The sequence below is a fragment of the Odocoileus virginianus genome, chromosome 30, assembly GCF_023699985.2.
Source record: "Odocoileus virginianus isolate 20LAN1187 ecotype Illinois chromosome 30, Ovbor_1.2, whole genome shotgun sequence".
In the NCBI taxonomy this organism is placed as follows: Eukaryota; Metazoa; Chordata; class Mammalia; order Artiodactyla; family Cervidae; genus Odocoileus; species Odocoileus virginianus.
The window spans coordinates 31,185,248-31,467,481 of record NC_069703.1 but is presented as its reverse complement, the minus strand read 5'-3'; the positions used below and the strand labels follow the sequence as shown (position 1 = coordinate 31,467,481).

Genomic DNA, 282,234 nt, shown 5'->3' with positions numbered 1-282,234 from the left:
TCCAAAGCCCATAAAGAACAATAAATAATTAAGTCGCTCAGTCGTGTCCGAGTCTGCGACTCCACGGACTGTAGTCTACCCGGCTCCTCCGTCCATGAGATTCTCCAGCCAAGAGTACTGGAGTGGGTTGCCATTCCCTTCTCCAGGGGGATCTTCCCAACCCAGGGAGGGAACCTGGGTCTCCCACATAGCAGGCAGATTCTTTGCTATCTTAAAGCTGAGCGCCGAAGAATTGATGCTTTTGAACTGTGGTGTTGGAGAAGACTCTTGAGAGTCCGTTGGACTGCAAGGAGATCCAACCAGTCCATCCTAAAGGAGATCAGTCCTGAGTGTTCATTGAAGGACTGATGCTGAAGCTGAAGCTCCAATACTTTGGCCACCTGATGGGAAGATCTGACTCACTGGAAAAGACCCTGATGCTGGGAAAGATCGAAGGCAGGAGCAGAAGGGGTGAGATGGTTGGATGGCATCACCAACTCAATGGACACGAGTTTGGGTAAACTCTGGGATTTGGTGACGGACAGGGAGGCCTGGCGTGCTGCAGTCCATGGGGTCCCAAAGAGTCAGACACGACTAAGCGACTGAACTCTTTACTATCTGAGCAACCAGGGAAGCCTGATGGCTCAGCCCACACCCTTGATTTAATCCGGCCCTTCTCTCCTTCTCTGCCTTCTCTCATAACTCAGAGAGAAGTAGCCCTTGTCCAGAACCAGTAGCTCCTCTAATAATCTGGATTCCATCCTAAGGCCACCACTCTAGGTTTGCCTGAACCAAGGGTTTTCACTGGACACAGGACTTTCGATTTTAAAACAGGGACAGTACCAGGCAAACCAAAGTAGCTGGGTAAGCCTAATCCACATCTGGCTCCCCTAAAAGCTAACTCCGTCAGTAATCGCCTCTCCCCTGCAGAATCCTTCTCCTACCTCATCCGGGCTCTCTTTCTTAACGCTGTCTCTTCCCACAGGTGTTGCCACAGTGTTGTCTACCTCTTGACCCTTCAAACAGCCTCTTTCACCATTTCTGGAAATGTTCCTAAAGTTTCTGCCCTTCATAATTTTATTTTCTCACTCTACCTACAAGTTCCCCTTTGGGAACAGCCTCTGTTTCCTCAGTTTCAACTAGCATATCTCGCTTCAGCTCTTGTGTTCTATGCAGGTGTAGCACTGACTCAAAGAGGCACGGCTGCTGTTTCCAAGGAGCCCGGACCCCAGTGAGAGGCAGAGGCAAGGATACAGCGGTCCCCACGCTCTGCGACCCTTGTTATCAAGAGTGCAACAAGTGGGGTGAGAAACGCAAAAAGGTTTCCCAGAGGAGCTGCGTTCTGGGCTGAAACTCACAGGATCAGTAAGACTTGGCCAGACGAAGACGGTTAAAAGAGAGGGGATCCTGTGTCCAACACCAGAGCTCTGTTTTGGGAACTGGAGGAAGTTTAATTTGACCAAGGAGCCCGGAGCTTGAGTTACGAGGTAGGAAGTGAAAGGATGGGTCAGTTCTGAGCCCCGCCTTGCAGGCTAGATGAAAGGGTTTGGCCCAAGTCCTTAGAGCCACGGGGAGCCACTGAGCATTCTCACCCAGCACTGGCGTGAGGAGGCGCACCTCTGAAATGCATCTCTGGCTTTAGTTAGGAGAATGGATTGAAGGTGGATGCCACGCAGGAAGATCCTGTGCCTATCCAAAGACAGATGATGGTGAGAAGATCCTGAGTATGAGATGGAAAGAAAGAGGAGTAGATTGGAAAGATGGATTCACGTGCTAGAAAAAGCTCATGAAACAGAATTGGACTGAACTGTTGTGGAATGTTTCCCATGCTTCTCTGAAGTTCCTGAAATTCCTCCTCTACAGATCCCCCTGTTATTCTCAGAAAGAACGTGAATTATGCCTGACCCTGTCTTTTCTTGCAATAGACATTCCAAGGCCTGCAGCAACCCCTCTGCTTATATTTAGTTAAGTTGGGAGGCAGTGCTAGGAGTGGGAAACCCCTGGACAGAATGGTAGAGACCCAGATTGTGGTCCAAGTCTACCACTAACTCACTCCATGATCGAAGGTGAGTTGCTTAACCTTTTCCTCACCTATGAAATGGAAGTAACAGTGAAGACCGCATACAATCATAATGATAGTAATGATAAACTTTTATAGTGTTTACCATGTACAAGGCACTGTTCTATTGCTTTACAAATACTACCTTCTTCAATCATTACAACAACCCACTGAAATTTGGGGGGGGGGGTTGAAACTGGACTTTCTTTTTTTTTTTGGAGTGATATCACACACTAGCAAACTAATGCTCAAATTTCTTCAAGCTAGGCTTCAACAGTCCATGAACCAAGAACTCCAGGTGTTCAAGCTGGATTTAGGAAAGGCAGAGGAACCAGAGATCAAATTGCCAACATCTGCTGAATCACACAAAAAGCAAGAGAATTCCAGAAAAACATCTACTTCTGCTTCATTGACTACACTAAAGTCTTTGACTGTGTGGATCACAACAAACTGTGGAAAATTCATCAAGAGATGGGAATACCAGACCACCTGACCTGCCTCCTGAGAAATCTGTATGCAGGTCAAGAAGCAACAGTTAGAACCGGACATGGAACAACAGACTGGTTCCAAATTGGGAAAGGAGTACATACACCAATATTCATTGGAAGAACTGATGCTGAAGCTGAAACTGCAATACTTTAGCCACCTGATGCAAAGAACTGACTCATTGGAAAAGACCCTGATGCTGGGCAAGACTGAGGCAGGAAGAGTGGGGAATGACAGAGGATGAGATGGTTGGATGGCATCGCCAACTTGATGGACATATGTTTGAGCAAGTTCCGAGAGTTGGTGATGGACAGGAAAGCCTGGTGTGCTGCAGTCCCTGAGATTGCAAAGAGTCAGACACGACTGAGCGACTGGACTGAACTGAGTATCCCTCCTCTGGAGGAGGACATGGCAACCCCCTCCAGTATTCTTGCCTGGAGAATCCCCAGGGACAGAGGCAGCCTGGTGGGCTACAGTCCATGGGGTTTCATAGAGTCAGAACAGGACCGAGCGACTGAACTGAACTGACAGCTGGTTGACAATGTTGTATTTGTTTCAGGTATACACCAAGGTAAATCTGTTTTCCACATACATATATTCACTCTTTTTCGGTTCTTGGCCCATATAGGCCGTTACAGAGTATGGAGTAAAGCTCCATGTGCTATGCAGTAGATCCTTATGTTATCTGTTTTATATTTACTAGTATGTATGTGTCAGCCCCAATCTTCCAACGTATCCCTCCCCTGCCTTACTACCTGATAACTATAAATTTGTTTCTACATCTGTAACTCTGCTTCTGTTTTGTAGGTAAATCCATTTGTACCCTTTTTTAGATTCCACATGTAAGTGATACATGATATTTATCTTTCTCTGTCTGACCTACCGAAATGTGTGTTAGTTTTAATCCCCACCTTGTAGGTGAGAAAACTGAGGCACAGAGAGGTTGAGTAACTTGCTCAAAGTCACACAGCCAGGAAGTGGCAGAGATAGGATTTGAAACTGGGCCACCTAGCTCCAGAGTATATGCTCTTAACCACTGTGTTATACCACACATATAACTTTTTCTTAAACTATGGAGAGCCCTCTACAAAACACCTGAATTTATTCCATTATTAACTCCCTTACACTGCCCATAATTATTGCTGATACAGGCTTTCTACCTTATCTGTTGTCAGATATCACTACTATCTGATTTTCTAGTTCACTTTCTCTGCGTTAAAGTGGATCATAAAGATTTGGAGTCTGGTGGGCCTGAGTTTCTATCGTGGTTTCATTTTAGATGAGTTCTTTAACTTCTGAACCTCAGCTTTCTATTCTGTAAAACGACTAAGATAACATTAGAATGGGAGGAAGCGTTGTAAAAATGACATTAAAATGTAAAGCCCCAGGTCAGCAGTAGGTACCAGCATAGTTAAGCGGTTTGAGTTGTCCCTCTGTTTGTGGAAAACTCCTGGGCTCAGGGCAAAGAGTAACATTGCAAACCTCAGAAACCAGGAAAGAAGAGTTTCCACAAAACACGGGGAAAGGTAGAACACATGGAAATATTGACAGAATTGCAAAGACTTGCCCATTGAGCACAGGTTCATGTGCCCAAGGCATAGTGAGGTCAAGCGAACCGAGATATCAGTGTTTGGAGCAGAGAAAGCTTTATTGCGGGGCCGTGCAAGGAGACGGGAGTGCGTGTGTGTGCATGCATGCACACTCAGCCACTCAGTCGTGTCCCACTCTTTACAACCCCACCAGGCTCGTCTGTCCCGGAATTGTCCAGGCAAGAATACTGGAGCAGTTTGCCATTTCCTATCCCAGGGGATCTTCCTAGGGATCAAACCAGTGTCTCTTGCATCTCCTGCTTTGGTACGCAGGTTCTTTGCCACTGATGCCACCTAGGAAGCCCCGAGGAGATGGGTGACTTGTGCCTCTAAAATTCCAAACTCCTAGAAGGGTCTCAGCAAGCCAGGTGAGAGAAGGTCTTAGTTGGTTTTTCCAGACTTCTTAGTGTAGGAATCCTTTGTTCTCGCAGCTATCCACATAGGTCAGGTCACAATATTCCTGAAACCATCAATATGACAAATCTTATTCTCTGTTCTGCAACTTTTTTTCTCTATCTGAGTAGAAAAATGTTATATCCTTAAAGGTCAAAGCCTTGAGAATGGGCTCTTGTGTATTTCAGGCTATAGTCAACTTTCTTAGCTGGAAGCAGAAGCAATAGAATCGAAGGTTAAAGTAAAAGAAGCAAGTCTAATATGGAGTCAGGTTTGTTCTTCCCTATTACAGCCCTTCTTGTAAAACCTTTTCTTGCATAAGTCCTTGACCTGTCAGGCCATGCCAAGAATTTTGAATGAGCTTGTCTTTCTTCTGTCATCACAGGCCTGTGTTTAACAATGTCTCCCTTTGAGTGAAAATCAATACTGCTTATAAATTATATCTAAAGGCCAAAGGAAGGGAGGACTAGTGAATTAAAATGAATGTTCTAATTCTAGCTTCACCAGAATTAATTAAAAGAATCATCGAACCTCATTGACTGGCATTTAGTCCAAATTAGTTCTTTTAAAAAAGTATGACTAGGGACTTCCCTGGTGGTCCAGTGGCTAAGCCTCCATGCTGTCAATGCATGGGGCCCAGGTTTGATCCCTGGTCAAGGAACTAGATCCCATATCCTGCAACTGAAAATATCCCTCATGCCACAAGGAAGATTGAAGAACCTACATGCTGCAACTAAGACCCAGCACAGCCAAATAAAATTAATTAAAAAAAATTTTTTTTAGTGTGACTAGTCAGTCCTAACGGAGATGGCAATGGCACCCCACTCCAGCACTCTTGACTGGAAAATCCCATGGATGAAGGAGCCTGGTAGGCTGCAGTCCATGGGTCGCTAAGAGTCAGACCCGACTGAGCAACTTCACTCTCACTTTTTACTTTCATGCATTGGAGAAGGAAATGGCACCCCACTCCAGTATTCTTGCCTGGAGAATCCCAGGGACAGAGGAGCCTGGTGGGCTGCCGTCTATGGGGTTACACAGAGTCGGACACGACTGAAGCGACTTAGCAGCAGCAGCAGTCAGTCCTGAAGGAAATCAACCCTGAATATTCATTGGAAGGACTGATGCTGAAGCTGAAGCTCCAATACTTTGGTCACCTGATGTGAAGAGTTGACTCATTGGAAAAGCCCCTGATGCTGGGAAAGATTGAGGGCAGGAGGAGAAGGGGACGACAGAGGATGAGATGGTTAGATGGCATCATTGACTCGATGGATATGAGTTTGAGCAAACTCCACGCGATGGTGAAGGACAGGGAAGCCTGGTGTGCTGCATCCATGGGGTCACAAAGAGTCAGATGTGACTTAACGACGTAACAACAGAAAAGTAGAGTATTAGTGAAGAAATGCAGGTTCAAGACTTGCAAGAATATACAGTGAGGGTGTGGGGAAATGAGGAATGTCAGACACTACTGTTGGGAGATAAACTAGTTTGGCCACTTGGAGGGCAGTTTGCAGTCTCTGATAACATTTAAATGCCTAGTGACTTAGGAATATCACATCTCATTAACTATTCTAAACCAACTCTTGCACACAAGCACTAGGAGGTGACAGTGGTGAGTAAAAGAAAATAATTAGAAATAGAGTAAAAATCCGTCAATAGGAAAAGAGCTTCTTCACCTATGAAGTAGTCACTTATGAAATACTGTGCAACCATTTAAAAGAATTGTGGAGGGAAAATGAGGTAGGTCTAGATGAGCTCACGTGGGTAGCTTTCCTGAATGTTGGTACAATGAAAAAGCATGTGGCAAAGCAATCCATTCCATGTAATCTTTGTATAAAACAACAAAACAGAAGAACGATATGTCTTCTATATACATGTATATGGTCACTCCTTGGTATATGTAGAAAACAGCTCCAGGACCCCGGCGGTACCAAACCCACGGGCGCTCACATCCATCATATAACACGGCTGTAACACAGGCCTTCCTGTGTAGCCGCGGTTTCCCTCCTCGCAGATTCAACCACCCTTGGATCCACCATTGGTTGAATCCATGGGTGGGAAGCTCCCAGATACAGAAGGCTGTTCTTTTTTGCCACTTTTGGCTCTGCTGGGTCTTTGCTGCTGGGCATGGGCCTTCTCTAGTTGCTTCTCATGGTCGTAGCTTCTCTTGATACAGAACACGGGCTCAGAGTAGTTACTCTGGAAGCCCGAACGCAGGCTTCGGCAGTTACTACACGCAGGCCCTAGGGCATGGGCAGGTGCCCCGTGGCGTATGTGGAATCTTAGTTTCTCCACCAGGGATTGAACCCGTGTCCCCTGCACTGGCAGGAGGATTCTTAACCACTGGACCACCGGGAAAGTCCATGCTGGCTATTCTTAAATATGTAAAAGAAAAAGGTCTGGAAAGATAAATACCAAATTGACAGGGTGAGGAGGGAGGAAAGAGTGATAGTGCACTTATTTTTTTAATGAGTGCAATATGGTTGTATATTATGTATATAACAAAATTAACAAAATTGTTTTTACTAGACTAATAAAATCTATTCTTTCCTTCACATTGAAGCTCAATAGAGTTTTGGGGGACCTGCTTTATCAGGTAAGATGAATTGGTGATAAGCATATTGCTTTTCCCTGTCTTTTAAGCATTCTTAGCATCTTGCTTTCTTGCCTTTCTCGTTGTACCACCCTCAGATCAATCTCATTGTGTTGCTAATTTGCTCTTCCTGTGAGGACCTGGCTTTTTTTTTTTTTTTTTTTTTTTTTGTCTCTCTACAGAAGAGAGACAGAATCTTAGAATCTGTGCAGAATCTCAGTTCCCAACCAGGGACAGAACCCATGCCCCCGTACGGGAAGGGCAGAGTCTTGACCACGGACCACCAGGGAAGTCCCAGGACATGGCTTTCTAAGCAAATCAAATGTCAACTCAGCCATGTCCAAACCATCACAGATTTTTTAGTACTAAATTTGAGTTAACGACACGTCATTCCGTTTGATGGGCATGCAGCACATATGTAGACCTCGAACGCCCCCTCGCCCCGCCCCACCCCGCAGAACCACTCTGCGTGTTCCCCTGGGCAAGGTGGGTGCTCTGTGCAGTTGATTGGTTAGCAGAGTCTCAGAGAAAGACGGGTTCCGGGAAGAGAGTTTCAAGGCAGCTCTTTCATTTCATCCTTTGCGCTTGCTGTTGTGACAATGCCACACAGTCTGATTGCCTTCTATTCCGTCTCTTAGCAGGCCACGGGGAAGAAGGTTATTCAGCACAAGTCTTGGAACGTCCCTGGTGGTCTTGTGGCTAAGACTCTGCGCTCCCAATGCAGCGGGCCTGGGTTTGATCTCTGGTCAAGGAAATAGATCCCACATGCCACAACCAAGAGCCGGCGTGACACAGTCAAATAAGCGTCTTAAGTCCGTTTTCCTCCGTCTCTCTCGGCGTCCTGCGTCTGGCGGCGGCGGCGGTGTGCGTGTGTGCACGCGCGCGGGCAGCCTGGCCACCCCTCTGCCTCTTTCCCGTCGTGGCCCCTGACCTCCGTGGTGGCTGGTCCCCCGGCTGCCTCCCGTCCTTCTCGCTCTCCCCTCTCGTCTTCCTCTGAATCTCCAGTCCTCCTCTGTCTCACTCCGTGGCACAGGGTAGACGAAAAGGAAAAGACTTTGGGAGTGGTCAGGCTGAATTAAGTCCAGATCCCATGTCTGCTGCCAGCCGCCTGTGTGACCAGCCCTGCTTTCCATCACCTTTGCAGGCTGCGGTCTCCTCATCCCAGAAATGAGGGCAGCGGTGGCTCCTTCTCCGAGTTTTTCTGAGATGTTAATATCACAACCCTAAGAAAGTACCCGATCCATTAAATATTAGTTTCCTGCCTCCTCTCTCCCTTCTCTTTTTTTTCCTACCTCACCACTGCTGACACTCTCCACTTTCCCTTAAATGGCTAGAAAACTGATATAAATATATAAATATGTATATAAATTATATATATATACTTAAAATATATTACATATACCAAATTACATTTATATGTAAAGTGAATAGTTTAATATCCTACATTGTTAATTTTTCTGGCAACTAAATAGAATATTTTACCTGGCTCTTGAGGGGATTAAAAGACACGTTTTTCAGACTGAACGGGAGGGGAATGGGGTGAGAATGGACTCATGTATATGTAAGACTGAGTCCTTTGCTGTCCATCTGAAACTATCACAACATTGTTAATCAGCCATGTCTATGTTAGTCGCTCAGTCATGTCCGACTCTTTGCGACCCCAAGGACTGTACCCCACCAGGCTCCTCTGTCCATGGAATTCTCCAGGCACAAATACTGGAGTGGGTTGCCATCCCCTTATCCAGGGGATGTTCCCAACCCGGGGATCGAACCTGGGTCTCCCTCACTGCAGGCGGATTCTTTACCATCTGGGTCACCGGGGAAGCCCGTTAATCAGCTATACTCTGATATAAAATTTAAAAAATTTAAAGGAAGTAATACTGACTCTTAAACAGTATTTCACTATTGTAATGTAGACCAAGTTCTCCCAATTTCTTTGAAAAAAACATTCACTTAATAATAAAGTGATATTCTAAAAATAAAAAGGTTTTAAAAGACAGAAGTTTTTATTTCCATGCCCCTCACTAGACTTATCCATTTTATCAGTGCCCCTGGAAGGTGATGAGAGGTGATGGGTGTGGGAATGGGAGCCCCCACTCCTGGAGGAGATGCTCATACTCACTCAAAATGACTTTGCCAGCCCTTGAGCTGCAGGACTTATCTGCATGGCTCCAGAACAATTTCTCTGTTTGGTGTCTCTGTGCCAACGATCCTACTCGCCCGCCGTGTCCGTGGTTATCATCAGACACCTGGGCAAACCACCTGAAGCCGCTTCATCGGCACATGTGCCAGGACCCCACCCTGCCGCGCGGATTAACTCACTGGCAGGCCCTGGGCAGAGGAGCCCTGTGCGGCAGGGCCCACAAGGGGGCAGCAGAGAGACAGCTTTCTCTCTCTTCCCAGACAATCTGCAGGGAAATTGTTCTGATAGGAAAAAAATAACCTGTTCATGGGAAAAAAAGTTAAACATTTTTTCTTTTTACTCATCCATAATCCTGCTCTCAGAGAGATAGAGACTGCTGCCATTTCAGTGGATCAGTTTGACTCATATGAGATTGCTGACAATGGACCTTTTCATAACCTACAAAAAAGTTTCATGTGGTTTAACCTAACATTTCCTCCTATCTTTTCTCTGTTATGAACATAAATGCATTTTTAAATACAAAATTGAAATGAGACACTATGTACATGTGTGTGCACTTTAAAAACCTGCCTTTTAAAATGAAATATTCAAGATTACAAACATGGATTAACAATAATGCAGTCTACACTAACATGCCTGACCCTCCTCTCTTAGGAAGTAAAATGTCACATACAACGGAAGCCCATATCCACTGCTCCCCCAAACCTGCTCCCTCCCCAGTTCCTTGGGGTAACCACACTCACAAATTTGTTGTTCATCATACACAGGTTTATATCACTATACAATATGCAGTGTGGTTTAGCATTTTTAACTTTACATAAATGATACCAAAGTGAGTGCATCGTTCTATGACTTGCTTGCTGAACATTATGCTTTCAATATATCGTTTTTATTGAACTAGTTGGTTTACAACATTGTGTTAGCTTCCAGTGTACAGCCAAGTGATTCAGTTATACATATATTTATTTTTTTCACATTCTTCTCTATTATTTATTACAGGATGCTGAATATAGTTTCCTGTGTTATACAGTAGGACCTTGTTTATATATAATAATTTATATAAAATTTTTATATATTTCATATAATGTTTATATATTTTATACATAATATTTAGTTTGTATCTGCTAATCCAAAACTCCCGATTTGTCCCTCCCCATCTCCTTTTCCTTTTGGTAACCATAAGCTTCTTTTCTATGTCTGTAAGTCTGTTTCCGTTTTGTAAATAAGTTCATTTGTGTCATATTTTAGATTCTGCATATAAGTGGTATCATATGGTATTTGTTTTTCTCTTACTGACTTACTTAACCTGGTGTGATAAACTCTAGGTTGATCCATGTTCTGCAGATAGCATTATTTCATTCTTTTTTTTGGCTGAGTAGTATTTCATTATATATACACACCACATCTTTATCCATTCATCTGTCAATGGACATTAGGCTGTTTCCATGTCTTTCCTATTGTAAATAGTGCTGCATTGAATATTGGGGTGCATTTTTTTTTCTAATTATAGTTCTCGCCATAGACATGCTCAGGAGTGGGTTTGGTGGCTCACACGGCAGCTCTCTTTTCAGTTTTTAAGGAACTCCCATACTGTTTTCTATATTGGCTACACCAATTTACATTCCCACCAACGGGGTAGGAGAGGTCCCTTCACTCCACACCCTCTCCGGTATGTGTTACTTGTAGACTTTTTTTTTTTTAATATATATTTATTTTATTTGGCTGCACTGCTTCTTAGTTATGGCATGTGGGATCTAGTTCCTTGACCAGGGATTGAACCCGGGCCCCCTGCATTGGGAGTGCAGATTCTTAGCCATTGGACCAACAAGGAAGTCCCACTTGTAGACTTTTTAATGATGGCCATTCTGACCAGTGTGAGGTGGTGCCTCATAATAGTTTTAATTTGCATTTCTCTAACAATCAGCAATATTGCGCATCTTTTCATGTGCCTGCTTGTCAGCTGTATGAACATTATATTTTATTAACTTTATCCATGTTGATACATGTCACTTTTGTTGAGTCATTCTCAAATTTTTGCTATTAAATATGCAGGGTTGCTATCTACCTCTCTCCACTAGACTGGGCTCTTCCATGCTGGAACTCTGTATTAATCACCAGTGGCCTCAGAGGCTCCACTGATGGGTGTTGAGTGGAACGGGCAGATGCAGGAAGTGAGTGAGTAAGGACCGCTGTGCTCGAAAATCGAGCCTGGGTCCCTCTGCTGGGTGCCCAAGGCAGAGCGCGCTGGCGGCCGGAAGGCTCTCGTGTCTGGGAGAGTGGACATCAGGACTGCGTGTGGCATGGTGATGTCACATCTCTAGTGCCGGACTTGGGGTGCTAGGACCCGCCATCCAGAAGCGAAGGGCGGAGCAGGAACATCGGGAAAAGCTCCCGGAGGATCCGAGGCCATTCCTGAAAGATGATGGATCCCTTTCACCATGGCGAGCAAAAGCCCACATTTTTAGATAAGGGCATTGAGAATATGTCAACCTGTCTCAGAATTCTCTGAGAATTTGTCTCCAGTTTTTTTGACAACTAAAATATATGATTGGTAGGAAATGGCATTGCTGGAACCTTAAAACACAGACAACAGCAACAATAACAAAAAGAAAAACTCAATTCCTTTAGTAGCTAAAATCTTCTTAACTCTGAGGAGTTTAAATTATCTGTAAAATGAACTGAAAAATACAAGGATGACAATAAACCAGAGTAGCAACGAGGCATAGCAACAAGAGTTTAGGGGCTCTGGAATCAGAGTAGAGTTAGAATCCTGAATCTTCTGCTTCTTGAACATGTGATGCTGCGTAAGTTAGCTAACCATTCAATTTCTGTCTCTTCATCTGCAAAATAAATACTGATGCCCACTTTGCAAGTTGATGGATGTGAACTGCCTGGTCTATACCGATTATCCTATAAAAGGAAGCAGCTTTTATTGGCAGGCTGGTTTGACAAGAAACTGTTTCTGACAATTGAAGCTGGGCCTGCTCATTGAGAGAGAAAGAAAACTCCTCACAGTTACAGAAACCCATAACCTCATGGTGCCAGCTGGTTCCAGCTGCTGCCAGCTGCTGCTCTTGGAAATGGCTGTCCTCAACCCTCTCCAAGAATATGTCTGTCCCTTGAGGAAGGTGCATCTCTGATATCCCAGTAAGCTACCTTTTGTTCTGTGTCCATTTCTCTTCTTAGAGAAGATGAAGGGGGGAAAGGGTGTGTATCAACAAATCTTAAAAAAAAAAAAATGTGCCCAAGATCACCTAAGAATCCTATGTGAAATCTCCAGGTGCAAAAGCCTCCTGAAAACAAGACATGTTGGGACCTTCGACCTTTTGCTACAGTCCTGCAATGCTTTGCACCTGGACAAACATCTCTGCCTGGAACTTGAAAGAGAAAGAAACTATAAGCGACTAAAAATAATTGGGTGTGTGCACAGATGGGGCAAATTTGGACAACAAGACACAAAGAGACCAAAAAGTCCAGCTGCCACTCCTGAAGATCTGGGAGCAAACTCAGGGTACTGAGCATACCCCCTGCACACACATCACCAAAGGGGTGGGCAAACCACCTAAGCTACCCCTCAGGCTCCACCCCTGGACACAGCGCTTATGAGGAACCAGCTTGCCCCTCCTTGGGGGCGGGCCAGCAAGGGGAACTGTTGTTTGTTCTCGTTCCACCCTGCTGCAGGAGGGGCCCCAGTAAAGCCTTGCCTGAATTTCTTGTCTGGCCTTTGATCAATTTCTCCTGATTAAGGAGGCCAAAAACCCTAGTCGGTAACAAAAAGAGGTAAAATCTGGTGGTTCCACCTACCTACTATTCCCCAGGCAAACATCTTTTTTCCAGTTAGATGAAAAAGGAATTGGGGTCAAAATGACCCCCGTGGAGTAGATCTATTTAAAGAAACGAGCATTTAATTTTTGTGTTTACAGTTATATACAGACACACACTTCATTTAAATTAGCCTTTATTTTAATTTGTTCAGCTACAGCCGCTAGGACTTCACTTTGCTGGTAAAGAACAAGTTATGCTTTTAAAATATGCACACCACTTGACTGGGTGCTGAGCTTTGAAAATAATCATTACAGCATTTGTTATCATGGGAAAAAATTATAAACAACCTAAATATCCACCAAGAGTAGATTTGTCAAGTGAACTATGATGTTGTCATACCATAGAGTATCTGTGGACATTCCAAACAGTCTCATCAAAGATGATCAATCAAATGAAATGGAATGGGATAATGTATATGTAGTGTGTTATTACATGAAAAAGGCAGTTTGCAAAGAGATAAAGCTCCCCTGGTAGCTCAGACAGTAAAGAATCTGCCTGCAGTGTGGGAGATCTGGGTTCAGTCCCTGGGTTGGGAAGATCCCCTGGAGGAGGGCATGGCAACCCACTCCAGTATTCTCCCCTGGAGAATCCCTTGGGCAGAAGAGCCTGGTGGGGCACAGTCCATGGGGTTGCAAAGAGTCGGACAGGACTGAGCGACTAAGCACACACAAAGATCCCGTTTCTGTTTATAAAAAAGACACACATATGCATGCGTAAAGACTGAAAGAGTAGACACCAAAATGCTAAGCAGATTGTCTCTGGTCTCTTGAAAATGGAGGTGATTTGTATTTTCCTTTTGTTTGCATTGTTGCATGTTTGTATTTTTCTGAATTTCAGACATTGAAGCTTTATTACAATGGTAATAAGAAAAACATTCCTGAAAACATGTCTTTGGGACAACGGGTTCTTTGCTCTTATCCTGTCCCTGAAGCTTCCCGCTAGCATCAGAACTCACAGTGGAGCAGCCTCTTACTGGGAAAGGTCAAATGCTTGGTTCTCCAGCAGCTGACCCTAACTTTGATTCCTGCAGGCGTGTCACTTGTGACATTATCTAAGCGTATTCATTGTATCAGAAAATGAGTAGCTGTCATATCCACTGCCTTAATTTACCCAAAAAGAAAATTGGAGAGGAGGCACTCGGATTTTTAAGAAAAGCTTTGAGTACCTCTCCTTGGGCTTTCCTGGTGGCTCAGGGTGAAGAATCAGCCTCCCAATGCAGGAGATGCAAGAGACACAGGTTTGATACCTGAACTAGAAAGATGCCCTGGAGAAGGAAATGGCAACCCACTCCAGTATTCGTCCCTGGGAAATCCTATGGACGGAGGAGCCTGGTGCACCATAACCCGTGGAATCGCAGAGTGACTGAAGTGACTAAACAACGCCTCTCCTTGGGGACACTTACGCTTACAGCCGTGACATTGGCATTGCTGTGACATCAGGGATTTGAGGTGGGCTGGCCATCATAAGGATGACTGGGTCATTTTTATTTATAAGCTGAAGAAAGCTACCAACCCTTTGCTGTAAACCTAGAACCTGCCCCTGTCCCCTCTAAGAGAGAAAGGACAAGCCCACCTTGTCCCATTGTGAGTCCATTTTCTACTCTTTATAATGTAGATAGGGTTCAGGAGTTTTGCCATCATAAAGTGGTAGCCAGGCTGGTCTCCGTGCTGAACGATGGTAGTTTACAAAGCCCAGGAGAGCAGTGTATTCGGTTATAGACCAAGTGAAGATGTAAAAGCATCAGGAGAAGTAATGTGACACCCCTTTCTCCGATTCACAATTAAATATTTCCTCCAGCTCTAACATCACCTCCTATAGGAAGCCTTCCAAGGTTTCACAAGTTGCCGGTAGCCAAGGACTATCATCTCTCTATCCTCAGACTGTTGCTGCTGTTCAGTAACTAAGTCGTGTCTGACTGTTTGTGACTCCGTGGACTGTAGCCTGCCGGGCTCCTCTTTCCTGCACTGTTTCCCAGAGTTTGTTCAAATTCATGTCAACTGAGTTGGTGATGGTATCTAACCATCTCATCCTCTCCTTCCTCCTTCTCCTTTTGCCTTCAGTCTTTCCCACCATCAGCTCTTTGCATCAGATCCTGATTCTCAGATAAGGCCCTGACATTTGAGAAAGAGTGAATGAATGAATGAATGACCAATACATGGTGAGAATGTGAGAATGGATAAATGAATGCACCTGTACTTTGCAGATATGCCTACCCATTTTACAAAAATCTATGGAGCATTTCCTGTGTGCCAGGCTCCGTGATGGGCACTGGGGTACAGAGTGAGCAAGAGAGACCAGCTCCCTGCTTACAGGAAGCTTCTATTCTAGTCAGGGACATAGTCCATCCACAAGAAACAAATATGTCCCTGATTTCAGATGAGAGTGCTATGGAGAAAATGCACAATTTTATAGGAGACAGAGTATCTGGGGGAGCAGGGTTGTTGGAGGGTAAGGGGAGCAGGGAAGGCCTCTTTGAGAAGGTGGCATTTGAGCTCTGAATGGCTGTGAGAGCACTTGTTCTCAAGTGCTTGTTTAGCTCATTTCAAGAGCTTTATTCTTTCTTTTCGGTAGTGCTGCAGGGCATGCGGGATCTTAGTTCCCCAATCATGGATCAAACCCTCATCCCCTGGTGTGGAAACACAGTCTTAACCACTGCATTTTCAGTGAGGTCCCAAAGGCTTTATTCTTGAAAATAAAATTTCAAGAGCATGTCTGATATTTTCACTTTTTTCACAGTGGAGACTGCATGCTATTTATCACTGTGAGGTGGCAGGATTCAATGGCAAGCATATGGGATTTGAAAATGGACCACCTGGGTCCAAATCCAGCCTCTCCCACTTATCAGCTATGGACCTTAGGTAAATTATTTAAGCACTGGAGCCTCTGTTTCCCCATCCAGAAATGGAGATGGTGATGGTGATGATGATATTTACAACACAGACAACTAAGTGTCCACCAAAACCCCATGCGTCCTCTTCCATAGTGTGACCTGCCCGACCATGGTCTCCATTTTCCAGCCCCGTTTGCATCCGGATGCAAAGACAAATTTTACCGCTGAGAAATGTGTCCCTTCCAGACCAGGGAAGTGGTCTGAGCCACCTCAAAGAGGAAAACCACGCAGTGAGCAGGAGCACCCACGGTGGACTGGTAAGGGAGGGGAATGACAAACTTTGTGTTAACCCTCGGAAATGTTAGCTTGTATTTGTTATATAGCCTCCAGCATCATAACACTAACTAATACAGCCTTAGAAGAGTCATGAACGTTGAATGAGGGTGTCATACAGAGCCTACTCAAAGTGCGTGCTGGATGGATGTAACTAAACACAGGGGTTTGCTGTGAAAAGGAACAAGTCGAGTCAATTTGTAGAAAAGTGAATGGATCTAGAGTCTGTCACACAGAGTGAAGTAAGTCAGAAAGAGAAAAGACCACTGTATATTAAGGCATATATGTGGAATCTAGAAAAATGGTACAGATGAACCTCTTTGCAGGACAAGGGTAGAGACAGAGACACAGAGAACCGACATGTGCACATGGGGCTGGGGGTGGGGGTGGGGTGAGTTGGGAGACTGGGATTGACATATATACACCGCCGTGTGTTAAACCTACCGTATGGCACAGGGCGCCCAGATCAGTGTTCCGTGATGGCCCAGAGGGGTGGGATAGTAGGGAGGGAGACTCAGTAGGGAGGAGATGTATGTATCCATATAGCTGACTCACTTTGTTGTAAAGCAGAAACTAATACAATATTATAAAGCTACTATACCCCCAATAAATAAAAAAAATATATATATAGGGCTTTGAATCCTCTGAAATCAGCCTCGTGAGATTTTTGACCCCCTACCCCCTTCACCTTTCCAGAAGGAAACAGTTTTTACTATAATAGATACTTATTTCTGAAAAGGTTAGTGACTATAGGGTGAGAAATATTGGGACTCTTTCTGACTTCTTGTCATTTTTTTTTAATTTCTTGGGATACAGGAGGAGAGAATCTTGCCCAACAAAGTGATCTCTTTCCTCCTGAGCCCAGACTTAGCAGTAGAACTTGAAGATCAAGAGCATCTCCCAAGATCTAAAACGTCTCTTCTCTCTTCCCCCTCCTCCTCCAGGACACTTCTGTGATGAGACCCCTGCAAGGCTTTTAGTTCTCAGACATCTAAGAGGGAAGAAGACAACCATATGTCTCATGTTTTCATCCACCTGGAAATGAGGTCATCAAAATCATGCTCCTAGGACAGCAAGTGGCGCGTGGTAGGAATTCAGCACTGATGTGTAGCTTGTCTCAGCCGATACTAAAAACACCTCTGCTGGAGCGATTTTCCTTACTGGACAAATGTGCGAGCAGAGGCTGGTACATGTTTATCTAGATGGTACATGTTTTATCTAAATTTAATTCTTACAGCCATATACAGAATGCATGATTTTGGTATCATTGCACACTTTTCCCATCAAAGCCTTGCCACATTCTGAATTAGAGCTTGCTTATTTCTATCTTACCCCATTTCCTAGGGTAGAGCCCTTTTGAGTCTCAGCTTAAAAGTGGGAATGGTTTACCAGGATCCTTACGCCTGATGGAATTCAAAATTCTACTTTAGTTCCACTAGCTCTGAGAGAGCTACCTATGGACATCAGCAAATGGGTGGAACAATACAAGTGACCCTGAGCGTAAGGCTCAACTCTTTTGGATCCTGTCTTTTCTCAGATCTCAACCAATACTGCTCACTATCTTGTTAGCTATTCGACACTTTTCGGATGTTTTTGTATTTTATACAACTCATCTAAGTATCTCTGTTACAGGGGAGAACTGACTCCACCTTGGATCTGTTTCTGTTACTTTAACCTTTGCTTCTCGTTGTCTTGTTTGCTGAAAGGACAGTGTTTATACATAATGGCCTGCCTTGGGGAACCATACTCCTCTGCCTGAATATTAAGGCTCCTTTGCTCAGGACCCTGTCCACCTGCGGATAGCTACAGGAAGGAAGAAATTAACACACACCCCTGGCAGAAGCTTGCCATTCTAGGATATATTTGCAAGATCAATGGCCTTTTTACTTGGCTTCCTCACCTCTCCCTCCTCACCCCTGTTCTATAAAAGAACCTGGCTTCCAGATCCAGACAAGACGGTTATTTTGAGACATTAGTTTGCCATCTTCTCGGGGCCAGCTTTCCAAATAAAGTTGTATTCCTTCCCTCAACATGTTGTCTCTCGGATTTATTGGCCTGTCCTGTGGTGAGAAGAGCAAGTGTGGACTCGGGTAACATCTCCAGCTTCCGGCTATTAATGGATACAAAAACTTAAGAACAGTTGTACTCAGAGATCACAAAACTTTTAAATAGTACAGGCAGGATTAGGGTAAGAGATATGTCTGTTTCAAACCCTAGATTCTTTCTTCTACATTGCACTGCTCAGTCTAGATAATGATATCTAATGACAGAAGATTGATATATAATAGATGGATAAAGATAGATTGATAGATCAATAGATGGATAGATGGATAGATACAGACAGATAGAAACTTAACATGTATCAAGCTCCCTGCTCTGTCAGGCACTCTGTTCTAAAAACTTTAGATTTTTTAACTCACTCAATTTTCACAACAATCCTGTAAGTTAGGGACTGACAGTATTCCTGTTTTACAGATGAAGAAATTCAGGCACAGAGATATTAGTAAATTAGCCCCAAGCCACACAAGCAGCAAGAGTTGAGCTGTGGGGATTCAGACCTGAGAGTCCAACTCCAGAGCCTGTGCTCCTAAACACAAAGTTCTAAACAGAACTTTCGTGCCGTCAAGGGTCCCAGAGTCACTTATCTTACCACAAAGATTCAGGCACAAATGTCAATCCAAGGACTCTTGGTTCTCCAAGATGGAGCTGCACACTATTTCCACCTATTCCCGCCCGAGTCTGTACAGAACAAAGTCTTCAGTTGCAGGTAACAGGAAGTGTTGCTCTGAAAACAAACCTTCAGTTCTTAAGCTGCAACCATCCTCATCGCTTCAGTTAGATGTTATTCTCCAAGGGAGACCGGGACAGTTTACAGGCTAATCAGTACTCTGCCAGCCTCATAAATTGGGAGACAGGGGTGGGGCAGTGAAGGGGAAAATGCTTTATTGTCCCCATTTTGCAAAGGCAGGTTTCAAGCCAAAACAGGTGAGTCATCCACAGAGATCAGAATCCAACGCCCGTTCCATTCTGCCCCCCTGAATTCCCTGAAGCAGTGGGGGACTTTACTCCAATGGAGAAAAAGCCACTTGTCTTCTAAGAAATATGCAGAGTAGACACTGGACTGCCAGGGAGAGGGTCATGGGAGGCAGATGCATGTCAGGCCCATGAGTCTCCCTAAGGATTGGGTGAGCCCACATCTTGAATTATCAGGACATTAATAACTCTCCACGTTACTATTAACTGAGCATTCCCCACTGTGTTAAAAACCTCTTCATGTATTATTTATTTAATTCTCACATAACCTTGTAATGAGGATTCTATCCTGACCCTCACTTTCAGATTGGAAAACTGAGGCCTGGGGAGGTTAAGGGCCTCGCCATAGCCATCTAGTTAAGAAGCAGCAGGACTTTGGTCCAACACTCTGAAGTCAGTGATGTTCCATCGCCTTTCCTTCCCCACCTACAGATGTGCTTCTAGATATTAAGAGACAGAGTGGGAACAGACGGCTTCCCTGGAGCCCAGGCTCACTCAGAGTCATCCGAGGAAGCTAAAACCCAGTGCAGACAGCACTGGGAAGGGGAGAGGGTGTCTCTGAAAATAGCAGGTGGGTGCGTGCTTGTCCACAGGGTGATCCGGACACGCCTGGAAACACCTGCTCCACCACCCAGATGGGGCCAATGCCCCTTGGGTCATGCTCTTTCAACTGTTACTGTGTTCTCATTTCTTCAGAGTTGTGCAAGGGTCACGTCCCATGAGGGGGGCTCCTGAGGACTCCTATTCCCACCTTGTCTGAGCAAGAAGCTTGGAGAGTGTTTAGCCACTGAGGCCCACGCACTAGAAAGGCTTCTCCAGGACAAGGTAAGTGCCACCTCAATTGCATGACTTTGGAAGGGTGTCTGTGCCTCCAGACAGACCTTCTATCTTGACATGTTACACTAGCTTAGTGTTTTTTAATTAATTAATTAAAATTTTTTTAAAAATTGGCTGCACTGGTTCTTCATTGTGGCACGCAGGCTTCTCTAGTTGAGGCGTGCGGGCTCTAGAGTGCATGGGCTCAGTGGTTTCCCCTCAGCATATTGGATCCTAGTTCCCTGACCAGGGATTGAACCCATGTCCCCTTCACTGGAAGGCAATTCTTAACCCCTGCGACCACCACAAGCTTAAATTCCACAATTAAAGCTGTCCTTTTTGGGTAAAAAAGAAGGGAAATGTCTTTCAAAATGTAAGCATTCCCAGGAGGGTTCTGAATTTTGCCAATTTTAATTTTTTTCTCACATAAAAATGTTTTTCCCTCCAAACTTTCACCTGCTGAGAATCTGACCCATAAAGACTCTCAATAAGTATAGTATTTGTTTACGATCCAATAAATGATCAAAAAATTAGGAATCAAATAAAGAAATTACAGTCTAAAGTTAGAGAGAAAACTCAAAGGAAGCCATGTTTCAACAATTCTCTTTCCTTTTTAATGAAGTGATCATATGGCGTAGTTGTATTGATTTGTTCTTTGAGGGAAGTATATAAAGATAGAGACAGAGATAGATAGAGATATAGAGATACAGACACAGCTATATACATTTTATAATGTTCCACAGAGGGCACAATGACTAAAGTGCATGCGTGTGCGTGCCAAGTCGCTCAGTCGTGTCCGACTCTGCGACCCCATGGACTGTAGCCTGCCAGGCTCCTCTGTCCATGGGATTCTCCAGGCAAGAATCCTGGAGTGGGTTGTCATGCCCTCCTCCAAGAGATCCTCCCCACCCAGGGACTGAACCCACATCTCTGCATCTCCTGCATTGACAGGCAGGTTCTTTGCCACTAGCGCCACCTGGGAAGCCCGCTGTAACTAAAGATGTTTCACCAACTGAACCATTTTTCTTTTTTTGGCTGCACCATGGGACGCTCCCCGAACAAGTGCTGTAGGCAAGCCACAGCAGCGAAAGCCCTGAATCCTAACTACTAGGTCATCAAGGGACTCTCAACACCGGAGAAATTTTTTAAACCACTGGATTCAGGTGGCTGGCCTTGCTAGCATTCATCCATTCTTTAGAATAAACTACCCTGTGAAGCTGTCTTTCATCAATCATCTTTCTGGGCATTTCAGCATCAGCAAGAAAACATATCGAAGGGGCTCAGTACAGAGCCTGGGATACAGTAAGCAGAGACTATGTTACAGCTGGCATCACTGGCATTTGGAGACTTGAACTTGGAGACTCTTAACATCCGGTCTAAAGTATTTCAACATTATCCAACTCTGTCTCTTAAAGATCAGGAACACTGATGGGGAGGTAGTAAACACCTCCGCTGATGGAGGGGTGTAAACGTTCCCTGCAGCCTGAGGACGAGGGCACATGGCAGGCCGGCAAGAGAAAAAGCATCAACCAGAAACTTCTCCCACCCCCACAGGTTCATCAGGATGGGAGACAGCTAGGAGAAAAGCAGCAGTGGGTGTCAGGGGGAGAAAAGGAAACAGAAGAGAACAAATAGAAAACATGGTGGGAGAAGAGAGACTGCAGGTGGAGCTCCATCTGTAAAGCCGATGGACGCTGTCGGTGATGGTTAATGTCCCTTTTTTCTTTATGATGGGAGAGTAAGGAAGAAAGGGTGAGGGAAGAAGAGAGAGGGTATACAGTGGTGAAGGATGATCCAAAAGCCTAAAAGAAAGTGCTGAGCCCGTGAGGGCTACGTTGCTCATCCCATTGTTCAGTCGCTAAGTCGTGTCCGACTCTTTGTGACCCCATGGACTGCAGCACGCCAGGCTCCCCTGTCCTCCACCATCTCCTGAGTTTGCTCAAATTCATATCCAATGAGTCAATGATGCTATCTAACCATCTCATCCTCTGATGCCCCCTTCTCTGTTTGCCTTCAACCTTTCCCAGCATCACGGTCTTTTCAGAGGAGTCAGCTCTTCACATCAGGAGGCCAAAGTGGCGGAGCTTCAGCATCAGTCCTTCCAATGAGTGTTCAGGGTTGATTTCCATTAGGATTGACTGGTTTGATCTCCCTGCTGTCCAAGGGACTCTCAAGATTCTTCTCCAGCACCACAGTTTGGAGGCATCAATTCTTCAGCGCTCGGCCTCCTTTATGGTCCAGCTCTCACATCCATACATGACTACTGCATATCCCATGCATGGTATCTAGTCTACAGCTAGTGCAACACAACAAAGCAGGAAAAATACCATCCTGTCGTCTCAGCCTGAATTTTCCACAAAGACCTCGTCTGTTCTGAGTTCATGCCAAGCAGCCGGTACAGTGCCCAGGATCTGGTGGGTGCCCCGGAAGTAATTGTTGTCTCGAGTATTATTATGCTTTCACTTCATAAAATATGGGGGGAAAGACCAAAGAGTACAAAGAAAAAAATGAGCACCATTCATGAGACCATCACCAATAAATATTAATAGGAAATGATACCTATATTTCTCTGAGTGACTATCATGTGATAAGCATCTTCCACGATCTTCCTCATTGAGTCATTTACTTAGCCACTGTGCATATGTCCAGTTTCCTTCCCTTTTTTTCTTTCTTACAATAGTTGATTTATTTGGCCGCCAGGTCTTCCTTGTGGAGTGCAGGACCTTCCGTTCTGCGCACAGTTTCCCTAGTTGTGGCACATGGGCTCAGTAGTTGCAATGTAGTGCTTAGTTGCTCCACGGTATATGGGACATTAGTTCCCCAACCGAGATCAAACCCATGTTTCCTGCTCTATTAGGCAGATTCTTGACAACTGGATCACCAGGGAAGTTCCTAAGCTTTTCTCTGTACATGATTACATAAGTATTTGCAACAGTTGTGCTAAGCCCTGTATATATGTTTTCTTATTATCATTCCTTCCACTATTATTTCAATTCTCACAGCAAACTTGTGAGATACCTGTTTTCTTCCTCCCATTTTACAGATGGAATCACTGAGGCTCAAGAAGTGAGTTACCCAAAATCACAGGGCTGATAAATGGCAGGCCTGGGATTTGAACCAAGTTGGGCTGGCAGTACTGCCTAGGATATCATCTATCATTTGTTTTCTCTCTTTCTGTCTGTTTCTCTCTTTCCTTACTATAAGATGTGACTGAGGAGTGGTGACCTGAATGTTCCCAGGGGGTCTTAAGACAGGCTATCAACACAGTATAATGGCTAAACATGTGTAAGCTGTGTTTATTTCTGTAAAAGGCTCAAGAGACCCTTGATCCATACCACCTTTCTGCCAAAGAGATAGCCTCGTGATATCCAATGATCTGACCAGAAAGGTATGGGTGGTGCCAGGGTCCTCCCAGGAGTTCCATTGTGGGAAGCAGAGACCAGGATGCCAAGAACATTAATCTCATCAACATACTTTTATGACTGACTAGACAGTTCAGCCAGGTAGAGGAGAGAACTTACTGATGTCCTGAACCTATAATTGACAGATGAAATTGAGGAATGTCCTGTTGAGCTCGAATTTAGCCATCTATTTAACCACTGTCAGCACTATAGACATATGCATATATTTAATTAAAGAGATATGCTAATGATAAAATATTTTCTATTCTTTATCCGAAATTTAATTTTAACTGGGCATATTTGGGACATACTTATGCTAAAAATTTTTATGTGTCTGAAATTCAAATTAAACTAGATGTTCTTTTTTTTAGTATTTATTTGTTTGGGTGCATCAGGTCTTAGTTGTGGCATGTGAGATCTTTCGCTGTGGTGCAGGTTTCTCTAGTTGCAGCGTCTTTCTAGTTGTGGCTTGGAGGCTTCAGAGCCCGGGGGCTCAGTAGTTGCCACACATGGGCTTAGTTGCCCTGGGACATAAGGGATCTTAGTTCCCTAATCAGGGATCAAACCCATGTCCCCTGCATTGAAAGGCAAATTCCCAGCCACTAGACCACCCAGGGAAGTCCTTAAACAGGATGCTCTGTATTTTTATTTGTGAAATATGGCAACACTAATGAAAGTTCTTCCTTTAAAATTTACTTTATTTTTTCTTTTCCCCTTCATCTTCTATTTCCTCTTCTAGTCTTCCTACTGTAAGCACCTGCATTGATTTTATTTAAGATAAGTCCATGTAATTTACCTTTCATTTGTTTTATTTTGATATATATGTAAATTTGAAGCTGTATCCTATTAATGTTTTAAATTCACACAAATGGAAATGTTTATAAATCTCGTTCTGTCCCTACTTGTTTCCTTAACACTTTCTTCTTGAGATCCACCCATGTTATCATATATACATCTGGATCATTAGTTCTGCATTTTATGTAGTATTTCATTGAATGCATAAGCCAGGTTTCACTTAACAGTCCCCCAATGGGGCCACCTGGGTAACCTCCACCTCCTGATTCACAAACATCTCTGGGTCACACTGTGTGCATGTTTATTTGGTGTCAAGTCAATCATGTAGTATTTATTTGCATTTCTCTAACATCTCTGGGTCACACTGTGTGCACACTTATTTGGTGTCAAGTCAGTCCTGTAGTATTTATTTGCATTTCTCTCGTTATCTTACAGACGTGCCTGAGAGAGTTTCTGAGGAGCGTTGTTAAGCGTGGGAAAGCTAGTTCATAGAGTATGTGTGTGCTCAGTCGCTAACTCGTGTCTGACTCTTTGCGACCCCATGGTCTGTAGCCCTCCAGGCTCCTCTGTCCATGGGATTCTCCAGGCAAGAATACTGGAGTGGGCTGCCATTTCCTTCTCTGGGGGTCGTACACATGTGTGATATTCAAAATATTTAACAATCACTGAAATGCAGACACTGGGAATTCCTTGGCAGTCAGTGGTTAGGACTTCACACCTTCAATGCTGAGTGCCTGGGTTCAACCCCTGGTCACTATGCACTTTAAAAATACTGCAGACACTGACCACCCAGAATGGACACTCTGCATGAGCCACACTGATGCTCCTGAACTCAATCTCTGCCGTGAATATCCGTTAACAGCTTCATCAGGCTACTGGCAGTGCTTGGTTGCTCAGTCACGTCCGACTCTTTGCGACCCCACGCACTGTAGCCCGCCAGCATCCTCTGTCCATGGGATTTCCCAGGCAAGAATACTGGAGTGGTTGCGATTCTCTCCTTCAGGGGATCCCAATCCAGGGATCGAACCTAGGTGTCCCAGATTACAGGCAGATTCTTTACCGTCTAAGCCACCAGGGAAGTCCAGGCAACTAGAGTTATTCAGAAACAGCTCTGCCAATCTCCACTTCCACCAACGATGCATGAAAATCCTTTTACACACGTCATCCACATTTAAAACTATCTAACTTTTGACTTTTGCTGATTTGGTAGATATCAAGTTCTCTCATGGCTATACTTGTATTTCTTCTGTTGTTAGTGAGGTTGAACATTTATTCACATACATTTTAGCCATAGTTTTCTTTTGTAAATTTCCTGTTCACACCTTGTACCCATTTTTCTCTTGGATTTCCACTCTTTTTTTCTCCAGCTTTTTTTTAAACTCCAGTATGTAGGAGTTTCTTATATACGCTAGAACACCTCTGTCCAATAGAAATATAGTGTGGTCCACATATGCGATTAAAATTTTTTCTAATAACCACATTTAAAAAATAAAAATAAGCAGATGAAATTAATTGGGGCAATATATTTATTATAGTATATATAAAATATGGTCTGTAGCCTGCCAGGCTCCTCTGTCCATGGAATTCTCCAAGCCAGAATACTGGAGTGGGTAGCCTTTCCCTTCTCCAGGGGATCTTCCCAACCGAGGGATTGAACCCAGGTGTCCCACATTGCAGGCAGATTCTTTACCATCTGAGTCACCATGGAAGCCCCATCTAAGATACTATCATTTCAACATATAATCAATATAAAGATGGTTGAGATACATTACATTCCTTTGTGGATGCTGAGTCTTTGAAATCTGGTATGTATTTTACAGTTATAGCACATCTTCATTCGTATGCAGTTCAGTTCAGTTGCTCAGTTGTGTCCGACTCTTTGTGACCCCATGAATCGCAGCATGCCAGGCCTCCCTGTCCATCACCAACCCCCAGAGTTTACTCAAACCCATGTCCATCGAGTCGGTGATGCCATCCAGCCATCTCATCTTCTTTCGTCCCCTTCTCCTCCCGCCGCCAGTCCCTCCCAGCATCAGGGTCTTTTCCAATAAGTCAACTCTTCACATGAAGTGGCCAAAGTATTAGAGTTTCAGCTTCAGCATCAGTCCTTCCAATGAACACCCAGGACTGATCTCCTACAGGATGGACTGGTTGGCTCTCCTTGTAGTCCAAGGGACTCTCAAGAGTCTTCTCCAACACCACAGTTCAAAAGCATCAATTCTTCAGTGCTCAGCTTTCTTCACAGTCCAACTCTCACATCCGTACATGACCACTGGAAAAACCATAGCCTTGAACAGACGGACCTTTGTTGGTAAAGTAATGTCTCTGCTTTTTAATATGCTATCCAGGTTGGTCATAACTTCCCTTCCAAGGAGATGGCTGCAGTCACCATCTGCAGCGGTTTGTATTAGTTACGTATAAAATACTTAACAGCTATATGTGACTAGTGGTGTATTGAACAGTGCAAATCTAGAACCTAGACTTCACGTAATAGTTCCTTGTTGGTTTAAGATTGAAAATACCTTTTTTCTGATTCATCTATCTGTTAACTTTGTTTATAGTATCTTCTGTTTAGAAAGCATGTTAATTTACACATGATGTTTAGTTGCTAAGTTGTGTCTGACTCTTTTAAAATCCCATGGACTGTAGCCCACCAGGCTCTTCTGTCCATGGGATTTCCCAGGCAAGAATACTGGAGTCAGTTGCCCTTTCCTTCTCCAGGGGATCTTCCTGACCCAGGGATCAAGCTCACGTCTCCTGCATTGGCATGTGGATTCTTTACCACTGACCCACAAGGAAGCCTAATTTATATGCAGCTAAGTCCATTTTTCCTCCTAAAATTTGTGCTTCAGTTTCTTGCTTTTGAAATCCCTACCTATGCCAATGTGTCCAAAAATAGACAATGGTGCTTTTCTTCTATTAGTTTTATAGTTTTTATCTTTCACTAATAGGTATTATGTTCACTGGAGGATTTTTTTTCATATTGCAAGAAATAGATATTCAACTTTTGTTTTTTAATAGAGTGAGCTGATTTCCCCAACACCATCTATAAAAATTCCTATGCAATAGTTATTCCATGGGACTCATTTTGGGACATAGATCTGCAAGAGCTAAACTTGCTATTATAACAATGTGTCTAAGATAAAAGTCAAAACCAAGTTTCTACTCCTGTGTGTGTTATTTACTCATTCCTGTCCAACTGTTATCGAACCCATGGACTGCAGCCTATCAGTCTCCTCCGTCCATGGGATTCTCCAGACAAGAATACTGGAGTGGGTAGCCATTCCCTTCTCCAGGGAATCTTCCCAACCCAGGGATTGAAGCCAGGTCTTCTGCATTACAGGCAGATTCTTTACTGCCTGAGCCTACTCTTGGGCGACTTTAAGTCAGAGCAGCTACTGACACTCGAGTTGGGATTCACAGGTATGCAACATAGATTTCCTTTTAACATTTATCTCATTTTCTCCTTAGAAATGGATGGAGACCCTGGGACCTGTGTAAGGCAACCAAGTAGGGTTAGGCAGAGAATAGAGACTCAGACCCGAAAAAGGAAGGCGTGAATCCCGTTCTATGACTTCTGTTGTGTGACCTTGGACACAGTTCTTGACCTCTCTGAATCTTAGATCCCGCCTCTGAAAGTCAGACACAGGTACACCTCCCAAATGAAGTGCCCCTGGGGAATGCCTGACACAGGGGAGGTACTCTTTATGCCTGTTAGATTGGAGCCAATTGTTGAGGCAAAAACAGAAGTGTCCCCGTGTTGAGAAGATTAGAACTGATGGGGCTAACAGCCAGGCAAGGAGTACTGAGAGAGGGCAGAAAAGAGCATGAGGTAACCCCGTGTGCATAGGGCAAAGCAGATCAGAGGAGTGAGAGCTAGAGAGGCAACGTGTTAGCGAATTTTAAGACCAGTAGGAGCTCCAAGGCCAGAAGTGCTGACTGCCAATCTCAAGGCTGAGCGGATCAGCGTGGGACCCACCCCAAGTCTCCCAGGGCATAGGAAAGAGCCACAAAAGACCCGTTTATGAATCAGCTTTCTTCCTAGGCTTCAGCAAATGAAACAATATTTCCCTTATTCACCATCAAAGTGTAATGTGAGGTAAAATGACGTTTTGTATGTGACAGGGCCTCACTGGAATCTCACAAAGTATTCATTCAAGAGGATACACCAAAATTTGAAAGTGAAAGAGATATAAAGATTGTGGTGTGGCTCAAAGTCAGTGTCTATATCGTGAGTGTGCAGTGAACTCCCTAACAACCCGTCATAAGAAGATGCTCATCCTCTAATGAGAAGAATGGGTCCCCCCGCCCACCTGCCTGACTATCAGGAAATTCCATCTTGATCCTGTTTTGACTCTTTTCTCCCCAGGTTTGTGCACATGTCCTTAGGAGCTTGTGCAACCTAGAACATCTGAAGAGAGACTGATTATCAGCTCACATCGCACTCTCCTCGGTCCACTGTCCCAGCCTCCCCTGAAGGGGACATGTACACTGCCTTGGAGCCAGGCTTGAACACCGAAGGTCATTGCTTAGGCAGACAGTCTCTATGTCTGGAGTTGGAATTCTCTCTTCTCAGTCCACCAGAAGTCCTGCCAGATCATTTCTCTGAAACCCATAAAATCCCTCTGTCCGGCCCTTCTTGTTCTCTGAGAAAGCTCTCCCAAATTCCTCCTCTCTCCCCTTCGTACTAAGGGCCACCTCTCCCAGCCCTTGGAGACCTACCCAGACAATCCCACGCCAGTCACCAGGGGACTCAAGCCCTCACTGGGGGGTTGTAGGGGTGGCTCTCGTTTCAGGGGGCCAGGGAACTTATGCTCTGGCTACCTTCTTGGGATGAAGGAGGGAAAATTCTCCATGGTGATGAGAACAAAAACACGAAATAGTATCTCAGTAAGTGATAAGCAGTACACAAGCGTTCTGTCCTTCACACTCTTTCAATAACGATTTAAGGTGAATTGTTTGGATTGAGTTTCACTTATTTTTAAGAGACTCATTTGTTTTGCAAATAAACCGTGCCACAGCAAGAAAACGTACACTGCTGACCACATGTTCCGACCTTGACCCCAACACCAAATGGACTAAGGTCTCCCTAGCTGCTGGCCTGGTTGTTTTAGGAATTGGATAACTTCCTTAAAGATGAATAGGTACCACTGATCCCATAGTGTGAAGGAAAATGCTCCAAAGCCCCCTCTTTGCCCCCTCACTCCTTTGCACGCGTTCTTACATTTGGAAAATATTCTCTCTCCCTCTTCCTCCTTTTGGTCTATTTCAGAGCACAGGGCCACTGCCAAGGGGCAGCTAAACAACCCTGATGATTTGTCCTGTGACGCGGGCACAGGACTGGGGCCAAGGCTACAAAGCAGGACTTTACTCTGAGATGGAAATAAATGTTCTTGGGGCCTCTGTACAGAGGAGGGTGGCTTGATTGCTGGGGAGAAGGTTTTATGCTTTTTTTTTTTTTTTTTTTTTATGAAAGAGACCAAGAAAATCAAGGTTAGTGGAGAAGACAGACAGGGGATGTGGGTGGAGCTCATTCTCGGGGAAAACACAAATGCTCCAGGATTGTCAAAGTTGGCCATGAACTTGAAAGTCAGTGTAGCTCAGAGGGAAACACAAATACATTGAAATAGGTCTGGAGGCTGCCCAGAAGCTAGCCCTGTAGAGGGGCTGGGGGCCATAGAGGAGGCTATAAAGGTGGTTGAGGAGAATTCAAGATTGCCCGTAGTACATTAAGATTTAGGGCTCAGATGGTAAAGAATCTGCCTGCAGTGCAGGAGGCCCAGGTTTGATCCCTGGGTTGGAAAGACCCCCTGGAGAAGGGAATGGAAACCCACTCCAGTATCCTTGCCTGGAGAATCCCACGGACAGAGAGGAGCCTGGCGGGCTGCAGTCCAGGGGGCCACAGAGGGCTGGACATGACTGGGCAACCAACACTGGAGTACGAGTGCATATTCACGTGGTACGGGTCTAATTAAAACTGCTTAAAAGTTTAATTTAGCAGGAAAAATACGTGAGATTTGGAGTTGTAAGTTTTGGGTTAGAGACCTGTCTTTTCTACTAAGAGATGTCCTTCCATCACTTTTTATGCTATTTTCATATGCCAAGGAATATGCCAGGCCCTGGGAGTACAAGGATGAGAAAGTCATCATCCTAAAGTCTGAGAACATGACTCGGTATGTGCGTGCGTGTGTGCGTGTGCGCGTGTGCGTGCGCGTGTGTGTGCGTTTGCATGTGTGCGTGTGTGTGTGCGTGCGTGTGTGCATGTGCATGTGCATGTGTGCGCGCGTGCGTGTGTACATGTGTGTACATGTGTGTGCGCGCGTGTGTGTACGTGTGTGTGCGTACACTTGCGCGCATGTGTGTGCGTATGCGTGCATTCGCGCGCGTGTAGTCGTGTCTGACTCTTTGCTACTCCATGGACTTTAGCCTGCCAGGCTCCTCTGTCCATGGGATTACCCTGCAAGAATACTGAAGTGGGTTGCCATTTCCTCCTCCGGGGCATCTTCCCGGCCCAGGGCGCCCCGCGGCTCCTGCATTGCAGCTGGGTTCTTTCTCCCTGAACCACCTGGGAGGCCCAGAACGTGACTTACTAGATCTCAACTGACTTGTCTCTATAGTTGGTGTGATCATTTCTACTTCACAGGGTTGTCAAGAGTATTCAGTTAAAGTATAAAAATATACTTCTGTTAACTCTAAAGCACTGTACAAATGCTCTTTATATATTTATTGCAAGTCTTATTCAAAGGAAGTTTTGCAAAAGTAACATTAAATCTTTGTTTAATAATTTTTTGAAATAATAAAAACTTTATTAAAGCAGTTTGAAAGATGCTACAAAGAATATCAACAATTGGCTCTCCAGGATTAAGGAAAAAACCCTGAGCTGTAGCATTTGCTAATTTCCATGGTGTAAATACTCCCACTACTGCCAATTGCAAGCTACCAACATGATGTTACCGAGGGCAGAGTAGGAAAGATATAAGCCTAATGGGCTCCAGCACAACTCTGAGAAAGAAATTTTTTACCTGAACCGTTTGAGAATAAACTGCTGACCTGATGCATCACCCCCAAATACTATAGCATGTGTTTCCCACAAACACAGACATTTCATCAAATTAAGCAACATTAAAACTATAAAAATCAGGAAATGAACACTAATCCAGAGACCCCATGCAAGTTTCACCAACTGTTCCAACAAGATCTTTATACCAAAAAGATCTAAGTGAGAATCACATGTTGCATTTAGATACCTAGTCTCTTTAGACTTCTGAAGTCAGGACTAGCTCCTCAAATTTTCCTTCACTTTAATGATTGACATTTTTATAGATTACAGGCCATGTATTTTATAGAATGTTCTTTGATACTCTATATCAAGGAATTGACTGATACTTCCTCGTGATTCTATCTTGGTTTTGCATCATTGGCAGGAATACTATCAAGGCAGTGCTGAGTTCTCATTGGATCCTATCAAGTGGCACATCATTTAGTTCTAGCCCTTTAATGATGATGTTCATTTTAATCTCTTGATTACAGTGGTACTGGCCAGGTAGATTAGATTAAGATTATTCTTAGATCATTAGATTAGATTATTCTTCACCCTTTTGCAGTCATTAAGTATTGTATGTAGAGGTCTTTTGCAGCTATGTCAATATCCTATTTCTCATGACATTTTCTTTGTTTTGTTTTGTTTTTAGTTTTATTTTATTTTCCATTTATTTTTATTAGTTGGAGGCTAATTACTTTACAATATTGTAGTGGTTTTTGTCATACATTGACATGAATCAACCATGGATTTACATGTATTCCGCATCCCAGTCCCCCCTCCCACCTCCCTCTCGATTCGATCCCTTTGGCTCTTCCCAGTGCACCAGGCCCGAGCACTTGTCTCATGCATCCAACCTGGGCTGGTGATCTGCTTCACTATAGATAATATACATGTTTCGATGCTGTTCTCTCAAAACATCCCACCCTCGCCTTCTCCCACAGAGTCCAAAAGTCTGTTCTGTACATCTGTGTCTCTTTTTCTGTTTTGCATATAGGGTTGTCATTACATCTTTCTAAATTCCATATATATGTGTTAGTATACTGTATTGGTCTTTATCTTTCTGGCTTACTCCACTCTGTATAATGGGCAGAGTGTATAAAAGTTATTTCTTTATTGATTAGATCTATATAGACTCATGGCTTCCTATTTTATTTCATGAACTTGAATCCATTGTTATCATTACTTATTTCTGTACCAAACTTTACCTGACTTGGACAATGGGACATTGTTCTTTGAAAACATCTTTACTTCCTGGAATCTGATATTCTTAGCTCACCTTGTACTGTCTCCATCCCAGCCGTGGATTCGGCCATTTCTCCAAGGTGTCCTGTTTCCTTGGACTCCCTGGTAAAGTCCTTAGTGGAGAATGGTATTTAGAAACCAAGATCTGAGTTAGCTAGTTGTACTCATTGCTATGAGGGTGACACTGCTCCCAGGCCCTCTCAGAAGAAAGAAAAGGAAAGCATACACACCTAAACCTAGATTTATTTCTGTATGTATATATATATAGCCATGGGTTCACAGTTCAGTTCAGTCACTCAGTCATGTCCGACTCTTTGCGACCTCATGAACCGCAGCATGCCAGGCCTCCCTGTCCATCACCAACTCCAAGAGCCCACCCAAACCAATGTCCATTGAGTCAGCGATGCCATCCAGCATCTCACATGTGACCTCCAATTCCAGTTCAAAACTTCAGAGTTTATTCTAATTTTCTCACTTCCCATACTTGTATCTTTCTCCTCCAACAGTGAGAAATTAGGTCTTATTTTTTGTTTTTGAGATATAACTCACATACTCTAAAATTCACCAGTCCAAAGTTTACAATCCACTGATATTCAGGATATTCACAAAGTTGCATAACCATCATTAGAATCTATATCTAGAGCTTTTTTATTACCCCAGAAGGAAACTACAAATCCATTAGCAGTCACTTCCCAAATCTCTCCTCTCTCTATCCTTTGTCAAACACTAATCTACAGTCTGACTCCACATATTTGCTTATTTGGAGTGTTATAAATGGAATCAAGCAATATGTGACCTTATCTGTCTGACTTCTTTAGTGTAGCATGGTGTTTTCATGGTTTACACATGCTGCAGCATGTGTCATTATTTCATCTATTGTTATGGCTGACTAACCTGCCATGTATGGGTATTTCATTTTTTGTTCATCTATTGCCCTATTCCCAGGTGGTGCTAGTGATAAAGAACCCGCCAACTAATGAAGGAGACATGAGAGATGCAAGTTCAATCCCTGGGTCAGGAAGATCCCCTGAAGGAGGGCATGGCAACCCACTCTAGTACTCTTGCCTAGAGAATCCCATGGACAGAGGATCCTCACAGGCTATAGTCCATTGGGTCGCAAAGAGCCAGACATGACAAGCAACTTAGCACAGCACACACACATTCATCAGATAATGGACAACTGGGTTATTTTTACTTTTTTGGCTGTTATGAATAAAATGCTACTATATCATTCATTTACAGGTATTTAGGTGAACATCAGTTCAGTTCAGTTTAATCGCTCAGTCGTGTCTGCCTTTTTGCGACCCCATGGACTGCTGCACGCCAGGCCTCCTTGTCCATCACCAACTCCCGGAGTTTACACAAACTCATGTCCATTGAGTTGATGATGCCATCCAACCATCTCATCCTCTGTTGTCCCCCTTCTCCTCCCGCCTTCAATCTTTCCCAACATCAGGGTTTTTTCAAATGAGTCATTTCTTTACATTAGGTGAACATATTTGTGTGCAATTGCTGAGTCATATGGTAGTTCTATGTTATATTTTTTAAAGAATTGTCAAAATGTTTTCCAAAGTGTCTGCATAATTTTGCTTTCTCACCAGCAATGTAGAAGTGTTCCAATTTCTCCACATCTTCCACAAACTGTTACTATGTGCTGTTTTTTTTTAACCATAGTCATTCTAGTGGACACTAAGTGATATCTCATTGTGTGTGTGGTCTGCCTTTTACTAATAACTAATGAATAAATTCACTGTCCCACGATCAGTTCTACCTGTTGCTTCTTGACCAGCATACAGGTTTCTCAGGAGGCAGGTAAGGTCGTCTGGTATTCCCATCTCTTAGTTCCATTACTTTGAATGAATATGTCGTCCCATTGCCCTCTGGCCTCCATGGTTTCTGGAGAGAAATCAGCTGTTAATCTTGTTGAGGATCACTCATATGTGAGAAGCATCTTCTTTCTTGCTGCTTTCAAGATATTCTCTTCGTCTTTGGCTTGTAGCAGTTTGATTATAATATGTACCAGTGTGAACCCTCTGAGTTTCTCCTTGGAGTTTCTTGGATGCATAAAATGTAGTTTTCATCAAATTTGAAAAAACTGCCAGCCATTGTTTCTTCTAATACTCTTTGCATTCTCTCCCCACGGTCCACCTGGGACTCCCAGGATTCATCCCTTGGTACATCTCATGGTGTTTCACAGCTCTCTGAGACTGTTTGTTTTCCATCTTTTTTTTTTCCTTTTTGTTCCTCCAGCTGACAATCCCAGTTGACCTATGGTCAGGTTTGCTGATTCTTTCTTCCGCTTGCTCAGATCGTCCAGTCAGCCCTTCCAATGAAGTTCTCATTTCAATTATTTTTGACTCCAGGAGTTCTATTTGGTTCTTTTTTAAAATTTTTCTATATTTTTATTAGCATACTATATTTGGTGACACATTGTTCTCATGCTTTTCTCTGTTTCTTTATTCATAGCTTCCTTTAGTTCTTTGAATATATTTAAATAGCAAATTCAAAGTCTAGTAACTCCAATATCTGGGGTTTCCTCAAGGAAGGATTCTATAATTGCTTTTTTTCTCTTGTGTATAGGCTATACTTTCTTGTTTCTTTGCATGGCTCTTAATTTTTGGTTGAAAACTGGATGTTACAAATAATATAACATGGCAATTCTAGATATCAAACTGCTCCTCTCTAAAGTTTACTGTTGATGTTTGTTATTGTTTTTGCTATTGCTATCTGTTTCATGACTTTTATTCACTAATTCTGAGAAATCTTTATTTGTTGCTGTGAGTGGCAACTGAAGTCCTTGCATAGTAACCTTAATGGTCAATTAATAATTAGAGAAGAGGTGGCAAGAATACATAGAACTGTACAAAAAAGTTCTTCATGACCCAGATGATCACCATGGTGTGATCACTCACCTAGAGCCAGACATCCTGGAATGTGGAGTCAAGTTGGCCTTAGGAGGCATCACTATGAACAAAGCTAGTGGAGGTGATGAAATTCCAGTTGAGCTATTTCAAATCCTAAAAGATGATGCTGTGGAAGTGCTGCACTCAATATGCCAGCAAATTTGGAAAAGTCAGTAGTGGCCACAGGACTGGAAAAGGTCAGTTTTTATTTTAATCCCAAAGAAAGGCAATGCCAAAGAATGCTCAAACTACTGCACAATTGCACTCATCTCACACGCTAGTAAAGTAATGCTCAAAATTTTCCAAGCCAGGCTTCAGCAATATGTGAACCGTAAACTTCCAGATGTTCAAACTGGTTTTAGAAAAGGCAGAGGAACCAGAGATCAAATTGCCAACATTTTCCAGATCATCGAAAAAGCAAGAGAGTTCCAGAAAACATCTACTGCTTTATTGACTATTCCAAAAGCCTTTGACTGTGTGGATCACAGTCAACTGTGGAAAATTCTGAAAGAGATGGGAATACCAGACCACCTGACCTGCCTCTTGAGAAACCTATATGCAGGTCAGGAAGCAACAGTTAGAACTGGACATGGAACAACGACTTGTTCCAAATAGGAAAAGGAGTACATCAAGGCTGTATATTGTCACCCTGCTTATTTAACTTATATGCAGAGTACATCATGAGAAATGCTGGACTGAATGAAGCACAAGCTGGAATCAAGATTGCCAGGAGAAATATCAATAACCTCAGATATGCAGATGACATCACCCTTATTGCAGAAAGTGAAGAAGAGGCTCTTAATGAAAGTGAAAGAAGAGAGTGAAAAAGTTGGCTTAAAGCTCAACATTCAGAAAACCAAGATCACGGCATCTGGTCCCATCACTTCATGGCAAATAGATGGGGAAAGAGTGGAAATAGTGACAGACTTCATTTTTTTCTGCTCTAAAATCACTGCAAATGGTGAGTCCAGTCATGAGATTATAAGACGCTTGCTCCTTGGAAGGAAAGTTATGACCAACCTAGAGAGTATATTAAAAAGCAGGGATATTACTTTGCCAACAAAGGTCTGTCTAGTCAAGGCTATGGTTTTCCCAGTATTCATGTATGGATGTGAGAGTTGGACCATAAAGAAAACTGAGTGCCAAAGAATTGATGCTTTTGAACTGTGGTGTTAGAGAAGACTCTTGAGAGTCCCTTGGACTGCAAGGAGATCCAACCAGTCCATCCTACAGGAGATCAGTCCTGGGTGTTCATTGGAAGGACTGACGTTGAAGCTGAAGTTCCAGTACTGTGGCCACCTGATGCGAGGAGCTGACTCATTTGAAAAGACCCTGATGCTGGGAAAGATTGAAGGCAGGAGGAGAAGGGGATGACAGAGGATGAGATGGCTGGATGGCATCATCGACTCGATGGGCATGAGTTTGAGTAAACTCAGGGAGTTGGTGTTGGACAGGGAGGCCTGGCGTGTTGCAGTCCATGGGGTCACAAAGAGTTGGGAACAACTGAGTTACTGAACTGAACTGAATAATTAGACATAGATTTCCTTAAACACTGCTGCTGCTGCTGCTGCTAAGTCACTTCAGTCGTGTCCGACTCTGTGCGACCCCATAGACGGCAGCCCACCAGGCTCCCCTATCCCTGGGATTCTCCAGGCAAGAACAGGACCAGGCTGCCATTTCCTTCTTCAATGCGTGAAAAGAAAAGTGAAAGTGAAGTCGCTCAGTCATGTCCAACTCTTAGTGACCCCATGGACTGCAGCCTACCAGGCTCCTCTGTCCATGGGATTTTCCAGGCAAGAGTATTGGAGTGGGTTGCCATTGCCTTCTCCTCCTTAAACACTAAGAACCTGTAAGTCTCCCAGTCTTTGCCAAGGAGCTTTGTGTATGTGCTGGGTCATATCTTCAAGATTTAGCCAGACAGCTGACAGCTTTGCCTTAGTCTTCACTTCCTTCTTGTGCAGATCCTCGAGGAAAGCATAAATAAGACCTTAAGATCTTTACAAGTTTTTCCTGAGCACATGAATAACCACAGACTCACAGCTCTCACATGCATGTAGTTTTATAGATTCCCAGGAAAATGCCAGAGCTACCCATAGCCCGTATAATTTTATCTCATTCCTTAAGTTTTCCTTTCAAGCTTTTTGTTTACCCTATTGTTTATCCCAACTGTTATTCACTGCCTCCGGTAGTCACAAGGTTCAACAAATCCCTCTAAGTATTTCTGGCAAATGCCTTTGGAAAAAAGAACTTTCAAACTGGGTGAAGGTCAAATAAAGACAGCCTTACAAGTGGGGTCTTCTGGTTAAGCACCATTCAAATCAAATAATGGCAATTATCTGAGAGCAATATTCTGAAGGCTCTCCAACCCTACTGTTCCCTCTCTATCACCTTCCTGGCTGCTGGTTTCTACTGAGATTGTGGGCCTGTAATTTTCACCACTACCACAGAGCTAGAGAGATTGAGGGCTAGCATACATTAAAACACCATAGAAAATTCCCAGGTGGTTCAGTGGTTAGGACATGGGCTTTCATTGCCATCGGCCCAGATTAAGTCCTTGGTTGGGGAAGTAAGATCCTACAAGCCATGCAATCAAAAAAATACCATAGAGCTTATTATTCTTACTAAGATTTAAACGTCTTTTTTGAATAAATATTCCCTGTACTGCTTCAAGCTTTTGGTTAATTTCTAGAGTTCTGAAAATAAGTTGAATGTGACCATTTTTGTCTATTTCCTTTTTGCTTTTATAAAGGCAAGAAATTTCAGATGTCTTTACTTTGACATTTTCACTGACATCACCTTGATTTCCTCATTTTTCATATATTTACATATTTGGGCAATCCTTATTTATTACAAATCCCCCAAGCATACCACCACCTCAACCCTGTGCAGATATCTCCTCATCCCACTAGGCTCTGAGATTCCATGCTAGAATACCCTACTCACTGTGTTTGGGCTCCCACCGCATGCAGAAAGTAAAACTGCAACCTCTGACTCCCTGGACCTGTGGGCAGTCACCCTCCACCTTACTCCAGGTCATCGCAGCTTCCCATCCCACCTCCTACCACTGCAGACACCTACTTTGCTCTGCCTCACATAATGCTCTTAGAACTAAATTGTTCAGGAATACAAGGTAAGAGGGAACCACTTTCTTTATAAGAAAAGAGAACAAGGAATCAGAGGAGCTGAGCGACTTGCGCAAAGACGTGAAACAATGAGGGCAGGGCGAGGAACAGACTTGGGCCAGCTGACTCCCGGTCATTCAGTTCCTTCTCCATTACAATCGCCGAAATCAATGGCTGTTATTTGCACGCTTTCAGATTATTCAGATTTCAGCATAATTGTCACTTCTTGACCACGCAATCTAAATAACCACCCAGTCACTTATGACCATGTCACCCTGTTTTAATTCTTATTTCCCTCACCACTGGCATTTTTCTTTATTTGCGTCTCCAAGAAAAAGGACTGTGTTTTTCTTGTTCACTACTATGTCCTTAATGCTTAGCCCGTTGACTGCTTCATAGTTGGTGCTTCACATGCACTTGCTGGACAAACGAATAAACTATGGCGTGGGGGCTTCCCTGGTGGTCCAGTGGCCACGACTCCACACTCCCAAGGCAGGGGCCTGGGTTCAACCCCTGGTCAGGGAACCAGACCCCACATGGCACAACTAAGGGTTCACAGGCCGTAACTAAGACCAGCGCAGCCAAACGAATAAATATGAAACAAAAAACAGTCTGGCACAGACTAGTTTCTTTTATAGTTGTCAGAAGAGAAGCTCAAAGAGGTTAAGTAATTTTCCTAAGGTTACGTGCAAGTAAAAGCCTCATTAATTAAATTAGGTTTATGTAAGTGTCAGTAATGGAACCAAAATTTTAAACAGGCTGATGGTGTCTTATATAAAGACACATTTTCAACCCCTTTTATAGCTGGGAGTGGCCATGTGATTAAACTCTGGCCAATAAGATGTAAGTAGGATTGGTCTGTGTAGCTTCTGGCAAGCGCCCTTAGTGGAAGGCAGTGTCTCTGCCTTCCCTTTCTCCTTCCTGCAGGCTGGAATGCAGACCTGAGCAGTCATCTTGGAGCATGGCTTGGGATGAGGGCCTCTAAAGGTAGAGAAAGAAGATAGACATCCTTGACTGGTGTGCAGTCCCACACCAGTCCCAGATCACCCAGCAAGACTTCAGAGGATAGAAAAATAAATTTCTATTATGGACTGAATTATGTCCCCCACTCCAACTGATATGTTGAAGCCCTAATCCCCATTGTGAATGTACTTGGACATAAGGCCTTTAAAGAGATAATAAGTTTAAATGAGGTCATAGGTCCCTAATCCAACATGGATTTGTGTCCTTATATGGAAAAGACACCAGAACCTCCCTCCTTGCATATGCACAGAGGAAAGGCCATATGAGGGAGGACACAGCAAGAAGACAGCCCTCTACCAGGCAGAAAGAGAGGCCTCACCAGAAACCACTTTTAATGACAACTTGATTTTAGCCTTTTCGCCTCCAGAATTCTGAGAAAATTAATTTCTTCTGTTTAAGCCGCTCAGTCAGTGGTATTCTATTATGGCAGTCCTAGCAGATTAATCCAGCTTCCATCTTGTTAACTCCTGATAAATTAACATTTTGCCAGCGAGTAAAAAGGACCGGGAGGATAATGGCTGTTCAATAGCCAAGAGAAACATAGTTTTCTTGGAGACACATAGACCTATAGCTACTTGTTCATCAACAAATATTTACTAAGTGCCTCCTATGGGCCCAACGCTGTTCTAAGCATGAGTGAATACATGACTGCATCAAAGAGGCAAAGATATCTGTCCTCTGGGAAGGCTGTTAGTTGATCAAGTTTTGTGGTTGTTGGAGTTGGGAAACAGGAGTTAAGTTGTGGACATGCTGAGTTTGAGATGTCCATCAGACATCTAAGCAGAATGAGAAACAGACGATCAATAATAAACACAATAAATAAATAAATTATACAGTATGTTAAAAAATGATAACTATGGGACTTCCCTAGTGGTCCAGTGGTTAAGACTCTGTGCTCCCAATGCAGGGGACCCAGGTGCAACCGCTAGTCGAGGAACTAGATCTTACATGACCCAACAAGGATCAAAGATCCCATGTGCTGCAGTAACGAAGACCCAGTGCAGTCAGATAAATAAATAAATTTTTTAAAAAATGATAAGTATGGAAGAAGGGTAACTAGAGCAGGCTAAATGGAATAAGGAGTCTGAGCTGGAAGAGAGAGTTTATTGTAATAAACAGGGTAGTTAAGGTAGACTTCAAGGAGCAGATGACATTTCAACAATGACTTGAAAGACAAGTCAATATCTAGGGGAAGAGAATTCTGGGCAGAGGGAACAGGAAGAGCAAAAGCCCTCAGTCTGAACTGGGAGTCCGTGTGCGAAGTGTGTTGGGAAGGACGTCGAGGAGATCAGAGGCAGCTCATAGAGAGCCTCAGAAGCCATTGTAAGGACTTTGCCTTTTATTTAGACTGAGCTGGGAGTCCCCGCGGGGTTTTGAACAGAGGAGGGACATGAGACGACAATCCTTTTTAAAAGGTAACTGTGGCTGGCGTGTTGAGAATGCACACAACATGAGTGGGGGCAGGAGGACCCGTCAGCAAGAACTGTTGCCAAGAATCCAGGTGAGAGAAGGTGGCGACTCAAGCAAGGTGGCTGCAGGGGCAATGGTGAGAGGTGGTTAGACTTACGACATAGTTTGAAGATGGAGTAAATCAGATTGCTGACCGATTGGCTGTAAGTGTGAAAGAAAGAGGAGCATCAAGGACAACTCCAAGGCTTTTTACCCGTGCATCTTGAATGATAAAGTTGCCGTCAACTGGGAAAAAAAAAGGGGGGAACGCTGCAGGGAGATCGGGTGTTTCGGAGGTAGAAGGTGAACAGAAGTTCAGTTTGGGAAATCAACCAGACATCCAAAGAGAGATGTAGCAATTGGATATGCAGTTTAGAGTTCAGGAGTTAACTTCAGGGCTGGATACATAAATTTGTGAGCTGTCTGCATCTAGGTGATACAAAACACATGAGATGAATGAGCCTCCCAAGGAAATGGGTACAGATGGGGAAGGGAAGAGAACCAAGTCCTCTCGATAAGGAAGGTCAGCAAAGAAGGCTGAGAAATGGCTGGTGCGAGGAGAGAAGAAAGTAGGCACTGAGAGTTAAGTAAAGAAAAGAGAGAATATCCACCAGGTCAAACTCTGCTTGTGTTAGGTTAGTAAATGAAGGACTAAGGATTGTCCGTTGGGTTTAGAAATATGGAGTTGTTGGTGGAGTGGTGGGCATGAAAGGCTGACTGAAGCAGGTTTGAAAGAGAAAAGAAAGGATTTCTCTGGGAGGGTCCAGTGGCGAAGACTCTGTGCTTCCAATGAAGGGGGTCCGAGTTCTATCCCTGATCAGGGAACTAGATCCTACCTGCCACAACTAAAGAATTCAGATGTCACAGCTAAGACTTGGCAAACCGCAGCTTCAAGATCCCACATGCCACAACGAAGACTGAAGATCCCGCAGGCCATAACTAAGACCCGGCTCAGCCAATTAAATGTTTGTAAATACATGAAATTATTTTTTAAAAAGAGAGTGCTGGTAGAATGCAGAAACCCCTTCAAAGTGAAGAGGTTTGAGGAGGAGGAGTGGAGGAAGAGGCTGTAAGCAACCATCAGGACCAGGAGCCCAGCTGCCCACCTCCACGCCCAGCAGCATAAGGGCAGCGGGAGGGGAAACAGCCACAGCTCCAGAGGGTCAGGGTCAGCAGTGTCCTGAGGAGGAGCCAAGGTCCTGTCCAAGAGAAGAAGTTAGGATACGGGGATTTTTGCTGATCACCAATTGTGAATTCCAGAGGGCACAGCAGGAGGTGAGGAGGGGCAGAGAAGGAAAGATAAGGGTGTGATAGAGCCCGCTGGAGGTTATTGAGCCCAAGATAAGGGGTGACCTAGGAGTCTGGAGTCCCAGGGATTGTTGACAAACACCAGGATAAAGGGCCTCACGCAGTGAGTCCTGGGGCTCAAGACAGATGGCCGAGGCCAGATGGAAATGGAGAGGGGGGACAAGGGGGTGTGTGGGGCTCCCTCTTTACATGAGAGGCCAGTGCTTCCTCTCACGCCCTGCTGCTGAAGGAGGAGTCTGACTCCGAGCGGGGTAGTCTGTGGAACCAGATTTCCTCATTTGCATCCTGGCTGCCCCTTCACCTCTCTGTGACCTAGTTTTCTCAACCCTAATGTAGAAATATTTATCTCTGGGTATATCGTGAGGAGTAAATGACTAATCTGTGCAAGCCTTCAGCAAATGGTAAACTCTCACAAGAGTGACACAGTCCAGCTCAACTTTAGCCAGACCTCCTTGGGATTTCTCAGTCATGTGAGCCGAGAAATGGCCTTTCTTTGTGGGCTATGCTAGCTTGAGTTGGGTTCTTTGATTCTTACGACCAAAAGATTTCTGGCACAGACCCTATTTTTCTAATAGGGAAGAACAAATCTGACTCCATAATGGATCTGTTTCTTTTACTTTACAAGTTCATCACTAAAGGGATGTTGCCTAAAAGCTTAAATTATACATCATGGCCCATCTTTGGGAACCCTGCCTCCTGTGTAATGAGTGTTAAGCTAAAATACATTTGTTCAGCTCACAGGAAACATCCTGACCAGGCCCACTTGTGAATGACTGCAGAAAGGAAGAATTGAACACACCCCCTCCAGAGTCAGACTTGAACCAGCAGATATTTGACTTACTCCCACACCCTTTTTTTTTTTCTTTGCTACAATGCTTAGCATGCAGGATTTTAGTTTCCCAACCAGGGATGAAACACATGCCCCCTACAGTGGAAGCTCAGAATACTAACCACTGGACCACCAGGGAACTTCCCCTGTCCCCTTTTAATATAAAAGAACCCTGAATTAGAATTCAGGGGAGATGGTTCTTTGGGACACTAGCCCACCATCTTCTCGGTCTGCTGGCTTTCTGAATAAAGTCTCTATTCCTTGTCCCTACAACTTGTCTCTCAACTTACTGGCCTGTCAGGCGGTGAGCAGTACAAGCTTGGACTCAGTAACATTTTGATCTCCATTATGCAGATGAGGAAACTAAGAATCAGAGAGGCTAAGTTGGCTGCTCGAAGACACACAAAGATTTGAACACAAGTCCATCTGACCTGCCAAGTCTGCTCAAAAACAGCCGAACTACCCCCAACTCAAAGCCCAAGTGCCCAGGATCTTTTGTTATTTCTAATCGAGTGTCTTCCTCCCAGGGGGACTCTGCAAAGGCCAAGATTGGACATTTTGAGAGTAAAGGGGGACCGGTTTGGCAACTTCCCCACCTTGAGTGGATCACCCCGGAGAGGAGTTTGGTGAGTCACAGGCCACGCTTGAGAGGATTAACTTTCACAAGGTTCAGTGGCCCAGACCCCAGGTCCACGCTTCCTGGAATGTGGTGAGCAGAGGACAAGTGGAGAGGTGTTCTGATGGGCACACGTCGTATCCAGGACAGTACAAGCTGAAAGAGGCAGGAGCCCAGGGCTTTAATCTCAAGAAAGGGATGCTAGGTTACCCTTTCCCCGCTACCCACGCCTCCTGCCCTATACAGGCAGACCTTATTTTACTGTACTTCACTTTATTGTGCTTCGATGATAATTTGCCCCTTAAAAACTGGAAGGTTCATGGCAACCCTCTATCAAGCAAATCTATGGGCACTATTTTTCCAAAAGTATTTTTTAATTTAGTTATGTTCATCTGTTTCTTTAGTCACGTACAGTTGTGAGAGCTGGACTGTAAAGAAGGCGCGGTGCTAAAGAATTGATGCCTTCCAACTGTGGTTCTGGAGAAGACTCCTGAGAGTCCCTTGGACAGCGAGATCAAACCAATCAATCTTAAGGAAAATCAACCCTGCATACTACTTGGAAGGACCAATGCTGAAGCTGAAACTGCAGTATTTTGGTCATCTGATGCGAACAGCTGACTCATTGGAAAAGTTCCTGATGCTGGGAAAGATTGAGGGCAGAAGGAGAAGAGGGTGTCAGAGGATCAGGTGGCTGGATGGCATCACTGACGCAATGGACATGAACTTGGGTAAACTCCAGGAGATGTTGAGGTACAGGGAGGCTGAGCATGCTGCAGTCTATGGGGTCACAAAGAGTCGGATACATTGGGTGACTGAACAACAACATTCATTACACGCTCAATGGTCTACAGTAAGGTATAAATGTAACTTTTATATCTGCACAGTGAAACAATAAAATTCTTATTGCCATATTTGTTTTATTGAAGTTGTCATTTTGGAAATGTTTTGGAAAATATTTTAGAATCATTTATAAGAAACGCATAGAAGTGAAATAAACATCAGACTTGAGGACTAGGGAAACCGTTAACTAGACTGCAGGACCACATGCCAAATGTTCTATTCCAGAGTTGCTGTGGTTGAACTGCCTGGTGGCCAAAGCAAAATGGGAAGCTATAGTTATGAAGCTCAGAATACTTGAGTCATGTGGACAGACACAGACTGGCTCAGAGGAAACAAAACTTTTCCCAGCACTTAGCTCAAAAAGGAAATTTTCACGCATGTGTACAAATGACCCTGAACGGCATCATACATAGTGTCCATGGCCACATCCTTGAATGTACAGGCTGTAATGGGTTCCCTAAGCCTGCTTCCTGGAGTATCTTTTGAAGACGACAACAAAACAGTTCCAAATACAATTCAATGAGAGCCTTTAGAAAGCAGAGTCAAGTACAACTTTCTAATGACTTTGCTTGATCCAATAGCATTTCCTAAACTGTGTTCCTCAGAACCCCAGAGTGGTACACAGTAATAAGTGTTCTATTAGAGCTCCACAGGAAATAAATTGGAGATAAAATCAGGATTAAACAAAATCAAGCATGTTTTTTGACTGCAGAATTTCTAGGAGTATTTAATACTCAAGTGTCCATGTGAATCTCCAATTTTAGGTGAAGGATGGATTATTTTCCATATTCATGGACCCCTCCTCTCCACTTATCCCCAGTTTTTTTCAGAAGTGCCTTTTAGACGCTCATAGAGGGACTTCCCTGGTGGTCAAGTGCTTAAGAATCCGCCTTCCAATAGAGAGGACACAGATTCGATCCCTAGTCAGGGAACTAAGATCCCACATGCCACAGAGCAACTAAGCCTGTGTATCACAACTAGAGAAGCCCACACACCGAAATGAAGACCCAGAGGGTGAGGGTGAGGACGTCTCACAACCTGTGAGACGCTTCGTCTTCACCAAGGGGGCCAGGTGTGCTCCCCCAGAGCCCGGGCCAGGGGCAAACGTGGGGTTCCCTGTGATTAGCTGCGTGGAGTTGAGGGAGCAGCTAAGGGAATACAGACTCAAAGACATACCATCTGTGTCCCAGGAGGCAGTCAGAAACAGGTCATGGGAGAATTCCAAATTGAAGGGTTCATCAGAGCTAGCCAGAGAGATGGGGGAGGGTGGGACAGGAAAGGAGGTCCAGAGGTGGCAGTGAGAAATGGGCCTAGACACTAGAGTCATTCCAAATTCTAAGAAAATGTGGTCTTAGGGGCTTGTTGTCTGATTTCCATAACACCAGGCATCAATGCATTGGGATAATTCTGAGTCAGACAGAAGTGGTCTCATCTATTGCTATGGTGGTTCCAAGCTTCAGGTCTTTAATCAGGTTCATAAAAAACTCGGCATAAATCCAAGTTTGGGACCTGAACCAGCAGATGATCCTCAGCCAAAATGGCAGATTGAGGAGATATCGTGCATATTTGAAAGGTTGAAAAGGACAGATATAAAAAGTGCATGTCCCAGAATGCACACACTCTGAAAGTCATAGGACTGTCAGTAACAGTGGGAAATGGAAACAACCTAAATAGTCCACTTGTGGGAATTGAACATTCTTAAAGTTTATTTTTTAATTAAATTTTTCTTTTTAACTTCACTTTGAAGGATGTGGAATCCTAGTTCCCTGATCAGGGACTGAACCATGGCCCTGCATTTGAAGCACAGAGTCTTAACCACTGGACAGCCAGGGAAGTCCCTAGAATATAATAATAAATACAAGATACCATACAACCTTCATGAGGATGTGATGGTGCTAATTAATCTGGGGAAAGATATATGTAAACTATTCATTAAAAATACAGATTACCAAAATATAATAGCAGAGTCCCATTTCATCCAGAAAAAAAATTTTTTTTTTTTTGTATAAGCGTGCACAGAAAGAAGGCTAAAGGAAGATATCCAGAATGAGAACTGGTTCTCTGCGGACTGAGAGGCCATGGCTTACTGATACCTTCTCCAATATATTCATCAGTAATTCCTCTTTTTCTTTTTACAGTAAGCATGGATCTGTCTTTACATAATTATTTTTCAAAAACAAGTGGGAAATTCTTTAAATCCATCAGTATTCCTTTAGGTTTGTTTTACAGTAGGAATGTTATTTTTTTTTTTAATGTTAACTATTTTTTAAAAGCAAGTGGGAAAGCACACCGTGTTTCCAGCATCCCGCAGTTGGTACCCGAAGCCCTCCCTGTCTCTCTTGCATGATCCCTTCCTCTCCACCCTTACCTTCATTATCCTGTTAGCGTCATTAGGATAGTTCCAAATCCTGTTCCTTTAGATCCCCGCCGACCCATTCACCCTCAGACACACAGACACTTTGAGAAGGACAGAGGCACATCCAGCCATGTTCCGAGGAGCACAGAGGCAGGAATTCTGGACTAAGAGGGTGAGTGAAGATAGCAGCCAGCCTGGGGTGAGGAGGGAAGTAGAAGTGACGAGGTGTTTACTGGAACACAGTTCTCTGGGGCCACCGGGGTGTGCCACGAGAGTGGCTTGTCCAAGATCAGAGGTCCGGCAAGGGTCAGGCCATTTGTCCCTGACATCAGTAACTCATGATGTCACTGCCCTCTCATGTCTTTGCCAGTGAATCTGATACAAGATCTAAAGCTCACATCAGAAATGTCTTTGTAGGGCACGGGTCTGTGGTTACCTGCCTGGTGGGATTTCCAAGATGGTCCGTCAAGAGACCTGGCTCTGGTTTCCCCACTCACAGCGGACTCTGAAACTGTAACCTCACTGAGGCTGTCCTGCTCAAACTCCTTACACCCCCAGGGCTGTGTGAAGCACAGGATGAAAGAAACTGCATTGCAAAAGGCGGAAAAAAAGTTTTACTGAGAATTAATGAGTTTACATTTGCACAGAAATTTAAAAAGTTATATTTTATTTGAAGATTTGGAAGGACTCAATTTTCTTTTTTAAAAATTTTTACTGGAGTACACTTACTTAACAATGCTGTGTTAGTTTCTGCTACAACAGTGAAGTGAATCAGCCATCATTCAGTGAATCAGCAATCATTCAGTCATGTCTGACTCTTTGGGACCCCATGGACTGCAGCATGCCAGGCCTCCCCTGTCCATCACCAACTCCCAGAGCTTGCCCAAACTCATGTCCATCGAGTTGGTAACGCCAGCCATCTCATCTTCTGTCATCCCCTTCTCCTTCTGCTTTCAATCTTTCCCAGCATCAGGGACTTTTCTAATGAGTCAGTTCTTCACATCAGGTGGCCAAAGTATTGGGGCTTCAGCTTCAGCATCAGTCCTTCCAGTGAATATCCAGGACTGATTTCCTTTAGGATGGACTGGTTTGATCTCTTTGCAGTCCAAAGGACTCTCAAGAGTCTTCTCCAACACCACAGTTCAAAAGCATCAATTCTTCAGCACTCAGCTTTCTTTATGGTCCAACTCTCACATCCATACATGACTACTAGAAAAACTATAGCCTTGACTAGATGGACCTTTGTCGGCAAAGTAGTCTCTGCTTTGTAATATACTGTCTAGGTTTGTCATAGGTTTTCATCCAAGAAGCAAGCATCTTTTAATTTCATGGCTGCAGTCACCATCTGCAGTGATTGTGGAGCCCTAGAAAATAGTCTGTCACTGTTTCGATTGTTTTCCCATCTATTTGCTGTGAAGTGATGGGACCAGATGCCATGATCCTAGTTTTTGAATGCTGAGTTTTAAGCCAGCTTTTTCAATCTCTTCTTTCACTTTCATCAAGAGGCTCTTTAGTTCCTCTTCTTTTTCTGCTATTATGGTGGTATCATCTGAAAATCTAAGGTTATTGATATTTCTCCTGGCAATCTTGATTCCAGCCTGTACTTCATCCAGCCCAGCATTTCGTATGATGTACTTTGCATATAAGTTAAATAAGCAGGGTGACAATATACAGCCTCAATGTACTCCTTTCCCCATTTGGAACCAGTCCATTGCTCCATGTCTGGTTCTAACTGTTGCTTCTTGACCAGCATACAGATTTCTCAGGAGGCTAAGGTGGTCTGGTATTACCACCTCTTAGAGAATTTTCCACAGTTTGTTGATATCCCCACAGTCAAAGGCTTTAGCATAGTCAGTGAAGCAAAAGTAAATGTTTTTCTGGAATTCTCTCGCTTTTCTGTGATCCAACAGATGTTCGCAATTTGATTTCTTGTTCCTTTGCTTTTTCTAAACTGAGCTTGAATATCTGGAAGTTCACGGTTCAGGTACTATTGAAGCCTGGCTTGGAGAACTTTGAGCATTAGTTTGCTAGCGTGTGAGATGAGTGCAATTGTGCAGTAGCTTGAGCATTCTTTGGGATTGCCTTTCTTAGGGATTGGAATGAAAACCGACATTTTCCAGTCCTGTGGCCACTGCTGAGTTTTCCAAATTTGCTGGCATCTTGAGTGCAGGACTTTCACAGCATCATCTTTCAGGATTTGAAATAGCTCAACTGGAATTCCATCACCTCCACTAGCTTTGTTTGTAATGATGCTTCCTAAGGCCCACTTGACTTTGCACTCCAGGATGTCTGGTTCTAGGTGAGTGATCACACCATCGTGGTTATCTGGGTCATGAAGATCTTTTTTGTACAGTTCTTCTGTGTATTCTTGCCACCTCTTCTTAATATCTTCTGCTTCTGTTAGGTCCATACCGTTTCTGCCCTTTATTGTGTCCATCTTTGCATGAAATGTTCCCTTGATGTCTCTAATTTCCTTGAAGAGATCTCTAGTCTTTCCATTCTATTGTTTTCCTCTATTTCTTTGCACTGATTACCTAGGAAGGCTTTCTTATCTCTCCTTGCTATTCTTTGGAACTCAGCATTCAGATGGATAGATCTTTCCTTTTCTCCTTGGCCTTTCGCTACTCTTTTTTCTCAACTATTTGTAAGGATTCCTCAGACAACCATTTTCCCTTTTTGCATTCCTTTCTCTTGGGGATGGAATCAGCCATATGTATATGTATATCCTCTTTTTTGGATTTCTTTCCCATTTAAGTCACCACAGAGCGCTGAGTGGAGCTCCTTGTGTATCCAGTATGGTCTCACCAGTTACCTGTGTCACATATTCTTGTTTAGCTGCTAAGCTGTGTCCTACTCTTTGCAACTCCATGGACTATATCCTGCCAGGCTCCTCTGTCCATGGGATTTCCCAGGCAAGAATACTGGAGTGAGTTGCCATTTCCTTCTCCAGAGGATCTTCCCAACCCAGGGATCAAACCCACGTCTCCTGCATTAACAGGAAGATTCCTTATTGCGGAGCCACCAGGGAACCCCATTTCGCACATGGTAGGGTATATATGTCAATCCCGATCTCCCACTTTGTATCCCCACTTGGTATCCCCTCTTCAGGCTATGCCTCTTTGTCACTTCTCTTTAAGAAACACTGGCTAAGCAGATCATCAGAATGTCTTATCTCTGTGTCCCCTTGTGAGATCAGTTACACTGAGGTCAGAGACATAGCGAGGTGTATAAATTACCCAGTCTGCCCTGAGCAGGGTTTGATGGAGGTGGGGCCTTAAGTAATCTCCCACGATTTCTTAGTGTTACTGTCTCCATTTTTTCGAAGTGAGAAACTGAGTGTCAGTGAAGTTGAGAAGACTTGTCAGAAGCCGTGCAGCTAGTAACGTGACAGGAGCTGGATGCCTAACTATAAAACCGGTGTAAGTGGTTAAGCCAAGGAACCTTCATGAACTTTCACTTTCTACTTTATATATTTCTATAATACTTGAGCTGTTAAACTCAATATATGTTTTCTTCACAGTAGCTGCCCAACAACATCAAACGTTATTCTTTAAACACTAATCCCAAATAACTTTCCTTGGTCTGACTTCAACTTCCCCTAGCTACCTTCCTGAATATTTGGCTTCCCAGTATTGTTGCTTGGAGAACTCCATGGACAGAGGAGCTTGGCAGGCTATAATCCATGGGCTCACAAACAGTCTGACATAAGTGGGCGACTATTACTACTCACTCAGAGCTGGCTAGGGGCTTCCCAGGTGGCGCTAGTGGTAAAGAATCTCTCTGCCTGCCAATGCAAGAGACGTAAGAGAAGCAGGTTCAATCCCAGGGTCAGGAAGATCTCCTGGAGGAGGGCATGGCAACCCACTCCAGTATTTTTGCCTGGAGAGCCCATGGACAGAGGAACCTGGTGGGCTACAGTCCACAGGGCCACACAGAGTTGGACATGCCTGAAGTGACTTAGCACATACACAGGGCTGGCTAGCAGAGAGCGGGGCGTCACCAGCCAAGCTGACTGAACTGTGTTATCCACATAATTTTCTATTTCTTGTTATAAATGAATGCAGCTCAACATATTTCTTTTTTCTCCTATCTCAACCCTCCCTAGGGTCTAGCAAACAGAAAGGAGATTTATATAATGCATGCCAAAGCAGAGAAGAGACACAAAGTCTTTTTTGGCACAATAACCCACAGGCCTTAGTTCTCTCTTGGCCGTGTATACTTTGATTGTCCATGTCAGATAGCAATTAAAGGCTTCTTTTCTTCATCTATTGCTATGTTACTCAAATGATTTTTCCCTTACAAGGGACAGAAAAATCCAACTCGAGCTGATTTAAGAATAAAAATCCAGGTGGATTTTATCAATTATTATAACTAAAAAATAAAATAAAATCTGAAGATTTCCGGCTTCAGGTATGGCTAGATCCAGGCATTCAATGCCATCAGACTTTTTTCTGATTCTTTTCTCATCTTTCTTTTGTGCCACAGTGTGGTCCCGGTAACTAAGGGTTCTATCCTCTAGTTTGGAAAGAGAAACTTGTCAGTCATTCCAACAGAAGTCCCAGAATTGAATCTCGTTGCTTTGGCTTAGCTCACATGCTGAAGTCTGAACCCCTTCTTTTAGCCAGTGGGGTGAATATGCTGATTGGCCTGCCCTGAATTACATCACCTCCCAGCTCCGGCAGAACTGCAAATCACACAGAATGAACATGGAGCGCAGCAGTTACCCAAAAGAAAGACAGGCCTCTGTAGAAGCAGAAATGGATGTTGGGCCTGGGGAGGAAACGTGCTAGATCTGAGCCACCCTTCAGCTTGATCTGGGGGAGAGCAGAGTAGAAAGAAATAACTGTCACATTGAAGGTGGAGGAGGGGAAATGTGATGACAGGGGGTACAGTGGAGAAGTGGATTTCAGAGACAGAGGGCCCGGGGGGCCTGAGGCAGGAGAGCAGAGCCTGCCCCTTGGAATAGGGACAGCACTGATTCAGAGGAGCTGGACCCTGTGGACCTCAGCAGGTGACAGGAGCAGCGAAGGAGGGCCAGGCTCATGCTTCTGGATTCAGCATGGCCTCGGAGAGAGTACTTTGAAGAAGTGGATTGTGTCACCCCACTCTCTGATATTCAGGGCGAGGCAACAGAATCACACTTTTTTTTTTCTTAGACTTTAACTTTTTTGTTATAGTTGGTTTACAATGTCTTGTTAGTTCCTGTTGTATAGCAAAGTGATACGGTTATACATATATATAAAGTTTGTGTTGTTTGCTTTTGAATTGTGGTGCTGGAGAAGACTTTTGAGAGTCCCTTGGACAACAAGGAGATCAAACTAGTCAATCCTAAAAGCCATCAACCCTGAATAGTCATTAGAAGGTCTGATGCTGAACCTGAAGCTCCAATACTTTGGCCACCTGATGCAAAGAGATGACTCACTGGAAAATACCCTGATGCTGGGAAAGGTTGAAGGCAAAAGGAGAAGAGGGAGGCAGAGAATGAGACGGTTAGATAGTATCACCAACTCAATGGACATGAGTTTGAGCAAACTCTGGGAGACAGTGCAGGACAAGCGAGCCTGGCGTGCTGCAGTCCACGGGGTCACAGAGCAGACACGACTTAGTGAATGAACAACGAAACAACTTGCTTGTTTTTACCGCACCAAGTGGCATGTGGGATCTTCATTCCGCAACCAGGGATCAAACCAGCGCCCCCTGCGTTGGGAGGATGGAATTTTAACCACTGGACCACCAGGGAAGTCCCGGGAATCACGATTTCTTAACCGCCACGCAGTGTGTCTGTCAGTCCCACATGAGTCCTGTTAACTGGAGTCAGCTGCCTAAAGGCCAGTTGCCGCCACACCAACAGACGAGACCGAGTTCCTGGACCCAAGAAGCTGGGACCCCGACCTTGGGCACTGGTAGATCCCCGGGGTCCTGGCCCCACGGAAGGCCCCTTGGCGAGCGGCCAGCAGGTCTGCCCTGACCACACCTCGCCTTTGCTTCCAGGCCTCAGCAGCGCCGTCCTTCCAGGGCCGTGCCAAGATGCAGGGCGATCAGAGGTGAGGACTCTGTCACGAGGCTCGGCTCCAAGGAGGCCCAAATAAACATCAGCTGTTCGTGTGACTCCTGGGCCTGCAGTGTGTCTGCACACAACAAACACACCTATTGTTCCATCCGTGACGTGCATGGCTCGGGAATCAGGAACAGTTAACACAACTACCGTGACTGTGAGGGAATGGATGGCCGTGACAGGTGGTAAACACCGCTGAGCTGTTGGGGTTTTACTGGGCTTGGCTGGGCTTTCTCCCCCTGACACTCAGAATCCTTTTCCCACCACTTCTCTCTTCTTCACAAGGCGGCCTGCTTGCAAATGGCCTCAAAGTGCAAACTTTTTCCCACTGATCCTGACATCCAAAACCTTTCATGGAGATCCACCCATGGCAGTGTTTCTCCAAGTGGGGTCCCCCCAATCCACCTGGGTTAGAATCATGATGACGTTTATAAATGGGGCAAATTCTGAGATTTCCATCCGGACCTTGCTGAATCTCAATCTCTGGGTCTGGGGACCTGGAAACTTGTATTTTGAAAGGTTCCTGGGAGGACCTCCCTCCCAGTGGCTAAGAATCTGCCTTCCACTGCAGCAGACTCAGGTTCAATACCCAGTTGGGGAACTAAGATCCTACATGTTGTGGGGCAACTAAACCCAAGCACTGCAACTGGAGAGAAAACCCACACACCACAACCGAGACCTGATGCTGTTCAGTCAAGAAGTTGTGTGTCTGCCTCTTTTGTGACCCCACGGACTGTGGCCCACCAGACTCCCGTCCATGGGATTTCCAGGCAAGAATACTGGAGTGGGTTGTCATTTCCTTCTCCAGGGGATCTTCCTGACCCAGGGATCAAACCCATGCGTCTCCTGCATGGCAGGGGGATTCTTTACTGCTGAACCACCATGCAAGTCCAAGACCTGACATAGCCCTAAATAAAAAAATTATTTTTTTAAAGAGATTCTGGGATGGGGTGGTGGTGATTCTAACATATCCTGAAGCTCACAAGTCGCAGTCCTGCGGGCACTCGTGACGCACCAGCCCCAACAGGAAAATCCTGATTCCCGCACTGGCTCTCCCTGCCCCGGTGGCCTTTCTATCAGGCAATTCAAAGTCTCCAGCCGGAGAGTTACTGATTAACCCTAGGTTTCAAGGAAAGAAATAATAATAACTGAAGGGACAATGTGAGCCAAGAAACAAGCTGAGCAGCCCTGGGAGAGTGGTGGCAGACAGCTGAAGACGAGAAGGAGGCGGAGGAGGCTCCAGCCACCCAGCCTGCGGCCAGACGGCCTTCGGGTCCTAGCAACACCCACTGATTTCTGCCTGTCGATGCCCAGGCCGTGAGCTGCCCCGTCCTGGGGGCTCCGGTGCCGAGAATGGCCTGCCCCGAGATACCGCAGCAGCCCCAGCCAGTCTGCCAAGAAGCCACCCCCTCCGACCCCGCGGGCCGCGCTGGAGGTCCTGGGGGCCCCACGGAGGGCGACCTGGAGTGCCTGGTGTGCCGGGAGCCCTACAGCAGTGCCCGGCCGCCCAAGCTGCTGGGCTGCCAGCACGCCTTCTGCGCCGTCTGCCTGAAGCTGCTGCTCTGCGTGCAGGACGACGCCTGGTCCGTCCCCTGCCCGCTGTGCCGCAAGGTCACGGCCGTCCCCGGGGGCCTCGTCTGCACCCTGCGCGACCAGGAGAGCGTGCTGGCGCGGCTGGCCCGGCCGGGCCTGGAGGTGCCGCTCCGTCCGCAGGGCCTGGCGAACCCTGCCGCCCTGACGGCAGGGCGGCCCAGCGCGGCCGCAGAGGAGGAGCAGGACGCGGTGAGCGCCAACCGCGCGGCGGCTCGGCGCCTGGCGGCGCACCTGCTCCTGCTGGTCCTGCTCATCGTCCTCATCCTGCCCTTCATCTACCCCGGCGTCATCCGGTGGGTGCTCAGCTTCCTCGTCACCCTGGCGCTGCTGCTGGCTCTGCTTTTCTGCTCCCACCCGGGCCACCGCGGCGGCCGCGGGCCGTCCCCCAGGACTCTCTTCTGCAGGGAGCAGAAACCCAGCGAGATCGCCTCCATCGCCTGAGCGAGCTCCGACCGGGTGGAGCCGGGGTCCCTTCTGCCTCTGCAGCTTACCATCATGGTGAACAGAGGAAGCGGTTTGCAGCCGACCTGCTCCCTTGGGAGAGTAAATGCCGGCTGGACTTGCCAGCCAACGCCAGAACGGCTGTCTTGGGTCAAGAACTGTGCTTTTGGACAATAGACTAACGCTTGCCACGGGTATAGCATAGCTATTAATAAACTCTTTGGGGATGGGGAAGAAACTACTTGACCGCAACAAAGGAAGGGGGTCTCCTGTTCCTTTTAGTCCAATGCCCCTGACTTTTCTTTCTATATCTGGATGAAAAGTATTGAAATATTAATGGTATTGTAGAACAAATAGAACTGGAACTCCTTTTTTTTTTCAATTTCTCCCCCCCCCTTCTTTCTTTTGGTTTGATTTTGTGTGTTTGGGTAGCTAGCATCTGTTTCTGGCTGTGACATATTTTCCCTCCTGGGAAGTCAGAGCCTACGGGAAGTCCTCCTGTGCTCTCGCTGATGCTGTCTGATGCCCATCTCGCCTCTCCGAAGGTCCTGGTGGCTCAGGTCTCCCACTGACCTGCTCCCAGGGACAGACAGGGAGAAATTGTGCACAGGAGTGGCTCTCCTGCTGCGGCAGGGGCATGCCCACATTTGGCTGGCAGAGTTGGGGGGGAGTGGAGAGGACCCCCCAGTGGATCTGGGAATTGCTCCCAGCAGCTCCACCAGGATTTCTCAGCTCCGTGTCATCAGGCCCTAACTTAACAGAGAATCTCAGGGTGACAAGGACCCCCCTCCAATGGTGGGTCCAGCTGCCCACCTGAGGCACACAACCCCACACTCTTCAACCAAATCTTTATGGTTGTTGTTTTCTTTCTTATTGCATCCCGATGCCCAGTTGGGATTTTGCCGTAAAGATAAGAGGCCCTATAAATGCAACGGTCCTCTCAAATAACCCCATCTTTCCCACCTCGCCTGGGGAGTCACAGTCATCTGAAAGACTCTCGCGTCTTCTCTTGACCATTTCTGCTCCATAAAAGAGAGGAGACTTCTGCTGGAGGGAATGACCTTCCACGGTTTCCGGAGTCAGGCACCAGCCAGGGGGTGCAGGGTGGTGAAAAATGGGAAATGTCACATGATATCCTTCCAAAGACCCCATAGTTGAGAGGCAGACTTGAAATCTCAGAGGGGCTCGTTGGGTCCAATCCATCATCCCTCCCAGGTCCCCTTTCCTGACAGTTATTGTGTGTGTGTTGTTGTTGAACTGGGCCTTCTGGTTCTCTGAGCTTCATTTCCCCCAAAATGAGCTAGTAGGACTGGATGATGCCTAAGTCTCCTAAAACCCAGAAACTGAGGGCACTGCTGGGCTCCCGAACAATGAACAAGGGTCATAGCCCCTATGGAGTCACATACAGAAAAGTCAGGGTATAAGTCTGTATGCAATTAGCTCTTTCAATCTGCAAACAAAATCTTCCTTTTTTCTTATAAGGTGCTTTCAGGGCAACTCTGTGACACCTACGCTATTGGCCTTGTGAACTCCAGGTACTGGGAAGGAGCATGAGTGACGGCGTGTGGGTGTCCCCATCCTTTTAAGCCAAGGCCAAGTGGGCCTGGAGAACACCTTGTCTCCCCAGGATGATAAATGAGAAGAATTGTTTGGCATTTCCAGAACTGGCCTGGGGCATGTGCAGTTTGGGAGGGTAGCCAGTAGGTTAGGGAAGGAACGTTCTTTCCTCATTCACCTCTACTCCCATTCCACCTTGTTCTTGGACCCTCCACCAAGGTTTCCATTGCTAATAACAGCACCATTTCTACCAAAGTAACGGTGGGCTCATGTTTACTGAGTGCTTACCATGTGCCAAACACTACATTAGCTGCTCTGTGTCCATTATCTAGTTGAATCTTCATAACAACTTTATGAAGAAGAGACCACCGCCCGAAGAGAAGCCTGAGGATCAGAGAGGTCAATTCATCTGCCTGAGGTTGCTCAGCCAGCCACCCCGCCGGAGCTCCCTAGGAGATTAACCCGCGTTCTTTCTGCTCCAGTATACTGCCTCCTTTGCCTGCGGTTCCAAAGCAACCAGGAAGCTGGTCACTGCTAGTGGGTTTGCGGGGCAGCATAGGAAACTAACCTCTGGAGTCTTCAAACTCCAGCAGTCAGGTCCTCAGAGAGGTCAGAGAACTCTAGCATCTATTGTCTATGCGCAAGAGAAAGAACAGAAAATGATAATCAGTGATGGCCTTCCTCACTCTTGCCGCCCGGTGCCAGCCTCCCCTGAGGGGAGCCGTGTTGGCATACAGCCCCCACCTCTGTCCTGACATTTCTGTCCCTTTGTCCTGAAGCCCACCTTGAGTACCTCTTGGCTCCTGGCAGTGTTGGGAGAGAGGGCACCAGAAGCTAATGTCAGCCCAGGCTACTTCGGAGAGAAACAGAGGAGACAGGCGGTGCTGCAAAAGGATGTGAGTGGAGGAAACCAGAGAGGCGGGCCAGGGCTCAAAGCCAGGCTCAGACCAGTGTGCGGCCAGCCAGACTCACAGAACTCTTCTGAGCCGTGCTTTGCTGTGAAGTAGGGCCGGGTGCCACCCACTGGCCAGGGGCTCCTGGGCATTCAGAGCGCTGCTGGAGGGACTTCCGTGGTGGCCCGGCGGTCTGCATTCCCAGTGCCAGGGGCCTGGGTTCGTTTCCTCGTCAGGGAGCTAATACCCACAATGCCTCAAATAAGAGTCCGCATGTCTCAACTAAGATCTGGTGCGGCCAAATAAATAAATAAACATTTTTTTTAAAAAAGACCCAAAAAACAAAATGCTTGTGATGGCCTGGATGGGAGGGGAGCTTGGGGGAGAATGGATACACACACATGTATGGCTGCATACCTTTGCTGTTCATCTGAAACTATCACAACATTGTAGTTTTGTTTTGTTTTTTTCTTAAGAGCTACTGAATGAGAATCCCATGTCCTAACAGGCTGGCTTTCTCATCACTCTAGTGGGGCCTGTTCAGTGTGTCAGAGGGCAGGGGCCCAGCCTTGGTAACGGGGTGGAGAAGCTCGTCCAGGGTAGGAGCACTGTACAGAACAGGCCAATCTGGTGGCCAGCTTTATGCTTAGGTCCTCAGGATGGACAGGAATTTCAGAGAGAGGACAAATTCCAACCCCTTCAGCCCTGTCTCCCTATTCTGTGGCCTTAAAGTCAGACATAACCTGGCTTGAATTGTAGCTTTCTCACTCAGAAGTCACCACATCTCGCTGCATCTCAGATTCCTAATCCATGAAACAGGTTTCATAGAGTTGTCTGGGAATTATTTAAAAAAAAAAAATCCAAGTTTGAGCATTTAGGATTATAAGGAAGTAAAGAAGAAAAAGAGAAGACAAGGAGAGATGGATTGAGTTCTAGAAAGCCCTAACAGAAATGATGAGTGCAGACTCTTTATTTTATTCAATCTTATTAATGAGGACATGGATTAAAACCTGGACACTAGAGACCTCCCTGGTGGTGCAGTGGCTGAGACTCCACATTCCCAGTGCAGGGAACCTGGGTTCAATCCCTGGTCAAGGAATTGGATCCCATGTGCTGCAACTGAGACCTGGCTGCTATACACAATAAATAAATATTTAAAAAAAAAAAAACCTGAACACTAGAATTTACCTCCTCCATTGACCAGCCTCAACATCAGCAATGTCTTCAGTAATATAAGAAAACAATCACCCCTAACATGGTCTGTATGCACTGAGTGAAGTGTATTACATATGATATCACATCTGCTATAAGATTCAGTTCCGTTCATTCACTCAGTCGTCTCCAGCTCTTTGCGACCCCATGGATTGCAACATGCCAGGCTTCCCTGTCCATCACCAACTCCCGGAGCTTACACAAACCCATGTCCATCAAGTCGGTGATGCCATCTAACCATCTTATCCTCTGTCATCCCCTTCTCCTCCTGCCCTTAATCTTTCCCAGCATCAGGGTCTCTTCCAATGAGTTGGCTCTTTGCATCAGTTGGCCAAAGTACTGAAGCTTCAGCTTCAGCATCAGTCCTTCCAATGAATATTCAGGACTAATTTCCTTTATGATTGACTGATTTGATCTCCTTGCAGTCCAAGGGGCTCTCAAGAGTCTTCTCCAGCACCACAATTCAAAAGCATCAATTCTTCAGCGCTCTGCTATAAGGTAGGTGCTAGTATTAATTAACTCCAAGTTACCAATGGGGTGCTGAGGCACAGAGAGGTTAAGTAACTTGCTCAAGATCACACAGTAATGTGGTGGTGGAGCCAAGAGCAGACAGCAGAAGTCCAATTCCAGAGTTTAGACTTTGAGTCACTGTACTGTATCAGATGAAGCACTCCTGGCACGTTGTAAGCACAACAAGGTATGTGAGCCCATGGCCTGAAGGGTGAAAATTAAGAGGCGGCATTCCCCCTTTGGCTGGGGGACACAGGGGATGCCAGGGGTAGAAGCTTGTGGAAGGTCACCTGTCCCATGACCTACAGCCGGGTTCTCATCTCAGCCTGCAGCACCTGCTCATCATTGGAAGCTCTTTCAAATGACTGGAGGGAGTGCTGCAGTCTTTGCTGGAACAATGAATTCTTTGCGGCAATGGAAAATATTTCCAGGAATGAAGGACCTTCCTGCAATCTCTCAGGCTACGGGAAGAGCACCGAGCACATTCAAAGAGTAATTAGAGCTGAGCTCCTGAATTTGCCTGGAGCTGTCCACACAAACTTTATATTCTTGCCTGAGAATCTTGAAGTCACTTTCTTAAAGGAGACTATTTCTTGAGTCAGTAGGGAACTCTGAGAATTCAGGACACCACGGAATCAAAGATCCGTCGGTGCATTTACGCAACAAATATTTATTGAAGGTCTGCTCTGTGCCAGGTACTGAACAAGATATTTAATCTTATTTGATAAGAAACTTTGATGAAAAAGGGAAACTAATGGGTACAAAGTTGAATTGTGTCTCCCTTCTCCCCCAAAATATGTGTTGAAACACTAATCTCCACTACTTATTTATTTTTTGCTTTTCTAATAAGGTAAGTTTTATTGGAGTATAGTTGCTTTACAATGCTGTGTTAGTTTCTACTACATAGGAAAACAAATCAGATATATATATATATCCCCCAAAGGAAAGTTACATGGCTCAAAATAGCCTGGAATTAAAACTCCCCTCCAGGTCCTCCCCACCATTCTAATGCAAAACAAAGAACTCCCTCACCAGAAAAAAAAAAAAACAATGGACATTAAGGTTGATTACGCCCAGCTCCCAGCCAGTCCAGCCTCTGGCTGATCTCCAGAATTCCTTGCCCCAGCCGTTTAGGAGGTAACTACTCCAAACAACCTTGGAGAACAGGCCCCCTTAAGACAGCAGCTTTCCACCTATATGCCTATGTATACTTACTCTTTTCTTGGGTTACTGCTGCTGCTGCTGCTGAGTCGCTTCAGTCGTGTCCGACTCTGTGTGACCCCATAGACGGCAGCCCACCAGGCTCCCCCGTCCCTGGGATTCTCCAGGCGAGAACACTCACTACCAACTGCTGCCCCTTCTCGCCTCATTAAAGGTGATCTGTTCCTGTAAAGTGCCGGTCTCGTTCTTTTTCTGAACCTCTCCTTCTCTAACTCCCTTACCCTACATCCCCTCTGTTTTGGACTTCCTTTCCATTCAGGAGAATGTGACCCTATTTGGAAATAGATTTTTACAGAAATAATCAAGTTAAAATGAGGTGGTCATCAGCATGGGTCCTAATCCAGTATGACTGGTGTCCTTATAAAAATGGGGAAATTGGTCATGGAGACGGAGGCACGTAGAAGAAAGACAACATGAAGACTCATAAGAAGATGAGCCATGTGAAGATGGAGACAGAAAAGGATCATGTTTCTACAAGCTGAGGAATGCCAAAGGACAGCCAGAAAGTGACAAGAAGCTCAGAGAGAGGCCTGGAATGGACTTTCTCTCAGAGCTCTCAGCGGGAGCCAGCCTTGCTGAGATCTTGATCTTGGACTTGTAGCCTCCAGAATGGTATGAGACAAGAAGTTTCTAGTACTGTAACAGGAAAGAACAAAATCTGATTCCATGTTGGATGTGTTTCTTTAACCTTTGCTTTCTACTGCTTCTGTCACTGCAATCACTACAAGCGTGCGGTCTCTAGCCATGATACATGGTAGCCTGCCTCCGGAACCCTGCCCCTCTGCCTGAACGTTCATGTGCCTTCGTTCAGCTCACAGGGAAACACCCTGCCCCTGCCCATCTGTGACTGGCTACAGGAAAGGAGAAATTAGTACATCCCCTTCCTGAGGCTGGCCAAACCAGGAGATATTTTGCAAGACTTATGGCCTTTTTGGACTTCCCTGGTGGTTCAGTTGGTCGAGAATCCAGCTGCAATGCAAGAAACTGCCTACCATGCAGGAGACCAGGGTTCGCTCTCTGGGCCAGGAAGACCCCCTGGAGGAGGAAATGGCAACCCACTCCAGTATCCTTGCCTGGAGAATCCCATGGACAGAGGAGCCTGGCGGGCTACAGTCCATGGTGCTGCAATGAGCCAGACATGACTTAGCAACTAAAACACCACCACTGCGGCCTTTTCACGCTACTTCCTCACTCCCTCTCCCTCTTGTTCTAGAAGAGAAACTACCATCCAAACCCCAATAAGAGGGTACCTTGAGACTCTAGTTTGCCATCTTCTTGGACACTGGCTTTCCAGATAAAGTTGCTACTCTTGCCTCAACACTTCGTCCGCTGATTTATTGGCCTGTCATGGAGGGAGCGGACCAGACTTGGACTGTGCGCTGTGCTGTGCTTGGTCGCTCAGTCGTGTCCAGCTCTTTGCAAACCCGTGGACTGTAGCCCACCAGGCTCCTCTGTCTATGGGGATTCTCCGGGAAAGAATACTTCAGCGGGTTGCCATGCCCTCCTCCAGGGGATCGTCCCAACCCAGGGATCAAACCCAGGTCTCACGCATTACAGGCAAATTCTTTACCGTCTGAGCCACCAGTTTTGTTTAAAGAACGAGAGGTGTGGCTCCTTGGTATGGCAGCCCTAGGAAGCGACACAGCATCCATCCTGTGCCTGGGCTGGCACCAGACCCCTTAGCTGGGCTGCTTCAAGTTCAGCAAAATAACTTGCTCAGAGTCTTGTAGCAACACACATAGAGTTTTCAGGCTCAAAATCAAGTCTGATTGATAACCAAAGATTAAGTTCTCACTCCCATTTTGTGCATGGCAAATTGAGGCTCAGAGAATCCCTGTGATCCCACCCCCCAAACAGAGCCCAATATGTCAGAGGTGAAGTTGTAATCAGAGCCCACGGTTGCTAAATTATCCTCAACCTTTGAAACAACCACATAGGAACTACAGAATAATTATCCCCATTTCACAGGTTAAAGAGTTAAAACCCAAGTCCTTAAGGCACTGACCAACTTAAGGTCACAAGTGAGTGAGTGAGGTGCCAGAATTTGAACCCACAGTTTGACTCTAAAGCTACACTTTTCCCTGCCTCACAACTGTTTCCGAGCAGCCTGTCTGCATGGACAAGCAGTGAAGCCCATCTTTCTAGATGCTTGAGGAACTCACCCTAGGAGCCTCTTTGCTCAAAGAGGACAGGACTAGTTGCCTTGTTCCCTCGACTTTGTTACATTCAAGGGCCCCTCCTGTGGCTCCCCCCATCTCTCTCGCTGCGGAAACTGCTCTGCGGTTAGCCTCGGCCAAGGAGAGTCCCACCAGCAACACTACACCAGCTGGGGAGCGTGGTCCTTCCTCTCCGGACCTCCCATTTCAGCTGAAGCAGTCACACGATACAGATCATGTGATCTTTTCTGGAACTGGAATCTGGAGCTAGTGCCGAAGGAGAGACGAGCGTTTAAATTGGCAGCGACAAAGCAGCTGGTCCCCAGAGCTCTGACCCCTGACCCCACTTGTTGCCTCAGCGAGCTCTCAGTTTCCTACCCCACAATTATTATTTCCTTTCTTTAGATAGCCAGAGTCAGTCTCTGTTGCTTGCAACCAAAATTCATGACCTAATACAGGAGCCATCCAGGCTCCTGGTTGCTGAAAAATGCCATCATGAACTTCAGCCCCTCCAAGACCTGGAAAATGAGGCAACGCCAAGGCCAAGGAGTGGGAGACCTCATGTACTCTTGAACAGCCTTCCTGAGAGCCAGCCTGACTTTGCGGTGAGGCTGCCCAGATGTCAGGACCAAGGAAATGGTGGCCGGGTCAGCTCTGCTCAAATGTGGGGTTAGACAGGAAAACGTGGAACTGGATCTCAGGCCAGCCACTGTCGGAGGAGACTGGTTTCCAGTTTCTTGGCTTCAGAATCCCCAGAAGAAACAAAGCCTCATTCTCACACACACACACACACACACACACACACACGTATGTATAATTTTTTTCTTTTGGCTACACTAGGTCGTCACTGATGCATGTGGATTTTCTCTAGTTGGAACAAGTAGGGACTACCTAGTTGTGGGGCGTGGGCATCTCGTTTCAGGGGCTTCTCTTGTTGCAAAGTGTGGGCTTTAGGCATGCAGACTCACTGGCACTGGCACACAACCTTAGTTGTTCCGCCACACGTGGGATCTTCCCAGACCGGTGATCAAACCCATGTCCCCTGCATTAGCAGGTGGATTATTAACCACTGGACTGCCAGGGAAGTCCACAAACTCTAGCTCTGTGTAGACTAGCCCAAGGTCCTTCACTGGAGTCAGGTTGCAAAAGAAAGTGGCCTGCAGAGGCACCGTGGGAGCAGCGGTTCCCAAGCCACAGCAGCCCTCATCTTGGCTAATGCTTAGCAAGTGCTTCCTACACGTGGACTACTGTCCTCAGAGCTTCCGTAGAGCTTGCTTTCTCAGAGCTGACTCTTTTGCTCTTCACAACAATCCTAGTATTCTTTCTGTTGGACATTTGACACAGTCATTTCAACGAATCAACACAGAGCCCTATTCAGGAAGGCAGCTGAGACATGGATAAGACAAGGAACTTGCCTGAGTGGCTGCACTGAGTTTGAAAGCAGGGGGTCTAACCCACTCTGGCCCCTCTCAGCCACTGCACTTAAAACCCCTTCCTACGTCCCCCTCTCTCCCTTCCTTCCGCATCTTCCCTGCCTCCATCAAAAGGAACCAGGAAAAAAAGGAAGGCCCTGGGTTCAAAACCAAGTCCTACTGTTTACCGTCTGTGTGACCTTGGGCATCACAGATGCCGTTCCTGAACCTTAGTTTCCTTGTTTGGAAATTCAGGAAAATCAAGCCTACCTGATATAGGTTTTGTGACAATTCAATGAGATAATGTGTAAAACACCTGGCACAGTGCCCAACACATATGCTCACCCATCCCAGGCAACTGTCAGCAAATACGGATAAGCACCTACTACTCACTTGGCAAGTAGGGGAGGCAAAGAAATACAGCAGAAGGGACAGTCTTTACCACCATCATGCCCGTCAGCCTCTCCCTAGCTAGGGAAATAGGATATGCACATATGTGCTCAAATCAGACCACAGGGTGAGGCTGTTGCCAGTGAATTTGAGGTCCTTGCCTCATCACAAAAGAATCTGGAGACGAAATGATAGGTAAGAACATTAATACTTAGAGAAATGCTCACTCCACAGATAGAGAATGGGCTATCTCAGAAAGCAAGAGAGAGAGCCTCAAAACAGTGTCATTAGTTTTTATGTGCTGGGTAATTTCATAGGCTAATGAGGCTCAAGGTCTACTGGAAGTTGAGTTTTCTGCCATTTTGGACCTAGCTGGTTCTAATCAGTTTTTGTCATATCCTATAGAAAGCAGAGACATCACTTTGCCGATAAAGGTCAGCATAGTCAATGCTATGGTTTTCCCAGTAGTCATGTGTGGGTGTGAGAGTTGGACCATAAAGAAGGCTGAACACTGAAGAATTGAAGCTTTCAAACTGTGGTGCTGGAGAAGACTTTTGAGAGTCCCTCGGACAGCAAGGAAATCAAACCAGTCAATCCTAAAGGAAATCAACCCTGAATATTCATTGGAAGGACTGATGCTGAAGGTGAAGCTCCAATACTTTGGCCACCTGATGCAAAGAGCTGACTCACTGGAAAAGACACTGATGCTGGAAGAGATTGAGGGCAGAAAGAGAAGGGGATGACAGAGGATGAGATGGTTGGATGGCATCATTGACTCAATGGACATGAGTTTGAGCAAACTCCAGGAGATAAGGAAGAACAGGGAAACCTGGTGTGCTGTGCAGTCCATGGGGTTGTAAAGAGTCAGACGTGACTGAGCAACTAAGCAACAACAATGGCCATGTCATTCTTTGAAAGGTTGTGCTCGTCCCTCTTCCCTTCTGTTTCAAGACTTGGACAGTCTAAGACGGGGGGTAACTCTAGAGGAGGAGGTTCTGACTGTGGAGAAGTACCCAGTGGGGCTTCTGGAATGCTGGCCATGTTCTTTTTCTTGACTTAGGTGATAGTTACATAGATGAGATTTATTTTCTAATTATTTATAAACAGGGTCTACCTCTTGCATGTGCTTTTCTGTATGTATTTCATAGTGGAAAAATAAGACACTAAGCCTAACAGAACAGTGCTATAGAGTCCAAGCAGCTTGAGAGCCAAGGCTGGGTGTGAGACTGGTAGCCAGTACTAATCCCACTCTGAAACGCCTGCCCCATCCACACCCAACTCACCCAGGGGTTTAGAGCTTTATGAGTTGCTCTGAAGACTGTCTGGTTTGAATCTTGACTCTGCTACTTGCTGCTACTTACTCTCAAACTCTCTAATCCTCATGTCAACATCTACAAAATGGGGAGATAATCATAGAGTTTTGAGCATCAAACGAGCTCACCTGTAGAGACCATTGAGCACCGTGCACTGCACACAGGATGCACCCAAGTTAGGCAGAAGGATGAATGGATTGGCTCCTTTAACCAAATGGTGGCAAAAGCAGGTTTCTGTTGGGTCTTGGCAATGATGAAACTAGTACATGGGGCTTCAGTAAGATTGCTTCTCTCCATTTCCATCTCCTTTTCTCTCTGCTCTTGAGTCTTGTTCTCGCCAACCAGTGTTTTCCGTGATGTTGGAAACTGGCCAGCCCCGACTCATGTCTTCCTAGCTTTATGTCCGGAAAGAAAGGAATAGACTTTCTTCCCTTGGTTAAATGATGAAAAATCCCAGGGAAGGGCTCTGATTGGTCATTTTGGGTCACATGCCCTCCTCTGTGACCAACAGGGCTGTGACTGACAGCCCCAACAGAATCGTGTGACTGGGGAGGAGAAGGACTTCAAACCAGAGGGGATGCTGTTTGCAGAACAAGCAGCCATTCAGTAGACAGAGCAGCAGGTGTGTGAGCCAATCTCCACCCACCAAAACTAATTAGAGGTAAACTCCAACCTGATGGGATCTTTCTTTGAGAGGCCTGCCTCCTCCCAACCCAATCTTAGCCCATGTGAGTTCTGATAGTAATATTACCATATTAATCTTTTGTGGGTAGAGCATGTTTCTCAAACCTGCCAATCAAAGCATCATGCTCCCTGGCCATAGGACCTGGTTCAGAGCTAAGCCAATGAGAGCTCTACCTAGGAATATTATTGGAGCTACATGGAGGAACTGTTTCTTCTGCCATAGTTGCTAGGTGGTTAGAATGTTTGTCTAGACTTTCCAGTGACCATCTTGCCCCACCAAGGGAAGGATTTTTCTATGAGTGAAGCCCTACCCAGAGCAAAGCTGAGCCTAGTGATAGAGAGGGGTTCCTAATCACATTATTTGAGTACCTAGACCTGGCCATGCCTGAAATGCAACTTTCCTCTGGACTTTTCAATAGTTAACTTGAGTCAACAAATCCCTTTTCTTCGCTTAAACCATTTTGACTGTGTTGCTTCATTTTCAGGCAAAGGAGCCCTGAATCCAGTCTCATCCTACTGGTTCATGAGGCCATCTGTCATATCCTTGAATCCTCAGCTACCCAGAGGATTCTGGTAACTCCTCCTTCCTTCCCCTAAGACCCGGTGTTCTGTGAGGCCTAGTTTATGGTGAACAGTGTTGGATTCATGATCTCCGAAGAAGAGAATTTAGCTCTGGGACCAGAGACGAGGCTTCAGGCATTCAGAACTTCGTGTGACAAAAGTTTTATTACAGTTTTAAAAGGAATAGAGAAAGCCTCTATGATGACATGGACATCAGAAGGGGGCAGAGAGTGCCCCACTCACTAGTCTGGGTGGGGCTTGATATAATTTTTCAGTTGGTTACTAACAATGGAAAGGTCATACCAGACCCACTCCCACAGTTCAGTTCAGTCGCTCAGTCATGTCCCACTCTTTGTGACCCCATGGACTGCAGCACGCCAGGCCTCCCTGTCCATCACCAACTCCTGGAGTTTACTCAAACGCATGGCCATTGAGTCGATGATGCCATCCGACCATCTCATCCTTCTCGTCCCCTTCTGCTCTTGCCTTCAATCTTTCCCAGCATCAGGGTCTTTTCCAATGAGTCAGCTCTTCACATCAGATAGTCAAAGTATTGGAGTTTCAGCTTCAGCATCAGTCCTTCCAATGAATATTCAGGACTGATTTCCTTTGGGATGGACTGATTGGATCTCCTTGCAGTCCAAGGGACTCTCAAGAGTCTTCTCCAACACCACAGTTCAAAAGCATCAATTCTTCTGTGCTCAGCCTTCTTTATAGTCCAATTCTCATATCCATACATGACCACTGGAAAAACCATAGCCTTGATGAGATGGACCTTTGTTGGCAAAGTAATGTCTCTGCTTTTTAATATGCTGTCTAGGTTTGTCATAGCTTTTCTTCCAAGGGGAAAATGTCTTTTAATTTCATGGCTGCAGTCACCATCTGCAGTGATTTTTTTGCAAAAAATAAAGTCTGTCACTGTTTCCATTATTTCCCCATCTATTTGTCATGAAGTGATGGGACCGGATGCCATGATCTTAGTTTTCTGAGTGTTGAGCTTTAAGCCAACTTTTTCACTCTTTTCTTTCACTTTCATCAAGAGGCTCTTTAGTTCTTCTTCACTTTCTGCCATAAGGGTGATGTCATCTGCATATCTGAGGTTATTGATATTTCTCCCAGCAATTTTGATTCCAGCTTGTGTTTCATACAGCCCAGCATTTCTCAGGATGTACACTGCATATCAGTTAAAGAAGCAGGGTGACAATATATAGCATCGACGTACTCCTTCCCTGATTTGGAACCAGTCTGTTGTTCCATATCCAGTTCTAACTGTTGCTTCCTGACCTGCATACAGATTTTTCAAGAGGTAGGTCAGGTGGTCTGGTATTCCCATCTCTTTAAGAATTTTCCATAGTTTGTTGTGATCCACACAGTCAAGGGCTTTGGCATAGTCAGTAAAACAGAAATAGATGTTTTTCTGGAACTCCTTTGCCTTTAGCTTCTCTCCTTTTCTCAGCTATTTGTAAGGTCTCCTCAGACAATCATTTTGCCTTTTTGCATTTCTTTTTCTTGGGGATGGTTTTGATCACTGCCTCCTGTACAATGTCACGAACCTCTGTCCTTCAGGCACTTTGTCTATCTATCAGATCTAATCCCTTGAATCTATTTGTCACTTCCACCGTATAATCGTAAGGGATTTGATTTAGGTCATACCTGAATGGTCTAGTTTTCCCTACTTTCTTCAATTTAAGTCTGAATTTGGCAATAAGGAGTTCATGATCTGAGTCATAGTCAACTCCTGGTCTTATTTTTGCTGACTATATAGAGCTTCTCCATCTTTGACTGCAAAGAATATAATCAATCTGTTTTGGTATCGACCATATGGTGATGTACGAGTGTAGAGTCTTCTCTTGTGTTGTTGGAAAAGGGTGTTTGCTATGACCAGTGTGTTCTCTTGTTAGCCTTTGACCTGCTTCATTTTGCGCTCCAAGGCCAAATTTGCCTGTTACTCCAGGTATCTCTTGACTTCCTACTTTTGCATTCCAGTCCCCTATAATGAAAAGGACAAAAAAAAAAAAAAAAAAAGGACATCATTTTTGGATATTAGTTCTAGAAGGTCTTGTAGGTTTTCATAGAACCATTCAACTTCAGCTTCTTCAGCCTTACTGGTCAGGGCATAGACTTGGATTACTGTGATACTGAATGGTTAGACTTGGAAATGAACACAACACCCCCACTCCCACAACGTACATTCTCTCCTACAATCTCTGTTGAACAGTAAATGGAAGAGTGCCCCAGGACAGGATGTGGCATATGTTAACTCTTAGGAGAGACATAAGGAAGGAGGTTTGGGTGGCCAGGGCAAGCCTCAGGAAGGATGTGGGAACTGGCTGGATCTTGAAGCAAAGGTTTGATTTGGATAGCCAGAAAGAGTGGGATGAAAGAGAGCAAGGAACAGCGTGGGAAAAGCATAGAAGCTGCAAAATGCACGCATATTCAGGGGCAGAGAGTGGACGTGCCTAGGTCAGGAATCAGCCAGGAACAGGGAAGAGGGCTGCGCCTAGTGGCGCAGGGTCCTGCATGCCAGGTTCTGGGGCCCACTAGTGCACATGAAAGTGCAGGCACAGAAGTGCTCAGAGTTACCCCCCGGCCCTGAAACTCTGAACTAGCAGCACAGACTCTTGTTGGCAGCCCATGACAGGGAAGCCTGTGCCTGTGTGCGTGAAACGAGGTGTCCATTGGAGGTGAGCGTGGTGGCGAGAGGGGTACGGAGGGATGGTGTCAAGAGTTCTGGGCTTTGCTCCACTCTACGGACCCTAAACAAACTTCCTTGGCCTTCAACAGCATCCAACCCTGTGTGAGGGGATGCGGGACAGCTTCAAGTGGTACTAACAGATATTCATTCATTCACTCACTCACTCATTCATTCAATAATACCATACACTAAGCATTACCAGGCTTCCCTGGTAGCACAGGTGGTAAAGAATCTGCCTGCAATGCAGGAGACCCAGGTTCGATCCCAGGGTCAGGAAGATCCCCTGGAGAAGAAAATGGTGACCCACTCCAGTGTCCTTGCCTGGGAAATCCCATGGATAAAGGAGCCTGGCGAGCTACAGTGCACAGGGTCACAATGAGTCGGACACAACTTAGTGATTAACACTCACACAAGCATTAGCTTAGGTCCTAGGGACACAAGAGTCAGTAAGGCATAAGACTCCTGGCCCCACTGAACTTACCCTGGGGCACTGAAGACCGCCTGCTCAACAGACATTCCACCTTTTGCCTTCAGAGAAACCTGATTTTGCCCACGCAGCAATGTGCTCAATCAATGCCGGCAAGAGGAGTCTCGGCTCGGGGCCCTATCCTTTACAGGGCCTCCGTCTGGCCTCTCCCAGCCAGAGGAGAGGAGACAGAGAGAGGAGTCTACAAGGCCAAGAGGATGCGCCCACCTAGCCCACACTGTGGGGACCTGGTACCTCAATATTCCCTGTCCAAACAGCCCCAAGCCCACCTCCAGCCTGCTGGAGTGAGTCTGTCCCCTGACCCACTCTCCTAAGAGTGCAGCCACTGCCCACATTCCTAGGCTTGAGGTGTGGCGAAAGGGCAGCTGTTTGCAGGAGGCAGACAGACAGGGCTTGGATGTGTGGGAGTCCTCGTGTGGGACGGGAAGGAACCAGGGCCGGATAGAGAAGGAAGAGGGGCAGTGAGCCAGGAGCCACATCCTGGCCTGAAACTCTGAGAAGCTGGAGGATTCTAAATTCCCACCTGACCTTCCATGTTGTTTGAAGGTGTCTGTTTGCAAGGTTAGGACATGCTTTTTTATCATTCTGTGTTCTTGCCCTGAGCTCCACAAATGTTGGGACTGGCCTATTTCTGGCTGCAGGGATCTGAGCCAGTCCCCTTTGCCAGATTCCTGGCTTTCCCAGACTCCCTTGCAGCCAAGAGTGATCATGTGATCCAGACATGTGATCCCAGCAAAGGGCTTCTGGAAAATCATATCTACCTTGATCATGGAAGAGAAACCTATGAGGAAAGGCTCATAAGGAGAGCTTCCTTTTCCTCTTTTCTGCTTTTGAACGTAACTGCTTAGGAACCATCTTTGGGGCCCAGGATGACACAGTGAAGGATAATAGCCAACATGCAAGGATGGTGAAAGATGTAAAGACCTTGGGTCTTGGCACGCATGCGAAGTTGCTTGTAGTGCATCTGACTCTATGCAACCCTATGGACTGTAGCCTGCCAGTCTCCTCTGCCCATGGGATTCTCTAGGCAAGAACACTGGAGCAGGTTGCCATGCCCTCCTCCAGGGGATCTTCCTGATGGAGCTCAAGTCTCTTATGTCCCCTGCATTGGCAGGTGATTTCTTCAGCACTAGCACCACCTAGGTCATGGAGCTTAGGGGCCAACTCTGGAACCACCTGCCTCTGGATTTTATGTTCCATAAATCATCAGTGTCATCATGGTTGTGGCCACACTCTGGGCAGTGTGATACAGCAGTGGCCAGCCATCCTAACAAAACCACATTGTGTTTTTTGATTTGTTTTTTGTATTTTTGGCCATGCTGCATAGCTTGCAGGATATTAGTTCCCTAAACAGAGATCAGACTCGGCCCCTGGCAGTGGAAGTGCAGAGTCCTAACCACTGGACCACCAGGGAATTCCCAGAAACATGCTTCCTAATGACTAGTGACAGAAATCAGTCTGGCTGGAAGATCATCAGTCTGGCTGGAAGATCATCAGTCTGGCCGGTGACCATCTTGCCAGTCTGTGGGGAGGATTCCCCATGGGTGAAGTCAAACCAGAGGAAACTGATAATTTTTTGCTATACCTGCATGCTACTTTTACTATTGTCTTTAAAAAATAATCTCATTTTGCCTAATGGCTTAAAAGGAACTGTGTCACTATTTAGGGCTTCCCTGGTGAGTCAGTGGTAAAGAATCCACCTGCCAAGGCAGGAGACCTGGGTTCGATCCCTGGGTCGGGAAGATCCCCTGGAGAAGGGAATGGCAGCCCACTCCGGTACTCTTGCCTGGAGAATTCCACGGACAGAGAAGCCTGGTGGGCTGCAGGCCAGGGGGTCGCAAGAGTCAGACAGGACCGAGCTACTGAATGACAACGTATCACTACAATAAATAAAAAGCCAAGATGTCTTGCTATTATAGAAAGCAACAAAAAGATTTTTTAAGTGAAATCCATGCTGAAAATAAAAAACTCTAAGTGCCTTGTGGCATCCCACATTGGATTCTGGGACTGTAAAAGGACATTAGTAGAATAACCAATGGGACTTCCCTGGTGGTCCAGTGGTTAAAAACCCGCCTTCCAATGCAGGGGACATGGATTCAATCCCTGGTCTGGGAAGATCCCACATGCTGGGGAGCAACTAAGCCCGTGCGCCCCAACTACTGAAGCCCAAGCGCCCTAGAGGCTGTGCGCCAGAACAAGAGAAGTCACCGCAGTCAGAAGCCCGAGCAATGGAACAAGGGAGCAGCCACCAGTCACCGCAACTGGAGAGAGCCCGTGCACAGCAACGAAGGCCCAGCACAACCAAAAACCATCCAGTGAGTAAATATTAAACAAGGTGAGAGTCGCTCAGTCGTGCCCGACTCTTTGCGACCCCATGGACTATGCAGTCCATGGGATTCTCCAGGCCAGAATGCTAGCCTTTCCCTTCTCTGGGGGGATCTTCCCAACCCCGGGATCGAACCCAGGTCTCCCACATTGCAGGCAGATTCTTTGCCAGCTGAGCCACCAGGGAAGCCCAGGAAAAAAAAAGAAAAACCAATAAAGTCTACACTTTAGTTAACGGTAATGTACCAATACTGTTATCAGTCCAAGCTCGTACTGCTCACCACACAACAGGCCAAAAGCCAAGAAACAAGCTGTTGGGGCAAGGAATAGTGACTTTATTCAGAAAGCCAGCAGATGAAGAGATGGTAGACTACTATCCCAAAGAACCATCCTCCCTGAGTTAGAATTCAGGCTTCTTTTACACTTATAGGGGAGAGGGCGTGGTCAGTTGACGCCAGCTTCTTGGTGTCAGAATCCTTCACTCTTACAGCTGTCCACGTAGGTCAGGTCAGGATGTTCCTGTAAACCTCCAGCAAGGCAAACGCTATTCTCTGCTCTGCAACTTTTTATCTCCATGTGAATGGAAAAGTGGTATATCTTTAAAGGTCAGAGCCTTGAGAATGGGCTAGCCTGTGCATTTCAGGCCATAGACAACGTTCTTAACTGGAAGCAAGAGCAAAACAATACAAAGGTTAAAGTAAAAGAAACAGATCCAATAGAGTCAGATTTGTTCTTCCCTATTACAATATTGGTTTCTCCATCTTAAAAATATGTACCATGGTTATATAAGATGTTAATACTGGGGAACCAAGGTGGAGGATTATATGGTTCTTAGGTAAGAATTCTGTACTGTCTTTGGAACATCTCTATCAATCTAAACTCCTTCCAAAATAAAAAGCTTATTAAATAAATACTACAGTGCTTAAATCCTAACTCAGTATTCTGGATAGCCAATGGCTCTGAGCTGAGACCTGTTCTCCCTTCATTAAACAAAGATTCGCAGATGTTATAGGAGTACAAAGATATACTATTCAGCCTTAAAAAAGAAGAAAATATTCCCACTTGTAACAACATGTATGAACCTGGAAGACACTGTGGTCAATGAAATAAGCCAGACACAGAGAGACAAGTATTGTATGATCTCACTTGGGTGTATAATCTAAAATAGTCAAATTCATAGAAGCAGACAGTTAGAATGGTAATTTCCAGGGGCTGGGGGGAAGGGGGAGGGAGATATGAGGACACGGTTGATCAAAGGGTACAAAGTCTCAATTATACAGGATGAATGACTGTAAGTTCTGAAGATCTAACACACAGCACAGTGACCACAGGCAACAATGTGAAAGCATCAGTTGCTCAGTCCTGTCTGATTCTCTGCAACCCCATGGACTGTAGCCCGCCAGGCTCCTCTGTCCCTGGAATTCTCCAGGCAAGAATACTAGAGTGGGCTGCCATTGCCGTCTCCAGGGGATCTTCCGACCCAGGGATTGAACCCGGGTCTCCCACATTGCAGACAGATTTTTTACCGGCTGAGCCCCCAGGGAAGCCCATACAGGCAACAATGTTGAATTGTACACTTAAAATTTGCTAAGAGGACAGATATTAAACCAGATCTTCTCAACACACACATAAATTATGTAGGCATGATGGATTAAATTATTTAGCTTGAATGGAGTGATCTTTTCACAAGGTATACATACATCAAAGCATCAAGTCGTATACCTTAAATATATATAATTTTATGTCAAAGATATCCAATAAAGTTATTTTTAAAAAAGAAATATACATAACTTTTGTTTGTGAACCTGTAAGTCACAAAGAAAAATGATTTAAATAATGGCCTTGATTATTAGCTTATGAGAAACAAATAAAAATTGTACCTCAACAACAACAAAAAGATTCAATAGTATCAAACTGTGTTCTTAGTAGGATAAGGATTGAAGGGAATAACTTTCTCATGCAGGACTCAAGGTGATTTAACACAAGTTCATGTACTGGCTGAAGATACCTCATGTACTACCAGTGATAAGAGTCTCATGCACTAGAAAATGTTAGATCAGGGGCAAGTGCAAACATTCTTAGATGAGAAGCAAGTGGGGGCCATGCCTCCGTGTAAAAGATAAAGCAGAGAACTACAAAAGCATTACCTAACACACAAGAACAGTGGGGGAAAATATTAACCCAAGTGACTTTGACCCTAGATGACTGCCATTCAGCTTAGCCAGTTCTAGTTGATGAGCCCATTAACAGGAAGATGTTTAGTTCTTTGGGTCAAAGACGCCTTAGAAACACAAACAGAGATTAGCCAGCAATGCAGCAATATCCATGGTAACCAGAAACCACCCACAGCACCCTCCACCCTGACTCTCCTCTGCAGGTGTGTTCAGTCCTTCCCCAAGGCACCCCTGTTTATTTCTGAGCGTCATTAGGAAAGAAGTGACCATAAACGATCTTCTGTCATTCAGTCTCAAGTTCAACACGACAGCATCATACGGATATTCTACAGGAAGGGATGTGGGGCTGCTTTCAGCGACATCACTCCCAAAATTCAGTGACACTGAATCCAACAGACACTCATGTCAGGCCAGCCCCCACCCACATCCTGGAAGGACAGACATCAGTGGAACATAGTGAAGGAGTCTCGTTCTACTGGGGAGCCATCCTTTAAAACTCATCTAAATATTTTTGAATCTGTATTGATGTTTGACCCTATGGGATGGCAGGATAGCAGAACCGATCAGATCTGGGATCAAATCCTGGCTCTGCGATCGTGTAGCTCGATGCCTCTGCCCAAGTTATTTAACACCCCCAAGCTTCAGTTCCTTCCTCTGTCAAGTAGGGCTAATAACAGTATAAACTGCATAGGATTAAATGATAGAAATTATACATGGGACATGAAGAGCTAGCCGCAAGGATAATGGTCTCTGAACAATATCCATGGCAATTTCTATAATTTCTGGGAGAATCAGATCCAATCATCTGGTTGCTCCAAACCTGACTGATCACCCAGGGAACTTTTTAAAACATAACTTCCAGGCTTCCACACACCTGAGAAATTCTAAATTGGGCCAGTGTGGGGCAGTACCCAGGAACCTGTGGCTCCAAGATATACGTTTACAGGGTTTTACAGCACCTAGTCTGTAGTAGTCACTCAATAAATACAGGCCTCATTCCTGGCCTGGACCATTGTGAGTCTCCTAGCCACTCACCTGTGTCCACTCTTATCCACGTGTCCACCTCCAGAAGCCAGCGGAATCCTTTGAAAACGTGAAATCATGTCACATCACTGACTCAAACCCTCTACAACTCCCCATTTCTCACCAAATAAAATTCATGAACGAGGCCGTACATCAGCAGCTCCTGGGCACACACTAGAAATACCTAGTGAGCTTGTGAACAATGCACAGGCCTGGCCCCAGACCAGCAGAATCAGAATCTCCAGGGGTGGGGTGCAAGTAGGGTCTTTACACAAAATAGAGGACACCCAGTCACAGTGGAATTTCAGATGCCCAATGAATAACTTCTAAGTATAAGTATGTCCTGGGGAATATGGGGACATATTTATACTTAAAAAGTATCTATTTCCTGTATATCTGAAATTCCAGTGTAACCGGGTATCCTGTATTTTCATTTGCTAAATCTGGCAACCCTAGGTCACACATTAGCCTTTCTAAAAAGCTCACAGTGGGGCTTCCCTGGTGGCTCAGTGGTAAAGAATTCGCCTGCCAGTGCAGGAGACACGGGTTCGATCCCCGATCAGGAGGATCCCACATGCTGCGGAATGGTGAGGCCCGTGAGCCACAACTATTGAGCCTGTGCTCTGGAGCCCAGGATCACAACCGCTGAGCCCAGATGCTGCAGCTACTGATGTCCAAGTGCCCTGGAGCCCGTGATCTGTGAGAGGTCACTGCAGCCAGAAGCCAGCCTACCGTGACTAGAGGGTGGCCCGCACTCACCAGAGAGGAGCACGTGCGGCAACGGAGACCCAGCACAGCCACGTCCATAAATTAAGTTATGTGTTAAAGAAAGCTCACAGTGAAACGGCCCCCATCGCCTCTCTAAGCTCATTTATTCCCTCTAATCCCTCCACTCCTTTTCCTTTGAAGAGTCAGCCGCCTTCCCCGTCTCCACAGCTTGCCCGCCTGGGATGCCCTGTCTGTGTCAGACACCAGCAAGCCTCCTGACCTCTGCAACCCTCTCCCAGGGTTCCTCAGCCCGCCTTACTCTGTCTTCGGAGCAACCACACGACATGATCTATTATTTGTTCGGTTGTCCATCTCCCTTTCCCCATGAACTAGACTGTCAGCTCCATGACTTGTTGGAGACACTTTGGTTCTCTCCTCGCTGTCTCTGCAATGCCTAGAACCCCGCCAGCTACTCAGTAAACTCGGGCGGAATTAGTTAACGGGGGATGAAAACACTCTTCCTTCCAGCACAACTCCCTAAACATTCCTTTGGGAGGAACTGATAGATATCTTGGCTGAACCGGGTCTCGCTTGTGGCATGTGGGATCTTCAGTTGCAGCATGGGAACTCTCAGTTGTGGCCACATGGGATCTAGTTCCCTGATCAGGGATCGAACCCAGGGTCCCCGTGCATTGGGAGTGTGGGGCTTGAGCCCCTGGAACACCAGGCACGTGCCAGCCCCTGTAGTGGTATCTTTACAGGGAACGCGAGCAGCCGATGTGTGCTGAGCGTGTCCTGTGTGCCAGGCGGCATTCAAAGCGCTCCACCTGCATAGCCTCGTTCCACGCTCGTGACAGCCCTTGTAGGAACCGTAATGATCCTCATTTTAAGAGGAGGAAAGTAAATTTTCAACAGCAAACCTCAAAAACCTCCAGGGCATACACCAGAGGGACAATGTGCTTTCTCTGCGCTTCCTTCCTGTCCTTCCTTCTGGGTTAGGTCCCATGTGCCGTTCACTGTTGGGGCGAGGAGGAAACTGGGGTCAGGAGTGGACACTGCGCAAAGCTGCAGCTGCTCCGACGTCTACAGTCAAGAGCATCTGACACAGGGTCTCTCTTGAACGACAGACAGGGCAAGGCTGTTGGGCAGAGTGGCGCCTGGAACCACAAAGCCGATCTGGTTAAAAAAGACATTGAGCCCCGGAGGGCTGGCTGGAGGGTTTCTGTCCATGTTCACGTCCATGTAGTTATTAATTCTGCAACTGGCAAGGCTCGAGTGCCCAGAGATATACCGCCTATGCACACCCACCTGACCTTCACAATGGCCTCATAGGAAGGGAGAGCTGCTATTCTTTGTCCTGAGTGGCCAGTGAGATGAGGAGACAGAAGCCTAGAACATTCCACAAGATGCATGAGTCACAGGCTTCTTGGAAGCTGGTCTCTGACCCTGATCAGTGCCTTTTCCGTTCACAGCACTGGGCTGTCTTCACCCGGAGTAACAGCAATAACCTTGTGGCCACAGTGATTCACTCCGGCTCATCACTAGTACTGCAGAGACAGGAGACAGACAGGCCCTAGGCTGAGCAGTTTCTCCCCTGTGGAAGAGCAGGATGATGGAGGAGGCCGGGCCCTGCCCAGATAGAGATAAAAGGCCGTTTACTCCTCATTCTCAGTCAAGGAGAACTCCCTGACCACACATGCACAGAAAGGCTCCCTGGAGGTCAAAAAGGGAGGGGGCATCACCTCATAGTGAGTGATGTCGAGTACCCATAAGCCTCTTCCCCAGAACCCACCTTGGCTAAGAGATGAGCACTGATACATGGGAGGGCCCTGAAAGTGACAGTGATACTTGCTCAGTCATGTCTGTCTGACCCCACGGACGGCAGCCTGCCAGGCTCCTCGGTCCATGGGGCTTCCCAGGCAAGAATTCTGGAAGTAGGTAGCCATTCCCTTCTCCAGGGGGTCTTCCCGCCCCAAGGATGGAACCCACATCTCTCACATTGCAGGCAGATTCTTTCCCATCTGAGCTACCAGGAAAGCCTCAGGGAGGATCCTGAAATACACCAAATACAGACTCAGAATCAGGCAAATCAAAATGATTGGCCAAAGAAAATCCAGAAGAAATGCCCCATAAAAGTAATTCAAACTACAGTAAGGGTGCAACTTAGCAACTCTTTCTGAATATTGTACTCTTTTTTTCCTCCTAATAAACACCTCACTTGTTTAACTACTTTCTATCTTTGTGGGAATTCTTTTCTGCACAGCCAAAGGGCCAGGGCCTTGTCACTGGCCACTGGCCGACCTAGTGGCTAGGATCTGGTGCTCTCATCGTGGGGACGTGACCTCAATCTCTGGTCTGGGAACCCAAGCCCTGCTTCAAGCCACTGCAGGCCGAGGCCAACCGAGATCACTGTGGCTTCTGCACAACCTTGACCTGAGCCTCAGTTTCCTTTCTTGTAGAATAGGTGTGATGAGAATTCACAGGATTGCTAGAGGAATAAGATCCACTCACGCTTTCATTATGTGATTCTGAACCAACTACTGGGTTCAGAATCATTCTCAGTCCCTGGGGCCGGGCACACAGCAGAGGACTGACTCTCTCGACTTCTAAATTCTAGTGGGGACGGCAGACAATAAACAGAAACGGGAAGACAAACCAAAACAGTTTCACAGAGTGAGAAGCACTACAATTGACATAAAACAGAACCGGAAGCCTGGAGTGGGATTCCCCAGGCACTTAAACAGTACCTGGCACACAGTAGGTGTTCAGAACTATTTGTTCTCTGACTGGACTTGCTGGGTGGACAGGAAGACTCACAGATGCCACCCTAAGGGGGGGGGGGGGGGGGCACCGGCATGGAGAGCCAGGGCGCAGCACCAGGCAGTTTAGTTCAGTTCAGTCACTCAGTCGTGTTCGACTCTTTGCGACCCCGGGGACTGCAGCACGCTAGGCCTCCCTGTCCATCACCAACTCCCAGAGTTTACTCAAACTCATGTCCGTCGAGTCGGTGATGCCATCCAACCATCTCTCATCCTCTGTCGTTCCCTTCTCCTCCCGCCTGCAATCTACAGTGCCAGGCAAGGGAACCTCAAAGGCAAAGAAACGGAAAGGAAACTAGACAGCGTGGATAGATCTCAACACTGTGAACTTCACAGGGCTGTCTAACCAGGCGGGAAGGCTGTGTCCGTGGCCGGCTCTTTGATTTCACATCATCTGCTTTTGACGACGGCCCCCCGCCCCCACCCCGGGTGGCCGCGCGGCTCTCCGCGTGGGGGTACCGAGAGTCCGGCAAGCAGTTTCCGCAGCGCCAAACCCGCGAGGGCGCCGCGCGGCGTCCCCGAGGGCGCACGGGCCCACGGAGTGAGTTTCGCGCGGGGCTGGTGAGCAGCACTGCCTGAGCCGGGTGCCCCAGGACTCGCGCCGGGGCCCGGAGCCCGGAAGCACCGGGAGCGCGCGGGGCGGGGCGCTGGGCGGCGGGACCCGCCGGACCCGCGCGCGGGGCGGGACCGGAGCAGCCCGGCCCCCTGGCCTTCGCCGCGCCGCCACCTCCAGGTAAGGGGCGCGCTCCCGCCCGCGGGAGCCCCCGCCCCGCGCCGCCCGGCCCGCGGGCCCGTTGCCCTCCTCCGCCCCCGACGCGGCCCCCGGTGCCAAGTGCGCGGCGGCGGCCCGGCGCCTACCGGCCCGGAGTCGAAGTCGCCGGGCGGCTTATTGCTTTCCTTCCGAGCCGGAAGTGAGCTTAGAGCCACAGGCCCTGGCCCCAGATGGGGAAACTGAGGCCGGGCCTCCCCTGGGAAATGAGGACTCTGGTCCGGGCCAGGGAGGGGGTGGGGCTTGCCCACCCCAAGGTCACCCGGGGTCGCCGGGCTTCCCCTTGGCTCACGGGGCCCCTCGGGCGCTCCTCACCGGCCCCTCTTCTTGTCCCTGCAGCCCTCTGAGCTCTCAGCAGACACTTAAACTGAGAATTACCGCCGGCGCGGGGAGGGAGGAGAAAGTGTTGAGAAGAAAAGGCCCCGGGGTCACAGGGAGCCCGGGGCGTCCTCCGGACCCCTGTTGTTAGAGGAAGGATGAACTTCTGCTACTGATTTGCTAACTTTGGGGGGGATTTTACACCTGGGTAAGCTGAGGCTCAGAGAGAGGAGGGAATTTCCCCAAGACCATGCGAAGGAGGTCAGGCTAAGAGCCTGGGTTATAAGAGCCTGCTACAGCGCCTGGCACAGAGGAGGGCTTCACACACGCGCACCCCTCCGCTCTCCTCTCCGCCCTGCTCACGGTGGCGCAGAAGGCAGGACCACGCCCGGCTAGGCTCCACTTGGTCTGGACACCGCTGCCTAACACGGCGTAGGGGTCAACAGTGAGTTCTCTGTTCACTAACTCGGCGTTCATTTGGGGGCAGAAACAGGAAGCCCTTTAAGCTTTGGGGGAGTCCACCAAATATATATGGAACCAAATATATATCCAAGGTTGACTGGGTACGGTTTAGGCGCTGAGAATACAGCAGTCAGAAAGACAAGAGCTGCCTTGGAGGATGTGGGGGAGCAGTGGGGGGGCAGAGTACAGGCCCAAGAGTGGAAAAAACCCTGCCCTTTAGTCTGAGCTGGAGGAGGGATGAGGAGGGAGCCCTGCAACCTCCCCCATGGGGAAGTCTGAGAAGAGGGCAGGAAGAGATGAAAGCTCACAGCTCCAAGTCCTCTGAGTCTCTGGCCCTGCCCGGCCTTGTTTGGGATGCTTTGCCAGCCTGAGCTCCCCCAGCCCAACCTCCAGGGATTTGGGGAGGAGGAGCTGGGTGGGCAGAGAGTGGGCCTGAACTGACCTCAGAGTCTGGAAACCTAGCTGTGTGATCTTGGGTGCGTCATTCTACCTCTCTTGGCCTGTTTGCTTGGCATAGGGCGGTAGTCACGATACTTCACGGTGTTGGTGGTGCTGTGCTTCGGAAGTCGTGAGCAGGGTGCAGGGTGTGGCTCACATCAGAGGCCTTGCTGAAGCAGGCGTGAGCCAGGGTGTAGTGCTTATTTATAGTGTTTATTTAGAGACTCTAGTGACCCTGTGGATAACCTGAGAGCTCTCCGTAAAGAATGTAAGAGGCAGAGGGAGGGTGGCCGAGGTGAAGGCTGGGAGCCTGAGCTTCCCTGCTCTGCCGTCTCAGGAAACAGAGCGCGTGTCACTGTCCTCATTTCAGCTTTCTGAACCCTTGCGGTCACATGTGCTGCATCACCCAGAGGTGGCTCAGGCCCCCAGTCTGCGGCTTCCGAGTCATCCCGAACAAGCTGAGTGACCTGTCTGTGCCTCGGTTGCCTCACCTGTGCCTCACCTGTGAAATACCTGTCCCCAGGGTTGTCATGGGGATGAAAGAGGCCAAAGCCACAAAGGGCCCTCTATAGAGCTGCCCCCATGGGAGCCTTGCCAAGGCCTCGGAGTGGTTGGATGGCACAGTTGGCTGCCTTGGTGGCCGTGGCCGAGCGTGTACCAAAATGGCACCGTTTAGACACTGAGGGGTACAGCGGTCAACAAGACGCATGCTGCCCTGGTTGGGGTGGCGGGGAGGGAGGTTCATCAAGGTCACAGCCTGGAGAGTTTCTCGTGAGCCTGAAATCGTCTTTCCCTACGCTGGTACCACGAGGCTACAAGTGGCTAGATCAGCCTCCGGGCCCACACGTGGGACCTGAGAAATGTCTTTAGGTGGTTTATCCTCATTCTGTCCTTTATGACCTGATGGTTTTGTGACCATTGCTGTACATTTTAAACTGTGGCAGCAGATGAAATGGGGGGTGGGGGCTTGCTGCCTTGAATATGTTACAGTGAGCAAAAGGGGGCTAGAAAGGGTATCCAACCCACTTCCCACTTTGCCACCCTCCTCTTGACAGCCAGACCCATCCGATGGTACCACCCTCTGCTCAAAACCGTTCTGTGGCTTCCTACTTTCTTAGGGTAAAGAACAGAAACCTCAGCATGGCCCATAAGGCCCTGCCGCCTGGGCCACACCTACACCTGGCCTCCTCCTCCAGCTGTGTCTCAGACCACTTTATCAGTAGCCCCCTGTGCTCAGGCACGCTGCTGCCTCCTGCCTCAGGGCCTTTGCACAGGCTCTTCTAGACTGCTTCATCTCTCCTTCATCTCTCTTTTTCCAGGTTAACACCTCATCCATCAGATCTGATCCCAACCTCGACTGGCATTCCAGGTTCCCCAGGCCACAAGACTTCCCCAGGTATGTGGGAGGTTTATGTTAAAGTGTAATTATACTTGTGTATAATTGTGTAAGATATCACTGGGATTAATCTCAGCTACCACCCGCTCACACTCCCTTACCTCCAACTGTAACCCTTGTGATTCCTGGGACTGCTCGGAGTTTGCTCTGAGATGCTCAGTAATGAAATCTCTTTAGGAGTAGCTCTTGAGTGCACATGTGGACTTGCTTTATCTAAAATTCTATTGTCCTTCATCAAAAAAGAAAAATTACGAAAGTCACTTCTTAGCTGTGAGGGTAGGTGTTCATTCATCCATTCTCTCACCTGCTCTGCCAGGCACTGTTCTAGGAGACGTCAGGGAACGTAACACACAAGCCCCCACCCTCACGGAGCCTTCTCTAGTGAGGGAGACAGACCACAAAGAAATAAACCTATCATCCACTGCCAAGCCATGGCAAATCAATTAAGGAAAGTCACACAGGGTCTGGTGGGAGGGGGCAGCGGGGGCACCTGATACCTTACACCTGCAGAAGGAGGAGCTCTGCTGAGGAGGTGGGAAAGCACAGGTGTCCTGGGCACCATCCACTCCCCCCCCGACCATCCTGTTGGGGAGACAGGCACGTCGGCAACCAGCCTTCATGCATGAGAGGAGGTGAGGCCCCCCAGGGAAAGCGTAAGGAGCGCTTCAGAGGTGGCAGGCTGGACAAACCCAAGAAGCCTCCTGGCAGCCCCTGAGACCCCTGAGTAAAATGGAGATGGATTTGGGTCTCAAGTCACATGCACCCGGGGAGGGTATATCCTGATCCTGCATTTGCCAGCTGTGTGGCCCTCCCCTCTATAAGCCTCAGTTTTCTCATCTGTAAGATGGGGACAGTGTTAGTCTCTTCCTCGTAAGGCAGTGGTGAGGCTGAAATGGGATCAGGAGAGTAAGTCTGCAGGAGATCTTCACTGATTTTTTTTTTTTTTTTTAATTTATGGTTGCATTGGGTCTTCGTCGCTGCCTGCGGGCTCTCTCTGGCTGCGGCGAGCAGGGGCTGCGCTCTGGCTGTGGTGCGTGGGCTTCTTGTTGCGGTGGCGTCTCTGGTTGTAGAGCACAGGCTCAGGGCGCATGGGCTTCAGTAGTTGTGTGCAGGCTCAGTGGTTTTGGCACACAGGCTTAGTTGCTCCTCAGCGTGTGGGATCTTCCTGGAGAAGGGATCAAGCCTGTGTCTCCTGCCTTGGCAGGTGGGACTCCCGGCCACTCGACCACCAGGGAAGTCCCTGATTTTATGTTTAAGCTGTGCTTCTGAGGAAGGGGTCTTCTTTGGTAGCTCAGATGATAAAGAATCTGCCCGCAGTGCTGGAGACCCGGGTTTGATCCCTGGATGGGGAATATTCCCTGGAGAAGGGTGTGGCAACCCACTCCTGTCTTCCTGCCTGAAGAATTCCGTGGACAGAGGAGCCTGGTAGGCTGCAGTCCATGGGGTCACAAAGAGTCGGACACAACTGAGCGACTAAGGCCTTCACTTTCACTTTGAAGAAGGGCATTATTTGGAGATGAGGATCCACACCAAGAAAAAAAACAGCTTGAGCTGCATCCCAAGGTGGGAAACCCAGCGTAGGCTGAAAGGAGCAGGTGGTTCGGCTTGGGAGAAAGCTGGCTAGAAGAAGGGAAGTGGAGGGAAATAAAGTTGAAAAGTGGGGTCATGACTGAACCAAACTTGGATCTGTTCACTCGCACAGACCAACCTGCTGTCAATCTACTGAGACCTGTTGTGGTAAAGGAAAAAGTGCAGCATTTATTGTACGGAGGCAGATCAGGAGTTCAGGGCAGCCGCTCTCAAAAAACCCAAATCCCCTGATGGGTTTCAGGCAGCGTTTTGTTTTTGTGTTGATGCATAGTCGATTTACAGTGTTGTTAGTTTCTGGTATAGAGTGCAGTGATTCAACTATACATACACACACATAATTCTTTTTCATATTCTTTTCCATTCTGGTTTGCTGCAGGATACTGAATATAGTTCTCTGTTTTATACAGTAGGACCTTGTTTATCTGTGTCTGTGAGTCTGTTTCTGTTTCATAGAGAAGTTCACTTGTGTCATATTTCAGATTCTACATACAAGTGATATCATGGAGTGTTTGTCTTTCTCTGACTGACTGACTTCACCTAGTATGATAGTCTCTAGGCCATCCATGTTGCTGTAAATGGCATTATTTCATTCTTTTTTATGGCTCAGTAGTATTCCATTGTGTGCATTTAATGCATCTTCTTTATCCAGTCATCTGTTGATGAGCATTTAGGTTGCTTCCTTGTCTAAGCTATTGTAGATAATGCTGCTATTACATTGGGATGCATGTATCTTCTTAAATCATAGCTTATTCTGGATATATACCTGTGAGTGAGATTGCTGGATCATATGGCAGCTCTGTTTTTGGTTTTAAGGAGCCTCCGTATGGTTTTCCATAGTGGCTGTGTCAATTTACAGGGAAGCATTTTCTTTTTCAGGGAAGCAGCTTTAAAGACCACCTGAAGGAGGGGAGTCAGAGGTGTGTGGTCAGCTTGTGCACAAGTCTCTGATAGGCTGATGGTGCGGTAACAGGGTGGTATCCCAGGGGTTAACATTAGCAGTCCTCAGGCTGCAGGAGGTCTGGGGGCTGTGTTCTCGTGGTCATCGAGTAATTAAATCTTTCCATATGATAAGGATTTTATCATCTGTAAAACAACTCAGGGAACGTGTATCAGATACTGTTACCTAAGGACTTCAGGGAAGAACTAAAGATTCTTTGACTGCCATGTGACTGATTCACTGTTTAAATTACCACTTCTCCTGGCCAAACTGCTACTTTGGTCATGACACAGTCCTTTCAATCATTAATTCTTGGCTCCGGGGAGGCCTGGGAAGCTATAGCTTTTCCATAAACAAGAGGCAGATAGAGGACATGAGGGAGAGGGTCTGTCACATAAAGGCCCCATAGGTCCTGCTCAGTTCAAGATGGAGCTAGTGAGATCCTAATTTGGCAGTTTTCAAATTGCATTTGAAATGTTTTGGGCCACCTCAGTGTATAAAGTAGACCAAAGAGGAGCAGGGTAGGCTGTCCTTGAGCCAAGACCCAGGTACACGTTTAAATCCCACATCACTTGTGTAGTGACCTTTCCGTTTATTTCTCAGGGCCTCTTTCTCCATCTGTAAAACAGAGATAACAGCATCTGCCTTATAGAATTACTGGGAGGAAGTGAGATGGAAAAGAGTGGTACATGGCTAACATTTACCAAGTACTAATAGTTATAATTTTTTAATTAAAAAAATTAATTGTGATGAAATACACAGAACATAAAATTCACCATCCTAACCATTTTTGCAGTTCAGTACCGTTAGGAATAATCATGTTCTTTTGCAATCAATCTCCAGACCATTTCAACTTGCTAACCTGAAACTCTGTACACTAAACAACAACTTCCCCTCTCCCTCCCCAGCCCCTGGCAACCCCTACTTTACATTCTATCTCTACGATGTTGGTTACGCTAAATAGCTCGTATACATGGAGCTATACAGTGTTTGTCTTTCTGGGACTGGCCGATTTCATTCAGCATAATGTCCTCAAGGGTTATCCATGTTGCAGCGTGTTAGAATTTCCTTCTTTCTTTTAAGGCTGACTAATGTTCCATTGCATGTATATAACGCGTTTTGTTTATCCTTTCATCCACCGATGACCACTTGGCTCGACTCCGCCTTTTTTTGTTGTTGTTCAGACACTGAGTCATGTCCAACTCCTTGAGACCCCATGGACTATATCATGCCAGGTATCTCTGTCCTTCAGTACCTCCAGGAGTTTGCTCAAATTCTTATCCATTGAGTCAGTGATGCCATCCAAGAATCTCATCCTCTGTTGCCCCCTTCTCCTCCTGCCTTTAATCATTCCCAGCAAAAGTGTCTTTTCCAGTGAGTTAGCTCTTTGCATCAGCTGGCCAAAGTATTGGAGCTTCACCTTCAGCATCAGTCCTTCCTATGAGTATTCAGGATTGATTTTTTTAGGATTGGCTGGTCTGATCTCCTTGCAGTCCAAGAGACTCTCAAGAGCCTTCTCCAGCACTACAGTTTGAAAGCAGCAATTCTTAGGTGCTCAGCCTTCTTTATGATCCAACTGTCACATCCATGAGTGGAAAAACCACAGCTCTGAGTATACTGATTTTTGTCAGCAAAGTGATGTCTCTGCTTTCTAATACACAGTCTAGGTTTGTTAGAGCTTTTTTTCCAAGGAACAAGAGTCTTTTAATATCATAGCTGCAGTCACCATCCATAGTGATTCTGGAGCCCAAGAAAATAAAATCTGTCACTGCTTCCACTTTTCCCCCTTCTATTTGCCATGAAATAATGGGACCAGATGCCATGATCTTAGTTTTTTTAATGTTGAGTTTCAAACCAGCTTTTTCACTCTCCTCTTTATTTCCTCTAAATTAAAGGCCCTTTAGTTCCTCTTTGCTTTCTGCCATTAGAGTGGTATCATCTGCATATCTGAGGTTGTTGATATTTCTCCTGGCGGTCTTGATTCCAGCTTGTGCTTTATCCAGCCAGGCATTTTGCCTGATGTACTCTGCTCTGCCTTTTAGCTGTTGTTAAAAATGCTGCTATGAATATGGGTGTACAAATACCTTTTTGAGACTATGCTTTCAATGCTTTTGGTATGTAACCAGAAGCAGCATTGTTGGGTCATTTACTGTTACAATTTGAAGGTGGGCATGGATGGCTGCCCCTGTGTCTTCTCTTGCCCCTCAGAGTGAGACAGGTCCCTGGGACCCTGTGGACCAGTTTGAAAACCAGCAAGTCAGATGAACCACTGCAGACATTGCCATTTCTCCCCCTGCCTTGCCAGGCAGATTTGCCTCTTAAATTATATTTTGGTTATCCCTAGTGGAAACACCCTTCATTCAGCAAATGTTTATCGGTTCCTACTATGTTCCGCGTGGGCAGAGGGAGATAGACAATAAGCAGTGAACATAAACGAGGAAGGGATAGGGTGTCAGATAGTGAGGCACGCTTTGGCCCAGGCAGAGGAGCCAGTTCACAGGGATTGGGGTGAGAGGGGGTGGCGTGGTTTCCCTGAGCTGTGAGACTTAAGCCAAGACCAGAAGGAGAGACGGGAGCTGACCGTGTGGTTATCTCAGGGAAGAGCATTTCCGGCAAAGGGAGCAGCCAGTGCAAAGGCCTTGAGGTGGGTGCATGCCTGGTGGGGTCCCCTGGCGGCCACGAGGACGGTGTGTCTGCAGCCAAATAAGAGGAGGAACTGGGAGGAGCCAGCCGGCTGCACATGGCCCGTGGCTCTGGGTGAGAAGGGAGTGCTGGGGGTTTGGAGCAGGGAAGGGACGTGATCTGACTCTCGTTTGAATGCAGCTTTCTAGATGCTGTGGGCTGGATAGCTAGGGGTAAGGGCAGAACGAGGTGGGAGAGGAGGCTCCTGCCAGAGAGATGGTGGCAGCTGGTACTCTGCTGGGAGTCAGGGAAGAAGGGGGCGATGATAAATGAGGACAAAATGTCCGACAGCCTGGGCGTCCGCCCTCGAGCACGCTGTCCCCCTGCCCGCCCTGCCCCAGCACCCCACCCCTCCTCCAGGCTCTCCCGAAGCCAGGGTGGGCTGGGAGCTTGCCCTCCATGCCAACGCCCTCTTCCTCCTTCCAGTCTGTGCTGGGATTGTCCAAAGCCCTGCGGGTTCTTCTGTGTTGAAACTGTTGCCTGGACATCTCCTGAGATGGTGCAGTTACCACCGACCTCCAGTTTAACTTCCCGATAGAGGTATAAAATGAAGGGGTTTGTCTCCTAAAATGCTGAGAGTGGGGAGTAAGCTGGGCCTGCCTAAGATCCCCACTTCTAGGACCATGTCAAGACTGTCTTGTTGTGTGTGTGTGTGTCTGTCTGTCTGTCTGTGTGTGTGTGTGTGTGCGTCTGTGTCTCTATGTGTGTCTCTGTGTGTGTCTGTGTGTGTGGGTGGGTGTGTCTGTGTGTGTGTGTGTCTATGTGTGTGTCTGTGTGTGTGTCTGTGTGTGTGTGTCTGTCTGTCTGTCTGTGTGTGTGTGTGTGTGTCTGTGTGTGTGTCTGTGTGTGTGTGTGTGTGTGTGTGTCTCTGTGTGTGTCTGTGTGTCTGTGTGTGTCTGTGTGTCTGCCTTGAACTACAGTCTCCAGAATTTATGGCTTAAGAACAGTGATGTAAGCTCCATTTGTTGCAAAGGATTTCTTTGGCCCAGTGCTTTTCCTTCTCCTTGGGTCCAAAATAATTAGTCCTCAGCCTTCTTCTGACACTGTATTTATTTCTCTAGTAATGGTTATTTTTAAAATAGGTGTATATATTATCCATTTATTTATTAATTTGGCTGCATGGGGTTTTAGTTGCGGCAGACAGGATCTTTCATTGCAGCATGCAAATTCTTAGTCATGGCACGGAAAGTTGGATCTTAGTTCCCCAACCCAGGATGGAACCCGGGCCCCCTGCATTGAGAGTATGGAGTTTCAGCCACTGGACCACCAGGGAAGCCCTACTGATGGTTATTTCACTGTAAAAATTCGCCTGTGGCCACTTAACTCAGAAAAAGAGGAAGAAAGAGAGAAAAAGAACATCACATCCCAGCTGCACCCGGCTCCCCTACCCCCAATCCCCCTGCCAACACACACACATCACAGTTTAAAAAAAAAAAAAAAGGCCACAGTTGGCTCGCGTTTAAGAAAAACAAAAGTTCATTCTTACATGGCATCTTCTAAAGACTAGATGATGCAGAACTTCCCAAACCATGGATTGAACTTGTGCCCCCAGCTGTGGAAGTGCAGTCTTAACCAGTGGCCCACCAGCGAAGTCCAAAGGCCTTGGAGTTTTAATGATGATTTAAAGGACTTTCAGGGCTTCAGTGCCAATGCCCAAGACTCAGGTTTGATCCCTGGGTCAGAAAGATCCCCGGCAGGAGGAAATGGCAACCCACTCCAGTATTCGTGCCTGGAGAATCCCATGGACAGAGGAGCCTGGTGGGCTATAGTCCATGGGGTCACAAAGAGTCGGACACGACTGAGCGACTAAACAGCAATTTCAAGGATGATATTGACCACATCTGATTTTTCTCCTAAGTGCTAACTTTGGGATTTTTGGCGCTACAAGAAGAACTCCCACGGCATCATTTATGGCGTCCATCAAGAAATGTGAGTCGAACACCTCCCGTTGGTGCCTATAGAACCCAGGGCAGATGCTTGGGAATGGCCATCTCCCCCTACTACCAACAAAAATAACCCAGCCTGTGTTTTCTTTGGTGACTGATAATATGACCTATAAGACAAAAGTCATGATCGTGGTGCATCAAAACGAGTTCCCGTTCCAGACTGGCCGCATCCATCCCACCCCTGGGCCACAAGTCCAGCCGTGGACCAGTGTCCTCCCTGGGCACCTTGCCATGGGCGTGTTGTTCCCCTGAGCGACGGGGCTCTCCTAGGGCAGAGGTGGACCTTTCTCAGGGTTCCTTGGGATCTTCATGTCACCTGGGCAGGGACAGGATCCCCAGGGAGTCGGGACTTACTCCCTGCATCAGCGATGTGCTGAGCCCAGGGTGCTGCTGGACGGGCCCTGGGCGCACTAGGTGGCCCTGGGCACAGAGGCACCTCCAGCCCTGACCGGTGGGGTCTGTTTCTCACCGCAGGAATCCCGCACCCTTTCGCCATCTCTCTCAGAATCGGTCCAGCTTCCCAGACGTACTTGAGACTCTCAGTTCAGCTTTGGACTGGACTGGATCCTGATCCCTAACCAGACCAAGGAGTGGAGGCCACTGAGGACCAGTATACACAATCCGGGTGGCACCTCCCGCCTCCAACCTCAGCAGCCACCATACTCCCTCGATTGAAAGGGTTTGGGGCCCATCCCATCCTACTGGCCAGTCTATGGCCTTGGAGCCCTGGGCTCCTCCATCCCACCATCACGGATGGCTGAGAGTTGTCCTTGTCCATCTTGTCGATTACAAGACCAAGACCTGCTGGTCAAAGGAATGGGACTTAATCGTGACCTCACCCCCGCTGGCTCAACTGGGCCACATGGAGCCAGGGCTTTGTGAGATAAAGCACTCCCCTTCTAGTGATCAAAAACACAACAATTTTTAATTAAAAAATTTTTTTTAATTATTAAAGCTCTAATAGAGACTTCCCTGATGGCCCAGTGGTAAAGAATCCACCTTGGAATGCAAAGGACTCGGGATCAATCCCCGGTTAGGACCCAACATCCCACAGGCCCCAGAGCGACTAAGCCCACTGCACATCCCATGTGCTCTGGAACCTCTGCCCCACAAATAGAGTCCACACGCCACAGTGGGAGACCCTCTGTGCCACGGCTAAGACCTGACTCAGCCAGATAAATGGGTAAATTTTTTTTTAAAAAAAAGCTCTAATAAGCTTGCAACAGAAAAATGTTAGAAATCCAGAAAAAAAGAATAAAAACCAATTACTTCTAGGCCCACAGCCCTGCCACCGAGAGAAAAGAATCATTAACACTTTTTTTTAAGTGGAGGATAATTGCTTTACGATTATGTTGGCTTCTGCCATACGACAACTCGAATCAACCGTAAGTGTGTGTGTATATATCCCCCTCCCTCTCAAGCCTCCCTCCCACCCCTCTAGGTCATCTGCGAGGGCCAGGCTGGGCTCCCTATGTTACATAGCAGCTTCCCATTAGCTTTCTGTTTTACATATGGCAGTGTGTATGTTGGTAAAGAATCTGCCTGCAATGCAGGAGACCCCGGTTCAATTCCTGGGTTGGGAAGGTCTGCTGGAGAAAGGACAGGCTACCCACTCCAGTATTCTTGGGCTTCCCTTGTGGCTCAGCTGGTAAAGAATCCGCCTGCAATGCGGGAGACCTGGGTTCACTCCCTGGGTTGGGAAGATCCCGTGGAGAAGGGAAAGGCTACCCACTCTAGTATTCTGGCCTGGAGAATTCCATGGACTGTTCAGAGCTGGACACCACTGAGTGACTTTCACTTACATATGGTAGTGTGTACATCAGGATCATTAACATTTTGGTGTATTGCCTTGTGATCTTTTTGCTCTGTGAAACATTTTTTAAAAACATAACTAGCATCATATTGTGTATCCCATGGTGTACTGTTAACCACCTCCCTGGAAATGGATTCCCTTCGTTTGTGGCACTTGCCAGGTTCTGTGATGCAAACAGCCCCTCTGTGGCCCGTTTCGGGCTCCCAGCATCACTGAACATAGAGCTGGGAGAGATGCCAGTCTGGGCTGACATCAGCACACCGCATCATGGTTTAGAATCATAACCCACTGGGGACTTCCCTGGCAGTCAGTGGTGAAGACCTCTCCTTCCAATGCACGGGGTGTGGCTTCAATCCTTGGCTGAGGAGCTAAGATTCCACATGCCTCCAGGCCAAAAAATCAAAACATAAAACAAAAGCAGTATGGTAACAAATTCATAGACTTTAAAATGGTCCCCATCAAAAAAAAAAAATTTTTTTAATCTGTTCGTTCTGATCTTATAATCAATACACAGTCATTATTGAAAATTCATAAAATTTAAACATATAAAGAAAAGATTAAAATCATACAGAATCTTCAGCCACCACCCCGACCCGCCCCACTCCACCCCAGTGTACAGACGGTCACTGTCAACCACCCTGATGTAAGTCCAACAGGTCCCCTCCATGCAGGTAGAGACATAAACAAAATAAGTGCCTTCAGAGTTCAAAAGCAATACATCTCTGTGACACTGGGGAAATCCAGAAAAGTCTCTGGTATGCAACCATCCAGAGATCCCTGTGATGACTGTTCTTCTAGACATTTTACTTGTCTATCTTTTTAACATGGTTGGACTTGTGGCTTGAATCTCCTGGTTCACAGTCATACTACATTCTTGTGCCTCGGAAGATAACATCCAGGGGAAGGGTGTTATCACTGTTAATTGATTTAAAACCCTTTGGACGGTTAAGAGTCTGCACTTCCACTGCAGGGGCCTTGGGTTCAATCCCTGGTCCGGGAACTAAGGTTCTGCATGCCACGCGGCATGGCCAAAATAATTTTTTTTTAAAAAAGAGAGAACTTACAGAAGCTTGAAGAGGCAGAAAATATTCTGGCTCCTTGAACATAGAAGATGGCCCATTAGGATGAAGCTCAGATTGTTTGAAGTTTGGGTTGCTGAGCATCTTTGGGCATCTTTGGGCTGAGCATTGTTTGGATCACTGAGCATCTTTTTGGTTCTTCAGAAACACCTTCTCTCCTCTCCGCTGAGCTTTGGGATGTCTCTGGGTAATTCCAGATGCTGGGCCCTTGGTCCATCTGCCTTCCTCATCTGATGCTCGAGGGGAGGGTAAGAAGGGGAGTGCCTTTCCAGAGAGAATAACCAGGAAAATCTAGCTTTTGCTTATGCCTAAAATACTAGTTCATTCATTTGTTCATGTCACATTCAATTTCTGAACACTTACTCTGGGGCACACAGACGGCCGGTTTCTGAACACTCACTCTGGGGCACACAGACGACCGGGTTCTGAACACTCACTCTGGGGCACACAGACGGCTGGGCTCTGAACACCCACTCTGGGCACACAGACGGCCGGGTTCTGAACACTCACTCTGGGCACACAGACGGCCGGGTTCTGAACACTCACTCTGGGCACACAGACGGCCGGGTTCTGAACACTCACTCTGGGCACACAGACGGCCGGGCTCTGAACACTCACTCTGGGCACACAGACGGCCGGGCTCTGAACACTCACTCTAGGCACACAGACGGTGGGCACCAGAATACTGATTCGGAAGAGACCCAGTGCCAGCTGTCTACCTCCAGGCCACCAGGCAGTGGGTGCAGCACCCGTGGCCCAGGGTGTGAAGACTTAGCACCGACAATTCATGCCAAGAGCCAGAGCTGCATTCGATGAACGATCGATGCCTGCAGACCTGGGCGGCAAAGGCCAGAAGTAGGGTCAGAGTTCCCCTGAGCCCCGGGGCTCACCTCCCTCTTTCCCACAGGCCTCCTCGGGGTCCCACACCCTATGGACCCACGGGCTGGTTTTTCTGGTTTGTTCCTCCAGGGCAACTTGCATATTTCTCCTAAGAACTTCGAAGAAGCTGGACAGCCTGTTTTCAGACTTAGAGAAAAGGGAAACCCAAGGTTGTTTCTTGAAATGTGGGTAAGTATTATATAAGGTTTCTTTCTTTTCACAACCCTCGTTGTTATTTAAAATGATCTTTCTTTTTCAGTGTTTTCTTTCCATTTTCGTTCAAACTCATTGTGTCAAATAGAATGATCTTAATTTAAATGTTTTGAGTTTACGTATTGTCTGACTCCCTGCTGCAGTGCATCTCCATGGTGGAAGGTGGTTGTCTGTGTGTCTTAGTCACTGCTGGGTCCCCAGCATGTAAGACAGCACCTGTACATATTTATTGTACTTATCTGGTACGTGTTTGGTAAATTAACTGATTGATTTGGAGTGGAGGTGAATATTTATTTTGGGTTTATTTGAACTTAGTTAGTTAAGTTGCTCAGTCAAGTCCGACTTTTGCAACCCCATGGACGGTACCTTACCAGGCTCCTCTGACCATGGGATTTTCCAAGTATGAGTACTGGAGTGGGTTGCCATCAAAGTTCTCAAATCCTATAGCAATGTCCCACTGCTTTTTTCTTTTTAATTGATTACAGACTCACAGGCAGTTGCAGAAATACCACTAAGAGCTCCAGTGCGCCCTCACTCAGCTCTGCACGTGGCCCTGGCCTTCACGGTTAGGTTGGACTCCTCAGCTAGGCGGACTTGGTCCGGCAGGGTGTAGCCCCTGGCAGCTTCCCTCCAACCTCATTTCTTCCCTCCCCCCTGCACACCCACCCATTGTCCAAGCCCTGCCTACACTGAGCATCCTTTTGGTTCCTCAAAAGCATCTTCTCTCTTCTCATTTTGGGACTGACTCGTCTCCTCTGCCGGGAACATTCTCTACCACTGACCCCACCCGTCCGAGGGCATCTTCTCCGGGAAGCCAGCTCTGGGCTCTCCTCTGTCTGTCTGTCTGTCTGTCTGTCTGTTTCCTCTGCCGCAGCATTTATCCCACTGGTTGGTCATCGCTTGTTTACCTGTCTGTCTCCACCAGTCTCCTGTTTCTCCTAGATTGCCTTCTCCCGTCCATCTTATCTCCTGCAGGCCTCGGCTGGGATGGTCCCTTTCGTCTGATACCATCGTCACCCCCTCCTTCCTCATCACTTCATACTCCCCTCACCCTGGTTGTTCTCCCCTGACAGTCACTGCCCAACTGAATATTTATCTATTTATTTACTCACTTACTTATTGGGCTTCCCTGGTAACTCAGATGGGAAAGAATCCACTTGTAATGCAGGAGACCTGGGTTCACCCCTCAGGTGGGGAAGATCCCCTGGAGAAGGCAAAGTCTACCCACTCCAGTATCCTTGCCTGGAGTATCCCATGGACAGAGGAGTCTGGCGGGCTACAGTTCATAGAGTTACTTTCACTTATTATTTATTACTTATTTAGTGGACTGTTAAGAGCATGGATCCTGCATTCAGTTCCTCTGAGTGGAAAAATCTCAGTTCCACCACTTAATAACTATGTGACCATGAGTAAGTTACTTAAATTATTATAATTATGCCATATCGGTATAGTATTGCCTGTCTCCCACCTGAATGTGAGCCCCTTGAGGGCAGGAAATTTGTCAGTTTTGTCCCATGATCTGCCCCAAGGCTGCCCAGAACAGGGCATGCTGCATCATATACTTCTTCATTCATCCAGCAAGTAGCGATTGAACACCTACCATATTCCATAGCTGGCTCAGAAAGCTCGGGGTACAGCAGTGAAAAAACAACCAGGGGCCTGCCTCAAGAAGTTTACATTCTACTTATGTACACAAGTCAACAAATAATCTAAAAATATATTACTTAAGATGGAAATAAGTATTATAGAAATAGAACAGGGGTGCTGGGTTAGAGACGCATAGCTTGGCGTGGGGGATCAGGGAAGGCTTCTCAGAGGAGGTGACATTTGGGCTGAAGCCAGAATGATGTGAAGGACAAATGTAAAGTGTCCCGGGCTGGGAGGACAGTAGGTGCAAAGGCCCAGGGGGGAGTATTCAAATACGCCCAGCTTGCGTATTTGAAGAGCAAAAAGCCAGCCAGTGTGGCTATAGTGCCATGAACAAGGTGGGCATGGGGTATACAAGCTGAGGTTTAGAGGCGGGCAGAGGCCAGTTCAGAACTGTGTAGACTTCCGTGAAAGGACTGGCCTTCATGCTGAGGCGATGGGAGGCCTCTGGAGGACTTTCAGCAGGTGAGTGGCATGACCGCTATGTATGACAAGGCCGCTCGGGCTGTTGTGCAGAGAATGGATTTATACGGACGTCATGAGTGTATTTTGTTGAACAAATGAATGAACGAATGGATAAATGGATGAATTTGGCCTGAGCTGAGTTCTTCGTGCACTCAGCACACACTCCTTCCCCCATGGTTAGAGGCCGGCCAGCTTAGGATTCTCTGATTAGAAGGCTGTTTCTTCTTGAGCTGAAAACTAACATGGGCTTTCCCAAATACAAGCCCAATAAAATGCCGTCTTGGGCTCCTCTGGGTACGAGCAGCAGTTACTGCAGTCTCCAAACGGCACTCGGTGGTGCTGACTAAAGGCAGTCGGAACTGCCAAGGCTGCTGACACCAAGGCCGGGCACTGCCTTGGCATGGTCTTAGTTCCTGGTTTGTTGCTGTCTCCTCTGTCCACTGCCATGGTCTGTGCTGATTATCTGGGCCAGAGAGTTCAGTCCAGTCGCTCCGTCGTGTCCGACTCTCTGTGACACCATGGACTGCAGCACGCCAGGCCTCCCTGTCCATCACCAACTCCCAGAGCTTGCCCAAACTCATGTCCATTGAGTCAGTGATGTCATCCAACCATTTTACCCTCTGTCGTCCCCTTCTTCTTCTGCCTTCAATCTTTCCCAGCATCAGGGTCTTTTTCAATGAGTCAGTTCTTCGCATTAGGTGGCCAAAGTATTGGAATTTCAGCTTCAGCATCAGTCCTTCCAGTGAATATTCAGGACTGGTTTGGCTGGTTTGCTCTCCTTGAAAAGCTGTGACCAACCTAGACCACATATTAAAAAGCAGAGACATTACTTTGCTGACAAAGATCTGTCTAGTCAAAACTAAGGTTTTTCCAGTAGTCATGTATGGATGTGAGACTTGGACCATAAAGAAGGCTGAGTGCTGAAGAACTGACGCTTTTGAACTCTGGTGTTGGAGAAGACTCTTGAGAGCCCCTAGGACTGCAAGGAGCCAGGGAAATCCACTTCAAACAGATCTCGAACTTGGGTTCCTGGAGCAACCACTGGAGGCCAGTCTTGCTGGGTGACATTGGACAAGGTCTTAACCTCTCTGGGCCTCAGTTTCTCCATCTGACATAAGGGGAGGAGAATCCCTGTGCCTGATGCAAAGGAGAGAACATGGGGTTTGGAGCCAAAGTCTGGCTTGATTTTCATCACATACTTATTGTGTGACCCTGGGGAAATCAGTTGACCGCTCTGAGCGTACAGTTACAGGAGAGAATCATAATGCCTCACATGCTACTTAACCTTCCATGGTAATTGTAAGAATTAAAGGGATTTAAAGTGTTTTGCAAACTATTACCTGCTGTCCAGATGTTGGTCTGTGGCTTTTAACTAGCTCAGAGTTATTTTGAAAAACAGATGCAATATTAGTTGCCTACCAACTTTTTAATAATCCCTCCATAGATGTAATATTTTGAGAACAAAAGATTTTATTGCTCAGCTAGATGAGAATGAATTAGTGGGCCAAACTCAGTGGTATATGGGTATTAGACTAGAAATCTCTGGGCAGTAAGACGAATGTTTAAAACAGAGATGGTGCAAAACAAAAAATAACAAGAGATGGTGGGTGATGTGCCTAGCTAAGATGTCTAGCTTTGGGTCCTTTTCTGCCTTTTTCTGGCATATGACCAGGTCCAGATCCTTCTCCTCTGAGCCTGTTCCCCCAGGAACAGGGAGAAACTGGACACTGTGTTAGTACCTGTCTTGTAGAGCCGGCTGAGACCGTGTGTGTTAAAACTGCAGTCCTGGGGCCTGGCATCCAGCAACAGCTCCATTTTGTTGCCTCTTCCTCTTATTTATGCACTTTTGCTGTGTGCCAGGCACTGTGCTGAGCATGTATTTATTGATTATTTTGTACATTTATTTCTTTAGCGTTTATGTAGTACGAGCCCAGTGCCAAGCTCTCTTTTCAGTGCCGTATAGATACTGACTTGCATGGCGGTGTTGTTGCTTGCACAGACCTTCCAGACACCTACTATTATAGTCCATTTGCAGGTGAAGGAATCTAAGTGCAGAAAGATTGAGTTTCCCAAAGTCCCACACCTATGAGAAGGAGCCCCTTGGGTTCACACCGTCTGTCTGGTCCTGAGCCTGCATTTGTATCCACAGTACCTGTGGTCACAGCTGGCCACCCTTCCTGGCACCCCCTCCCAGGGCCCTTGGAGGCCTGGCTTGGCTTGGTTTGTCCCCACCCCGCCTTCCCTCCATGCACTTCAGCCCCTGGAAGAGAAGAAGGGAGTAAACGAGGGGCAGAGGGAGGGCAGGGAGACCTTACTCCCTCCCCGCCCCTTTTTGTGGCTGCGCTGGGTTTTCGTGGCATGCAGCCTTCTCTCGTGTGCCACGTGGGCTCCCAAGAGCTCGGGCTCAGTAGTTGCGGAGTGTGGGCTTAGTTACCCTGCAAAATGTGGGGTCTTGGTTCCCCAGTCAGGGGTCGGACTCAAGTCTCCTGTGTTGGAAAGCGGGCTCTTAGCCACTGGACCACTAGAGAAGTGCCCCAAATACACACATAAGTGCACAGCTCAGCGGACTTTAAGATGCATTTATACCAGTGTAATCACCACCTGGGTCAAGATACAGAACATCGTTGTCACCTAGAAGCCTTTCTGTATCCCTTCTGAGCCAATGTTCCTCCCAGTGGCAGCCCCGCTTCTGACCCTTCTCACTAGATTGGTTTGACCTGTTCTTCCAGTTCATATAAACGTAATCCTACAGTACATACTCTAGTGAATGACTGTCTGCTTATCATTAAGATTCACACATGTTGAAGTCTGTGACTCAGACTTTGTTCTTCGCTGCTGTGTAGCGTTCCATGGTATGAATAGACATAGGCTGTCCATTCTATTGTGGGTGAGCATGTGGGTGGTTTCATTTAGGACTATGATGAGAGAAGTTTCTTTGAGCATTCATGTACATGTCTTTTGGGGGACATAAGCCCTCGTTTCTCAGGAGTGGAATTGCTGGGGTGTAGGGAAGACATTTGTTTAGCTTTAGTGGATAAAGTGAGACCGTTTTGCCCATGGTTGTAACAAGTTACATTTTCACCAGCTGTGTATGAAAGTTCTGTTTGCTCCTTATTCCCTAGTATTATAGGTCTGTTTCAGTTTTAACCATTCTGATAGGCGAATGGTAGTGTCTCATTAGACTTGGGCTTTTTTTCCTTTTAAAATTTGTTTGACTGGGTCAGGTGTTAGTTGCAGGATCTTTAGCTTCAGCATTCGAGCCCTTGGTTGCAGCATGTAGGATCTAGTTCCCCAACCAGGGATTGAACCCAGGCCCCCGGCCCTGGGGGAGTGGAGTCCAAGCCGCTGGACCACCAGGGACGTCCCTCACTGGAGTTTAATTTCCGTGTCCTCTGTGGCTTATTACGCTCCTGCCGGTACGTTTGCAAGTTCTGTCTGTCTTTTATCTTCAGCAACATTTGGTGTAGTCAGGTTTTTAAGTTTAGCCATTCTCATGGGTGAGTAGCCGTGTCTAACCAGGGTTTTTATTTCTGTTTCTCTGATCCATGATGATGTTGAACACCTCTGCGTGTGCTTATAGACCACTTTTGTGAAGATGCATGATATCTTTTGTGAAGTACCTATTCAGGTCTTTTGCTGATCTTAAATTTGCTTTGTTTCTTTTTCTTAGTGACTTGGAAGAGTTGTTATTATTCTGGGGATACTAAGCCTTTGTGATACACACATTTGAAAATATCTCCCGGAGACCTGAGCTAAGATGGCAGAGGAATAGGACGGGGAGACCACTTTCTCCCCTACAAATTCATCGGAAGAACATTTGAACGCTGAGCAAACTTCACAAAACAACTTCTGACCACTAGCAGAAGACATCAGGCGCCCAGAAAAGCAGCCCATCGTCTTCAAAAGGAGGTAGGACAAAATATAAGAGATAAAAAGAGAGACAAAAGAGCTAGGGACGGAGACCCGTCCCAGGAAGGGAGTTGTAATAGAGGAAGTTTCCAAACACCAGGAAACCCTCGCACTGGCAGGTCTGGGGGAGGTTTTCTAATCTCAGAGGGCAACCTAACTGGGAGGAAAAATAAATAAAACCCACAGATTACATGCCTAAAAGCAACTCCCAGCAGAAAAGTACCCCAGACGCCCGCATCTGCCACAAGCAAGTGGGGGCAGAAAGGAGAGGAGCGGGCGGCATTGCTTAGGGTGAGGACCGGGCCCGAATGTCCTGAGGGCAATCGGAGGGAGCTAACGTGAGATAGCAACTTAAACTGTGGGATGGCAAGAGAGAGAGAAAATTAACTGGCCCGAACACACTGCCGGCCGTTTGCAGAATAAAGGGACTGAGGATCCCAGAGAAGCTAGCCTGCGGCGGACCGGCCCATCCCCCGCCGGAGGCAGGAGGCAGGGGGGAGGGGAAAGGGGCAAACTCGGCCCCAAGGACCGCATCCCCTACCACCCTGCAAACAGGCCTCCAGTTTCTAATCAAAGACTTCCTGAGATTCTGGATGGTCGACATCCGCCGGGAGGGTCGCGGCTAAACACCGGGCGCACGCACCCGACGGCGCAAGCCGAAACTGAGGCTGGGGCCGCGGAAGGGAGAAGGCGCGCCGCACCCGGGGAGAGTGCGCCCATCAAGCTCCTGGCTGCCTGAGCTGCTCAGGCCGGGGAAGGCACAAAACGCAGGCGCAGTCGAGTCCGCGCTTTTGTGTAATACACGAAAACTGGAGCCACACGCAACGCAGGGCCCGCTCCATATAGAGCAGCCGGGAGCCTGAGCAGCGTAGACGGGGAGAGCACACACCCGTGAGCGGGGCAAACCCAGTGTGGCCGGAACACGGTGAGTGCTATCCACACGGAGCGGTATCTGTCTGCAGCGCCCCGCCCTCCCTGCAGCGTGACTGAACCAGCGAACCTGAACAAGAGACCACCTCCTCCCGCCTGGGTCAGGGCGGAAATTAGACGCTGAAGAGACCTGCAAACAGAAGCCAAATAAACAAAGGGAACTGCTTCAGAAGGGACCGGTGCAACAGATTAAAGTCCCTGTAGGTAACACCGACTACACTGGAAGGGGCCTATAGATATCGAGAAGTGTAAGCTAGAACAATGAGCTATCTGAAACTGAACCGAACCCACACTGACCGCAACAGCTCCAGAGAAATTCCTAGATATATTTTTACCTTTTTTTTTTTTAAATTAAAAATTTTTTTTTAATTTTTTCTCTTTTATTTTCTTTTAAAATTCCCTATTACTCCTCCATTACTCCTTAACTTTCATTTTCATATATTTTTACTATTTTTTAATTAGAAAAAAACTTTTTTTCTTTTTTCTTTTTTTCTCTTATTTTCTTTTAAAGTCCTCTATTAACTCCTCTATTACTCCTTAATTTTCATTTTCATTTCACTATAACCTTGCAAAAAAAAAAAAGAGGCCCTATTTTTAAACCGAACTTCATATATATTTCTAAACTTTTTTGTGTTTTTGTTTTTAATATTGTATTTTTAAGAATCTAACCTCTACTCTAGATTGTTAATCTTTGTTTCTCAGTATGTGATATAAATTTTGGGCATTTAAGAAGCCAATATTCAGTTCCCATTTTTACTCAGGAGTGTGGTGATTACTCTCCCACTTTTGACTGTCCATTTTCTACCTCAGAACACCTCTATTTCCTCCTTTCCCCTTCTCTTCCCAATCCAATTCTGTGAATCTTTGTGGGTGTCTGGGCTACGGAGAACACTTTGGGAACAGAGAACTGCGTAGATCTGTCTCTCTCCTCTTGAGTCCCCTTTTCTCCTCCTGCTCATCTCTATCTCCCTCCTCCCTCTCCTCTTCTTCATGTAACTCTGTGAACCTCTCTGGTTGTCCCTCACGGTGGAGAATCTTTTCACCATTAACCTAGAAGTTTTATTATCAGTGCTGTATAGTTGGAAGTCTTGAGACTACTAGAAGAATAAGACTGAAATCCAGAGGCCGGAGACTTAAGCCCAAAACCTGAGAACACCAGAAAACTCCTGACTACAGGGAACATTAAGTAATAAGAGACCATCCAAAAACCTCCATACCTACACCAAAACCAACCACCACCCAAGAGCCAACAAGAGCTCTTGTCCAGAGCAAGACATACCTCGCAAATTCTCCAGCAACGCAGGAACATAGCCCTGAGCGTCAACATACAGGCTGTCCAAAGTCACACCTAACACATAAACCCATCTCAAAACTCACTACTGGACACTCCATTGCACTCCAGAGAGAAGAAATCCAGTTCCACCCACCAGAACACCAACACAAGCTTCCCTAACCAGGAAACCTTGACAAGCCAATCATCCAACCCCACCCTCTGGGTGAAACCTCCACAATAAAAAGGAACCACAGACCACCAGAATACAGAAAGCCCACTCCAGACACAGCAATCTAAACAAGATGAAAAGGCAGAGAAATACCCAACAGGTAAAGGAACATGAAAAATGCCAACCAAGTCAAACAAAAGAGGAGGAGATAGGGAATCTACCTGAAAAGAATTTAGAATAATGATAATAAAAATGATCCAAAATCTTGAAAACAAAATGGAGTTACAGATAAATAGCCTGGAGATAAAGATTGAGAAGATGCAAGAAATGTTTAATAAGGACCTAGAAGAAATAAAAAAGAGTCAATTAAAAATGAATAATGCAATAAATGAGATCAAAAACACTCTGGAGGGAACCATGAGTAGAATAACAGAGACAGAAGACAGGATAAATGAGGTAGAAGATAAAATGGTGGAAATAAATGAAGCAGAGAGGAAAAAAGAAAAAAGAATCAAAAGAAATGAGGACAACCTCAGGGACCTCTGGGACAATGTGAAACACCCCAACATTTGAATCATAAGAGTCCCAGAAGAAGAAGACAAAAAGGAAGGCCATGAGAAGTTACTCGAGGAGATAATAGCTGAAAACTTCCCTAAAATGGGGAAGGAAATAGCCAACCAAGTCCAAGAAACCCAGAGAGTCCCAAACAGGACAAACCCAAGGCGAAACACCCCAAGACACATACTAATCAAATTAACAAAGATCAAACACAAAGAACAAATATTAAAAGCAGCAAGGGAGAAACAACAAATAACACACAAAGGGATTCCCATAAGGATAACAGCTGATCTATCAATAGAAACCCTTCAGACCAGAAGGGAATGGCAGGACATACTTAAAGTAATGAAAGAGAATAACCTACAACCCAGATTACTGTACCCAGCAAGGATATCATTCAGATATGAAGGAGAATTCAAAAGCTTTACAGACAAGCAAAAGCTGAGAGAATTCAGCACCACCAAACCAGCTCTTCAACAAGTACTAAAGGATCTTCTCTAGACAGGAAACACAGAAAGGTTGTATAAACGTGAACCCCAAACAACAAAGTAAGTGGCAATGGGACCATACCTATCAATAATTGCCTTAAATGTAAATGGGGTGAATGCCCCAATGAAAAGACAAAGACTGGCTGAATGGATACAAAAACAATACCCCTATATATGCTGTCTACAAGAGACCCACCTCAAAACAAGGGACACATACAGACTAAAAGTGAAGGGCTAGAAAAAAAATATTTCACGCAAATGGAGACCAAAAGAAACCAGGAGTTGCAATACTCATATCAGATAAAATAGACTTTGAAATAAAGGCTGTGAAAAGAGACAAAGAAGGACACTACATAATGATCAAAGGATCAATCCAAGAAGAAGATATAACAATTATAAATATATATGCACCCAGCATAGGAGCACCGCAATATGTAAGGCAAATGCTAACGAGTGTGAAAGAGGAAATTAATAGTAACACAATAATAGTGGGAGACTTTAATACCCCACTCACAACTATGGATAGATCAACTAAACAGAAAATGAACAAGGAAACACAGACTTTAAAGGACACAATGGACCAGCTAGACCTAATTGACATCTATAGGACGTTTCACCCCAAAACAATCAACTTCACCTTTTTCTCAAGTGCACATGGAACCTTTTCCAGAATAGATCACATCCTGGGCCATAAATCTAGCCTTGGGAAATTCAAAAAAATTGAAACCATTCCAGTCATCTTTTCTGACCACAGTGCAGTAAGATTAGATCTCAATTACAGGAAAAAAATTATTAAAAATTCAAACATATGGAGGCTAAACAACACGCTTCTGAATAACCAACAAATCATAGAAGAAATCAAAAAAGAAATCAAAATATGCATAGGAACAAATGAAAATGAAAACAACCCAAAACCCAGGGGACACTGTAAAAGCAGTGCTAAGGGGAAGGTTCATAGCATTACAGGCTTACCTCAAGAAACAAGAAAAAAGTCAAATAAATAACCTAACTCTACACCTAAAGCAACTAGAGAAGGAAGAAATGAAGAACCCCAGGGTTAGTAGAAGGAAAGAAATCTTAAAAATTAGGGCAAAAATAAATACAAAAGAAACTAAAGAGACTATAGCAAAAATCAACAAAGCTAAAAGCTGGTTCTTTGAAAAAATAAACAAAATTGACAAACCATTAGCAAGACTCATTAAGAAACAAAGGGAGAAGAACCAAATTAACAAAATTAGCAATGAAAATGGAGAGATCACAACAGACAACACTGAAATACAAAGGATCATAAGAGACTACTACCAGCAGCTCTATGCCAATAAAATGGACAACTTGGAAGAAATGGACAAATTCTTAGAAAAGTATAACTTTCCAAAACTGAACCAGAAAGAAATAGAAGATCTTAACAGACCCATCACAAGCAAGGAAATCTAAACTGTAATCAGAAACCTTCCAGCAAACAAAAGCCCAGGACCAGATGGCTTCACAGCTGAATTCTACCAAAAATTTAGAGAAGAGCTAGCACCTATCTTACTCAAACTCTTCCAGAAGATTGCAGAAGAAGGTAAACTTCCAAACTCATTCTATGAGGCCACCATCACCCTAATTCCAAAACCAGACAAAGATGCCACAAAAAAAGAAAAATACAGGCCAATATCATTGATGAACATAGATGCAAAAATCCTTAACAAAATTCTAGCAAACAGAATCCAACAACATATTAAAAAGATCATACATCATGACCAAGTGTGCTTTATCCCAGGAAAGCAAGGATTCTTTAATATCCGCAAATCAATCAATGTAATACACACATTAACAAATTCAAAGATAAAAACCATATGATTATCTCAATAGATGCAGAAAAAGCCTTTGACAAAATTCAACATCCATTTATGATTAAAACTGTCCAGCAAGCAGGAATAGAAGGAACATACCTCAACATAATAAAAGCTATATATGACAAACCCACAGCAAGCATTATCCTCAATGGTGAAAAGTTGAAAGCATTTCCCCTAAAATCAGGAACAAGACAAGGGTGCCCACTCTCACCACTACTATTCAACATAGTTTTGGAAGTGTTGGCCACAGCAGTCAGAGCAGAAAAATAAATAAAAGGAATCCAGATTGGAAAATAAGAAGTGAAACTCTCTGTTTGCAGATGACATGATCCTCTACATAGAAAACCCTGAAGACTCTACCAGAAAATTACTAGAGCTAATCAACGAATATAGTAAAGTTGCAGGATATAAAATTAACACACAGAAATCTCTTGCATTCCTATACACTAACAATGAGAAAACAGAGAAATTAAGGAAACAATACCATTCACCATTGCCACAAAAAGAATAAAATACTTAGGAGTATATCTACCTAAAGAAACAAAAGACCCATACATAGAAAACTATAAAACACTGATGAAAGAAATCAAAGAGGACACAAACAGATGGAGAAACATACCGTGTTCACGGATTGGAAGAATCAATATTGTCAAAATGGCTACACTACCGAAAGCAATCTATAGATTCAATGCAATCCCTATTAAGCTACCAACAATATTTTTCACAGAACTAGAACAAATAATTTCACAATTTGTATGGAAATACAAAAAACCTCGAATAGCTGAAGTAATCTTGAGAAAGAAGAATGGAACTGGAGGAATCAATCTGCCTGACTTCAGGCTCTACTACAAAGCCACAGTCATCAAGACAGTATGGTACTGGCACAAAGACAGAAATATAGATCAATGGAACAGAATAGAAAGCCCAGAGATAAATCCACGAACCTATGGACACCTTATCTTCGACAAAGGAGACAAGAATATACAATGGAAAAAAGAACCTCTTTAACAAGTGGTGCTGCGAAAACTGGTCAACCACTTGTAAAAAAATGAAAGTAGAACACTTTCTAACGCCATACACAAAAATAAACTCAAAATGGATTAAAAATCTAAATGTAAGACCAGAAACTATAAAACTCTTAGAGGAGAACATAGGCAAAACACTCGCTGACATAAATCACAGCAGGATCCTCTATGACCCACCTCCCAGAATATTGGAAATAAAGGCAAAAATAAACAAATGGGACCTAATGAAACTTAAAAGCTTTTGCACAACAAAGGAAGCTATAAGCAAGGTGAAAAGACAGCCCTCAGATTGGGAGAAAATAATAGCAAATGAAGCAACAAAGGATTAATCTCAAAAATATACAAGCAACTCCTCCAGCTCAATTCCAGAAAAATAAATGACCCAATCAAAAAATGGGCCAAAGAACTAAACAGACATTTCTCCAAGGAAGACATACAGATGGCTAAAAAACACATGAAAAGATGCTCAACATCACTCATTATCAGAGAAATGCAAATCAAAACCACAACGAGGTACCATTACATGCCAGTCAGGATGGCTGCTTGCTATCCAAAAGTCTACAAGCAATAAATGCTGGAGAGGGTGTGGAGAAAAGGGAACCCTCTTACACTGTTGGTGGGAATGCAAACTAGTACAGCCACTATGGAGAGCAGTGTGGAGATTACTTAAAAAACTGGAAATAGAACTGCCATATGACCCAGCAATCCCACTTCTGGGCATACACACCGAGGAAACCAGATCTGAAAGAGACACGTGCACCCCAATGTTCATCTCAGCACTGTTTATAATAGCCAGGACATGGAAGCAACCTAGATGCCCATCAGCAGACGAATGGATAAGGAAGCTGTGGTACATATACACCATGGAATATTACTCAGCCATTAAAAAGAATTCATTTGAATCAGTTCTAATGAGATGGATGAAACTGGAGCCCATTATACAGAGTGAAGTAAGCCAGAAAAATAAAGACCAATACAGTATACTAACGCATATATATATGGACTTTAGAAAGATGGTAACGATAACCCTATATGCAAAACAGAAAAAGAGACTCAGATGTATAGAACAGACTTGTGGACTCTGTGAGAGAAGGCAAGGGTGGGATGTTTCGAGAGAACAGCATCGAAACATGTATATTATCAAGAGTGAAACAGATCACCAGCCCAGGTTGGATGCATGAGACAAGTGATTGGGGCTGACCCAGAGGGATGGGATAGGGAGGGAGGCGGGAGGGGGGATCAGGATGGGGAACACATGTAAATCCATGGCTGATTCATGTCAATGTATGACAAAAATCACTACAATATTGTAAAGTAATTAGCCTCCAACTAATAAAAATAAATGGAAAAAATGTATTAAAAAAAAAGAAAGAAAATATCTCCCCCCTTCCCCCTCCCCCACAGCTACCTTCCAGTCTCTTAAAGATAACTAGAAGTTTATCATTTGAATGAGGGCTGATCTCATAATCAGAAATGCTACAGCCCAGGAAACAAAGGAAGTTCCAAGAAGAGGGCAAACCCAGAACCCAGAGGCGGGCTCGTGTTTCTGCCAGTTCTCAGCTGAGTGGTTAGGAATCAAGAGGGAGCTGTGTTGCCATCCCATCTCCCCCCTTCTCAACTGTCCAAGTTCAAGCACAAAGCCCTAAGGAACAAAGTAACAGTAACATGGCCAGGTCTGAAGATTATTTCCCCCAAGTTCAGAAGATTTTTTTTTTCCTACAACAGTACTGTTTAATGTGCCTTTTGGAACTTAGTATATTGTATTGCAATAATTTGTTTACAAGCTTACAGTTATCTCAAAAGTAGGGACCACAGTGTCTCCACATTTATAGTCTACGGGAATTTGAATAGAATGTGTATCCCACTGTTAACGTGAAAATTGTATAAATCTTAATTATGTTGAATTGGTTCATTACTTTTCAGGTCTACTATATCCTTCTACTTTTCTGTCTATTCATTCTATTAACTTTTGAGAGTTTGATACTGAAATTCCAACTAAAATATTTATCTACTTAAAAAAATTAATTGTAATATATAGTGGAACTATATGTAACTTTATTCTGTATTTTCCAAGTCTCCTATAAATGTGTCATCATACTTTCATAATTTAAAAAGTAAAAAAGAAAGGAAAAAAAAAGAGTAGGGACCATACCATCTTTGAATCTCTCAGTATCTAGCACAGAGCATATTAGATAACCTATAAATGATTAAATGAATGACTGCATGAATGAAAGAATACCAAATGGCATTGATGAATAATCAATTTCTTTTCCCAACATTAATTTATCAGCCCTGTGTAGTAAAATAAAGTTTTTTAAAAGTAAAAAAAAAAAAAAAATGAATGAGGGCTGATTTATCCATTTTTTCTTTTATGATGGGTAGTTTCTGTGTCCTGTTGAAGGAAGCTTTGCCAACCTGCTGAAAGCAGTTTCTCACTGGGGTTTTTCCCTGCAGGACTGGAAATGGCTACAAGAGACAGGTCAGGCCTGAGGCTGCCCCGGGCGGCTGAGCCAGGTGTGGAGGGGGAGCCATGTCCGCCCGCGGGCCGGGAGCTGACTGAGGCCAACCGCTTCACCTACGCTGCCCTCTGCGGCATCTCCTTGTCCGAGCTCTTTCCAGAGCCCGAGCAAAGGTGAGTGCTTCTGTCTCACAGAGGGATGGTCATGCTGTTTCAAGGAGAGGATTTCTGGCAGCCAGGCAGCCTTCCAGGTGCTACCAGACGGTACAAAGAGGAGAAAGCCGTTGTCCTCGCCTTTAAGGAACTCACAGCGTCGTAGGGGGACGGGCAGTCCCTCATTCGGTGCCCACTCGTTTATACCTTCACAAGGCATTTAAGGAGCACCTGTTTCACCAGGCATCGCTTGAAGCACATGGAAAGTGTACATGAATAAGATCAACAGGGCCTCCTCTGCCCCGCACTCAAGGAGGACACCCCCTGATAGCGGAACAAGATGTCTGTGCATTCAGTGAGCACCTACTGTGTACTGAGGATTGTGCAAGGCCCTTGGAGAAAGCAAAGGAAAGCAAGGCCTGGCTCCTGTTCTCCTGGTGCTGACAGTCAGGGGGCTAAAACCAGGTGCCTGGGTTTTCATGTTTTGTTTTCATTTTCGTTTATTTATTTATTTATTTATTTATTTATTTATGACTGTGCCCGGTCTTCGTTACTACGCCTGGGTTTCTCTAGTTGCAGGGAGCGGGGACTATTCCCTAACCGTGGTGTGCGTTGCCCAGGCTTCTCCTGGGCACAGGCTCTAGGGCGTGCCGTCTTCGGTGGTTGCAGTGCGGGCTTCATTCCCCAAAGTGAAAGGGAAAGTCACTCAGTCGTGTCCGACTCTTTGCGACCCCAGGGACTTTATAGACCATGGAATTCTCCAGGCCAGCATACTGGAGTGGGTAGCCTTTCCCTTCTCCAGGGGATCTCCCCGACCCAGGGGTCAAACCCAGGTCCCCTGCATTGCAGGCAGATTCTTTACCAGCTGAGCCACCGGGGAAGCCCTGGCATGTGGAATATTCCAGGACTAGGGATCCAACTGTGTCCCCTGCATTGGAAGGCAGATTCCTAACCACTGGAGGGAAGTCCCCAGATGACTAGTTTTAAGAGCAGACGGATGGGCTAAGTGCCACGATGGGGGACAGGTTCAGTGAGACTTGGTGTTCAGAGTCGGAATAGCAAAGTGGCTAAGAGTGTGGGCTTGGCCTTCACGGATTTGCAGGGGGGAGAGTTTGGAGGGCTGGTTGGAAAGCTGGTGAAGCTGTTTGGAGAAACCAGGACAGTGATCCGGAGGTGGAGGAACAAAGGTGAGGCGGCCTTTTCTGGGGTTGGGGGCAGCTCGGGTGCTGTGGAGGGGCAGACGGAGGCCCCAAACGGAGGGCCTCGGAGGTCGCAGATAGTGTTGCTGAAACAGGAAGTGGTGGGTTGTGGGGGACAGGAAATGGCAAGAAGTTTTCGCATCTGCATTTTTTCAAGAACCACGCCTCCTCAGTCCCAGCATGGATCCCTCTGAGTAAACTCCTCTGTGCCTTGAGTCTTAGCTGGGCTTTTTTTTTTTTTTTAAATCTTTGTCATTCTCACCGAACCAAACACTTGCGCGTATTCATCTCCATGGGAGTCACCTCCAGGAAGCCTTTCCAGACCCTCCCCACCTCCCGGATGGGATGCATCTCCGCCTATCTGTCCAGGGACCTGTCACTATGACTGCCGTCATGTTGCACTGTAGCTCTGCCCATCCTGGCAACCCCCCGCCTGTCCCTGGAGGGCAGAAACTGCCCTGTTCATCTCTGAGTTCCCAGTGCCTTGCACACAGCTTGGTGGAGCAAAGACAGTAAAGATTTGTGAAAGGAAGGAATGGAGAAATACAGACTCTGTTAGCACAGGAGACAAACCACGGGATTTGGACTTAGATCTGGGTTCAAATCCTACCCCTGCCACTTTCCGATGACATGTGACCCCTGGCAGGTTATTTAGCTTCCCTAAGCATCAGTCCGACAACATAAGAGAAGACTCTACACATGGACATCACCAGATGGGCAACACTAAAATCAAATTGATTATATTCTTTGCAACCAAAGATGGAAAAGCTCTATACAGTCAGCAGAAACAAGACTGGGAACGGACTGTGGCTCAGATCATGAACTCCTTATTGCCAAATTCTGACTTAAATTGAAGAAAGTGGGGAAAACCACTAGACCATTCAAGTATGACCTAAATCAAATCCCTTATGAATATACAGTGGAAGTGAGAAATAGATTTAAGGGACTCGGTCTGATAGACAGCCTGATGAGCTATGGACGGAGGTTCGTGACATTGTATAGGAGACAGCTATCAAGACCATCCCCATGGAAAAGAAATGCAAAAAGGCAAAATGGTTGTCTGAGGAGGCCTTACAAATAGCTGTGAGAAGAAGAGAAGCAAAAAGCAAAGGAGAAAAGGAAAGATACTCCCATCTGAATGCAGAGTTCCAAAGAATAGCCAGGAGAGATAAGAAAGCCTTCCTCAACGATCAGTGCAAAGAAATAGAGGAAAACAACAGAATGGGAAAGACTAGAGATCTCTTCAAGAAAATTAGAGATACCAAGGGAACATTTCATGCAAAAATGGGCTCAATAAAGGACAGAAATGGTATGGACCTAACAGAAGCAGAAGTTATTAAGAAGAGGTGGCAAGAATACCCAGAAGAACTGTACAAAAAAAGATCTTCATGACCCAGATAATCACGATGGTGTGATCACTCACCTAGAGCCAGACATCCTGGAATGTGAAGTCAAGTGGGCCCTAGAAAGCATCACTACGAACAAAGCCAGTGGATGTGATGGAATTCCAGCTGAGCTATTTCAAATCATGAAAGATGATGCTATGAAAGTGCTGCACCCAAGATGCCAGCAAATTTGGAAAACTTAGCAGTGGCCACAGGACTGGAAAAGGTCCGTTTTCATTCCAGTCCTAAGAAAGGCAATCCCAAAGAATGCTCAAACTACCGTACAATTGCAGTCATCTCACATACTAGTAAAGTAATGCTCAAAAATCTCCAAGCCAGGCTTCAGCAATACATGAACCGAGAACTTCCAGATGTCCAAGCTGGTTTTAGAAAAGGCAGAGGAACCAGAGATCAAATTGCCAATATCCGCTGGATCATCGAAAAAGCAAGAGAGTTCCAGAAAAACATCTATTTCTGCTTTATTGACTATGCCAAAGCCTTCGGCTGTGTGGGTCACAATAAACTGTGGAAAATTCTGAAAGACATGGGAATACCAGACCACCTGACCTGCCTCTTGAGAAACCTGTATGCAGATCAGGAAGCAACAGTTAGAACTGGACATGAAACAACAGACTGGTTCCAAATAAGAAAAGGAGTATGTCAAGGCTGTATATTGTCACCCTGCTTATTTAACTTATATGCAGAGTACATCATGAGAAATGCTGGGCTGGAAGAAGCACAAGCTGGAATCAGGATTGGTGGGAGAAATATCAATGACCTCAGATATGCAGATGACACCACCCTTATGGCAGAAAGTGAAGAGGAACTAAAAAGCCTCTTGATAAAAGTGAAAAATGAAAGTGAAAAAGTTGGCTTAAAGCTTAACATTCAGAAAACTAAGATCATGGCATCTGGTCCCATTACCTCATGGGAAATAGATGGAGAAACAGTGGAAACAGTGTCAGACTTTATTTTGGGGGGCTCCAAAATTACTGCAGATGGTGATTGCAGCCATGAAATTAAAAGACGCTTACTCCTTGGAAGGAAAGTTATGACCAACCTAGACAGCATATTAAAAAGCAAAGACATTACTTTGCCAACAAAGGTCCATCTGGTCAAGGCTGTTTTTCCAGTGGTCATGCATGGATGTGAGAGTTGGACTGTGAAGAAAGCTGAGTGCTGAAAGATTGATGCTTTTGAACTGTGGTGTTGGAGAAGACTCTTGAGGGTCCCTTGGACTGCAAGGAGATCCAACCAGTCCATCCTGAAGGAGATCAGTCCTGGGTGTTCATTGGAAGGACTGATGCTGAAGCTGAAACTTCACTATTTTGGCCACCTCATGCAAAGAGTTGACTCATTGGAAAAGACCCTGATGCTGGGAGGGATTGGGGGCAGGAGGAGAAGGGGATGACAGAGGATGAGATGGCTGGATGGCATCACCGACTCAATGGGCATGAGTTTGAGTAAACTCCGGGAGTTTGTGATGGACAGGGAGGCCTGGCATGCTGCGATTCATGGGGTCGCAAAGAGTCGGACACGACTGAGCGACTGAACTGAACTGAACTGAGGCATCAGTGTCTTCATCTGTAAAAGGAGGCTAATAGTGCCCACCCTGCAGGGTAGTTACCAGAATCAAATGAGATAATGTAGGTAAAGCATGTAGCACAGTGTTTGGCCCACAGTAGGCAATCAATAAATGTTAATGCTTACTAACTGCATGACTTACTTTATTTGGTCAGTTCCCTTATCTATAAAATGAACTGGAACTTACCCCTACCAGTCAGGGAGCTTTGGGCTGTAAGTAACAGGACACTGTACTGAAAGAGGTTTAAATAATCAGAGAGAACTCCCACTTGATAAGAAACCAGAAGGAAGAGAGTTGCAGGGTTGCCACAGCACCTCAGACAGCCTTTGGGCCGGCTTCTCTGCGGTTCTCCTGGCCTCCCTCTCCTGACCACAGAACGGCTGCTGCAGTGCTGTACGTCACACCCTCCAGAATAAGACTCAGGCAAGAAAGGGGAGGACAAAGATGCTCTGCAAGTCTCTCTCACGGGTGGAGCTCTTTCCCAGGATACCCTGCGAAGGCTTCCCCCTTTATGTCATTGGTTAGAGCCAGTCAGATACACTAGCCTTGCCTGCAAGGGAGGCACAGAAAAACTACTTGTCATTCTGTGTCTCCATCATGGGAGGGGGCTTCTGCCGGCCCAGAAGAAGGGACTGGGGAATCACTGCTGCTGAGAAGCAGCCGTCCATCAGAGAGGGTGGTCCTGGGGAAGGGATGTGTGGATGGCCCCTGCAGAGCCTAGCACAGAAAGTAAAGAAAGTGAAGTCGCTCGGTCGTGTCCAACTCTCTGCGACCCCATGGACTGTAGCCTGTGAGGTTCTTCCATCCATTTGATTTTCCAGGCCAGAGTACTGGAGTGGCTTGCCATTTCCTTCTTCAGCAGGTCTTCCCAACCCAGGGATTGAACCCAGGTCTCCGGCGTTGTAAGCAGACACTTCATGTCTGAGCCACCAGGGCAGTCCTGGTTTGTTTCTTTCTTTCCTTCTTTCTTTCTGGAGGTTAGAATGTATCTCGTTGCGTATTCTGTTCCCGAGCAAGCAAGGGTCCAACTCCTCCAAGGGTCCACCTCTCTTCCTGCTCCAGCCCATACCTGTGCCTGCTTAGGAAGCTCTTATCTTCCCAGAAGCTCCCCTGATCTGACAGATCCCTACCTGATGAGCCGGTAGACACTCCGGGGAAGAGCTTTACATACTTTGTTCACATAAAGAAATACTTACGAACCTGAACTGTGTGCCAGACCTGTGCTGGGCAACACCAGGGAGGACGCAGGGAGAAGGTATTGTTCTGTGTGCCCACCCCCCCCCCCCCAAATCTAAGTCTGGTCTTAAGCACACGTGTCTGTGGCTGAGCCGGAAGCATTTGCCTTGGGGGTGTTTCCTTCCTGAAAGTTGAGCGTGTGTGCGCGTTAAGTCGCTTCAGTCCTGTCCGACTCTGTGGTCCTGTGTGGCCCGCCAGGCTCCTCTGTCCGTGGGATTCTCCAGGCAAGGATACTGGGGTGGGTCGCTGTGCTACAGCATCTTTCCACACGGTTGATCTCGGTCGTCTTAAGGCCCAAAACGCGCTTGGGGAGGGGCGGTCTGTGCAGTGGCTCAGCATGGCCTCTGGAGTCCGAGACTTGGGGGCCTGAACCCTGGAGCTGTCACTTGACCTTTGTGGCTCTGAGTATCGTCCTTGTTTCTCGAATGGAGGTAAAAATAGTGCTTCCCGCCCTTGTGGGGCTGTATCCGGAAGTCAGCGAGCCCGTGTGTATGGAGCACCAGGCACAGGGGCTGGCGGATAGTTGCTCTGCGATCGCCATGAATTATATTATAGCCATTGATTGTTTTGTTATGTTCTGACTGGGGCTTCCCTGGTGGCTCAGATGGTGAAGACTCTGCCTGCAACGCAGGAGACCGAGTTCAATCCCTGGGTCGGAAAGATCGTCTGGAGAAGGGAATGACTGCCCACCCCAGTATTCGTCACCAGCCACGTGAGAGGCATTTACCGAGACCCTGCCACTCTACAGGGCTTGCCTGGTGGCTCAGCAGTGCTGTTTCCCTATTTAATAGATTGCTACACTGGCACTTTACATGTATTCTCATTCATTTGTTTATCCAAAGAAACACCTACATAGGGCTTTACGTGTGCCAGTTTTGTTCTAAGCGCATGACACCTATTAACTTAGCTAATCCTTTCAATAACCCTATGAAATAGGTTTCATCCTTCTTGCCAGTGTTTCCAAGGCACAGAGAGGCTAAGTAACTTGCCCAAGATCACACAGCTCATGGCAAAGCTGGATTTGAATCAGAGTTCATGCTCTTTACCCTTCCACTCTTGTGATGAGATGCTTCTCTACATCCCAGGCTTTCTCCATGGACATAGGGCCAGGCCACGCCACTGCCCTCAGCCCCAAACCCTTTCTGCATACATGTTGATGCATAAATAATACTTGATTCACTTAGTCATCCCTGCCCCCCCATTCACACCCACACATCACCCCAGGGTAATTCCAGTAATTCCAGCGGGGTAAATCATAATGATTGTAATAGCAGTAGCTGACATTTATTGAGGGTTATCATGTGCCAGGTGCTTTTATCTTGTGATTTGATCTTTCCGGCCAGTCTCTGAAGCAGCCCTGTCATCATCCTCACTTTACAACGAGGAAGACGAAGCTGGGAGGGGTGAAGGAGGCCGTGAAGCCGGTCGCCCAGGGAGCCGGGCTCTCCCCAGGGTCGGATTTCAGAGCCCAGCTCAGCCCTCTTCACTGCCTGCCTTGGTCACCTTGTAAATAAAATAGTGATGCTGGGACTTCCCTGGTGGTCCAGTGACTTAGACTCTGCGCTTCCAATGCAGGGGGATCAGGTTCAACCCCTGGTCAGGGAATCAGATCCCACACACTGCAACTAAGACCCAGTGCAGCCAAATGAATAAATACATTTTTTTCCTTTAATTTTAAATAAAATAGTGATGCTGACCAATGTTAATTATCTACTGCATGCCAGGCCTTGCTTGGGGTGCTTTATATGTAGCTTCTCATTTAATCCTCAAGCAGTTTTACGAAGTTGGTCTGTTACACCCCTTTGCAGATACGGAAACCGAGGCACAGAGAGGCCAAGTTACTTTCACAGCCTCTCTCAGCAGTGAGGGACGTTTCCCCGGCCGCTGCGGGGGCTGCCCGCGTGGCCTGGGCCTGCCTCAGCTGCAGAGAGCCACCCTGCCCAGGGTTCTGCCTGCTTCCTGGGGCAGCTGTTGTCCGATGACTGTCTGACGTGAGGGTGTGAAGGCCCAGCCCTCTCGCCCCACTGGGGGCAGCTCTCAAGGGTCACCCAATCTTCAGATCTCCCCACAGGGTCAGCTGAGACTTCTGTTGAGACTGGATCTCAGCTCCCTCCCGCCCTCCGAGTTCATCCTCCCTGCCCATCCACAGGTGTTGACCCCAGGGAATCCCCAGTAATCATTTCAGAGCTACTTCCTGGGGAGCTGCACCAAAACGGTGGTGTTCCCAGGATTTGCACCTGAGTCCCGCACCCACTCGCATGGCCCACCCTGCAGAGATCTCTCTGCTCGGGCTTCGGCAGCAGCGGCTCTGAGGAATGGGCTGGGTGTGCTGCCTGGGATCCATGGAGACCAGAGCCAAGCGGGGCCAGTGGGGAGCCTCCTCAGGTCACCCCCACGACCAGGGAACTCAGCTTGTTTCTGGGAAACCTTTTCTCGGAACTTCTCTAATCACCTCCTGTCTGATTCTCCTGCTCCACATCCCAGTGGTAGCTTGGAATCAAAGCCTGATGTGGGCTCTGCCAGGGTCCCCAAGATGCCACGAAAGTGAACAAGTGTTAGTCACTCAGTCCTGTCTGACACTTTGAGACTCATGGACTGTAGCCCACCAGGCTCCTGTGTCTGTGTAATTCTCCAAGCAGGAATACTGGAGTGGGTAGCCATTCCCTTCTCCAGGGGATCTTCCCTACCCGGGGATCAAACCTGGGTCTCCTGCATTGCAAGCAGATTCTTTACTGTCTGAACCACCAGGGAAGTCCCCCCAAGATGCCATGGGCTTCCTGCATCTCCTGGGGTCCCTTCTGCCCTGGAGTACCCCATCCATCCCCCACTCAGGGATCCCATGGGACTCAGCTGAAATACTCACTATGGACAGAGACCCCCACGGTGGTGGTGGGCACAGTGGGAGGACAGACTTACTCCGCACTTTGTCCACTTCTGTGGCAGCCGACCTGTTTCTAGAAAGCCTGTCCGTGGCTGTTTCCAACAGCAGGAGGTCTCCATCTGCAGGAAGCCTTTTCTGGTCGCTGCCCCTCACCTCCCAGGTGGATTCAGGGCCCCCTCTCTGGACTCATCAGGGCTGGATTCCTGCCTCTGTCCTAGCGTGTCCCACGGTGCTAGATCAGTTAGTTCCATCTGGGTCTCTACCCCTCTATGAGCTTCTCATCCAAGACCCGTCTTGCTCATTTTTGATTTCACAGCCCTCAGGACAGGCTGGGCTCAGGGTGTTTGGTCGGTAACTAACTGCTCATTGCCCTCATTCCTGTGGTTTATCAGCTCCTGTGGTCAAAGTGTTGGTGGAGTAAGCTCAGATCCACTCTCCTGAAATCAGGTTTGGCTCTCCCTATATTCCATGGGCCACAGTTGCCATGGTTTTTATAGATGCCAGTTCTTCACGTCCCTTCACGTGTCTCATCTTGTGAGTTGCATGGTCCAGGATCTCAGCTGGGTTTGTCTTTCAGGTCCTTCTGCACGGACTTTGTGGCTGGCCTGGTGAAGTGGCTGGACCTGTCTGAAGCCGTCTTGCCTACCATGACTGCTTTTGCCAGTGGTCTGGGGGGCGAAGGAGCAGACATGTTTGCTCAAGTGTTGTTGAAGGACCCCGTCTTGAAGGACGACCCCCTGGTGATCACTCAGGTATACCCACTGCCCAGGTAGCAGCTGCTGGGGAGAGTAGGCATCTTCCTCTCAGAGTCGGCCTGAGTATCACTTCTAGTTGTGTGTGGGGAGTTCAAAGATTAAATATTGCATCATAGTATCTGATGATATGATGATCATAGCTAGTGTTGAATTATCATTATTGAATATTTACTATTGCTTAAACAGTGCTTCTTATATGCTAGTACCTTTACTCATATGAACTCATTTAATTCTCAAAGCCATTTTATTAGGTAGGTAAAGTGATCATCCCTATTTTATAGAGGAGGAAATTGAGGCACAGAGAGGTTTAGTAACTTGTTCAAGGTCACACAGCTGATTTGAACCTTGGCCATCTGACTCCAAAGCCCCTGCTCCTGACCATTAAGCTTCGGTGCTTCTTTTCGGAAGCATCAGCTCTGCTGTGTGTCCTCAGGCATGTCACTCACCTGCTCTGTGTGCATTTGAAGCAGGCAGACGCTTGACCCAGGCTCTCAGTGCCAACAGAGCAGATTTAAAGCAGCCCTCCCCGCCCTCATCTGACTGCCTGAAATTCTTACACACGTATGTGGTTATGTGCTTGCTTGTTTGTCTGGCTTGCCACTCAAATGTGGGGCAAAGGTATTTTGTCTGCCTTGTTTTCCCACCGATTGTTAAGAGTCAGTAAATATATGTCCAATGAGCAGGCTGGTTACATGTCAACCTATTGCTAATTCCTGTTACTTTTCCCTCAGGACCTTCTGAGCTTCTCACTCAAGGATGGTGAGTTGGTAGTTTCTAAGTTCCGTCAATCGTGGGCACGTGTCTGCACCTCAGCCAGGGAAGCCAGGGCTGGGTGTTGCCCCCATGGCCCCATGCTGTGGCCTTTTCAGTGCACGAAAGGAGAAGGAAGCCAATAGCGCGGGGGGCTGGGGAGCTGTCCTTTCACGCCAAGCACGAGCGGCGTGATGCTTCTTGCGGTTTTACCGATTCCTCACCACACCCTCCGGTCTCACCTTCTCAGTAGCTCTGGAGCCTGGCTCTTGCCCTTCGATATCTATTCTGCTGACATCAGGGAGAAGGAACACAGAATTGAAAATGACATTCCAACAGCCTCCGCACCGTGTAATAAAGGGACGTTCCAGGGACTTTCCTGGTGGTCCAGCGGTTAAGAATTGGCCTTGTAATGGAGGGGACGTGTCTTCAATCCCTGGTCAGGGGACTAAGATCCCACATGCCATGGGGCAGCTAAGCCCACTCGCCATAACTAGAGAGCATGCACACCTCAACGGAAGTCCCCACGTGCCACAACTAAGACCAACTCAGCCAAATAAACACTTTTTAAAAATAGGAGAAGTTTCCCCGAGTCCCCACCGAAACTCTGGCTCGTGGGGGATTGCAGGGGTAAGAAGTGGAGGAAGGAGAACAGAATTTCACTAGTAGGTGTAGCTCACGCAGGAGTGTGGGCAGGAGAGAGCACTCAGAGGAGGGCCACGGGGCCTGGAGCCACGCAAGCTCTGCACGTCCACAGGGTCCTGGGCGGTTCCCGTGGCGTTTACAGTCTGAGAAGCGCAGCTCTAAAGCTCAAAGCCCAGCCATTTTCCAGCCACGCAGAAGTTTTAACTCCGTATCTCAGCGCTGAATGGGGATCACCCAAGGGTGATCTGGCCCAGCCCCTACTTTCAGTGGGGCACAGCCTGCAGTAACACGTTTTCTTGTAAAAAAAGATTATTTATTTATTTTGGCTGCACTGGGAGACCTGGGTTCAGTCCTTGGGTTGGGAAGATCCCCTCGAGGAGGGTAGGGCAACTCACCGCAGTATTCTTGCCTGGAGAACCCCCAGGAGCAGAGGCGCCTGGCGGTCGCAGAGTCAGACATGGCTGAGCGCAGCACAGCCTGGCACTGGGTCTCACCTGGGGCTCCCAGGATCTTCGCTGCACCGGGGCGTCTTCGCTGCAGCATGCAGGATCTGGTTCTGCAACCAGGGATAGAACGCAGGCCCCCTGCATTGGGAGCACAGGTTCTTACCCACTGGACCACCCGGGCAGTCCCTGAAGAAACGCTTCTGTTTAGCTGACGAGGCCTTGTGGCTGAGCTGTGGTCTGAGGACGTGGTGGAGTTGGTCTGAGAATCCTCAGCGGAATCCCTTTTATTTTTGCAAACTGCACTGAGGGAAGAGTAATAATATTCAATCGTCCTGGACGCCCTTGGCATGAGGGATGGTTTGCCCGGAGGTCTGGGGCACAGGTTTCTGGAGAGCAGGGTAGCCTGTCAGCACACACACACACACACACACACACACACACACGCTCACGTGGTCATCATGATAACGGCAGAGCGCCAGGTCTCGAGCCCTTGCTGTGAGCCCAGGTGGCTGCCGGGGGCCATGCAGACTTGGAGTCCTCCCTGCCCCCTGAGGGGTGCTGGGGGCCTTTGTTCCCATCTTGCGGGTCAGGGTCCTCTTGGATGAGACTCATATTTCCAGCAACTGAGCCCCCGAGAGAGGGAGGGACTTTCCCTGAAGCACACAGTGGCAACTGGCCTTCCAGCAGGAACCAGGTCTCCGGCCTCCCGGGCCAGCTCTCTGTCCCACAGCCTTATCACGGGGGGAAGCAGCTCCTATGTATGCCGGCTCTCCCTTCCGTCTCCCAGAGCCACGTGGATCCTAGCCCACCACCTGTCCACACCTGCCAATCACAGCCCTTCTGAGCGCCCGTGAGCACCCAGGACACCTTATCTCACCGCCCTTTGCTGTGGGTGACCTTGGCCAGGCTCTCACAGAATAGTTAGTATGGGTTTGAAGTGGCCTGTCTGTACTGTCGTCGTCTGGTACTTCATGCCCTCCCAGGGCGTTCTCGTAGGCAGCCTCTAAACTGGCATTCAGTTCAGTTCAGTTCAGTCACTCAGTTGTGTCCAACTCTCTGTGACCCCATCGACTGCAGCACACCAGGCCTCCCTGTCCATCACCAGCTCCCAGAGTTTACTCAGACTGATGTCCATCGAGTCGGTGATGTCATCCCACCATCTCATCCTCTGTCATCCCCTTCTCCTCCAGCCCTCAATCTTTCTCAGCATCAGGATCTTTTCAAATGAGTCAGTTCTTTGCATCAGGTGGCCAAAGTATTGGAGTTTCAGACTGGTATTGCCTTTTAAATTTCTCTTGAGAGGAACCACCACTTGCTAAGCACCTGTTCATGCTGGTGACTGTACCTGGCCCTTGTCAAACATTGTTTCACAACATCCACATCACCATCGTTTCATGTAGACATTCCCACTTCACGGATGAGCGAACTGAGGCTCAGAGAGGTAAAGTAACTGGCCTAAGCTGTTAAGTGGCAGAGCCGAGATTCTAAAATAAGTGCTGTTAACAAAAACCTTCTCAGATTTTACCCCTGGGAGTTGGAGGCATGCAGAGGCATCCCCACGGGAATATAATAATCCCTCATGTCTATGCCGGCTTCCCAGGTGGCGCAGCAGTAGAGAACCTGCTTGCCAAGACAGGAGACTCAGGAGATGCAGATTCAATCCCTGAGTCAGGAAGCTCCCCTGGGGGAGGAAATGGCAACCCACTCCAGTATTCTTGCCTGGAAAATTCCATGGACAGAGAGCTCCGTGGGGTCACAAAGAGTCAGAGAAGACTCAGCAACTGAGCAAGCACGTCTGAAGCATACCAGTCTCTGACAGCATCTGAGGGGTGCCTTTGGTTTGTCTCAAAGCCCCTCCAGAAGCTGGCATCTACAAATAGGAGCAGGGTCAGTGAGACACCAGGTCCCCCAGTGGGAGCAGGTGGAAGAGCTCAAAAGTTCCCCAGGAGGCAGAGGTAGGTAGCCCCTTAAACCATCCAGATGGCCCTCATCGGACACAGGTGGGCCCCGGAGAGATGGCAGGTTCAGCTCCAGCCCACCACAGTGAAGCAAGTCACATGACTACTTGTGGTTTCTTGGTGCATCTAAAAGTTATATTTACACTATACTGTAGCCTATTAAGTGTATAATAACACCATGTCTAAAATGGGGTCACAAAGAGTCGGACATGACTGAGTGACTGAACTGAACTGAAAAAATCCAATGGACAAACTTTAATTTTAAAATGCTGTTGGAAAAAAATGGCACTGATAGACGCTGGATGCAGGGTTGCCATAGACCTTCAATTTGTAAAAAACAAACAGAAAACCAACAAACAAAACGGCACATTGTCGGCAAAGTGCCGTCAGGGTAAAGCGGAAGCCTGTGGCTGAGAAAATGATGCCCAGGGTGGTAGTGGCTACTGTTGTCATGTCCAGCTCTGTCCTTATTAATGAAGAACCAAAGACCAAGACGACAGAGGATGAGGTGGCTGGATGGCATCACCGACTCCATGGACATCAGTTTGAGCAAGCTCCAGGAGTTGGTGATGGACAGGGAAGCATGGCGTGCTGCGGTCCATGGCGTTGCAAAGAGCCGGACACGACTGAGCAACTGAACTGAACTGAAGGACCAAGACCTGGGAGCGCTGGGGGGTCTGCCTGCCTGGTGTTAAAATTCATTGGCAAGTTGCTGAGCATCTCTGCCTCAGTTTCCTTGGGCATCGGATGGGAACCACAGTGCTCTTTCCCTCATGGGGCAGTGGTGAGGATTGAGTGAAATAACCCAGGTCAAGTGCTGAGAACAGGGGGGCACACAGGACGCAGGCCCTGAGTGCCGCAGGGCCGTGGTGGTCGCGGGGAAATGGGAAGCTCCTGGGAACCGGGAAACCCGGACTCTCATCCTGTCTCCAAGACTCTTGTGATGCCAAGTCACCTGACTTCTCTGAACCTCAATTGCAAATACAAAGAGGCGAGAGCTCAGTGCTACTTCAAAGCAAAATAAAACTGTCTGGTCCTAAGAACATAGTCAAGGATCTAATAAGGAGAAGGTCAGTGTCATAGTTGGGCCAGTTGTTTAAGGCCTTTCTCGTATGTTCCATGAGGGTAGAGCGGTTGTCTGGCTTCTTCACCATTGTTTCCCAGCGTCTGCAATGCTGATGGACAGATGGTGGGCATTTAGTGTTTGTTGGCTGGATAGAGGGCTAGTAGAATGGATGGATAGAAGAAAGAATGGGTGGTCTTTCCTTAGACCACAAGCTTAGACACTAGCAAGGTGGTTTGTCTGAACTGTAGGGTTAAGCCATCTTTTTCTGCAGAGACTGAGGGGGTAGGACAGATAGCACAGAAGAAAGCTGTCTGTCTGTGTGGCTGCGTTTCTCTCTGGGTGTGAGGCAGGGTGATTAGTCACGGAATCAGCCCAAGAAACCAACACGAAAAGCTGCACGTCTCAGAACTTCCTGGAAGGTTGACCTTTACTGACGATGTTGGGATCTTAGTCACGGAACGACGCCGTCTTGGCAGCAGTAGGGTGGAATTTCTTTGCACACTAACCATTTTCTTCTCCTCACCCAGTAACAACCCACGAAGACTCTGGCCCACCTAGCTGGAAGAATAAGCCTTTTATGTGTTGAAGGTTAATCTGAATCTGAGCTCACTAAGCCGGGTTTTCACAGCAGCGGCACTGCAGACATTGGGGACTGTATAATTCTTTGTTGTAGGGCCTTGATGTGTCTTGTGGGAGATTTAGCCACATCCCTGGCCTCTTCTCACAGGATGCCAATAGCAGTCCCTGACTTGGGACAACCAGAAATGTTTCCATACTTTACCAGATGCTCTTGGGGTGGGGGTAGGGTACACAGAATGGTCCCCAGTGGAGAACCATTGGTCCAGGACCCACAGTGTGGCCAGGTGGGGCTGGATTACTCGTAGGTCATGGTCTTTATAAGTGACCTAGGAACTTCCCTGGTGGTCCAGTGGTTAAGAACCCGCCCTCTGATGCAGGACTCGTGGGTTCAATCCCTAGTCTGGGAACTAAGATCCCACATGCTGCAGGGCAACTGAGCCCACACCCAGCAACTAGAGAGGCCACGTGATGCCTCAGAGACCCTGAATGCCACAACTAAGGTGCGATGCAGCCTACACAAATAAACAAACAGATAAAAGTTACCCGGTTGCTCTCATGGGTCATGCACACAGATGGTGAACGACTGCATTGTATAATATATAATCCTTAGATCAACTGCTAGAATAGATAACTGTTATCTCCACTGAGAGGAAATTAGGCTCAGGAGGTTAGGTAACCAGAGGTGAAATTTCAAAATAAGTTCCAAATTCCATTTAAGGCAGCGAGTCTCATGGTGAATTATGAGCTAGAGACATAGCTGAATCATGGTTCTCGCCCTCTGTACCCTGAATCTAAAGATAGCATTGGCTCCGGGCGCTGGGACCCAAGGAGGTGCCGGCGCGGGAGACAGAACCACCTTCACTGCAAACTCAGCTCCGCTTCCTGACCCGGTCTTTATGGCTGAATTGCAAAGCCGACCTCGCCGATGAATCAGAAAAGCCTGAGAGGTCGTCTTCAACCGTGTTGGAACGCACATATTGTCACCTGGTGGCCAGGGTCTCCGTCAGGATTCTCAAGATTCGACAAGCTTGTTACCAGTATTGAACTGATTCACCCGTTCAGCCACTAAGAACTGAGCCCCACTGTGTGTGCCAAGCCATCTGCTGGGCGCCGGGAGGAATTCTCCCCAGGGCCAATGCTCATGGGGTGCCTACTGTGTGCCAGCCCTGAGCAGAGCGCTTTATAATTTGTTTCAACCCCTCAACAACACTGGGAGGTAGATGCTGTGCCCCCTGCCCCCTCATTGTACTGACGAGGCCGCGGTGGCCCAGAAAGGGAAATCTGCTGCCTGAGGTCACACCGCTGGGGAGAAGGAGGGCAGGAGTTGAAGCCAGGCATTGTGGTTCCAGAGTCTACTCCTATCTTTGGCCATGCAGCATGCGGGATCTTAGTTCCCCTACCCGGGATCGAACCCATGCCCCCGGCAGTGGAAGCTTGGGGTCTTAACCACTGGACCTGCCAGGGAAGATCCCCAGCGTGCCCTCTTGACTGGTGTTCCCCTTCCCACGAGGAGATGAAGTGATGGAGCCCTCGTCCTTACAGCTGCCTCTAAGGGGATTTGATGAGGCCAGAATCACAAGCGAGCACCCCATGTGGCAGGGTCAGGAGGAGCGGCCAGACGGGCCGGCATCTAAGAAGGTGGAGCTGGAGGAAGGTCTCAGAAGAGCCCCCTCGGCTCCCAGGACCACTGGCCTTGAACTACGTTTGTTGCCACCCAAGCGTCCCTCATTGTCCCCCCAGAACGAGCCTCGAACAGGCAGGAGTCATACCCGGAACCATCTGAGGTCAAGTCCTGCCCTGAGTCAGGGAGCATCTTAGAAGCCCCACCCTCCAGCCACGCTCTCCCCACCAGTGTGAACACCCTGACTTGTAAGTCAGCCCAGCACCCCGTGTGGGGGCCCGGGGGGCATGGGACTGGAGGTAGGTGTGGTTTCTTTGTATGAAAAAATTTCACTGAGGGTGAAACTGGGTATTAATATTCCGAATGCTATGTAACATGTACAATTAGAAAAGATAGGGGGAGGCCTTCCGTGGTGGTCCAGTGGCTAGGAATCCACGCTCCCAATGTAGGGGGACTGGGTTTGATCCCTGATCAAGGAAACACGATCCTATATGCCGGATGCCACAGCTAAGACTCAGCCCAAGTAAATAAATAAATAGAAAATAAGAAGAGAAGAGTTGGGGGAATTCCCTGGCAGTTCAGTGGCTAGGACTCAGCGCTTTACACTGCTGGGACCCAGGTTCAATCCCTGGTTGGAGAACTAAGATCCCTCGAGCCACATGGCACAGCAAAAAGAAGAAGAAAAATTGGTCCATCGAGGGATGGCAGTGCGGTGGGCTGGGTAACTGGCTGTGTGAACGTGGCCTGAGAGTGACCTCGGACCCTAAGGGAGCGGTGAGACAGGTCCCCAGGCTGACTCAGCAGCTCACAGCCTCACCCCAGCAGTCCTTCTTCCTAGCATCCAAGGATCTAGGAAACACAACAATTTATCATGAAAAGGGTGCTGTCAGCCACCCTTTCTTGACCACAGTCCGTGGGTGGCAAAGAGTTGAACAAGATGAAATGACTAACACTTCCACTTTCCAGCCACCTTTATCTGAGGACTAATTTATAGAGCCACGTTGTGGCTCAGACGGTGAAGAATCCTCCTGCAGTTCAGGAGACCTCAGTTCAATCCCTGGGTCAGGAAGATCCCCTGGAGAAGGGAATGGCAACCCACTCCATTGTTCTTGCCTGGAAAATCCCACGGACAGAGGAGCCTGGTGGGTTACAATCTGTGGGGTCGCAGAGAGTCGGACATGACTGAGCGACTAACACTTTCACTTTCACACTTGACCACTTACTGCATCCTAGGTGCTGGCCAGGTTCATCACATATGTCTTCTCATTACATCTCAACAAAAGCCAGATTAAAAAGATAGTCTTGTCCCCATGGTACAGATGAGGAAACTGAGGCTCAGAGAGGTCAAGAAACTTGTCTGAAGCCGTTTAGCTCTAAAGGTAATCAGATGAACCTTCAAATGCCAGTCTGCATGGCAACTGCCTGAGTTTCTGCCTGGGTTCCTTCCCTTTGGTCTTGAGGGCAGCACCACCCCCCCTCCAAGGGAAAGGCTTGGCAGTGGTCTCTTCCCAAAGGTCTGGGATGCTGCTGCTCTCCCCGGGGAGGCATGGTCAACCCCAGGCTGGTCACCCCAGCTCCCGAACTCAGAGTCATGCTGGCAGCAGGGGCTGGTTCAGTGCCTGGCGGTGGGGGTTGTCCTGCTGAGGGTGTACCCCCGAGGAGGCGCCTGTGGCTATGCAGGGAAGGTGGGGCTTATCGTGCCTGGGGTGCACCTGGCATTGAGTGCCACGCTTCACGGGTGCTGTTCACCCTTAATGCACAGCACAGTGTTAGACGGTGAGGTTCAAAGTACAGTAGCTTCTCTGTTGAGATAAGGGCGAGAGAAGGAACCCAGGGGTGTGAGTTCTAACCCTGGGTCTGTCCAAACACTCTGGGTGACTTTGAACTTGTCCCTTGCTCCTCCTAGGCCAGAGGGACCAGCTGGACTCCAAGGGTGGAGACTGGGGTGGGCACTTGAGCTGCCCAGCGCTGAAGGCTGGTGTTACTCCGGCTCAGCTCAGGGCAGAGTTCGTGTCCCCCTCCAAGATTTTCCAGAGAATAGACTGCCTGGGTGCAGGGTCATTTGTATGTGTGCCTGTGGCCCATAGCCTCGGGCTCTGCCTAGGATGGTATTGTTCAATCGCTAAGTCACGTCTGATTCTGCAACCCCATGGACTGCAGCACGCCAGGCTTCCCTGTCCTTCAATATGTCCTGGAGTTTGCTCAGATTCATGTCCATTGAGTCGGTGATGCCATCCAACCATCTCTTCCTCTACCACCCGCTTCCCCTTTTGCCTTCAGACTTTTCCCAGCCTCAGGGTCTTTTCCAAGGAGTCAGTTCTTCACATCAGGTGGACAAAGTATTGGGGCTTCAGCTTCAGCCTCAGTCCTTCCAATGAATATTCAAGACTGATTTCCTTTAGGATGGACTGGTTTGATCTCCTTGCAGTCCAAGGGACTCTCAAGAGTCTTCTCCAACACCACAGTTCAAAAGCATCAATTCTTTGGTGCTCAGCTTTCTTTATGGTCCAACTCTCACATCCATACATGACCACTGGAAAAACCCTTGCTTTGTCTAGACAGACCTTTGTTGGCAAAGTAATGTCTCTACTTTTCAATATGCTGTCTTCGTTTGTCGTAGCTTTTCTTCCAAGGAGCAGGTGTCTCTTAATTTCACAATTGGGAGGATTAGCAGTCACGACTGCAAGCCTGTCGGGTGGCGCCCGGCATCTTTAGGAGCACCCTGGATGCTGGTTTCCTTCCCTGCAGAAGTCGCAGGAGAAGGAGTCTTCATCATACTGCTGCTTCTCGGCATGAGTGCCCCAGACCTTCTGAGATCAGGGGTTTGCTAGCTAGAACACGTGCAAGGGCCCTGGGGCAGGAATGAGCTTGTCTTCTTGGTGGGACAAACCCTGGTGTGTGAAATAGGGACCAGTAGAACGTGAGGTGGGAGACGGTGGTAGGAAGGGGTCAGATGGTGTACAGCCTTGCAGACCATGGGGGGAAATTGTGGATTTTATTCCAAGTGCATTGTGGAGTTTCAAGTCAGGAAAGAGAAACTCCCACATTTGTGACTTTTATCTTTCAAGCTCTATGTGGCAAGTGGAGTGTGGGGGCAAGGGTGAAAGTGAGGTGGCTGGTGAAGCGCTGCGGCTGTCCCAGTGGCCATGACAGCAGAGATGGGGCACTGCGCTCAGACTCGGGGTGCGTTTTGGGGGGGCAGCTGTCAGTATTACCTGGTATCCTGGGTGTCAGGGGAAGGGCGACAAGAAAAATCAAGAATGATGCCCAGGCTTTTGGCCTGAGCCCCAGGTTGGGCTGTTTATTGAGACAGGATGGATTGGCCCTTAAGGAGTCAGTCAGTTGCCTGGCAAGTTGTCCTGGGTAGCCCGGGATTCCTGCCACCGCCCCCCACCCCCCACTCACCACCTGCCTGAAGTAGAAACTCAGCTCCAAGTCCAGCAGTCTGGCTGTCAAGGTCCTTGATATGACCCGTCCACGAGGCTGACATTCCAGAGTCCCTTGCTCAAGAATACCTTGGAAGCTTTTAATCACCTGGCACCTGGCACTTTATATTCCAGAAACTGAATCACGGCAGCCTTGACCAGTGGAGTCTGAATTAATGGCTGATTATCATCACCAGCAATTAATCACCATGGCCAAGGCTTATTAATTTCCATAGCTTCATTATGACCTACGTTCAATGGTCTGTGATCCTAGGAGGGAGCAGGGAGCTCCCTTATTCTTGGAACATCAGCTGATCAGTAACCCCAAGACGTGACCTGCTGTTTCCCAGCATGCAGCCAGATCTGCCTCCAGGGAGGCAGCTGAGGGCAGTGGGACAAGCCCTGCCAGACTGCAGCTCGCTCTGAGGCTCCTTGTTCCGGGGAGGACTGCAGAAGTACCACGCAGCATTGCAGACGCCCAGCAGAGGAGGCTGGTTCTGCAGTATTCATAGAGGGCTCCTCGTGGGCCCGGAGTCCTCTGCTTGAAACTTTGTGAGATGACTGTCACAATTTCTACTTCTACCTGAGCGAAGGCGAATGACCCCTATCTGGGTCATTAACTGAACACTTATTCTTTATGTCGGGTGCTCTCCTAAGGACTAGAGAACACACAGGTTTATACATACAGGGTTTATGCTTCATGGGGAGAGACAAAACAAAAGTAAATGATGTCAGACTTGGGCAAGCTCTGTGTGGAATGATACACAAGGCAGAGGGGTGGAGTGATGTGTGTCGGGGTCAGGAAGGCCACTCTGGGACAGGGGGCGTTGGAACAGGGACTTGAAGGAGGAGAAGGAGACCCACAAGATCAGGGGAACAAGCCTCCCAAGTGGTGGAAACAGCCCAAGAGCAAAGGCCCTGTAGCAGGAACATTCTAGAAGGTGAGGTCATGGAGTGGGCCAGGGGCCTAGTAGTCAGTGTGGAGTGGGATTTGGTTTTAATCATGACATCACCTCCTTAAACAGCTTTGGGATGTGAACATTTGAAATTTGCTAATTTGGCCAGTGAAAAACGCCACCTTGCTTCTGATTCACGTTTGTAATAGTTACACACTGCTCTGCCCCAGAAGCTGTGCTCCTGTTAAATGGGCCGGCTGTCGGGGGCGCCCTGCGTCTGGGACGCGTCTCGGGTTTGGGTCTCATCCATCATACTGTGGTGAACATCTCTGTGCTTGGGAGCTGAACTGACCCCCTACTCTCTCTCTCTCTCTCTCGAGGACGCTACGATGCTCGGGCCCGCGTCCTCATCTGCCACATGGCCTCCCTCCTCCGAGCGCCCTTGGAGGAGCTGGACCTCCTGGAAGAGACCTTCCTCGAGAGCCTGAAGGAAACCAGAGAGGAGGACTCTGAGTAAGGAGCCTGGTGGCCCTGGCCCCGCCTGTCGGGAACAGAGGCCTTCCACTTCTCAGATAGCAGAGTCCAGTCTGCCCCTCCGCCCGCCTGTCTGGAATCTCGGATTTCCACTCCAGTGGACCTCCACCCATTGAGAGACCCTGAATGGAGAATCCCGGTGTAGCCCAGACTTGCTGGTGACCTTAGCACGTCACTTGCCCTCTCTGGCCTCCACCCTCATCTGTAGGAGAGGGGGATGGAGCGGATGATCACTCAGAGCCCTGAGTCTGTGCCTTTAACAGCCTGTGGCCCTGACAGCTCACCGCGCGTCAGCTCTTATGACACCCTGTCCATGGGTCAGAGTGGCCAGGCTTCTGACACCTGTTTATTTTTTGACCTTGGACAGGTGGCCCCCCTTTCTCTAAGCCGTAATATTCTTATCTGTAGAATAGGAATGAGAATAACACCCTCCTAGGGTCGTTCTGGAGAAAACACACAATTGTATTATCAAGTGCTTGGCCCAGTGCTGGCACGCGGCAAGGGTTCCAAACCCAGGAGTCCTTACCTTCCCCACACGCCCCCATGCCTGCCAAGGCTGATAGGCTTTGCTCTCTGTGTGGTCAGGTGTGTGTCGAGGGAAATTCTCCTGGCAAACTTGGCCAGACCTCAGCTCTTTGTCGAACACCCTACACAGGATCTGATCCCAGAGTAATAGATCAGTCCCAATCACAGCCTAACTGCATGCTCCTTGCAACCAGGCACATCTCCCAGCCTTGAGTTTTGTTCAGCCACGAAGGCTTTCTTTGAGCAGCCAGACTGTGCCAGTTCAACCCAGCTGAGAATTTAGCTTTGAAGCCAAGCTCAGAACTGGATCCGCCCTGCCCCCGCCCCGGGTTTGTAGGGCAAAGGGAGGGGGTTGTTTCCTTGAGAAAGAAGGAAAGTTAATCTGTCGAAATAACCCCAAAATAGCCTTGTTTTGACTCCCAGAACTATGTCAGTAAAGAAAGACCTGGACCCAGGCCAGTGACCATAGTCACAAGGGCTGCCCAGAACCTTTGGATATGTTGGACATTTGTACCATTTCAAGTATGTCTTGAAATGAAAGAAACTCTTGAGGATTGTTTGGAAATCTGTTGTCAGAAAAACCGTATTACCCAGAGGTTCTGTTCCGAGAATACCAGTCATGCCAGATCAGGAGCTGTGAAACAGTCCACCTCTGCCACTTAGCAGCCATGTGATCCTGAGCAAGTTAATTAATTTCTCTGAACCTCAGTTTCCTCACATGCAAATGGGGATAATAATAGCACCCTCTTCAAAGGGTTCATGTGGGGCTTAAGTGGAGTTTCCATATGTACAGTGCTTCGAGCAGGCCTTGCAGAATTGTGTGTGTGTGTGTGTTCAGTTGCCAAGTCGTGTCTGACTCTTTGTGACCCCATGGACTCTAGCCTGCCAGGCTCCTCTGTCCATAGGGATTCTCCTGGCAAGAATACTAGAGGGGGTTGCCACGCCCTCTTCCTCCAGGGGATCTTCATGACCCAGGGACTGAACCCATGTCTCCTACATCTCCTGCATTGGCCTGGGAAGCTCTGCACAAAGTTACTAGTTGATAAATAGCAATATCTGCTAACATACCAAAAGAATTGATGCTTTCAAATTGTGCTGAAGAAGACTCTTGAGAGTCCCCTGGGCAGCAAGGAGATCAAACCAGTCCATCCTTAAGGAAATCAACTCTGAATATTCATTGGAAGGACAGATGCTGAAGCTGAAGCTCCAATCCTCTGGCTACCTGATATGAAGAGCCAACTCACTGGAAAAGACCCTGATGCTGGAAACGATTGAGGGTGGGAGGAAAAGGGGACAACAGGGGATGAGATGGTTGGATGGCATCACCGACTCAATAGACATGAGTTTGAGCAAGCTCTGGGAGATGGTGAAGGACAGGGAGGCCTGGCGTGCTGCAGTCCATGGGGTTGCAAAGTCGGACACAACTTGGAGACTGAGCAACAGCATTGCTGTTATTTCAGTGTGGGGCCACCTTCTTGGGGAAATACTCCACAGGTGTCATTTTTGAAACTAAATTTTAGGGACTTCGGTGACCTCTAGTTTCCATCTGTGGTCTCTGAAAGAATCTGGGACCCAGGGAAAGCCCAGGGACTGGTCAGCCAAGCAGCCTGGTTCTCTGACTCTGCTGATGAGTCTTTGTGGCCCTGGGCCCATTGCTTTCCCTCTCTGGCATCAGCAACCATGTTTTCACCTGTCCAAGAAGAGGATCGAATTGCGTGTAGGTGTCTTTTACCCCTGAGGTTTTGTGTTTCTGCACGGTGAGCTTCTTGGCACCCAGGGGCGGTCCTTTGCAGCTGGGGTTCAGAGTGCGATGTCCCCGCCTCTCTGTCCTCGGGGCCTGTCTGAGCCCTGCGGCCATCCGAACCTCCCCTGCTGGTTGGGGGACTTCACTTCTCTGCCTGAGTGTCTTAGTCTCTAGCACAGGGATAGTGATCATATCTCCGTCATAGGGCTGTCCAGAGGGTTAAATTAATTCATTCTTATCAAAAGCTTGGAACAGTCCCTGGCACATAGTAAACAGTGACTGCCAGGCTGGAGGTTGATGCCGAGCCCATCACAATAATGTGGTCCACATCTAACCTTTACTGAGTGCTCTCTCGATGCCGGTACAAGATACCGGCTCGTTAGCATTTTGCTGCAGTCCCCTGAGGCTTTGGCAGAGGAAGGAACGCAAGGTCAGAGGGTGACGTCACTCGCCCAGGGTGCCCAGGTGATCGGAGACACTGTCCGATTCAGCTTCCTTATCCAGTCTGAACATCACTCACTGCATCCCCTCCAGGCGTGGCTGGGAACCCCGTTTCCTCCTTAGTTCTGAAGAAGCCAGCAAAGATCATTCTTCTATGGGCTTTCTGAGCTTTTACTCGGAATGTGTCTCTAGACTCCCCAGAGATAAGCACCCCCTCTCTGTTGACTGGAGAAAGTGATTAAAAAGAAAAAAAGAAAAGGGTGGACTTCCTGGTGGTATGGTGGATAAGAATCCACCTGCCAACATAGGAGTCACGGGCTGTGTCCTCGGTGTGGGAAGATCCCATGTGCTGCGGGGCAGCTAAGCCCGTGTGCCTCACTCAGCCCCCTCCAGGGCCCGAGAGCCACAAGTATGTGCAGCTACTGAAGCCAGTGCCCCTAGAACCTCGCACCTGGGGTCCGCAGCAAGGGAAGCCGCTGCAGTGAGAAGCTGCGCCCCACATCTGGAGAGTAGCCCCCCACTCTCCAAAACTAGAGAAAGCCCGCTCACAGCAATGAAGACCCAGTGCAGTCATAAAGAAATAATTCTGGAAAAAACAGGAAGGGTGACGATGAGGACAGAAAAGCGGGAGGAACCCCCTCTCACAGGAGATAAGGTGGCCATGAGGGAAATTTCTCTGTGGGGCCGTGAGATGAGCAGTGTGGTTGTCTGCTCCTCACAAGGTAGCTGTGACTTCAGCCTGGGATTTAGCCCTAATCTGCATTTTTGGCTTCAGCCTTTGACAGCTCAGTTGGTAAAGAATCCACCAGCAACGCAGGAGACCTGGGTTCGATCCCTGGGTTGGGAAGATCCCCTGGAGAAGGGAAAGGCAACCCACTCTAGTATTCTGGCCTGGAGAATTCCATGGACTGTATAGTCCATGGGGTTGCAAAGAGTTGGACACGACTGAGCGACTTTCGCTTCTGTCTTTGGGAGGCTGCCTGAACTCCAGCTCAAGGTCACTTCCGGCATCCCAGGTCGTGAGTGTGGCCAGTGGCTCTGTGATGGCACAGGCGGCCATGGCGCCTCACCAGCAGGCAAAGTCAGGAATAGGAACAAGGCTTCATTTGGATTTAATGTCGTGCTCTGAATTCTCACTTCCCAGTACGGGAGCATCAGAGATGTGACTCACAGCCAGTATCTCCTCTTGTTTAAATTCAGTCAGGCAGGGACCTCCCTGGGATTTGTTCTAATATCCCAGAAGTTTCATTCTTGATGGTGAGTGACCTGAACTCTGGCTAAATATTTTATTTAGCCAAAATGTATTTGCCCTCTGGCTGTCATAGACATGGACGATGAGCAGGGCAATAGATCACTGCAGTGAGATGTTCACCTCCAAATCTTTCTTTCCGAGGAGCATCTTCTGAGCCCCATCGGGTGCCAGTCCCAGGGCCAGCCACTGAGGGTGGAGTGCAGGAAAGGTTTGATCTGTGTCCTGAAGGTTCACCCCTGCGATTCTCAAACTTGAGATAACCAGAGAGCTTGTCGCAAGTAGTTTCCTCACCCAGGAAGTAGTGCTTTTAACAGCTCCCCACTGGGGATCCTGATGTGGTTGATCCAGAGCCTACCCTTTGAAAATCAATGGTTTAGAATTCCAGACTAATACAGTACAGAGGGTTAGGAAAGTTTGGAATAGGAGCAGTTAGGCAACCTTGAGGCTCAGGGCAGGCTTCCTGGAGGAGGCGACTTTGGGAAGGTGAGTAATGTGTTTATCCAGACAAAGAAAGGTGAGAAGGTCCTTGGCAGCCAAGGGGCAGCAGGAACGCAGGGCTGAGGCGTAGGAGCTGTGCCTGCAGGCAGTTTAGTGTTTCTGGAGGGTAAAGTGAATTGATGACCCATGAGGCTGTGAGGAAGGCAGGGGCAGGTCCCAGGGGGCCTGAGTGTCCCGCTGGAGAAGTGACCCCATCCTCAAGGCAGAGGAGGAGCTAGGAGGGAGGGAGAAACTGGGGCAGACAGTCACGGTTATATTATCCTCCTGCTGACGCTGGTCACCTTCTGGGGCTATCATCTTTTCCAGTCCCGAAGTGAGAAAACTGAAGCTCAGAAAAATCGGGTGAGCTGGTGAGCTCCTGGCAGAGCTGGGCTGAAACCTCTCTGCCCCCCGTTTGCAGAGTGTTTCCCAGGCAGCGACTGTTGGACCAGATACTGCTAGTGGATCTGCAGAGCCAGCTGCTCGTGGCCCCTGCGTGTTCCTCTTGTATGTTCTCCCGGCAGCTGGAATTCCTCCTCAGGCCTTGAACTCTGCTGAAAGCAACTCATTTCCAGCCTTCCCATTTGCCCCAGATGGTGCCAGCAGTTCAGGGCCAAAGTATATCTCCAGCCTGTGTTGAGCAAAGTATCGCAACCGTGGAAAGAACAATGAGAGCAATACACACACTGAATCACTACAGCTTGCCAGTCACCATGTGTGGACTCTCTCCTTTAGCCCCCCCAGTACCCCTGGGAATTCAGGACTATTATTAGCCCCTCTTCATGAATGAGGGAACTCAGACAGGATGAGTTATTTGTACCTAATCCTGAGATTAGTAAGTGGCTCTGTCCATCAGGATAGGCTAGGTTTTGCTGTGGTAACAGATGACCTCCATGTGTCAATGGCTTACAGCAAGAAAAAGGTGCATTTCTTTCAGGTCAGCTGTGGCTTTAGTCCACACTGTCCTGGTCCCAGGATGACAGAGTGATCTTGGTCAACAGTGTTGCTGGTCTCAGGGCAGAGCAGAAGGGGCCTTAGCAGGAAGTGGCACAGATCCCTTCCCCCTACTGGCCGAAGCGGGTCATGGGGCCACTCAGCTCAGCAGGGCAGAGAAGAATCATTTTTCCTTAGGGGGGACCAGCGCAGGGCATAACCGAACATCTGGAGAGCGGTGATGACCCACCACAGCAGAGGGAGGCTCCAACCTACTTTGCAGGGTTTGAAACCTGACTGCAGAACCCAGGCCCTTCATCACCATCGTGTGATGATCGATGCGTGTGGTTCAACCTCTTCCCGCACATCTGAGGGCATGCGATTCAGTCATGGAGAACTGGTTTCTGCTCAGTAGTGAAGCCACCGAGAAGAGCTGGGCTGTACCCCCAGGAGGAGCTTAGGGGACAATTGGTTGAGGTGAGCAGGCCGATAACCAAAATGCACAGCAGGTCTCTGAATGCCCATCTCAAATCCCACTTCTCCTCGCTAACTGGAGGATGAACTGTGTTGCTATTACACGTGGTTCAGGAGGCATGAGGTGGGAAGGAAACAGTTCTGATTGAGGACCGTGTGAGCCTGTTTGCTGACACACAAAAGTACCCACCCGCTGTCCACGCTCCGTAAAAGTCTGTCGATCAAAGGCATGAATTAAATTAAATGTAGTCCACACTGTCTTGGTTCTGGGTCCCAGGATGACAGAGTGATCTTGGTCAACAGTGTTGCTGGTCTCAGGACAGAGCAGGAGACTTAAATTCCTCAGTGAATTTATTTTTTTTTATTTTTTTTTTCCATTTATTTTTATTAGTTGGAGGCTAATTACTTTACAATATTGCAGTGGTTTTTGTCATACATTGAAATGAATTAGCCATGGATTTACATGTATTCTCCATCCCGGTCCCCCCTCCCACCTCCCTCTCCACCCGATCCCTCTGGGTCTTCCCAGTGCACCAGGCCCGAGCACTTGTCTCACGCATCCAACCTGGGCTGGTGATCTGTTTCACCCTAGATAATATACATGTTTCGATGCTGTTCTCTTGAAACATCCCACCCTCGCCTTCTCCCACAGAGTCCACAAGTCTGTTCTATACATCTGAGTCTCTTTTTCTGTTTTGCATATAGGGTTATCGTTACCATCTTTCTAAATTCCATATATATGTGTTAGTATACTGTAGTGGTCTTTATCTTTCTGGCTTACTTCACTCTGTATAATGGGCTCCAGTTTCATCCATCTCATTAGAACTGATTCAAATGAATTCTTTTTAATGGCTGAGTAATATTCCATGGTGTATATGTACCACAGCTTCCTCATCCATTCGTCTGCTGATGGGCATCTAGGTTGCTTCCATGTCCTGGCTATTATAAACAGTGCTGCGATGAACATTGGGGTGCACGTGTCTCTTTCAGATCTGGTTTCCTCAGTGTGTATGCCCAGAAGTGGGATTGCTGGGTCATATGGCAGTTCTAATTCCAGCTTTTTAAGAAATCTCCACACTGTTTTCCATAGTGGCTGTACTAATTTGCATTCCCACCAACAGTGTAAGAGGGTTCCCTTTTCTCCACACCCTCTCCAGCATTTATTGCTTGTAGACTTTTGGATAGCAGCCATCCTGACTGGCATGTAATGGTACCTCATTGTGGTTTTGATTTGCATTTCTCTGATAATGAGTGATGTTGAGCATCTTTTCATGTGTTTTTTTGCCATCTGTATGTCTTCCTTGGAGAAATGTCTGTTTAGTTCTTTGGCCCATTTTTTGATTGGGTCATTTATTTTTCTGGAGTTGAGCTGGAGGAGTTCCTTGTATATTTTTGAGATGAATCCTTTGTCTGTTGCTTCATTTGCTATTATTTTCTCCCAATCTGAGAGCTGTCTTTTCACCTTGCTTATAGTTTCCTTTGTTGTGCAAAAGCTTTTAAGTTTCATTAGGTCCCATTTGTTTATTTTTGCTTTTGTTTCTAAAATTCTGGGATGTGGGTCATAGAGGATCCTGCTGTGATTTATGTTGGAGAGTGTTTTGCCTATGTTCTCCTCTAGGAGTTTTATAGTTTCTGGTCTTACATTTAGATCTTTAATCCATGTTGAGTTTATTTTTGTGTATGGTGTTAGAAAGTGTTCTAGTTTCATTCTTTTACAGGTGGTTGACCAGTTTTCCCAGCACCACTTGTTAAAGAGGTGGTCTTTTTTCTATTGTATATCCTTGCCTCCTTTGTCGAAGATAAGGTGACCATAGGTTCGTGGATTTATCTCTGGGCTTTCTATTCTGTTCCATTGATCTATATTTCTGTCTTTGTGCCAGTACCATACTGTCTTGATGACTGTGGCTTTGTAGTAGAGTCTGAAGTCAGGCAGGTTGATTCCTCCAGTTCCATTCTTCTTTCTCAAGATTACTTCAGCTATTCGAGGTTTTTTGTATTTCCATACAAATTGTGAAATTATTTGTTCTAGTTCTGTGACAAATACCATTAGTAGTTTGATAGGGATTGCATTGAATCTATAGATTGCTTTGGGTAGTGTAGCCATTTTGACAATATTGATTCTTCCAATCCATGAACACGGTATATTTCTCCATCTGTTTGTGTCCTTTTTGATTTCTTTCATCAGTGTTTTATAGTTTTCTATGTATAAGTCTTTTGTTTCTTTAGGTAGATATACTCCTAAATATTTTATTCTTTTTGTTGCAATGGTGAATGGTAATGTTTCCTTAATTTCTCTGTTTGTTTTCTCATTGTTAGTGTATAGGAATGCAAGAGATTTCTGTGTGTTAATTTTATATCCTGCAACTTTACTGTATTCGTTGATTAGCTCTAGTAATTTTCTGGTAGAGTCTTTAGGGTTTTCTATGTAGAGGATCATGTCATCTGCAAACAGAGAGTTTCACTTCTTCTTTTCCTATCTGGATTCCTTTTACTTCTTTTTCTGCCCTGATTGCTGTGGCCAACACTTCCAAACTATGTTGAATAGTAGTGGTGAGAGTGGGCACCCTTGTCTTGTTCCTGATTTCAGGGGAAATACTTTCAATTTTTCACCATTGAGGGTGATGCTTGCTGTGGGTTTGTCATATATAGCTTTTATTATGTTGAGGTATGTTCCTTCTATTCCTGCTTGCTGGACAGTTTTAATCATAAATGGATGTTGAATTTTGTCAAAGGCTTTTTCTGCATCTATTGAGATAATCATATGGTTTTTATCTTTCAATTTGTTAATGTGTGTATTACATTGATTGATTTGTGGATATTAAAGAATCCTTGCATTCTTGGGATAAAGCCCACTTGGTCATGATGTATGATTTTTTTATTATGTTGTTGGATTCTGTTTGCTAGAATTTTGTTAAGGATTTTTGCATCTATGTTCATCAGTGATATTGGCCTGTAGTTTTCTTTTTTTGTGGCATGTTTGTCTGGTTTTGGAATTAGGGTGATGGTGGCCTCATAGAATGAGTTTGGAAGTTTACCTTCTTCTGCAATCTTCTGGAAGAGTTTGAGTAAGATAGGTGTTAGCTCTTCTCTAAATTTTTGGTAGAATTCAGCTGTGAAGCCATCTGGTCCTGGGCTTTTGTTTGCTGGAAGATTTCTGATTACAGTTTCGATTTCCTTGCTTGTGATGGGTTTGTTAAGATCTTCTATTTCTTCCTGGTTCGGTTTTGGAAAGTTATACTTCTCTAAGAACTTGTCCATTTCTTCTCAGTTGTCCATTTTATTGGCATAGAGCTGCTGGTAGTAGTCTCTTATGATCCTTTGTATTTCAGTGTTGTCTGTTGTGATCTCTCCTTTTTCGTTTCTAATTTTGTTAATTTGGTTCTTCTCCCTTTGTTTCTTAATGAGTCTTGCTAATGGTTTGTCAATTTTGTTTATTTTTTGAAAAAACTAGCTTTTAGCTTTGTTGATTTTTGCTATGGTCTCTTTAGTTTCTTTTGCATTTATTTCTGCCCTAATTTTTAAGATTTCTTTCCTTCTACTAACCCTGGGGTTCTTCATTTCTTCCTTCCCTAGTTGCTTTAGGTGTAGAGTTAGGTTATTTATTTGACTTTTTTCTTGTTTCTTGAGGTAGGCCTGTAATGCTATGAATCTTCCCCTTAGCACTGCTTTTACAGTGTCCCCTAGGTTTTGGGTTGTTGTGTTTTCATTTTCATTTGTTTCTATGCATATTTTGATTTCTTTTTTGATTTCTTCTATGATTTGTTCGTTATCCAGAAGGGTGTTGTTTAGCCTCCATATGTTTGAATTTTTAATAATTTTTTTCCTGTAATTGAGATCTAATCTTACTGCACTGTGGTCAGAAAAGATGACTGGAATGGTTTCAATTTTTTTGAATTTACCAAGACTAGATTTATGGCCCAGGATGTGATCTCTTCTGGAGAAGGTTCCGTGTGCACTTGAGAAAAAGGTGAAGTTGATTGTTTTGGAGTGAAACGTCCTATAGATGTCAATTAGGTCTAGCTGGTCCATTGTGTCCTTTAAAGTTTGTGTTTCCTTGTTCATTTTCTGTTTAGTTGATCTATCCATAGTTGTGAGTGGGGTATTAAAGTCTCCTACTATTATTGTGTTACTATTAATTTCCTCTTTCACACTCGTTAGCGTTTGCCTTACATCCTCAGTGAATTTAAAAATCTTTACAAACCAACAGCCTCAGGAGGGAGCGTTCTTATCCCTCTTTTTACAAAAGCGCGGACTGAATTTCGGGAGATGGAGCTTCGTGGGAGCAGCCTCCCTTTGGGTCCCCACGTGCAGGGCCAGCTGTCAGGCTGTTTGCCAGACATTCCCTGAGCTGATCCCCACTGCCGCTCAGAAGCCGGGGACGCTTATCCCCAAACTCGCCTGTGATACGCGGACAATAAAGAGGAAAACTGCTTCTGGGATAAGATAAGCCATTCGAAGTGCAAAGCACAGTGGCACTCATGTTAAAAGTCCTCAATAAATATTAACCCTTCTTTCATTATCACCATCATCTGCCATCGCTCCAGCACTGAGTTGTTGTCCAAACTCCAGGTTCAGTTCAGAGTTCACCCTGGTAATCTCTGCACGCCACCCCCTTGTCTCCCGTCCTGCTCCCTATTGCCCCAAAGCACCGTGGGCCCAACGTCAGACAGGAAAGTTGGCCTTAGAGATGGAAAGGATTCTCAGGAGTCACCTGACCCCAGTTTCCATCACTGCTTCCCTTTGGCTACTTTTTGTCACATTCAAATTTCAAGTCCAGATGGTTCTAGCTGTTGCCCCAAAGCCAAGGTCTTCAGCACAGACATTTCTCTAACCCATGTCTGAAAGGGTTGTTCTCAAGGGAAATTGCTTTCCAAACATCACAGAGGGAGATAGGTGCAGATGGCAGAGTGCAGGGTGGGGAAGGGAAGAGTGAGGTGATGGAGTCTGTAACTATCTGGTACTCGTCCCGAGTCCATCTGTGTAAAGATACCTTTGTGCTTCTTTTGCCGTCATTGTTATTACTTCTTTGTCTTTTCATTATTCAAATTGCAACCCTGTTAGGATGGATCGACTCGGTAAGTAACATATCCCACATACTGGGTTTTTAGAACCTTTTCAGCTTTTTAAGACCGTCGATGATGGATGGGCCTGGGGTAACCTTGGTACCTCGCTCTGCATGGTAGAGCCTGCAGCACGGATGTTAGTTTGGGGGGTTGGGGAGGAGGGGCGGCGTCAAGGTTGCCCAGGCATGATTGGCCCTAGAGAGCAACCTCTTCTCCCGCAGGACAGCCGAGGCATCCCGGAAGAAGAAGGAGAACAGGAGGAAGTGGAAGCGCTACCTGCTGATAGGCCTGGCGACCGTAGGAGGCGGGACGGTGATTGGTAAGATGGGCTGGTGACACGTGGCCGGGCCGGGCGAGGGTGGGAACGGGCTCAAGGGCGCACAGTCACGATGGACTGCTTGTTCACTTGCGTGTTAAAAGTCCTTTGTTCTCTCCCACTTGCTCTGGGGAGAAATTCAGATTGCTTGCTGCAGCTCACACACTCCTGTGTGGTCTGGGTCCCCCACACACCGCTGCCTCCCAGCTGCCTGCTCAAGCCACCCTGTGCTTCGGCGGCACTGCTAGGCCTTCCCCCGCATCCCTTCGCATGGTGTCTGCTGCAGGGGGATCAGCTGGGGGGGCTGCCTCCCCACCTCGTGCAGAGGCAGCGTGTTCACGTGTATGTCGGGAGGCTGTGCATTCACACCCCCACGTCCCCGGTACGGGCGGCTGTCCTTGCAGGCGTCACTGGGGGCCTGGCCGCTCCTCTCGTCGCAGCTGGGGCCGCCACCGTCATCGGCAGCGCCGGGGCCGCGGCTCTGGGCTCAGCAGCCGGCATCGCCATCATGACCTCTTTGTTCGGTGCAGCTGGAGCCGGCCTGACAGGTAAGGCTCCAGAGGAACGGCGGCTGTGAGGGGTCTGCGCCCCGGGTGGCCCAGCCCCGTAAGGGACACGCCCAGATTCTCACCAGGGGGACTCCCTGGGAGACGGAGGAGGAGGATGTGGCTTTCCTCTTCTCTGAGTTCCAGAACTTGCGTCAGGCTTCTGCACAGGTCAGGGGAAAGGCCGAGGTTGTGGAACTGCCCCCAGCATAGACTCTCTAGGGAGGGTCGTCCTGGATCTCTTGCTGCCATCCAGGAGGTTTCCAGGCAGGCTGCCTCAGAGATGCTGGAGCTTCCCCTGTGAGAGACACATGGCTACTTTTCATCCGCCAGCATCACCTGGGCGGGGGCAGGGAGGGCGTCTTTCCAAGTCCCGTGTGTCAGTAGGCCTCTCGTCACACAGTTTCCTGTTCCTCTCCCCAGGTGGCCTGTAGCTTCCCACATTAAGAATCTTGGTTATGGGAACTTCCCTGGTGGTCCAGTGGTTAAGAACTTTGCCTTCCAATGCAGGGGGTAAGGGTTTGATGCCTGGTCCAGGAGCAAAGATCCCATGTGCCTTGTGGCCAAAAACACCATAATAAAACAGAAGCAGTATAGTAACAAGTTCAATAAAGACTTTAAAGATGGTCCACATTTTAAAAAAACTTAAAAAAAAAATCTTGGTCAGCTCACACCACTATTACTAAGATGGGTGCACTCCACTCCTGAAGTCCATGGGCAGGAAAAGGATATAGTACCCACCAAATCAGGACAGAGCAGTTGTTTATAAACTTGGGCTCTGAGTTTCAACCTCAGCTCTGCCACTCGGGGGCTCACCAGCCTTTGGAAGCCTCTTACTCTCATCTGTAATGAGGGACAATCATGGCACCGTTAATGAGTTCAAAAGTGAGATGGTTGTTGAGCAGGGTGTGAGTGTGTGAGTACACGGAGCCACGCTGACCAGCATCCCCCAGGGTCCCCAGTCACCCCATCATTTTTGTACCTGGGTCTTTAGGATACAAGATGAAGAAGCGTGTTGGGGCCATTGAAGAGTTCGCGTTTCTGCCCCTGACGGAAGGCAGGCAGCTGCACATCACCATCGCCATCACGGGATGGCTGGCATCCGGAAAATACCGTGAGGACCGGGGGCAGAGAAGGATGCGGAGTGGGCGGTGTTGGCTGAACTGGGTCTGCTGCTGTGGGCCAGTGTGTGTCTCTAGGGGGTGGGTAGGAGAGCCCCATTTTTCAGAGGAGGAGACTGAGGCTCAGAGTGGTGAGATAACTTCATCCCATAGTCTTCCCATCCATCCATCATCTGTTTGTCTACCCACCCATCCACATCCATCTATCCATCCATCCATTTACCCATCCGTCATCCATCCATCCATTCGTCTATCTATCCATCCATCATCCATATATCCATCCATCCATCTATCTACCCACCCATCCACATCCATCATCCATCTCTCCATCCATCCATCAATCCATCTATCTCTCCATCCATCATCCATCCATCCATCCACACACACATCCACCCATCAGTCCGTCCTTTCAGCAGGCTTCACAGAGCACACTCTGCCAGACGCTGAGCCAGGCCCTAGGAGTTCAGTGGTGAGCAGCAGTCATGGCCTCTGCCCCATGGAACGTGTGGTCCGAGGCAGGAGACAGACGACTGAGCAGAGAATCATTGTGCATAAATGGCACAATAGGGGAGCACAGAGTGTTTCTAGGGAGTGAGGGAAGAGTCACTAGAGGTAACTTCTGAGGCTTGGGACTAGCTGGGCATTCGCCAGGTTAAGAAAGAAAGCAGTGAATACCAAGTGAAAGGGCAGCGTGTCGAAAGGCCTGGTGGTGTAAAAGAAGCACAGGATGGCTGGAGCAGGGGCTGGAAGACAGGAGTTTGGGTGGGGCCAAATCACGCAGGAGCCTGTGAGCTGTGGCCAGGAGTCTGGACTTCTCAGAACAAATGGAGGTTAGCAGAGGACTTTTAGCACGTAAGTGAGAAATCAGTATATCTTGGCTGTGTGACCTCAGGCCACTTACTTAACCTGTCTGTGCCTTGCCTGTTTCATTTGCGAGGCAAAGCAGATTATCCTTGCCTTTGAGGGTACTCACAAAGATCAAACAAGGTAACCTGTAGGAGGTTTTTGGTGGCATTCCACAGGCATTACTTAGTTCCCCTTGCTGCTGTAATTTGAACACGTGTGATCTGGGGGACTTCCAGCCAGGGTGGCCTGAGGAGTAAAGTCCACGGTCTGCTTCCTGCTGGCTCGCTGTTGCAGGCGCTCATGTGAGGCTCGACAAACAGGTCATCATCCAGGGAGTGAGCAGGGTGGGCCCGGGAGGTGGGAGCATCCCAACCAGATACACTCAGAGCCTGGTGGGTTCCCGGGGGGGAGCCACAGTTCTTCTGAATGACATAGCAGGAAGCAGGCGAGAAAATGCCCAGCCTCTGTTGAGAGGCTTTCCTGGGCCCCAGAGTCTTACTGGTGAGGCTGACCCCGGCCAGTCCTTGTACGGCAGTCTCTGGCATTGGCAGCACCTAGCGCCCTGAGTCGCATTTCACCCACACGCTAGGAGCCTGATGTACATTACCTTGCATGACCCTTGGAAGCAGAGCTTTTCCTTCCCTGATCTGGATGAAGAGGAAACCTAGAGGGGTCACATGGCAGGCAGGTGGCACCCAGGATTCCACCCGGGCCTCCCGACCCAGGGTTCGCGGGCTCCCCTTCATTTGTCTCATGGTCCTGTCTGTGCTACAGAAAGACCAAGATAGGAAGGAAGGAGAAAGAGTCTAAGGGAAGGAATCTGCAGCTCTCACCAGTATGGAAAGCAAATCTTTTACGGTTGTTTCACCCCCTGGCTGAGTTGGCTCCAGGTCAAAGTCAAGCTCGTCTGGGGCGGGTGGGGAGGAGGAGATTGTCTTCAGTGCTCTCCTGCAGCAGCCTTGTGCAGTATGCAACCCAGGCAGGGGGGCGGCTATAAGAAATGCAGCCGAACTAGACGAAGTTCTGGAGGGAAATATCACCCGCCTCCTTGACGCCAGGAAGGAAGTCTCATATCCTCACAGGCTTGCTTCTGCCTGTTATGGGAACAAACGGGGTTTCCTGGGTCTGCCCCTTTGTTAGACAGGATTGTGTGTAATCATGGTAATGGCCTAGTAGCTCACCGCTGAGCCAGGCTTTCTGCACACATTGGCTCACTTAAGCCTTCACATCGAGCCACAAAGATGGGCATCATTATTACCCCCATTTTACAGATGAGGAAACCGAGGCTGATAAGGGCTGCCCAGAGTTGCCTTGCTAGTCAGGGACTAAGGCATGGCTCACCCGCTTTCTGTCTGGCTCTGTGGCCCATGTTCTTGGCCATGGGGTGATAGAATTCAGGAGAGTGCTTTATGGTTTACATAATGCTTTCACACAGCCTATCATGTGATCCCCATGACCCCCGTTTGTCAGATGCCCGCTTTCCATTCTGACACCTGCAGAACCCGAGGCTCAGAAGGGCAGTGTGCCCTGCTGCGAGCCTTGGGACCAGCAAGCTGCCCAGCTGGGCCCAAAGCCAGGGCCAGCGTCACAGCCCACCACGCACACACATGCACACACACACATACACGTGCACATATTTACACACTTGTGCACATATGTGCATACACACACATGCTTACCCATGTGTGTACACACGTGAGTGCACAAATACATGCTGCATGTGTGTGCACACTTACACACCTACATGTACACACCATTATGTAATACATGTACACACGTGTGCATGCATACATGTATATACATGCGCAGACACATACATGCACACACATACACGTGCAGATGTTTGTGCACATGTACACATGTGTGCGTGCACACACATGTTTACACATGTGTGTGCGCACGTGTAAACGTGTGCACAAATACATGTCTGCACACATTTACACACCTACATGTGCACACCGTTATGTAATACATGTACACACATGCGTGCATGCATGCATGTATATACATGCTCAGAGACATACATGCACACATACATGTGCACATATTTATACACGTGTACACATGTGTGTGCACATGCATGTTTACACGTGTGCACACAAATGCGTGTCTGCACAGATGTACACACTTACATGCCTACATGTGCACATCGTTATGTAATACATATACACACATGCATACATGTATATACACGTGCAGACACATACATGAGCACACACACCATCTGCCCACGTCCTCTCCCAGGGCTGGCCTCCTTCTCCTCTGTAACTAGAGACAGTTAATCCCTGAGCTGCGGCAGAGCTCTGCCTGGGTCCCTGCAGAGAGGGGGAGCAGCCCCGCAGGGTCTTTGTCAGCAGAGACCCCCCAGGTAGGGACGAGGGCTTTGGGTCGGGCAGGTCGAGGCGCCTGGCTGAGCTGGAACCCGGAGGCAGTGGGAAGCTGCCTCCTCCCTTCCTTCATTCATCCTGCTTTCATGAAACTTTGCTAATTGAGCACTTGGCAGACGGGCTGCGGGAGAGACAGACACCAGATGAGGCAAAAATAAATGGATAATCGTAGGCCATGATGAGAACTCAAGGCAAGAAAGCACAGGGTATGTGAGACCCATCAGAGGGCCAGAGGGGATTCCCTGGAGATAAGGCAAGTGAGCTGGAAGCTCATAGAAAAATAAGGATGGAAGCTCACTTGGGCCACAGGCAGAGACACACAGGGCTCTTCCATGCTTCCACAGCCCACAAACCAGTGACTCCGTGAGGTTTGCACAGTCCTCTCCCTCCCTGGGCTAAGGGCTTATCTGGGTGGCTCAGTCTCCTGCGTTGTAAAATAACATAAAATTATCCCCTGTAGTTGTGGGGCTCCATTTCCCAAGCTACGTCGAGGATTAAATCAGAGTTCCATGAGAAAACCCTCAGTGCAGAGCTGCCCAGCACTTGGTACCTGCTCACTGCACGTTTCCTGCAGTGATCAGGGTCTGTATTCTCAGGGTCAGGCTCCAGGCCTGGCGTAGTCTAGGTCCCCGGTTAATGTCTGTGTAGGAATGAAAGAGTGAACAAAGGAATGGCATCAAAAGCATGTGTTTCCAAAGGGTAACATGACGAACAGTGAGGCTGTGAGGAAGGCAAGGGCCAGGTCACAGGGCGCCTGGGTGTCCTGCTGGAGGGGCTGCCACCCTCAAGGCTGAGGGAGGACCAGGAGGGAGTAGGCATGCCAGCGTGGTTATCTTCTCCTGCTTGGCGCTGGGCACGTGGTGCTCTCATCACCCTCCCGTTTCCAGTCTCTCGGTGAGAAAATTCAGGCTCAGAAAAGCCGGGGGAGCCAGGGAGCTCATGGCAGAGCTGGCCTCAAAGCCCTCTGCCCCCAGCTTGCAGACTCTTCCCCAGGTAGCGTGAACGCGATGCAGCTGGCTCAGGGAGCGTGCCCGTGTGGCCCGTGTGTTCCTCTTGTAGGCCCTCAGCCGCTTGATGCCAGAGTTACTGCAGAGAGCAAGGCAAGAGCCCCTTACATGCATCATCATTGGAATACTTAATTCTTACAGCTGCCCAGTGAAAGGAGATAAGTAGTGATCTCCCCACTGGACTGCTCCGCAGAGTGAGGCTCAGCCGGGGACGGGAGCCCCCGGTGCTCAAGGTCACCAACGACCTTGCGGAGGACCGCAGGAACTGGGTCTCACCCCAGCCCGCCCGCTCACAGGGCAGCCCCGTGCTCCATCCGGGAGCACGCCTGCTCTTCTGTCAGCTGCTGCCCCTGGGCAGGGGTGGTCCTCCTGTCTCCCCCACGAGGGTGGGTGGGCCTCCATCCCTGCCTGTCAGGGAAAGTGGGGGCCCCCTCCGGCCCAGACAGGAGAGACCCCACCTGCCCGCGCTCTCCCCAGGCACCTTCAGCGCCCCCTGGGCTGCCCTGGCCCGCAGCCGCGAGCAGTACTGCCTGGCCTGGGAGGCCAAGTACCTGATGGAGCTCGGCAACGCCCTGGAGACCATCCTCAGCGGCCTTGCCAACATGGTGGCCCAGGAGGCCCTGAAGTACACGGTGTTATCTGGTGAGCCTCCCCTCTCCCCCGCCAGCGGCATGCCCACCACTCCCAAAGCCACACTGGTCCTGTGCCTTTGCCTGCTTGAGGCCCCCAGGGAGTCAGGCACCGTGCCAGTCCCTCAGTGACCCTGTCTGTGACATGGTTATTATGGTCTTCATAGGGAGGAAATAGATAAACAGCCATTCACATTATCACCTAGTGTATCAGTCAGTAGCGGCTGTGTAACAAGCCACCCCATAACCCAGTGACCTAAAATAGCGGTCTTTTATCACAGCGGCGCAGGAGTGCTGCGGCTTCCTTTGGCTGATCTTTGCTGGGCCTGCTCACGCATCTGTGTGTCAGCTGGCCACCCACCGATGTGGCTTTGTCTGGGGCAACCAGGGTGACCGGGCTCTGCCCCATTCGTCTCTCCTCCCCTCCTGGGGTTGCAGGCTAGCCCACACCCCCAGGAGAAGTGCGCCAAAGGCACAAGTCCATTTCAGGCCTCTCGTCCAGCAGTGTCTCATTGGCCAAAGCAAGTCACGTGATGGAACCTGGTGTGGACCAGCAGGGGGCGGGGACGGGGCGGGGTTATGGGCAAAGGGGGAGGGATTCAGGGTGGCGTGACAGACTGGGGCCATCTCTGGAATCTCACCCGTGGCAAATGTTTGAACCTAAGAGATCTAGTCCGCGTGTCAGAAATGCGTGAGCTTCCGTTTTTTTCTGTGCTATTGAGCAGTTTGACAGCACTTGGCAAACTTACAGATCCCAAGTTAGAGACTGCAGGCATTCACTCGGGCATCCAGTAGCCAGCCAGTCACTTCCCTAGAAGGAGCCCCCATCCTCACCCCGACTGCCTTAATCACCAGTACCCCTGCTTCCCAGGCATCGTGGCTGCCCTGACCTGGCCCGCCTCACTCCTCAGTGTCGCCAACATCATTGACAACCCCTGGGGCGTGTGCCTCCATCGATCGGCGGAGGTCGGCAAGCACCTGGCCCACATTCTGCTCTCCCGGCAGCAGGTACCCGGGACTGGCTGGAGCGGGGGAGCTGACTGGTGGGCGGATGTCATCCCTAAGATGAGCCCACATGGGGATAGCTCGGTGACTTTAAAGGGTCTGCCCTGCTCCTCCAGCTCAAGTCACAAAAGTGTCCTAGGAGGACTTCCCTGGCTTAAGACTGTGCTTCCACTGCAGGGGGCCCAGGTTCCATCCCTGGTTGGGCAGCGAAGGTCCCGAATGGACCTGTATGGTGTGTCCGCCCCCTGCAAAAGTGTATCCTAGGATGGGCCAGTAAGAATTACAGACTGTGCCTCTCTAAAAAGTAATCAGGTGAGGACTGAGTGTCAGAGGCCTCGGCAGTTGAGGTCAGGGTCAGCTCTTCCTTCGCAGATGTCTACAGAGCTACTCCCTGAGCATGTCTCTAGTGGTCCAGAGACCATGTAAAACCATCAGGATTCCATCCACATTCCAGACAGTCAGAGGCAGGAAGGTACAAGTGAAAGGCCAGGAAGATCCCACGTGCCTCAGGGAAGCTAAGCCCGTCGCATCCCTTGGCCAGGACTCAGTCCTGAGGCCATCCCTGGCTACAGGGAAGTTGGAGAAATTTAGTTTTGGGCTGGGTAGCTATGGGGGGGAGGGGGCGAGAAAAACTCAGGAGTTTTGCTACCAAGGGTGAAGGGAGAGTGGCTCTTGGGCAGTGACTGGCAGCCTTGACCGCAGAGTTCCTGTGAAACTGGAATATGATTCAGTGGAGGGACTTCGGTGGAAGTAAATGGAGGTGGGGCAGCAAGGATTGGATGCACATATTTGCCCCTAAACAAGGGAAAGGCGTAGAGTGCTGAGGCCGGCTGGTCCAGTGAAACTCACCTTCTCCTGCTGTCTGCTTCCATGTATGTAGAACCTGTAGTCAGACCCCTCTCCTGACCTTCTTATCCAGGTCTCCCTTTCTACAAGTTCTTTAGTCAGAAAATTCCTCTGTGCATCTGACTTGGAGCCCCCTGTTTTCTTCTTTACGTGTTTTTTTGTTATTTGCTGCCTCGGGTCTTCATTGCATCCTGTGGGATCCTTCGTCGTAGCGCGCAGACTCTGGTTGTGGTGCGCAGGCTCAGCAGTTGCGTTGCACAGGCTTCGTTGCTCTGAGACCTGTGGGATCTTAGTTCTCCAACCAGGGATCAAAGCTATGCTCACTGCATTGGAAAGGATGCTTAACCACTGGACCCCCAGGGGACCCCATGGACTGTAACCCACCAGGCTCCTCTGTCCATGGAATTTCCCAGGCAAGAGAGTGGGTTGCCATTCCCTTCCTCCAGGGGATCTTCCCGACCCAGGGTTCAAACCCGGGTCTCCCGCACTGCAGGCAGATCTTTACCATCTGAGCCACCAGGGAAGCCTTACCAGGGGAATCCCTTTGTACGTTTTTTTATTATTATTATTATGGTAAAAGTCACATAATATGAAACATACCACTTTAACCACATGTAACTCTATAGTTCAGAGGCACTCAACACTTTCACGCTGTTGTGTAACTCTCACCATCATCCAGCTCCTGACTTTTTCACCTTCCTAGACTGAAACTCTGACCCCACGAAACACTAAGTCCCCGCCCCCCGCCCCGGCCCCTGGATCTCCCCGTGTCCCTTCTGACTCCATGAATCTGACTCTTCCAGGCACCTTGTATAAGCAGACTCAAACAGCACTTGTCTGCACCTACCATATGTTGGAATGCGTTGTTCAGTTCAGTTCAGTCGCTCAGTCATGTCCGACTCTTTTCGACCCCATGAACCACAGCACGCCAGGCCTCAGCTCTTTGCATCAGGTGGCCAAAGTATTGGAGTTCCAGCTTCAGCATCAGTCCTTCCAGTGAACACCCAGAACTGATCTCCTTTAGGATGGACTGGTTGGATCTCCTTGCAGTCCACGGGACTCTCAATGCATTGTTAAGGTTAACTTAATGTATGTCCTACAAACAGACGGTACTTTCCACGCCCCCCTCCCCAGCGCTATACGTAGGTTCTCATTAGCCTTCCATTCTATACACAGCAGTCTCCTGTCTCCTCTCCCAGTTTAAAGCCAACATTTCATACCCCGCTGTCCTATCCAGGAACAGAACAGTTTTCTCCCCCTGCCACGTCACCCTTTGCCGCCTTCTCCATCGCATCTGGGGGTACCTCCCGCCCCCTCCCAGCTCCAGAAGGGCCCCCGTTCACTGCGGTCATTTGCTGCACACAGGTAGATGGGGAAGGAGAGACTGGGTAATGGTTTGAGATAAAGGGGAATGAACCCAGTGAAACACTGCCTGTCAGCCTTGGAGGAAGCCAGTTCGCAAGCAGGTGCCCTCCTGCGTAAACGCCTCTCCTGGTGGACACATCCGAGGCCGGGGTCAGGAACGGCACAGCCACGATGCATGAAGTGCAAGGCAGCTGCTGACAAGTGTGCAAGGGCCGCCGTCGTCAGGGCTGCTTTTCTGGAACCACTGTGCACACCCGTGTCCCTTCTCCCCCAGGGCCGGCGGCCTGTCACCCTGATCGGCTTCAGCCTGGGAGCCAGAGTCATCTACTTCTGTCTGCAGGAGATGGCTCAGGAGAAAGGTAAGGCTGGCTTGTTACAGGTGAAAACCCTCCCTGAGTCCGTCCCCCAGGCTGGAGGTTCCACATCGGGGACCTGAAGTCTTGTGACTGTGTTCCCAGATCTTAGTTAAAAGCTTAAAATAGTCTGAAAAAGAAAACATGGTTACTTGGAAAATTGTTTATTTCTTCCATATGTAAACTAGAGTGGATGTGAGATAGTCCTACAGTACTGGCCTTAGTTTTCTGATGTGCGTTGTTGTTGTTTTTTGTTTTTTTACTTATTTATTGATTTTGGCCTTGCTGGGTCTTGGTTACTGCATGCAGGCTTTCTCTAGTTGCGGCTTCATTGAAGTGCATGGGCTTCTCACTGTGGCGGCTTCTCTTGTTGCAGAACACAGGCTCTAGAACAGGCTCAGTAGTTGTGGAGATGGGCTTAGTTGCCCTTGAGGCATGTGGGATCTTCCCAGAACAGGCATCAAACCTGTGTCCTCTGTGTTGACAGGCAGATCGTTAACCCCTGGACCGCCTGGGAAATCCTGATGTGGGTTCTACAGTGGGAGGAAGGGGGTGGGAGGACTCTGCAGTTGGGGTGTTGGCAGGACCGCGTTCCCTCCGAAGGCTCTGGGGGAACCTCACCTCTTCCAGTGCTGGCCGTACCCCCGGCTTGTAGATGTGACATTGCACCCAGGCCTCATGTTTGTCACCTTCTCCTTTTTGTCTTCTTTCCTCCCCGAAGGACAGTTTCGGTGACTTTAGGGCTACCCGCTCAAATCCAGGATGACCTCATCTCAGGTGCATGCACGTGCGTGCTCAGTCGTGCCTGACTCTTTGCGACCGCATGGACTGTAGCCCACCAGGCTCCTCTGTCCATGGAATTCTCCAGGCAAGGAGTGGGTTGCCATTTCCTCCTCCAAGGGGTGTTCTTGACCCAGGGATTGAACCCACATCTCCTGCATCTCCTGCACTGGCAGGCAGACTCTTTACCACTGAGCCACCTGGTCCCAATTACCTGTGTGTGACGCCATTACTTCTGCAAAGACACTTTGTCCAAGTCAGGTCCCACTCACAGGTTCTCAGCTCATAACTCGGTGGGGGAGGGGGCACCGTTCCGCCCACCACAGACACCTGTGGGAGCGTGGCATGCCGTTCAGTGATGTGCTTTCAACGTGCAGGCAGCGGAAAACTTGGATGCCCCTGCCCCAGCCTCGGGTGGGTGAGGCCTCTGGGACTGAATGCTGGTTTGAGACAGATCTGTCAGCCGGGGCTGCCCTGGGGACCCCTGGACTCTAGCCTGCCAGGCCCCTCTGTCCACGGGAGAATACTGAGTGGCCTGGGAATTCCCTTAGGGGCTTTTTCCTGGCCCGGGGATGGAGCTTGGGTCTCCCGCATTGCGGGCAGAGTCTTTACCCTTTCAGCCACCGGGAAGCTCAGATCAGCAGGGTGGAGCAGTGCGTTCTGTCCACAGTGGACACGGAGGGAAGCAAACATTTGCCAAAAGGTGACTTGGACTCTGACTCTGGGGTTAGGAGGGCGTGGGCTTTGCTGGCCTGAGACCTGGGTCCGGGTCCTGCCTCTGCCCAGCTGGGGAACCTGGGTTGGGTAACGATGCAGCCTCGCTAGTCCATCTCTCCATTTGTAACAGGAGGTTCATGTCACCTCTGGGCAGTGGCAAAGGGCGGAGAGCATGGCAGTCTGGCGGCCGGCCCAGTGCTGGCTCCGGATCCTGTCCTGGCCTTCAGGCTGAGATGTCTGCCAGTGCAGGGGGGCCGTGCACCCACCCCTGCTCTCTGCAGTTGCTGCCCGCCCCCCCGGGAGGTTGTCATCCTCTGTGCCGTCATCATCTTGCTCCTTTCCTGGTCATCCATCCCCCAACCCATGCAGCAGACCATCCACCAGGCTCCTCAGGACCTGGATGTACTCAGTACTCTTCCTCAGTACCGAGTACCTCAGTGCCTGAGTCGCTCAGTCGTGTCTGACTCTTTGCGCCCCCGTGGACTGCCGCACTCCAGGCTCCTCTGTGCTCTGCTGTTTCCTGGAGTTTGCTCAAATCCAAGTCCATTGAGCCTGTGATGCCATCCAACCATCTCATCCTCTGCCGCCCCCTTCTCCTCCTGCCCTCAATCTTTCCCAGCATCAGGGTCTTTTCCAGTGAGTCAACTCTTTGCATCAGGTGATCAAAGAACAAGGCCACCTGGATGACGTGTTCTTATTAACAGGATCTATTCTCAATTCAGAGGAGAAAGGCATACCTTTGGCTCCAGTGAGCATCAATACTTGTTAGCTTCAGAACATTAATACAAGTCAACTCTTCAATTCCCCTGCTGGACAAATTGGATTCATTTCCATTGACCATTTGCCCGAGGCCATTAGAAGCGAGATCGACCATCAGCTGCCTCTGGCAAGTGAGGCTGGAAACCGGGGGAAGGAAGATGTGCTGCCTCTCCACCTTTGCAGGGCTGGTTCCCAAAGCATCTTCCTTCCGGCCTGTTTCCTGGTCACTGCTTCCTCCCCTGTATCTTCACTGCCGACCAGTAAGAACTGGGGCTTTGGTATCAGGCAGACCTGGATCTGGGTCCCAGGTTTGTCACTGATGAGCTGTGGGACCTCGGGAAAATCACTTAAGCTCTCTGAGCCTCAGCTTCCTCATCTGATGTGGGGTTTGGTACACTCACCTTGGAGGCTCTCCGAGAGGTTAAAATGAGACCATGAATGAAAGTACCTTCTGCAGGTTCAGTTCAGTTCAGCTGCTCAGTCGCATCCGACTCTTTGCGACCCCGTGCATGGCCTGCAGCACGCCAGGCCTCCCTGTCCCTCACCAACTCCCGGAGTTCACTCAAACTCATGTGCATCAAGTAGGTGATGCCGTCAAGCCATCTCATCCTCTGTCGTCCCCTTCTCCTCCCACCTTCAGTCTGTCCCACCATCATGGTGTTCTCAAATGAGTCAGTTCTTCACATCACATGGCCAAAGTATTGGAGTTTCAGCTTCAGCATGAGTCCTTCCAATGAATATTCAGGACTGATTTCCTTTCGGACGGACTGGTTGGGTCTCCTTGCAGTCCGAGGGACTCTCAAAAATCTTCTCCAACACCACAGTTCAAAAGCATCAATTCTTCGGCACTCAGCTTTCTTTATAGTCCTATTCTCACATCCATACCTGACTACTGGAAAGACCATAGCTTTGACTAGATGGACCTTTGTTGTCCGCAGTTGAGGTTCCATTAGTAAACACCTGTTCCTCTAAACTTTAACAGGAGGGCCTACTACACATGGGGAACGATGGTGAGTGTTGAGTAGGTAGAAAGTGAAAGTGAAAGTCGCTTAGTCATGTCCGACTATTTGTGACCCCATGGACTATACAGTCCATGGAATTCTCCACGCCAGAATACTGGAGTGGGTAGCCTTTCCCTTCTCCAGGGGATCTTCCCGACCCAGGGATCCAACCCGGGTCTACTGCATTGCAGGTGGATTCTTTACCAGCTGAGCCACCAGGGAAGGCCACGGTGCTTGTCATTTTACATCTACTTTCTGGCACACACATTAGACCCCAAACTCCAGGTGGACAAGGTCTGCCTGTGCCCCACCATCTCCCTGGCACCCAGCATGCTCTGAGAGCTCAGGGAAGGTGGGACATCTTGGTGTTGGGCAAGGGAATCAAGCGTGGGCTGATGTACTCAAGAGCCGGGTGCAGACTCCCCGTGTGCTAGCCACAAAGGGTCTCAGTCTCCCAGCAGCCCCTGGGGGATGGTTATTCGCCTGCTCCAGGGATGAGAAAACGGAATGAGGAGCCACTCGGGTCCTGAGAGCTGGAGCCGGGGTCTGAGCCCAGGGTGGCGGGCTTCAGGGCCCTCAGTCCTGACACTGCTGTACTTTGCAGAGGAGAGTATGGGTGGGGGTCCTCCAGAGGCCCTGGGGGGAAGGGCGTTCCAGCGGGCCGGGAGGCAGGACAAAGGAAGGGCTCTCGGGGTGTCTGGAAATGTTGAGTCTGGTGTTCTTGCAGCCTGTGAGAGGGGGACTGAGCTGGAAGGCGGTCGTGGTTAGGACAGGAGCGGGGCACAGGCTGAGGCGCTGGAACTGACCGCTTAGACGCTCGGCCTGTGAATTGTGCTGCGAGTGAAGAGCTGAGCAGGTCCGGCAGAGGGAGGCACTGCAGTGGGTGTCAGCCCCGGACAGCCTGCGGTTCCCACCCACACACACCCACGCACACATTCCCGTGTACGCACACACGCTAACACACACAGAGCAGCGGCTCAGCCAGCCCCAGGGGCCTCTGCCACCCGCACTGTCCTCTGTGTCCAGGGCAGGTTTCAAATGTGGAAGGAGCTAGGATGGGAAACTTCCCAATAACAAGAAATTTGACCGAATCTGAATAGAAGCCCGGTGGTCAAAGGTGCAGCTGGCTTTGTCCCCACCCGATCCCCTCCTAAAGGAAAAACTTGAAGCCAGAAGTCTCTGAATGAGAAGCCTCTCCATCAGCCTGGTGGTTTTCCCTCCTTAGTAACATCCCATCCCACCGTGTCCGGACAGGAGGCGACAGAGCACCCCAGTCGCCCTTTGCCTCACCCTTAAGAACGGGCCTGCCCGTGGTGGCCGAGGCTGATTCCAGACGTGGGCGGCAGCTGCGCTCCGGTGGTGGGAGGTGGGACACGCTGGGTGGGGGAGGAGGCCATGCCCTTTGACCCCGTCTGCCCTGCCAGCCCCTCAGCGCCTCCAGGCAGACGGCGATCCCCTGACACCAGGCCTCAGAGTCCTGTGTGTCCCCAGTTTCTCTCTTCCTTTCCAGAGAGCAGGAGGGCACTCCTGATGGTCCATAGAGAAGGGAAGTAGGGAGCAGCACACGCCGCCTGCAGGGGGGACCCGAGGGGCCCGAACCCAGAGGGCTGGTTGCTGCCGCACAGCCTCCCTGGGGGCCTGGGCCCACGGCCAGCGGGGCCGTGAAGCGACGTGAATGAAGACGTGGCCGCACACTCACAAAAACAGGCTCCCGTGCCTGCATGTCGAGCGGGGCCCTCATCTTCCTCTTTCCCCTTTCCTCCCCACATTCTCTCTCCAGCCTTCCAGCGAGCCTCTGCTCTCCAGGGCTTTACCGCTTAGCACCCAGTCACGGGTTCGATCCGTGGGTTGGGAAGATCCCCTAGAGAAGGGAAAAGGCTGCCCACTCCAGCATTCTGGCCTGGAGAATTGCGTGGGCTATACAGTCCCTGGGGTCGCAGAGCGACTCTCACTTTCAGTTCCCCACCCGTCAAAGACGAGAGGCAGACAGCGCCGGAAGGAGCGCACAGGTGCAGGCCTCTGTGCTCAGTTCCCCACCAAGAGACCCAGCTCAGCTGCTGCAAGCATGCAGGCTCCGGAGTCTGGGCATCCCCTTGGAATCCTGCACCCACCACGAGGCAAGTCTCGCCTTTCTGAACTCCAGGGGACTCGGGCCACACCGTGAACGATAGTAGTATTGTCGTCAAGGCTGTAAGCGTTAAATGCAGTAGTGCGCACAAATGCTGGATATGAGAGCCTGCTGGTTCTTATTGAGCATTATGTTATGCTGAGGTCTGTCTTAAGCTTTATAAGAGGGAGCTGGCTTGAAATTCCCGTGGTTAGGACTATACGCTTTCACTGCTGAGGACTCAGGTTCGAGCCCCAGTCAGAAACTAAGAGCCCACAAGGTGCACAGTGAGGCCAAAAAAAGAAAAAAGGCGAGGGGGGGGCTGGCTCAGAGGATTAGAACACCACACACACGGGTGACCTTAACCGTGGCCCGAGTTGAGAAAAATCGGCCTCCCCTCAGAGCGGGGACCCCAGGTTCTGTTCCCTTCTGTTCCTGCAACCACCTTCCTTCCATTTCCTTGACACCGCCTCCCAAGTCCTGGCCTGTGTTACTGGTGGGCACCTTCAAGTCTGCAGCTGACTGTGGTTATGAATGAATTATTCACCCTTTGCCCGGAGCTGCTGTTTCACGTCTAATTCATTCCAGCTCGGCTGTCTGGTTTCAGGCAGCCCCACTCATTTAACACCCAATTAATCTTTACACAGAGAAGACCCTCTCCTAATTGCAGGAAAGCTGTCATTATCTGAGTTGGGGGAATGTAAAAAAGGAATTACTCTAATGCAATTGAATGTACTAATTGTTTTCCGGATTCCCTTGAGACCAAGTAATGAGCTGTAGCAATAAATCCAGAGTCACCCGGAGCACAGCGTCCTTCAGCCAGCCTCCCCCAGCCCTCTGCTCCCACCCAGCCACGGCCCATCCCTCTCCCCCCTCCCCCAAGAAAAGCTGCCTGTGGCATTAACCGTCTCTCAGCTTCCTTTCTGAGTGATGTTGCAAACCGCAGGGGGTTACTGCTTAGGGCATATGCAGCCATTCCCGAGGCACCCCTCACCTGGCCCTGCCCCTCCCTCAAGTTCAGTGTGGGCAGCTGCCTTTCAAATCGGTGTCTGGACCGCGAACCCCTTGAGGGCAGGGATTGTGTGTGAGCAGCCTCTGTGCCTCGTGTACCTGGGATGAAGCTCTGTAAGTGAAGCGTCTAACAGAACATTCACGTTTTATCAGTCAGGACAGGTGAGGTCACAACACCCCGCATCCTTAGAGGTGTCGCCCAGCAGAGGCTCTTTTCTCACTTGTGCGTCCGGTCCACTGTGGGTAGGCTGGGGCTCTGATCTTTATGGTCACACAGCCGTCCAGGCCACTGGAAGCTCCCTCAGTAGGAGGTCGAGAGTGCGGTGAATTACACACGAGCTCTTCAGTTTGACCTGGAACTAACACATGACTTTCACTCTTGTTTCGTCAGCTAGAGCAAGGCAAATGGACGTTTCTAACATCCAGGAAGGGCCAGTGAGTATTCCCACCATGGGCTCCAGCCGGGAAGACCTTACTTGGATTCTGGCCTCTAATTAACTCTCAGTTGAAACATTAGTTTCTGTATCTCCAAAACAGGGACTTGCCTCTCTTCCCCTACCCTGCCTCACAGCTTGCAGGATAGAAGAACCCCTTGCCGGGAAGGCAGGGTGTGGCAGGCCCTGAGGATGTTGGGGTGACAGCGCCAGTGATCGATGGTACCCAGGAGCTCAGCCACGGGACGGCCACACAGACAGACGCAGGGGAGACCCCCAGAAGGCTACCCACCAGAGGACCAGAGATGAGGCCAGTATAGAGCTGGGTCCGGGCAGGGAGCGGGCTCCAGGCAGACAGAACTCCGAGCTGTGGTGAGGGGGACTGGCTCCAGCCCAGGGCCCAGAGAGCCAGACCTGACCTGATGAAAACGCCTTGGAGACGCAGTGTGTGCTGTGTGCTCACTCGCTGAGTTGTGTCCACTTCCTTGCGACGCCATGGGCTGTAGCCCACCAGGCTCCTCTGTCCATGGGGCTTCCCGGACAGGAATACTAGAGTGGGTTGCCATTTCCTTCTCCAGGAGGTCTTCCTGATTCAGGGATTGAACCTGAGCCTCCTGCAACTCCTGCATTGGCAGGCAGGTTCTCTACCACTGGGCCACCTGGGAAGCCTTGACAACGTAGTGAGTGAGTGAGTGAAGGTCGCTCTGTCGTGTCCGACTCTTTGCAACCCCTGAACTGTGCAGTCCCTGGCATTCTCCAGGCCAGAACGCTGGAGTGGGTAGGCATTCCCTTCTCCAGGGGATCTTCCCAACCCAGGGATCGAACCCAGGTCTCCCTCATTGCAGGCGGGTTCTTTACTGTCTGTGCTACCAGGGAGGACGCAGGACTGCCCACAGATGGGAATGGCTGTCAGAGCAGTGACTGCCGCTCCTGAAGGCCCAGGTCTCTGCCTCATTCTTGCTCGGGGATTTATGTACATCCTCTTCAACCCTCACAGCAACCCCGAAAGATAAGCAATCCCGCTTCCACTTTTCAGGTGAGAACAGTGAGATTTAGACAAAGGTAGAGTGCTGTGGCCTGAAACTAAGATTTCAGTAACTTTCTGAAAAGCTCTGACTCCAGAGCTCCTACTGATATTATTTTGGGCCGCTTGCAGTTGGATTTTTTGCTTGTTTGTTTCCGCTGGTGGTTCTTGTTTTACGTTCACTTATTTGTTTGGGGCTGCACTGCGTCTTCGTTGCTGAGCGCGGGCTTCCTAGGTTGCAGTGAGCAGGGGCTGCTCTCCGTGGGGCTGTGCTGGCTTCTGGAGGAGCATGGACTCTAGGTAGGGCTCCGTGGTTGAGGCACACGGGCTTCGTTTCTCCATGGCCTATGGGGCCTTCCCGGACCAGGGATTGAACCTGTGTCCCCTCACTGGCAGGCAGATTCTTCGCCACTGAGCCCCCAGAGAAGTCCCTGCTCCGCTGTCCGTCCCCGCAGGTGGGACGGACGTCTGTGCCGATGCTTGATGTTGTCAGTTTTGTTAACTCGGATCCTTGCAACCTCCTCACGGGGCAGGCATCTGACTCACCATATTCTGTAGACAATGGACAAGGACTCCAAGACTCAGAGTTAGAGGGGTCTCCGGAGTCGGAGCTGGGAGGTGGCAGGGCTGAGGCTGACGCCCAGCGCCTGGCCCTGGCCCTCGGTCCGGGTCCCCCTCCTGCAGCCGCCTCCTGCCTCCTCCCTCCCCCTCACCCTGCACTCAGGGCTCTGGGTTAGGCCCTGTCTGTGTTGCTCACCTCCGTACCACCAGCTCCTGGCACAGGACTTGGCACACACGAGGCATCCGGCACCTGTCAGCGGTTGATTACCTGTCGGTTGATACGGGACGTGAAGCCCATGTTTCACGTTCTCCGTGACTGCCGCCTGCAGAGAACGGTGCCAAGGCCTTTGGGTGGTGAAAGGCTGGAGCTACATCAGCACGTGGACCCCACCGACGCCGAGACCTCAGCCAGTGGCTCACCCGAGGCTCCTAGTAACCCAGGCCACTCCACTCCTGGACCTCCCGGCAGGCGTGGTCAGCCAGCACGTGCTCGGCGTGTGCAGGATCCGCCCTCTCAGAAACAAGACAGAACATGCATCTGCCAAACTTCGGGCAGGAGAGGAACGTAGCCAGAATTCCCAGGTGAATGGTCCATCTGCCCGCCGACAGGAGGAATTTGCTTTGGAAGTGACTAATCCTCTGACCAAGGGTATTTCTGGCCCCAGCAGGTGGCCCGGGTGGGGGTGGAGTGTGGGGCCTGATGCCAAGAAGGGCCACCATCCAAACACGAGAGACCCTGGGCCCCAGATCCAGTGGACTGTTCCTATGCATTCACTTTCAAAGGCCTCAAAAAAGTGGAAAGAGAGCTCAATTCAGACTGACTCATGGAAGCGGAGCCAGGAAGTGGCCACGCAAATGGAGAAATCGTTCTGCTTCAGCTGTTTATGCACTGATGCTTCTCTTCATTCTCCAAAGATGTGAAGGGAATTCATTAGTGATCCTGCACATTGTCTCTGGCCGGTGGCCCTGTCCACACCGTTGGCAAGATGTCCTGGGATACGCTGGCTCACCCGTTTGTATTTTTACTCTGCCAATAAGAGCCCGCAGGGTCTGCCGCCCTCTGGACACCCGAGCCCATCCATGACGTCAGCCCTGGCTTCCCTTCCATCCTGCATCTGTAAGTTGGCTCCATCCAATTGCTTCTCCTTGAGACTTCAAGATACACGAGACCGAGACCTGAGTGCAAAGCCAGGCCCTGTGCATCACTGTCCAGGTGCCCTTAGGCGAAACCACTCTACCTCTAAGCTTCAGGCTGAGTTAAATGGGACTCGGAGGCCTCCTGGGCTTGCTCCGGGCTTAACCACAAGTGTTTAGTGAGCCTGCTCTGTACCTAAGGCTCCCCTGGTGGCTTAGACAGTTACGAATCCACCTGCAATGTAGAGACCCGGGTTCGATCCCTGGGTCAGGAAGATCCCCTGGAGAAGGGAAAGGCTACCCACTCCAGTATTCTGGCCTGGAGAATTCCATGGACAGAGGAGCCTGGCGGGCTGCAGTCCACTGGGTCACAGAGAGTCAGAAACGGCTGAGTGGCTTTCACACCCTCTGTACTGGGCACCCTGCTGAGTGCTTTGCATGTTTTCTGTCCTTTATTTATCTTTTTTTTAAGACTTTTTTTTTTTTAATGTGGACCATTTTTAAAGTCTTTCCTGAGTTTGTTACAATATCGCTTCTGTGTTACGTTTTGGATTTTTAGCCACAGGATTGTGGAATCTTAGCTCTCTAACCAGATAGCGAACCCATAGCCCCTACATTAGAAGGCAGAGTCTTAACCACTGGGCTGCCAGGGAAGTCCTGTGAATTCTGCCTTAATGTGCAAACAGACCTAAGATGCAGGTAGAGATCCTTCTCTTTTGCCAGTGAAGAAGCTGGGGGCAGGGACTGCATCCATTTCATTCTCCCGTGTGTCCCCAGCGCCTGGCAGGGGGCTTGGCACAGAGGAGAGAACGCTAACGTGCACATGGGGAGCCCGGGTCCCAGTCTGATGGCTCAGCTGCCTTTTAGGACAGTGCTTCTTGTTACTGTCCAGTCGCTCAGTCGTGTCCGACTCTTTACAACCCCATGGCCTGCAGCACCCAGGCCTCCCTGTCCCTCACCAACTCCGGAGCTTGCTCAAACTCATGTCCATTGTGCCAGTGTTGCCATCCAACCATCTCATCCTCTGTCGTCCCCTTCTCCTCCCGCCTTTAATCTTTCCCAGCATCAGGGTCTTTTCCAGTGAGTCAGTTCTTCGAATCAGGTGGCCAAAGTATTGAAGTTTCATCTTCAGCATCTGTCCTTCCAATGAATATTCAGGGTTGATTTCCTTGAGGATTGACTGGTTTGATCTCCTTATTGTCCAAGGGATTCTCAAGAGTCTTCTCCAACACCACAGTTCAAAAGCATCCGTTCTTCGGTGCTCATTTTATCCCACAAACATTGGAAATTAGGGACTCCTAGACTCAGGGTTCCAACAGACAATTTGGAATCATCTGATTCAGACCCCTACACATATAGGATCCCCTTGACATCATCCATCAGCAGTCTCTACTAGAATCTGCTTACTTGCTCCCAGTGGCAGGAAGCTTACTACTCTGCCCGGGTTGGTTAGGAACGCAGGAAGGAATCAGTTTAATCCGAGTGAGTGGTTTGTGGGCTGTGGAACAGTAGGCCCTGCTCAGAGAATCTGTCAGGGCTGCTTGTGTTCACGTATTTCCAGGGAGGCCACTGGCACCGCAATAGAGCCCCGAGGGCCTCAGTGCCGGGTGTCCAGCCTGGCCCCAGGCCTGCTCTCAGACTTTTCAGAAGCAAGATTTTACCCATTTTGAACCCAGAGCTGATCAGAGCCCCTATCAAGCACATTCACAAGAGACAGCGTTGGGAACTGACCGCTGATTCATTTCGGTCCACCAGTAATTGTCTGTTTCCTGCAAATGGAGCAGATGTCCATGCTGTCTGTCCAAGCTGGGAAGCAGATTATCTGCCAAAGCTTCGGTCTGCAGGCAGAGGGAGGGGCGGCCTCCAGGAACCATTTCCCCGGCCACGGTGAGCCCTGGTGCCCACCCCAGCCTCACGAACACTTCCCCACCCCGGGACCTCTCTCGGTTTCCCTCCTTCCTGAGCCTCCCCCTCACTGCGAATTTTGTATAAAGGAGTCCCTTGCATGAGTCTGGTTGATAATAACTGAAGAATCCAGGCCCTCTGCAGTGAAGGAAGGCCCTTCTTGGGGCTTGGGGATCCCAGCAGGGGAAGGAAGCACCTCTGTCTCCTCAATTTACATAGTAATGGGCTATCTCAGTTCACAGCGTTCTGTAATGGAAACCGTTAGGGTTTTTTTTTTCCCTTGAATCTAAGATGTCAGTGACTAGCAAGCCTGCTCAGCCAATATCCCCAGAATGGTTGGTTGTCTTTTAGAAAATCGCCAGGCCTGTTTTGTAGGAAGAAGGTTAGAACCTTCCTGCCTATGGGTGGTATATTCCCCACAGTTCAGATTTTAATGACAGAGGTTGAGTTTGGGGGTCCCCCCGTCCCTGCCACCCCAGCGTAAATGTCCCTGTGTGAACTCTGACTTTTCAGGTCTCTAGAATGTTCTTCTTTCTTCTTTTTTTTCTTCCATCTTTGGTTCACTGGTACTCAGACCTGCATTTATTTATTTATGCAAAACCCATCTCCTGGATCTGCAGGCCTTCTCAGGAAACATGGATAAATGTGAAAGATCAGGCCCAAAAGCAAAGCACAGATGTGAAGAGGAGACGCAAGCCTGCCGAGAAACTCAAATGCAGGAGAGTGGGCCCTGCAGGCAGGCCTAGACCAAACCCCAGCTCTGCTCCTGACAGCACACGTCCCTAGTCCCTGCCTCAGTCGCCTCGCCTGTGAAACGGGTCTAGTAGTACCTTCTTCAGCTCATGACTGAAAGAACTGAACAGGGTAATATATGTAAAGCACTTAGCAAAAATGGCTGGCCAGTCGCAGGCGCTCAGTAAGTGCTGTCTTTGTCCCCGTTACTGCTGTGGTTGCGCTTTCTCCTGTTATTATGCAGCTGCTATAACAGAGCTGTGGCTTCAGCTACTCACTTCCTAGCCATCAGAGCAAAAGCAGAAAGCGTTGATCCTATTTCTCACTTCCACAAGGGGACGTGGAGATACCAGCTCTGCTGGTGGTAAGACCTTCCTTTTCAACCTGCCTCACTCTGTCTGAGAGTTTCATGCTCTCCTTTGAGGAGCTAAGTGCTCAGGTTCAGGCTTAATTAGCCATCAGAGCCTCAAACAGCTCTGCCTTCTGCACGCTGGAAAGGTTTACAGACCCAGAACCATGAAGACCACACCGTGGCTGGGAATGACCTCTCCAGGGTGCTGCCTGATTGTCAGGAGGGCAGTAGCAGGAGTGTCTGCAGAAACTCAGACAGGGAGACAAGGATTTCTCCAGCTTTGAGCACCTGGGTACTTGAAAGAATGTTAATTAGGCGACAAGTCTTAAGTCAGACTCCCACTGGGGTAATTTTACATTTAGTAATTTAGCAGTTGCTTGGGATAGAGGCTTCAGGGTGCTGTTGTTGAACATGGCTCACAGCTTAGCAAGCAAGGGAGTCAGTTTATTTGCTCAGTTGTGTCCGACTCTTCGCAACCCCATGGACTGCAGCATGCCAGGCCTCCCAGTCCATCACCAGCTCCCGGAGTTTACCCAAACCCATGTCCATTGAGTCAGTGATGCCATCCAACCATCTCATCCTCTGTTGTCCCCTTCTTCTCCCACCTTGAATCTTTCCCAGCCTCAGGGTCTTTTCAAAAAAGTCAGCTCTTTGCATCAGGTGGCCAAAGTATTGGAGTTTCAGCTTCAGCATGAGTCCTTCCAGTGAATATTCAGGACTGATTTCCTTTAGGATGGCCTTGTTGGATCTCCCTGCAGTTCACGGGACTCTCAAGAGTCTTCTCCAACCTTGGCCCAGCCTTAGATGCCCCATAAGAGGGCTTGTGCGGCTTTTTGTTTGTTTTTTTAATATGTATTTATTTGGCTGCACTGGGTCTTAGTTGCAGCACATGAGATCTAGTTCCCTGACCAGGGATCGAACCTAAGCCCCCTGCATTGGGAGCTCAGAGTCTTAGCCACTGGACCACAAGGGAAGTCCTGTGAGGGCTTGTTGAACCACACTGAATGAAGCCAGCTGCCTGAGTCATCGTTCCTGCCAGGTCCTTCCCATGAAGTGTCTCTTTGATGGTCCCAGCCAACCTGGGTGGGCCCAGGCCCCGTGACCCATGGCACGGTCCTCTCCACTGCCCCAGAGGGACCTTGGACCTGTCTCTTTAATGGTGCAACTGAATATTCAGCCAGCTTGTGCAGGCTGCACAGCCAGTGAAAGGCAGGGTCAGGGCTGGAGCCGCCTTCTCGGGGCTCGTCTCGGGGACCCTGGGGCACGGCGGGTGCTCTGGGGTGTGGTCAGCCCCACTCGTGCAGGCGGCTTTCCAGGAAGGTCCTGGCAGAGTGTCCCGAGACACCTGGAGCGTCTGTGGTTGCCACAGCACCGCCTGGCGGTGACTTGTGGAGCACGCACCTCGCGAGCCCAGCACGGAGCAGGCTTCCAGCAGGCCTCCCTTGAGGGCTTGCGCGGAACTGAGTCCCTGCTGCCACTTTCTGAGAGGTTTCCGTGTCAGCCAGCCTCATCCTCTTGTATTAGACATCAGACATACAAAGGGGGGTAGGGGGTAGTTCCCAGTAGTTAGGACTCCACGCTTTCACTGCTGGAAGCCTGGGTTTGATCCTGGTCAAGGAACTAAGACCCACAAGCTGCAAGGTATGGCCAAAAGAAAAGGGGGGGGGGGATACAAAGAGGGGGAGGGTCTAGTGTTTACTGAGCACCTGCTGGGAAAGGGGTTTCCTAACATCATCTCTTAGAGTCTTCCCAACAGCCCTGCAGGTTAGCGATTCTCCAGCCCTTTCTAGATGAGGAGATGGACAGGCGTGGCCTGGCCCGGCTCCCGTGGCCCCGTCGGACCCCTGCTCATGTCATCAGAGCAGAAGGTCTGCCCTCCTAAGCATCACTGGGCTTTCCTGGCAGCAGCTACCCAATGTGTGCTGTCATTTCAGTGAACTTTTTCCCCTCCCCAGATGAAAATCAGGAGGAAATGTTCTGAAAAAGAACTTCTCTTAAGAAAAGAACAAAAAATCAAATCCCATTAGTCCATTAGTGATGTCCCCTTTGTCTTTAATGACCAAAGCCTATACAAGATCAGGTTCCTGTGGCACTTTCTTTAAAAGATGGAAGGGAACCCAGATGGGGTTGTTTTTGAGAATTCCACAGCATCACAGGCCCTGGGAGGCCCCTGCCCTGTACAGACCCGTGTGGAGAAAGTCATTGGCAGAGAAGAGGAAGCACAATGACCAAGTTTATGATATGCCTCCAGTTTCCCCACCGGAAACTTGAACTCAGGCCCATAGACACGCATGCATGCTCACAGGGTCATTGAAAGAGGCAGGCTGCTGCCAGAACTGGGCCCATTCTGGGATCTGAGGCTGTGCAGCTTGGCAGGGCTGTTCATGCAAGGATATGGCAGCGTTGGTCATAAAGACATTACTGCCAGCAGCTTTATCAGTGATCTCTGCCCTGACTGTTTCTGACCAGCAATCACTGTGCCATCTGCTTCAGAAATGGAATAAAGAGTTATAAAGCTTGGGAGTGGGTAAGAGGAAGCAGCCACAGGGAAATGTTATTTTGAACCCAGATCTAGGCACTTTAACTAAATTACCCAGTGGAAATATGACCACTGCTGTCAGAACGGGAACCTGACGTTGGAGTCCAGAGAACCTCAGCAGTTTAGTGGACTCAGGCTTGCTGAACTATAGACAATGCTGTGGACACCAGGTTGTAAGCACTAGCAGAATGGTAATAACCACTGTGGGTTTACAGCCAGGTTCCCCCAGCCACAGGCATTATCATACAGGTCTTCAATCCAAACTACACAGATTCCTGTAAAAGCAGCTTTAAAGATGAGGTCTTTTTCCATAAAATTTATAAAAACACATAAAAAAAATGAAAACACCATATGGAAAAAGTGCAAAAAAGCAAACATCAAGATGATATCCTTAATTTAATAGAATGACCTGAAGGAGTGCCCCCCTCAAAAAATAAACATGCTTACAATCATCAAAGACATAAGTTAAAACATTGAAGGATAAGTGGAAAGAGTAAGACGTTGGGGGAAAAAAAAAGTACAGGGAGATTTTAAAATGAAACCAATGGAACTTTAGAAATGAAAAAAAAAATAGTCATTGAAATTAAAACCTTGGTGGAAAAGTTAAACAGATTAGACAAAGCTAAAGAGAAATCTTTCCCAAAGGAAAGATCTTTGGGTCACGTGTTAGATATGTTAAGGTCAGAAGCACCATGGCTCTTGAATGGCTCACATTTCGACAATCTGGCAGTCAGAAGCACTTTACAGAGGAGAGGCTCGCTCTGATAATGAACATGCCCAGGGGCCTCCCTTGGACTTGAGACGTACCATTCTAATTTCCCTACAGGAGCCCAGGAGAAGGAAATGGCAACCCACTCCAGTGTTCTTGCCTAGAGAATTTCATGGACCTAGGAGCCAGGCGGGCTCCTCTGGGATTGCCAAAAGTCAGACACGACTGAGTGACCATCACTCACTTACACTTAAAGAGGGAAGTAATGAATTGGAAGATTGGTTTGAAGAAATTACTCACAATGCATTGTGGAGAGATAAAGAGATAGAGGATAGGAAAGAGAAGTTAATGTCAACAGTTGCCTAGTTCCAACTCCAAAAAGGAGAGAATAGGAAAGAGATATAATTTATTGACTGAGATTGACTGACAGACATGATTCCTAAGGTTCAGGGAACATGAGTCTTGAGCAGAATAAATATGTTACACTTAGACAGATCATAGTGAACTCCAGAGATAAAAAGGAATTATTTAATTACTTTTAAAATGAATTTTTTAAAATAATACTTACAAAGAAACCTCAACTAGACCGATGAGACTTCTCAAAACAATAGAAACCAGAAAAGGGAAAAAAAAATACTGTCAATCTAAAATTGTATATCCATCCAGCTAAACTATCATTTGAGATGGAAGCTGAAAGATATTTTCAAAGACTGAGCAAGTTTACCTCGAAGAGACCCTTGCTGCAGTAACTACTCAAGGAACTCTACTTCAAAAAACAGTGAATATTACTGTGATAATATAGACAGAACATCTAGCACGGTTCCCGGAATCCAAGACCATGCCTGTAACCTCCAGCTGCCTTTATCGTAATTAAATAAAAGCCTCCAGACCCCGCTCTGCAGCTCTGACCACTGGCCCTCTGGACCTGGTTACTTGATCAAATCAGTGCTTGAACACCCCACCTTGATCTTGCCTAAAGGATTCTGCCTTGGCCTATTTTCCAGATCTCTAGGTGGATCCTGCCTTCATTGAGGGTCCCAAAACCACATCCCTGAAAACAGGCACTTGCCGACACCCTGGCTGGGCCACTCCAGCACCGGGGCATCATCCCCACCCTGGGTTCCTCCCACCCCTCTTCTCACCAGGTGAGAATTCAAAGAAACACCCAGCTAGCACTGGTATCACCAGGGATTTTTAACCATTGCTTAGTGCACATGGGCTGTCAGCACTTTGCAGTGTTTCAGACTTATTGTGTATGTCTGCAGCAGACTGATTGCAAAAAAAAAAAAAAATGGCCCTACTTCTCCACCCCTCCCTGTTTTCACATCTTTTTCAATATGACCTTGAAGCTCTTCCCATCAAGAAGTGCAGTCAGTTTCTCCACCTTTTGAATCTGGGCTGGCCTTGTGAATTGCATTTGCTGAAAAAAAAGTAAGTAAAGAAAATGACATCATTTCAAACTTAAGCTTCAGAAGGCCTTGCACATGAGTTTCACCCTTGCCTTAAGAACAAGTCAAGGCTAGCCCATTGGAGGATGGAAGACACGTGAGGCAAAGCCACGGAATCTTAGCCAGCCCCCAGCCTACCCACCAGCTGGTCATAGACATGTAACTGAACCCAGTGGGATCGAGCATGCCAGGATAATCTCAGCAGAACTGCATAGCCCATTGGTAGGCTCATGAGACATAACAAATGGTTACTTCATGTCACTGAGTCTGGGGATTATATGTTACACAGCAGTAGCTAACCAATAGAATATATAAGACATTTTATTTATGTATATGCATATAGATAATGAAACTGCTGGTTTTATACTGGCTCACAGCCTGAAGCTGACCAGCAGCTGTATTTCTATGTCCTCTTTCTCAGTTTAACCTTTCTGATGGGGAATTGAGTGCACACGCCAGGGTGTGGACTGACAGCCAGAACTCCCCACCAAAAACTGCGCCATGTGTCATGCTTCATGCAGACCCCTCTTTCTTTGTGTGACCGTTCCACCCACTTGGTTTGGCAGGAGTTCCCAAGATTAGCGAAGCAAAGGCCATGTGCCTTCCAAAGGCAAGGTGCCCATGTCAGGGTATTAGTCTTCTAGCAAACTCCAGCCTGCTAGTGTGTGTCTTGAATCAACTGAATTGGAACTGTTTATCTTGGCAAGTTGTGTTGTTCTGTTTTTAATATTCAGTTTTAGAAGATGTCACAGTTATCCAAAGACACGTGTTTTGGTCCAGGGTGAGGGAAGTAGGGAAGGAGAGTAGAGTAGGAGAGAAAATGTGGGGATAACTGAATTCCACTCTGCTCCTTATTGTGTGACTTTGGGCAGATTACTTAGTGTCTCTGAGGCAAGTTTTCCCATCATAAAATGGGAGTAGTCCTGCTTACCTCCTAGGACTGTTATGAGAAGAAAATGAAACAATATAGGTATAAAGCATTTAGCCTAGGTAAGCTGTGACAATGATGATAAAGAAAAGAAGGGGGGGTTAAGAAACAATACCAGAACTTCGTTTAAAAAGAAAACAAAGGAAAAACCTTTGCAGCAAGATCTCTCTCCCCAGTTTCTCTCCCAGCTCCTATGAAGTTAGACCAACATTACTGCCTGTGATAGATGAAGGATAAAACCAAGGCAAAAGAGTTCCTTATTCAGCTCAGATACACTTAAACATCCTGACCCTTGAATTCCTAAACTCTCACTTAGCTGAAAACTGCGTCTGGGCTGTCACTAGATACCAGTTGAAATGCAAAGCAGTCAACTGGCTCTTTCATCTCCAGGATAGCGGACATCGCCTTTGATGTGATTTCTTTCCCTTCTATGGAATCGCATCTCCCAGTTGCTTTGTCTGCAGCCAGACCCCACTTTAGCCTCCCCTGGAGAGGCGGGTGGACAGCGACGAGAGGTCAGGCATGCAGATTAATTTTTCAGGCCCCCGGATGCTAGTAACAGCCTTACCACTTTGCCGAATGGAAGAGACGGGAATCAAAAGGGAGAGATGGAGGCTTACTCCTTCCGTAAAGAAATCATCCCAAATCCCTATAATCCATCCAAACAGGCTCCCTTAAACGATTCTTTCTAGTGTGAACCTCATTCCACTGAAGGGTTGGGAGGAGGGGGACAGTCAAAGCTTGCCTTCATCTCCCTTCCGTCCGGCTCCTGGTTACTCTCCCTCTCCCCTTGGCCACGTCTGTGGGTTTATCATGCGTGTACGTGTGTCTTTGGCATGGATTTCATTTGTGTTAGATGCGGTTCACAGCATTTTCTTCAAGGTCTGTTTTTGGACCCGCCATCAGGAGATAACTTGCTCCTTCATTTCCCACCTTATCGCTCCGTGCAGACACGACCCCCTGCCAGGAGGAAGCACATCCTTCTTTTTTGCTTCTCAAACTGTGGTCTCTGCAGCCCGGGAGGATCTCATTACTGAGAGTGTGACAGGCCTGTGGGAGCGTGTGATACGGCCTTTCCTGCCATGTGATGAGATTTCTGTGCAGCTCCTAGAGGAGGCTGGTTGGAGAGACCGCAGGCACCGCCAGGCCCTGCCTCACTTTCCGAAAGCACACGGCGTGGGAGGACGGAATGTCAGAGATGAAGCTGGGAGTGGCTATCCCCAGGGATGCAGGGTCCCTCCTCTGTACAAAAAGGATTCTCTGTGGGACTCTAGCCCTACTTGATACATTTTAAGAATGTTTAGTTCGACAGAAACTCGATTTATCAGCAGCCTCAGATATGCAGATGCTACCACTGTAATGGCAGAAAGTGAAGGGGAACTGAAGAGAGGCTTCATGAGGGCGAAAGAGGAGAGTGAAAAGACTGGCTTAAAATTCTACATTCAGAAAACTAAGATCGTGGCGTGTGGTCTCATCACTTCATAGCAAACAGAAGGGGAAAAAGTGGAAGCAATGACAGGTTTTATTTTCTTGGGCCTCAAAATCACTGCAGATGGTGACTGCAGTCATGAAATTGAAAGACGCTTGCTCCTTGGAAGAAAGGCTATGAGAAACCTAGACAGCATATTAAGAAGCAGAGATATCACTTTGCCAACAAAGGTCCATATAGTCAAAGCTATGGTTTTTCCATTAGCCATGTAGAGATGTGAGAGTTGGACCTTAAAGAAGGCTGAGTGCCAAAGAATTGATCTTTCAAATTGTGGTGCTGGAGAAGACTCGTGGGAGTCCCTTGGACAGCCAGGAGATCAAACCAGTCAATCCTAGAGGAAATCAACCCTGAATATTCATTGGAAGGACTGATGCTGATGCTAAATCTCCAATTCTTTGGCCACCTGATACAAAGAACTGACTCACTGGAAAAGACCCTGATGCTGGGAAAGATTGAAGGCAGGATGAGAAGCGGGTGACAGAGGATGAGACGGTTGGATGGCATCACCGACTTGATGGACCTGAGTTTGAGCAAACTCCGGGAGATAATGAAGGACAAGGAGGTCTGGCGTGCTGCAGTCCATGGGGTCGCAAAGGGTCAGACACAACTTGGTGACCAAACAACAACACAGAGGATTTTAAAGACTAAGGCTCTAGAGTAGAAGGATACTTGCTGTTGTGAGGAACTAGCCATTCTCTGCTCTTGGGGGGTTTTTTGTGGTATGTTTTGTTTTTGGTTTGTTTTTATTTTTGAAAAGCTAAGACAATCTCCAGACTGCCAGGAGCATCAGGTGGTAAAAGTGTCATATCAGGAATCTGGTATGATAAGAGCAGTTGACAAGACAGAAGCTGATTTATCTAAATCCTGAGTGATAAAAAGCAAGATAGTTGCACAACAGTGTGGCTCCTCTTAATGCTACTGAACTGTACTCTTAAAAATGGTTAAGGAACTCCCCTGGAGGACCAGTGCGTAAGACTTAGCCTTCCAGTGCAGGGGGTTAGGATCCCTGCTCGGAAAACTAAGATCCCACAAGCCTCACAGCTAAAAAAATAAAAATAAAAAAGCAGAAGCAATATTGTAACATTCAATAAAGACTTTTTTAAAAGATCTACATCAAAAAATTTTTTAAATGGTTAAGATGAAAACTCTTATGTTACGAGTATTTTACCATAATTTTTTTTTTTTAATTTTGGGACTTTCCTGGCAGTCTAGTGGTTAGGACTCTGTGCTTTCCCTGCCAGGGGTGCGTGTTCCATCCTCGGTTGGGTAACTGAGATCCCACAAGCTGAGTGGTAGGGCCAAAAAAAAAATGTTTTTAAGTAAATGAGGGAGTGTTTAACTGTAGTGTACAGCTGCTTCCTTCCAGAGGCTTCGTCCTCCAACCACATGCCCGGCATCACCACTCCCCACCACTGACTCCTCAAATGGTACCTGCAGTTAGCAGCTGGCTAGAAGCAGGCACTGTACTGTAATGACAAAGCCATCCCTGAAAACAGTGCCTCCTGCCCACCGTTTCTGCCTTGTTGCCAACTTGATTGTCTACATGGGGAAAACAGTGCGGGGCATGTGCCAGGCACCACCCAGCCCTGGGAAGTCAGTATTATTGTATTATCTCCATTTTACACAAGGAAGCTAAGGCTCCAAGTTACTAAATAACTGACTTCAATTCACGCAAAACCAGCGTTTGAAGATTTCTTTTGTGCTCAAGGTCAAGCAACTTCTCCCAGACTGGCAATTCCCAGCCTTCTGCGCCTCTGGGCCCTTTCTGCTGGCGAACGTTTCCCAGCCCTGCGTGGGGCACTTGTCACTCTTTGAGCGTCTCCTGGTGGAGAAAGTATGTAATGACAAAAAACTACCTGAATCCAGAAATTCTGTGAGTTGCAACAGCCATCTGATACAGTCTTCGAATCCTGACACCTGCCGTGTGAGACAGGCGGCGTTTAATCAGCCATCAGTGGTTTGCAGTTGTGCAGGCCCTCAAATTCGCTCCGGATCTTTGCCCCCAGAGATGGGGCCCCTTGAGCTACACCACGAAGCTCCTGAAGGGTCTGGAGATCCCGAGCCTCCCTATCATGTAGGTCAAGCCCAAGGGACTGTGGATATGGCTGAGGTCAGGTGCTTCTTGGGAGGGTCACCACGAGCCTCTGGCTCACACTGCCAGAAGCCGGGGAGGAGACTGAGGGAGGGTCTGCTCAGTAGGGCAGGGTCAGAAGGACTGTTCGTGTTCTTGCCCATTGCAGACCACAGCCAGTCACAGGATCAGCCGCTCCCCTGGAGCAGAGCCCTGGAAACCAGTGGTTAAAGGGCCGGGTGCATGCCTGGCTGCTCAGTCACTCAGTCGTGTCCGACTCTTTGCGACCCCAAGGACTGTAGCCCACCAGGCTTCCTTGTCCTTCACCATCTCCCAGAGTTTGCTCAAACTCATTTCCATTGAGTCAGTGATGCCATCCAACCGTCTCATCCTCTGTTGTCCCCTTCTCCTCCCACCTTCAGTCTTTCCCAGCCTCGGGATCTTTTCCAGTGAGTCAGCTCTTCATATCAGGTGGCCAAACTATTGGAATTTTAGCTTCAGCATCACTCCTTCCAATGAATATTCAGGACTGATTTCCTTTAGGATGGACTGGTTGGATCTCCTTGCAGTCCAAGGGACTCTCAAGAGTCTTCTCCAACACCACAGTTCAAAAGCATCAATTCTTCAGTCCAACTCTCACATCCATACATGACTACTAAAAAAACCATAGCCTTGACTATACGGACCTTTGTTGGCAAAGTAATGTTCTCTGCTTTTTAATATGCTGTCTACGTTGGTCATAACTTTTCTTCCAAGGAGTAAGCATCTTTTTATTTCATGGCTGCAGTCACCATCTGCAGTGATTTTGGAGCCTGAAAAAATAAAGTCTGACACTGTTTACACTGTTTCTCCATCTATTTGCCATGAAGTGATGGGACCGGATGCATGATTTTAGTTTTCCAAATGTTGAGTTTTAAGCCAACTTTTTCACTCTCCTCTTTCACTTTCATCAAGAGGCTCTTTAGTTCTTCTTCACTTTCTGCCATAAGGGTGGTGTCATCTGCATATCTGAGGTTATTGATATTTCTCCCGGCAATCTTGATTCCAGCTTGTGCTTCATCCAGCCCAGCATTTCTCATGATGTACTCTGCAGATAAGTTAAATAAGCAGGGTGACAATATACAGCCTTGACGTACTCCTTTTCCTATTTGGAACCAGTCTGTTGTTCCATGTCCAGTTCTAACTGTTGCTCCCTGACCTGCATACAGGTTTCTCAGGAGGCCCATCAAGTGGTCTGGTATTCCCATCTCTTACAGAATTTTCCACAGTTTATTGTGATCCACACAGTCAAAGGCGTTTGCATAGTCAATAAAGCAGAAATAGATGTTTTTCTGGAACTCTCTTGGTAAGAGAAACCCCAGTAAGACGGTAGGCACTGAGAGAGGGCACCAGAGGGCAGACAGACTGAAACCACAATCAGAGAAAACTAGCCAATCTGATCACAGGACCACAGCCTTGTCTTAACTCAATGAAACTAAGCCATGCCGTGTGGGGCCACCCAAGATGGCTGGGTCATGGTGGAGAGGTCTGACAGAATGTGATCCACTGGAGAAGGGAATGGCAAACCACTTCAGTATTCTTGCCTTGAGAACCCCATGAGCAGTATGAAAAGGCAAAATGATAGGACACTGAAAGAGGAACTCCCCACGTCAGTAGGTGCCCAGTATGCTACTGGAGATCAGTGGAGAAGTAACTCCAGAAAGAATGAAGGGATGGAGCCAAAGCAAAAACAACACCCAGTTGTGGATGTGACTGGTGATAGAAGCAAGGTCTGATGCTGTAAAGAGCAATATTGCATAGGAACCTGGAATGTTAGGTCCATGAATCAACACAAATTGGAAGTGATCAAATAGGAGATGGCAAGAGTAAACATCGACATTTTAGGAATCAGCAAACTAAGATGGACTGGAATGGGTGAATTTAACTCAGATGACCATTATCTCTACTACTGTGGGCAGGAATCCATTAGAAGAAATGGAGTAGCCATCATAGTCAACAAAAGAGTCTGAAATGCGGTACTTGGAGGCAATCTCAAAAACCACAGAATGATCTCTGTTCATTTCCAAGGCAAACCATTCAATATCATGGTAATCCAAGCCTATGCCCCAACCAGTAATGCTGAAGAAGCTGAAGTTGAACAGTTCTATGAAGACCTACAAGACCTTCTAGAACTAACACCCAAAAAAGATGGCCTTTTCACTATAGGGGACTGGAATGCAAAAGTAGGAAGTCAAGAAATACATTGAGTAACAGGCAAATTTGGCCTTGGAGTACAGAATGAAGCAGGGCAAAGACTAATAGAGTTTTGCCAAGAGAATGCACTGGTCATAGCAAACACCCTCTTCCACCAACACAAGAGAAGACTCTACACATGGACAACACCAAAATCGGACTGATTATATTCTTTGCAGCCAAAGATAGAGAAGCTCTTTAAAAGTCAGCGAAAACAAGACTGGAAGCTGACTTCAGAGATACATAAATATGTCTCCAGCTTGCTGCCCACCCTGGCTGGATTTGACTGTGTTCTGAACTGTTTTGTGAGTTTCAGCTGCTAGTCTCAGTTCAGCAAAAGGCAGCTACTACCTCTTTGCCGTCGTCACAGCTGTCAGATGGGAGTCTCGGCATCCTGGCGGTCGCCCTAGGCGACCTGATGGGGAATGCCGCAATCCTCCTGCTGGCCACAAGGGGTCCCAGCCCGTCAGGTGATGGTCCCCGGGGCAGCAGAGCTCCTGAGATGAAGATTCAGCAGGCAGGTGCCCTGAGCGGCGGGCGCCCGGAGAGCGCAGAGCTCCGCCGCTGGTCCTTGGCCCACAGCGGTTGGCACCGTGGGGGCGATGATAACCCCCCACGATCGCTGTGCTCTGGGTTGCTGCTGCTGGAGGGGTGCCCAGGGCCTGGCAGCTCCCCGCGCTGGGTTCTAGGCTCAGCTGTGTTCTCACTGCCTGTGTGACCTTCGGCACGCCCCGTCCCCTCTGAGACCCCGTGTTTCCTCATCAGCCAAGAGCAGGGTTCAGAATAAAATCTGCAGCCTCGCTGGAAACCCAAGCCCCTGAAATAGCCCTTACGTGGAAGAGTATCTGAGTCATCCTCACCGTTCAACCCAAACCGCCAGCTTCCTGAAGTTTCATCTTCCTGCCAGATTATCCTCTCCCTGGAAGCCAGGGAGTGACGTCAGGATTCTGTGCCGGGGAATCTTATCTGTCAGAGCCAGAGGAGCACAGGTGTTCTCAGACTCCCATTAGCCTGGAACCCGTTGCTCAAACTCTGACGCGCAGCTCAAATGGAAGACACGCGCTCTGTTAGAAACCAGCGCCCAAGAAGGGGAAGCACCTGCCCTGTGTCTCTCATAGGAGACGGGCGGGGCTGGCTGAGTTGTCCCTCTAGGGCCCACTCCCCAAGAATAACACGGAGCAGGTAACTCCCCAAGTGTAGGGGCGCTCAGGACTCTAAGAAGGAGCTACGTGCTGGGAGGTGGGGGCACAAGGCAGGCAGGGGGCCCACCAGCTTCTGCTGTGCATTCTCTGCCCCGGGTTTTTCCCACCATGACTTCATCCCCATAAAGACCCTCAGTTCAGTTCAGTCGCTCAGTCGTGTCTGACTCTTTGTGACCCCATGGCCTGCAGCATGCCAGTCCTCCCTGTCCATCACCAGCTCCCAGAGTTTACTCAAACTCATGTCCATTGAGTCAGTGATACCATCCAAATATCTCATCCTCTGTCGTCCCCTTCTCCTCCCGCCTTCAATCTTTCCCAGCATCGGAGTCTTTTCCAGTGAGTCAGTTCTTTGCATCAGGTGGCCAAAGTATTGGAGCTTCAGCTTCAGCATCAGTCCTTCCCGTGAATATTCAGGACTGATCTCCTTTAGGATGGGCTGTTCTGATCTCCTTGCAGTCCAGAGACCCTCAGGGCAGTACCATAGCCACTGCAGGCTCAGAGAAGCCACTAGTAGGCTTAGAGCCGCTAAGGCTTTTTAAGTGACCTAGCTCAGAAGTCACTAGCTGGGATTTGAACCCAGAGCTTCGCAGCTACAAAGTGCAGATACTGGCTGTCCCGGGGGCTGGCCGTGTGTTCACTCACTCTTTCATTCATACCCTCTGAACCCCAAGGATAGACCAGGCACTGTGCTGTGACCAAGGCAAGCCGGAGCCCCGCCCTCCCTGAACCCAGAGGTTAGAGGAGGAAGCATATGAACAAGTGAGATGAGGCCAGAAGAAACCTACAGCTGTCTCAGGGGGTGGAGAGTGGCGCTTCTCAAAGTGCGGTTCACACACCCCTATGTGAGCTGTGGGTTTCCAGTCTGCAGGGAGATCAGAGAGACACTGCTTCTCTGATCTATACTTAGAGGACGGACAGCCACGCGCCAGCCCTCATCCACGGGCTGCGCTGCGAGGAGCCCTTGCCTGAGATACCCTGGACCGCTAGGTCAGTGCCGATGCGTCCACTCCACGTCCCGGGACCCTTTGCCCCCTTCTCCTCTGCACTCCCACCTTACCCCCAGTCCGTACAGACCCCCAGGGACCTGTTGCAGAGGGAGACTGTGGTATCTCCTGCCTGGCACATGCAACGAGCCACGGACCACGAGTCCCTTCTAAAGGGAAACACTCCATCTGAGTCCACGGTCAGTCATGAGCTTCACGGATGGTGGAAATAGATGTGGGTCCCCACTTGGACTGTGCTACTCACTGGCTATGTGATGCTGAAAATGTCTTTGGTTTTCCTTAACTCTGAAACGGGGATGATGCATGCTTTATTATTCATTCATTACTTTTTGGCTGCGCTGGGTCCTGGTTGTGGCAGTCTTCCCTCGCTGTGGGGCACAGGCTCGGGAGTTTCGGTGTGTGGGCTTTGTAGGAATAGATCAGGCACCAGCGGGCTTGACCCAGGGCCTGAAACTCAGTGAACAGAAGCCGCAGTATGTGTGTGCGTTTGCATGTTTGTATGCATGAATGTGTTTGCGCCTGCAAGGACAGGGAAGCCTGGCATGCTGCAGCCCATGGGATCGCAAATTGTCGGACACAGCTGAACAGTAGTGAGTGCATATGTGCATGCATGTGGGTGTGATATCCATTTCTTCCACTGCTGTTGGACAGTCCCTCGCAGGACCCACTGTGGCCAGGGGCGCTGACGACCTTTTCTGGGGTCTCTCTCCAGATTGCCAAGGGATCGTTGAGGACGTCGTCCTGCTGGGTGCACCTGTGGATGGAGAAGCCAAGCAGTGGGAGCCTTTCCGGAAGGTGGTTTCTGGAAGGATCGTCAACGGCTACTGCAGGTCTGTCCAGACCTCGTGCTCCCGGGGAGGTGACAAGCCTTACTGAGCACCTAGTGTCCCCAGGTGTCTGGGGGCAGTTTATAGGATGACTCGGGAGGCCAGGCTGGTCACTGTGATCTGGGGCAAGAGGGACGTGGGTGAGTGGGCTGAGGCTGAGAAGCACAGAGTGAGGCCCAAGCGGGAGGTCTTTAATGCTGGCTGAGGAGCCATTGTGGGCTCTATTTGTTATTTTTTGGCGGCGCTGGGTCTTTGTTGCGGCATGCAGTCTTCTCTTGTCATGGTACACGAGCTCAGTAGTTGCAGAACGCAGGCTTAGTTGCCCCGTGGCATGTGGGATCTTCGCTCTGACCAGGGATCAAACCCATGACCCCTGCATCAAAAAGCGGATTCTTAACCCACTAGACCACCAGGGAAGTCCCTTGTGTACATTATTTGGTAGGAAGGGAGTGGGGATTGTCCAGGCTTTCAGAGCAATGTCTCGGGGCGGGGATGGCAGCCTTGGGGGACCCAGCACCCACAGCATACGGCAGATCCTTCCGCAAGAGCTGAGGGCTACAAAGGCTGATGGCTGTGGGGCTGAAAAGGAGGCATCCTGGCCGGGGATTTGAGAAGGACTTGAGGGGCTTCAGCCAAGGTGGTGCCCTAGACACTGGGGAGGAAGGGAAGATCCTACCCCAAAAACCTAAGGGATTCGTATTATCGGTTCCATTTTACAAGTGAGAAAACTGAGGCTCAGAGAAGTTAAGTCACAAGGCCAGTTAACTTTAGTTTTGATCTAAGCCCAACCGTCCCAAGTGGAACCTGCAACTGAATAGAATAGATTTGGAAACTCTTTATCAGTTTGATAACTTAGCCCATGTCCACAGCTAAAGATAAAGATGATCTTTAGCCATGGATAGAGGGCATTAATCAGGACCCCAGAGTTCAACCAATTAGTATGGCTTTATCGTTCATATTCTTTCTTCTTTTCAAACTTTAAACTTTTTATTTTGTATTGGGGTATAGCCGACAAACAGTGTTTTAGTAGTTTCAGGTAAATGACAAAGGGACTCAGCCATACATACACATGTATCCATTCTCCCCCACGCCCTGTCACTCCTATTCTAAGCTGAGTTCTTAGGATCAGAATATGGTAGAAAGAACAAAGAAACAAAGATAAAGGGCCATAATATATAAAGAGCTCAATCAAATCAATAAAAAAAAAAACTAATAAGAAAATGGCCAGAGACGTCTCTGGCCATCCAGCGGTAAGACTCCACACTCCCAGTGCAGGGGGCATGGATTCAGTCCCTGACTGGGATACTTAAGATCCCACATGCCACATGGTGTGGCCAAAAAAGAAAAAAGAGAAAATGGCTAAAAGATATCTACACATAAACATGGAATAAATGCAGTCAATAAACTTTTGAAAAGATATCCAACCTCATTATTAATGAAATAGATGCAAACTAAAGTAAGTAAAGTACTATTTATCATCTATCACATCATCAAACATCTGAAACATGAATAACAATCAGTGTCGGTGAAGATGTGGTGAAATGGGCACTGTTATATGCTGTTGGTGGTAGCTGAATTTAGCAAATCCTTTTTAGGGGTAATTGGCAATATCTATCCAAATTTTTAATATGCCAGTCTTCTGATCCCAGAGATTCTGGCTTCTGTGATCCTGCATAAATAGATACTCACATGCACAGAAGTGGATGCACAAAGGGGATCCTTGCAGCTTCATTTATAATTAAAAATTGAAAGCGACCCAGTGACCTAAATGACCACAAAGAGGGGAATAATTTTTTTTTTAAAAAGCGAGTGCAACAATACATTCTATTGACCCACTTTCAAAAGAAGAAGTTTCTGTGTGTGCATATGTGTATCTGTATGTCTAGAAATGAACAGGGCGGTCCTGAGGGACCAAGAGACGCGAGTGACAGTGGCTTCCCCTGAAGAATGCACAGGGATTGGAAGGAGGGCTCGAAAAAGAGGTTTGCTTCCCTTGACACGTAGTTGACTTGCAGTCTTGCATTAGTTTCGGGTATATAGCAAAGTGATTTAGTTCCATATGTGTATATATGTATATCTTTCTTAACAAAAGAGGCTTGTACATATATTTATAAGAGAGGCTTTTCAGTAAGGACAGTTTAAGAAATAAGAAAAGAAAAAGAAAGGACACAATATTGACGTCAGACAGTCCCTGGTTAAAATCTTGGCTCCGTCCTTCACCTCTCAGATGGCTCTGGACAAACAAGCCTGAAGCTCAGTATTCCTACCTGTACAATGGGAATAAGAGGCCGTCCTGCACAGGAGTTCTGGGAAGATTAAATGAGATTATATAGGATGAGGACTGGCAGTTTGTAGGTGCCCAGTAAGCAACATGGGCATATTCACAGCACATGATTTTTTTTTTTTTTTGGTGTGTTTCATAACCAGCAAAGGGAAAGAATTAAAGTTGCATGTGTGCAATATGAAAGCAGCAAAATCTTATTAAACCCATCTGTTCTATTGAGAACCTGAGGCTAATAAGCTTGGGTTTCCATTATTTTGTGAGATCCTGAGCCATCTCTCCAGAGAGAAAAAAGGAGGAGGAAGAGGAAGAAGGAGAGAAGAGGGGAGGAATGTCCAGACCAAAACAATAACTGTAGTGTCTTGATTAAATTTAGCTCCAGCCAGGCATTCACATTCTTGGCCCCCAAGGACTCTCTAGTTGTGGTGAACTTAATTAAGATGGAGAGTGAGTGAGGGGGTGAGGGGAGCTTCAGGCCAAAGCTCCCAAACTGTATACATTTATAAATTTATAATGTACATTAATGAAACTTGGTAGTTCTTCGCCTGCTTTCACACACTCCCTGGAAGCCAGCTGGGCTGAGTGGTGCTGCTCCCTGTTACACTGCAAGGAACCTGAAGCTCAGGGAGGGTCAAATGCCAAGGCCACACAGCAGAGCCAGGATGTGAACTCAGGTGAACCTGTCTTCCTGACCCCCGGGGCATCTGCAGTGAGAGGGTTTCATTCTGAGCTCCAGGGGGCTCCCCGCGTGGTCTCTGCTCCAGCGCCGTGTGGGGAGGGGCTGATGTTAGGAGGAGCAGGTGGCGGGAGGGGGCACCCCTGCCCACGGGTGCCTCCAGGCCTGTGAGGACCCAGGGCACGGCCTTCCGCAGGTCCCGGGGTGCCAGTCAGGGACCAGCTGTGTGATCTGTGCGTCTGCCTGGCCTGGAGCCCTGAGGCCACTAAGGCCTGGCTTGCTGGGCTCCCCACCCACCAGGGAGTTCACGACTCCACTCGGGAGGCAGGGTGCAGGTCCAGGTCCTGGTCCCGCCCTCAACGAGCTCTCTGCCCAGGAAAGGAGAAGGCCGAAGGACGGGCCCACAGAGCATGTGACAAACACCGCGAGGGGACCGCATGGCAGGCCCAGAGGGACGGCGGCCATTGATGTCTGGTGGTGGGGCTCGGGGAGGGGGCGCGTGCAGGCTCGGTGGTGAAGGGGTGGATAGGAGCCGGTCAGAGCCGGAAGGAGTAGGCCCAGCAAGAGAGGCCAGGGTGCCCGCAAGGGCCCAGAGCGAGGGGTGTCATCGCACCCATCGTGTGTGAGTGCTGGGCGCACAGTGCGTGCTTTCTGGGCGCACTCCTGCCCTCCCCGCGAGGTAACTCACAGTGACGAGACGAGGCTCAGAGGGGTCAAGCAGCTTGCCCGAGGTCACACAGCCGGTGGCTGAGAGGGAAGGACTAGCTCTGTGCAGTCCCAGGCGGAGGCTGGTGGCCCACCCCCCACGAGAGAGGCAGACACCGAGTGCAGAAGGTCTGGCAGGCCTCTGCAAACACCGCAGAAGAAAAACAAAAGTGCTGGGTTCATTCAGCACAGTTTCGAGGCTGTGGAACCTTCTAACACCTGACCTCGCCCTGTCTGTCGTCGTTGTTTCGTCGCTAAGTCACGTCCAACTCTTGCAACCCCGTGGACTGTAGCCCGCCAGGCTCCTCTGTCCTTGGAAGTTCATCCGTACATGTGTATAAACAAGCGCAATTACCATCGTTAAGTCGAGCGTGTCCATATTTAAGAGGGACCATGGGCCGGAGCAATGCTGACCTTGCCCTTTATGACCTTCCTTCTGTTTTATCTCTTTGGTTGCCCTGGGTCTCTGTTGCCAGGTGCAGGCTTTCTCCAGTTGGGGTGAGTGGGGACCACCCTCTAGTTGCAAGGCACAGGCTTCTCATTGCGGTGGCCTCTCTTGTCGGGGAGCACGGGCTCCAGGCGCCCGGACTCAGTGCTGTGGTGCTCGGGGTCAGTACTGTGGTGCTCAGGCTCAGTACTGTGGTGCTCGGGCTCAGTACTGTGGTGCTAGGGCTCAGTACTGTGGTGCTTGGGCTCAGTACTGTGGTGCTTGGGCTCAGTACTGTGGTGCTCAGGCTCAGTACTATGGTGCTTGGGCTCAGTACTGTGGTGCTCAGGCTCAGTACTATGGTGCTCGGGCTCAGTACTGTGGTGCTAGGGCTCAGTACTGTGGTGCTTGGGCTCAGTTGCTCCACAGCATGTGGGGTCTCCCCGGACCAGGGGTCTAACCCGTGTCCCCTGCACTGGCAGGTGGTTCTCACCCACTGTTCCCCAGACAAATCTCTCATTTATGAGTTTCCACATCAGAACCATTTCAGGGACCTCCCCACACCCTGTGTTTGATGCACATGTCTCATGGTTAGTTGATAGAACAACTAGGATCAGTCTCCCTCCTCCCCTTAGCCATCATTCTGAGGGACACTCTCTTGGGCCTTCAGTATGAGGCTAACCATTGGGATGTGCAAGCATTGCTCTCTGGGGGGAGTTAAGGAGCTTTCTAGAAAAGAAAGCTGGTGGGCAGTGGGAGTCAAGGTCAGCTTCTGAGAGGACAGGGCCATGGTCAGGTGAGAGTTTAAGGGTGGGGAGGGGCTGCCTGATTTCAGAGCTGGAGCAGAAGGTCCTGGGGCAGCAGACGGGGGGATTCAGTGATGGGTGGCCATGGCGGGGAAGGGGCACCTGGGACCTGGGACCTGCTGTCTTCTGCTTGAGGAACCTGGCAGGTGATTCAGACGATGGAGTTGCGGGGTGGCGGGGACACAGCAGGAGGGTCTGTTGCCTGCATGCGAGTGTGCTAAGTTGCTCAGTCGTGTCCAACTCTTTGTGACCCCATGGACTGTAGCCGACCAGGCCCCTCTGTCCTTGGGATTCTCCAGGCACTAATACTGGAGTGGGTGGCCATGCCTTCCTCCAGGGGATCTTCCTGACCCGGGGATCGATCCCACGTCTCTTTATGTCTCCTGCGTTGGGATGTGGGTTCTTTACTACTCGCACCACCTAGGAAGCCCAAGGGTCTGTTGAGAGCCCCTCAACTCTGGACCCAGTCCTTCCAGGGGTGTCCAGGGTGGTAACCACACAGGCACCCATGTGGTCAGAGACCCCGAAGGGTCAAAACTACCAAGGAGCCTAGAGAGCCTGCCACACTGTGGGTCCCGACAGCTCTGGGGCCTCTCCTGTGGTCAGACAGGCAGGGCAGGGAGCCCTGACTCTCAGCTGACTCCCCCCCCCAACAAGGCAGGGAGGGAGAGCCCTGCTTTCAAACAAGCGCACAAAAATAATGGACTCGGGGAACCCTGCAAACCAGGGTCAGACTCGGTCTGAACAAAAGACAGCCTGATGTGCTAAGTAGAGTTCCAGTCCTGGAGGCCAAGGGTGAACAGAAGTGTCCACGCGCACGGACCTGCTGGGGGACAGGGCCCAGCTTCACCCTGGACAGGGCGCAGGGGCTCGAGGGGGAATGCTGACCCATGGACCCTGTAGACCAGGCCTCTGTGGGTGCATGTGTCTCATGTACCTGAAGAATCGGGCTGCAGGGGCTCCGGGGTCATCCTCTCTCCGGAGTGTAGGGCGGATGACTGGCTAGGAGTGATGGGGTACAGAGCGCGGGGTTCACAGCACCCCGAGAGCGGGGGAGGAGTGTTGCAGGGCTGTGACCCACCTGGGGGTCACCCTGGCCTCCTAGTGGCTGAGGGCGAGAGGCTGCAGGCCGGGCCTGTCTCAGTCCCTCCCGTTCACAGACAGGTGGAGGGGGGCCCCCACACCCAGAGTCGCAGCCTGCAGAGCATGTGTCCTAGACTCCCGTGGTCCTCTCCCCGAGACAGATGTCCTGCTGCCTCTCTTTGATCTCCCCGGGAGCCCCGGCTCAGCCACCCCGGGGAACTGGAAGCCCACAGCCAGCCGAGAGCGTCCCTCCCAGCCTCATGCCGATTTCTGGAGATCGGCATGCAGTTCCCGCGTTCATCCACTCAGCAGATACCGTCTGTTGCTCGTCAGCGCTGTTCTCTGCCCCGGGGGAGCGGGCAGGGAACCAAGCGGCTTCCCCGGAGCTGCCAGGCCCGGCGCTGCTCCCAGACATCGGTGCCTGCAGCTGCCCCCGCCATCCCTGGGCGCAGGGAGCCCCAGTTTCCCGCGGAAGCACGCATCTCGCCGGGGCCCGGCCGGGCCCTCCTGAGGCTGCCGTCCGCCCCTTCTCACCGCGTCCTCTCCCCCGCAGGGCGGACTGGCTGCTGAGCTTCGTCTATCGCACGTCCTCCGTGCGGCTCCGTGTGGCCGGCCTGCAGCCTGTGCTACTGCAGGACAGGAGAGTGGAGAATGTGGACCTGTCCTCGGTGGTGAGTACCCCCTGCCCCCTGGGGCCGGCTTTGGGGGGTGTGGAGGGTGCACATCTTACTCCAGCCCAGCGACCCACGTCCCAGGGATACTGGCCCCGGCGGTCCACCCCAGACGAGAGAGATTGTCAGAACTCACTTGGGCAGAGGTAACTCCTATTCACAGGCACCATCCCTGTGCCAGGGCAATGCCCCCCGGCCCTTGGCACACATCCTCTCTAACCTGCACATGGTCTCAGGGCTAGGCATCATTATCCCCATTTCACAGATTAGGAAACTGAGGCTTAGGAAAGTTCCCATCATACAACGCACAACTGATAACCTGGATTTGAACCTGCCAAGCCCATGTTCTTGCCCCTACATCACTGCCCTCTTTCCACTCCTCCCCCAACTCCTCCTCCCACGGCCCTCACTCACTCCCCGAGCCCAGATTACTAGTCAGGACAGTCTGTTTCTCCGGAAAGTAACCGGGACAAGCAGAGGGCACAGGCGGAAGCATTCAGGCTGGACCAGAAGAGAAGCGCCTGACTGCCAGGCTGTGAAACCGTGGAGTGGGCTTTCCAGGTGCCACTAGTGGTAAAGAACCCGACTGCCCGTGCAAGAGAAGTAAGAGATGTGGGTTGGATCCCCGGGTCGGGACCCTCTGGAGGAGGGAGTGGCAAACGCCTCTAGTGTTCTTGTCTGGAGAATCCCATGGACAGAGGAGCCTGGCAGGCTGCAGTCTGTAGCATTGCACAGAGTCAGACACGACTGAAGTGACTTAGCATGCATGCACAAAACCTTGGCATAGGGAGCAAGGAAGGTGTTTAATTTGTGACAGTATTGCTTCTGTTTGATGTTTTTGGATTTTTGGCTGCAAGGGATGTGGGATCTTGGCTCTCCCACCAGATACTGAGCCCACACCCCCTGCATTGGAAGGCAAAGTGTGTCCCAAGGCCCCTGACCTCAGACTCATCTGGAGAGTTTACTTAAAATGCGGACCCAGAGCCCCGCGGCCCAGACCTCCTCCATCAATCTCTAGGCGTGGAGCCTGCACGTCTGCATATTAAACATACTCCCCAAGGATTTTTCCACATCTCAGACTAAGCAGGGCAGACGGCCCAAAGCATTCTTGCTGGGAAATGTTGGGGGGGGACCCACCCCAGCAGCCACACAAACCTAATTTGGGTTTCTAGATCCATTTTTCAGGCTTGAAGGAACCTCGTCCCCCCACTACCTAGAGTTAATAGTAGCTTCATGTACCAATGCGATGCCCAGCTCTGCCCTGAGCCTTTTGCGGCGTCCATACGCCCACTGGACAGATGGGCTCACTGAGGCTTTGAGAGGCTGAGGCTGTGCCCGGGGTCACACGCAGGAGCACGGCGGAGCAGGACTCGAGCCCAGTCTGAAGCCAGTGGGCATCGCCCTGGTTGGGTAGATGTGGGAGCCAGTGGGAGAGGCGCCGGCTCCCAGGAAGGGGAGGGTCGTGGGCTGCAGTTACATCCTTGAGCAAACTCCGCCAGGGGAAGTCCCGCGAGAACAGGAGCTTCAGTTTCCAGTTACTGCACTGCCGGCTGCCATTTATCAACTGCCAAGCATTTCCCAAGCATAAACCAGTTGCCCCAGGTACCGCATACGCATGGTTTGAGCCAGCCACATCACCCTGTCTGAAAGCAGGCAGACCAGGCCCCTCCGTGGGCATCTGAAAACTCCCCTGGGGAGGGGTACCCTGGACGACCTTGGTTCCTCCCTCCAGCTTCAACAGCAGCCTGGCCCAACAGCCCCCAACACACACACACACACACACACACAACCTCGTGGTGGGGGAAGCCAGCACCCTGACCCCCACCAGCACAGCTCACGCCAGGTTGCATGAGGTTTGGGGCTTTTTTTAATTTGCTTTTTCAAGATTTTTTTTAATGTGGACAATTTTTAAAGTCTTTGTTAAATCTGTTACAGTGTTACTTCTGTCTTATGCTTTTGGTTTTTTGGCTGCAAGGCATGTGGGATCTTGGCTCCCCGACCAGGGGTCGAACCCACAGCCACTGCACTGGAAGGCGACATCTTAACCACTGGACACACCAGGGAAGTCCCTGGTTGCATGTTTGTTAAAGCGGAACTGAGGACTGAAGGGGGGTTCTGGCACAAAAACAAAACTAGAACGTTATCAGGCACTACCAGCCCCGAAGCTCACGGGCCATGACCTTGCCCTGAGGACCCCTGGGTCTCTCACCCAGCCTGCCACCATCTCGCAGGGGCCAACTTGGCCTGGCTCATATCTTCACTCCCCCAGACTCCCAGGGCCCTGGCTCACAAGTGCTGACCCCCCAGAGGAAGGCAAGTGAATCAGCCCCATGTCTTCCTAACTGGCAGCTTTGGACGCGGATGTCGATCCCAGAATAAGAAGAGTTTTTAGACTCATCCACCCATGACACTGATCATTCCTAGTTCAGGAGGCAGTCGTCCCAGGGCAGACAGGAGCGTCAACCCCTAGAGTCGTCTCTTTAGATCATCTTTCCCCCTGAGAGACTTGCTTCATGCGATATCAACCTCACAGCAGCCCCACTGAGTAGGATGTGGGCATCCCCAAGTCACAGACCGGAAAACTGAGGCTTGAGACAGTGGGTTTCCTGGTGGCTCAGACCGTAAAGAATCTGCCAGCAATGCAGGAGACCCAGGTTCGATCCCTGGGATGGAAGTATTCCCTGCAGTCAGGAATGACAACTCACTCCAGTATTCTTGCCTGGAGAATTCCATGGACACAGGAGCCTGGCAGGCTATGCTGAGTCAGACGTGACTGAGCGAGGCTTGAGATGAGAGACTCACAGAACCGGAGAGTCGTAGATCCGGTCTCTGAAACCGGGTCTGGAGTCTGTGCAGTCTGCCTTCCTGGGGGAGTGAGGAGAGCTTGGCCAACCAGACCAGCAGACCGCCAGACTCTGATACCCCCTGGCCCGCGTCCAGTGGTCTCTGTCCTGTTTGACGGGATGCCCCACCACACCAGGGGTCTCCCTCTGCCAGAGGAACCAAATGTGAAAAAGCATGGCTGAAATTTCCTTTTCAATGAAAATTTCCTTGAAATGCTACAGAGCATTGAAAGAATGCTTGAAAGAGGCCAATTCTGCCGTGGGAAGCACCCGAATGGGGTTTAGTGGGAAGAGCACCGCCGTTGATGCCAGAGAGGCCTGCCTGGCTCTGAATTCGGCCTCTGCTGCTGCTGTGCTGGCTGTGTGACCTTAGGCCAGTGGCTTAACCTCTCTGTGCCTCAGGTACCACATCCTGGAGACAAGGGCTACCCCCTGCCTTCCAGGGCGCGTGCGTGATGCTTGGTGAGCAGGAGGCCCAGGTTTAACGCTAGTTCTTGCCTCCCCTGCCCCCGTCTCCACCTTCACTTCTGCCCCCGAGACCAGCAGCTGCAGAGATTCCTCGCCAGGCTCAGATGCCTTCGTGGCAGCCTCCCAGCTCCTGCCTAATAATAGCTCTTTATCGCATTAGGACGCATCACAGAAAGCAGTGCTTTCCTCCTCTGGGTAATTAGAGGTAATTAGCTTGCCTTGGTGCCGCCCTCCTATTTTCCTTGAAGATTCTTCCTGGAGGAGAGGTTGCTGGCAGCAGAGTCCTCATGGCTGACGTTGGCAAGCAGTGCCGGCCCCGTGCTCAGGGCTGAGACCTAAGGGCCCGCCTTCTCCCGGCCGGGCCCACGTGGGCACAGCCCTCTGCGTTAGCCCAGAGGCAGTCACGTGACACAGACCTGGTCTGCAGAGGCTCCTGACCTCAGGACAAGCCTGAGCAGAGGTGAGCCGGAGTCTGGCTCTGTCAGAGACAGAGGGCATCTCTAGGGAATGAAGCAGGCAGAGGCCAGGCCGCCTGATGCTCCTGCAGCCTCTCCTGTGTGGGGACTGCTTTGCAGCAAGTGGGGGGGGGGTTCTGCCTCCCCAGGGACCACCTCATGAGGCTTCTTAGGGGGCAGAGACCCAGTCAAGGGTTTCTGGAATCTTGGTGTCCCAGAAGAAATGCCAGCTGACTTCTAGGACTTAGCACAGGGCTTCGCACAAAATGGTGGTGGTTTAGTCGCTCAGTCGTATCCAAATATCCAACTCTTTGTGACCCCTGGACTGTAGCCCGCCAGGCTCTTGTGTCCGTGGGATTGCCCAGGCAAGAATACTGGAGTGGGTTGCCATTTCCTTCTCCAGCAGATCTTCCCAACCCAGGGATCGAAGCCGGGTCTCCTGCTTTGCAGGCACATTCTTTACCAACCAAGCCACCAGGGCCCGAGATAGACGCTCGGCAATAGTGACAGCGGCCCACCTGCCAGACGCTGCTCTGCCTGGGTTGCAGACCGTGTGTCACTGATCCCCGTAGCTGTCCAGTGAAGTAGGACTGATAACCGCATTTTTCAGGTATCAGTGCAAAGAAGTAAAGGAAAAAAACACAATGAGAAAGACTAGAGATCTCTTCAAAAAAGTAAGAGATACCAAGGGAACATTTCATGCAAAGATGAGCTCAATAAAGGACAGAAATGGTACGGACCTAACAAGCAAAGATATTAAGAAGAGGTGGCAAGAATACACAGAAGGACTGTACAAAAAAGATCTTCCTGACCCAGATAACCACGATGGTATGATCATTCACCTAGAGCCAGATATCCTGGAATGCGAAGTCAACTGGGCCTTAGGAAGCATCACTATGAACAAAGCTAGTGGAGGTGATGAAATTCCAGTTGAGCTATTTCAAATCCTAAAAGATAATGCTGTGAAAGTGCTGCCCTCAATATACTAGCAAATTTGGAAAATGCAGCAGTGGCCACAAGATTGGAAAAGGTCAATTTTCATTACAGTCCCAAAGAAGGGCAATGCCAAAAAATGCTCAAACTGCCACACAATTGCACTCATCTCACACGCTAGCAGAGCAGTGCTCAAAATTCTCCAAGCCAGGCTTCAACAGTATGTGAACCATGAAATTCCAGTTGTTCAAGCTGGGTTTAGAAAAGCCAGAAGAACCAGAGATCAAATTGCCAACATCTGTTGGATCATAGAAAAAGCAAGAGAGTTCCAGAAAAACATCTACTTCTGTTTATTGATTATGCCAAAGCCTTTGACTGTGTAGATCACAGCAAACTGTGGAAAACTCTTCAAGAGATGGGAATACCAGACCACCTTACCTGTCTCCTGAGAAATCTGTATGCAGGTCAAGAAGCAACAGTTAGAACCAGACATGGAACAACAGACTGGTTCCAAATTGGAAAAGGAGTACATCAAGGCTGTATATTGTCACCCTGCTTATTTAACTTATATGCAGAGTACATCATGTGACATGCTGGGCTGGAAGAAGCACAAGCTGGAATCAAGATTGCCAGGAGAAATATCAATAACCTCAGATATGCAGATGATACCACACTTATGGCAGAAAGTAAAAAGGAGCTAAAGAGCCTCTTGATGAAAGTGAAAGGGAGAGTGAAAAAGTTGGCTTAAAACTCAACATTCAGAAAACAAAGATCATGGCATCCGGTCCCATCAGTTCATGGCAAATAGATGGGGAAACAATGGAAACAATGAGAGACTTTATGTTCTTGGGCTCTAAAATCACTGCAGATGGTGACTGCAGCCATGAAATTAAAAGACACTTGCTCCTTGGAAGAAAAGCTATGACCAACCTAGACAGTATATTAAAAAGCAGAGACATTACTTTGCCAGCAAAGGTCCGCCTAGTCAAAGCTATGGTTTTTCCAGTAGTCACATATGGATGTGAGAGTTGGACCATAAAGAAAGCTGAGTGCTGAAGAATTGATGCTTCTGAACTGTGGTGCTAAAGAAGACTCTTGAGAGTCCCTTGGACTGCAAGGAGATCCAACCAGTCCATCCTAAAGGAAGTCAGTCCTGAATATTCATTGGAAGGACTGATGCTGAAGCTGAAAATCCAATACTTTGGCCACCTGATGCGAAGAACTGACTCATTGGAAAAGACCCTGATGCTGGGAAAGATTGAGGGCAGGAGGAGAAGGGGACAACAGAGAATGAGGTGGTTGATGGCATCACTGACTCAATGGAGTTGAGTTTTGAGTAAACTCCAGGAGTTGGTGATGGACAGGGAGGCCTGGCGTGCTGCAGTCCATGGGGTCGCAAAGAGTCAGACACAACTGAGCCACTGAACTGAACTGTACAGGTATAGAAACTGAGGCTGCAGGAGGGCATGCTGCGTGTGAGTAGCAGAGCCAGATGAACCCAGAACCTACCTCGAGCTGGGACTCTTAACCACTGCGTTCATGCTGCCTGTGTTCACACATTTCTGTGGCTTCTTGTCAGTGCCCTCCAGCCCTCAGCCAACGAGCCTGTGATGTGGATTATCTCATTGCATCCTCACAACCAGCCCACATGATGTATGTATCTTTATCAGCCCCATTTTACAGAAGAGGAAACTGAGGCCTGAGAGGGAAAGGCGCTGCCAAGGGGTCTGATAGTCTTGGAAATGATTGGGCAGATGGCAGTAGCTTTGGTTTGGGAAGTCGAGGTGTCTCACAAGGCAGGAAGCAGGAAGCCCTGAGGCCCCCTCACCCCACGTGGATAAGCCTGAGCATCTACAAGGTTCAGGGCTGGATGTGGGGCGTCGGGTCCTGCCCTCCCCCGCACAGTCTATCAGAACACGGACCGAAGCTGGCAGATGAGAATGATGGCATGTTGTGAGTGTTGTCACAGGGGAGCCCCCGAGAGGGTCCCTAACCAACTTGGGAAAGCGCCCTGGCCTCGCGACCCCAGGCACATTCAGCGTGTCTCCAGGCAGGAGGAACACCTCAGTCAAGGTGGCCAGGGAGGCAGTCTTGGACTGCACCCTTATCTTTTTGCTGCTCCGGGTCTTAGTTACAGCACCTGGGGTCTTCTATCTTGGCTGTGGCATGCCGGATTTTTTATTTGTGGCATGTGGGATCCATTTCTCTGAGCAGGGTTTGAACCCGGGACCCCTGCATTGGGAGTGTGGCGTCTCAGCCACTGGGCCACCAGGGAAGTCCTGAAAACTTTACCCAGTGTCAGCCACAGCAGAATATTCTGCTGCTCAGAAAAAAGTCTTTTCCCACCCGCCTCACTCCTGCTCTCCTGTGCCCCCGGCTCTCTGGAAGATTGGAACTTAGCCAGTTCTTTCTCCCTCCCTGTCTTTGCAGAATAGCAGCGCAAGGGCCAGGGTTGGCTGAGGCCTGGACCAACCTGTGGCCAAGAAAGGCCAGAACTGTGCATTCTGGGGCAGTTGCACAGTGGAATTCCCATCTGGCGTTGGCTGTGGCCACAAATAGCCTCCCTTCCTTCCTGTCCTGCCTGCCTCCACCCAGCCCTGGTACCAGCCCTTTGCCAACATTGAACGGGTATAAGGAGGCCATCCTTGTTTATCCCTCTGGGTCTACGTTTCTGCTGGCTGGAATTCAGATGTGATGGCTTGAGCTTCAGCAGCCATTTTGGGTTCCCAAATGGATCAGCCTGGCTAGCTCCCTACCTGTCTCTCCTTCCGAGAAAACTAAAGGAACTAGTGTTTATGACGTACCTACTGTGTACCAGGAGCTGTGCCTTGTGGTTTGCATTGTTTCTTCCCACCACTCCCATGAGATGGGTTTCACTAACTCTAACTGGGTAATGTCCCTTTTTTAAAAGTGTTTTGGGTCATATACGGAGCAGAATAGTTCCTTCAAAGTCTCAGGCTCTTAAACTCTTTGAGCAGATATTCAAGGTGTGAGGTATCATGGACCCTCCTCCATGACCCGATCGAGGAGCTGGTGTTCAGGACGTTGTACAGACTCACCTCGTTACTAGTAGGAGACAGAGCCAAGTCTAGAACCCCGATTCTCTGACTCCAAACTTAGGTGCTTCCTAGCACCACGCAGCCACTAATGTCCACCCTCTAGGAAAGGATGCCTCCCTACCTCGACTTCCACCCTGAACCCAGGGGTCTGAGAAGCCTCTTCTGTGTGTATGCATGTGTGTGTTTTCACTGAACGGTCTTCAAAAGCAGTTGTACAGAAAAGAGCAAGTAGGCAGGTTCTGGTTATTATGAGAAAATAACAAAACTGTTCAGGGAATTGTCTTTTGTGTTCTTGAAAAGTCATTGGAATAACCCAGTGTGATTTGTGATTTGAATGGAAACGCTGATGCTACCAGCCGAGCCTTTGTGTCATTTCTTCAGATTTTCCCAGTAAGCCTCCCCTTCTGTTTTCCTGTCTTCTTCTTAAACCAAAACCTTCCTCTTCAGTCTTGAGGGACTGTTCAGTCTTGTGCTTGCCTTTGGCACTAAAGCAGGCCCCCCAGGCTGGCTGGGGAGGGCGTGAGGCTCCGTTTCAGGGAGAAGATTTGAGCGAAGCAGCTTCCACATTCAGCTTCTCAGACACCGCACACATCTGCGCTTATCACATGCTGCATGTCTTTAAGCAAACCACCGCCCCTCTCTGGGCTTCTCTTCTCTCATCTGTAAAACGAGAATGATTTTTAAGGTCTTCCTCACCACACACTTGATTTTCCGTGAAGAGAGAATGGATTCAGAGCCCAGCTCTGACATCTGTGTGACCCTGGGTGGGTCCCTTTATCTCTCTGCCTCAATTACTTCATCTGCAGTTAGCAGCCAATACCCGTCAAAGGAGCATAGCCAATAAATGTATTTCCTCCAATGTATTAAGGACCCACTGTGTATCAGGCGTTGTCCATCATCACAGTTAGGCATCGGCACTCCAGTTACACCCCTGTTTTTCACTGACAATATCCCAATACAAAAACAGAGAAGTCTCTTCTCTCAGGAAGGGAGCAGCTACTTCTTGACCCTTGTGTAAGATTCTGTCCGTAACAGAGGCCCAGATGAAACACACAAGAGGTGATGCTGTCACATAGGAAAAGGCCAGAAGAGGCATTTCAGGGCTGGTGTAGAGGCGCCACAGCCTTCAGGGGCCACAGTTCTCTGTCTTGCTACTCTGCCATCCTTACATGGCTCATGGTGGCTGCTGGAGCCCTGGCCATCCCATCCGCATTCCAGCCAGCAGGAAAGAAGAAATAGGGAGACAGCAGAACCACTCCCCCTTTTAAAGAGGCTTCCAAGCAGCACTGAGTAACACTGTGCTTCATCTCATAGGCCAGAGCGCATCACCATAGTACACTCACCCGCCAGGGAGGCTGGAGAATATGCCCAGCTGTCACTTTTTCTTATGACTAAGCGGAAGGAGGAGAGTGAATTGTGGAAAGCACCTTGCAGTCTTTCCAGGCGTAGCTCTGTTTTTGATTTCAGAACTGTTCCTGGGGGAGCCTTCAGAGCAGCCCTCTGGTCACTGTCCCCACTTTACAGCTGAGGCAAGTGGAGGTCAGAGGGATACAGGGCTTGGCCATGATCCCTCAGCTGGTGAGCCCTCCCACTGTAACCAAAGCTGCCGGCAGAGAACGGGGACTTCCGTCTTTCCTGCCCCCACAGGACCCAGACTCTGTAGAGAAGCTTCCTTTTGTTGTTCAGTCACCTAGTCGTGTCTATTTGTGGACCGTGGCACGCCAGGCTTCCCTGTCCATCACCAACTCGTGGAACTTGCTCAAACTCATGTCCATTGAGTCAGTGATGCCATCCAACCGTCTCATCCTCTGCCACCCCGATCTTCTCCTGCCTTCGATCTTTCCCAGCATCAGAGTCTTCTCCAATGAGTTGGCTCTTCACATCAGGTGGCCAAAGTATTGGAGCTTCAGCATCAGTCCTTCCAATGAATATTCAGGGTTGGTTTTCTTTAGGATGGACTGGTTTGATCTCCCTGCTGTCCAAGGGACTCTCTAGAGTCTTCTCAAGCTTCACTTATCTTTGTGTAATAAATTCTAGAGCAGCCTTGAACCCAGAGGCTCCCCACTCACTCTGGATTGGAGAATCACTGGGGCTTGGAGTTGGGGTGTTGGCGGTGGGTTGGAGAATCACTGGGGCTTGGAGTTGGGGTGGTGGCGGTGGGCTGGCTGGCGGCGCAGGGAGAGGCCCGGGGGTCCCAGGGGTCCTGGCTCCGCGGCACTCACTTCCTGCCGTCCTGCAGGTCAGTGGCCACTTGGACTACGCCAGGCAGATGGACGCCATCCTGCAGGCTGTGGGCATCCGCACCAAGCCCAGCTGGGACGAGAAGGGGCTCTTGCTGGCCCCAGGCAGCCTGCCCCCAGAGGAATCCCGCCAGGCGGCAGCCACCTCTTCATCAGATCAGACCACCAATCAGGATGGGCAAACCCAGGGTCCCACGTCCAGAGACACCCCCAAAGCAGCCACACCCCCAGACCTCAGCCGAGCCGAAGTGCCAGCAGGACTGGACCGGTCTGAAGGGGCCTCCCTTCCTGCTGCTACCAGCCCTGCTGAGAGCCCCCCTCTCTGCGGCCACGGCCTGGGCGCCAACCCACTGGGCTGCCCTGACTGTGCCAGCGAGACCCAGGGGCCCTGCCCAGGGCTGGTCTGACCCCAGGAGAGTCGCCTTCCCAGACCCCTACATGGAGCACTCTCTTACCCCGCTCCACCAGCTGCCCCGCCACGAGCTCTGGAGATGGACAATCTCCGCCACTGCCTTTGCTAAATTGAGGACGTTCGTACCGGAAGGAGAGGGGCTTGTAAGGAGACACTGTCCCCTCCCCGAGGAATGGAGGCCAGAGCTCCACAGAGTCAAGCCAGCACAGTACGGAGCCCTGGGGCTGAACCGGCCAGGTGCCTCCTGTGCTTCGGGTCAGCGCTGGCGGTCTGATTGCCCGTCCGGAGCTCTCTGGAGCACCCTGCCATGCTCTCCAGCCTCAAGAGCCTGGTGTCCGCCCGCCCCTCCAGCCACTGTCCAGGGCTGAGCTGCAGCCCACAGGCACCACGGAAGCAGCTGCCGAGCAGGTCCGGGGGGGAGCAGACAGCTCACCCTCTCTGCCCCGGGGAGATCCGATGAGATGTGCCGCATGCAGCTATCCAGGCTGAGCCCTGCTCGGCCACGGGAGCGGCCATCAGAAACATGTGACATGAAGGCCCGCCCCCCTGGAGTTATGCCACGTGGGGGCCTGAATATAATGGTTCCAGAGCAGGGCGAACAAACGCTGGATCGGCAGGCGGTGTGGACACAGACTGGGCCTGGGACCCGAAGGAAGTATTTGGGGGCAGAATTTCCTATGGGAACAGAGGTGTGATGATCGTAATAATAGATAATAATACTCACTACCATTTATTAAGTGTTTACCGTGTGCAGAGTGCTTTACGTGGATTGTCTCAGTTGACCCTTGTAACAACCCAGTGAGGTAGGTACTAGTATTGTCTTCATTTTCACTGTCAGGCCCAGAGCGTTTAGGGAAGCTGCCGGGATCACACAGGTGATCAGTCTCAAAAGCCAGCCAGTTAACCTCCAGAGCCCGAGCTCTTAGTCACAGTTAGCGCATCCCTGCAACCTTCCTCGGGCCTCCCACTGGCCCTGAGTGGCCGAGCCAGAGACGCTCCCCCTCCCGCACTGTGCATTCGGGGAACCCGAAGCCCAGCAGAGAAGACTGACAAACCCGGGGGAGGCAGCTGGGACTGGAGAGAAGCGGGGAGTGCCGGAGCAGAACTGGTCCTCAGGGGGATGTGTATTCGTTCCTACAGCAAATATTCACAGAACCCCTGCTGCTGTTGGTCCAAACCGCTCAGGTCTCCCGTGGAAGACCGATGCCCCGCGAGAGGAAAGGACGTTGCTGAGGCCCCAGAGCAAGCTCGGGCAGAACACAGGGCGCCCGCACCCGGAGTCTCCTCCCACCTCACCAGCGGCTTCTCCAGCCCGAGTGGCCCTTCAAGCAGGTTCCGTCCACCCCGCAGTCACTGGCTCAGCTCGGGCTTACTGAGCGCCCACCGGGGCAGGCCTGGGGGTAGAGAGGGAGCCCCGACAAGCACCGTGGCCCCTCTGCAGTCAGTGGCCTGGCCAGAACGGAGTCTGCTCAGCACCACGGAGGGCGCCAGGCCGCCCGTGGAGGCCCCTGGGGTTGGGGTGGATAGAACTGGTGGGGGGATGGGAGGGAGGCAGGCGATGAGGAAGAAAAACCTCAGCGTGGAAAGGAACCTAAAGCGGTGAACTCTGGGAACCAAGAGCTCCCCGTCAGAAAAAAGAAAAAAAGTCCTGTGCCAGAGTCTAGCTGCCTCCCCCAGGGCCCCCCCGAACCAGGGGGGGCTGCTGACCCAGCGCCCACGCCCGCTTCCCTCACTGACCCCAGGGCAGGCCAGAAGGCAGCGGGAGAGGGACTGGTTCTGTCCTCATCATCAGATGGTTCCCTTCTAGGCCCAAGGGAGCCCACGGTAGGAAACACCCATCCTTGATCTTGAGCAAGAACCCAGCAGCTACCCATGTGCCCCCAGGAGGGGCAGGGCAGCAGTCTAGGGAGGAGTTGGGGAGACAGTCAGATCGTGGGCTGTGGGCCGGGGCTGAAGAGGAGGAGGACGGTGGGGGTAAGAAAGTGGGAACAAGTGGCCCTTGCTGGCCCTCTGCCAGGCCAGGGGGGTGGATAACAACAGCAGGGACCACCCATTGACCACCTGCCGAGTGCTGGGCATTCTGTGCCCGGAATGCCCGAGGAGGCAGGCATCATTTCCCCATTTGCATGTGGAATGCCAGGCTCAGAGCAGTTAAGTAACTTGTACACGGGCTGGAAAGCGGTGAAGCGGAGGTTCAGACTTTGCCTGCCTGACTCCGAGGCTCAGATGTTTGCTATGCAGCGCGTGAATCCTGAGAGCAGCTGGTCTGAAAACTGTCTAGCCAGCCATCGTCAGGGTTAAAGATCCCCTGAGCCAGCTCATCTCAAACCATAATGTGCACACGATTCACCTGGCAACCAGCAGGTCTGGGGTAGGGCAGGGACATGCACTTCTAACAGACTCCCGGGACCTGATGCTGATGGTCATGGCCCGCAGAGCAAGGGATCTGGCCCAGCGCTGAGACACCTCTGCAGACAGAGGCATGGCTCCCACGCAGTCTGATAGGATGTGCAAGGGAGATGATTAACTGCATCCTAAGCTGGACCAAGAGGGCCTTACCCCACTCCCAGGAGTCCTCCAACCTTGCTCTCCACACACCCACCAGTTACACTCAGCAGTGACACCTCCTGGAGAAAACTGTCCTGAAGCCAGCGACTAGGCCTCCAGGTTGGAGACCCACAGTGGGCAGTGGGGTGCTGACTCAGTGCAACCCACTGGAGCTCAGAAGGCTCCCCAGAAGACCTGGAGCCTCCTGGTTTTAGCCAAGAGCTGGTCCAAGGCCTTGGGGGTCCTGGTCCCATCCAGTCCAGCTCTCCAAGCCTGCATCAATTCGTGGGGGTCCCAGGTGGACACGGCCGCAGCTCGGGCTCCGTGCGATCGATGCTGAAGAAGTTGACTGCCGTAGTGGCCCTGGCAGGCGGGGGGGCATCCCGGGTGGCCTCGCCAGGTGGCAGCAGCTGGGCCGTGAGCCGCGGGCCAGAGAGGCCCCCAGAGCCCGGGTCCGAGCCCGGGTCCGAGTCTGGCGGCCGGGGAAGGGGCAGCGTGTGCTGCAGGCTCAGGCCAGGCCGCGGGCCGCTGTGAGAGGTCCGCACGGAGGGCGAGGCGAGGCCTGGCTGGTGCTCCCGGGGGCCGCGCGGACACGGCAGGAGCCGGCCCAGGGCCCGCTTGAAGTCCCGCATGAAGAGCGGGTAGATGATGGGGTTCATGGTGCTGTTGCAGTAGCCCAGCCACGTGAGGACGTCAAAGAGCCCGGGGGAGATGCAGTCGCACACGGCCTGGAGGAGTGGGGGGGGGACATTCTGGAGCCGGGACGCAGAGCACCCCTCCCTCCCTCCCCCCCATCTCTGGGGGATTCGGGGGCTCCCCAGCAAGGCGGGGACTCACCCACCCCCAGCAGTGGCATTACCTGGACTATGTTGGCCACAAAGAAAGGCAGCCAGGTCACAAAGAACATGCCCAGCAGGATGCCCAGGGTCAGGCTGGCCTTCAAGGCCTTCCTGCTATGCTTGGCGGCCAGACGCCTGCTGTCAGCTGACTCCACCCCTGGGCGTGGGGTCCTGGGCACCTGCAGAGAGGAAGGCCAGGTCTGAGCCTACTCCTGGCCCCAGACTGAGCCTTAATCCTAACCCTAGACTGAGCCCTTAATACACTGACTTGACCCTTGAATGGGCTCCAGTTGTAGTCCCAGGCTGAGCTCTGACCCCGACTCCAGGCTGCACCTTGACCTTGCCTTCAGATTGAGCTCTTCAGCAATAAACTAAGCTCTGCTCATGGCCCTGACCCCTGATGCCTACCGTAGACTGAGCCCTACATACCCGTAGTCCGAAACTGACCCTCCGCCCTGGGCCAGACTGAGCCCAACTTTAGACCCAGACTGAGCCTTGATCCCAGAAATAGACTGAGCCTTTGTCCTGGCCCTGCACCAAGCCCTGAGCCTGGCTTGGCGTGCACAAAGGGCTCTAGGAAGTGCGGTGAGGTTTCCTAGGGGCCTATGATCAGGGGTGTTGGCGGTGTCATGTGTTGTCCTTTGCAGGGAGGGGGGGTCTTCTGACCTGCTGGGTTTGTGTCTGGGCACAGTGTTGTCCTGCAGTGCACTTGGGCACCTCAAGAATTAGCTGCAATCGAACAGTACTAGACGAACGAGGACAGCTGCTGTCCAAGGCTTGACAATCTCTTTGCCTATGAATTGATTCTCTTCATATTTTGCAGTGACAGTTTTGCGCCACTGTTTTCATGATCCACAAAATAAAGTTTATTTTGAAACATGTGCCCCAAACAAATGTGTGCAATTAAGTATCTTATAAATCACTAGGGTTGGGAGTGACCTTGGTATTTTAAACTTGGATTTCATTGTGGACTTAACAGATATCTTTTATTCCCACACATGGACTTCATGAGCAGGAGCTTGGAGAAGAGGAAAAAGGAGAGGCTCCATGGGGGAAAAGGCATGAGGGGCCCAAATGTGACTTTTATAAACTGGAGACCAGGAGTCCCAAAACATTAAAGGGCCCTCTGTACCGGATGACCCACTAGCCCAGTGGTTCTCTTAACTTTTTCAACTTTGTGAGCCCACTGAAATTCGAATGAAATCTACACAACTCACTCTCCAGAAAACAAACAAACACACAACACACACACTTACATACACACACAGAAGAAAAAATTTGCCACGTAGCCAGAGAATTCAGAGACCACTGTGAAGTCCAACCCTGAAACCTCCAGGAATCCACAGAAGCTGCAATGTGAAGCCCTCCTCTAAACCATGCGTTGTAATCAACTTGGATTTTCATATATCCGCTTTACACAAAGTGAAACCCACCTTTGCTGACAGCTGATGTAAACACTGGGGTGAGCATAATTCACTGGACTGTGAAAGGATATGTGTGCTGCCTGGGAATACACCTGGGCTTTAAAGGCCAGAGACTCCCCCCAACACTTCCTAAACTGTGTGAGAGCCCCGCTTAGCTCTTGAGGCAACCAGAGACAGGTTGGGTGCGGGAGGATGAAAGTCAGGAGGAGGCAGGAAGAAAGGAGCCAGGTTCCCAGGCAACCTTCGCAGACGGAAAGGGGGCGGAGGCGGCAAAGCCAAGATGCGTGAGCGCGGGGTGCATCACAGCCACCCCCACCCCGCACCCCATGCGGGAGCTCCCCCTCCCAGCCTTGTTCTCGCTCCCTCTCCTGAGGCCACCCAGGCCTGGTTCCTGTCTCTGGTGCTGAAACCCCAGCTGCCCCCTGTCCTATGGGCTCTGCAGTGGGGGTGGGCAGGAGAGGGGAGACGGGTACCCTCTGCCTCCCGCTTTTCCATGTATTTGTCCAGGTGAAGCCCGGTTAGGCAAATACAAGGCTCACACAGGGGAGCCTAAAAGAGCCCCTTGATTCCTCCCGCGTTCTTGGGGCACAGAGGCGAGAGCTGGGCTTTTAAAACAAGTGATCTGGCTTCAAATCGTGCCTCTATCACTCACTCAGTGATCTTGAGAGAGTCAGTTTCCACATTTGTCCAATGGGAGAAAACGCTCAGCTTACAGAGTTGCCATGAGGCTGTGGATAATACACATATGCCCTGTGCTGGACACAGAGTTAATGCAAGCACACAGCAGCCCTGATGTTGTTCAGCGATGAGTGGATGAGGCTGGGGAAGTTTGTAGCACCCTCGGGAGCCTTGTCCTTCCGCCAAGAGCTCAGGCTTTCCAAAGCAGTGCGGATCTCAGGACAAACGCTCTGACTCACTGCGTGGCGGCCGGGGAGAAGAGAGGGTCTGCTCTTCTCGCCCCTTCTCATCTTCTCTTCTCCAGCGTGGACCCTCTGTGGCTTCTGTAGCCCCACCTGGTCAGCCTAGAGGGAGAGACACTTGCTTCCCCAAAAGAATCTCCTAAGAGCTGTTCTGACTTTAAATTGCTGCCGTCAATGGGGACAGACACAAGGGGAGGAGGGAGACACCATCTCCCGCGGGCCCCAGCCACACAGGTAGCCCCTCACCCCTGGGAGCCTGGTGTGGGGGCGAGAGACAGCCATGGTCTTGCCAGGGCCCTCGAGCACTGGGGAACCAAGGCATTCTGGAAGATAAGACAGGGGCCGTCATCAGAGGAGGGCGACCCAGAGGGGTCAACCATGATCTGAGAGTCCCTCTCCAGTCTTCCTGGGAAGAAACCTGCATTTTCCTGCCTCTTCTTCTCCCCCAAAGAATTAACTCAAGAAAACAGGCAAGAGGGAAGAAATTGAGGCTCAGAGAGAGTAGGGGACCTTCCCAAGGTCACACTGTGCTCAAACCAAAGCACCACAGACCCGTACATTGTTACCCTCACTTACTGAGTGCTTACAATGCATCTGCACCTGATACACATTCTGTCATTCGGTCTTTCTGGGAGGAAGGTAAACCTCCATCTTGCAAATGAGGCGCAGAGAGACAAAATAACTAGCCAGGAGTCACACAGCAGACGAGAGTTGAGTCAGGGAACTCTCTAACAAGAGAAAGTCACCTCCGGCTCCAGACGCTGAGCCCCCTCCACTTTACCATGCTGCTTCCATTGTGGGGGATGACAGCCCCAGGCGAAACCCCGCCACTCCCACCAGAGAGGCCCTCGTGGAACACAAGCCAAGGGCCGCCTCCAGCCCACACGCTGGGGTCTGGGTGATGCCACCCTTCCCACTTCTCTCCGCCCTAAAGCCACCCCATGATCGCTCGTGGCAGGTTCCGTCGTCTGCAGGCCCCTTGTATCAGAACACATCTGTGGCATTTGCCACCGTCAGAGGGCAGCCATCGGCGGACAATTTGGCAGCGCCCTTCCAGGAGGGAAGTCTGCTTGCGGGTTCCGATGTCACAAGTGCATCAGAGGAGAGGAGTTAAATAAACCCTGGCTTAGAATACTATAGTGAGAGTTGCTCAGTCGTCTCTGACTCTGCGACCCCCTGGACTGTACACAGTCCATGGAATTCTCCAGGCCAGAACACTGGAGGGGGTAGCCCTTCCCTTCTCCAGGGGATCTTCCCAACCCAGGGATGGAACCCAGGTCTCCCACATCGCAGGCGGATTCTTTACCAGCTGAGCCACCAGGGAAGCCCCAGAATATTATACAGATGTTTAAAAGGATAAATACATTCCCACTGTAAAATACTATACGGATGCTTAAAAGGATAAACACATTCCCACTGTAAAATAACTATACGGATGCTTAAAGGGATAAATACATTCCCACTGTAAAATACTATACGGATGTTTAAAAGGATAAATACATTCCCACTGTAAAACTATACGGATGTTTAAAAGGATAAATACATTCCCACTGTAAAATACTATACAGATGTTTAAAAGGATAAATACATTCCCACTCTAAAATACTATACAGATGTTTAAAAGGATAAATACATTCCCACTCTAAAATACTATACAGATGCTTAAAAGAATGAATCAGTCACACACAGAAAGATCTCCACGACACATGAGCAAGTGCTAACAACAAGTTGCAAAACAAGAGAGACAGCATGAAGGAAAAAGAGAGAGAGAGAGAGAGAGCATGATCACTTCTGCTTAAAAAAGACACAAAGCGACGCACCAAGTTTCTTTAGGCAAAAAAATCCACAAACATAAACAAACACACAACATAAACACACAAACATAAACAAATACAGAACATAAACACACAAACATAAATACACAACATAAATACACAAACATACAACATAAACACACAAATATAAACAAATACGCAACATAAATACACAACATAAACAAATACACAAACACACAAACATAAGCAAATATACAAACATAAACAAATACACAACATAAACACACAAACATAAACAAATACACAACATAAATACACAAACATAAACATACAAACATAAATTCACAACATAAACAAATCCACAACATAAACACACAAACATAAACAAATACAGGACATAAACACACAAACAAATACACAACATAAACACACAAACATAAACAAACACACAACATAAACACACAGACATAAACAAATATACAACATAAATACACAACATAAACAAATACACAAACACACAAACATAAACAAACACACAAACATAAACACATACACAACATAAACACACAAACATAAACACATCCACAAACATAAACACATCCACAAACAAACATATCCACAAACATAAACACACAAATATAAACACACCCACAAACATAAACACATACACAACATAAACACACAAACATAAACAAATACACAACATAAACAAACACACAAACATAAACACATACACAACATAAACACACAAACATAAACACATCCACAAACATAAACACATCCACAAACATAAACACATCCACAAACATAAACACACAAACATAAACACATCCACAAGCACAGAGAAAGAACTGGAGCGACGTGGAGGGGCAGGACTGGGAGGTGGCTGGATGAGGCCAGTGGGGTCTTTTACTTGACCGCTACTGATGAGTTTTCATTTTGAGGTGTACCGACAGATCCTCTCGTGTAATCTCCAATTCGTATGACTATCTAACCACGCGTGTGCTCAGTCACCCTGTTTGTGTCCAGCTCTTTGAGACCCCACGGAGTGTAGCCCACCAGGCTCCTCTGTCAATGGGATTTTCCAGGCAAGAATACTGGAGCAGATTGCCATTTCCTACTCCAGGGGATCTTCCTGACCCAGAGTTCCAACCCACATCTCTTGCACTTCCTGCATCGGCAAGCGGAATCTTTATCACTGCGCCCCTGGGAAGCCCAGCCATCTAATCATAGTGTGAGGGTGATAAGACAGACCTTGGGGCCAGACTGCCCGGTTCAAACCATGACTGTTACTAAATGAGCAGCCCTGAGCAGGGTACTTCACCTCTCCAGGCCTCAGCTTTCTCATCTGTAAAATGGTCATTCTCATAACAGCCACCTTGCAGGATTGTAGTAAGGATTAGAAAAGATAATAGAAAGTTACTTGAACAGTGCCTGGTACATAGTAAGTACTGTGTGAGTTAGTTACTAAGTTAGTGATCATGGTCGGTGTTTATTGTTATTTGTATTCACCTCAGCTCCTTGATAAGAGTGATGAGGCTGCTGATGGCAGCCATGGTTATTTTTCCCCCTAGGAAGACTCAAAGTGGTGAACTTCCCAGCACCATGCATTTTACCATCAAGAGGAAAGGACAGAGTTAATATTTGTCAAACAACAAGCAACTACTATGCACCAGGTATATATATATCATCTCACTGATGCTTCAAACAGCCTCAGATGATAAACAGCATTACTTCTGGGATAGAGGGAGATGAGCAACTCACCCAGAGTCATCCAGCTGAAGTGAGAAAGAGGCAGGATTTGAACCTGGGCCCAGACAGATGGACAAGCCCCCCGCCCCGTCCCGGCTGCAGCAGGCTGCCTCGTTCTGAGCGGCGGCCCAGCCTGTCATGCTCAGCTCTGCTCCTGCTCACCCCCTCCTCCCCCTCTGAGATATTTCTGGGATCACAGCCTCCTCTCAGGAGGAGGAGGCAGAGATGGAAGGGAAGACGGATCGCTGGGACAGAATGATGCATAGCTGGGTGATGGAGGGTGAAGAAAGCTGGGGGAGGAGGACTAGGAGGAGAAACGGGGGGAGGGAAGGAAGAGGAAGATACGGGGTGCAGAGGAGGTGGGGAGACTGAGCCGAGGAGGAGAGGGAAGGGGGACGGTGGGGCGGAGAGGAAGGTGGTGGGGAGAGCGTGTGACGCAGAGACACAGGAGTCCTGGCAGAGAGAAAGGGTGCAGGACGCAGGGATGCCCAGCCGGGCCTCCTGCTGCCCCCCAGGAGGCTGAGCACCCACGGCGGCCCCTCTGGAACCCCCTGAGGCTGAGCACCATCACCGCAGGGACGCCCACCTTTCACACACGCGCGCGCGCACATACTTACCCAGGCTGCATCTCACGGGCACCATCGCCACCTCTCACGCCCCGCTCTGCACCCCCAGCCCACAGCCCCTGCCTGATCTCTAAGCAGGACTCCTCTCTCACAGCGCCTGGGGCTGGGAGGACCTGACTGAAACTGCTGAGCCAACCAGTGGCTTTCTAAAAGCTCATTCGCATCAACAGGCAGATAGAGGCAGAGAAAGGCTCCAGCCAGCTCAGCAACCACGTCTGAAACTCCGGAAGAGCCAGGACTTCAGGGACTGGGAGCCAGCCCCCCCCACCCCCTGCAGGGAAGCAAGAGACTGGATCAAGGAAGCAGCCAAGGGTTCAGTGGGGCTGGGAAGGGGAGGAAGGGGGCCTAACAGCCGCAGCCCCCCCCCCAAGTTCTGTTCCTTCTCATCAGTTCCGCTGGGTCCAATGAAAACACCTCCACCCCAGACCGGATGCGTCACCTCAGGTGACAAAAGACGGTCACAACCCAGGAGGCCAGAGTAAGGTGGCCTCCCAGAAGCCAAGTCCCCAAACACGGGCAGTTCTCCAGGCAGTATGGAAACTAGCCAGCAGAAAGCTTGCTTAGCATCTGGTTGGTTTGGGAAGCAAGCTGAGCGACTTTAAGCTAGGTACTTGCTGAATGGTAGAGTCTGACACTTACTTATTCAAACCAAGAGAAGAGGCATTCCAGAAAGCGGGAGATATTCACACAAACATATTTCAGGCTTGAGAGGCCGAGAGTCATTCTGCCTCAGAGGCAGCGCATGTGTGTGCTAAGTCGCTCGGTCGTGTCAGACTCTCTGTGACCCTATGCACTGTAGCCCGCCAGACTCCTCTGTCCATGGGATTCTCCAGGCAAGAATTCTGGAGGGGGTTGCCATGCCCTCCTCCAGGGAATCTTCCCAACCCAGGGATCTTATGTCTCCTGCAATGGCAAGCAAATTCTTTACCCCCAGCGCCGGCTGGGAAACCCAGAGGCTAAAGGACCTGTGAAGATGCCTCTCAGCCTTTGGTTTTGTGACTTCCTTGATTTTGCAAACATACCCACAGGGAGTGATAGATTTTTTACGTTTACTAGAAGAGACACCCTTCTTATAAGCTCCAGAACCCTCATCATGATAGGGTGTCGTGACTACCATCTCTCTTTCCAACTAGAACATAGATTCCAAGAGGGCAGGACCTTCTCAGACCCACTCACGCCTGCACTCGCAGCCTAAGACAGCTCCTGCACAAGAGAGGTCCTCAGCGGAGCTCCCTGGCGGTCCTGTGGCTAAGACCCTGTGATCACAATGTAGGGGGCCCAGGTTCCATCCCTGGCTGGGGAATTCTACCCTACATGCCGCAATGAAGACTGAAGATCCCACATGCTGCAACCAAGGCCCAGGGCTGCCCTGGTGGCTCAGCTAGTGAAGAATCCGCCTGCAATGTGGGAGACCTGGGTTCGACCCCTGGGTTGGGAAGATCCCCTGGAGAAGGGACAGGCTACCCACTCCAGTATTCTGGCCTGGAGAATTCCACGGACAGTCCATGGGGTTGCAAAGAGTCAGACACGACCAAGCGACTTTCACTTTAAATAAATAAAAAGAAAAGTACTCAGCACAGCACTGAGGAAGTGAACGAATGAATGGATTAAAAAGTGCAGGGTCCATCAGTGAGGAGAGCTGCTTCTAAAAGGGGAAGAGAAGGGAGAAACATGAGCTGGGGTTAAATCCTGGGCTCTGTGAAGCGCTGTGTCCATTTAGTTCCTTTCATCACTGAGCAATGAACACTCACGACCCTCCTTTAGATGCTGAGAACACAGCAGTCAAGACAGGTCCTCACCCTCACAGAACTTATCGTCTAGTGGGAGGAAGCAAACACGCCAACAATAAATGGAAAGTGTGCAGTGTGTCAGGTGGTGCTATTTTCTGCTGAGAACAACTTGGGAAATGAGGGCTGGAGGGGATCTGTGCAAGTGTCATCTTGTTACTAATCAAGCAGTTAGTAAGACAGCCAAGCAGAGGCCAGAGGAAAAGGACGGAAGTTAGGGGGAGATCTGTGTGGTGACGTGAGGTTCTCCAGGCAGAGGCAACAGCAGGTGCAAAGGTCCTGAGGCAGGAGTGTCCTTGGTGCTCAAGGAACAAGAAGGAGCCCAGTGCGCTGAAACAGAGAGAGTGAGGGGATGGTGGAGGAAAGGAGACCAGACGAGAGGCAAGGACTCCCACGACAGGGCCTGCACCTTTCTCTTTTTGGCTACACCTCCCGGCTTGTGGGACCTTAATTCCCTGACCAGGGATCGAACTCGGGCTCACAGCAGGCAAAGTGCTGCGTCCTAGCCACTGGCCGCCAGGGAACTCCCAGGGATCGCCGTGGCTGCAGTGTAAGATCGAAAGGAAGCAAGAATGGGCTCAGGAAGCCAGAGGAGGATCAGTGCCATAGCCTGGGCATCAGATGAAGGGCTCAGCCATTGGGGGAGGGGGCGGGGGCAGCCACTGACACAGGAGAAGCGGTCAGGCCCTACGTGTGTTTTGAACACAGAAAGCACACAGCGTGTGCAGCGAGAGGGAAAGAGAGGCGTCCAGGCTGCCGCCAAGGTTCCTGGCCTGAGCAATGCACATCAAGTAGTCGATATAAGGAAGTCAAGTTAAGGACCACGTCTGGAGCCTGGAAAAAAAATCCCCAATTCTGCTGGGGGTGAAGTAAGTGAGTGGTCCAGGCTGGGAGTCATCAGCGTGTATGTGGTACTTCCGGGCACGGGATGGGACGAGCTCACTAAGGAAGTGAACGTGGGAAAAAGCAAGGAGGTCCGAGGACTGAGGCCAGGGAGTGCCTCAGATGGCGGCACAGCAGGAGGACCCAGCAGAGGAGACCGAGGGGGAGAGCCAGTGGCGCAGAGCACCCAGGGCGGTGGCCGGGCAGCCGGGTTTTAAGGGCACGTCACCGCCGGCTCGGCAGCGCAAGGCTCAGACCCGGGCTCTGCGCTCGAACCTCCCAGACCAGACGTGCAACCGTGGGCAAGTGGCCTCCCCTCATCGACCCCCAGCCCTCCAGCTGCAAACAGCGACGGGGGTTACTGGCCCCTTCGGGCATCCGGGGATTCACTTAGCTCACTGCCCGGCACATCGTGGGTGCTCAAAGGCTGGACAGCTGCCCAGGTGCTAAGGCCACAGCCTCGGGCTCCGTCCTGGTGCCAGGGGACTGCCCCAGTAGCTCAGGGGTAAAGTCTGCCGACGCAGGAGACACGGGTTCCATCCCTGACCCGGGAAGATCCCGCATGCCATGGGGCAACGAACCCCGTGAGCCGCAAGGAGAGAAAAGCTCACGCAGCAACGAAGGCCCAGCACAGCCAAAAACAAATCAATAAAATTATTATATTTTAAATTCAAGTGCCAGCTGGCTAGCTTCACAGAAAGAAAATCTGTTTCACAGGCACTGCTGTAACCAAGAATCTAGACCTCTCCACTCCAGCCCCACCAAGACCAGCCAGCTCCACCTCCTTAGTCATTAGGGCAGAGTGGGACGGGCAGATGACCTTGGATGGTGAATGAACACCCGACAAAATGACCGACTCACAGAGTGAGAACAGGGGCCTTTAGAGCACCCTCCCAGCTCCTCTGGTTATGTCCAGAGAAAGGCTCATGCCGATGCTGCTGTATCTTTAACATCCCTCCAGCATCTAACGAAGAGAAAGCAGGCCTTGGGCTCAGCGTCGCCAGCCATCCAAGCTGGACTTCAGCGACACCGCTGGGGCTGCTGCAGCCTCACTGAAGTTGCGGTTCTGATCCCCTTCTATTTCTGGCAAGGATACTGATGTTTCCGTTAGTGAAAGAGATAAGAAGTTTTCTTTCTAAATAAATTCATGGAAGTAAGAAGATGAGATGACTCCAAGAAAATGCTAAGTACATATGGCTGCAGACTCGCAGGCTGCGTGAGGCTGGGCAGCAGGATAGCAAGGCAGATGCCCGAGGCAGTTCCCAAAAGCCTGAAGTCTGGGAAACGCTCCTTTACAAGAACCCAGGGAGAGGGCGTGGACAGCCCATGGAAGCCATCCTGAAGCTTGAGAACCAAGTCAGGGTCACAACCACCTGCAGAGACTGGAGAAGGTTCTCCAGTGAGTATAGATCAGCAGAGAGAGCGGGCTGCAGCCAAGGTCTCCTGTCCACCCAGGACGCCATCATCCCAGCTGATGGGCCTCACTGCAGGGGAGACACGGATGAGCCACTTGGGGGCTGCCAGCCAGGATGGCAGCCTCTCAGCCCCGTCTACCCAGTAAGCGCCACCCCAGGGACCTCCCACCCTGAGACACCTCCCACACCTGAGGCCACACCTAGAGGACACTAGAGAGCCCCGCTGGGACCTTCTTGGGACCTGTGGTCTAATTCTCTGGGGCTCAGGCCTGGGCAATCTGAATGCCCATCCCTGGGCAGCAGGGTGCCAGGACTCAGGTGCTGTGGAACCCGCTCCACTCTAGATGCTGCAGGGCCTGCAGCTAAGAGCACCCACCCCATTCACAAGGACGCCTACTAGGTGCAGTGGAGATGGAAACCCACCCAGATAAGCCCAGCCCCTGTGGGAGCTTACACGCCGGCGAGGGAGCAGACAATGAACAAACCAGGAAATTAACTGGGGGTCAAGATGGAGGTAGCAGACGGCGGGGAGGTCTGCAGACAGGTGGTCAGGGTGGGCCTCTGGGAAGGAGTAACCTGTGAACTAGAGTCAGGCAAGGACAGCCCCAGGGGAAGAACATTCCAGAGGGCACAGCCAGTGCAAAGACCTGGGCACACAGCCTGGCGCCTTCTAGCAGCGTCAGAAGGACACAGGGCTGGTGCAGAGAAGCAGGGAGCGGGTAGGGGAGGAGGTGCAGCTGGAGAGGCTGGCAGGCCCGGGCCCCAGGCCAGAACCTGGCCCGGGTCTCCTCTCCATCCTTAGAGCCATGGGAGCCGCTGAAGGGTCTGAGCAAAGGGGTGAGGGGATCGCCCTTTCGTTTCTCTTTGTGCAGAAAATGGACAGGAGTGGGTCTGGGGTGGAGGCAGTGGGAGGCAGCAGGAGACGATCAAAGGCTCCCAGGTAAGGGACTTCCCTGGTGGGCTGGTGGTTGAGAATCCCTCTTCCAATGCAGAGGACACAGGTTCAGTCCCTGGTTGGGGAAAGAAGAGCTCATGTGCTGTGGGGCAGCTTCCTGGACACCTCACTGAAGACCCAGCACAGGAAGAAAAGAAAAAGGCTCCAAAGTAAGAAGCAATAGTGGCTTGGATCAGGAGATCAGAAAGGTGTCCTTGGAGATGACCCAGGTATAGAGGGGCTTGTGAATGAATCCCCTGAGCATGAGAGAGAAATTATTCCTGAGTTTCTGGGCCACGATGCCATGACGGTGCCATCAGCCGTGATGGGAAGATGGGTGAGGAGCAAGTGGAGAGAGTTGGGACCCCCTGAACACCCTGCTGCACGTTACCCTTGGGAAAACTGCCCACATCCTGGCGGGTCCTGTGGACGGTTGGGCATTGAGTCTGGACTTCAGAAGGAAGATGGGCGCTGGGAACGACCACTTGGAAGTGCCAGCAATTGTATACTGAGCCGTGGATGCCCAGTGGGCGCCCAATGATGCTCATTCCTCTCCGTCCCCCACGCCCGGGTCTCCCTGCGAGCCCCCGCCTCCATACCTGCAGCGTCTCCAAGGCCTGGCCGGCAGTGCCAGTGGTGAGGGAGGCCACCTGGACGGCCTGCTTGCGGGCGGCCAGCAAGATCCTGCTGTAGGTGAAGCAGATGGCGCCGGAGGGCAGGAAGAAGGTGAGGCCCGACGCCACGAGGACGAAGGGCAGGCTGGCCAGCAAGCGGCACTGATCCGTCGCGGGCGCCCGCGCGCGGCCCGGCTCATGCCAGCCCAGCAGCAGGGGCAGGAAGGAGGCGAGCGCGGCCAGGCTCCAGGCACCGAGGACCAGCGCCAGGGCGCGCGCGGGCGTCATGCGCAGCTTGTAGCGCAGCGGCGAGAGGATGAGCAGGTAGCGGTCCAGGCTGATCAGGCAGAGGTTGAGGATGGAGGCGCTGCAGCACATCACGTCGAAGGCGGCCCAGAGCAGGCAGAGGCGCCGCGCCAGCACCCAGCGGCCGTACAGCACGTTCAGCATGGCCGGCGGCATCACCACCAGCCCCACCATCAGGTCCGACGTGAAGAGCGACACCAGGAAGAAGTTGGAGGTGTTGCGCAGCGCGGGCTGCGCGCAGATGACCGCGATGAGCAGCGAGTTGGCCGCCGCCGTCAGCGCGATGACCGCACACAGCGCGGCGGCCACCCAGCCGCTGCCCCCGGGCTCCCGCGGCGGCCCCGACCCCCAGTCCGGGGTGCTGTGGTTGGCGGGGACCTGCTCTGGGACCATGGGGGCGGAGGGCGAGGACGTGAGGCCCCAGAGGGATCGGGAGGGCGTTGAGGCTGGCTGGTGGGAAGGCGGGGAAGGCGGGGATGCGGGTGGCGGGGCTCTGGGTCAGGGTCAGCACCCCGAGGGGGATGGAGAGGGGGTCCGGGGGCGTCCTCGGGTGTGATGTAGAAACACCTGGAGCGAACACCTAGGTAGGAAGTTTGGGAGGGGCACCTGAGGAGCAGAGACCTCCAGCAGGACCCAGAGGCAAGTCAGGAGGACGGGGCCGGGGACTCGGGGCCTTTGGCTGGGTGGGCGCAGAGCTCCTGGAAGGGGCGGGCGGTGAGATGGGTCGAGGGCAGGGCCCCGAGGAGGTGAGAGCCCAGGGCCACTGGGCGCTCCCCAGGCCGGGGCAAGCCTCTCTCGGCGAGTGGACACAGAGGCGCCAAGGAGCACCCAGGGTGCTGGGGGTCGCAGGCTGGGGGCCCCACGGGCCAGAGCCAAGCCCCTGGAGGGGAGGACAGGTCTCGGACCCAGCGCAGAGGCACCCCGGGCTCTGGCGGACGCGGTCCCCGCGGCGAGCTGGAGGATGCCGGCTGGGAGAGAAGGACCCCCTCCCCACCCGGCCGCGGGTCTCTGGTCCCGCTCCCTCCCGGGCTCGGTACCTGGAGCGCTGCTCCGCCGCCGGCGACTGCGGCAGGAGCCGAGGGCCCGGGAGAGGCAGCGGCGGCCGCGGGCCGGGCCGGCGCCCAGGGACCCGGGAGACACCGCGAGGGCCCGGCGCGCGGAGGCGCGGTGTCTGCTTCCAGGAGCGCGCGGTCCCCGCGCTGCGGAGCCTGCGTCCCGCCCCGCGGTGGGCGGGCAGAGCCGAGCCCTGGCCCCGCAGGCGGGCGGGGTCCCCAGCACCCCGGGGCCTGCGGAGGGATGATCTGAGAGCCCGGCCGTGCCAGGTGGCCTCCCAGCTCTAGCGGCCTCTACCCCCACGCCTGCCCCGCCCCACTCACACTTGGCGCAGGAGGAACTCGGAGAAGGGGGCAGTGGGCCACCTTCATCCAGGACTGCTTCCAATAGGGGGCTGCCCACCCGCTACCAGGGCGAGCCGGTTGGGAGATAGTGGGTAGATCGCTTGACATGTATGTTCATATATGTTACACATATGTTGCTGTTGTTTAGTCGCTAAGTCCTGTCCTGACTCTTGCAACCGCATGGACTCTATCCTACGATTTCCTAGGCAAGAATACTGGAGTGGGAGTGGGTTGTCATTTCCTTCTCCAAGGGGTTTTCCCCACCCAGGAGTGGAAGCTGCATCTCAATCTGCATTGATAGGCATATTCGTTACCGCTGAGCCACCTGGGGAGCCCTATATAATATATAATTTGTTGCGCTTCCTGCAAACCTTTAAATAGATGGCAACCTCCTCCTGGAAGTCCTTCCCAGCAGAAACCATCCTGTCCCCTGACAGCGCCGGGCATACTAAGGATGAAGGATCAAGCTGTGGGCACTCTCACCCTACCAAGGAGTGGGAGCCAGGGACCCCCAGGCCCGGCGGGGTGGAGTCCCTGCAGGTAGACAGGCCTGGCACACCTTGTCTAAGGCTGCTGTGTGTATCCTTGCCTCCTCCTCTGCCCCTCGCAACTGGAACTACAAGTCTCTACTGGACATGTTACAGGTTAATATCATGGAATCAACAAACATTTATAGCGAGCACCTACTAGGTGTCAGACACTCTTCTGTCCAATTAGGACACTACAGAAACCAAAGCAAAGATCCAACTTCATAGAGTTTACTAAGCAAAAAAAAAACATTTAAGGTGGTCATAGGGTGATAATGAGGGTGATAATTGTGTGAGTGGTCAGTCGTGTCCGACTCTTTGTGACCCTAGGGACTGTAGCCCGCTAGGCTCCTCTGTCCATGGGATTCTCCAGGGAAGAATATTGCACTGGGTTGCCATTTCCTCCTCCAGGGGATCTTCTGAACGCAGACTGAACCCACGTCTCCTGCATCTCCCACATTATAAGCTGGATTCTTTACCACTGAGCCACCTGGGAAACCCAGAATGATCATTGCTATAGAAAAAAAGGAAATGGGGAAGAATGTAAAGAAAATCTCAGGTGGCTGGGGTCTTTTTCCTTCCACAGAAACAGGAATATAAGGCCTCCTGCTATGTTCCAGGGGCTTTATTTTATTATTCCAACCCACACAACAATGCTAAGAGGTAACTGTTAAACTGGGCTAGAAGAGGCCAAAGGCCTCTCTCAAGGTCACCAGCCGCAAGAGATCAAGTAGAACTGAAACTCAGGTCTGCCCAACACCCAGAGAAATTTCAAGACCCTGCATACCCTGTCCTGGGTTGCTGTGGGGCACCCAGAGTCCCATCCCTGCCCACAGCCGGGTCTATGGAGCGAGGAAAGGCTTTGGCCTCCCCTCCCAACACCACCTGCACCATCATGACACTTTCTGTCCTGCCTCAGGGAACAGGATACCAAGCTCTGGGCAGAGAGCCAGAAAGAGCAGACTTGGAATCCCAGCTCCGCTGCTAGCCAGCTGTGTGGACTTAGGACCAGCGACGCCATCTCCTCGGGCCACCGTTTGCTCCTCGGTAGTAACTAGCAGAACAAAACAGCACCCACCTCTCGGGGTTGCTGGCACCATCAGCAAGCCTATGGTGCTGTGTCAGTGTTCGCTGCTAGCCTCCGTGTTCCCATCTCTAAAATGGGAATGCATTCAGCTCTGCAGTAACTTCTTCAGCCCAGGGATTTTTTAAAAATTTTTATTTTATATTGGAATATAGCCAGTTGACAATGTTGTGATAGTTTCAGGTGGACAGCAAAGGGACTCGGGCATGCACACACATGTATCCATTCTCCCCCTAACTCCCATTCAGGCTGCTACATAACACTGAGTGGAGCTCCCCAGCCCAGGGACTTCCGATTGAGCAACAGCGAAGCTGAGAGGCGCTGTGTGGGACACACTTCGGGGCCCAGTGTTGCTGGCATCCTTCAGTCATTCAGTCGTGTCTGACTCTGTGGCCCAAAGGGCTGCATCACGGCAGGCTCCTCCGTCCTCCACTGTCTCCAAGAGTTTGTCTGTGATGCTTCCTGGGTTCATAATCCCGATTCTGTTACTTGCTCTGTGACCTTGGCCAAGCTTTTTCATGTCTCTGCAGCTAGGAAACTGGGGTAGTGGACATACACCTGGGTTGAGCCTTGAAACCATTGGTATGGAGAATGTGCTTGGTCCATTTTAGCTTTGTGAAAATTAAAAGTATATAGTGAAGACTTCCCTGGTGGTCCGGTGGTTAAGAATCTGCCTGCCAGTGTAGGGGACACGGGGTCCATCCCTGGTCCAGGAGGGTTCCACATGGGGGGCAACTAAGCCCGTCTCCACAACTACTGAGCCAGTGATAACTGAGCCCACATGCCAACTGCTGAAGCCCACGGACTCTAAAAGCCGTGCTCCGCGGCAAGAGAGGCCACCGCAGTGAGCAGCCCGTTCTCTGCAACAAAGAGGAGCCCCAGGCTGCCACAAAGAGAGAAAGGCCACGGGCAGCAGGGAAGACCCAGTGCCGCCAAAACTAAGTCAAGTAAATACTTTTTAAGATGCTTAAGTATTTAGTGACATTGAATATTATTCCCTATGCTTTGGCCTTCCCGGGTGACGCCAGTGGTAAAGACCCTGCCTGCCAGCGTAGGAGACAGAAGAGCCTCCAGTTCGATCCCTGGGTGGGGAAGACCCCCTCTGGAGGAGGAAATGGCAGCCCACTCCGGTACTCTTGCCTGGAGAATCCCATGGACAGAGGAGCCTGGCAGGCTACAGTCCATGGGGTTTTGCAGAGTCAGACACGACTGTAGCAACTTAGCACGCAGGCGCCCTCTGCTTTGCCTCTTTCAGTTTGATTCCTTTATGCAAAAAAAAGTATCTAGGGGAGAAAGAGAGGGATGAACTGGAAGTTTCGGTTTGGTAGATGCAAACTATGACATTTAGGATGGATAAGCAACCAGGTCCTAATGTATAGCACAGGGAACTATCTTCAATATTCTGTAATGCCATAAAGGAAAATATTTTTTAAAAAACAATGTGTACGTGTATAAACTGAGTCACTTTGCTGTACTGAAGAGATTGGCACAACATTGTAAATCAACCATACTTCCTTTAAAAAAATAAAATATTTTTTAAATCTAGGGAATTCCCTGGAGGTCCAGTGTTTAGACCTTGAGATTTCACTTCTGGGGCTGAGTTCCATCCTGGTTGAGTTGCAAAATTCCAGCAAGTCTCACGGTGTGGCTGGAAGAAAAAATACTACGAAAACGTGACCAAAAATGTTAGCATTTGTTCGTTCTGGGTGATAGGATCACAGATGCTTGTTCCGTTATAAACGGTACTTTGCTGTAATTTAAAAAAAAAAAAAAAAATTCTTCAAGACTGGGCCTGGGTACTGGCGCCACCTTGTGGCCACAGTTATTATCTAGAATTTAGGACATTTACAAAGTTTGTGCACCTAAATCTGTCATTTCGGTCATGGAATAATACAGTCTTAGACGTCCTTTGGAGCTTCCCTGGTGGCTCAGAGGTTAAAGCATTTGCTTGCAATGCAGGAGACCTGGGTTCGATCCCTAGGTGGGGAAGATCCCCTGGAGAAGGAAATGGCAACCCACTCCAGTATCCTTGCCTGGAGAATCCCATGGACAGAGGAGCCTGGTGGGCTACAGACCACGGGGTTGCAAAGAGTCGGACACGACTAAACAACTTCACTTTCAGATGCCCTTAACATTTGAGGGTAGAGAGGGACCTTTAAGGACGCTCAGTTTTTTCTTGATTACTTCTAGCCATGGGGTGCTCCCTCCCTCCCTCGAGAGAGAAAGCTTGTGCCATAATGGGACAGCTGAGTCTTAGGAAGTCTTCTATCCCAAGCCTCCATGCCTGTCAGCACACAGGGGACCACGAAGAACATTTCAGGACAGAGGTGGGGAACCCAGGGTCCAGGGGGGCTGGGAGGCCTGCTCAGAGCTGCTCTCACAGGAGCCATTAACCATCGGGTTAGCTGAGGGTGGGGCGTTTTCTCTTTCATTCACTGTTGTGTCCTCAGCATAGCTTACTGCTGCTGTTGAATCGCTAAGTCGTGTCCGACTTTTTGTGACCCCATGGACTGCAGCCCACCAGGCTCCTCTGTCCATGGGATTTCCCAGGCAAGAATACTGGAGTGGGTTGCCATTTCATCCTCCAGGGGATCTTCCCAACCCAGGATCAAACCCGCGTCTCCTGCACTGGCAGGCAGATTCTTTACCAGGAGCCACCTTTTGTTCACCGCTGTGTCCTCAGCATGCATTACATTGCCATAAATGAATGAATGAACAAAACAGCCCAACCATCAGCAGTTGCGGGCCAATCACTTATTCTCAATAATAATTTTTTTTAAAGATTTTTGATGTGGACCCTTTTTAAAGTCTTCATTGAATTTATGACAATACTGCTTCTGTTTTAGGTTTTGGTTTTTTGGCCGTGAGGCAGGCGGGGTGCTGTCTCCCTGATCAGGGATCAAGCCTGCACCCTGTGAAGTGGAAGGCGAAGTCTTAACCACTGCATCACCGGGGAAGCCCCATGGGGAATAAGTATTAAAATGACCGACATTCGCTGAGGTCCCACTGTTCGCCAGGCACTGCTCCAAGCTCTGCAGGTTCACTGATTCACACAAAACTCACCATGACCCTGGGAGTGAAGTGAGTGTGATCAATACTCCCCAACTTGCTAACGGGAAAACTCAGATCTTCAGGGACTGGCTCGAGAAACAGCCCCACCAGGATTTGCCTCCGGGAAGACTGGATTTTCCCAGAGGCTCAGAGCTGGGGAGGAAACTAGATGGGAGTCACCGGCTCTTTACAGGTAACGAGGCAGGGAGCCGGTGCTAATCACACGCCCACCTGGAGAAAGACCAGCATGGACAGTGGCGCGTTAGGGTTTATCCCTTGTCAAGATTTTCAATTCCTCCACCTTTGCGGGGTTTGGGGGTGAACGGTGGCTGGGGACCTGCAACTTTTCTTCTGGGTCCTCTTGGTGGTTCAGTTTGAGGCTGGCCAAGGGAAAAATCAGCGGGCAGCAGTTCGCATCTCACTCCCATCGGCGAACGGACACAACCAGTGCCGCGTCTCTGTCCTCTAAGTCTGGCTCCCTGGCTGGCTGCTCGCATGTCCGATCAGCAGCGCGTCTCCCGTGCGGCCCCGCTTCCCTAGCCCTCCGCCACCCCCCCACCCCCAGTTCTGGCCTCCATCACCTCCCGCTTGGACTCCTGCAGCTCCCAGCTGGTCACCAGCTCCAGCCACCGCCCCGGCCAAACCTCATCCTCCCACGAGCCTGTTTTCCATCTCGCTGAAACCCAGTTCTGTGCAGACACCTCCACGGCTCTTACTGCAAAGAGCGTGAAGTCTGAACTCCCGCTGCTGCTCCAGGCCTGCCACTTGCAGGCCACCTCCTTGGCATCACAGCCCAGCTTCCTGCTGGCTCTCCAAGCAGCCTCTTACTAATTTATGTGGAAGTGAAAGTGAAGTCGCTCAGTCATGTCTGACTTTGCAACCCCATGGACTATAGCCCACCACGTTCCTCCGTCCATGGAATTTTCCAGGCAAGAGTACTGGAGTGGGTTGCCATTTCCTTCTCCAGGAGATCTTCCCCACCCAGGGATTGAACCTGGGTCTCCTGCATTGTAGGCAGATGCTTTACCGTCTGAGCCCCCAGGGAAGCCTTTATTTCTTTAGGTATCTATCCATTTATGCCCCACCTGTTTCATACACAGGATGAATGAAGGCAGCTGCTAATCAAGACTCATTCTGCCAAGAGGATGCTCGGGTCTCAGAGGCTTAGTACCAAGGACACCACCCCTGGAAGTCCTCCATTTGAACTTGGTCCCTGAGCACTTTCTCTGTGCCCTCCAGTCAGCCCCCGCCTCCAGTTGTGTGGAAGGACCCGAGTTTGTCCCTGCCTGACGGGCAGGTCCCTGAGGGCTGCGTGCAGGGGACACACACTTTTCTCCGACCCAATTCCACAACAGGGGACAAAGGACCACCCAGGATCTTTGTGTCCTGAACAACTGCAAGCAGCGCCATTCTGCACTTGGGACGTCCACAACCTACACAACAGCGAAGAGCAGCCGGGCAGGGGAAGCGTGGTGCCCGGGAGAAACCAGGTGTGTTCACACCACTGTCAGCACCAGAGGGCGCGAGGTTGGAATCCGGGCACCACTCTCTGCCAGCAGGCGCAAAGCACTCCCAGAGCAAAAAGGCACTCTCTTCACATTTGCAAAAGGAAGATCCTCCATGGATGAGAAATGATACAGCTTCCCGGGTGGCGCTAGTGGTAAAGAACCTGCCTGCCAATGCAGGAGACGTAAGAACCACAGATTCGATCCCTGCGTTGGGAAGATCCCCTGGAGAAGGAAATGGCAAGCCACTCCAGTGTTCTTGCCTAGAGAATCCCAGGGATGGAGGAGTCTGGTGGGCTACAGTCCCTAGGGCCGCAGAGAGTCGGCCATGACTGAAGCAACTTGGCAGGCATCTACAAACTGCCTGGTGCGCTGGTTACAGCAACGCGTGTGAGGAAGAAAGGGGCAGAGAGTTCTCCCGCCACCTGCCTGGCCTCAGTGGAGAGTCTGGGAGCCCCAACTTCCATAGCTGGGGAAGCCACATGCAGGTAATGATACCAAATCCACAGGGTCATTTTGAGGGGAAAAGGACCCCAAGCATTGTCAAGCACCCAGTCCGGCACATAGTAGGTGATCAACAAAAGGAAAGATTGAAGGTGGGAGGAGAGGGGGACAACAGAGGATGAGATGGCTGGATGGCATCACAGATTCGATGGACATGAGTTTGAGCAGGCTCCGGGAGTTGGTGATGGACAGCGAGGCCTGGCGTGCTGCAGTCCACGGGGTCGCAAAGAGTCGGACACAACTGAGTGACTGAACTGAACTGAACCAACGGCAGTTCCTAAGATTATACTGAGAAGAGTGATTCAGCCAGACTGCCTGGGTTCAAGTCCTGTTGGAGACTTTTCTCAGTCCCTAGGCAAGTTACTTCATTCCTCTGTACTTCTGATGCCTCTTCTATAAAATGAGGGCAGTAACTGCAACGCAAGCGAGTGGTGAGGGTGAAGTGAGTCAATTTACAAAAAGTACTTAGCAAAGCATCCCACTTTGCATATCAGTCTGTAACCACTGCTTCTGTCTGTTTCCCCTTCTCCTGAGGCCAAGCCAGGCTGGGGCGACGGGAAGGGCTTTGGCCGGCTCACTCTGAGGGTAGGAGATGTCACAGGCCCAGGGGGTCAAAGGTCATAGTCAGAAGACGGGTTCTCGAGGCCCACCCAAGGTACATGTGAGGCCAGAAACAGCCTCCGCAGGAAGGAGGTGAGGAACCAGGAGCCGGGAGGGGCTGCAGGGAAGCAGGGACCCCTAGGATGTGGGGGGGCTGCAGACCAAGCTCTGCCTTGGGGGTTCTCCCAGGGCTCGATGCGCAGCCCTCCCCTTGGGACGCCCTGGGTCAGCAGAGAACACGGGCGTTGAAGGAATTTATTCACGAGAAAACTCAGGGTCCCTCGGGGAGACAGTCTACTGGTTACAAGCTCCAGAAGCTCTTGTCGGGTCCTGGCAGGGGGCTGGGGGGCCGGCAGGGGCCCTGGGGCAGAAGAGCGGATGCAGGCAGCTGTGGGTGCTGAGGGGGGTTCCTCCCTTCCCGCCTGCCAGCCCCCACCCCGGGACCCCCGCCCCCTCTGGGGCTAAAGTGCAGCTGGGAGGCGGGGGCGGGGCCGGCCGCTGGAGCACCTCGGGGGCCACGGGCGCCCCACCAGCCCTCGCGCCTCCTCTCCTTCCTTTCTTGAGGCTCACCCCGAGTCCACACCCCACCACGTCTGTCCTGGGAACCCTCTGGGTAAGGGAGACCCCTGCCCACCATCAGATGTGCAGAGAGAGTTCCCCAAGAGGGGGAGACTGGCTCCATCAACTCCGAGGGGCCTGGAACAGGGAGTAGGGCACTGAGATCTGGGGGGGAGGGGGGGAGGGGTGCTGTCTGACGGACGGAGTCATCCCCTCCCCCCAGCCCAGAAGGCCCCTCCACCCCTGCCTCCCGCCACCCCCAGGGAAGCCGAGGAAGCCAGCGAGCCTGGCTCCCCGCCCCAGGGCCAGGAGTCAGCGGGGGCCTGCCCAGGCCTGACTCCCAAGGACAGGAGGGCCACCTCAGTGCCACCAGGAGATGCTGCTCTGGGGGCCGGGGGTGGGGGGTGGGCCTTGGCACAGTTTGGATGGCTTCGCCAACTCAGCAGCCTAGCCCACGACCCCTCTCCCCACCAACCAAGGGCATATATCTCAGAGGCGGTCAGGAAAAGAGCTCCCCCGCCCCGCCCCGAAAAAGAGCCCTGAAGATCTCCACCCCTGCCCCCCACTCTGCAATATATTAAATTGTGCAGCTTGGCCCCAGCCCCACCCCCTTCAGATCTCCATGGCAACCGGGAAGCGTTCCAAGTCCAAGTCTGAATCCAAGTCCGACCAGTGCCAAAGGTGGGGCTTCAGCCTCTCCCCCCAGCTCTTCCCCGGGAGGGCGAGACCCCCACATTCCACAGGGAGCGGGAGGGGAGGAAGACTCGGGGGGCCTCAGTCCTCAGCCCCCTCTTCCTCGGCGTGGGGGGCCCCGGGGGGGTCCTCGGGCTCGGGGGCCTGCCCGCCGGGATGGGGGTGGGCGTGGGCGCCAGGCTGGGCGCCCTGCGTGTCCTCCGCCTGCACGTAGACGCTCAGCCCCTCGTGGCTGGGCTCCTTGCCGCACGCCTGGCAGCTGCAATGCAGGATCTTCTCCACCAGCTTGTCCACCCGGGGCACCTCCTCGTGGCCGGGGCACTCCAAGGTCACCTGGGCAGGGCGGATGGAAGAGGAGCGGCGTTTCCAAGGGCTTGGGCAGGCAGGGAGGCCCCAGGGGCAACCCGCATCAGGGGACCAAGAATCACCCCAGAGGCCCCGGAAGCCTGAGCAGCCCCCCCAGGGCACTTGGGCACAGTCGGGGTGGGGGGGGTGGAGACGAGGGTGTGAGTCCCTGCAGGAGCCGCCTGGCCTGTCTCCCCATGACCTGCCACCTTCCTCCCTAGCCCCAGGCAGCCAGAAGGCCTCTCCAGGGGACCCGAATGGCCCGCCCCTGCCTGAAACCGGCCCCCAGGGCTCCCACTGCCTGACTCCTCACAGGCCTCCTGCCATAGACTACGCCCCCAGCCTCGACCTTGCCCCTCTCCCACCAGCTCCCTGCTGCCTCATCTGCCCAACATTTTGCACGTGCCGTTCCCTCTGCCTGGAAGGGCCTGGCCCACCCACCCCGCTCCCCGCTGCCCCAGACTCTGCCCACTTAACTTCCCCTGAACCTCTGGGTCTAAGCCCAGACACTGCTTCTTGGATACGCCCCTTCAGCCCCCCACCCCACCCTCACCGGCCCTCCATGCGCGCGCTCGCGCACACACATACACACACACACAGCCCGAGGCTCGCCCCAGATGAGCCCACTTAAGCGTTCATTAGCCACCATTCCTTTTTCCTTTCCTCGTCTCTCCCTCCTTCCTCCAAACACCTTCTCCATGCCAGCTCTGCAGACGTGCCAGCTCTGAAGGCCAGGCCTGGTCCTTTAAGGAACTCAGAGTCTAGCAGAGGACGCAGACTTGAGAAGTGAAACTGTGCGTGTGAAAGATGCTCAAAACAGGGGAACACAGTGCTTGGGGGATCCGGAACGGGGCTGAGAAAAGGCTCCCGGGCCAAGAACAGAGGAACGCCTGGAAGTTAACCAGGTGGGGAGGGGGAGAAAGGGATGCTGAACAGGGCAAAGGGCAGGCGCAAAGGCCCTGCGGTGATCGCCAGCCAAGTAGGTATGGGAGCCTGAGAGGAGGCGGGTTGGCGTCAGGGCTCAAGCCGGTGGGAGAGGCAGGATGACGCTGAGAAGCCTGGTGAGCCAGAGCACAGCTTGTGGCTGGGCTTTAAGGGGCACGGCGGAGGTCTGGGTCTCACTCTCTAACAGCGGGACGCCCCCGAGAGGATTTCGACAAGTGACTGATGTCAGAACCACGCTTCCGAAAGAGCTCCTATCCTGCACGTGCGCTGTCAGACGCGTGTACCCCAGCGCCAGCCCCGAACCCTGCCCCCCGCGGGGCCCAGGCTCGGGGGAGGCCAGGCGCGGCGGGCTGTACTCACAATCTCCCACATGGACTGGGCTGGCATGCAGGAGTCGCAGTGCACCAGGGACTCCGTCGACTGCGGGAAGGTGTTGGGGACGCTGTAGCTGAAGCACTGTCCCAGGCAGGCCCTGCGAGAGGAGAGACTGCTGTCCGTGTCGCTGCGGGCAGCCCGTCACCTTCCTCCCCTCTGGGCCCCTGTGTGGACCCCGCCCAGCTGCCGCCTCCTGGGGTCCCACCTGTTCTGGATGGACTTTGCTTCACAGCCGCTGTGGCCCACAATCTGGGTGATGTTCTTCGCCTCACACCAGGCGCTCTTATCCGGGAACAGGGCCAGCTTGTTGATGGGCGGAGGCGCAGCCAGCACCATGACGGGCAGGACAGCCCCCACCAGGACCCGCAGCATCGTGCCCGCAGCCTCTGGAGCCCTAGGACTGAGCACAGACCGCAGGTGAGGCCGGCAGGGCCCCGGGGGCTGGGCAGAGGGCGGGCGCAGTGGCGCCACAGGTGTGCCCGCCGACCCCGGACTCCCTGGGTTCAAGCCCTATCTCTACCACTTCCCAGCCAAGCACAAACTTGGACAAGTTATTTCTCCTGTAGGAACCTCAGACCTGGGGCTGCTAGTACTAGGAGCACCAGATGGGTATCATGGAGATTAAATAAGGTATTTCATGAAAAGCTCTGAGCAAAGAGACTAGCAGCTAATACACACTCCATATGTGTTAGCTGTCTTTCTAACTTACTTTGTAGCTTTGAAGTAAGTTACTTTTCAGTCATTTCAGTTCAGTCCTGTCTCTGCAACCCCATAGACTGCAGCACATCAGACCTCATCCTATGTTGTGCCCTTCTCCTCCTGCCCTCAATCTTTCCCAGCATCAGCGTCTTTTCCAATGAGTCAAATTTTCACATCAGGTGGCCAAAGTATTAGAGTTTCAGCTTCAGCATTAGTCCTTCCAATGAACACCCAGGACTGATCTCCTTTAGGATGGACTGGCTGGATCTCCTTGCAGTCCAAGGGACTCTCAGGAGTTACTTTTAACACTCATGTATTTATCTGGCTGCACCAGGTCTGAGTGGTGGCATGAAGGATCTTCGATCATTGCAGCGGCACGTGGGATCTAGTTCCTGACCGGGGACCAAACCCCGCCCACCGCATTAGGAGTGCAGAGGCCCAGCCACTGGGCCATCAGGGAAGTCCCGAGCAGATTACTGTTTATCTCTGGACCTCACTTTCTTCACCTAAAAAGGGGGGCGCTGTAAAAGGGGCGGGGTGATGCCCTGTGACAATGGACTGCGGCAGGTACTAAAGCCGTTTGCAAGCACCCCGTTGAGTACTGAGCAGCCACTAGCCCCCTCCTCACTGCTCTGCTGGGGGTCCTCCAGGGCCACGTCTCCCGTCCCCGTGGCTGTCGGCACTCCGGCATCAGGAAAGCTAACCATCTCTGTGCCACTGTGAAATCTCGTGCCACTTCGGCCGGCTGAACGTCGGGTGGAAAAAAAAAATCCAACCCCGAACTAGACTGTATTTCTCTTCTGGATGCTTCAAGTCCAGAGTCAACACACATATCACTGTCTCCAGCTCCAATCTACCCCAAGTCAAATAAGAGACAATCCACGCCAGGGGCCTGACCCTCCGAGTTGCCTGGAGCGAGGCATGGAGGCGATACTAGGATCTGTCAGCAGAGGGCGCTGCAGGGCAGCGTGTGTGTCCGAAGGGCGGGCTCAGAGAGGATTTTCCCAGCGTCCCCCTGCTTCATCCTCTGGAGGTTTCACCGAGGACCCCACTGCAAAAACCGTAGAGGAGGGAAGTTTCAGAGAGGTTCGGAAATGAGGGCAATGCTTACAAGGCGCTCCTCTGGGGGCAGGACACTGGGGAAAGGCACTGGGCTGGGGATCAGGCATCCACATGGGCCAGGAGACCCTGGACACTCCAGCCTCACCTATAAAATGAGTGAGGTGCCCTGGACTGCTGATTTTCAAACCTGGCAGAGCATCAGAATTCCCTGGGGACTCGTGGAGTGGAAGCTCTAGGGTGGGGTGCCTTTTTTTTTTACAAGCTTCCATGGTGGTTCTGATATGCAGGGCGGGCTTAAGAAGTGGTCTGGCTCAGTCCAACTGGGGTTCTGTGCCTCGAGGCAGTCCCCAGAGCGGCCTGGGTGGGGCCACTAGGAGCATAGGCCAAGTACGGTGCCAGCGGCCCCACGGATGCCCGGTACTAGTCAGGCTAGCCAAGGCCTGGACACCTCCTTCAGAACCACCCTGACCCTTGGCCCACTTTCTGCTGAAAGGGGCAGGTACTTGGTGAAAAGCTGGAAAGTGAGAAGTGCTCGGGGATCTTGCTGGCTCCTGCAGGCTGACCCGATGGGCGGGCTCCGTGGGGCTTCCAGGGCGGACCCGGGGGCTGGCCTGCAGGGCTGCAACCACCTCCACAGGGCTCCGCTCCTCCATCCAAAAGGTTCAGCTCAGATTCTGCCCCCACTCCCTGCACGCGGTCCCCGGAAGCAGAGACAAGTGCCATCTCGCTGGATCCCAGAGCCTGGGGGATCCCTGCTCCCAGCCCAGCGGGGAGGGGTGCAGCGGGCAGAGTGGTGGGAGGCGAGTCCAGACCGTCTGCCCCATCCCAGGGCAGTCTGCGCCTGACCCAGGCCCTCGCCCACACATTTCCGGTCTCACTCCCAAGACCAACAGCTAAGCCCGTGTTTTCAGGACAGCCACAACCTAAGAAAAGAGAACGGACGTGTTCCTAACTGGCGACCTAATTTTCCAACACCCTTGGCACCCAGGAGGCTCCATCACCCCACTAACTCCCTTCCCATCCCCAGGCACTCAGGCGCTGAGTCAGGGTCCGAGCCCAGCGCCGGCGGAGGCCCACCTAAGGGGTTCCCTGGGGCGCCCCGGCGAGACCTCGGAGAGTCCAGGGGCTTTTGTGCGATGCCTGACCCCTGCAGGGCGCCTCACAAGGCCAGGTCAGGCGGGCAGGGAATGACGGTAGGCTCCCTTAGGACGGGAGTGAAGCCTGGGAGCAGAAGCCGGGCAGAGGTGAGCGCGGGGCTGGCTTGGGGCTGGGATGGGGAGATGCTGGAACTGGGGCTGGGGGCCGGGACCCCACTAAGGGACTGAGATGGGCATGAGGTTCACAACAAGGCTCAGCGGAGGTGGGATGACGATGCTTCAGGAGACCTGCCACCCTGGAGGGTGAGGACTGGTCCCACGCGTCAGGTTGTAGCAGACGCCGAGGAAGAACAAGAGACGCCGAGGAAGAAACCGCCTCTCTCAGCTCTGCATCCCCTCTCCCAGTCTCGGGCACAGCTAAGGGCCAGCTGGGCCCACAGTGGGGCGCTCCAACCCACTCCGCCAGGCCCGGCCTCTCCCCACGCCCCGGCCCGGCCACGCTCAGCCTCCCCAAGCCAGCAGCCCTGAGCTCCAACAGAAGCTCGGCCCAGGAGCCTCCTAAGTTCCGGCCCCAGGCCCCCCACCTAGGAGCCGCACGGGTCCAGTGGTACAGTTCGCCTCTCTGTGCCCAGCGACCTCAGCCCCACGACAGGAGCGGAGCCCCGTTCTTGAAAACCACGGCCAGGATGCGATGGGAGCAGCCCGCAGGCACCCCACTCAGGACGGTGCCCTTCCCCCGGGGCGTGAAGAGGAGGCTGGGCTGGCATCAGAGCCAAAGCCAGGAGCTGGGCCAGGAGACAGGGAGCCCACCCTCCCACCCAGCCCCCAAGAACCCCTGCTGCCCCCCACACTGGGGCCAGCTCTTCGCTAGCAGGTTTTATGTTTGGTTGGCTTGTATTTTGTTTTTCTAAGCAGCAGCTCAGTTGTTTGGCTGTGGGTTTTTTTGATACAACAGTCGGACCTTCCTTCCTGAGACTTGAGAACCTCCCCCGGCTCTCACACAAGTCATGGGTCGCCCAGAATGCCAGAGGGGGAAGGGGGTCCCCCCAGGCTGACCCCCGTGTTTTGCAGAGGGGTGGTCCCAGGGCCCCCAGCGGTCAGGCCGAGCAGTGTCCTTCCTCTAGACCATGCGGTTCCCTGCAGTGGGACGCTGGTCTCCCAAGCACCCTCTGGGGGGCAGAGAGCGGGCTGAGGTTGGGGGCCCCCAGGGGTTCAGAGCCTGGAAGGGGAGGTTGAGGGAGGCGGGTAATGAGCAAGCAGCTGTTCCGAGCAGCAGTAGGACAGCTGGAGTCGGGGGGGCAGGCGGAGAGTCTCAATTCTGGACTGAACTCAGGAGTATAGTTAGTTACTAGCACAGTAAGACCAGGGGGCGTTGTGGGTGTTAGCCCAGCACACCCCCTCTTTGCTTCCCCGCAGTTAGAGCTGCTCCTGACTGTGGGCCAGGCGCTGTTCTAAGGCTTACAGTGAGTGAAGTCGCTCAGTCGTGTCCGACTCTTTGTGACCCCACAGACTGTAGCCTACCAGGCTCCACCATCCATGGAATTTTCCAGACAAGAGTACTGGAGTGGGTTACCATTTCCTTCTCCAGGGGATCTTCCCGACCCAGAGATTTAACCCAGGTCTCCCGCATTGCAGACAGACACTGCGCCACCAGGGAAGCCCTGTAAGGCTTATATATACATATGTATATATATATATATATATATTCATTTATTCAGTTCTAGGAAACAGATACTGTATTTTCCCCATTTCACAGATAAAGAAACGGAGGCACCGGGAGGTTAAGAGATTTGCTCAAGCTGACTGACACAACTAGTGTTGACTAAAGCCAAGGTCTGACACAGACAGCAGCAGGATAACCTCGGAGAGGCTCACAGAAGCGGAAGCCAAGGAACGATCCGGAACACGCAAGAGGCCAGGGCTCCCCACCCCGGCCCAGCAGCGGAGGCTGTGTCTCTTAGGCCGAGCAGCTCTCTGGAGTTTAGCCACAGCCAGGGCTGGAAGCTTGGGCGCCCCACAAGGCAGAGGTCAAATCCCACTCCGGACCCCCTGCAGACGGGTGTGTGGCCATGGTAGACCCCTGCTCCCTGGAGCTTCCAGCCTTCCTCAGAGCTGTGAGGGGGCCACAGTGAGGGCATCCCCAGCCCAGCATGGGAACCTTCTTACCACCCCAGGAGGCTGCCAGCACCACAGGGAGATGTTCCCTGGCGGCGGGCAGGGCGGGGGGACACAGGCCAACCCAGCAGCAGGGAGACTGAGGCACGGAGCAAGAAGTGGCAGCCTGTGTCTCCCACTCGGGGACGAGGGCAGGGAAAAGACACAGACCACCTGCCCTGGAAGCTTCCTGGGCAGAGACGGGGTTGGGGCAGCAAGGACGCCGGCTTCCGAGTCAGGCCTGCTGGTCCTCACACCCTGCAGAACCCGGCATCTTCCCCGAGATGCTTACCAACAACTCAGGCACCCGGCCCAGCCCTAGATAAGCCGACCTCACAGTCCAGACCCAGGCGCATGAGCCCAGTCCCATGTGGAGCTGAGGCCCGGTCAGATCAGGAGCCCCCCAGCTCCCCAGGGAAGGGTCCCCAGAACAGCACGGCTGACAGCAGCCACCCCCCACGCCCGCCCGGGCCTAGAGCCTGCCATCAAACCTTACATTCACCAGAGGGACTTGGGTTTCAGGAAGACCCCGGGCCCGCCCCTTCCCGCTGCAGCGGGCCCAGCGCAGAGCGGGGTCAGCGCCACCAAACACGGGAACCACCACCCTCTCCGCTTCCTCTCCTGGATAAATCTGAGTGTTCAGGGTCCTTAAGGCCAGGTAATCCAGCACCGTCTTGGTACGATGGTCCACTCACCCCCAGACGCACACACAGGGGCAGCACAGGCTTCCTTAGCAGAAGGCAAGCCTGTCCCCAGCTTCCACGGCTGCCTTCCCGAACCTCCTCTGCAAACCTCTCCACTCAAGGCTGGCGGGTCCTCCCTCTGGGCGCAGGTGACACCTGGATTCGCACAGAAGGCAGCGGGGTTTCTGGGGACTTGTTTCCCAAATGGATCAAACTGGATGCCCCAGTCTCTAGCCCTCCCCATTTTCCTCCTCCCCCCACCCCCCCAACACACACAAAGCAAGGTGTCTGGGTCTCCTCCATTCACAGCTGAGGCTGTGACAGACCCTAGTTCAAACCCTAGCTCACCCACTTGAACCTTTTTATTTTTTTTCCATTGGCCACTGTGCAGCTTGCGGGACCTCGGTTCCCTGAACTGGGACAGAACCCAGGCCCCTGGCCATCAAAGCACCAAGCCCTAACCACTGGGCCGCCAGGGGATTCCCTCACCTGGGCCTTTCTGTGTCTCAGTTTCCTGTCTGCAGGATGGGGGCACCTCTCAGGGCAGCTGTGAGAGTTAAACTGCAGAGTGCGCAGAAATTTCAGGAGAGGGCGCCCGGCACAGGCGGTGCTCAGCAAACGTCCCGGGAGCACCGGCCTGGAGTCACTCTGGGCTACTCACCCTCTCTGAACCCTGCCCACGCCCTTCTGCCTCCACGCCCCCCTCCCCCGCTGCCTCCCTCCCACCAGATCCCCAGCGGGCCCCAGAATATCTAAACCCAGGGCTGCGTCTGCCTTGAAGGAACTGAATTTAGGGGAAGAAACTCAGGCAGAGGAAACGACGGCTGGGTGAGGGTTTTCTGCTTGCCAGGGTGGGTGCAGAGGGGAAGACCCCACTCAGATGCTAATCCTTGGGCCCCTGGCTGAAGGGCCAGGGTCCCTGAGAGACCAGCAACTTTGTGAAAACAGGCGGGCCCAGCGGCCAGGCCGCACGCTGCCGGTGCGGAGGGCGTGGCGTTCCCGGCCGCGGCCCTGGGCTGGGTGACCAGCAAGGGCGAGGCAACCACCGCAGGTCCTGGAAGGAGTGTCTGCCGGGACTTCCTCGAATGGGGCCACTGAGGGCGGGTGGCGGCAGGCTCAGACCCCTGGCCCCGATCTGCTCCGCAGGCCCTCTCTGGGGTCCGGGGACAGATTCGGGCCCAAGCTCATCCTCTGCCTCGCTGTGTGTGCCTGCGAGCAGGACAGGACCACAGTTAGGGGCCAGGCCACTGACCACTGGTTTCACCTGCCCCAGCCTCCCATTTGGTCCCGTGAAATGGGAAGCAGGGCCTGGCAAAGTCTATCTTAGCAGATGGTCTCAAGAGAAGTCCAGCTCCAGCATGCTGCTTAGAGCCACTGTGACTCCATGACCCCCGGCAGTGCAGCGTGGCTTCCTTCCTACCGTCAGCGCTGGCAGAGCACATCTGAACCCCCCGGAGGTGGGGGGGAACACACGAAGGGCCAGGCCCAGGCCCAGAAGGCCTGCCTGCCTCGCTGGGCAGCTCCACCTCCCTGGCTTCGCCCCCGCCCCAACTCAGACCACGGCCCTCCTGCCCGCAGACCCTCCTGGCCACAAACTGTCTCCAAAACAAATCGATGCTAATGACCGGCTGCAGGGCCCGCCTAGACAGACATCTGCTCGGCAGAAGTCCCACTGCTGCGGGTACCCGCGTCCCCGCCCGCCCCGCCGCCTGCGACCCCAGGGGCTGGGGGTGGGGAGAAAGCGCTAACTCACTTGGAAATTTCACTTTAAAGGATGAAGATAGCTCCGCGGACAAACGCACATCTTCCCGGGCCCACCCTCCAGCATACAGGCCCAGGAGAAGGAGGTCCAGTTTAGGGGATGCGGGGGGTCGAGGGGGGGTCACCGATGCTCTAGCCTGGCCTTTTCTTTGGCCCCAACTAGGGGCAAACCACACCCAAGCAGCAGCCCCAGCATCTGGAGGAGTTTCAGGAGGCCCGTGGTTGCCACAGTAACAAAGGGTGAGGGGCTCCTTGTTGACAAATTGCTTCCCCACCCCCAACCCCACTCCCCCGGCCAGCAGCCCAGCCTTTGGCCTCCAGCCCTGACCTCTGTTTTCCTGGGGTTCCCGGAGTTACAGGCTGCTGTCGTCCAGCTGGGTGAGGACCTCGGAAACGCTGAAAATGTGCCCTTGTCCCCGGGTGCCGGCCCCCTCCCCGCGCCCCGCGCCCCCGGCCACTCCGAGGCAGCCAGCTGCCCCCTCTGCTGCGTCTTGTAAAAGATCCGAACCGCCCCGCCCAGGCAGCGGGGCGGGCAGGTGGCCGGCAGCACGGCCCAGTTGTCCAGGCCGCCTCGCGGGGGTGGAACTCAAGGAAGCTGAGCCCCCGGAAAGGCCGACTCCCCTGCCCCTGACTAAGTTCCAGGGAGACGACCCCCACCCCCGGCCCGGCCCCGGGGGGCAGGCGGAAGGCAGGGGGAGGCTTTCGCTCCTTTCCCCGGGTCTAGGGAACTGTTCCCGGACTCCGCTGGGGGGCCCCGGGCCTCCGATCCGGTGGGGGGTGGGATGTCTGAATTCGAGGGTGGGGGGCACCAGGGAGACGCACAGACACCCGGAGACAGAGAGAGCGAGCAAGAGGCTCCCACCGCGGGGCGGGCGGAGGGCGGAGGGCAAACAGAAAGGCAGGCACCAGCCCAGGGAAACGGGAAACGGGCAGGAGGGAGAAACAGAAAGAAAGCGGCAGACCCAGAGGACTAGGGGAACGGAAATCGAGAGACGGAGACAGCCAGATGGGAAGACAGACGCCTGGAGACAGAAAGGAGGCAGCAACGTCCCGGAGAGAAGAGGCTCGCGGCGCGGCGAGGCCCCCGGGGCAGAGCCGGGGAAGACGCGCGGGCCCCGGCGGCCGAGCTCCGGGCGCTGCCCCGGCGCCCGCGCGGCCCGACCCGGCCCTCCACCCGCCGCCCGGCTTCCTCTCGGCCGCGCACCCCCTTGCTCGGCCGCGGATCTCCGACCGAGCGATGGAAAACCCCGGTGAGGCGGGGTACCGGCTCGGGGCGGCCGGGGCGCTCCATGGCCACCCCGCGCCGTGCCCGCGTTCCCCCCGGCCCCGGCGTCTCAGAGCCTCGCGGGGGTCCCAGGGCTCGGCAGCGGCGCCTCCGCACGGTGCCCGGGGGCGCGCGACGCTGCGCCCGCGGCCGAAGCCTCTGGAAGCCGGGCGCCCGCGCGCCGGCCCGGGAGGGACTTACCGCGCGCGGCGGAGGGGAGCGCGGCGCGCCCTCCGATTCCTGCGGGGCTGTCTGCGGGCCGCGGCGGGTGGGCGCGGCGCCCCCGGGAGGCTCGGGGAGGCTGCCGGCAGGGCTGGCGGCGGCCCCGCGAGGCTCGGCTGGGCTGCGCTAGCGCCGTCTGCGGCCCCGGGCGGGCGCGCGGTGCGGGGGAGCGGCGAGCAGAGCGGCTCCGACGTCAGGGGTGTCTCCGCTCCAAATAGGGAGCGAGGGCGGGCGCCGCGGAGGGAGGGACGCGAGAAAGAAAGAGCGGGCGGGCGCCGGGGCCGCGCCCCTCCCGGCGCGCAGGAGGGGGCGCTTCGGCCGCCTGGCCCCGGCCCCCTCTCCCCCCCTCCGCCCTCGAGCCCCGGGCCGGGGTCGGACGCGGTCCGACGGCGCAAAGGAGCTACCGGGGGGTGCCCCAGAGGCGGGGCCGAGAACCCGGCGCCCCCCGATCGTTCCTTTAAAGCACCCTCCGCCGGATTTCTCAGCGCTCGGACTGCTCTCCGCCTCCCGTTCCCCGAGCCCGGGGCTACCGGGCCGCGCCGGGCCGCCGGGTGACAAAGATGGAGGGGCGCTCCTTTTTCTGGGAACTGGGCGCTGCTGCCTTGCTCCGAGGGCGTGGCGCCCCAGCCCCGCGAGCCGCGCGCCAAACCCGACCCGTTCCCGGCTCACGACCGAGGCCGGTCTGAGCTCTTTAGATTCCGGTGGCACCCGACCTCCGCCGGGCCTCGCCTCCGCTCTGGACACTTGGTTTACGCGTGCAGAGAAGGGTCTGAGAGTCCCAAGGAGGATCATTCCGAGTGCCAGAAACTGGACTCGCTTCTCCGGCTCCGGGGATGAGCACAGCGCCCAGCGCAGGCGGCCGGCCTCAGCTCCTGGGGGAGGAGGGGTACCGGATGAATCAGGCTGCGCTTGGGCACTCAGGCGCGTTTCGGTCGTGCCCTCTGTTAGGTTCGCCAATGAAGTGAAAAAAAGATCTTTGTTGCTGAAAAGTGGTAGCTCAGGACACGGACCCAGCTGCAGAACTTTGCGTCCTTTTGCAGTGGTTGTGTTCGTGCGTTTCACCCTACCCCGGCTGGAAGCTCCCAGATGGAAGCTGCCCAGCTCACTCGATGTCACTGGTTGCTCAGCATTCTGGTGGTTTCTAGCGGGCTGCTGCTAACTCCATGGTGTAGGCTGGCCTGTCCGCCTCTCCAAACCCGGCACTGTCTCTCCATGCCTCCAAGCTCTTGCTTATGCTGTTCCCCCTGCCTGGGCTGTTCCCCTCCTTTCATCTCCTAGTAAAGACACTCTTCCAGCCCCAGATTGGAAAGCCTTCCCAAGACTCAAGGAGCACAAACCCCTCACTCCTCTGGTGTGATCCCGGAAGCAGTGGGTTCACACCTCTGTTCCTGGTAATTTCCCTCTAGACCAGCTGAGTCGATCTTTTTCCTCTACTTGACCATGGGCTCCTTGAAGGATCACCTGCGTTAGCGCACTTCCCCAGGGCTTGGCAAACAGGGGTACAATATATTTTGCTGAGTTAAGGAACTGTTATCCCCCATAAGTGTTCCCACGAGGATCACTGTAATAGACTCACAACAGCTCAGGCATATTGATCACCTTCCTATACTAAGTGCCTGGTCCCATTCTAAGCACTTTCCACCCGCACAATAAATCTATGAAATAAACAGTATTGTTGTCCCCACGTCATCAGTGAAAGAACCAAAACCAAGAGAGCGGCTGAGTCACTGGCTTACAGTCACTGGGTAGCGGGAAGGCCAGTGACCATCTGTTGGAGGGACACGTCTCACGGGTTCTCGCTGACTTCCTGGTACACAGCAGGCACTCAGGAAACGCTGACCTTTGTGCTCAACACTGCCACTCTCAATGTGGACCCCTGGTGGGGCAGGGGCTGGACGTCTACACTTCGTAAGTGAAAGTGTTAGTCGCTCAGTCATGTCTGACTCTGTGACCCCATGGACTGTAGCCCGCCAGGCTCCCCTGTCCATGGGATTCTCCAGGCAAGAAAACTGAAGTGGGTTGCCATTCCCTTCTCCAGGGGATCTTCCCGACCCAAGGATCGAACCTGGGTCTCCTGCATTGCAGGCAGATTCTTTACCGTCTGAGCCAGCAGGAAGGCACACTTTGTGAGAACCCACTGCAGGAAGCAAACTGGGAAGCCCCATGAGTTTGTCAAATCATACAGCGAGCCCTTGACAGTTCAGCCACCCAACCATCGAGTCAAGGACATGGGGTTTGGGATTAGGTCACATCTGTCTGGTGAAGACTGGTAATCACAAGAAGGCTACCATGTGAACACAGAGTCTAGAAGGTGACTTGCTAATATTGTCAACAGCTATCACTATGTGCCAGGCATTATGCTAAGCACCATGCTTGCTTTACTGTATGGAGTCCTGACCACAATCCTACCATTATTCCCATTTTACAGATGAGAAAAAATAAGGCATCAAAAGCTTAGTTACAAAAAAGAAAGAAAGAAAGCCTAGTTACCCTCCCAAAATCACACCACTAGTGATGGACAAAGTCCAAACTTGAACCCAGACCCATCAAGACCCCAAAGCCCATGCTCCTCTGTCCACCGCCCCCTCCTGACTGCCTCGGGCACTGCTAGGACCCAGGGTGGTGGGCCCCAGTGGGAAAGGCAGAACCTGTCACGTCAGAATCTCCAAGCGCGCAGAGATGCACCTGGTTGGCAGGCGCGCGCCAGTTGCCCCAACAGGCCTGGCTGGCACCGGGCACAGGCCTGCAGCCAGAGCCTGCTGGCCCCGGGCCAGCCTCTTGGGGCCGAGGCAATGCGGGGCCCAGCTCTGGGGTAGAGGGCTGAAAGCCTCTCTCCCCAGCTCATTAGCAGACATCTGGGCTCAGGAAAATGACCGACCTGGAATGTGACTGGGCTACGGGGAGCTGCTCCCCTCCCGGAGTCCCGGGAATGTGAGCTCCTTCCCGCAGGGCACAGGCTTGGGCCAGCTGTTTCCTCTAATCCCGTCAGCCTGGCCTCGACAGGGGTCCAAAGCTCTGCGCTCTCCCGGAGAGAAAGGGAGAGCGAGCCAGGGCCCTCCTTGCCAGGCTGGTCCGCTGACTCAGAAGGTGGGTACCGGGGCCCAGGAGAGCCATAGTCCCTCCGTCTCCTGCAAGATAAAGACCAAGGGTGTCTGCGTGTCCAAGTGTGTGGGTGGGAGAGGCTGTGGAGGAATCATCACGGAAGGTTCTGGAGGCTTCCTGCTTGGGTTTGCATCCTTGCTCCATCACCCAGCGACTCTGCAAGTTGTTTCCTGTCTGGGCCTCGATTTCCTTCCCTGCAACATGCAGCTGGCAACGGCGTGTCCTCGAGTCGTTGGGACTCACTGATTTATTAGCAAATACTTATGGTGCCGACTGTGTGCCAAACAGGCACAGAGGTGTCAGGGCCACAACAAAGCGGGCCCGACCAACAAGGTCCCAGGCCTCAGGAGGCTTCAGTTCTGCCACAGGGAGCCAGAGCAGGGACGCATACGCGGAAGAATGGGTTTCTCATCATCCGAGTGTTACAGAGGAGCTGAGCGAGCCGGGGCGAGGGCTGAGCCTCAGAACACACGGCAGAGAGGCGACGTTTGAGGTAGATTATGATGAGAAGGAGCCGGGACTCAAGGAGATAAATGCATGCAAAGTACTCGGCACGGTTCCTGGAAAATAGCACACGCCCCAGAAAATGAAAGCTATTTTAGGGAGGTTTGTGCAGGGAGTCAGAGTCCCTGGATCAAATCCAGGCTGCAGCGCCAAGCGTTCTCTCACCTCACCCACGGAATGTGTGCCCCGAGCCTCAGTTTCCTCATCTGCGAAACAGGAGTTTTAATAGTGCCCAGGCGCACGCTGACGGGGAGAGTTCGCTGAGGGATGTACGTGGAGCCCGGAACCTGGCCCCAGCTGGCCCAGAGGAAGGGAAGGCTGCTAGAGTCCCATTATCCCTTCCCACAGATGCAGAGGATGTGCCGAGTTTCCCTGGGCGAGTCGGCAAGCAGATCCGAGAGCAGAATCAGGTCGCCTGACTCTGGGCTCACTCCGGAGGCTGGCTCTGGCCTGCTCCTCCTCATCCCTGGGGGTACGGGAGGACTCTGGGCCCCACCGTGGGCTCACAAAAAGCGGAAGGAGGTGATGATGTGACACCCTCTGGGGTCTGCCCCGGGGAAGGCTGTTGTGGGTGGTGTGGACACGGCCCCGGATGACGCAGAAATGAGGGGAGCTGGGCGCCGTGGGAGGATGTCAGACGCCCTTTGTAGGTAAGGTGGGAAACTGAAACTCAATGAGAGGGACCGAGGGCTAAGAAGGGGGAGATGAGAAAAGAGGAGGGTCAGAGAGGAGACCTCAGTTCTGGGAATTTCAAAGCAGACATGTGAACGCACGTCGGTCTGACTCCAGGGAAGCTCCCGTCTCCGCTGCGGTGGTGGTTACGGCTGTTTGCACGTCTCGAGTAATGAGGACACCAGTGCCTCCAGGAGCATGGCCTACATGCCAGCGCCAGGCGACGGGAGCGACCCCCCACCTCTCACTTTGCCCCTTGTTTGCTTCCTCCCCCATCAGACCCCCAGGTTCCCTCAGCTGGGGTTCCCGGACTCCCGGGGAACACCCCCCACCTCCACCTGCCAGCCCCAGAGCTGGGCTCTCCAGAAAGGGCCTCGGGCCTGGGATCCTCCGCCCTGCCGCTGTGGTCAGTGTGGAGAACCGGGCTGGGCTGCTGGGCAGTGTTAGGCAAGTCCCTTCTTTTATTAAGTTCCTTCTCCATTCTTCCATTTCTCAGCTCCCAGCTGCCCACACATATCCACAGAGAGGAGAAGAAATTTTCTCTCTCCTCAAGAGTTGGTCCTTCTGTGAGTATTTAACATTCCACAGAACAGTTGTTTGGTTTCTTTTTTTCCCTCAAGGTTTTTGTGCTCCAGATAAATTCATTGAAGAATCCTCCTGCTCAGGAACATGGATATTGGAGAAAAAGAAGGCACAGAAGAACATCACGTGGGTATCTGTGCGGCCCCTCTGCCAGGGACCCGGCTTCCGAGCACACCCTCCGACCAGCACAAGGCGGTCAACAGCCAGGAGTGTCCCCACGAGCCTGCCCTCCTGGCCAGAGCGTGCCCTAGAGAGACAGCCGACCCAGGCCGGGCCAGTCAAGTCCTGCCTCTCAAGAGTCTGGGCTGAGAGGCCGGGGACTGGGCTGGTGAGCTCAATCGCATTAGGGCCAGGATTCTAGAGAACGCTGGCTGCTGAAGGAGCTGACGAGGCTTTGGTTCTCATCCACCCCTCAATATTCACCTTTCCTTGGACTCTCTGAACTTCTCCAGTGTCTTACAATCTTAAGCTGATCTGAAGGAGTTTGTTATTTACTTCCCTAAAAGTCTTGATTAAAACAATATATAAAAGGCGCTTGCTCTTTGGAAGAAAAACTATGACCAACCTAAACAGCATATTAAGAAGCAGACAGTATTTTTGCCAACAAGGGTCCGTTTTCTCAAAGCTATGGTTTTTCCAGTAGTCACTTATGGATGTGAGAGTTGAACCATAAAGAAAGCTGAACGTCGAAGAATTGATGCTTTTGAATTGTGGTGTTGGAGAAGACTCTTGAGAGTCCCTTGGACTGCAAGGAGATCCAACCAGTCCATCCTAAAGGAAATCCAAGTCCTGAATATTCACTGGAAGGGCTGACGCTGAAGCTGAAACCCCAATACTTTGGCCACCTGATGCGAAGAGCTGACTCACTGGAAAAGACCCTGATGCTGGGAAAGATTGAGGGCAGGAGGAGAAGGGCACAACAGAGGATGAGATGGTTGGATGGCATCACTGAGTCGATGGACATGAGTTTGAGCCAGCTCTGGGAGTTGGTGATGGACAGGGAGGCCTGGCGTGCTGCAGTCTGTGGGGTCGCAGAGAGTGGGACACGACTGAGAGACTGAATTGACACGTGTTATTATGCATATATATATATTTGACCGCGTACTGAGTGTCTAGCATAGCACCAGGACCTGGAGACAGAGGAAAGCATAAGGCCTGCCCTGGAAGGAAGAAGCCTCGAGGCATGGGCAGGACTTAGGCCGGTTGGGAAAGCAGTCCACACTCAGAAAGGAAGCACCTGGAAAAACAGGTTTGCTCTGGACAAGCACGCGACCCTGAAACCTCAGAGCACCGCAGCAGAGACCACTAACATACACCTTCTGGACTGGCCCAGAAACGGCCTCAGGGTGCTTTTTCTTTTCTTTAAATATTTGTGTATTTGGCCATGTCAGGCCTTAGCTGCAGCACCCGGGATCTTCAGCTGTGGCATGTGGGATCCCGATCCCTGACTGGGGATTGAACCTGGGCCCCCTGCGTGGAAAGTGCGGAGTCTCAGCCGCTGGACCACCAGGGAAGTCCCAGCCTCAGAATCCTTCTTAACATAGCTCTAGGAAACCACCAAAAGGGATACTGATGGCTTGTGAAACAAATGTAGTTTGTTTGAATGCATTTGTCACTCCTAGGAAAAATGTGTTTCAGAAATAGCTCGACCGAAATAGAGGTAAGAGACTAACATTCAGTTTTTCAATGAATATTGGTTGAGTGCCTACTATGCACCAGGCTCTATTCAGGTCCTAAGGATGTGGCAGTTAGAAAAAAAGAAAAAAAAAAAACCCCTCCAAGCAAACAAACAAAACAAAATCTCTCCAAAATGGTAAAGATACCTGCCCTCAGAGAGCTTGCATTTTAGCGGGAGGAGACAGATCACCAACAAAATACGTAGGTCAAGATACAAACTGTGGGGTTGTGATAAAGACCAAAGAGGAAACGCAGAGACGTGGGGGGGGGGGGGTCACAAAGCCAGAGCAGTCTCGGGGGACCCCCCTGAGAAGGACCCGCTGAATAAAGCCGGGAAGGAGACGCGGGGCGAGTTGTGGGGACCCCGGGGGAAGCGGGAACAACCAGTGTGCTCAGACACAGCGGGGACAGGAAGGCTGCACGGAAAAACAGGGAGCTGGTGGACTGGCAGGTGGAGGGCGGCGTCAGGAAGGTGCCAGAGTCCGTTTTGCTGACTTTGGCTTTTTCTCCCAGTGGGATGAAAAGGCGCCGGAAGGCTGAGTGGAGGGCTGACCTAGCCCAGTTTAACACTCACTGACTGCCAGGTGGAGAACAGATTCAAAGGGGGCAACAATAACAATACAGTCTCGACTGAATACCAAGCACTGTGCAAAAGGAGTTTTGTATGTTCCCATGATAAATTTTTTTTTTCCATGATAACTTTTGAGATGGGCATCATTGCTCCCATTTACAGATGAGGAGACTGAGGCATGTGCATGCTAAGTCGCTGCAGCTGTGTCTGACTCTGTGCGACCCCATGGACTGTAGCCCGCCAGGCTCCTCTGTCCACGGGATTCTCCAGGCAAGAATATTGGAGTAGGCTGCCGTGCCCTCCTCCAGAGGACCTTCCCGACCCAGGGATCGAACCGCGTCTCTTAGGTCTTCTGCGTTGGCAGGTGGATTCTTTACCATGAGCACCACATGGGAGGCGTGGACAGAGCAAATAACTTCCAAAGCCCGTTAGCACTGAGTTAAGTGTCAGAATAGGACTCAAAGCCTGACAGCGTGGCTTGAGCTCCTGCTCTTGGCCTCTGTCTTACTCCAGGGAAGGGGTCGGGGGCATACAAGAGGAGGAAGAGATAGGGGCTACATGGTGAAGGACCTTCAATGCTAGGCTAAGAAATGTGGACCGATATTTTGCTCATTACTGGGGAACCACTGAAAATTTGTGAACAGGAAACAACATGCATTAAACTGAGTTAGGACTGACAAGAGGGGGAGACACTGAAGGCCAGGAGGACCTGGGAAGATTGGGCAGAGATTCTGGCAGGGTGAGAACAATCCCCGAGGGTCCCCTTCCTCAGCTGAACCAAGGCTTTACAGATCACAGGTCCCGGCCAAAAAGAAGCACGGCTGCTTTCTGGGGCCAAGGGAGAGGAATCAAGAAACCTTCTTAGACGTGGACACTGATGGACATCTTCTGTGTCTCACCTCCTGTGGCTCCACCTCCTGGTCTTCAAGAAGGTATCTATATAGGTTAAGGGAAGATGTATAATTACCTTGCTACTCCTTGATAAGAAGACTTTTCCTGGTTAAAAAACAAAAAGCAGAACTTGGGTTTTACCCATAAAGCCCACTATGGAGAGAAAAGTGAATGTCGCTCAGTCGTGTCCCAACTCTTTGTGACCCCATGGACTATACAGTCCATGCGATTCTCCAGGCCAGAATACTGGAGTGGGCAGCCTTTCCCTTCTCCCAGGGGATCTTCCCGACCCAGGTCTCCCGCATTGCAGGCAGACTCTTCACCATCTGAGCCACCAGGGAAGCCCATGAATACTGGAGTGGGCAGCCTGTCCCTTCTCCAGTGGATCTTCCTGACCCAGGAATCGAACCAGGGTCTCCTGCATTGCAGGTGGATTCTTTCCCAGCTGAGCCACAGGGCGCCCTCCATGGAGAAGAGGGGGTCAGGTCTGGACCAGCGGCAGGCCTTCCGTTTGTCTCTGTGAGTCTGTCGGGCGATATCGCCACGGCCCGATCTCCAGGTTTAACGGCGGGGCGATCCTTTGGATCATAGCTTGTTGCACAGCTGATTATGTAAGAGAATCTTGTTTCGCTGTTTCACTTTTCTCCTCGGGAACAGGAGGCCTGACCTCACATGTGCGCTGTGACAGGCAGGGGCCGTGACAGCTGTCTCACAAGAGGCCCAGGGCGGCCACGTGGCTTGCTTGTGGTCACACAGCGACCCAGGGAGGCGGCTCGGGTGAGAGCTGTGGTCAGAATTTGGGGAGGCCATTCTTCCAGTTGCAAGTCCCTGACCCGTGGAGATGCCCACTGGGCCACCCACTTAAAGAGCCTGTTAATTCAGGGGTTTTGAGAATATGGGAAACATTGAACGCAACTTCCTAAGGACGAAACTATCCCACAAATACAGTGATGCTGAAAACGCACTCTCGGTCTTGACGGACGAGCAACAGACAAGATGTGGACTCAAGCGAAGCATAACAGACACCGGAAGACGTGCAGAGACCGAAGGTGGCAGGAGGCCACACACACACTCACACCTATTCCGCAGCCGCACCTGATGCGAGGCGGGAAGCAGTGACGCCAACAGCAGTGGGCACCCTTACTGATCCTGGTTTCTAACCACCATTCTCCCCTAAAAGGAACTAGGGCTGCTTGGAGAAGTGGCTGACTCCTAGGCTGGGGTAAAGCCAATAAAAGAAGAGTCTGGGCTATCTCATACTTAAAGAATGGACTAGACGTCAAAAGATACAGGCCCCAGATGGAAAGAGCTCCTACTAGACAGATCTGGACAACCTGAATAACAAATATTGACAGTAATGGATTATAATAATCAATTTAACATGGACCCACAAGTCCATACTGATACAAATTGATGATCAAATACATGTGGGAGAAGGGGAAGTTCTTTCCTCAGAGAATGTCAGATAATAAGGAACAGTGAACTGAGAAAACCATCAATGGATGCTGAAACTCTGATCGTGTGATAAGGAACAGCCTCAAAAGTTATCTCCTCACAACTTATTTATAAATTACAAAGAGAAAGGTAATAGATTTACAGGGAAGAAGCCAGGCCAACACCACTTTAACCAAGGGCCCAAAGCTCACCTCACTCACATTGAGACACACGGACGCTGGGTGCCTCCTGGTGTGACGAACTGAAAAGGACTCAGGAGCATCTCTGCCAAAACCGCAAAACCTGAATCTAATCACAAGGAAGCACGGGACAAACCCAAACTGAGAAACACTTCACAAAATAACTGGCTCGTGCTCTTCAAAAATGTCAAGATCAAGAACAAAAGCCGATGAACTGTCCTGGATTAAAGAAAGAGACCCGACAGCTATGTACAATGCATGGTGCCCGACTGGCTCCTAGACTGGGGGAGACAGACAGACAACTTGTTTTGACAACTGACCAAAAAAATTTGAACATGTATTATGGATTAGATACTGCTGTATTGATGTTAACCACCTGATTTTGATAACTGTTCCATGGTTATATGAGAACATCCTTATTCTTAGAAAACATACACTGAAGTATTTAGGGGTAAATGGGCATATCTCCAACTTCCTCTCAAATGGCTCAAAAAAACACTCTGCATACACACATCAAGAATGATAAATGAGAAGCAAGGTGAGCAACTGGTAAACAAGGGTAAAGGGTACAAAGGAATTCCTTGCATTATCTTCCCAACTTTTCTCTAAGTATAAAACAGAATCAAAATCAAAAGTTATAAAAAAAATTTTAACCCCTTAGAAGTAAACCATAAAGGCAGTGGATATGACCACTATACATTATAAAAAGGGTTTCCATCACCTAGTGATGGGGGTGCATTTTACTGTCTACGAATAATGTCTTTTTAAAAAAACAAATTGAGGGCTTCCTTGATGGTCCCATGGTTAAGAATCTGCCTGACAATGCAGGGGACGTGGGCTTGATCTCTAGTCTGGGAAGAAGCCACATGCCTTGGGGCAACTGCGCCACAACTACTGAGCCTGTGCTCTGGAGCCCAGGAGCTGGAACTGCTGAGCCTGCGTGCCCAGAGCCTGCACTCTGCAACGCGAAGCCCACATGACGCAACTACAGCAGGCCCATGCGTAGCAACGGAGACCCAGCACAGCCAAGAATACATAAATAAGACGAATCCAAAAGCGTTTCTAGTGTTTAAGATGTATCAGTCAATAAAGTCATGATGCTTTATTACACTTGCAAGGATTTAGCAAAACTCATCAATAATACTGACCTGAACCTCTGATTAACAATTATATTGTTTTTATTCTTTTAAGACCTTTATTGACAATTGTATCTCTGACTAATAAACATAGGAATTATTTTTAACGAATATAGCTAATTTCAAATTGATTGACTTGTTCTTATCAATTTAAACTCAGTGACACTGACTTTGATTACTAATTCCATCAGGTTTGTATCAAATCCTGTTTATGTATGTATGATCCTTTCCAGTTTAAACAGCTTTCAACCAGATAGCAGAGCAGTTTAAGTGTCTGGGTCCTGGAACCAGATAAAAATCCTGCCTGTATCACCTCTTAGCTGTTTGTCCGTGAACAAGTGAACTTATCCTTTCAAAACCTGTTTCTTCATCTATAAAATTAGTACAATAGTATTTCTCTCACAGGATTGTTGTAAAAAGTAAGCATCACAATGTACATAAAGCCTTAGAATAATGACTAGCACAGAGCAGGTGCCCAATAAATACAAACTATTATTATATATTCATTTGAAGTGATCAAATTACGTTCTGCCAGGCTCAAACTGGCTAGACCAGGAATAAAGATGACTGACAGTTGATAATGAGCTCCTTTTTCTAGCCCTAGTTTCTTCCCTATTAAAGACTCAGCTTCTGCCCACTCCTGAATTCCTCCAGGATTCTTGACATCGTCTTCCTCCACTTACATCTACTGGCTCTGAGCGCCCTAAGTGAGGATCACACAACTGGAACCAGTTGCCTGGAGTGCGGACGTTCGGTCCTGTCCTTTTCCTGCCCCACCAGAAGCTGCTGGAGCTCTCGGGTTCCCACTGAATTGCTTCAGTGCCCTTTCCCCTCCTCCGCCTCTTGGTCTAGCACTGAGGCCCGCGCTCAGCGATTCCGGCCCAAGAAGCTCGGGTGGAGTTTCGGGAGGCTTTTCTCGTTCGGGTGTGTCTCGGTGGAGCAGAGCGCTAATGACACTCTTCATGAAGATGAATTGTGTTTTCACATCTTCAACGCTTCATGAAGATGCATTGTGTTTTCCAACAATTTTCAGCCTCTTTATTACCAGGAATTCATTGGAGATACCTGCTCTCTCCCTCAGATCTCACTAACTTAGACTCCAAGAACCAACTCCCTGAGCCCAAGGATTATGCCCTTTTCATTCTAGAACCGGTGAAGGCAATGGCACCACACTCCAGTGCTCTTGCCTGGAAAATCCCATGGACGGAGGAGCCTTGGAGGCTGCGGTCCGTGGGGTCGCAGGGAGTCGGACACGCCTGAGCGACTTCATTTTCACGAACTGGAGAAGGAAATGGCAACCCACTCCAGTGTTCTTGCCTGGAGAATCCCAGGGACGGGGGAGCCTGGTGGGCTGCCGTCTGTGGGGTCGCACAGAGTCGGACACGACTGAAGCGACTTAGCAGCAGCAGCATTCTAGAACAGCCCCCTGACTACCAACCAGTAACACCATGTATTCTGTACTGATTCAAATAGCAGCATCCCCTTTTGGATACTTGTGTTAGAGTATACACTTGACCCCCAGTGTCTGTAGGGTAGAGATGACCTTTCCCTCTTTATTGAAGAGGAAACGGAAGTTTGAAGAGACTGAGGAACCCCCCTCCCCCAGTCACATCCAGCTGAGTGGTGGAGCGGGAACTTGGACCCCGGTCGTCGCCTGGGAGCCCTACGCTCTTCTCCAGTCAGCCCCGCCTCTTCCTCACCCCTGCCCCCACTCTGTGGCTCCTCACCGCTTTAGCGGTCACCCCGACTCTCACACTCAGCTTGCATGAGGCTGCTCAGCGAGCCCGGGGACGCCTGCCCCGCTCCTGCCCAGGGCTGTTAAGCTTGACATCACCCCTGGTGGTGTCCAAGGGGAAATGGTGCTTGCGGCACACTTAGAGGGTGGTGATGGCTTCCAGATGAGCTGGTGATTCTAAATTTAACATGCCTTTTGGTACTGAGCATTTCCACTTTCTCCCTTCCACCCCTTGGCATTTATGTAATTAGAAAGCATGCAACAGGAGATGGCTTGTCTCAGCACCACTCGGGATGAAGGCTGTTCCAGCCCCGTGAAGAACATCCTTGTGGAAAGACTTTGCAGAGTTTATTTGGACAGGTTCAAAAATAGTCCTTCAACAATACAATCAGATTGAACCACGACAAGTGAAATGTAATTATGGCTTGGTTACATTGAAAAAAAAAGTAAACAGTGAGGTTTGGGAAAAGGAAAAGCAGAAGTACATAGATATTGCCTTTATTCTCAATTTCTGCATCTCCTGCAGGCAGAATTTCAAGAACGCACCCGCGGATCTTTTGAAACGCGCGAGGGGATGACAATCCAGGAGACAGCTCAAGAGGGTGTGTTCCGAGGCCACTTCTCAGAACAAAGACAGACCTCTGCACAAGGCCAATGCAGCCTGATAAAGGTTCCCCCAGTGGGTCCCCAAACGCCAAAGTCATTCACGTAAATGAGTTCAAAATACATATTGTTCTGGGCCAAATTACACAGCGTCATATTCAGACCGCGCGTATTTATGTGTGTTGGCAGGGCAGGCTGCTTCTGGGGCGCCGCAGCTTCATCCTGGTTTCCTGGGCCCAGCGGGGTCCCCACCGCTCTCTCCCCAAACCCCCGGGTTCCCTGCTATTTGGTTCCAGGAGGGCAGGCAGGAAACAAAGCTTCACAAGCCCACAAGGGAACAGGGCTCCAGAGGATGTGAATTTCTAATGAAACTTTAAGTAGAACAGAATGTGAGCCTTTGCCAGCGCGCCGGGACTTTCTGAAAGCTGATTTGAGACGGGGGCCGGGAGACGGGACAAGATGGAGCATTGCATGTGGGACCCATCTCTGCTCGGAGTACAAGGCGGGAATACAAAGTGCTCTGCGGGGAAAGCAAACAGCCAGTGCTTCCCTTGGCTGGCCTTTGCCCAGAACTACTCCCCCACAGAGCTCAGTGGGGTTTCTCAAAACACATGAGTGGTGTTTCCAAGATGCCAGGCAAAGGGATCCCGGCAAATAAAAGCCTAAAACCTAACAATTAACGAGATGGAGAAAGAAGTTGGACTCCAGTGTCCATTTCCACTCCGTTTTCTGCTGGCATATCTGGAGAATTAGAGGGCGGTTGTCTTTTGTTTTTCTTTTTTGGAAACGGGACCTGCTAGTCTCTCTGCCTGAATAAAGATGGGAAAATTGGGGGGACGGGGGAAATAGTAACTTTTAAAGCAAGTATGGAGATGACAAGTGTTAAGAGATGAAAGAATCGGCCTGCAATGCAGGAGACCCAAGTTCGATCCCTGGGTCAGGAGGATCCCCTGGAGGAGGACACCCCAACTCCAGTATTCTTGCCAGGAAAATCCCAGGGACAGAGGAGCCTGGTGGGCTACAGTCCAGGGAATCGCAGAGAGTCAGACATGACTGAAGCGGCTGAGCAAGCATGCGTGATCATGGAATGAAGAGGGGAAGTGAGAAGCAGCAGAACGGCTGTAGTAGGTGGGAGCCATGACCTTACAGTCCTGGGGGCCAGCCCATCTGTGGGCGTCAAGTGATCCACAGAAATGAAAAACCCCTGAGAGCAGAGGAGCCTGGACGCTTTGTGGGGCCCAAACTGCCTGTTGTGGTCTAGAGTGCAGCACAGCTTTCTGTGAAGGGAGCTGGGGTGAAGGCTGAGGAAGGAAGGGAGAAGGTCGTTCATTCTTGAATCTGCTCACTGCGATACTTGCAAAAACTGTCTAATCGACATTCTCCATTGGGAGAGACCCCAACTCTATCCTGAGGCCCACTCCGCTCCCCCACATCTCTGTGGCCCCTGCACACTCTGGCGAAACTGACTTCCTGGTGGCTCTCTGACAAAAAAACACCCTGCTGTGATTCTGAGCCTGTGCAAAAGCTACCGCCCCTCTTCCTGCCTGGAAGGTCCAATCAACTTCAGGCCTGCGCTCATATCCCCTCCTCCTCTGCCAGGCCATCCTAAGGATCCCCTTCGCTCTGGCTGCCCTTTGTCCACACCCCTCCTCAGCCAATGTCAAAAGAGTTTGTCTGTCTTTGCAGCGGCCTCTCAGCTCCTCAAAGGGCATCCTGTCTTTCATCCATTTATCTCCACTGCCTGTAACAGGTACTGAGCTCACTGTACACGGTCAGTAAACATTTAAAGGGATGAGTGAGATCAAGTCCTGCCCATCTTAATTTCATTAATAGAGAGAAATAAGATACGGAAGCCTGACTTCGGAGGCTCTGCGCGTTCTCAGAATAATCTGCTATAATTAACTCGCTTTGTGTCTAGCCCCCGATTCAGGTGAAACCAGAGGGACAGACTCACAGAGAGGCAACGTCAGTGGCCCTTCTGTGCTCGGACTTCTGGTGCCGCACGAAGATGGAATCACCCCAAACACGGCCTCCCGGCCAGCCGTGTAAGCCAAGACCCCTCCCCAGCCCCCGGGCCAAAGCCCCCAGTGCCGAGGCCTGGTCGGTGGGCGCCGAGCTCCCTGAAGTCAAGAGGAACCGGGACATCGATGGGGTGAGCCACCACCACAGTGAGGCTTCTACCTGCCAAGACAGCCGGCTGCCTGACTCAGCACAGCAGACGCGGCTGAGACAGGCCGGCCGGGTCCAATGGTCAGGACGACACATGGGCTTTAAAGAACTAACTGCCAGAGCAAGCGGGGCTCCTCTGGACGTTCATCTTCTTCCTCGGACAACACACCATACTCTCCAACCTCCGATTTATGAGGTGGAAGCAGTTCTGAAAACTACACATCACGGGACGAGCGGGGAGGAACGCACCACGGCTGTGCTTCCGGAAAGGCTCTGAGAGAGGCTAGGACCAGGAGGTTACAGCTGCTGGCAGTTCAGACAGACTCCTCCTGCTCACAAGACCAAAGGCAAAGAAACGCAGGCCACGCGCTGGGCTTCCGATTTTAGTTTAGTTTATTTCTTTTAAGACCACCTCCTTGCAATTTCCAGAGAGAAAATACAAAACAAGAAACAGACTTGGTTTCAAAGACGTACACAGTGTGCTGACTTGAAAGCATTACTGGTGACGCGGTTACGGAGAGTGCCGGCTCACTCCAGGGCACTTCAGTATTCCTGAGGAATAAACGTGGTTTCTCCTGCCCTCCCACTGGGATGCTCTCAGGTGTGAATCACTGCTCCTGCTCCTGGAAAGGAAGGACACTCCGTTAGAAGGTGCGCACGGCTTTCTGACGAGCCTCTCTCGACCCGCCGCTGCGGGGCAGATGCAGAGGGCCCTACCAACGTTTGCCTGAAATCTGTCTCACTCACAAGAGGACCGTCTGCATCCCACCAGCTTCTTCAGAGTGGCTCCTCAACCTCTGAGGGCAGAACAGGAAAGGAACACGAGAGGACTGACAGGTGGTCCCTGGATAACTCACTCCTAAAACCCATCAAAGGGACGGGTCCCAGGTGGGTGGAGAGAGCACGGCCCTGCAATCAAACAGCCTACTAATGCTTGGAGCTTTGGCAAGTTCCTAAGCTCGGTCAAGTTCAGTTTTCTCATCTGCTGAATGAGGGTCATTAAACCTCTGCTGCAGGCCTCCTGGGAGAGAGGTCTAGAGAAGAACACAAAGATACAGCACCCAGGGGGCCCACGGGGCGTGGCAGGCGCTCAGCAGTCGCCACCCTGTGTTACGACCACGCTGCAGGAGCCCCAGCCGGGGTTCCGCTCCTCTCCAGACTAGAGGGTGACAGCATCGGGGCACCGGCTCCAGTCCAGATGGAGTTACAAGGCCGTGCTGGAGCAGCATGCACGAGGAGGCTGTGCAATCTCTAACGGCATTTTCCACAGTAACTCCAGCCATTAAACATATACACATGTAATCACCCCTGAGCCATTTATCCATGACAACTCAGCTGGAACAATGAAAACATCTCACACAATTAAAAGACCTAAAGCTCCCCTCCTTGTTCCTTTCTGTTCTCCTCCAGACTCAGCTGCGAGGCGAGACGGGAGAAGCCGGTAGCAGGGAAACTGCCCGCCATCAGCACTGGTGCCACGCAGCTGCCCTCCGCACGCGGGCCCCTGGGGACCCACCCTGGCCGTGGCGCAGGGGCGGGTCATGACGACCGAGGGCGGGCCTGCTCGAGGCTCTCCCACCTCCCCTGCTCCCAGTCCTCTCCCCAGGCCTGCAGGCTGGCCAGTGGGCAGCCGGCAGTCTAAGCACCTTCTCAGATAGGGGCTACTGAGCTGGGACATTCATTTGTACCCCATTCTCTGCCCTGCTTGTTATTACAGTGGAACAATGGATGAGTCAGTCACCCTTTCTCGGCTGGCCTCCACTGTAATAACCAATATTTCTGTTTATATAGCACCTCAGAGATTGAAGGTATTTTCACATTTAATCTGCACAGCAATCCCGTAGGCAGAAATTACCACCCTCATAAGTGAGAAAAGAAGGGAAGAACTCCAGAGCACCCAGAAAGCACACACGGGGGGGTGTCCTGGCTTCTGGGCTCTCTCCCCTGGTCCCCGCTGAGGCCCAGACCAGTGATTCTAGCTCGAGGTTAACCAAGAAGGCAGATGACTCTGCACACCCTGAGAACGAGTTCTTCATGAAGGTGGTGTTGTGTAACGGTGATGCCTTAGTAAGCCTGAGGCCCCGAGGCCATGAGCACATCTAATAAGATATACAACTTACTTCATTCATTTATTTTACATTTATTTGAGCACCTACTTTGTTCTAAGCCCCGAGGATACAAAAATAAACAGCATCTCTGTCCGGAGGCTGCTATGCACAGAAACTTTTAGGAAACATGATACGTCCCTTCACTTGTGGCATGCGTTAAAACTTTTGCATCTTGTTTGCATCCTTAGAAACTCATCTGCCTGCAGCAGAATCAGGCAGGACTCACAGTCAAGAACATGCCCTCTTCAGCAGAAAGCAGAAGCATAACTGAGTTCAGATGTCTTTAGGTTTAGCCTGAACGTGTGTGAGATGTTTACTGGGCACTCTGAGATCCTGAACAAAAGTGCTGCCTACAGAAAGGAGATATTTGATATGAATCTGCTTTACTGTGATGATTCAAGTCAAGGCAGGCTCCTGAGCACTTAGGAGCTCAGCAGTGCCACAAAGACCTAAGTTTATTTATCAGTTATCTGCCTCTAAAGAATTCTCTGGGAAGTCAGGAGGAAGAAAGAGAAGTTATCAATTCTGTACATACTTTGACATATTTTCCATGAAGAAGGTACGGAGCCTGGAAATCATGCTGACAATTGGAGTAGGCCATTCCCAATCCCATTCCAGAGCCAAAGGCTAATGGCCACATTCTTCCTGGTGAGCAGAAAAGGAAAACCCCAAGAGGGAACCGTGAAGAGAAAATAAAGCTTTCCTCTGGCTTCAGTACATGTGTTTAGGGTTCAGTAAACATTCAACATGCATCCCGCTGATGACTGTTATATGCCAAACATTTCTGTCAATGTCTCATCACCAGTCCAAAAAAGGGAGAGGGGGATGAATTAAGTACCCATGCTACGAGACTTGAAGTCTTAATAAGTGGTACAACATGAAAACAGCAGACACGGGTGAACCTTTTAACTTTTCTATGCCAGTTCTAATCATCTGCTCATTTTAACTAATTCTTAAAACTTACCATAAATAATACCAGTAAGGCCTTTGAATTTTTAAGGTATGTAAGAACTTCACCAGTATTCACATATTTTGATTCTACTAAGTCATGAGGTTTATTTAAGCTAATGCCACAGATGATTACTTCACATCAGCACTGGGTTCACTGGGATTCTCCGGTTGTGTATTCTCCACCAGTTCCTCATGGAAAGAGGTCAAAGTGACCCCTATGGCTTCTATTCAACAGCCAAACTTCAGAAGTTCTCCCACCGAATGAAAGGGACACTGCCTGCCCTTTGCTCAGGAGAATTTCTAGCCAAAAAGCATATTTTTTTCTGGTCCACTTCATTTTATTACCAGCAGGACTTCTGTTTTCAGGCTGCTTTAGAAAAAATTGTAACTAATTAGAATTATTTGACAGTGTAGATCTGGCCAAACGACTCACTGCATAAAGTACAGGGTTTTTTTTTTGTTTTTTTTTTTAATGATATCATATTTAAGACACCAGGCTCCCTGACTTAGTGCCCGGGGGGAATTCTGCAGATGCCCACCCCGTTCTGGCCTTTTTTGAGCCTGCTGTACTTGCCTAGCTCATTTTACAGTGGCCTACCTAACCCCATACATGGATGGACTGGCAGCCAGTACATATACACTAGGACGTTATGCGCACAGGTAGTAAGGCACACTTACTTTTAAATAGGGTAAGTGAGAAAACAAGTCCTAATCCAAAGCCAGTACCTACAAAAGAGAGAGGAAAAACATGTTAAACACCTTAATAGTAACTTGACAAAAATAAAATGAACATTTCATAAATGTGAACATCTACAAGACAGATTTTTTAACTTGGCAGAGAGACGAGTTTCTCATTTCAAACTTTCCTTCTTGTCGTCAGAGGCTCTGTCTATGCCTGTGGTCCCCTTTGCCCCACCAGGGGATAAGAACTTTCTCCCCGCGTTCTATCTAGACGAGTCTCAGGGGTGGGGGGACAAGCCAGGAGACAGTTCTGAAGATTGTCTTTGCACGGCTTGCAGACAGCCTCCAGCACCTTAGGCTCCCGCTCCACCTTCCCCGAGCACTCCATGGCCTGCACGTCAGGTAAACACCCTCAGCGGGAAGCTCCCCTGGCTATTTCAGCATTTTGAGTGATGGCGACGTTTTGAGGAAGACGGAAAGGAGCGATCCAGAAGAGCTGCCAAAGGCTGTCACAAGTCGGAGTGTCCAGACAGGGGGAAAGCACATCTTCAAACATGGACATCAAGCCCCTCTCCTCGCTGACTCACGGGGCACTCTTAACCACCATCTTTCAAGATGAAAAAACAAGTGCAACCCTGTTTTAGTGATCTGGTAGGAAAAAAAAACTTTAAATACCTAATTTTAAATCAAACTTCACAGGAACCTTAAGCTTGGGGCCAAAAAAAAAAAAAAGCTAAATCGTCATTTTGACCAATCTTTCTCAACCTTAGTCATTCTATTGCTTTGGTCATAATTTATTTTCTTTAAAAAAGAAAAAAACCATTAATGAGTATTTAATTATATAAATTCAATTTCAACTTAAATAGCATCTATAATCACAGATTTGAGTGCTAGCTATACTTTTTCAATAAGGTACATTTTAAACAAATGCAGAACGATTAAAATAAAAACATTTACCTGTGGTACCACTTTAGGAAAAAAATCACCTCACATACTGTAGAGACACATGTCCCAAACTTTGAGATAAACTTATTTTTCCATTATCAAAAAAGTAAAGTTATACATGCCAAGAAAGAGAGCCAAGACCTGTTTTTTCCTCAGACTTGACAGATAATTGTTTTCAGACTTTTCAGAGTATCCTAAATGTTCTTTACTAAGTGTCTGCCCCATGGTCAACAGAGCCCTGACCAACTTCTCCACAATTAAGCACCACATAAAGGTCCCAATTCTCACTTGCCTTACTGGTTCTCCAATATGTGCTGCTGAAATCCCTGTCTAACCATGAATGTAGGCTAGGCAGTGTGAACACTCAAAGTGCTCCTCAGCTAGAAACCTGACCTTTCTGCCCCAAACACAGAGAGCTTCATCTTAAGCAAGTAAGCTAACCCACACCTTTTGTGCTTCTCCTGTGCACCAATCTACTTGATGCTGGTCTGACGAAAGTGTTTATGTATTACCCCAGAATGAGTTCTGATCATTCTCTCTTACCCTCTACATGTGGCCATGATGCGTTTCCTTCCTATGACTGTATCCTATAAAAATATGAATTTTAGTTAAAAATCATTACTTTGTACTGTCTGACAGGCCCTGCACTAGGCACTGTTGCCCAGCTTTAAAATGCAACATCTGAAGATCTCTCATGTCATCCCAATTTCCATGCAATTTAATGAAGTGATGGAAAACCAGTCAGTTTACAGACCACAATGGTTAACCTCTTTCAGGCTGACATACGGAGAAGGAAAAGGAACAAACATCAGTCTCTCCCACGGGTACCCAACATTCCCTCCCTACTCCACCAAAAATTATTTTTTAAACCAAACACCACCCTGACATGGTATTATCCCCCAGTTTCCAGATACAGAAAATAACTTGCTCAAGGACATGTTTAGTTGGTGGAAGAGCAGTGAACTGGGCCCACGTCTGCCAGACTCCGAAGCCACTAGATCCCCCCAAAAGCCTCAACCCCTGAACAACGGATACCTCCCAAGGGAAACTGGAGTATCGAGATTCCTAATGCCAGCGAAGCAGGATTCAGCCAAAACCAAAGCGTGCCTTCCATGTGACAGCCCAGGCCGCGAGGCAACCAGGGCTGCAACAAGCCCACACAAGGCCAGCTGGGCTTGTTCAGATCCATCCCCGGGCTGCTCCTGCGGCACACGTCACAGACACAAGCCTACTGGGAAGGTGTGCCGCCAGGACTGCAGAGACGCAGCCATCACGACTGATACTCCCCAGCAGGAGTCTGCTGTTGCTTGGTTTTCTAAAATGGCATGGGCTTCCATTTCAAAGTAACTCGCCTCACCCCCTTGCAGCTGGAAGATGAGTAAGACAGTAAATTGGTCCTAGAAAATGAGGTAAAGAATTTGGACTAGCCCACAGATTTCAAACCAGGCAGTGGGATGGGGAGGTAGGCCAGTACAAACACAATGGCTCACAATCAGAGCGTTCGGTCTTCTCCATCTGGAAGGCAATTTTTTGGCAAACAAATCAAAGGCCCAAAAGGAAAATATTTCAGCACTTTCCTTGTCCCTCTGATTCCATGCCTGCCTCTATTTTCCCCCACGGAAAGAAAGCTCTCTGATGCTCAGCTTTTCCTAACAGGAGATCAAGAGCGATGCTAAAGTCACTGCTACCAGCTATCACAAAGAGGAGAAAGGCTTCAACATCAACCAGGACAAAGCAGAAAATCTTTCCTCTCTAGACTTCATTTAAGTACAGGTATATGCCCGACCACTTCAACTTTGCTACTATTAAAGACGTGTGCGTGCCTGTGCGTGTGTGTGTGAATGAGAGTCACTCAGTCGTGTCCGACTCTTTGTGCCCCCAAGCTCCTCTGCCCCTGGAATTATCTGGGCAAGAGTACTGGGGTGGGTGGCCGTGCCTTTCTCCAGGGGGTCTTCCCAACCCAGGGACTGAACACAGGTCTCCCGCATTTCCAGCAGACTCTTTACTATCTGAGCCACTAGGGAAGCCCTATTAAAGGCATTTACCTGCAAGTATAAACTGGGATCAAAATCACAGTTCAGACTAGCCTGAAGGAGAAGTATACTCTATGCTCTTAAGTTGAGCTGCTACATCTTTAACTCTTATGAGTGATTTTTTTTCCCTCCATTTCTATATTTTTAAGATACAAAATACCAAGTCTGCTCCCTTCAGAAAAAATACCACAGAAGATGATGTTTAAATGCCATCGTTTTAAGTTAGCTATCTCGGTTATTTAAGAGATAAATAATGGTGGAACTGCTGATGAGTTTCACAGGTTCAAGTTCTCACATGCTCAATTTTCTTTTAAAAGGCAACATGTTGCTTCAAAGAAAGTCCCACCTGATCAGGGGACACCAACTGCGCAGCTGTTTCCACTAAAGATTGGCACCTCTAGGCCAGGTTTAAACCTCGTAACAATAAAACATGAAAGGTCTGTCTTACAATAAAAACAAACCAACATGGAAAAAGAGAAGAGTTCTCTCAGCCTTTGGCCACTTCTTTTCTGTTGTTGCATTTCAAGTTCTCTTAGAAGAAAAAAGCCAGAGGAAAAAGTACAAAGCATTTTTCACCTTCCCTGGGAGCAAATATTTAACTATGAATAAAATTTATATAACTCTGCCTCCCCTTTTAAGACTGTTCTTTTGGCCCATGCTGTCTGGAACGACAAATAACTCTAAAGTAAAGAAATGCCTGATTGTAGGTACACATCTTTCTAATGGCAAAGTCCACCAAGGGGAAGGTGGGGAACAAGGCAAAAAAAAAAACCCCACAAAAAACCCACCCCACAACAGAGAAGCCTTATGGAATTGACATTAGGCAAGAAGCCCATGCTCTGAAACCATTTCTTTTGGAGAGGAAAAAGAATTGGCACAAATTCTTTCAAAAAAGAAATTATTCCGAATCAATCTAACCCAGCACTTTAATGCATGCTTAATGCCCAGAAGGACATCATAAAACGGGCCAGCAGATAAACACACATTTTTAGAAAGAAGCAATTCCTCAACAGTTCATCTGATACGATCTTAGTAACAAACAACAGAGAACTCACCCACTAACCACATAAAAACGCTGCCGCATCCTGTGCCCAAGTGGATTTTATAACGAAAAAGAATAACAACTAACAGCAGTATACCAGTGTACACCCCAAGCCACATTTGTGTGCGTGTGGGGTGAGGGAAATCTATGTGGATGGCCATTACTGTGACATATGGACCATTTCTAGTCAGTCAATGCAACTTTTTAAGAAAAATCTTTGCTCTTACCATGCCACATATCATGAAGCTTGACTTTACTGAAATATTGAGAAAGCAAACATAACCAGCAAGAATGAAGCAGCAGGCCACATAATCTGACTGCAGTCCTGAGGTACAAATGATTTTTTTTTTTTTTGGGGGGCTATCCTACAAGGCATGCAGGACCTTAATTCCCTTACCAGGGATTGAACCCAGGCTCCCTGCAGTGGAAGCATGGAATCTAAACCACTGGACCACCAGGGAAGTCCCAGAAATGTACTTTGGATGTCAGTCCCTAAGCAGAACAAGTTGGAGAAACAAAGGTTCCTATGGAATCAACTTTGTAGAAGTCGTAATTGTCAACGAACATTCAACTGAGGAATAACTCGCTGGGGGGAAGCATTAAAAAAAAAATCCTCAGAAAGTCACTTAAAAAACATGTCCATGAAAAACTGATCACAGGGAAAAGACGACCACAGACCTTTTATTTATCAATAATTGATTATAACTAAGATCTCATTCCAGCTTATTAACATTTTAACAAAGCTCCTAAATTCCTAAGTCCAAAGTGTAGTTATCAATGCTAAATTTTTGATCTACATCTAAAAATTAAAACTGCAAAGCAAAATTCCATTTTACTTTGTATGATAACATATCAAGATGTAATAGCAAACAGTTAAGTACCATATTCAACTGGCAGTTTATGAATGTGAGAAACTACAGCAATTATAAGCAAGTTTTTAAGGGTGTGGAAGCCATATGCCAAACAACTTTATTCTTAAATGACAGAAGAAAAAGATACAGCTTCCAAAATAGGAGAGATTTACTTTCTCACTGCATGTGATGGCAAGAGCACTGATGCTGCTGGGAGACTGGTCCAGTTCAGAGCCCTGGGCCGTCCTCAGCGGCCAGCCCTCTGACCTCAGGTTCGGGCTTTAGCCTCACCTCCCTCAGCGTGCTTGTCTACGAGCACCGCTGCGCTAGGAAAACGTAAGGTGTCTGCAGTCTGACACGGACTTCAATAAATGGTAATAAGGTCTGCCACCTCTCTAAAAACACACTCAAAAGACGTCAAAAGTGTAACGTAAGAGTTAATCCTCTATTAAAACACAACTCCGCAGGAGGATCGCACTGTGGGTGAACCACAGCTGAAAACTGGAATCCTTTTTACCCACTCTTTGCATAGCTGACTTTTTTTCACAGGCATTAGCAACTGTTTACACAAAAACATTTTTTTTTCTTAAACAAAATAGGGGATTCCTTCAGATTCACTGCTGAACTGGAACATGTTGCTTTAAAATACAACATTTTCCTAGAGCTGTCTTGTGTTTAATAAAGCTATATTTATGCTTTGCACATGGATTAATATCAAACTGACCTATTTATAATGGGTATTCTTTCCTGTTCAATCATGTTTCTATCAACACTATTACAATCAACAAATGCATTTGTTATGACAGAACAAACAAGAATGTGCTTTTATAGAAAAGTACCCTTGGGACTAAGTTTAGTGAGAATTACATTTCCAAGAAACATTCCTGATTTATGAAAGATGCTCAGGGCCCAATTTATGAGAGGAAAAAAAATAGTTTTAAGTCAACTCCAAACTGTGTTACTTAATCCTTTGAGGCAAAGACAGATTGTCCCAGGTGTCCATGCGTAAATGCCAAGTCATGTGAATTAACCCAGAAAGTGTGCCAGACCAAGGGCCCGGAGATGGTAAATGTGGTCTGTGTTAATCAGCTTCTCACAAGTCAACACTGCTGCGGGGTGTGCAGGAAACAGGCTAAGAAGGTGGCTATTTCACAAGACCTTACCCTCCCTGTGCTTCTCAGACTACACAGAGGCTAAAACATCTGTAGGAATTTCCAGGGTGGACATCAATTACCAGGATTCTGATCAGAACAAGTAAAGCAGTCGGTCAAAAGGAGTAGACAGGGAAGGTAAATGTGGAAGCCATTACCGTACTGGCGTGCTGCTTCCGGAAAAGTCAACTCGTGACAAGGGTCCTTTAAAATGAGAGCATATAGCACAGGATCCAGCTTTCAGAATTCCGACAGCTGTATGGCTTTTCAAGAACGCACGAAAGAAACCTGGCTGTATACGTTTTACTAAAATACAGTTTATTCACATGTGGGCAGAGGATGCGGGAAAATAAGCAGTTCTGATGACTAATTATTAAAGGGACATTGGAGAAAATGCAGAATTACTAAGTTTCAAAAAACACTATCAAAGATGCCACTGCTGTTGTTTAGTCACTAAGTCGTGTCTGACTCTTTTGTGACCCCGTGGACTGCAGATGCCATGTACTGGGGGGAAGGGGTGCTTTGGGGTTCCCTGGTGGCGCAGACGGTAAAGAACCTGCCTGCAATGCAGGAGACCCAAGTTCAATCCCTGGGTAAGGAAGTTCCCCTGGAGGAGGGCATGGCAGCCCACTCCAGTATTCCCGCCTGGAGAACTGCATGGACAGAGGAGCCTGGGGGGCTAGAGTCCAGGGCTTGCAAAGCGGGACACAACTGAGCGACGGACACTTCTGAGGTACTAACATTCACAGAGTGGCAGGCACTGGTGTTGGAGAAGGAAATGGCACCCCACTCCAGTACTCGTGCCTGGAGAACCCTGTGGACGGGGGAGCCTGGTGGGCTGCTGTCCATAGGGTCGCACAGAGTCGGACACGACTGAAGTGACTTATCACGCATGCATGCATTGGAGAAGGAAATGGCAACCCACTCCAGTGTTCTTGCCTGGAGAATCCCAGGGACGGAGGAGCCTGGTGGGCTGCCGTCTGTGGGGTCGCACAGAGTCGGACACGACTGAAGCGACTTGGCAGCAGCAGGCACTAACGTGCCAACGCTCCCATGTATTATTTCATTTGATCCACAGAACCACCTATGAGGTGCATTATGATCCTGACTTACAGAAGGCAAACAATGTACAGAACGGGGTGAAGTGAGCTGCCCGAGAAAACACAACTAAGACAGAGAATGCAAACCAGGCTGCTAGACTCCAGGGCCATGGCGCTTTTCTACCCGCAGAGAAAACATCAGGGAGAGGTCGGTCAGAAGGGCTGCAGGGAAACTAGTCTATTGTTACATAGGACAACAAAGGGTTTTCTGGATTGTAGCGCTTTGCATGGGTAATTTATGACTTCGTGAGTCTTCAATCCCTCAAGAAAACAACAGAAACCGCAGATGTCCGACTTATCAAGAGTGATAACAACCCCCCCAAATTACTTAGAATCAAGGAGAAACAGGCCACAAGTCAAGCTGGGAGGGGCTTCCTTCTGGGCACTGGCTGGAGAGGAAAGTGCCTTCCCTCCCTACCCCCCAGCCCCTCCTCCTCAACCTCAGTAACTGGCGGCTCATCCTTGAGAAAGTAAATAGAAAAACCAAGGCTTCATCACACCCTGTGTATACATCACCATGGCTTTCTGTGGTTTCCTTCTTGACTCAAATGAAAAATCAACAGAGAAACAAGAACCAATAGTTTCTTTTCCTTACACATTTACTTAACCTATATTCATTAGCATTTTTTTTTTTAGTTTTTTAAAATTAATTTATCTTTTTATTGAAGGATAATTGCTTTACAGAATTTTGTCGTTTCCTGTCCAACCTCAACGGGAATCAGCCGCATGAACACATGCATCCCCTCCCTTCTGAACCTCGCTCCCGTCTCCCTTCCCGTCCCACCCCTCTAGGTTCTTTCCTTGTGTTTAGTCTTCATTAGTTTCATGAGTGTGTATCTCGGCTTGTTTCTCCTTGGTTTTATCCTGTATGGGACTCTTTGCACCTCTTGGACTTGATCAACTGTTTCCTTTTCCACAATGGGGAAATTTTCAAATATAATCTCTTCAAAAATCTTCTCATACCCTTTCTTTTTCTCTTCTTCTTCTGGGACCCCTACAATTCACATATGGTGCATTTGATATTGTCCCAGAGGCCTCTGAGACTATCCTCAGTTCTAGGGATAAATTTCTTTTTTCTTGGAGTATGTAGTGCTTATTTTTCAAAAAGTGGGAAGTGGATACACAGTGGTTACATTTTAGCTATAGTGTTATGAAGATTTCTGGGTAAGACAGGTTAAACAGGATTGAGAACACTGGTTAGTGGTGTCTCCCTTCCTTGGACTAATTAAATACCCTCTCTAGGCAACAGCTTCTTTGTACTGAAAATAGGAATACTACCAGTACCTATCTCTAACTGGGGAAGAAAGAACAAGGATGAAACAACATAAGATGTGTAAAAAGCTTGAAAGAACAGTGCATTGCACACAGTAATTATAAATGTGTTCTTTTCCCACAAAAAGCATTTCAAGAACAAATACTTACTGAGCACTGAAGGGCAAGAACCCTGGGTTCTCAATCAAAAAATGGGCCAAAGAACTAAACAGACATTTCTCCAAAGAAGACACAGAGATGGCTAACAAACACATGAAAAGATGCTCAAGATCACTCATTATCAGAGAAATGCAAATCAAAACCACAATGAGGTACCATCTCACACCAGTCAGAATGTCTGCTATCCAAAAGTCTACAAACAATAAATGCTGGAGAGGGTGCGGAGAAAAAGGAACCCTTTTACACCATTGGTGGGAATGTAAACTAGTACAGCCACTATGGAAAACAGTATGGAGATTCCTTAAAGAAACTGGAAACAGAACTGCCATATGACCCAGCAATCCCACTGCTGGGCATACACACCGAGGAAACCAGAATTGAAAAAGACACATGTACCCCAATGTTCATCACAGCACTGTTTACAATAGCCAGGACATGGAAGCAACCTAGGTGCCCAATGGCAGATGAATGGATAAGAAAGCTGTGGTACATACACACAATGGAATATTACTAAGCTATTAAAAATAATGCATTTGAGTCAGTTCTAACAAGGTGGATGAAACTGGAGTCTATTACACAGCGCGAAGGAAGTCAGAAAGAAAAACACCAATACAGTATACTAACACATATATATGGAATTTAGAAAGACAGTAACGATGACCCTATATGCGAGACAGCAAAAGAGACACAGATGTAAAGAAGAGACTTTTGGACTCTGTGGGAGAAGGCGAGGGAGGGATGATTTGGAGAATAGCATTTAAACCTGTATATTGCCACATGTGAAACAGATCGCCAGGCCAGGTTGATGCATGAGACAGGGCGCTCAGGGCTGGCGCACTGGGAAGACCCAGAGGGACGGGATGGGGAGGGAGGTTCAGGATGGGGAACACAAGTACACCCGTGGCGGATACATGTCAACGTATGGCAAAACCACTATAATACTGTAAAGTAACTAGCCTCCAATTAAAATAAATAAAAGAATACTGGGTTCAACAAGAGTAAGAAATAAGACAGTCTCTTCCCTGGCGAGCTTGGGCTCAGGAACGAGTAACAAGTGAGGTATCCAGAAAACTGAACAAAAGCGAATCGTGTCTTTCAGAAAGGGACAGTGCCACCAGTGGACAGGAAGGTGGGAACACGTGTAGCTGAGAAGTTGTTGTTTTTACTCTTCAAGAAAGAGGTGGCATTTCAGTTGCCTTAAACGGTAGACTTTCAACAGCCAGAGCTGAGGTGGGGGGACACCCCCGATCCAGTGGCTGCAGAAAAGCAGGGCTCGAGCGGGGGAAATGGGGGTGGGGCCGTCACTCTGAAGCACAAGACGCGTCCCTGGGAGCAGGAGATAAGGCTGGAGAGGAACGGAGCCTCTGGAGCACCAGAAGGTGGGCCAACGAGTCTGCACAGCACTTAATTCAATAGGCTGGGGCTTCCCTGAAGAGTTTTTAAAAAGGCAAAACATGACTGACGCTATGCTTTAGGAAGAGTCATCCGACTAAGGTGTGCAGGATTACTTGGAAAGGAAGAGACATTTTGTTGGCAAAATTTACATGATTTAACAACTGATTAAGTGTGTGTATGTGCATCTGGGGTTTTGGGGGGGTGCAGTGGGGAAGGCTGTCAAAGAAAATGCAGAGAACTTCTACCTGGATAATTATAAAAACACTGGTGCTATTTAAAAGTCATCAAATAACCTTTTAATACAAAATTCCCTTAATAAAGCTAGAATATAACTTGATTCATACAAATGCAACAATAAAGTGAAGAGTATTTGCTAAGCACTTAGACTTCAGGATTCAATTATCGCATTTAACCTTCACATTTAATAAGCTTCTCTTATTAGCCCCATTTTACAGACTGGGAAACTGAGACACAGGAAGCTGAAGTGCCGTGTCTCGCGTCACATGTCTGGGACTGGAGCCCGGGCCATTAGACTCGAGAGACCTGGTCTTCAGCTATCACATTCCTCTGACGCCAGTGTGGCCTCCTCAGAGACACGAAAACCATCATAATCATCATGACTTACCCAAGGAAATGAAACAACTTTCCAAAATTCATCCGAGTCAACATTCCGTGTGGGCTTCCCTTTCATTACACAAACTAAGCACCCACTGTGTGCCAGGCACTAAGCTAGGCCCCAGGAAACAGGCTTTCACACTAAGTTCACAGTCTAGTGTCGGAATCAACTGATAATTAGAAACTCAAAGTACAAGGTACAGTAAGTAAACAGCAGGCGCTGTTTCTGCTCAGCGTGGAATACACGAAGGGGAGCAGGGTGCTGAGGAGAGACCGAAGTATGCAGGGTCATATTTTTCATGCAGATGGCAGAGAAGAGAGAATCTGAAGTCTGGGCCTAGCCAGAGGCACTGAGCAGGGTACCCAGACCACCCGGAGGGTTAGAGAAGGGAGTGGGAGAGGGGACGAGAGGAAAAGACGTCCAGGATCCCGGTTGCCAAACTACCCCAGGTGAGGCAGGAGACACAAAGACCGTCTTTGATGCGAAACTAAGGATCTTGACTATAAAGAAAGCTGAGCGCTGAAGAATTGATGCTTTTGAACTGTGGTGTTGAAGACTCTTGAGAGTCCCTTGGACTGCAAGGAGATCCAACCAGTCCATCCTAAAGGAAATCAGTCCTTAATATTCACTGGAAGGACTCACGCTGAAACTCCAATACTTTGGCCACCTGATGTGAATAACTGACTCACTGGAAAAGACCCTGATGCTGGGCAAGATTGAAGGCGGGAGGAGAAGGGGACGACAGAAGATGAGATGGTTGAATGGCATCACCAACGCCATAGACATGAGTTTGGGTAAACTCGGGGAGTTGGTGATGGACAGGGAGGCCTGGCGTGCTGCAGTCCATGGGGTCGCAAAGAGTTGGACAAGACTGAGTGACTGAACTGAACTGAAGGATCTCAGTCTGTATTACAAGCCACAGAGAAACAATGACAGAAACTATGGAGGCAAACAACACATCAGACATGTACTTTACAACAGCCCACGCACAGCAATGAGGCCAGGTTTGAAGAAAGCCCCATCAAAGACAGAGAAACAGTCAGGAGAAAGCCACTGCAGTAACCCAGGTGGGAGCTAGGTCCAGACTTCAGATTCTCTCTTCTCTGCCTGAAAAATATGATCTTGCACACCCTGGTCTCTCCTCAGCACCCCTCTCTCCCTTGTATATTCCAGGCTGAGCAGAAATGAGAGAGACGGTACCAAGGGTAAGCAGGACAGGTTAAAGCAAGACTCTGACCAGGGCTTAGGAGTTTCTGAGAAGTGGGAGTGACCACACTTAATGATGATTCTTAGCTAAGGAATCCTTAGGTAAAGATACAGTCATGGACAGAGATACACAGAGATGGAAACGGGGGTCAAATATTTTTTAAACAAACCAATGGTTTTGCATTTAACATACTGTTGGTGCCAATGGTGACTACTATCCCAGATTAACACTCACAAAAGTGTGGGAATGACTTGCCTGAATTCCGGGGCCTTCCATGAGCAAACCACTTTTTCTTTGCTGTTTAATTTGGTTCTCACAGGGTGCCCAAGACTATGAGGCTTAGGAAACAGCACCCAGCTGACTTTCTATTATAGTAGTATTCTACACCTGATGTGACTCATTGGAAAAGACCTTGATGCTGGCAAAGACTAACAGGAGGAGGAGAAGGGGACGACAGAGGACGAAATGGCTGGATGGCATCACCGACTCGATGGACATGAGTTTGCGCAATCTCCAGGAGATAGTGAAGGACAGGGAAGGCTGGCGTGCTGCAGTCCGTGAGGTCGCAGAGTCAGACGTGACTCAGTGACTGAACAGCACCATCCATCTGTCTTAAAGATATCAGCGTTCTACAAAGCTCCATAAATAAACCTCTCCAAATCACTGGACTTGCATACATTAAGAAATGAAAATTTTAGCTTTCATAAACTGAGTGAAGAAGAAAAGTCTTCCAAAAGATATGAGCTGAAATAAAATGAATTTCAAGTTGCAGCTGGAAAAGGGGAAAAACGTTGGGGTTTTTTTCAATGGTCACAGCCAATCTCCTCTGGGAAAGCATATGATTAGTAGCATTTATTCTAATGTCAGGACAACATAAGAGTGGAGCGGTAACGTCCTGTGTTTTTACTTCTAATTAGAGGGATACTGTGAGCTCACACACAGGCTTAGGCTGAAATGGTTAAAACAAAAATTCCTACAACTCGTTAACTTCAATTTAGTCACCTGAAATGATGCCAAGAAACTAGCAGCTTTCTTAGGACTATCTTCCTAGTAAAAGGCGAATTATGCTGCTCAAATCATTTGCTTCAGTTAATCATTTAAAATCTATCTATCAAACAGGATTTCGAGTACTTTATATGTGCAGGTTCTGACAAACAATCAGAAACATTTGTTCTAACTCATAAACATTTGCCAAAGTAAAGTAGATCTACAAATCCATCAACAATTATGTCAGTGTTACAATAATTACAAATTATCCGAAGCAATCTAATACAGGTTTAGGTTGGATAAACAAAATTGAAGTAAAAAGTGATGAGATGCATTTCAATTCCTCCATATACACTGCTAACTATTAAGCAGAGAGCTTTAAAATTCTACCTGAAGACACAGTTGCAGGAACTCGGTGGTGGGCTCTCACTTTAAACAGGCTCCTGGGCCACACTGGGACCCCCGCCCTTGCCCTCGCTCCCCGGCATCCGTTCAGACTGACCATATTCTCATATCCCATCTTCTTCTCCATTTTTTTTTTTTCTAATTTGTACCTCCCCCTCTTTTAAAACATGGAACGCATCATGAATTTGTGTGCCATCCTTACTCAGGGGTCATGCTAATCTCTGCATCATTACTGTACGTGCTGCCAAAACGAGCACACTCTTTATTTATCCTTTGTTTCTTTATTTATCCTTTATTTCTTGTCTCTATCATGCTATCTAAAAAGCACTTCACTTTCTCAGGACCTCCCCGGTGGCCCAGAGGTTAAGAATCCGCCTCGTAATGCAGGGGGTGCGGGTTCACCCCGCACCCTCCTTAGTCGGGGGAACTAAGGTCCCACACAGCGCGGTCGTGCACCACGAAGCCCGTGCGCCACCGCTGCCGAGCACGTGCCCTGGGGCCCTGGAACCGCAACTGCGGAAGCCCTGGAGCCCCAGGACCCCTGCTCCACAGCAAGAGCAGCCCCCGCGATGAGAAGCCCAGGCGCCACCACTAGGGAAAAAGCCCTCACAGCAACAAAGGTCCAGCACAGTCAAAAATAAATAAATATAAAAACAAAACACTAGACCAAAGGAACTCCTAAAGTTCCTACCAGCTCTAATAATCGATGGTTCTAGAAGTCTATGGATTTACGGAAGTTATTCAAGTGGGGTCAACCAAGGAAAGCAACAATGGGATATCACATCCACCAAGAGCAAAGCCCAAAACCTGTCAATCAAGGAGAAACATCATTGACAGGCGTGGTTGAAGGGCATCACCAAGGGGATGGACAGGAGTCTGAGTAGGCTCTGGGAGTTGGTGACGGACAGGGAAGCCTGGCGTGCTGCAGTTCATGGGGTCACAAAGAGTCGGATACGACTGAGTGACTGGACTGGACTGAACTGAACTGAATGTAATTTCAAAGTTAGTAAGAAGCTTAGAGAGATTTTCACTTTAAACTACTCTATTAAATACAAAACTAGACTTAACATTTATTTAAAGATTACTGAATATTCATTGGAAGGACTGATGCTGAAGCTGAAACTCCAATACTCTGGCCACCTAATGTGAAGAGCTGACTCATTTGAAAAGACCCTGATGCTGGGAAAGACTGAAGGTGGGAGAAGAGGAAAACAGAGGATGAGATGGTTGGATGGCATCACCGACTCAACGGACATGAGTTTGCACGAACTCTGGGAGACAATAAAAGACTGGGAAGCCTGGCGCGCTGTGGTTCATGGGGTCTCAAAGAGTCAGAGGCGTGGTTGAGCAACTGAACAACAAATTCATAATCCTCAACTACAGGAACCAACTCAGCTCAATAAATAATTTTTTTAACAGAAACTGTTCTCATTGTTTATTTGCTTACATTATGATCCCCTGGAGGAGGGGATGGCAACCCACTCCAGTATTCTTGCCTGCAGAATCCCAAGCACAGAAGCCTGGCAGGCTATGGTCCATAGGGTCACAGAGAGACACGACTGAAGCGACTTAGCTAAGTACAACAAGGTTAATGATTCTCCCCACCAAGCATCATTATTATTCACAAGAGGTAATCTGGATTAAGTTTACTGTTTATAATTCCATTTATATAAGTGGGATCATTTCTCACACAATATGTGCTAAAATTTATGTTTCTCACTTTATGATTATCAGGACACCTTTCTGTGACAGTACATGTCTGTTTAAAACTTTTCATGAACTATAACATATATATACAAAGAGCTGTACAATGAAGTGTACCACTCAATGAATTTTCATAGACTAAACACACCCATGTTACCAGCAACCAGAGCAAGAAACAAAAGATAACCAACACTCCCAGAAGTCTGCCTTGGGTTCTCCTAGTCAAAACTTTCCATCTGAGGGTAACCAGATTCTGACTTCTCAAAGCACAGTGTAGTTTTGCCTGGTTTTAAACTTACATAAACAGAGTCTCACAGCATGTACTTTGGCCCACCACTAGTTGTGAATAGCTACAGTTTGCTCATCACTGCAGTGCAGTATTCAGTTACACAGACTGTCACAGTTTACTAACCCACTCTGTGGATGGGCACTGGGTAGTTTCCAGAGGGTGCTATTATGAACAGTTATGTTCTGTGAACGTTCTAGTGTAACTTACTTGGTGAGCACATGTACTCATGTCTGCTGGGCACACACCTAGGCATGGAGCTGCTCCGTCATAAGATGCACACAGTTAGCGTCAGGAGATACTGCCAGTTTCCCAGTGTTCACACTGATTCATACTCCCACAAGTTGAGTCGGAAGGTTCTGGTTGCTTATATCTGCACAAACACTGAGTATATTTCATCTTTTTGCTTTCATTTCACTTTTCTTTTTTGGTTTTAAATAACTTTTCGGTGTATAATTTATGTAGAATAAACTGCACCCTTTTAAAGTGTAAAACTCAATGAGTTTGGAAGATGTAAACACACACACACACGGGGAACTACCCCCACAATCAAGAAGCAGAGTGCTGTTATCACCCCCGCTTCCTCGTGACCCTCCGCAGTCCATCCTTCTCTCTACCCTTCTCCACTTACCTACTTTGTCATTGCAGACTGCTTAGTATCTTCTAGAATTTTATATAGAAATGGAGTCATGCAATACCTACTCTTTTGTGTCTAGGTAATTTCACTCAACATAAAGACTTTGAAATGTATATATGTTGTTGTATACACGGTTTTGTATGTATGTCCCTTTTTATTAGTGACTAGTCCATTCCATGGATGGCTCACGTTTCTAATCCATTCACCTGTTGATGGACATCTGGGTTCTTTCCACTTGGGGGTTTGATGAATAAAGCTGCTATGAACATCCATATACAAGACTTTTTGTGAACATGTTTTCATTTCTCCTGAGTAAATAAATACCCAGGAGTAGAATGAGTGGATGGTATGTTTAACTTTATGAGAAACTCCCAGTTTTACAAAATGACTTTGCCATTACACCTTCCCATCAACAGTACACAAGAATTCCAGTTGCTCCATATCTTAGTCAACCCTTAATGTTATCAGTCTTCTAAACTATTTTAATCGGTGTATAGTGGTATCTCACTATGATTTTAATTTGCACATCCCACACCATTGATGTTAACATCTTTTTTTTTTTTTTTTGCCATTAGTATAACTACTTTTGTGAAGAATCTTTTCAAATATTTTACCAATTTTCTTAAACGAACTGTCTTCTTACTGCTATGATGAAATTTAAGAATTCTTTATTTATTCTGGAAACAAGCAACTTTTTTATTCTCTTAATGGTGTCTTTCAAAGAGCAAGTTTAAAATTTTGATCAGTCAGCATATAATTTTTTTCTTTGTGATTTTGCTTTCTGTGACCTAAGAAAAATTTTTTAAAGAAAATTTTTTGAATTCAAGGTCACAAAGATTTTTCTCCTATGCTTTCTTTTAGAATTATCTAGTTTTAGCTTTGTGATCTTTGAGTTAATTTCTATGTATGATAATGAGGTGCATTTTTTTCCTGTATATGGATGCACAGTTACTCTAACACAATCTGTTGAAAAGATTTTACTTTTCCCATTAAACTGCCTTGGCATCTTTGTCAAGAATGAACTGACCAGGCTTCCCTGGTGGCTCAGGGGTGAAGAATCTGCCAGTCCAGGAAGATTCCACAGGCCTTGGAGCAACTAAGCCCATGCGCCCCAACTAGAGAAAGAGCGCGTGCAGCAACAGAGACCGAGCACAACCAAAAACAAACACAAGATGAACTGACCACACACCTACGGGTCTACTCCTAGACACCAGCTGATCTCACTGATTGTATGTGCATCCCTTTCTCCAACACCACACCATCTAGCTTACTGAAGATTTACAGTAAGTCTTGATATCAGGTAATGATAGTCTTCCAACTGTTTCTCTTTAAAAAATCACTTTGGGAACTTTCCCGGCTATCCAGTGGTTAAGACTCCGCATGTTCTCTGCAGGGGGCACAGGTTCAATCCCTGACCTCATATGCCACCTGGCATGGCCAAAAATAAGACATCTCTCTGCTTTGTTTTGGGTTGTTTACATTTTCATATGGATTTCTGAATGAACCTCTCAATTTCTACAAGTAACTTTGAGCATTATTTTTCTTGCTGTAACAAGAGATAATATAAACTTCCTCACTGAATTGCTAGGAGAGTAAAAACAGGATAATATAATGGCAGGCCAAGTCTGGTGGCACATAACAGGTACTCAGTTAATGTCAGCTTCCTCTCTTCTCCCCTCTCCTGGCCTTTAAATAAACAGGATCCAATCTAGTAATGCCCTAACATTTCACTAGTGGGTCAATGGCCATGGTAAAATTATTACCACACCAAACGACTTTTGTAAGTAAATATTTGTATTTTAACTTGGATTCAATACTGAAATGCACTTGCCAGAAAAAGCAATTCAGCATATTTACTAATAAACTGTTTCAGGCCACATTTTAGGAAAGCATAAAACCATAGCCAAAACAAAAATTCAAATCTGTTTTCGAGTTCCATATAGGGCCTAATTACATTATTCTACAAGACTAACAGAAAATTCTCCTCTAGCAAGATCACAACGTTCCATTGTTCACACTGCTGCCGCAGATGGAAAAAGGATTCCTGCTTCCAAACACTGTTTAGAAATACATATAACAAACAAAATACGACTACTAATTCAACAATTAACATGTACTAATTTGAAACCCAAACCTATAAACAATCAAAAGCCTTTGAAGTATTTTAGTTTAGCCCAATTGATATCACTCCATGAAATGGAGAGGGATCAGTCTGCAAACACAGGCCACCAAAAGGCACTTTTTGGTGAGCCACCAATACTTTGTGGTAACCCACATTTATCAGATGAACTGATACTTAAAGAAAAACAATAATTTGCTTTCTTTTTCCATGACTGTCCAATGGCCTCTTTCTGTATAATATTTTTTAACATTAAAACGGTCTTAAACAATCAACTTAACTACACTTTTACTTGATTATCAGATGAACACACAAAACTGCTGATCAATTCTAAGGCAGCTCAGCTGCTAACCCATTTACTGTCCTAAATACTTTCTTAGCAAGGAAGGAACAAGGCCAAAACCTTCCTTTTCATGAAGATGAACAATGACACAGCAGTAACTCCTGTCTCTGTTGACTGAGTTGCATATAACCAGAGGCAAATCTAAGACATATCAGGAGTTAATTTACTGCAAAATGTTGCTTGGGCTCGCTCCCCTCCTGCCTCTCCTAATTGTCAACCACAACTCCATTCTCCACTTACGCAGGTCTGACGTCAACTCCGGCTCATGAACCTCCACATCAAGTTCTGTAAACATTTCTGCTACACTGTCACCATTACATCTGCCCCATTCCACTCCTCCTGCCATCTTAGATCTGAGCACCTCCAACCTCTAATCACTCCACTTCTGACATGACTTCGCAATAGTATACTAACCCATCCCATCCTCAGTCTGGCCCTTTCCAATTCATTCTCCTCGTGCTACTGCAGAGTTCTTTCTGAAAGTAAACATTCAACATTTTCCAGAGAAACAGAAAACCCATCCTAAAATTCATATGGAATCTCAAGGGACCCTGAACAGCCAAAATAATCTTGAAAAAGAACAAACCAGGAGACATATTTTCTGATTTCAAAACTTACTACAAAGCTGTGTTGTGTTGTACGTAGACACTCAGTCGTGTCCGACTCTTGCGACTCGGTGGACTATAGCCCACCAGGCTCCTCTGTCCATGAGGATTCTCCAGGCAAGAATACTGGAGTGGGTTGCCATGCCCTCCTCCAGCGGATCTTCCCAACCCAGGGATTGAACCCAGGTCTCCCGCACTGCAGGCCGATTCTTTACCGTCTGAGCCACAGGGAAGCCCAAGAACACTGGAGTGGGTAGCCTGTCCCTTCTCCAGTGGAAATTCCTGGCCCAGGATTTGACCTGGGGTCTCCTGCATTGCAGGTGGATTCTTTACCAACTGAGCTACCTGGGAAGCCCTACTACAAACCTAGTTATAGAAACAGCACAGTACTGGGAATTCCCTAGAAGTCCAGTGGTTAGGATTTAGCACTTTCACTGATGGGCCTGGATTCAACCTCTGGTTGAGGAACTAAGATCCCCCAAGTCAAACAGCACAGTAAAAACAAAACCAAACCACCACCCACCCAGAGCAGTACTGGCATAAAGACAGACAGAGCAATGGAATAGAAGCCTAGAAATAAACCCCTGCACACATGGCCAAGGCTTCCCAGGTGACCCAGTGGTAAAAGAATCCCATCTGCCAATGCAGGAGATGCAGGAGACGTGGGCTCAATCCCTGGGTCAGGAAGCTCCCCTGAGTAGGAAATGGCAGCCCACTCCAGTATACCTGCCTGGAAAATTCCATGGACAGAGAAGCCTGAAGGGCTACAGACCACAACAACAACATAAATGGTCAAAAGATTTTTGACAAGGGTACCAAAACCATTCAGTGGGGAAAGGCCTGTCTTTTCAACAAACAGTCCTAGGAAAACTGGATATCCACATGCAAAAAAATACATAGGACAAAAGTGTCATAACAATGGATGTGGCAATGATTTCCTGGATATGAAATCACAGAAAAAAAAATATAAATATATTGGTCTGTACCTCCAGTTTCTGGCAGAGAGCTCCTAGATTGCTTAGAACTTCCTGGGTTCTTCGGCTATATGAGACAATTCTTGGTGGGCTCCTGCATGGCTTCAAGATGAGGGCTGACCACTAGAGAGACCAAGCCACCCTTGGAATTTTCAGCCCCATCCCCAGCCTCCAAGGGAAGAGGGGTTGGAGACTGAGTTCATGATTAATCATGGCTTTCTGATGAAGCTTCTGAAAAACCCAAAAAGTATGGGGTTCTAAAAGCTTCCAGGATGGTGAATACATCTAGGAGGGAGGTACACCCAACTTGATAGAAACAGAAACTCCAGGGCTTGGGACTCTTCGGGACCTTGCCAAATGTATCTCTTCATCTGGCTGTTCATTCATACTCTTTAGTATACTTGGTAATAAACTGGTAATCTAGTGGTGGTGGTTCAGTCGCTAAGTTGTGTCCAACTCTTGCGACCCCATGGACTGTAGCCCACCAGGCTCCTCTGTCCATGTGATTTTTCCAGACAAGAATACTGGAGTGGGTTGCCATTTCCTTCTCCAGGGGATCTTCCCAACCCAGGAATCGAACCCGGGTCTCCTGCATTGCAGGCAGATTCCTCACCACCTGAGCTATGAGGGAAGCCTAGTAAGTAAACTGTTTTCCCGAGTTCTGTGAGCCACTATAACAAATTATTGACTACTAGGAGGGAAGCCGGAGATCCACCCAGTCCATCCTAGAGGAGGTCAGTCCTGGGTGTTCACTGGAAGGACTGATGCTGAAGCTGAAACTCCAGAACTTTGGCCACCTCATGCGAAGAGTTGACTCCTGATGCTGGGAGGGATTGAGGGCAGGAAGAGAAGGGGACGACAGAGGATGAGATGGCTGGATGGCATCACCAACTCAATGGGCATAGGTTTGGGTAGACTCCGGGAGTTGGTGATGGACAGGGAGGCCTGGCGTGCTGCTATTCATGGGGTCGCAAAGAGTCAGACACGACTGAGTGACTGAACTGAAGGAGGGAAGCACAGGAACCTCTGATTCACAGCCAGCCAGAAGCACCGGGAACAAGCTGGACTTGTGACTGGCATCTGAAGTGAGACTCTCAGGGGACTAAGCCCTGAGCCTGCAGGGTCTGTGCTGTCTTGTTAGTGTCAAAACTGAATTGTGTTACAGAACACCCAGTTAGTGTCAGAGAATAGCTTGGTGTGGAATACCCATACATCCGACATTAGAAGAACTGTGAGTGTGAGAGTGGAGGAGAAATAGAGGGGGGTTTTTGCTGCTCAGACACCAAAAGCAGTCAACAAAAACTGACAAACTGGACGTCATAAAAATTTTTTAATTTTGTGTACCAAAAGATAATAGCAAAAGCAAAAGGCATCCCACATACACAGGAGAAAATATCTGCCAATCATAGATCTGATACAGGATCAATATAAGAACATATAGAGAAATCCTACGTGCAACAAAAACAATTCAAAGATGGACAAAATACTCGAACAGACATTTCTCCAAAGATACACAAGTGGCCAAAAACCATATGAAAAGATGCACTCAACATCACTAATTATTAATTAAATACATGCAAATCCAAGTTACAATAAGATACTACACTACACTGATTATGATGGCTACATTGCTGAAGATGTGAAGAAACTGGGACTCATGTGCAGTGTTGCCGAGAAAATAAAATGGTACGGTCACTGTGGAAGATAGTGGGGCAGATCCTCAAACAAGTCAAAAAGAACTGCCACTGCGGTTCAGTCACCAAGGCGCGCCCGACACTCTGAGACCTCATGGACTACAGCGCACCAGGCTTCCCTGTCCGTCACCACCAAGTGTGCTCAGACTCATCTTCACTGAGTTGGTGACGCCATCCAACCACCTCATCCTCTGCTGCCCCTTTCTCCTTTTGCCTTCCATCTTTCCCAGCATCAGGGTCTTTTCCAACAGCTCTTTGCATCAGGTGGCCAAAGCACTGGAGCTTCAGCTTCAGCATCAGTCCTTCTAATGAATATTCAGGGTTGATTCCCTTTAGGATTGACTGGTTGGATCTCCTTGCAGTACAAATGACTCTCAATAGTCTTCTCTCACACCACAGCTGAAAAGCATCAATTCTTCAAGGCTCAGCTTTCTTTATAGTCCAAATCTCACATCCATACATGACCACTGGAAAAACCATAGCCTTGACTAGACAGACCTTTTAGGCAAAGTGATATCTCTGCTTTTTAATATGCTGTCTAGGTGTGTCATTGCTTTCCTTCCAAGGAGCAAGGGTCTTTTAATTTTGTGGCTGCAATCATCATCTGCAGTGATTCTGGAGCCCAAGAAAATAAAATCTACCACTGTTTCCATTTTTTTCCCTATCTATTTGCCATGAAGTGATGGAACTGAATTCCATGATCTTAGTTTTCCGAATGTTGAGCTTTAAGCCAGCTTTCTCACTCTCTTCTTTCACCCTCTTTAAGAGGCTCTTTAGTTCCTCTTCACTTTCTGCCTTTAGAATGGTATCATCTGCATATGTGAGGTTATTGGTATTTTCCCCAGCAATCTTAATTCCAGCTTGTGATTCATCCAGCCTGGCATGTCACATGATGTACTCCGTATAGAAGTTAAATAAGCAGGGTGACAATACACAGCCTTCTCATACTCCTTCCCCAATTTAGAATCAGACAGTTGTTCCACGTCTGGTTCTAAGTGTTGCTTCTTGACCCGCATACAGATTTTTCAGGAGACAAGCAAGGTGGTCTGGTATTCCCATCTCTTTAAGAATTTTCCAGTTTGTTGTGATTCACAGAGTCAAAAGCTTTAGCATAGTCAATGAAGTAGACGTTTTTCTGGAACTCCCTTGCTTTCTCCACCATCCAACAAATGTTGGCAATTTGGTCTCTGGTTTCTCTGCCTCTTCAAAACCCAACTTGTACATGTGGACATTCTTGGTCCATGTACCGCTGAACGCCGTCTTGGAAGGGTTCTGAGCACGCCCCTGCTGGCATGTGAGATGAGCATGGCTGAGCAGCAGTGTGAACACCCTTTGGCGCTGCCCTTCTCTGGGACTGGAATGAAAACTGACCTTTCCAGCCCTGTGGCGACTGCTGAGCTTTCCAAACTGGCTGACATATTGGGCGCAGCACTTTAATGTGAAACGGTGAAAGTGTTGGTCACTCAAGCATGTCCAACTCTTTGCGACTCCACGGACTGTAGCCTGCCAGGCTCCTCTCTTTCCGTGGAATTCTCCCCTCAAGAATACTGGAGACGATAGAAAACATTCCCTTCTCCAGGGGATCTTCCCAACCCAGGGACTGAACCTGGGTCTCCCACATTGTAGGCAGATTCTTTACCATCTGATCCACCAGGGAAGCCCTTAACACGAAGTAAGCCAATCTCTAAAAGACAAATACTGTCAGATTCTGGTTACATGAGGTAGTTAAGAGCAGTCAAAATCACAGAGATAGAAAAGAGAGTGGTGGTTGCCAGGGGCTGGGCGTGACAGCGGAGAGTTACTGTTAGCTGGATAGAGTTTCAGTCTCACAAGATGAAGCATTATGGAGACAGAAGGCCGTACTGACTGCACAACACTGTGAGCCTATTTAATACCATCTAATAGTGCACTATAGATGCTTAAATGGTCAACTTCAAGTTTTTCATTTAAATTAAAAATTTTTCATTTTTTTTATTGAAGGATAGTTGATTGACAATGTTGTGCTAGTTTCAGATATACAGCAAAGTGATTCAGTTTTATACATATGTGTGTGTGTTCAGGTTTTTTTACATTATAGGTTATTACAAGATAGTGAATATATTTCCCTGTGCCATACAGTAGAATCTTGTTGTTTATGCTATATACAGTAATATGTATATATGTTAATCTCAAACTCCTAATTTACCTGTCCCATTAGATGGCTAATCTCATTATATGTATTTCATCACAATAAAAAAATCAGGGGAAAACACCTCACAACATTATGAAGATTAAATGAGATAACGTTACAGGCTTATCACAGTGCGTGGTCCACACTAAGTGCTCAATAAATGGCAGTCATTATCATCATTCCCGAAAGGAGCCAGTCTCTCTCTCCTCTGGGACTTTTCCTGGACAGTTTCTGAGGCCTGAAATACAGACCTCCGCCCATCAGCCTACTGAACACCTACATATTCTCTAAGACTGGACTCCAATGCCACCACCTGCTTTTCACATTCCTCAGGAAGCGTGGACTTCTCACAATGTCTGGTATTAAGCTGTTTGGGGACATTCACATTAATAACTACTATTATGTTTATAAACTGAAATACCGATTGTTAGACTCCCATACCACCCGCAGCGTCCACACTCAGAGCAAATGTGTTCATTACCTTAACTTAGGATTGTTAGCCTTCATTCAAGGCCTGCAGCGAGTATTTACCAAGTGCAAGTAATGGACCCAGCGCTCTACGAAGATCATCTCATCCCATCCTGACTGTGACGACCACCACTTTATAACTGATGAAACTAAGGCACAGGGAGGTCCCCAAGGGTGCTTTTGTTTCTAACGCAAAAACTTAGGCAACAGAAAAGGCACTGTGAAGGCCGTCACAGTCCACACTCTAGGGGCTGCTTATCAATGTCCACGGCTCGCACTCTTCCTTATGCTCGACACACCCGGCCTCCAAGAGCAGCCTTTTTCAGGCAAGTCATGGTGCTGGGAAACCCCTTTGCCAACCATGACATCTCTTTCCTTTCTTTTGGACTTCCCGGCCCATATGTGGATCAGATACTAGATATTCCTTACTCTGGTCTCACAGTGGGGTGAAATGAGGGGGAGGAGGAACCACAGCCAATGCGACAGCTTTTCAAGGCAGGTTAAGGATTCTGCAGGGCTCCAAATGGGGTTCCCTGGTGCCTCAAATGGTAAAGAATCTGCCTGTAATGCAGAAGACCCAGGTTCAATCTCTGGGTCAGGAAGATCCCCTGGAGAAAGAAATGGCAACCCACTCCAGTATTCTTGCTTGGGAAATCCCACAGACAGAGGAGCCTGGCCTCCAAATTCATCACGAGTGCCAGAAGGAGACTTGCCTCAGAGCGTCTCCCAGCGAATCTGGGGCCCTGGCCTCTGTCACACGGACATCAGCGTGGTCACGGGGTCCCAGTCTGCCACCGCAGGCCTTCCGCACTCAAGAGTGAGCTGTAACAGGACTCTGAGGGCAATGACAAGGCTTCCGTGACTTACACTTTCAGGGCTTAGAAATTCTCAACTTGCAAGGAAGGACCTCCGTAAGTCTCATAACCCTGACTTTTCTCATCTCCTAGAATCTCACTTTCACTGGGAAAGAGAAAACAGAACCTCCTGTCCAGTCCAGAGCAGCAAGCACAAGGTGAGGGCGTCAGCCCCGTCCCAGAACTACCAAGACTCGGATGTGAGCACTATACATGCCTGCCAGTCTCACCAGCAAAACGGGTATCTTATTCATGAGGGCGCACACAGACTTAACTACTTAGAATGTACAAGAAAAACAAATGGCACAGCCCATGAGGCAAGTGCCGAAGAAAACCAGAGCATTCAATAAACCTGACAAAACTTAAAAATAAATCTGTAAAATTAGCAAAAACTATTAATGATGCATTCACATAAAACTAACGGAACATGCTATTCATAAAATGTAATATTCTTCACTCCCTTTTCATTTCCTGCAATAAGGCTTTGGCACTACCACTTACACCAACACCACCCTCTCCTTGTTTAAATAAAAAAGTGCTCTCTGGTTTACATTTCTGCGTTGACTAGTCCCAAATATTTCTAATACTACTTTATTATTAAGATTACTGACACTAATTTACACACCCATGTGAAATTTTAAAAGTTGGTAAAAGTTCCAAGAGTACCAGCCCACGTGATCAAAGTGTGAACTGGCAGAAATTCATATGAAATCGACCTTACTTGGACTTTTAAAATTTAAGAGCTAATTCATTCAGTTAATAAACATACTGGGTAGCAAGTATGGGCAGAGAATACAGCCTACAAAGTTTTCAGCAATGCATGTCATTCATTTAACAGTAATTATTGTATGCCTCCTGTATGCCAGAGGCTGGGGGTCAATAGTGAACAAAACAGTCTCTGACTCTCATTCTACATTCTAGGGTGGGGGGACAATCAAGTAAAGAAACAGACTGCAAATTTCAGATGGTGATATGAGCTATTAACAAAAAATAGTGATGTGATAGAGAATAAATAGGATACCTAGGAACTTCTTAAATGCTAGCAAGGTTATTAAAAAAGAAAGTTAACCTCACCATATAGAGAAACTAGACAATGCATATGGGTGGCAGTAGCAGGAATAAGAACTGAGGCCAAAGAGAAAGGTAAAAATGTGGGAGGGAGCAAGGAAAAGAGAGGAGTGAGAAAGAAGACAGAAACAGCTGTGCAATGAGCGATGGCCTACTGTGCCTCTCACAGGGAGGTGTGTGTTTTGCTTCCTTGATTTAATAGGCTCAATACACCAGGTAAAACCATATTAGAAAATTTCTACCCCACACACTACTATTAAACAGAAATAAATAGGTATTTTAAATCCAGAATATGGGAGAAATAAAATTGCTTTCCCTATGATAGGTAAGGGAGGGGGTATTTATAAATAAATGTAGCTCTTCCTATAGGACAATTTATATGAGAACATTACTCAAGCTCCAGAGTAAATCCTTGAAGAACTGTTTTTTAAAACCTGTGCCTAAAGTACACGCTTCCGAGGGCTCTTTATCTCAGCTGTACAGTATCTAGGCTACATGTGAGCAAGGGAGAGAGTCCTTCTTCACTCTACCCTGTGTAGAACAGCCAGTGGGAACCAGCGGCACAGGACCCGGAGCTCGCCGGGGGCTCCACGGCGACCCAGCGGGTGGGGCCGGGGGAGGGAGGGGATGTGAGTACACAATAGCTGCATCGCTTCGCTGTAGAGAAGAAAGGAATACAGCACTGTCAAGTAATTATACTCCAATAAAAAACAGATAAAACCAACAACAGTTCATGGCAAAAAAAAAAAGCCTCCATTTTTAAAAATAATAATAAAACATTCATTTTTCAGCAAACCAGCGGGGAAAGACTGAAAATACTTAGGTAGAAGGTGCCAAACACCAGTGCTCACCAAGGGAGCTGTCCACTCACCTGGACTTCCCTTTTGTCTCTTTCAAGCCAGAAAATATGAAATTATCCACACGCAGCTGAAAGCCTACCTTGGCCCTTCTTCTCTACCTACGTCTTCGACCAAACCTCTATCTTATGGCAGGCTGCCATTCCCCGAGTTTCCATCTCCATTTTGAAGCACCAGAAAAGCAGGCAGCCAGAGAGGTTTCAAGAGTTCTATGATCTCATTGCCTATAGGAGTAAGAACTAAAGCACTGACGAGGGAAGAGCGTTCATGCCACAGTCTCAACCCTCTCAGACGGAAGCCTCCCAGAATCACACTACCACACTGCATTTCTCACATATCCTTCCTTGAAGTCCACAACTTAAGGGCTAGCTCCTCAAAATCTGAACTCAACTTCTCCCTCAAAATTAAAAACCTCTTCGTGGGGCTTCCCTGGGGGCTCAGTGATAGGGTCCGCCGGCCAGTGCAGGAGACATGGGTTCGATCCCTGATCCAGGACGACCCCACCTGCCGCAGAGCAACTCAGCGCGTGCGCCGCAAATATTGCGCCTGAGCTTTAGAGCCGGAGCCCACGTGCGAAACGACTGATGCCCGCACGCCCTAGAGCCCAGCTCCGCAGGAAAAACCACTGCAGGAGGAGACCCGCACACCGCAACTAGAGAGCAGCCCGCATAGCAGTAAAGACCCCACGCAGCCAAAAATACAGAAGTAAAATCTTAAAAAAAAAAAACAAAAAAACCTCTTCTCAACCTCATTACCATTCTCAAACAAATCCAACCATGAAAGCAGAAAGAACACCAAAATTATGAGCTTTTCTTCTCCCTATAGTCTCTCTCCTGCCAACTCACAGGATCAGTTACCAAGTCCCAGATGTCACTGAGGGGAATGAGGTGCACATGCTCCCCTCCTGCTTTACTTCCAATTTCTGATCAATGACATCACCGCTGAACCAAGTTCTAACCTTGGAGTCATCTTTATTATAAGAAACGGACTGTGACAAAGTTAACCTAGTTGGAGAGAAGATAAAGAAAACAGCATTTATTCACTTCCTGGTATGTGCCTGGCACTGTGCTGGCCTAGGAAGTGGGTGTTACTATCTCCATTCCATAAATGGGGGGGAAAGTTTGTGAAGTTTCTCAAATATACCCACTCCTTTCTAGTCTAACAGTTCAGACTTTTCACTTCACATTCACAGCCTTCTCTACTCCTGATTTGTTCTGTATAAAACACTGCCAGAACAATCATACCAAAATTCCTTTTACATCACATCAGTTCCCTGTTAAGGGCAGTGAAATGCCTTCTGCTTTTCTATTTGCCCACTGGCTGGCCCACAGCTCAGTATGTATGTGTTAACCAGCTCATGATCCCCCACCAGCCTCCACTTGCTGAGCCCTGGGAGCAGAAAGTAACAAATTTTTAAGACAGAGATGGTGAATATGCAGAATGCATGTGAAAACGCCAACTCAAAAAGCTTCAAGAAAAAGAATCTCTCTCTAAGATATTTCACAATTCTGAGTCCACTCAAGTCAGCCTTCTTTAGGGGGGAGTGGGTGCTGAAATCGGAACGCCTGGGCGCTAACCCCAGCTCCTTACTTCTAGCCACTTAACCTCTCCGCGCCTCAGTTTCCTTCTCCATAAAGGTTTAAACAGCCTTTGCTCAAGTTCTTCCACCCTCCCTAACAATCCAGGTCATTATCCAAAGCTCTGCTAAAGGCTCATTTCTCCCAACCTACCACTGCACTTCCTTGATTTATCATAATAGCTCTATAGCAAAGAACTGGAATAACTCATTTTAATTTTCATCTGTAATTACATATCACCATGCTTCATTTGGGCTTCCCTTGTGGCTCAACTGGTAAAGAATCCCCCTGCTACGCGGGAGACATGGGTTCGATCCCTGGGTTGGGAAGATCCCCTTGAGAAGGGAAAGGCCACCCACTCCAGTATTCTGGCCTGGAGAACCCCACGAACTGTACAGTGCACGGGGTCACAAAGACTCGGACACAGCTGAGCGTCACTTCACGCTTCATTTAACCATTCCGCCTATGTGTGCCCCCGCAATGTCGCACACGCGAAGGACACACACTACTCACCGCCTCAGCTGACCATCGGTGTGTGTGCATGCGCGCGCTCCGTCGCTCAGTCCGGTCGACGCTGCGACCCCAGGGACGGCAGCCCACCAGGCTCCTCTGTCCATGGGACTCTCCAGGCAAGAATGCTGGAGTGGGCTGCCATTTCCTCCTCCAGGGGATCTTCCCAACCCAGTGATCGAACCCATGTCTCCTGTGTCTCCTAAGTCGGCAGGCAAATTCTTTACCACTGAGCCACCTGAGAAGCCTGATCATCAGTGGCATGATACTAACACCAACAATTATTACTATCGCTATTTACTGACTACCTAGTAAGTGCTGGGCATTGCACAAATATCTTGTATACTTTTCTGTCCTTCAACATTCAGCATCCTTTTAGGTAAATCTGTCTCTTAATCCCCATTTCACAGTTAAGCCTCTACATAAACTCATGCATTTAATCCTCAAAACATCTCTGTAAGATAGTAATATTATGGCCAATTTACTCAATAAAAATTAGGAAGCAGGCACAGAGAGGTTAAATAACTTGCCCCAAATCACACAGCTGGTAAGTGGTGAACTGAAAGCTGCGATAAAGTCACTTACTGACTCATTCTCAAAATTTTTTATTAGGCATTCTTCTGTGGGCTGAAGCTACAACAGTGAATAAACCAGAAAACATCCCTGCTTACAGTTTTATTTCTTTTCCAATATTTTCATTCAAGAGCACAATCCTAAATCCTCTTACTCTTCAAGACTTTCATACTAAAATACCAAATTCAGGTAATAAGAGTATTGAAGAAAAGCATGGGACATGAAGCCAAAATACCTGGGTTAAATTCCCAACTTTGCCATTGATTAAGCCCTGATCAATGGGCTTCCCTCACAGCTTGGTCGGTAAAGAATCTGCCTGTAATGCAGAAGACCCGGGTTTGATCCCTGGGTCAGGAAAACCCCCTGGAGGAGGGCATGGCAACCCACTCCAGTGTTCGTGCCCGGGGAAATCCCATGGACAGAGGAGCCTGGCAGGCTACAGTCCACGGGGTCACAAAGAGTCAGACACGACTGAGCAACTAAACCACCACCAGGCCCTGATCACACTCGTTCACCTAACCTGCACACTGAGCACAGAGTCTGGCACTTAGCAAAACGGTTTCCCTCTCCCCTCGGAGCACTGACTTCACAGTCTGTGTCACGGAGCACATGTTAAAAGGCTACACCGGGGGACACGACGGGCTGAAGAGAGACCGATCGGCCTCTTAACTTTCCAAGTCAATTCTCCTTCCAGATGACCAGCACTAAAGTCTCCGCTTTCAGGCCTCAAACTACTCCAAGGCTGATAAATCAGGTTCCAAGTCCCAACCAGTCCATCCTAAAGGAAATCGGTCCTGAATATTATTGGAAGGACTGACACTGAAGCTGAAGCTGCAATACTTTGGCCACCTGATGCGAAGAACCAACTCATTGGAAAAGACCCTGATGCTGGGAAAGATTGAAGGCAGGAGGAGAAGGGGACGACAGAGGATGAGATGGTTGGATGGCATCACTGACTGATGAACAGGAGTTTGAGTAAACTCCAGGAGTTGGTGAAGGACAGGGAGGCCTGGCGTGCTGCAGTCCATGGGGTTGCAAAGAGTCGGACACGACTGAGCGCCTGAACTGAACTCCCCCTCCGAGCACGGACTTCAGTCTGTGTCGTCACGGAGCGCATGTTAAAAGGCTACAGGAGTGACAAGACGGGCTCAAAAGGGGCCAATCAGCTTCCTAACTTTCCAAGTCGATTCTCCTTCCAGATGAACAGCACTAACGTCCCCGCTTTCAGGCCTCAAACTACTCCAAGGCTGATAAATTGGGTTCCAAGTCGGGAATGGCAGCGACCCACGTGAGGCCTGGCAGAATCTATAAAAGGCTTGCAGATGACCTTCTCGGCAGGCACTTTTGATTCAGCAGGGGAACAACGTGGCCTCAGAGAGCCGTGACCCCAGGGAGAACCCCCAGCCCCTGGCCCCTGTGCACGCCGCTTCCACTCGCAGAGCCCCGCAGCTCTCCGGCCGCCTGCCGACGCGACCCCCACTTCTCCCGGGCTGCCGCAGCTGCAGCCCTCCCACTTCGGGCAGCCCCCCAGGCTCCTGCGGCCCGTGTTCCCCAGCGCGCCCAAGTGATCTGGGCCCCCGGGGGCCCCGAGCCCCGGCCTGAGTGGCTGGAACAGGCCGGACGGCCTGACCTCTCACCCCCTGAGTGGACCTCTCACGGGGCTTCTTCTCCACCCTCCCAGTCAGCGGGCCCCCGTGCCGACGACTCGGCTCCCGGCGGCTCCCGCCGGACACGACGAGGAGCCCCTCACCTATCTTCACGACGGCGTCCGCCAAACACCGGTCCCACTTCCGGCCGAGCTCTGACTCCGACATGTTCCCCCGCCAGCAGCAGCCGCTCCAGCTTTCCGGACCGTCGGGCCCCGCGCTCAGAGCCCCTCCCCCACCACCCCCCAAGCAAGTCTCGCGATAGCCGGCCGCCTGTCCCAGGCCCGGAAGGCCGACGGCGCCGGCGCACCAGATATCGCGAGATGATCTGACTACTTCCGTTCTCTCCGGGTTTTTTTATGGCTTTTTTTTTCAATTGGTCGTCAAGGTGACGGGTGGCGGAGGCCTGAGGTGACCCTGACCTTGGAGCTGCGCCTACCTAAGGGTTGCGAGGCAGACAGGTTTCCTAGGCGGCATCCAGAGCCCTGTCTGGGAAGGTTCCTTTCGCCACACCAGCTCCCGACTCTAGCCTTGGAAATTCCCCAGGGCGAGTGAGGGCACCGCGCTAGGGTGTCTTCTTTCGTCGCTTCACCTTGGCTTTTTTCTCCTCCCGCGTTCCCTCATTTATTGCCGTGGAGCTCC

The 282,234-nt window shown here is 49.5% G+C and overlaps 5 protein-coding genes and 1 pseudogene across 15 annotated transcripts; 2 read left to right on the top strand and 4 right to left on the bottom strand.

The window, feature by feature from the left end:
- Window positions 1-54,410: 54,410 nt before the first annotated feature.
- On the top strand, window positions 54,411-55,350 carry RNF186 (ring finger protein 186). The gene has a single exon (XM_020899186.2). The coding sequence runs from the start codon at window positions 54,411-54,413 to the stop codon at window positions 55,089-55,091; it is 681 nt and encodes a 226-aa protein (XP_020754845.1). The 3' UTR covers window positions 55,092-55,350.
- Window positions 55,351-79,874: 24,524 nt separating this feature from the next.
- On the top strand, window positions 79,875-195,723 carry TMCO4 (transmembrane and coiled-coil domains 4). Of its 7 annotated transcripts, XM_070458817.1 has the most exons (18): window positions 79,875-79,964; window positions 82,538-82,614; window positions 88,250-88,363; window positions 93,631-93,729; window positions 99,536-99,774; window positions 108,510-108,687; window positions 117,530-117,704; window positions 118,439-118,466; window positions 129,474-129,606; window positions 140,758-140,855; window positions 141,257-141,400; window positions 142,392-142,511; window positions 147,236-147,400; window positions 148,259-148,395; window positions 150,878-150,962; window positions 177,808-177,925; window positions 184,454-184,571; window positions 194,569-195,723. In XM_070458817.1, the coding sequence occupies exons 6-18, from the start codon at window positions 108,518-108,520 to the stop codon at window positions 194,974-194,976; spliced, it is 1,899 nt and encodes a 632-aa protein (XP_070314918.1). In that variant the 5' UTR covers window positions 79,875-79,964; window positions 82,538-82,614; window positions 88,250-88,363; window positions 93,631-93,729; window positions 99,536-99,774; window positions 108,510-108,517; the 3' UTR covers window positions 194,977-195,723. The 7 variants fall into 7 exon arrangements, with proteins under 7 accessions (XP_070314918.1, XP_070314917.1, XP_020754876.2 ...); XM_070458816.1 differs by lacking the exon at window positions 88,250-88,363; XM_070458818.1 differs by lacking the exons at window positions 79,875-79,964; window positions 88,250-88,363 and adding an exon at window positions 80,364-80,763.
- Window positions 188,801-212,141, bottom strand: HTR6 (5-hydroxytryptamine receptor 6). The gene is made up of 3 exons (XM_020899218.2): window positions 210,482-212,141; window positions 198,388-198,546; window positions 188,801-198,256 (listed from the first exon to the last, which is right to left on the bottom strand). The coding sequence occupies exons 1-3, from the start codon at window positions 211,193-211,195 to the stop codon at window positions 197,807-197,809; spliced, it is 1,323 nt and encodes a 440-aa protein (XP_020754877.2). The 5' UTR covers window positions 211,196-212,141; the 3' UTR covers window positions 188,801-197,806.
- Window positions 212,142-219,711: 7,570 nt separating this feature from the next.
- On the bottom strand, window positions 219,712-231,921 carry NBL1 (NBL1, DAN family BMP antagonist). Of its 5 annotated transcripts, none has more exons than XM_070458813.1 (6): window positions 231,308-231,369; window positions 228,094-228,237; window positions 223,983-224,136; window positions 222,592-222,786; window positions 222,372-222,483; window positions 219,712-221,054 (listed from the first exon to the last, which is right to left on the bottom strand). In XM_070458813.1, exons 3-6 carry the CDS (start codon window positions 224,006-224,008, stop codon window positions 220,803-220,805), a joined length of 585 nt encoding a protein of 194 aa, XP_070314914.1. In that variant the 5' UTR covers window positions 224,009-224,136; window positions 228,094-228,237; window positions 231,308-231,369; the 3' UTR covers window positions 219,712-220,802. The 5 variants fall into 5 exon arrangements, with proteins under 5 accessions (XP_070314914.1, XP_020754878.2, XP_020754879.2 ...); XM_020899219.2 differs by lacking the exon at window positions 231,308-231,369 and adding an exon at window positions 228,571-228,745; XM_020899220.2 differs by lacking the exons at window positions 223,983-224,136; window positions 231,308-231,369 and adding an exon at window positions 228,571-228,741.
- Window positions 231,922-246,979: 15,058 nt separating this feature from the next.
- Window positions 246,980-281,831, bottom strand: MICOS10 (mitochondrial contact site and cristae organizing system subunit 10). The gene is made up of 4 exons (XM_020899221.2): window positions 281,697-281,831; window positions 250,342-250,389; window positions 249,248-249,357; window positions 246,980-247,227 (listed from the first exon to the last, which is right to left on the bottom strand). Exons 1-4 carry the CDS (start codon window positions 281,758-281,760, stop codon window positions 247,213-247,215), a joined length of 237 nt encoding a protein of 78 aa, XP_020754880.1. The 5' UTR covers window positions 281,761-281,831; the 3' UTR covers window positions 246,980-247,212.
- On the bottom strand, window positions 263,669-263,764 carry LOC139032299 (U6 spliceosomal RNA; annotated as a pseudogene).
- Window positions 281,832-282,234: the final 403 nt, after the last annotated feature.

Excerpts from the sequence above, each read along its gene's own strand:
- RNF186 (XM_020899186.2), top strand. The coding sequence starts at position 54,411 with ATGGCCTGCCCCGAGATACCGCAGCAGCCCCAGCCAGTCTGCCAAGAA.
- TMCO4 (XM_020899217.2), top strand. The coding sequence starts at position 108,518 with ATGGCTACAAGAGACAGGTCAGGCCTGAGGCTGCCCCGGGCGGCTGAG. Across the intron at positions 142,512-147,235 it reads GCTGGCATCCGGAAAATACC|GCACCTTCAGCGCCCCCTGG; the intron begins GTGAGGACCGGG and ends CGCTCTCCCCAG. Across the intron at positions 150,963-177,807 it reads GGAGATGGCTCAGGAGAAAG|ATTGCCAAGGGATCGTTGAG; the intron begins GTAAGGCTGGCT and ends GTCTCTCTCCAG.
- HTR6 (XM_020899218.2), bottom strand. The coding sequence starts at position 211,195 with ATGGTCCCAGAGCAGGTCCCCGCCAACCACAGCACCCCGGACTGGGGG. Across the intron at positions 198,547-210,481 it reads AGGCCTTGGAGACGCTGCAG|GTGCCCAGGACCCCACGCCC; the intron begins GTATGGAGGCGG and ends TCCTCTCTGCAG. Across the intron at positions 198,257-198,387 it reads TTGTGGCCAACATAGTCCAG|GCCGTGTGCGACTGCATCTC; the intron begins GTAATGCCACTG and ends CCACTCCTCCAG.
- NBL1 (XM_070458813.1), bottom strand. The coding sequence starts at position 224,008 with ATGCCTCGCTCCAGGCAACTCGGAGG. Across the intron at positions 222,787-223,982 it reads CGCTCCAGGCAACTCGGAGG|TCCTAGGGCTCCAGAGGCTG; the intron begins GTCAGGCCCCTG and ends GTCTGTGCTCAG. Across the intron at positions 222,484-222,591 it reads GCAAAGTCCATCCAGAACAG|GGCCTGCCTGGGACAGTGCT; the intron begins GTGGGACCCCAG and ends CTCCTCTCGCAG.
- MICOS10 (XM_020899221.2), bottom strand. The coding sequence starts at position 281,760 with ATGTCGGAGTCAGAGCTCGGCCGGAAGTGGGACCGGTGTTTGGCGGAC. Across the intron at positions 250,390-281,696 it reads GGACGCCGTCGTGAAGATAG|GTACTGGCTTTGGATTAGGA; the intron begins GTGAGGGGCTCC and ends TCTCTTTTGTAG. Across the intron at positions 249,358-250,341 it reads CTCACTTACCCTATTTAAAA|GAAGAATGTGGCCATTAGCC; the intron begins GTAAGTGTGCCT and ends TCTGCTCACCAG.